The sequence below is a fragment of the Ptychodera flava genome (assembly GCF_041260155.1).
Source record: "Ptychodera flava strain L36383 chromosome 3 unlocalized genomic scaffold, AS_Pfla_20210202 Scaffold_26__1_contigs__length_13983176_pilon, whole genome shotgun sequence".
Taxonomy (NCBI): domain Eukaryota; kingdom Metazoa; phylum Hemichordata; class Enteropneusta; family Ptychoderidae; genus Ptychodera; species Ptychodera flava.
In genome coordinates this window covers 3636539-3874643 of record NW_027248280.1, presented here as the reverse complement: position 1 = coordinate 3874643, position 238105 = coordinate 3636539, and the positions used below count along the sequence as shown (strand labels likewise).

At 37.6% G+C, this 238105-nt stretch overlaps 4 protein-coding genes and 1 long non-coding RNA gene across 5 annotated transcripts; all 5 read left to right on the top strand.

The window, feature by feature from the left end:
- Nucleotides 1–12803: 12803 nt before the first annotated feature.
- LOC139126041 (dimethylaniline monooxygenase [N-oxide-forming] 2-like) lies at nt 12804–144387 on the top strand. Its single transcript, XM_070692105.1, has 8 exons — nt 12804–12934; nt 20747–21196; nt 114000–114055; nt 115163–115336; nt 140007–140226; nt 140677–140912; nt 142846–143167; nt 143263–144387. Exons 1-7 carry the CDS (start codon nt 12814–12816, stop codon nt 143086–143088), a joined length of 1500 nt encoding a protein of 499 aa, XP_070548206.1. The 5' UTR covers nt 12804–12813; the 3' UTR covers nt 143089–143167; nt 143263–144387.
- Nucleotides 55444–60203, top strand: LOC139126042 (dimethylaniline monooxygenase [N-oxide-forming] 2-like). Its single transcript, XM_070692106.1, has 4 exons — nt 55444–55775; nt 56416–56635; nt 57058–57293; nt 59787–60203. The coding sequence occupies exons 1-4, from the start codon at nt 55611–55613 to the stop codon at nt 60027–60029; spliced, it is 864 nt and encodes a 287-aa protein (XP_070548207.1). The 5' UTR covers nt 55444–55610; the 3' UTR covers nt 60030–60203.
- Nucleotides 115404–119488, top strand: LOC139125869 (uncharacterized). The gene is made up of 2 exons (XR_011550389.1): nt 115404–117318; nt 118818–119488. It is a non-coding gene; the product is annotated as an uncharacterized lncRNA (long non-coding RNA).
- A 2317-nt stretch (nt 144388–146704) lies between the features above and the next one.
- LOC139125693 (epithelial membrane protein 1-like) lies at nt 146705–156503 on the top strand. The gene is made up of 3 exons (XM_070691794.1): nt 146705–147028; nt 153031–153207; nt 153731–156503. The coding sequence occupies exons 1-3, from the start codon at nt 146830–146832 to the stop codon at nt 153919–153921; spliced, it is 567 nt and encodes a 188-aa protein (XP_070547895.1). The 5' UTR covers nt 146705–146829; the 3' UTR covers nt 153922–156503.
- Nucleotides 156504–198740: 42237 nt separating this feature from the next.
- LOC139126139 (lens fiber membrane intrinsic protein-like) lies at nt 198741–209063 on the top strand. The gene is made up of 3 exons (XM_070692192.1): nt 198741–198750; nt 206771–206947; nt 207455–209063. Exons 2-3 carry the CDS (start codon nt 206776–206778, stop codon nt 207634–207636), a joined length of 354 nt encoding a protein of 117 aa, XP_070548293.1. The 5' UTR covers nt 198741–198750; nt 206771–206775; the 3' UTR covers nt 207637–209063.
- The last annotated feature ends 29042 nt before the right edge of the window (nt 209064–238105 follow it).

Sequence of the window (238105 nt, the reverse complement as noted above, 5' to 3'; positions counted from 1 at the left end):
ACAGAGAATTGTTAGAAAAAAGGTCAATTACTTGTCTTGGAACCTTAGTGCATGGGCAAAGGTTTATTCACAGGTAAAATCAGTTTGAACGTACTTTTTAATCAGATCTGGTCAGCAAATTGTGAAAATTGCTCAAAATATGTTTCGCGGTTGGTCAAGTTGTAATTTATCAGAATGTATTACCTAAGCCAAGTCACATGACCAAAATCTGTCATTTTCCGCAAAAATTGTATATTGCAAATAACTTAAAATTCTAACCGCTTGCCATCAAAGTATTGAAAATATTACGACCAATTAATGTAAAAAAGGGATAGAAACTTGGGTTTAAACTACTTCCAGATGCAAAATTATTAAATTTCAATTAACATTTTTCACAGACAACAAAAAATACAATATTTTTGACTGTTTACATGAACGTTTTGAATGTCACAAAGAAAAATAGTGAGATTTTCCTCAGTGCAATGTGTGTTTGAAAGAATATATGTTTTTTTCCAAACGTGCTGAGAAAATCAAGAAAATTTTATGGGTATCGGTTAGAATATTAAAATTAAATAAAGACATGAATTTTGGCGGGAAAACATCAGATTTGGTCACCCGACACAACTCGTCAAGATTGAGGTAGCAATTTCAAGCTTTTAAATAAATTAATAATACCAATAATTAGGCCAAATATCAATCAAATCTGATGGTTTTTTAAGATAGTAGACCATTTCTTTACTTTTCTGTTTGTTGGGTACAAACACCCATACGTTAATTTACTCCAGCAAATGGGGCAGCAGATAAACGGGGTCACAGCAGGTAACAAGTATGGCGAGAAAAAAGCGTGGTGCAATTGTTCGGCCGGATTCTCTGGTCTAGTCTCAATAAAGAGTTGTCTTGAAGAGGGTTGACTTGAGCCAGTTTGTTTCGAGAGATATGGTAAACTTGGTAAGTCAAGTGTTAATAGATGTTGAGGTTAATTTAGAGAAGAACTGACAGAAAAAACGTTGTGAATGGCGAAGACAGATATTGGTGGTCGAAAAAGTAGCCTGGTTAAGGTTAGGCAAACTCCAAAACCACGGCGCCCAGTCGAGCCGAGCCTAGCCTAGCCAAGCCGAACCCTCCAGGTTAGCGATCCAAAACGTCCATACGAGATGCAGCTGTACGGCTGCAATTATTCGTTCGTACGTAAAAATCCACATTTTCTACCAGATGATGGGTCATAGGTCATCGTAAAGTTATACGTTGGGTAAAGAATATGGGTACATGTCTTAGATGGGAGATAGCCACAAATATGGGTACATGTCTTAGATGGCAGATAGCCAAAACATGGGCACCTGCCTTTAATACTCCCATTTCTATTGAGAGGATATATAGTTCCATCTGTTTACTTTTTAGGTCGCAATGTCTCTATCAGAAATTTGCCTGTTGGATTTTCTGCAAAACGGTTGTGTGAATTTCTAGAATGTGAGTATACAATACAAATGTACAATGATAAAGTCTTTAATGGGTTAAATGGGAGATTTCTTGTTCAGAGTCACTGTTTCACCACCCATAATGTGTAGTCTATGTAGGTATATGCTGATGAATGTGTGTTATTGAACTTACTTGTTTGTTTGACACAATATCTGGGTGTGCTTTATCTGATTTCTTTTTGTTTTGTTTATTTAATATGTACCTCTCATAATACCATGCTAGGGTGAAACTATTGCCGTAAGCGTGTACAAATAACCCTTATCTTCAGAAACTGAAGAGTATGGAAAGACAGATCATTAGTTTCAGTAATTTTAGGCACTGACAGATACCAGGTAGTGATCCTTATCAGTAACACTGCACGTGAACATCAACCTTTTGTAAGAAAGATTTAGGTCTTAATCGTGTCTAATTGAGTGAGATAAGCAAACTTGTTTGGTAGTGAATGCATGTCATTTAGTATTGTGCAACACGTTTCACTTCAAAAACGTTTATTTTAAATGTTTTTGCATTGATTTTATAGATGTGGTTTCGGATGGTGGCAGGATCAATGCAGAGCCCATTAGTAGTTGCTCCATTGTACAAAGTTCAATTTAAAACAAGGTATTTCCTTTCGTTTTTCATCGCCAAGAAAATACAAGGTCATTTTATGCACATCATATGGTGTAATTTAAACGACAGTGTATATGTCTGCCTAGCTTGTTGCCATTGTTTGTATTTTCATTGTTGTGAATATCATCTGCAGAAATAAACTGTAATTTCGCCAATTATGATTGTGTTTTTTTAACAATCTTGTAGGGCTACGCTGTTATTATTGTAAATGAATACACTGCAAAATCTCTCTCCAGCAAGGTAGGTTCAATTTTGTGTGTGAAATATCTCTATGGCACAATTTGAATGCCATCCTAGCATAATCTGTATATGTTTTTGTGCGTAGTAATAGGTCAGACCCATATGGTTTACATCATTATCCGTACTATAGTTTTGTTTTGTCAGTGTAATTTCATGTGCCAACAAGTTCTTGGAAGCAAGTGAGGCAGTACACAAATTAGGTGAAACTCAACTAGCAGTTGAACATTGTTACTTACCGCACTCATCTGGGTATAAGCCCGTGCTTGTTTATTTTCATTCACGACCACGGCAAATATGTTGGTTCTTAGTCTAAGCATACTGTTTTATTTGTTTGAAGCTATTGTCGTTTCATCTGTGAAGACCTTTTCTCGGCTCAATCGCTTTAATAATATGTGGATATGTTTACATGAAATTCCTCACACATCAGGCCTGCCACTTACGAAAAAATAGATAAACCAAATTTTTAAAATGGAAGTGTGTCCATAATTTGTGTGTCTCCAAGGCTTTCAGGAAATAAATTACCAAATTCTTCTTCAGAAAAATTGTAACAACCTAGCTCGGTTATTGAACCAATCTTTTTTGAGATTGGGGATTTGGCCCAGTGGTTTTGTCTGTGGCTTCTCCGCTAGGTGACTGGTTACCGTACGTTATGAGTTCGAACCCGATTGAAACCACCGTATAATCATATATGAGTGACACCCTGTTATTGATGATATTTTAATGCTTCGTAATGATGAAAGAACTGTTCTAAATTCTACACAAAGAGATACTACACTTCATAACAGACTCTACGTTTCTTTCAGATTGTAATTTTATGTTATAAAGGTGAAATTTTCCCATTGGAAATATACCAATCTTGTGTGAATACTTCACAAAGCAAAGAAAATAAGTAGGTGATCTTATGTATTATACCCTCTTTCAATGCGTCATTCAAAAGATGCAATTAATAAGTTCGGCTTTGTAACCTGGAAACTTGTCGCAGACATAAAAATTATCTAATTTTGTCAGAGTTCAAACAATTACAATAACAACTCTGTGTACCAAACAAATTTGCCCAGTATTTTCGGCGAAGATCCGGATTATTTTTAACCAACAAATGTAGAAAATAATGTGAATGTCAAAGCTGAAGATGTTCCGACTCAAACAGAAATTAATTCAACAAAAGAAATGCAATAGCTTAATATGAATCATAAGTACTTTGATCTCACATTTAACAAGAAAGCAGCCAAAATTCAAATTTATCATAAGTCTTACTGAGTGGTGCAACTCTACACAATGTGAAGTTTCAAAATGTGCACATTCATGATTCTATTTGTGGCTGGTAGTCACAACATAATATCAACATGTTTTCTCCTTTTAGGTACCGTATTGACTTAGCAAATTTGAAAAGTTGGATGTGTCAATACTACTTTGTTAATACCAGTGAACTCTTTTAAGGTTACAAGGAACACGCTAAGGACAACACCATACGAAAAGACGAATTTTTTAGTTACTGCATCGATATGTTTTCACAAAGGAAACAAAGTTTAGACAAGTTAAGAAAAGCAGCATAAAAGGGAGGTTACAATACATTAAACAAAATGTAACAACAGACCTCAACACACAACCAGAAGATTTGGAAGATATTACTGAAAGTAACAGCTCACTAAAGAGTGATGAAACAGGGGACATTGAACTTACTGATGCTGTGTGGATGACAGTGTAACAATCGAGATTGGAGACACATGTTGTGGGGAAGATTATAGCGATGATGAAGTTGTCATTAGAAGAAGATGGAAGAGTCCATCACAGCTGAAAATTTACGATGATGATAGTGATGATTGGGAAAGCTCTCAAGCAGAGAGTGACATGCAAAGTTCTCCCACAGAGAGTAACATGGAAACTTATTGAGCAGAGAGTTCTCAATCAGAGAGTGACATGGAAAGTTCTGAAGCAGAGAGTGACATGGAAAGTTCTCCAGCAGAGAGTAACATGGGAAATGAACAACAGATGCCAGACTACAGGAGACTGGATTAGAAAAAACCAAAGTGGTTCAGTGCCTTTGATTTCTTTTCAAAGAAATGCTTTCAGCATCCAGATAACTACAAGAGTACTCACCAGTTCAGTGACATTCTTGCAAATAAATTGCCACAACCTGGACCCAGTGCAATAGAGGACAGGAAAAAGGTATACAGACTGTCTACAGAAACAGAATCACTCAAACTGAACCGGGCAAAAGCGATCTCCTTTAACTGTTTCCCTCCTATTCGCTCATTCGTGTCGTTAATAATGCTGGCAGTGTTCACACATGTGTTGATGATGTGCTTCCTCAATTTATTGTTAACGTATATGATAGGACTCCAAGGTTCGACTATTCATGCATTCTTTGTAAATACAGTCCAGTTAACTCTGAAAAGAGCTATGTAGGTGCTAAAAACATCTACCAGCACTTTATATCTCAAAATCATCAAACATCATCGGAATTATTTACTGGTCAATCAAAATAGAGAATTGTTAAACAATCCAGTTTGGAAACACAGACTACACCAACCTTGTACAAGTACTTTGGCACACAGAAGCCTTTAAACTAAGCAAGACCCTTGGATGTGCAACACAGCGTTATCATACATATGATCCAAGGGTCGCAAATGAATTCAAAGATGACCTGACCATATGCAGAACTACACCTAAGCACTCTTTTCAACAAACTGAAAAAGTCATGCAAAGTTACCTGCCATAAGAACTCTCAGGTATATAAAGTTTGGAAGACAAATCACCCCCTGGAAAGTTCAAAGTTAACCGAAGAAGCGAAAAGAATTCGGACTTGTCAGTTTGTTCCATCTAAGGCAACCCTTCATTTTGCTGATAAAGAAGTTCAAATAGATGGAGCCATTAAAAGCCTATCCCCACCGTGCACTCGGATGTCAAATGCTTATGGCCCACATCCACTTACATGCAAAATTTGTCACTCACACCTTAGCAGACTTAAACATCTCATAGGCAATCGCACGAAGGCTGTGTACTCTGTTGGAAGCAGATTGGGATGTAATGAATTTAGAAGTGACTTTGCAAGGAAGGATGAAGTTACGGGCAGTCAGAATCACAGAAAAGGGAAATATCATCACTACAGAGGCAGATGAAAGGCCTGGAAGATGTGATAAGATCAAAGAATGCAGCAACTTTTAAATCAGCTTTGTCAGAAGCTTGTCAAAATGATGATCAGAAGAGGATCATATTGGTTTTGCTGAAACTTTTTAGAGAGGATATGCCAAACAACCAATCGGTCCAGTATGAAGTTCTCTGTAATTTTGTAACAAGTCTGAAGTCCAAGGACAATACGAAATACACTGATATGATAAAAGACATGTGGTATTTTCAGAAATCGTCTAGGCAAGAGGAACTACACGCTGATGAAGACTATATTCAGACTTCCTTGTAGCACAGCAGCTGACACCAATGCAAAAAAACCCTGCCGAATCATACCAGGTGAGTTATTTTCTGACCAGGGCCATGAAAGATAGTTGCAAAGAAGCATGTGAAGTTGTCATTGTCCATGCATGTAGAAAAGCACGTATGCATTATTCCTGCATTGGTTGCAGAGAGTGTCTTTCTGCTGAGCATGTAGTGTCTTTTTGATAGAAAAGAGTGTTGAAACAGCATACACACATGGACTGGTAATATTCGGGTAAAATATTTTTTTTTAAGTTTTTTATTAAAGCTTTTGCATTTTGCTGACACAAAACAAAGACACAAGAAAAGAGACAAAAACAAGAGCGACGCACAATAGTGGCATACAGAACAAATAAGCGCTTTGGAGGAAAAAACCCCAAATTACACGTCTTTCAGTAATGACCATTTTGTGTTATGGATTTCTATTTTGCCATTATGCTTTGCAATATATTCCTCAACATTCCGTGTTTGTTTAATCATTGCTCTAAATCCTGGAAATATCGGTAAACACTTTTGCATTTTGCACTTGTACAGACATTGTTTCCCAATAATCAAAAGATGGTTTAAGATGCTTGGAAATTCCACGGAACCTAGAATTATATGTTGTAGAGTTGGAATCGGGTAACATATTATGGCTGTGTACTAAAGGTAATGTGAGTCAATCAAAACAGTCTGTTTCCTGAAGCTTTGGAAAACAAACCATTATGGGGTGACTAACACACTGTAAAAATAGCGGACGCTAGACGCGTCTTTACGCGTTCAAAATGTAGGTGTCGGTGTTCAAATTTGAACGGCTAGTGTTCAAATTGTTAACACTAGTGTTCATATTATTAACAATGATGTTCTAAACCTGAACACTATGTGTTAATAACCATCTCCTTCAAGTTTTCAAACACTCAGCATTAGAGAAAGTTTACAATACTGTGAAACAGTTAACAATCTTAAGTGTTTTTTACTTTACTATGACTATATTGAATTTACTACTGCCTCGCTGTCCGGCAAACGTACACTGATTTTGATGTAATGAATTTCCCACTAAGTGTAACAAATTTCTGGACTATAATTGCTGAAAGCATGTTTTTTCGAGAATAGGAAGATTACAAAATAATGTTACACGTTTATTACGGGTTGAAATTTTGAAATTTTGAAAAGAAAATCATATAACCACCATGAACGTTTTAATTTTAATATCGGCGTGCAAGAGGTGTTCTACTCCTTAACACTTGGTGTTCAAGTTTGGTGCCTTTTCTTATCCCGTCATGCATCAAAACGGAAGTTGCGACATTTTTCTTGTAAACGCACGCTGAAGTCGTGATCGTGCGGAAGCAAGACCAGAAAGGGTAAGTTTTCTCTCCAAAATAGTAAAAGGTGTTAATTTTGAAGCATCTGTATTATTAGCCTTTGAAATTATTTGTATAGTACTTTGGAATAGCTAAAATACGTGAAGAATCCTTATTTCCTTTCAGTGGCTGGTAGACCATACACTAGCTGTGAATACGAGCGGTGTTTTGGGCCATGGCGTGTCGATCGCACTCGGGTCAAAGGTCATCACCGCAGAACTGTAGCGATGACCCTTGACCCAAGCGCGATTGATATGCCACATTACCGCTGCGTAATCGCATGTAAAACATTAGTTTAACATCGCAGAGTGTATACTCTATTGCTTCAGCATATGAGAGCTGGCTTTTTTACTTTTCATCAGTTGATGACAAGAAGAACCCAATATTTTGTAACAGTATCGAAAAGAGGCACTGTATACCAAAGTCAGCCCTTTTCCTTAAAGTTAAAGGCCACCTTGTCTTTCATTTAAAGTCTCATGTCGCCATATTACCTATTGTTGCATTATTTTCAGGGTGTAAAAAGTTGGATTTAACTAAAAATCGAAGAGTTGTTGTAGGCCTACAGATAATGAAGAGTTGTTGTACAGATAATGCTGGTGGTACAAATAATGAAGAAGATGAGTGTACAGGTAGCTGTCTGGAAACAAGCTTGAGAACCTGAGTTCATCTCTAATGTAGATTTAAATTTTCGAGGGTCAGTAACTGAATTTTGATAAGTTTCTGTATTTTTGTTCTGAATTTATCGAAGCTTTGGTAGAACGCTATGATCAGCTAAATGTTACTGGAGAATAAGCTTTCCAATACGTGTAGTATCCCTTATCAGACGCAAGGTTGGAATGAAGAATTAAAGCAGAAAGCGACGGAAAATTCAGAGTGAAAAATGTACACTCTGAATTTCTGAATTCTGTGAAATTTTCACTCTAAATTTTCTGTCGCTTTCTGCTTCAATTCTTCATTCCACCCTTGCATCTGATGAAGGAGACTTCACGTCTTTGAAGGCCTATGCTCGAGTAACATTTAGTTGATCATAGGCTAATACCAAATCTTAGATTATTTTGTATTGTAGATCAACACGTCTTTTGTTCTCGATTTGTTACTGTTTTTTAGCTTTGCTGTTAGCGACGCAGAGCTTACCTAATAGGTGAATGTGTGGCATCGTCCTCAAATTTTTACATCCCAAGCTTTTTCTTCAAGACGGCCAGTACTGTTCCTTTGTATTTGGAGTACAGTTTCCCAGGGATTACCCTAATCATGTATGTTCAAGTTATGATGAAATACGCAAATTTGTATTTTTGAGGCTAATTTTGCTATTTTCTGGCAAAAATCTTCTTCTCCTTTACTGGTGGTTCGACGTCTTCAATATGTGGTAAACATGTCCCTTAGAATGACCTTCGTCAAATTTGTACTAGTTGTGATGAAATATTCAAATGTTTATTTTTCTTGGCAATTTTTGTCGTTTTTGGTAAAAAAATCTTTAAAAATCTTCTTCAAAATTGCTAATTAAACAGCTTTGATATTTAGTCTCTGCGGATAGCTTTTTTCAGATTGTTCAAATTACGCAGAAATATGTAAATTTGTATTTTTGAGGCATAAAAGACATTTCAGACATTTTTAAGATAAAAAATAATCAGAATGTGATGAAATCTGCAATTTTTTTTTTGGGGGGGGAGCAATTTTTACCATTTTCGGTCAAAAAAGTTTGTATTTTAAAAATTACCAGTCTGATAGCTTTAATATTTGCTACACATGTTCTTTGGGATGATCTTAATTTGATATGTCGAATTCATGGTGAAATCTTCAATCGTGTATTTTTGCAGCTATTTCCCCACTTTTGGTGAGGCTATCCTTAGGTGAGCTCTCAGAGATCCTATACATAACACTGTGAGCTCTTTCGAGGTCTAAGTCGCTTGTTGTGTTGCTATATTGGTATTGAAATGGCTAGCATTTAGGTTGTTGCCATTGGTTTCAGACTGCAGTTTTCTTTTAAAAGTGAATTTTAGTATTGACTGAAATTTTCAGGCTCAACAGCAAATGCTTATTGACACACACAACAAACTTATGAAATGAAGTCAAAATTAGTTAATGTCTTTTTACTTTCTGAGAAGAAGAGTTTTGAAATGTCACCGATTTATTTCAGGGTTTATTTAAAGATACTACAAACAAACAAACCTTTTCGTTCATGAAGGACTTTGTTGGACAAGGAAATAGGTTTTACACTGCCAAGGACCCCTTTACTCACTTTCTGCATGTTGTGTCTTACTGTGACAACTTGACATGTTGTGTTTACTTTAGTGTGGACAACTATGTACCATATGCATCAGAGAAGCCTTGAATAACTTTTTTCCAAGTTCGATATGAAGGTGTTAACACCGTTGAAGTTTTCCTCTGACAAACTTTACAAAGTGGCCATGTTTATTTTCCCATTTTACACTAAAAAATTGTATTTTACTCATGGAATTTTTGTGTATTTAAAATAAAATAATTTTACTGAATATCAGTGATCCGTTTTGTTATTTCCAGGCTTGAACACCCCCTGAACGCCCAAAATTAAAGATGTTCAACAAGTGCGCATCATGTGTTCTGGCCTTTAACACCTGTATCGTTGAACGGCGTCCATGCGTTCAAAAAGTGTTACAGCCCTTTGAACGCGTAAATGCGTTCAATTTTTTGAACACATTTCATGTGCAACGCGTGTTCAGATTTGGAACACCAATGTGTTCAATATAATGTCTGATGAACACATAGTCTTCAAAATCTGCACACGTGTGTTCAAACATTGAACGTTGGTTGAACACGTAGTGTTAAATTTCTGAACGTCTGGACGCGTTCAAAAAGTGTTACAAAAAGGCGTTTAATTGGTGTTCTATCCTTGAACACTTCACTTTACAGTGCAGACTAGAGGGATGGCAGAAGTATGTTGTTACCCGAATATTGCCTGCCAATATGTATTTTTTATGCAACACACCTGATGGAATTGTATCCTTACTCCTATTATCTCTTCGTCCTCTTGCAGTCAGTAGTCTTTCACCCGACTTTAATACATTGAGTAAACAAATTACCCACCTGGTGCATTTCAAATTTTTGCTCCGCTGAAGCCGAAATCACGCGATTAGCAGTTTTAAAAAATCTGAAACTTTAATTGACAGATCTTTACAAGTTTCAATCGTATTTGTATTTACTACAGAAATCTTACTGGTTTGTACCCTTTCAATAAAATTGAAAGCCAACATTTTTATCAAACACGTATTCAGGCAAGACAGAAGCAAGTACAGTTATATTACAATTACAGTGAATTTCAAAATAGCTTGGAATAACAACGTGCTGGGGTGATTAGAAAAAACGTTTCTTGCGATAAAAAATATCGCCGACTGCGTCTATTGCAAAGGTTGTCTTTTGATAGATTTTGCAACAATGTAACCTAATACGACGTCCACTGTTCTCACTCACAGAACACATTGAGTGTAGGAAACACCAGTCGTTGTACCGACCCGTACACACTGTACCGAGAAAAAACCTATCGTTAGTGTTCTGGGCAGTTTCATCGCCGGAAAATGTGAAAAAGGTAATATTAGAATGTTCAAGCAGTCAGTGTACAGGTGAGTTTTTCAATGGGAGCGCGGCAACACAAACGATGTTGACTGTGACACAGTGAACGTCGTTTTGGGTTGAATTGTTGCAAACTTTATCGAAGTAGAACGTTTGTAATGAATGTAGGTGGCGTCGCTTTCTATCACCAGGAACGTTTTTTCTTATCATCCAAGCAAGTTGGAATTCCAAGCTATTTTGAAATTCACTGTATTTTGTTTGTAATGAAAGTAAAAAGATTCCAAAAAAATAATTCTGAAATTGTTTGAAAGCCACATCAGAAACAGCCCAGAGCAAATCTGTTTTGTATATGATGAGATTTATGACCTTGGACATTGCGATACTGACTATGTGCAGCTGATGCTTTCGAGAAAAAATTGCAAAAGTCAAATATAATATTAAAATTACCCGATTATCACATTTGTGTATCGAATGTGGTTGCCTATCCACAATCCATCCTCTTCCCTTGGAATACGCAAGCAGACATGTTTTTGACAAATCATGTCTGTTGCTGAATTCAAAGCTAAAGAGAGGTACGATGGCTTGTGTATTTTAACACTTCATCCACCATTTGTTATGAAACACTTTTATTGTTGTATATATTAAAATGATAATTATAATTTGCACTGAATGGTTTCCATATCTATGTAATCAATTAACCTGCCAGCCCGTTGTGTTACTTTGTTTATTTAAGGGACACAATAAAAGCTTCTTTTAACGAAATATCAATTTGACTGTTTGATATACAGCTGCTGTATCGGACTCAATGTATCTGAAGACATATATATATATATATATATATATATATATATATATATATATATATATATATATATATATATATATATATATATATATATATATATTTGTGTGTGTGTGTGTGTGTGTGTGTGTGTGTGCAGAAAATCTCTCTAGTTACCTCAAAACGTGCCCATTTCAGTTGTCATGTGATGACATGAGCAAATAGATAGGAAATCACTTTTTCATCAAACTCCGTATATTACAATGCCAATTTTCGTATATTGAAATCACCGCCTATCAAAATATCGTCACTAAAATCAATATCAAAACTCCTCGTGATAAAGTTTGCTACAATACAAATCTGGTGAATTCTTGTCGTTTAGAGCATAAATATTGAAAATGTAAAAGACTGACATGACGTCCTTTTGACCATTGTAAATGTGCCGTCGTGATGTTATAGTATTGGGTGAATTTCAAACGCGCAAGAGAGATCTTGTATTTAAAGTATTGAAAAGTATGTTTTTACTGGTTCTCTGTACGACAATATTTCATCAATTACTATGCCATTTTTGTTCAAAAGAGGAGGAAATACGAGCCTCCTGCATAAACACACTCAATTTGCTTGTTGTTTCGTGACCCATCGATAAAAGGATTGTCTCTGTTTCTAATCGTTTGAAACACGAGTATTTAGGACAGCGATAATCATTAAAGTGTTATTTATAAAAAAGTGATAACCTTAAAAGCAAATGCAAAAATCCCACGTTGGTACCCATACCTTGCCTTGAATAAGTATTCAACATCCATAGCAAACAGAGGGAAAGAGACGTAAAAAATCTCAAATGCACAGAAAAAACACAACAGCAAATAAAAGGAGACTAAGCTTTGATAATTAAGTTTCGTCCATTGTATACGAAAACGTTTTAGTGCTTCGTGTCACTTTTTTAGTCATCACCTTTTTTTTTCTTTTGTGAGAATTTTTGGCGTATGAAATTGCACATCATTTCCACAAGTGTCACATTTGGCCACAGTATCAAGAAAGGGCAAGGAACCACGTGATATTACGTTTCCAGTTTTTCAGCCCACTTTCTCCCTTTCTGTACGAACTTGGAAGATAACATTGACAAGAAATTCCTTTGACTTGTAAGCTACAAAGGGGCATACAGTGCACCTCAGTTAACCTCGATCAATTGTCTTTTGCGCACGGGATAAAGGTTTATCCTGTTAGCGTCTTTAATTCATTAAAAAGTGTCAAGCCCCGTTTTGCCGCTCATCAAATGCAATCTGAACCGAATCCCATGCATGTTAAACTGCTCTGTGCCTTATTTGCCTTTGGCCACGATGAATAAAATACCACAAGTTAGGGTGACTGATCCAAAGTTGCTGCATTCAAACCGGGTAACAGAAGTTATCAAGTATGGCGACGAAAAAGCGTGTTGCAATTGTCGGCGGTGGAGTCTCTGGTCTGGTGTCAATCAAAAGTTGTCTTGAAGAGGGGGGGCTTGAGCCAGTTTGTTTCGAGAGGCATGACAAACTTGGTAAGTCACATTTTAGAAGATGCTGAGGGTAATTTTGTGAAGAACTGACATAAAAGTTGTGAACGGCGAAGAAAGATTGGTAGTAGAAAAAGTAGCCTTGTTCAGGCTGTGCAGTTTAGGTGTATCTTGGCTGAGGTTTTCAAACGTGCACAAAAACAATCCATATACATTGGGCAAAATGCTTGATATGCAACAATATATACACATATACTGATTCTGTACATTTGTCAAATACATTTAGTTTACACGTACGTATAAATAAAATGCAAAATCACAGTGTACACTTGCTGTGCAAAGATCTGCATTACGTATACTCATGATCTGCATAGATATACGCTTCGCATATCAATGTATTGGAATGTTCCGTTTACGAAGATATACGTTGCAAATGCAATTAAGATTGTGTTCCGTATTACGTCAATATACGTAAATATGCTAAGCGCATATCACAGGCGACCCAATAGGTTCTGAGTTTTTCACACTGTTTTCTCTATCATTTCTCTTCTTTCTTCATGCTCTGAATGATCGGAATAAATAAAATAAATGGTTTATATAACCTAACCTAACCTAACCTAACCTAACCTAACCTGTGACTCTTTATTTATTTTACACTCCATTACAAGGACGTATATCTCTCATACACACATGCTGTAATTAATTAGTCAACACAACTAATTATGCTAATCCGTGGACTTATCAGGGATTTTACGGGTTGGTCAACATCGCGAAAGATAGGAATGGTTACATCACTATCTTTCCGATGTTGACCAACCTCTGATAAGTCCACGGATTAGCATAATTAGTTGTGTTGACTAATTAATTACAGCATGTGTGTATGAGAGATATACGTCCTTGTAATGGAGTGTAAAATAAATAAAGAGTCACAGAGGCTAGGTTAGGTTATATAAACCATTTATTTTATTTATTCCGATCATTCAGAGCATGAAGAAAGAAGAGAAAATGATAGAGAAAACAGTGTGAAAACTCAGAACCTATTGGGTCGCCTGTGCGCATATCAGGCATTTGTCCAGTGAAATAATAGACGCCATGAAAAACAAAAGCCATTCGGCTCTATAAGTTGCACACAAGTTCCTTCTTTAACAAAAACATGTGCGGACAGGACACGTCGACAAAGTGATAGTTATGCGTGCAGGTCAGTGTATTGTTTACGGCTCTGCCTCCAAGTACCGCTTATGTTTTTTATCAGCTACGTGCCGGAAGATTACGGGAGTTACAAAAATATGTCACAGGGGTGTTTGGCTTTTACCTAATCACTCGCAACGATGCTACACTCTAAAAACTGAGCAGAGAATAGAGGTAGGTCAACAAAACAGTTCGTGCAAAGAAGCGTTTCTAAAATGAATCTTAGCGGGCGGTTTGGCAATTCTTCTTCAATATCAGTCGTACAATTTCGTCATATCAGCACGAGGAGAAATTTCTATCTTTTGTCTACTGGGAACTTGAAATAGGTCAAATAACTGATGGGGTGTATAGTTCTGTCACTTCCGGGAAGCTAACTCTGAGAAAAACTGGAAGGAAGAAAGCGTGTGGCAAGAGGTGTTAGCTAGGACTCGTGTAGTGGGATTTTCAAGCGTAGTGAAAAAGGGGTTTTCTATTTGGGAGTAGAAGGGCAAATTAATCGGTAACATAGGATTTTTTTTGAATTTGGCGGGATGCTTGTAGAAAAGCTATTACATTTCCTTTAGAATTTCAAAAATTATGTGCTGTTGAAGAATAGCATTTTAATGCATTCCTGGTTAGAAGTTCTTAAAATGCAATTGTTGACCGTACCTATTAGACGTATACACTGCCATGCAGGTAGAGGTGGTGCTGTGGCCGAGGTAAACGACCTTTGTCGGTGTAAACTTAATACCTTACACGAATACGTTTCAGTTGAGGGTGCACATAAAGAAGGGTTCGAAACTCAACTGAAAAATTAATGGTGACAACATATTTGCAGTGTTTTAATGGCTCGGCTGCATTTTGTAAACTTCAAAAGAACTAGTTTCCAAACAAACTTTCGCAATAAATCCTTTTCAGTGAACTTATTGTTCGCTTATTTGCAAATTGATTAAATTTCTAAGATCAGGCCTTAACACTAAATACACTCCAATTAATTACTTGTAGAACAAATGAGAACAACAGAGAGCTTGGCAGTCTGAGGCGGAACACCTCATTTATTGTAGGTGACCCGCAAAATGGCCACAAAATCAACAAGATACATAACTCACAGAAATACAAAGTATATAAGGCTAACAAATCAACCCAATAAAAGGGTGGGTGGGTGTGGTTGCCAAAACTCAGACGAGCTGCAAACACAGGCTAACTCGACTGAAAGTTTGATGTCAAAGGTCACAACTCTGAAAAACTTAATTACTCCCTTTGAGGGCGCTCGACTCGCTCCCCCAAAGGGGCACAATTGATTACTTGTAGAACAAATGAGAACAACAGAGAGCTTGGCAGTCTGAGGCGGGAACACCTCATTTATTGTAGGTGACCCTTAAATGCCCAAGGATGAAAGACGGCCAAGCTCATAACACATCACTTTGTGAAGTAAACTGATGCATTTCAAAGTCATATCATGCATAAGGCAACTGCAAAATAGTAAAGTAAACAAACAGTAAACACTTGAAAGAGCGCAAATAACCATTTATGCGTTCTGAAACCTCAACTCTTTTGAAAATGGTATCTCAAGGTACAAAAGGTAGGCCCCAGATTTCCAGTCGCCATGGCTTTGAACTAGCTCCCCGGAAACATGGGCGGTAAAGGCAGTGGTGGCACCCCTCTGCGGAAACTGTGGCCAGAAAAAGACTGAGATGGGAAACCGGCTGAATCTAGCAGAGAACGGAGTTTGGCTGTGAAACTACGATGCGTAAACGTCGTCAACCCTGAGCTGCCCGGGTAAACAAAGGCTGGACTTGACGGGGAAGCTGGGATGGCGTGAAACATGTGGCGCAAAGCAGAAACTAAACACAGGGGTGAACCCGGTATTAGTAAAATTGGTACAGAATGAATTGTGGCCCTACACTGATTAGTTTTAGACCATGTAGTAGCAATAACAACTCCAACCGAAGTGAATTTAAAGTTGCGGCGGGCTAGGTGCTTAGATGGGTCGAATTTATGTGGGCTAGGGGGCACGAAGTTAGATTTGCGCAAAAATAAATGGAAGGCAGTGAGGAAGGCCGCCCAGAGTGTGATATCTGAAGGCTTTGAAAAATCCAAAAGCTTGTAAAGGATGAGCAAAATGGAAGGTGTAATGGCCAATTTGCGCTTGGGAACTTGAGGATAGCTGTGTGCTATTCCCTGAAGGGTTAAGCGTAAAAACAAATGGTGAATTACTTGCCCGTCAAAACCGCTCAACTCGTGTAAGAGGCGAACTGCATTGAGGTAGTTTTTAAGGTACCAACATTTTTAATTGTTCTGATAAACACTGAACAAACAAAGCCAAACTTGTGGGGGAAGCGGGAACTGGCTTCAAACCATAGAAAATACAAAACAGGAAGTAAGTCTTCCATTGTGAGTTGAAATTGGAGATAGTCCCATGGGCATAGGCAGCAGAAATGGTGGAAGTCCACTTCTGGTGAAGAACTCTTAATCCTTGGTTGAAGGTTTCTGCTCCTGTGAAAAAGTGAGAAATTACCAATCGTGAGTGAAATTGAATAATGAACTGTCTGCATGCTTTTCTTTCATTGGTTATCCCTGTTAGTTCCATGAATTTGGCATGGCTAGAATTGTCACTGTCCCAACGACTTAGTATGTCTGCAATACGGTTAGAAGTGCCACTGACGTGTACAGCTTTGAGGTGAAACTGGTACTGTGCAGCAATGAACCATATTTCCCTTGCACATTTTAACATGATGGGATCTCTTGTGCGGCCACAATTAAGGACATGTACTGAGGCCTCATTATCACACTGTATGACAAATTGTCTGCCTACAAGTTGAGTGGCCCACAGTTTACATGCAACCATAACAGCCATAAATTCTAGGATGCTTATGTGGTAGTCTTTGTCACGAATAGTTTGGGGAAATTGACAATGGAAATACTCGTTTAAAAAGGTACCACCAGCCCCTAGCAAGCATGCATCTGTGGTGAGTGATTGGTCAGGGAAGCCCCAATCCTCTGTGGGTATCAGTGATGTGCCGTTGAATTGATCTAGGTAGGCCATCCACCACCGAATATCTTTTTTGAACTCCGTGTTGACATGGAAACGGTGGTGCTGACGTTGCAATGTGCGTAGCTTATCTAATAACCTTGAGATAAAGACCCTCCCTGGCCGAACACAACCTGCAAGAAATGCTAATTTACCTATAAGGGACTGTAATTCCCTTTTATTGGATCGTTTCCTGGTCAGCCATGTGGGAAGGTACTGTTTAGTTTCCTCAAGTTTTTGTGGGGGTACACTCATAGTCATGTCAATAGTATTAAATTGGCGACCAAGGAAAGTCATTACTGGCGATGGTGGACATGCTTTTCCAGGTGATTCCTCGAGACCGAGCTCAGTAAGCAAGTCCCCCAACTGTGTGAATGCAAAATCGGCTTTGTCAACTGATTCTGCACCTGCAAAATCATCTAAATAGTTCACGCAATCACTCCCCTCCTGTTGCAAAATATACCGGACAGCATTGGTAGTACGCTGACAAGCAATAGATGCCATCCTTAACCCAAAGGGCAATTTAGTGTCAAAGAAAATCATTTCTCTCCACTTGTACCCCAAAAGGAAGTAGTCATGAGGATCAACAGGAATTTGACGGTAAGCCCGTTTTAAGTCACGTTTATAAAGTAAACAATTGGGGCCCTTTATCCTGATAAGTTTTGTGAGATCATCCACACCCGGGTAGCTCAAGGAAAATGGCCCATCCAGATAGAAATCAGAGGGAATCCCATCATTGACAGAGTGGCCAATAGGAAAACTGAGATCAATAATCACCCGGCGATCAGGTGAGTCCTTCTTGTCAACTGTTTGAAGTGGGGAAAGCATGATAGGTTTGTCAAGGGGATTTGATTGAAAAGGCCCGACTGTACCTCCTAATGCTATTTCCTTGGAGATGTATCTGTCTACATGGTCTGGGTATAACACTGCGGATTTGTGATTACTGGAAACTGGGAGTGGGTGATGTGGTGATGTGTAATTTAAGGGCCATCCGAATTCTAAAAAATCGCAAACTGCGTAGTCATCATAACCTTGTAGTTTGGCTTGCCAAATCGGAATGCATAAATTGGACTGAACTGGAATCCGACAGCCCTTGTAATTTGGTAAATTGGAATTGTAAACTGTGATATGATCTTGGATAGTCACCCCGGATGTGGGGGACAATGGAGGGGGCCACTCGAGAATAGAGTTGAGGGCGCTCTGACTTGATTCAAAATCACAAACATCGGTATGCAAAGGTGAAAAGTTATCACTTTCCAAACTTTGGTGAATACAGCTAAAGTCAACATTATCTGTGTGAACAAAGTCACAGTTGCTATTGTAGGAGGACCCGAACTGTGGATGCTGGGGCACATCGAACAAATTACTAACAGGCTGATCACAACATAACAGTGGCTGTGGAGACTCTTGATGGGTAAGAAATTGCCCCGGACCAATGGTGTCGGTTGCTAAAGGTAAAGCTTGGTTGTCTGAAATGTGTGCGCCAACATCACAATTCGGATCCTCGGAATTATGTTCTGCGACCGTCGTCCTGGAAACATTACTGTCGTGGGAGCATCCAGGTTGTAATAGCACATTAAATTCATTTTCGTTGACCTGATTGTCACTTGCAAAGGGGGTATTGTGATGAAGGCACAGAGCATCCTGACTAATAGTATTTGCGGCTATTTGTACAATTGGAATGTTTGAACAGTATGTGCCAGTATCGCAAGCTGGATCCTCTGAGACATACCCAGCATCATCCCCCAGGACAGGACTATGGCTAGGGTTGCACTGCTGAGAATCGAACTGATTTTGTTGTACATAGTTACAAGGAAAAATCTGTTGGTTAATATTGTCATAAAGAGGAAAATCTGTTTGGACACTGCGATCCAAAAAACGACCTGTTGAGTTAACTTGTGACAAGCTGTCGTGTCTCTGGCTAAAAATACTTCTGTTTCTAACCTGGTTTTTCTTTTCGGGCTGCTGCTTTGACCGCTCTTCTCTGAACTTAGGGTCATTGTACGGGCATTTTAGCTTAGGGTGAGTCTCCTGCGACTTTCTGAACTTGTGGCAAGCACTGCAGATATGTTTATACTTGCATGAATTACCATCGTTGCATCGCCCTTCCTGATTGAATGCCCAACAAAACTGGATTAGGTCGCCTGATTTCGTTAATGTGTGGGACTTATGTTTGACCTCAGATGCCCTGGGGTACAGGTACAGTTCTTTTAGGTCGTGGCCATCGCTATCCCAACTCCGATGGCCACACTCGATATCTTGTAAAAAGGCGCCGTGGAACTTCAAGACTGCGTCCCATGGATAGACTGATGCAAACCGCATGAGCATGTTCAAATGTCGTAAGCGTACCCGCTTCTCGGTGTCTGAGATCGTGTCCGAAAGCAAAATCGATGTATAGCCCTCAACGAATTCGTTCATAGTCATAGAATCGTAACTAATTTCCTTGCCAGCCCCGAATGGTCGTGGTTGTGCCGTCATATGGGGCCATGAAACCGACACAGTAGCCTTGTCTTTTCTCGTGAGAAAACGTTGAGACTTACCCAACTTAAAATTAGAACAATCATTGAATGTCCTGCGTTGTGTTGAGAAAATCGGGAACATAGCTGTGCTGTGCCTCTCGCAATTCACGCTGAAGTTGGGTGTCTGCTGCCATCATGCTTCTCAGCTGATCGATGTTTGGCGCGGCCTGTTCATTGGCGTGGTAGTTTGAGTTTCAGTCCCAGCGTCTATGGATAAATTCCGACTTGAATGAATGTCGGTCTTGATGCTATTCACTTCTTCTCTTAATGCTCGGAACTCTGACAAAAATTCGGAAGCAATGTCCGATGAAACAAGCTGATCCAGCCCGTCAGGAGGTGGATTCGAAGCTTTTCTACCTCTCGGCCTGCCACGTGATGTTGGCTTCTTGGCTGCGGCTACGCGACTCATCATGTCGAGGAAAATGTCGATGTTGTGGTTGTAAGAACTAAGATGAGTATTGATCTTGATCGGTAGCTAGAGGAATGGCCACCAAACTGTGTCTCGGTGGTAATGTCCGAAAAAAGACAAAACGGGTAGGTTCAAAGATTGCCAAAACTCAGACGAGCTGCAAACACAGGCTAACTCGACTGAAAGTTTGATGTCAAAGGTCACAACTCTGAAAAACTTATTTACTCCCTTTGAGGGCGCTCGACTCGCTCCCCCAAAGGGGCACCAATTTATCTCAATATTGAGTTACATAAACAGTAGGATATTTATGCATATGAACATAACAATGCTTGTTTTTGGACAATTTGATGAATTCCTCTAAATATCCCGTCTATAAAAGCTGAATGCACTGAATGTGACCGATCGTTTAGTGCACACCATTGGTTGTACCTACATTATGGACTTATTTGCATATTTGATAATTAATAGTGAATCCACATAATCATTCCTGATTTTTGTGGCAAATCAATCATATCTATGCTCGAAGTGCAATACGCAGGAACAGTAACTGATTATTAGGCCATTTGTGTATTAAAAGAAGATTTTGAAATTAAGGTAAAATAGAACATATTCAAACAGAGACGGCAATGTTATTTTTGTTATTATAAAACTGTAAATTTCTTACATGGACCATTGGAGTCTTGCATTGATTATCCACCTATCGCGCTTTAAATTTTTGCCCTTTCTTCAAGGTGGTGTCTGGTATTACACAAAGGATCTACGTCCTGGACAGGGAGGCGCCATCTATGACTCTGTTGTGAGTAACAACAGCAAAGAGTATTTGGCATTTTCAGATTTTCCCTTTCCGAAAGAATATCCACAATTTGTTGGCCGCCGACTTCTTTTCAAGTATCTGCAGGACTACGCGGCACACTTCGATCTGGAGAAATACATCAGATTCAACACAGATGTTATCTCAGTGAAACCGTCAGGCAGAGACAAGTATTGGACTGTACAACTACAACATGGCAATGATAGTGTCACCACCGAAGAGTTTGATTATGTTATGGTGTGCACTAGTATCTTCAACAAAGCCCATACTCCTTCCTACCCTGGTATAGACAACTTCGCCGGCATGAAAATCCACACGAACGAGTATCGAGAACCAGATCGCTTTAGAGGAAAGACGGTGTTAGTTATTGGTAAGACGATATATATATATATATATATATATATATATATACAATATTTAGCAAGATGCATAAAACTTAAGTGACACATTGCATTACTTAGTACGTATAGTAAATTGTGATATATATATACATATAGTTGTTTGAATAATTTATTATTTTCCATATGTAATCTTTGTCACGTGATTTGGTCAAAATCTCAACATTTCCTTAAATTTCGTTTCTATATATGAAGAATTGTAAAGTTGCTTATTTTCATGGTCATTTTGATTCAAACTTCATAAAACTTGACCTTTTACTACTCTGAAATAATATGTCTTAAACCCATGTCTTAACATACGTGTATTTCAAAGCTCACATTTTTAGATAGCAATGATTCGATACCGAAATGTTTGGAAAATAGTTCATGTATATTTGTTCAAATTCGTTCTCACGCAAAATGTGAGATTTTCTTAACCGGAAAGGATGTGCGTTAGATATTCTCCACAATAATACAACTGCACTTTTGTCACGAGTACTCGATATTTCAAAAGATATATAGCGTTCAATAAAAGTTACAGATGTAGTAGCTTTGGGTAATTTTTATTGATGTCACGTAGTACGTGCATCAACGTTGAAAGACTAAAGCTTTTCTTCAATTTCATCAAGAACAACAATTACCGCTCATCGTGCAAGTTTGGTGGAATGGAAAAATCCGTTCGAAATGTAACCATAAACATCAATGTATTAATTTAAAATCGATGTGAAAATTCGAATTTTCAAGCCCCGGATACCCAAACGTATGGTAATCGTTCGAGAGTCCATGGGCGAATATATGTCCCCGAGGTGCAACCAAACAAAACGGGGACAACGAGATGAGCTTCAAACGATCACCGTACTTGCAAAGGATTTAAATAGACCAGAGCAAAAATACATTTCTCCTCTCGATACATTTTACCATAAAAGAATGATTTATCGAATTCAATTGGTATATACTCCACACATGACGTAAATTAATCGTTTACTTGTATTGCTGTTGTTTAACAGGCGGATCATTGTCTGGTGGTGAAATATCTTGTGAAGTTGCAAGAAATGCTGAAAAGGTAATTGAAACTGCATATAGTAAAAGTGCATTGGAAATACGTTATTGTTTTTCAAGTTCCAAAAACCAAGATATCTTACAGAGGTCCGTGATAGCAATTATCAAGTAACCTTCCATCTCCACATAGAAATATCAAGAAACGTCTTTCCTTCGCGAAACATTACCTGCCTTTGTATCTTGCAATGACGCAATCTGGAAATCTACAAACCGGAATTCATTTAAAGATAAAAAGTTTAAATTTTGAATGCTCATGCCAGGTCATAATTAACTCCCACCCTCTGAATTGATATCCGGTCTAATAACGTGCGGTTATCGTCGATAAATCTATCTCTATCTATCTATCTAGAAAATTTGTATAGCGCTTAATATCCAAAGTTAAACAATGCTCAGTGGCGCTTAGAGTTACAATGAAAATGCTCTCTGGAAGATGTAAGTTTTAAGCGTCTTTTGAAAATGTTGACATTAGGAGAGGTTTTTATGTCCCGGGGCAAAGAGTTCCAAAGGACAGGAGCTGCTACAGAGAAGGAGCGGCGACCATAGGTAGTCAGATTCCATCTAGGTGTGTGGAGAAGGCATTTATCAGATGAACGAAGTACACGTGATGAGGCACAAGGTGTTATTAAATTCCTGAGATATTGTTGAGCTTGTCCATAAATGTGCGATGAGTGTCATTATCAAACAAAGGTGAAAGTCTTACAATGATCTGACTTTCCGTACAAGATGCAGCCCAGGCTGCAATGCAATTGTAGTAAACTTTTCTTCCTTACCATTCACTAACTAACATATTCGACATCATAATAATAATCATATTGATTATCATGATCATGATCATCATCATCTTCATCATCGCGCTGGTTAGTAAACACAAATACATCGTGCTTGACTTTGTAGAATGAAGGCTATTTTCTCAGAAATTGTTGCATAAATTCTTGATGCACTTTAAGAAATATTCTTCTCGTTTTGAACAAGAGTATCTTGATAAAATTAGCGATAATAAGAAATCGGGTGAGATACTTCCATAAGAGCAAATACGTATCATATCGTAATGATATTCATTATTGTAAACAATACCTTCCAAAATATAACCAGGAAATTGAAGCTAAAATTAAAGTTTTGAATTTACTCGTCTCACGAAGAGACGTATGCAGATGATATGCGTTGGCATGCATAAAGCACATTAAAGGCTGGCCTTATAGTAAGACATCCTCTACACGGGGAACAAACGCACTTGGACACCGGAAAAGCTTATTGTATCTCATTAGGTGTATCTGAGCATGCGCCATGGTACTTGGTTTTACCCTCGTATTGGTCAGAACGGATTGTCCTTTGAGTTTGCCATGAAGACTCGGTCCGTAATGAAGTCACCATCAAAGATGATAAAGACTTTAGAGAAAATCAGCAAAACTCGAGTCGTCGATCATCAATTATTTGGTTTACAGGTAAATTACAATGCTCGATGCTAAAGCAGAGCGTTATAAACAATAGCACAAAATTACTTCAAGTACAAAGTAATTATATCTGCTACTTAAGTTACACGCATCCCGCAATCGTCAGACAGAAGAAGTGAAAGGTTTCTTAGCTCGACTGTCTTATATATGTATGATCGGGACATAAGTTTACTTGTAGGTGGTGTTTAAATTTGGTAAATTATATTAGTTTTGGTGGCGACATTTTAAAACCAACTTCGAGCGTTTGTTTAACAGCGTAGATTTGTGAGCATTGACAATGTGTAGTTTTTCTGATGTACAAAGATTACATATATATCATATAAGAACTTTATAACATTGCAATATTTGATAATCATATATATATAGTAATATATGTTACCTTTACACATACAAAACACTATCAGGGTGAAGATTTATATTCGCCGTTGAAGAGTATTATGGTTTGTGACGACATGCAAGATAGGCTTACACAAGGTCAGATCAAACCAGTGGTGGACATTAAAGAATTTCTGAAAAATGACGTTATTCTTGTGGACGGCACAACCCTGAAAAATATCGATGCTGTAATCTTTGCGACCGGATACAAGTTCTCCGTACCAACCATTGATGATTCGATTTTGTACGGTAATTTGTATTTGTTATCCACTGTTCATATCATGGGAAAATTTGCAGTTAAAATTTTACAAAAGTTGTAACACCAACTACCTTACAATCTCAAACGTATAATGTCCGATAATCACCTCCAAAAATCAGTGACCGTTGTCATGTCAACCAACACCATCATGATCATCCACATCATTATTTCTCTCATTCTTCACCGATACAATTAGCTTCATTTTAGATTGCCGTCTTAGCACATGTTCAACAAGCCTACTTTTTGTCGGGCGGATAGGTTCGTGGTTTTCATCTTTATTTAGGGGCATATGACAGGGAAGCATGATGAAGTAGTAAGATTATCTCATCAATATCGATATTACACGTCTGAGGAAAACATAGATTCATGAGAAACAGTTTCAGTACAACAATCTCTTTGTTCTATTGATGTTGATGCTTGGGATTTTTTGACACTGTTCTGTTATTAATTCCACAGACGAATCAGACAACGCTCAGCTGTACAAGTACATATTCCCAATTCGTCTTGAACATCCAGAAAAACTTGCCCTGATCAACATAGTGAATACGTTTGGGGCACACTTCCCAGTAGCAGAGCTGCACGCCAGACTAGCAAGCAGAGTATTTGCAGGCAAAATGTCGCTTCCTGAAAAGACTATCATGCAACGGGATGTCGTGAAAAACAAGTATTTTCCATTAAGCCTTTTTCTTTCTACAGCCCTTTCCCCTGAAATCCGTGCACAGTAACGGCGTTGAGAAATTAAATCTCATTTGTAGCGATCATTGCCAATAAAAGTGCATTAAGGACTGAACAAGATTACAGGGGATAGAGCGGGTGCTTTTTCTGATGCGTCGCTATTTTTTGCGCAAGCATTTATGAAGGGTCATGAAATTTCATGCATGCTTTTTGAGTGAGAGTAATTATTTTTGAGCAAGTATAAGAAGTCAAGACCTGGCTGTCACAGTGTTTCTCCTTAAATATCAAATCATAATACGATGGAATCTATTTGACAAATTATTAAAAAATTTCACCTTGAAAACAAGCTAGATCTGTAGATTTATTTATGATTTATTGTTTTTGTAAATGTAAATCGCTTTGAGTGGAAGGTAAAATGTGTATACACAAATGCGATTTTTGGATTCCATCAAATATGTTGATCAACAAAACATAGAATATGAGAAAATATCGTGACATACTTTTTTTTTTTTTATCTTTTATTGTAAATCATCATGAGCTTATAAGAAATATATACAATGCGAGGTAAAGTGTAATGATGAAATACGATACAGTCTATATCTTGAAGAGGAGAATTCACATTAAATTAATAATTTTCTCAAAGGTTTGTAATACATACTCTTTTGTACCAATCTGCTTTCTATTTTATATCTCAAGATGAATTCGTTTTTAAGTATCACTTCAACTGGTGTATTTGTGTTAGTTATCCAATATTTATGGATGCTCCATTTACCCAGTAAGATAAGAAGATTAACAATACAATCCTGTTTCTTTAAGTTTATGTCACCACAGACCTCTGTAAAAATAATATTGGCTGGTGTTATATCTACCTGTATCTCAAAATACCTTGAAATAATGAGTCTTACTCTATTCCAACACTTGGCAGCAATTTGACAATGTATAAATCTATGTTCTAAAGAGTCTATCTGTTGGCATATTGGACAATACATAGAATCCTTTAACTTCCAAAAATACAGATACTTATTACATGGTATTAAACGATGTAACAATTTCCATTGGAACTCTCTAAGTTTTGTTTCTTTTGTTAAATTGTAAACATTAGTCCAGATTTTGCTGCAATCACTCAGTGATTCAAGAGGCGTCACATTAAGATTGTTGAACCATTTCAAGAGCTTATTACCAGCATGCGCTGAATACATTTGTATGAGATGTGAATACATGCTTTACAGGTTAATTTATGAAGTGGAGAAATAGAATTACAGAGACGTACATTAAAATCATCCCCTGCGGTGCGAATTGCGTAAAAACAACGGAATTTGGAGGACCAACCTAACAGAACCTGATTACCAGTCTGACTAGCATTGCGGTTCACTACAAACCATGCATTTAACACATTTACATAGAAATCTGGAAGAATACGTAATATGTTTTCTGGAATCGTCTTCCAAATTGTAAACTGGTGTAGAAGGTTACTAGTAGCATCTAAATGAAAAATACGACCATGGTAAAACAGACCAAGTCACATCTTTACAATTTATCAATCTTTTCACCCACAAAGCCAACATGGCATCGACTTGACACTTTACATTTGCGTGTCTAACACCACCAAGCTTGTAATCACTTTGAATAAGTTTGTTAGAATTCTTCTTTTCCGTTTAACAAAACTATCAACAAGACTTTGTACTTTACAACATACATCGCTTGGAATGCCAATAACTGATGAAAGATACAAAATCTGTGAAATAGCAAGAGATTTAGTGACAAGAATACGGCCATAAATTGTGAGTTGTCGTCTTCTCCATGTATTTAAAATTGTTTCCAGAGAATTAAGTTTACTGTCCCAATTCAGTTTTCTACACAACAGATCGTCATAACCAAAATAGACCCCCAGGGTTTTTGATGGGTCATTTGTCCAACTAATATCGCCAACCGTGTCATTACAAAGTTGTAATGCGCCCAACTTAAAGGCCTTGGTTTTCTTCTTATTCAACTTCAGACCACTACAATCGTGAAATTCTTCCATTACAGTGAGAACAGATTTTACAGAGGTAATATCCTGAACAAAAACAGTTGTGTCGTCTGCAAGTAAAGAAATCTTTGCTTCTTTAACTTGGTCATTATGAGATGGTAAACGAAACCCTTTTATGTTCTTATCATGCCTGATTTTGCATGCCAACATTTCAATTGCAATAACAAATAATAAAGCTGAAGTGAGCACCCTTGACGGACCCCTCTTTCTAGCTTGAAGTAACTAGAGCACCAACCTTTATACAAGATACAACTTTGAATATCGGTATAGAACGTTTCACCCATTGACGAAAAGAACGCCCAAAATTCATGCGTTGTAGTGTTTCATCAACATAGTCCCAATTGACACTATCAAAAGCCTTTTCGTAGTCAATAAAAATGGCTACACCTCCAGTGTTGTGTTTCTTTGAATAATGAAAGATGTCAGCAATGAGTCTGACATTCTCACCAATAAAACGCCCCTTCATGTATCCTGTTTGATCACTGTGGATCAGCGATGGGAGGACAAGTTTCAGACGATTAGAGAGGGCTTTTGTAGCAATTTTGTAATCAATGTTTAAAAGAGAAATCGGCCTCAATTATTGAGATCATCTTCAGAACCCTTCTTAAATAGGAGTGTAAGAACACCACGTTTCTGAGATAACGAAAGTGCTCCACTCCGATAGCTCTCATTTAAGGATGACAAAACAAAATCACAAATATCATTCCAGAAAAAACGATAAAATTCCACAGTCAACCCATCAGAGCCTGGGGATTTGTTTGAGGCATACTGCATAATGCTTTAAAACATTCTCTAACAGATAACTCGCCTTCACAAATATTCATCTGATCATTTGACAGTTGTGGAACAGGTGTATCTCCAAGAAAATCATTTAAATTCGTATCCCTTTGTCTTGCTTTGTATAAATTATGATAAAATTTCTTCTGCCCATCAAGAATATCGTCAGTGTCTGTGACATAATTACCATCAGAAGTATGGAGGACATTCATTTCCTTTTTAGAGGCGTTTGACTTTTCTAGCCCCAAAAAGTACTTGGTGCTTTTTTCTCCCTTTTCTACCCATCGTGCCCTGGAGCGTATTTGCGCACCCTCAGCACGTAAAGTATACAAATCTTCTAAACGCTGTTTAATTGTTGCGTAAGTCTCAATGTTAACATCTGATGGCTCATAAATCATGTTTTTTTCTGCTATATGCAGTTGTTTCTCTAACTCTGGGATAAGGATGTTATTATTTTTTGTTGTATTTTGACAGTAAGTGATGGTACACTCTTTAACATCCTTCTTAATTAAATCCCATCTAACCTTGGCATCAACATTTTGATATTTAGTACCACAAGTTGTAAGGAGACGACGAATTCTATTGACATAGTCGTCCTTTGCAGTAAATACTTATTGAATTCCAAACACCAGGACCTCTGTCATTATTCTTCACATTCATTTCAAAATACACTGCCATGTGGTCAGTTTTCAAAGCAGGTCTGATGTCTACAGTCTTTGTGTCTCTTATAAGATTTTTAGAGATAAAAATATAATCAATTCTACTATAAGTTGGGCTGGGATGTAAACGCCGCCATGTAAATTGTTGTCGGGACGGATTGCGTTGTCTCCAAATATCAACCAAACTGAAGTGATATAACACTTTCAGTAGGGATGGGACGGAATTATCGACAACAGTTGAATGGGATTTTTTATCAAGGCACTTATTAAGCGTACAATTGAAATCCCCAGCTATAATAAGGGATTCATACACACAGTTTTCATCGACTACATTGACCAAATTTGTGAAAAAACGTTTTTTCTGAATACAATCATTGGGTGCATAAATACCACAAATTGAAAGACCAATATTTTTATGCATACCGTTAACGATCACAATCCTACCATAATCATCTTTGTACACGCTGTCGATCTGAAAGTTGGAATTCTTTGAAATAAGAATAGCAACCCCTCTACTGTTGTTGGTACCGTTTGACAGAATAATCTGTCCACCCCATTCCTTTCCCATTGAGTAACATTCACATTATCCCCATACACTTCTTGTAAAATTGCAAACTTTACTTTTTGATGTTTCAACCATTGAAATATATCTCTACGTTTTGTGTTATTACCTAAACCTCTTACATTTAAAGTTATAATGTTTATTTTGTCACTCATCGTTTTCTTTGTTTCCTCTTCCTTTTGCGTTTCTTCCTTCCACTTGATTCCGTATTCGAGCTACTTCGGAGTATCGGTGGCGATTCTGGCGATAGATCGGACATTTCTTCTTTTGTAGTGTCGCAATCGACGAAATGTTCGTTGCCGCTCTCACTGATGTTCGTAGACTCATCTTCATGTGAATCGCTGTCTCGTATGCAGTCGTCACGAAGCGAAGCGCTCGAAACAGTCCGATTTTCAGTGAAGAATGAAGTTATCGACCGTTGTGTAATATGGTGTTCCGATGATGTAGGTTCGCGTCCGGTTTTTCTTCTGCGACAGTCTCTTGACCGAGGTACTTCTTGGCGCGAATCTCTTTGTTCGTTGTCTGTTGGAGTCGATGACTGTGACGGTTGTACCAGCACCGGTTCTGCAGGAATAGATGAAGGCCGGGATGTCAAAGTTCCCTCATCGCTGGAAAGTCCTGTGATTGGCTGTTGAGGCGCATCGGTATTTAAGCCATTCGTCACTGCCATTGATAACGTAGTTTCAACACTTTTCACAATCGGTTCGGTTTGCTTGTCATGTTTTTGTGCAACACATTCTTTAGCAAGATGTCCGCAACCTAAACAAATTCTGCATTTCGTGGGATTTGTACAACGGGAGCGATAATGACCCGGTTGTAAGCAATTGTTGCAGACAGCTTCTGATTGATTTTGCGCATTGATGAAAAGTCTTGCTGTAAATAAGCCAACTTTAGTAAACTTTGGTAGTTCTTTGCTTGGTTTTTCAGCAAATACAGTTCGATCCCCATTGCATATATTTGTAAGCTTGCCATTGATTCTCCATCTTTGTCTGTTGACCCGAGATTTAATTTTCAGGCCCAAAGCAGTCAAAGCTCCCTCAATGACACGATCATCCAAAGACAACGGCAAATCTTTCACGGTGATCTTGATGCCATCTTCGTGTAATTCACGTCGAAATGGATTTTTGTCCCACAATTCTACTGCTTTACCACGTAGGGACAAACCGTGTTGTAGTAATATCAACTTATCTGCATTGTCTTTGGGGTATATTCTCCAAAGTCCTCGAATTCGCTGCAAGCCGTCAATATTGTCAATTGGCACGACCTCTGCAATACCAGCAAGGATTTCCTCACCTTTTAACCATTGCTTGGTTTCTGCCTTGACAACATCTGACTGTTTCAGGAACAGGACAGACTTTCTTTCTTCACCATACTCAGCGTCTACATTCGTATGAGCCACTTGTGCGTAACTTCGTGCAGTGGTAACACTGGCAGCCATGCTGGGTGTGGTTCCTTTGTTGCGACCAAAACTGAGTTGAGATGAAACCTTCTCTGAAAGCACCCAAAAGCGTAGAAAGTAGCACAAAATTGGTTTCCTTCAACGTATAAGCAAGTAAACTCGTGCTTCCACGACTTAGAAGTCGAAGAAAATTTTGGTGGGATGACAATTTTGTCAAAAAGTAGCGCAGCGTTCTGACACTGTTTCCGTAGATGACAGATGCAGAGCGCCCTCTCTATCGTGAACATACTTATCGATATGAAACTTGCGATATCTGTGCATTTATGATATATATATATATATATATAATATATATATATATATATATATAATATATATATACATACATACAAACATATATATATATATATATATATATATATATATATATATATATATATATATATATATATATATATAATACATTTATAATATATAATATATCGATATGTATATCGATATGCCCGAGTACGAGGGCTCTTCTGGTATATAAAGTCTAACCCAACGATAAAATGTCGAGGCTGCAGGCCGAGACATTTTATCGTAGGGTTGGACTTTATATACCAGAAGAGCCCGAGTACGAGGATTTTATCCGACTTAAAAACTATCGCCCCTAACTGATATATTTTCGTTTTCAATGTGTTTACATCAACCGTCCCCTTTGTCAATGTAACATGTTTAGGATATGAATGAAAACTTTTATTTGTGAAATAGCCTTCCAATGTGATGGAACATCTATAAATGCCCTAGGGCACATAATATAAATGCCCTAGGGCACAGCAGATTTTGTGTTGCAGCTGGTTTCCGCTGTGTTACCAAATTTGAATATTAAAACGTACCAGATGTCTACAGAATATGACATGTTCACTTTTAATTGGACAGTACTTTACTACGGCGCTGTCATTCGTTTCTGGAATTAGGTGACTAAGGCTTTACGAGTAAATAAAACACCCTGAATTGAGCACTCTGATTGGTCAATCAACAGTAGATAGTTTTTAAATATATATATATATATATATATATATATATATATATATATATATATATATATATATATATATATATATATATATATATATATATCAAAACAGGTCGCCCTACTTTCTACAGAGTGGTCGAAGTGCGTCCATTCATTTACGAATTTTACAATAAAACGTACAATTGACAGCTAGCTATATATGGCAGGAGGAGGGTCACTCTTTTTCTTGCAAGACCTTTCTGAAGAGTTACTTACGCGCAGCGTCATTTAAAAAAACCGGCCTTTCCCTCTGTTAGTTCTGTCTATTCCCTTGGTTTAAAAGGCCGTTTTTGTATGAAGCGCTGGATTACTTCGCATCATTGTGTCCAAGCGTTTTGTTTTTCAGTTTGGAGTAGTTTGCTTAATGTTATAATAAACCGCCCAATCGTTTTTCTTTCAGGGGTTGAATCGTTGTTTAGAAGGAGAGGGGTTTATTTTCTTTTATTTGTATACTAAGCATCATTGAGCCTTTTCGTTTTCATGTTAAGAAATAAGTATACGCAAGCTTATGTATCAAGACCATCATTCCTATCTCTTTAAGCTTGTATCGAATTAAATGAGCTTTATTTAAGCGTGTATCACCCCCACCGGCCACCTGAGTTATACTTTGTACTTTACAGGAAAATACTTTCTGAATGTAGTAGCATTTAACGCTACAGGTAACTTAACTTTTTTTCTTTCCGTTGTTTGTAAACATAAAAAATAATGTTATGAGTTGTGGATGTAACGCGATAATGGGTATTCTTTTTTACACTAAAAGAAAGACCCTAAGTAGTGGTGTTTGTCATGTCATGTTTTATCAAATTCTGCCTTTCAGTACCACAAAATGCAAAATGTTTGATTGACAATTAAGGTTCGGCTTTGCTGTTCATTGGTACGGAAAGATTTTCCTGGTCTCCTGAAGCAGACTGTCAAATCAAATACCTGGATTAATTCCTGCAAACTATAAAGTCATTTTGAAGTGACAAAAATGACCTACGTTGTTATAGTGTGCCATATTTCTCTTGTTTCTGACAGGTTCCAGGCCAACGTCACATGGACGAAATAGCCGAGATACTTGGTGTCAATCCTTCATTTTGGCGTCTGCTCGTGTCTGACCCAAAACTGGCAGTTGCCTACGAGTATGGACCGTTAGTACCTTACTGGTATCGTCTACAGGGTCCAGGCGCATGGCCTGGTGCTAGGGACAGAATTATAAATGCGGTGGAAAACTCAATATTTTGCCTTAAGGGCTACTCATCATTCAAACCTGAAAATTGAATGACGCGTTCGATTTTCAATTCTAAAGTGTTGTAATTGAGCAAATGATCCGTCGGTTTGTAATATGGATAACGAATGTGTCAGTATACACAAGTTTAATGTATAATAATTAGAAATGGAAAGACGGATGACGGTTGAAAATCTGTTTTTAAGAGATAGTGAATTCAACATTCTACAGTTAAGGGCACTGTATGACAGAACCCCATGACCTGTTAGTGCAAGAGCGCTTCGCTCATGAAAGGACTGCCGCCGAATACACCGCAGCACTCGTGCAAATACCGCTAGTACGGCTCGCTTGCACTCACAGGCCATGGGGTTCTGTTATTGTTACATATGTTCTATCTTTCACTTGCATGATTCATTGAGCGAATCGACGATAGTCGTGCGTACTACTTGTCTGTCAAAGCTTCAACTCGACCCTGCGGAGTTATATAACATTGATATCACTGTAATGACGCATCAGCTTTCACTTTTCATTGGTCGACGCCGCCACACCCGAGCCGCGGTTCTCGCCTTCGGCTCGAAGTTGTAGGGCTTCGTGAAAAACACTCGTATAATAGGACGTCAAAAAGAGAAAAATACAATGGAATTATATATTTATCACATGAACAGTCTTCTTATTTTTCTTTTGACGGAGACGGATCAAAATTATTGTAACACATTTCATGAATTTCGTCGCGATTTGTGTTTTACTTAAGCGGATAAAGCGGCTCGTCACCCAGGAGATACTTTCATTCATAAATCCCATCAAGTTGAAATTTTGATATATCGAATGGTATCTCCACTAATCAGACATGCGGATTCTATCACGAGAACGAGTCAATCATTGTCTTGCGCTGTACTTATGCCAAAGGATGTTGGCCATCGGCGGACATACTTTTCTCCGCGCTAGCGACGGATAGCCATAGTGTTCAGAGTTATTTAGAATATTTACAAATATATTTTATGCAACGACACGATTGAAACAGTAATTCTCATTCTTAGATATCCAGAAGCTTTTGAAAATATCACACATGATTACGACCTTGGCAAGCGCAAAAGATTCCGTTCGATGACAGACATAATACCTCGTTGCATGTTTGTGGCCACAACGCTGAAATTAACTGTCTCCGCTTGTGTCAAATCGTCAATCCCTATCTCGGTCGTCAATGTTTTCGTCTTATGGACTTTGATATTTGCTGATAGATACATAAACACATCCTAATTTTGTTATTTGACGGAAACTCTGTACTGTTGTGAGTGTTGTCTATGTCTGAGTCAACTTTTGAATATATCGGATTCAAGAGCTGCACTGGAGAGTTAAGACTACAGATCGACATGTCTTCGCTACAGCCTTTACGCTCCAGGTTTGATTCCGAGCGAGAATTTACGGAACTTTTAGTGTAATGAAGGGAATTTATCGTTGTATTCGAATGACTTTATGCTTGTTCCTCGTATGTAGCTTTCCCGGAGATTATACGGTACTCAATTATTCAACTCACGTTGAGGTTTAGATTTCGGGTTTATCGCCAAACGGGATCGCCAGGTACGACGTCGACATTGAGCCTTACGACTCGACTGGAGCCGCGACGTTACTGAGCCTTTAAAATAAAACGATCGACGGTGGCCCTTTCCGTTTTGGCACACACTCCTTTATATCAATTTCAGACCATTCGAACAATTGATCCCTTTCTTATAGACATTCTCTGCACAAGATTTCTACACTTAAATATTTAAGAACCCGAAGGGCTCTCAGTGAGTACGATATATTGGTATAGATGCTAGCGTGAAAATGCTAGTTACTTTGTCATTGCTGGATTATATTGTACATTTTTTTCTGTCGTTGAGTGCCGTAAATATTTGACCTTGGAGTTCTCTTATACGACATACTGTTCATTCAGCTGTTAATTCAGATCACTTCGCATACGCGTTCGAAGGGATATTGCCGATATGTTGGGGAGACTCTCGTCTTCGCTGACGTCACACTCGATCTGAATACAGGGAAATATAAATATATTGAAAACAAGGCAGGTTACAATTATCAAAGCAGCAATATTGTTGGTTGATATTATGTTTATTGATATCATGTTCACAAGTGTCAGGTGAATTTCATCGCAACTTTAATACATCTGCAGATTTCAAATCCGCCTTTGTTTTGTAAATTGGAAGAGCTCATCGCCGTATTGTACCCCTGTCATTAGCACCATTAAAATAACATTATTTGCAGAAGTGTTTTGGAATATAATATTTTTAATATCTTAAATTTCCATTTCTGATCAGAATAATACAAACGTTGACAATACTTTATTAATACAATACATAGCAAGGTAAAACGAAAGGAATTTCTTCAGTGCAAGGGAGGTTTCGTATAAATTGTTAGCTGTTGTTGCGATACCGAGAGGGTTTTACATGATTCCTTCAGGGTCACTACAATATTCTAGACACTCGGACGTGACCGGCTTTGAATTCACGTCGCGATAAGTTTTTGCCCTGCAAGAGGAAATTCAGCGGACTGACTCCCTGCTGTGTCAGGAAAACTGATCGTGAGATGTTCCAATTCGCTAATGGCTATACAGGCCTAGTTCACTAGCTTGTATATGGCGCAGTGTTGCTGCACCATGAAGCAAATCATACAATTACGGACTGGACGTAAATTACCACCGTGGGATTTTAAAAGATGCTGGCCCGAAATAAATGACCGTCTGCCCATCAACTACTGATGAAATATATTTCCCAACGCTTAAGCTAAACAATGTATGACTCCCCTAACAATAAAAAATATATTAGTCCTCTGTTCATTTAGAAAAAAATCATATTAGCAATGTTGTAAAGAGATTCATACAGTGTACTGTATATAATGTCATGCTAACACAATTTAATGTTGGTGGATGTAAAATGCTAGTTCACCATTCAAATTCAGATTATTGGATTATATAACTTTGAAATGAAACATCAAGTAGCTGTCAGTCCGGTTTCATTGTTTGCTGCAACTGTTCAGAAAGGTGCTGTTATCCATCAATTAAGGAGGAATTTAAAGAGGGTCGCGTTTTACAAACTTGCCCTAGCGGAGGGTCACATTTTTAGCTCACGTGTTCACACACGTGAGCTAATGTCATAGCGATGTCTGTCTGTCTGTCTGTCAGTATGTGTGTGTGTCTGTCCGTCTGTCTGTTTACACGATAACTCAAAAACGCCTGAACAGATTCGAGTCAGATTTGAAAGACAGGTACGATATGCTACTTGCAAGAACTGTTTAGATTTTGGTTAGTGTGGCTTGCATGTAAATGAAGTTATGCAATATCACTTTTTTAATATAATGGTTTCCCTATGGAGACAGTAAAGACAGTGTCAACATTTGGTTTGGTTATTACCATGAAAAGTAGTAGTACACTTCACAAGTCATAACAAGCAAATACAAAATTTACATTTCAGTGGTAATGTGGAGCCAGAAAATATAGCTGTTCGCTAGTCGAGCCTGGCCCATTTACAAAATTTAAATTAGTTGGGTTAACACGTACGCTGTTATACAAAGAGTTCTACAAACATTATTTTATATTTATATGATACAAGTTCGATATCAGAGCGAGGTATTCCTGAAAATCTTACACAATGATGTGACGACTATTATGATTTAACTAGTTCACTGTAGGTATTCCTGTAACAGATACTCTCTCAGTGCTTTTGTAAAGCTATGCCTGGAAGTATGAACTTTAATTACATTAGGTAACGAGTTCCATAATTGAGCACCCGTATACGAAATTGCCGATTGACCTTTACATGTGTACATTTTCGGCAATGTTAAATTCATCCCTACTTTTTGACGGGTGTCATAACAATGATCCACAACTTGGAAATAGTCTATCATGGGATGTGGTACATTTTGCTGATATAAATCAAATACAAAATTACCAACAAGCAGCTTGTAAAGCTTATAAACATCTAAGATGCGTAATTTAAAAAATAAAGGTAATGACGGCGTTCTTAATCCGGAAAAAGTTATTGTTGTTCGCATACACATTTTCTGCGTGATAAGAATGGAATTTAAATAGGATGAATACGTATTTCCCCATACTTCTAAACCATATGTAATGTATGGTTGTATAAATGATTTATAAAGTAATACTAATACATTTTGTGGTACAAAATTTCTTATTCTAAAAAGAATTCCTGCCTTCATTCTAATTAGTGCGTTGACTCTAGTAATATGTTGTTTCCAAGCTAGGTTCTCATCTATATTTACACCAACAATGACGCTTGATCAGACTGAATTAAAGGCACACTTTTAACACAAATATTACCATGTAAATACATAGATTTACGTTTTGGTGAAAAAATACATAGGTGGTTTTCTTAATATTTATAGTGAGCTTGTTTGCATCACACCAATAGGTTACATCTCTCAACTGGTTTTCTACTAGTGAAAGGTCTATACATTTCGTATCACTCGAGTATGTGTGGAAAAGATTCGAATCATCTGCAAACAATCGGAAATCAAAGTAGTCAGATGAATTAGGTAGGTCATTTATGTAAATCAAAACAGGGTCGGTCCAAGTATTGATCCCTGAGGCACTCCACACGTAACTGGCAATTTCATAGAACTAATACCATCTGCTGAAACATATTGGAATCGCTGATTTAAATAATCAGTAAACCAACGAATGGGGTTTCCTCTGACACCATAATTATGGAGCTTTGATAAAAGAATAGAGTGGTCAATGGTGTCAAACGCTTTGGCGAAGTCTAGAAAAATTCCTATTGTAGTATTTCCCTTGTCAATTTGTTGCGTCAAATTGTTCACTAAATTAATTAATGACAGTTTTGCACTGTGTTTCTCTCGAAATCCATACTGATGTTTGTAGAGGAGGTTATACTTATTAAAAACGTAACTAATCGATTATTTACAATCCTCTCCAAGATTTGCTAAGAAGTGGTAGCACAGAGATAGGTCGATAATTTCCAGGAATGTCTCTTGACCCTTTCTTAAAAATTGGAACTACTCGGGCTACTTTTAGGGCATTTGGGAATCGACAACTTGTAAAAGATAGATTGAAAATATAACAAAGAGGTCCAGAAATGTGTTCTGCAGCATTGACTAACAGTTTTGCAGACACATTGTCATAACCAACAGCTTTTTTCATGTCAAGCCTGTTCAGTTGACTAACAATTTCAGCTTCACATGTAGGAAATAGAAAAAAAGACTGATTTAAGGGTGTGACAGAAACTCCTCATATGAAGAACTAGAGCTACAAATTTTACTTGCCAAGCTTGGACCAATACCCGTAAAAACTTGTTAAAACCATCTACAATATCTTGAGGGTTATTGTAAGTTAACGGAGTACCCTCATCTGCATTTACAATGAGCTGGTCAGGCAAACAAGTACATGGCTTTCTGTTACGAGAGCCAAGCACTTCATTGATGGTATTCCAAGTTGCTTTTGAATTTCCATGATTTTCCCTGAAAAGAGTAGCGTAGTAATCTCTTTTGCAAACCTTAAAACTGTTGTCAGTGCATTTCTATAACGTTTATACTTTGAGACTTTGCTCATTTCATGACCTGATTTAATAACCTCAGCATATAAAGAGTGTTTTTTGTTAATCGACTTTCTTTATGCACTAGTTCTTTATCAAGAACTAGTGCACAAAATTTCATGAAACTTTTCACAGATGACAGTCTCAAAACAATAGGATGATACTGTGAGTGTCATGTCAAATATTTGCGCATTGGCATATTTAATGAACTTTTGTAATTAGTGACATAACTCTGAAATTCCTGCACGAAATGTGATGATACATACAACAAATATTGATCTGATATATATATATATATATATATATATATATATATATATATATATATATATATATATATATATATATATATAGACACTTAGAATTGATAAGTAGCTCATTTGCATATTTTATGAAGATTTGTAATTAGCAATATAACTCCGAAATAAATGCACTAAATTTGATGAATTCTGCTGCAGATACTGATCAAGCAGAAATCTGACTGTGGTGTTAAGCATTCAGTTGTGATAAGTTAATTAATGGTACATTTACATATTTATAATGAACTTTGCAATTAGGTATATTACTCTGAAATTACATCAAAAATTTTTTTTGAAACCTGCTACAGTTATTAATCTGATAAATATCTAATTGTAATATGGAACAGTGAGCATTTTCAAGCTAATTGAGGGTTCATTCGCAAATTTAATGAATTTTGTAATTAGTAAATTACTCCAAAATTACAGTATTACATTTGATGAAGCGTGCTACATACGTTGAGCTGATAGATATCTAATTGTCCAATGAAGCACTGAGCAATGTTAAGTTAATAAACAGCTCATTTGCATATTAAATAAAGTTTTGTAATCAGTGATTTTACACTTAGAGTACTGTGCGAAAGTTGATGAAACCTGCTACATATAATGACATCACAGATATCTGAATGTTCTGTGAAGCGCTCCACTATTAATGGACCTGTCAGACATGTTGTAAAACACGTGAGGACATTCAGTTCACATCTGTTACATTGTTTAGTTTATGTAGAATGAAAAGTCCAAATGAGTTGTGCAAGGGACTGGACAGAATGGAACTGGGACTGGACAGAATGCCTATAAAGCGAAGGCCGGTTTTTTGGCCGTGGATCGCAATTTTTCACTGCCTACTAAAACACCAGATTGCTTTAAAAACGTTACCATAGACTGCCATGCCAGAGACTGTTATCAGACTTTCCCCTTATTGTTTATTTTTAGTGTGCAAGCTTGTACGGAGCACGGAACGCTCGTAGGCTAGATATGAAACCAATACAACGCCTGAGAAAATTTTCTCCTTAAAGTCAATATTAGCTCACGTGTGTAAACACGTGGGCTATTGTCATAGCGATGTCTGTCTGTCTGTCCGTGTGTGTGTGTGTGTGTGTGTGTGTGTGTCTGTCTGTCTGTTTACACGATAACTCAAAAACGCCTGAACGGATTCAAGTCAGATGTGGTACACAGGTACCATATGCTACTTGCAAGAACTGATTAGATTTTGGTTAGTGTGGCTTGCATATTAATGAAGTTATGCAATATCGTTTTTTTCCGTACAATGGTTTCCCTATGGAGACGGTAATGACAGAGTAGACATATATCAAGAAATACTGCACAAAATTTCATGAAACTTTTCACAGATGACAATCTCAGAACATTATGATGGTACTGTGAGTGTCATGTCAATTACCTTCTCATTTGCATATTTAATGAACTTTTGTTATTAGTGAGATAACTCTGAAATTACTGCACCAAACTTTATTATACTTGCAACAAATATTGATCGGATATATATCTAATTATACTTAGCAGTGTCAAGTTAACAAATAGGTCATTTGCATATCTTATGAAGTTTTGTAATTAGTCATATAACTCCAATATAACTTGACCAAATGTGATGAAATCTGCTGCAGATACTGGTCCGACTGATATCTAACCGTAGTGTAAAGCATTAAGATGTGTGAAATTAATTAGGGGTTCATTTGCATATTAATGAAATTTGTAATTAGGTATATAACTCTGAAATTACGGCACTTAAGTCTTTGAAATTGGGTACAGATATTGTTTTGATAAATATCTAATTGTACTGAGAAACATTTGGCAGTGTCAAGTTAACAAATAGGTCATTTGCATATTTTATGAAGTTTTGTAATTAGTGATATAACTCCAAAATAACTGCACCAAATGTAATGAAATCTGCTGCAGATACTGATCCGACAGATATCTAATTGTGGTGTAGAGCATTTACTTGTGTGAAGTTAATTAAGGGTTTATTTGCATATTTAATGAACTTTGTAATTAGTGATATTACTCCAAAATTACAGCGTTAATTTTGATGAAACTTGCTACAGATGTTGATCTGATAAATATCCAATTGTACTGAGAAGCATTGAACAGTGTCAAGGTAATAATTAGCTCATTTGCATATTTCATGAAGTTTTATAATTAGTCATATAACTCCGAAATAACTGCATCAAATGTAATGAAAACTGCTGCATATACTGATTTGACAGATATCTAACTGTGTTGTAAAGCATTTAATAGTGTAAAGTTAATTAAGGATTCATTTGCATATTTAATAAACTTTGTAATTAGGTATGTAACTCTGAAATTACGGCACCAAATTTTGTGAAACGTGCTACAGATATTGATTTGATAAATATTCAATTGTGCTATGAATCATTGAATAGTGTCAAGTTAATTTAGGGATTATTTGCATATTTAATGAACTTTGTAATTAGTGACATTACTCTAAAATTACAGCATTAAATTAAATGAAACATGCTACAAATGTTGATCTGATGGATATCTAATTGTCCCATGAAGCATTGAGCAGTGTCAAGTTAATTAACAGCTCATTTGCATATTAAATAAAGTTTTGTAATTAGTGATTAAAATCTGAGAGTACTGTGCAATGTTGAAAAAACCTGCTTCTTACAGTGATAACATATATCTTATTGTTCTGTGAAGCGCACTACTATTAATGAACCTGTTGTAAAACACGTGAGCATGTTCAGTTCTTATCTGGTTTTCATTTTATCTTACTTTCGAAGCTCGCAGTATGTGTATTTCAACGATAGGCTTCCATCACAGAGCTGATAAGTTCAAATCATCCGCTGCTGTTGCTAGAAAGTGGTTATTCAATGTTGAAAGGCGGGTTTGAACGTGCTGGTCCCGTTGCAAATCGCAACTGAATATGCAGAGCAGGTTGTTTTTGACGCAAATGCAATAGCAGGTTTGATTTCGGAGATGTATTGTTAGCTATGCATTGTTGCTGGTTTATTGTAAGTTGTGACTTTTTGTTAGATAAATCCGTCTCCGAACTTAAGTGCTTGGAGCGGCCATTGTGCCCCAGCTTCGTATATTTCTGATGAATATATCACAGCAGCCGTCGCCTTAGAACCACAGTGACCGTGATCGAACCATAAACGAAAGTGGTTTGAATTTCAGTAAATATTAAGTGACCAATAAATGACTGACAGCTTGACTTATTTTTAAGTGAAATATTTTTTCCTGACATTGTCAGAATATAAGACACTGTTTGTTTGAATCACTTTACGTGTCTCTATTATATCAATGTACTTGACAAATTAAAATATATTCTTGGGAATCCTTGTGGCCGCATGCCTTCACATCTATAGTTTCTCAATTCCAGCTTCATGTATCGATAAATCGTACCTTAGTTTGATGTGATTTGCTTTTGTATATTTATTAGGCAAATTATCAAGTGCAAAGAAAATAGGAAGACCCCGCTGCAAACAACACTTAAAATCACCGAAAAACACTTGCCGAGAATTCCACAAAAATATTAAAAACTTATTTCCATCGGTGTTATCAATCCCTTCCCTTGGAATACTAAAGCAGATATGTTTTTGACAAATTATGTCTGTTACTAAATTCAAAGTTGAAGAGGAGTACTATGTACTTGTACATTTTAACAATCCACCATTTTTTATGTAATGTTACAGTATTTTTCTTATCTTGTTTCATATAACAATTTTTATTGTTGTATTTATTGTTGTATATATTAAAATGATAATTATAATTTGCATTGATTAGTTTCCATATCTATGTGATCAATTAACGGCGAAGCCTGTTGTGTTACTTTGTTTCTTTAAAAAAATATCGGTTTCTTTTAAAAAATATCAATTTGCTGCACACAGCAGCTTTATCAGACTCAATGTATCTGAAGACGTATCTGTGTGTATGTGTGTGTGTGTGCAGAAAATCTGTCCAGTTACCTCAAAACGTGTTCATTTCAGTTTGTCATGTGATGCCATGAGCATATAGATAGGATCCCTCTTGGATAGATTCTGAACCGAGACAAGGCATGTTTCACATGATCCGAAGTTAACGAGAAAGAGTGCAGTGCCTGGCTTGGCAATTTCGACAATGATTCAATGCATGAATAAGGCTTGGAAACGATAAAGTTACTGTTGACATTTATACACCCAGTAAAAACCAGAATGCATGCTCCAATGAACTCAATGGGGTCAAGGCGTAAACCAAGAGTGAGCCCGAACCAGTATATATATATATATATATATTATATATATATATATATATATATATATATATATATATATATATATATATATATATATATATACGTATACTTGAGATGTACAGATAGCTCCCAGTGTTGTTCGTAGCGTGGTTTGGTAATAGTAGATGAATAAAATTGCACACGTCTACTGATCTGCTTGTATATTTTCTGTTTATTCTGTTGGTAATTTTGATACAACGTTTCGTCCTAAAAGTAGGACTTCATCAGGTTGAAGATGTCGTTTATGTGTGGCGCAGATGGAAAGTGGCCACTTTCCATCAACCTGATGAAGTTCTTCTTTTGCGGACGAAACGTTGTATCAAAATTACCAACAGAATAAACAGAAAATATACAAGCAGATCAGTATATATACAACCTAATCATTTTTCATTCTTTAGCCTGTCAAAAAGTGGTTTTAAAGGACGTTTTTTTCCCTGTAATGTGTGGCCTGCTCATAATTTTGATAATCGTTCAATCACAGAGTATTTCGATACAGCTGTGGATAGGACAAGACTCAATGCCAGTGAGCTTGTTCTGGAATCTTAACGCCAGATATTTCGAGACTGTTAGAAAGTTATGCCAAATTTATGCCAAAATAAAATTACGAAAAGAACAACAGCTCTCCTGAAAAAAATCATGGATAGCTACCACAGCAAAGTTTTATGGCGGCCTTCATGATTTACACCAACACATTGGCAGAAAAAGTAAAAAGAGCTTGATTCACTTTTGAATAGACTGATGATTGTCTTATACGTCATAAGATGTACTATTGCCATAAAACACTTCAATTTGGTACCTTTTTATTGAGAAAGCGCGGGGGAAATTACCTCATTTATGTTGAGAAATCTCTGGAAACACACTGCAGGCTCATTACAAGCAAATAAGCTTATAGAGGTTTCAAAAGTTTTAGTATGGTTCCTGATGCCGTCTCAAAATGCTCTGCATGCAACCAATAATTTGATAAGCCCATCATTTTGAAAAGAAAAGACATCAAAATGATATCCGCCCTGCATTGCGCCACCGCCTAGGCTTGACTCTTATAATGACAGTAACGATATAATGAGGTCAAGGTCAAATCTCCTCATGATAACATCTTAAGTTTATTCCATATCACTCGCAAGTGGTTTGCCTGTTGCCACTCCTGTCATTTTTTCGAGAAATACTTTGGATTCGCCTTTTTATTGTCCTTGGTTGGCATATGCCGTTCGTTCTAAAAAGTAATTCTCAAAGCCGAGAGTTCTTATTTATTAAACAGGTCGAATTTCACGACGACATTAATATCCCACTTGATAATTTTTGTTTGCTTTTTATAAAACAAGTCGTTGCCATTATATTGTTGTTACGATAACATCTACATAACTGAAATGGACCGTAAGGGTATTTTCTCTTCATCATTTGCATTGCTTGCATGCGATTATCACGGAAAGAATTTCGTGGTTGAACTGAAGGACTTAATAGCCACGACTCGCTAAGTAAAAATGCATATTGAATTTCTCACTAGGCGCTCAAGTGAACGCCCTCAAGCGATCGTCCCCTCAGCACTAGACTAGTCACATACTAGTACAGCTTAGAATAACCGGGTCATGATAGCAATAGGTGTTTGCTTAGGTTGCCTGTGGGAAAATGATTTATTGTACTAGAGCTATGTCTATGCCCGTATTGCTGTCTTAGCCAGATTGGACAAAGACGAAATTGTGGCGCACGAAATTAATCAAGCAGTGGTCTTCAGTAACGAGGGTATGAATGACGAGGCTGTATTTAATATAATGTAATGTTTCATTAAGGCCTCTACCCTATGCAATAACGAAACGCACATATGAAACAATCTGATTAATGTTTAAATTCAATCTATATCACCTGGTTCAAAATGAATAAGCGCATATAAGGAGGTCATTCATGGGACAGCAGATCATTGTGCGCCTGAGTGGGACTATGCCGACACAGCTGAAATTTGAATTAGTCTGAATGTTGATGAAATATCTTTTCTCTTTTTTTGTCACATTTGAACTGCGATATGCACACTTAAAAACTATCTACTGTTGATTGACCAATCAGAGTGCTCAATTCAGGGTGTTTTATATACTCGTAAAGCCTTGGTCACCAAATTCCAGAAACGAATGACAGCGCCGTAGTAAAGTACTGTCCAATCAAAAGTAAACATGTCATATTATGTAGACATCCGGTACGTTTTGATATTCAAATTTGATAACACAGCGGAAACCAGCTGCAACACAAAATCTGCTGTGCCCTAGGGCATTTATATAATGTGCCCCAGGGCATTTATGGGATGTTCCATTACATTGGAAGGCTATTTCACAAATAAAAGTTTTCATTCATATCCTAAACATGTTACATCGACAAAGGGGACGGTTTACGTAAACACATTGAAAACGAAAATATATCAGTTAGGGCGATAGTTTTTAAGTCGGATAAAACCTTCGTACTCGGGCTCTTCTGGTATATAAAGTCCAACCCTACGAGAAAATGTCTCGGCCTGCGGCCTCGACATTTTATCGTTGGGTTGGACTTTATATACCAGAAGAGCCCTCGTACTCGGGCTTTATCCTATACTTAAGAAACACTTATTCAGTTTTTTTTTGAGATTCGTACAAAACAGCGAAATTTTCATTCCCTGTTTTTTCTGCTCTACTGTGCGTACATGATACAATATACTCAAGAAATTAAAGTGTACCGGAAACTGAGACATTGAGCAACAGACATTTTACCCTTTTAAGGGACAAAACCTTTTTTTTTGAGAAAGCTTGGAATCACAGCCTAATTTTTTCTTAACATTGTAGATACATTGTAGATACAGATCCAATCAGGCTGTGTCACACACGCTTGTAAAACAATATCTCACTTAAAATTTACATGAACGATGTGCCTTATGCGAAAAACACCTTTCTGAGTCACTCTTTCATCAAACTCCGTTCGTTACCATGTCAATTTTGTTTATTGAAATTACTGCCTATCAAAACATCGTCTTTAAAATCAATATTAAAACTCTTCGTGATAAAGTTTGCCACAATACAAAGCTGGTTTATTCTTGTCGTTTGCAGCATAAATATTCAAAATGTAAAAGACTCAGTGACTTGACGTCCTTTTGATATAAAAGTAAATGTGTCGTTGTGTTGTTACAGTTTGGGTGAATTTCAAAAGCGCAATATAGATCTTTTTTGAAGCATTGAAACACCTCGGCTTTTACTGGTTTCAGTACGACAAACACGATTAGAACTAATTTGGGATAATTGGATATTTATATTTTTCAAATTTCTCAAAAGTGTTAGGTGCCCTTTAGCGGAACGTTGCAATAATACAAATTACTCATCAAAGCAAGTGTGTAATGTAAAAAAGAAAAACAGATGAGATTACATTCGTTGATTGAATCGGCATTCTTCACCATCCAATTATCACAAATTAGTTCCAATCCTGTTGACATGACTGAACTTATTCACCTTCTCATTTTGCCATTTTTGTTCGAAAGCGGAGAAAATAAGAGCTTCCTGCAAACACACACCATTTGCTGGCTGGTTCCTGAGCCATCGAAATGAGGAGTGTCTACCATGAGCATTTAGGAAAACGAAAGTAGTTAAAATTATCAGTGTAATTTATAAAGAAAAGGGATAAAAATAAAGCAAATGCAATAATCCGACCTTAATACGCATACCGTAATTTGAATAAGTATTCACTATCCCAAGCAAAGAGAGGAAAAGATACGTAAAAATCACAAATGTACCGTCGTCATCTTTGTTTTCTTTTGTGAGAATTTTTGGTGTATGAAATTTTAAATGCTACTGCACATCATCACCAAAAGTGTCACATTTGGCCACAGCATTCAGAATTTACTAAAAAGAGAATTTTTACTGAAAGGGGAGGAATGATATCACGTTTCCTGTTTTTCAACCCACTTTCTCCCGTTCTTTACAAACTTGGAAGCTAACATCAGCAAGAAATTCCTTTGTCTGTTGAGCTTCAAAGGGGCATAAACTACACCTTAGTTAATCCCGATCTATGGTCTTTTGGGCACGGGATTAAGGATCACCCTTATTGCGTCTTTAATGTTTTGAACAGGCCACGTTTTGCCGCGCATCAAATGCAATCTGAACCAACCCCTGAATCCCATGGAGGTGAAACTGACTTGTCCTTTATTTTCCTATGGCCACGATGAATAAAATATCACAAGTTAGGGTGACCGGTCCACAATTGCAGCATTACAAAAGGGATCACATAAGTTAACAAGCATGGCGACGAAGAGGCGTGTTGCAATTGTCGGCGCTGGAGCCGCTGGTCTCGTCTCAATCAAAAGCTGTCTTGAAGAGGGAGGGCTTGAGCCAGTTTGTTTCGAGAGGCATGAAAAACTTGGTAAGTCACATTTTAGCAGATTCTTGGGATAATTTAGTAAAGAACTAACAGAAACAAAGTTGTGAATGGCGTAGAAAGATTGGTAGTCGAAAAAATTGCCTAGTTCAGGTTTATGAGGTTTCGGAGTCCCTTGGCTTTGGTTTTAAGTGCGCCTAACAACATATAATATTGTAGACGAAATCAAAAACAAAAGTCACGTAGCTCTATTAGATGTACACAAGTCCCTACTTTAAGATAAACATGTGAGGACAGAACACGTCGATCTAGTGATAGTTATGCATGCAGGTCGGTGTATTGCTCACGTCTTTGCACTGTGCCGAATGTATCTATCAAAATCCACTAGAATATAGTTCGGTGGATTCTACCAGTATACAGCGGAATCCATAAGGGAATCCATTGCTATCCAGTTTAGAGAATAAAGTGGTTGAGTACACTTTGGATTCTATTAGTATCTATTTAATCATTCTTAGAAGTTGATTATGGGAATACATCTCGTAATCCTCTATGGATATTGCTGGATTCCCTAACCATAATGCATTGCAGATCCGCTGGGGTGTAAGAAGTGCAGGTATAGAAAATACACCTTTATATCCATTATGGATACTGTTGCATTCTATTACAATGATTAATGCACCGCATATAAACATATGTTAGCGGGTCCCCGAACTCGATAAAATGACATACGATATTGTCAAAGCATGGAACTGCGACAATCAGAGCTTGAAAACAAGCATACTGTTGTTATATTATAACTACGAGCGTGCACTCCGATAACAATACAACAAACGCTACTGACTAGGTAACTCCTCATGACATCGGTACCATTTAATACTCCCTGTACATACCCGGGGACTACGGGGGCCGCCCGGTACAGAAGTTGGCCCAACTGAAACTATTTCAGCCTAAATCTACTCGATCCAACTGAAGTGAAGCACCACTGGAAAAAAATCGTTACATGTCTCATAAGGTAAAACAAATAGCTGTTTGTTATCAATACATGGGAGAAAGTACCAGAGCAAGACAAAACGGAGTTGTCAAAGTTTAGGTCAGGCCCAGATCATGGCTGTGGCGTAATGGGCCTAATGGCTTCCTCGAATGTCCGGAAAAAAATTTTGAAAATCACCGTTTTTGAAACTTTCCTTTGACATCAAAAGAGAGCGATTGGAATTCGTCCAACCATGGCGACGTCAGAACTTCAAGTGAAAAATATGATCGAAAGATAACTTTCTTCCAAAATGCAGAAAAGCCAGCGAATGAAAAATGATGCAACAAATGTAAATCGTGTGAAACGGGTACGCTTTTCCTTTAGATGAAGTCTTTAAGATGTTTCAAATCTAGCGAGTAGATGGTTAATACATGAGATGAGCCAAACGGTAGTTTTTTCGTATGAAACGTGTCAATCAAAGGCTATCAGTCGAATCTGTTATCAGAAATCGCCGTCTAGCTGACCATTGCGTCGGGAAACTCTCGAAACAATCATGAAAAAAATATATTTTAGCTGACAAACATTGATGCGAAGTCAGTTCATTTCAGTACAAAAATGAAATAATAGGTCACAGGTCCGCATTTCGAAATAACCCATTTGAGAGGTTGTCGGACAAGTGTGTCGAGGTATCGAGAGAAAGGACAAGCTTGTCGAAGAGAACGTCGGACATCAGAGGTATCGAAGAAAACATTGGACAAGTGTGTCACGGGTGTCGATCGACGAGATGGCTTTCGATTCTACTGGTCGACTCAGAAGGAAAAAAAATCACAGAAAAATTAGTCAGAGGAAAGCATGAACGAAATTAAGAAAATCAGTGTATGTTTCATTGTACTTGTCCGCGTGAGCTTATTTTTAACCACAGGCTTTGTTTCTGTATACGGTTTTACTGTCGGACAAAAACTCTGTAATGCTTTCGCCTTACAGAAGTTGAGCTATGTTTTGTTGACCCTTTTCAGACAACAAGGCCTTAAAATATGCTACTGGCGCTTGGCATGGGACCGCAAATTCATGCAAATATATTTATCACATGAACTGGCCCGAATTCCCACCTGTGTGACGTAGAACAGGACGGATAAGAAATCCGAATTACCCCTGTTGTACGTCATCAACCGGAACTTTTTTCTTGCATGGTACCGTTCTTACATGCGGGTCGCGACGTGAACATAGACCGATTTGTCGTGATCAATGCCATGCTCTCATGACACTTTTTCAAAAAAGGTGACCCGATAAATCCACACATGGAAACATAGAAGGCATGTCCAGCGAAATTTCGAGTCGCTAAAACTATAGCTGTTCCCGAGAATCGAATGGGGATGTACCGCCAATCCAGTCGAGTCGCCTCGTAAGGCTCAATGTGGACGTCGTACCTGGGGCGATCCCGGTTGGCGATAAACCTGAAATCTTCACCTCAACGGAAGTTCAACTGAATAAATGAGTACAGTATAATCTTCGGGAAAGCGACATACAGGCACAAGCATAAAGTCATTCGACTAACAACGATAAATTTCCTTCATCATACAAACAATTCCGTAAATTCTTGCTCGGAATCAAACCTGTAGCGCGGCGTAAGGCTGTAGCGCTAGCGAAGACATCAACTGTTGAGCTGTATATGCATTGCAGCGCTGTGGAATCCGATGTACTTCGAAAGTTGACTCAGACAACACTCAAAACAGAGTTTCCGTCAAGTAAAATTAGGATGTATCTACGGGTGAGATATATGTCACTGCAAACATCAAAGTCCTTAAGACGAAAACATTGACGACCGTGATCGGGATTAACGAGTTGACACCGGCATGGCAGAGACCGGTGACGGCAGCGTTGTGGGCATAAACATGCAATGAGGTACACTCTGTGTGTCATCGAACGGAATCTTTCGCGCTCGCCACGGTCGTAAACTTGTGTGATATTTTGAAAAGCCACGGAATCTCTAAGAATGAGAATTACTGTTTCGATCGTGTCGTTGCATTTACTTCATAAATATATTTGTAAATATTCTGAATAACTCTGAATACTATGGCTATCCGTCGCTAGCACGATGAAAGTTATGTCCACCGTACCGATGGCCGACTTGCCTTGGTATCGGTACAGCGCGAGACAATGATTGACAGGTTCACGTGACCGAATCCGTATGTCTGGTTGGTGGAGATACCATTTCATGTAGCAAATTTCAGCTTGATGGGATTTATGAATGAAAGTATCTCCTGGGTGACGGGCCGCTTTACTCTTTTAATGAAAGTAATCCGCGTAAGTAAAACACAAATCGCGACGAAATTCATGCAATTTGTTACGTTAATTTTGATCCATCTACGTCAAAAGAAAAATAAGAAGACTGTTCATGTGATAAATATATAATCCCATGGTATTTTTCTCTGTTTGACGTCATCGTATACTCGTGTTTTTCGCGGAGCCGCACAACTTCTCGCCTTCGGCTCGAAGTTGTACGGCTCCGCGAAAAACACTCGTATACGATGACGTCAAACAGAGAAAAATACCATGGGATTATATATAATTATCACATGAACTGGCCCGAATTCCCACCTGTGTGACGTAGAACAGGACGGATAAGAAATCCGAATTACCCCTGTTGTACGTCATCAACCGGAACTTTTTTCTTGCATGGTACCCTTCATGCGGGTCGCGACGTGAACATAGACCGATTTGTCGTGATCGATGCCATGTGCCATGCTCTCAAGACACTTTTTCAAAAAAGGTGACGCGATAAATTCACACATGGAAACATAGAAGGCATGTCCAGCGAAATTTCGAGTCGCTAAAACTATAGCTGTTCCCGAGAATCGAATGGGGATACCGCCGATCCAGTCGAGTCGCCTCGTAAGGCTCAATGTGGACGTCGTACCTGGCGATCCCGGTTGGCGATAAACCTAAAATCTTCACTTCAACGGAAGTTCAACTGAATAAAGGAGTACAGTATAATCTTCGGGAAAGCGACATACAGGCACAAGCATAAAGTCATTCGACTAACAACGATAAATTTCCTTCATCATACAAAAATTTCCGTAAACATCAAAATCCTTAAGACGAAAACATTGACGACCGAGATCGGGATTAACGAGTTGACACCGGCATGGCAGAGACCGGTGACGGCAGCGTTGTGGGCGTAAACATGCAATGAGGTACACTCTGTGTGTCATCGAACGGAATCTTTCGCGCTCGCCAAGATAGTAAACTTGTGTGATATTTTGAAAAGCCACGGCATCTCTGAGAATGAGAATTACTGTTTCGATCGTGTCGTTGCATTTACTTCATAAATCTATTTGCAAATATTCTGAATAACTCTGAATACTATGGCTATCCGTCGCTAGCACGATGAAAGTTATGTCGACCGTACCGATGGCCGACTTGCCTTGGCATCGGTACAGCGCGAGACAATGATTGACAGGTTCACGTGACCGAATCCGTATGTCTGGTTGGTGGAGATACCATTTGATGTATCAAATTTCAGCTTGATGGGATTTATGAATGAAAGTATCTCCTGGGTGACGGGCCGCTTTACTCTTTAAATGAAAGTAATCCGCGTAAGTAAAACACAAATCGCGACGAAATTAATGCAATTTGTTACAATAATTTTGATCCATCTTCGTCAAAAGAAAAATAAGAAAACTGTTCATGTGATAAATATATAATCCCATGGCATTTTTCTCTGTTTGACGTCATCGTATACGAGTGTTTTTCGCGGAGCCGTACAACTTCGAGCCGAAGGCGAGAAGTTGTGCGGCTCCGCGAAAAACACTCGTATACGATGACGTCAAACAGAGAAAAATTCCATGGGATTATATATTTATCACATGAACAGTCTTCTTATTTTTCTTTGATGTGGATGGATCAAAATTATTGTAACAAATTGCATGATTTTTATCGCGATTTTGTGTTTTATTTACGCGGATTACTTACATTTAATGAGTAAAGCGGTCCGTCACCCAGGAGATGTGCAAATGTTTACAGGTATACTTTCATTCATAAATCCGATTAAGCTAAAATTTGATACATGGAATGGTATCTCCACCAATCAGACATACGGATTCTGTCACGTGCGCGTGTCAATCATTGTCTCGCGCTGGAGCGATGCCAAGGCAAGTCTGCCATCGGCGGACATAGCTTTCACCGCGCTGGCGCGGCGACGGATAACGATTATATTTTGAGTTATTTAGAATATTTAGAATTATATTTATAAAGCGAATGCAACGGCACGATCGAAACAGTAGTTATCATTCTTAGAGATGATGTGGCTTTTAAAATATCACAAGTTTACGACCTTGGCGAGCCCAAAAAGTTTCAGATCGATGACACACACAGTGTACGCTTGTAGTGGGCACTGCCGTCACCGGTCTCAGCCGGTGGCCATCTCAGTCGTCAATGTTTTCGTCATCATACGGACTTTGATATTTGCTGTAACACATATATCGCCCGTAGGTACTTCCCAATTTTGTTACTTGACGGGAACTCTGTTCTGTTGTGAGTGTTGTCCGAGTCAACTTTCGAAATGCATCGGATTCTACAGCGCTGCACTGCAGAGTTTACGCTACAATTCGACAGCTTAGGCTTGATTCCGATCGAGAAACTACGGGGTCGGTATTTGTGTGATGAAGGAAATTTATCGTTGTTCGTCGATATTTGTGCCTTCTATGTCGCTTTCCCGAAGTTTATACAGTATTCATTGATTAAGTTGAACTTTCGTTGAGGTCTATCTTTCGGGTTTATCGCCAACCGGGCCGGGATTGCCAGGTACGACGATATCCACATTGAGCCTTGCGACTGGAGCCGTGACATTACTGAGCCAAACGATCGACGGTATCCTCATTCGATTCTTGGGAATAGTAAAGCTTTAGCGACTCGAAATTTCGTTGGGCATGCCTTCTATGTTTCCGTATCTGGATTTATCGGGTCATCTTTTTGTCAAAATGCCATGAGAGCACGGCATCGATCACGACAAATCGGTCTGTGTCGCGACGTGCACGTACGAACGGTACCATTGCAGGAAAAAAGTTCCGGTTGATGACGTACAACAGCGGTAATATGGATTTCTTATCTGTGCTGGTGTACGTCACACAGGTGGAGATACGGGCCAGTTCATGTGATAATATATATATATATATATATATATATATATATATATATATATATATATATATTATATATATATATATATATATATATATATATATATATATATATATCGTTACGTGATAGAAAACGAACAAAAGATGAACTCAGCAGTTTCCGTATAAAACGAAATTTATTATTAAAAACAATAAAACTAATCGCTAGTACAAGGGATAGAATTCAAACTGTAAAAGTGCTCAGGCTACTTATCTCAGCTGGGATGGCAAAGCTCCAGTCTCGGAGTTGTAACAGTCAGTGGGATGATGAACAGCCCTTTGGCTCAAATTTTAGATACCAAAGCTTCGAAAAAGATGTAGAATCTTCTTAACTAGACAGGATGTGAGTTAGATATTCTCCACATCAATACAACCGCACTTTTGCCACGAGTGCTCGAAGTTTCAAAAGATATATGGCGTCCAATTAAAAGCTACAGATGTAGTGGCGTTTGGTAGTTTTTATTGATGTAGTACGTGCCTCAACGTTGAAAGACTAAAGCCTTTCTTCAAATTCATCAAGAAAAACAATCAGGGATCATATTGCAAATTTTGATGGAGCGGAAAAGTAAATTCGAAATTTAAGATAACCGCCATCACTGTATTGATTTAAAATCGATGTAAAATTTTGAATTGTAAATTTTCACAAAAATAAGTCAGTGAAATCGTAATTCACTTCAAGTCCCGGATACTCCGATGTATGGTAATCATTCGAGAGTCCGAATATCTGTCCCCGAGGTGAAACTGAATAAAACGGGACAACAAGTTGAATTTTAAAGACACAATCACCGTACTAGCAAAGGATTGAATAAGACCACAGTCAGACTGCCTTTCTCATCTTGACAAATTTTACCATAAAAGAATGATTTACCAAAATCGATTGACGTATATTCCACACAAGACATAAATTAATCTTTTACTGGTATTGCTGTTGTTTAAAAGGTGGATCAATGTCCGGTGGTGAAATATCTTGTGAAGTTGCAAGAAATGCTGCAAAGGTAATTCAAACCATATATAATGTAAAAGTGCATTGGAAATACATTTATTGTTTTTCAAGTCCAAAAGACTGAGATATCTCAAAGAGGTCTGTGTTAGCAGATTTTTAGTAACCTTGTTTCTCCAAAATTAAAGCATTATTTGGAATCTTAAGTAATGTCTGTCCTTCGCGAATGATTGCCTGGCTTTGTATTTTGCATGGACGTAATCTGAAAATCAGGTAGACCAAACTCCTCGAAATTTTAAGATAAAAAGTTTAAATTTTGAACGTCAAAGGCCAGGTCATATTTGATTTCCATCTTATGAATTCTTGTGATATCCGTTCTAACTGCGTGCGGTAAGTATAGGATAAAGCCCGAGTACGAGGGCTCTTCTGGTATATTTGTATACCAGAAGAGCCCTCGTACTCGGGCTTTATCCGACTTAAAAACTATCGCCCCTAACTGATATATTTTCGTTTTCAACGTGTTTACGTAACCGTCCCCTTTGTCAATGTAACATGTTTAGGATATGAATTAAAACTTTTATTTGTGAAATAGCCTTCCAATGTAATGGAACATCCTATAAATGCCCTAGGGCACATTATATAAATGCCCTAGGGCACAGCAGATTTTGTGTTGCAGCTGGTTTCCGCTGTGTTACCAATTTGAATATTAAAGCATACCAGATGTCTACAGAATATGACATGTTCACTTTGATTGGACAGTACTTTACTACGGCTCTGTCATTCGTTTCTGGAATTTGGTGACCAAGGCTTTATGAGTAATAAAACACCCTGAATTGAGCACTCTGATTGGTCAATCAACAGTAGATAGTTTTTAATCGTAGATAAAGGTGCGATGAGTATCAGTATCAAACCAAGGTGGAAGTCTCACAATGATCTGCTTTTCCGTACGATATGGGGCCAAGGCTACTATGCAATTGTAGTAAACTATTTCCCATTATTTGCTAACTAATATATTCAAAATAACCATCATGATGATCATCATTGTGCTGGTTAGTGAACACAAATAATGCGTGCTTGACTTTGTAGAACGAAGGCTATTTTCTCAGTAATTGTTACATAAATTCTTCATGCACTTTATGAAATATTCTTCTCATTCGAAGCATATTATGGCAAACATTGTTATGATATTATTTATTATAAACAATACAGTACAAAATACAACCAGGAAATTGAATCTATATTGACGTTTTGACGTAACTGGAAGATAAGCGTTGGCGTGTATGAAAGCACACCGAAAGGTTGGCCACTTATAATAAGACATTCTCTACAAACACACCAGAAAAATAGGAAAGCTCATTGACTTTCATTAGGTGTATCTGAGCATGCGCCATGGTACTTGGTTTGTCCCTCGTATTGGTAAGGACGGATTGTCCTTTGAGTTCAACTTGATGACTCGGGCCGTTATGAAGTCACCATCAAAATTGACAAAGAAGGTAGAGAACATCAGCAAAACTAGAGTTGTCGATCATCAAATATTCGGTTTACAGGTAAGTTCTGCGATTCCAATCGCAAAAGAAGCGTTGCTGTATCGGTAACATAAACGTGAATTGATATGGTAGATCCATGACAGTAAATTCTAGAGACACAAAGTACCATTAAGAGATCCATCAAGTTCTCATTCCCCGGTTTATAAAATGAAAAAGTAATAGTGGCCGAAATTTAAAATCCGGGCATGTATGAAATTTGAAGCTAAATTACCACAAAAAGTGGTTAAGTTAAATAGATGACGAGCTCGCATAAACATATCCAATGTACCTTGACGAGAACACGAACATTTACTACTTTCCTGGCGTTGTCACACGTTTAATTCCAAACTCGTTACTTGGTCATTTTGAAGCTACATGCTCAGATTCACCGCAATTACTTTTGCATACTGTATCTTCCTGCTTGATTTTTCTTTGTTGTCAAAGCTGTACTATTTCTCTGCTACTGTGCGCTTTTGCTGCAGTCTCCTCGCCTGCAAATTAAATCTTCTTTTGTGTGAGTACGCGGAACCCACATCTACGTATGCATTGCAAGCCCTGAATTGTACTAAGAGTATATATATATATATATATATATATATATATATATATATATATATATATATATATATATATATATATATATATATATATATATTGTCAGGGTACAGATTTATATTCACCGTTGAAGAGTTTCATGATTTGTGACGACATGCAAGATAGGCTTACACAAGGCCAGATCAAACCAGTGGTGGACATTAAAGAATTTCTGAAAAGTGATGTCATTCTTGTGGACGGCTCAACACTGAAGAGCATCGATGCTGTCATCTTTGCGACCGGATACAAGTTCTCCGTACCAATCATTGATGATTCGATATTGTATGGTAATTCGTATTTGTTATTCACAAAAGTTGTGATACCAACCACCTTACAATCTCCATCGTATAATGACTGATAATCACCAAAAAAGTCAGTGACATTCATTACAATCAACACCATCATGACCATCGACATTATTACCTCCCTCATTCTCTCCGATACAATTAGCTTCATTAATTTATAGATTGCCGTCTCAGCATATGTACACCAAGAGCACATTTTGTCGGGCCAATAGGTTCGTGGTTTTCATCGTTAATTAAGAATGTATAACTAGGAAGTATGACGAAGTAGTAAGATGATTTCGTCAAAATCATACTTCTTAGGTAAACATAGATTCATAAGACCCCTTTTCAGTACAACAATCTGATTGTTCTATTGATGTTGATGCTTGGGATGTTTTAACACTTTTCTGTTATTAATTCCAAAGACGAGTCAGACAACGCTGAACTGTACAAGTACATATTTCCAATTCGTCTTGAACATCCAGAAAGACTTGCCCTGATCAACCTAGTGTATACGATGGGGCCACAATTGCCGGTAGCAGAGCTGCATGCCAGACTAGCAAGCAGAATATTTGCAGGCAAAATGGCGCTTCCTGAAAAGACTGTCATGCAACGAGATGTCGACCAGAACAACAAAAATGTGAAAATGAAGTATTGTCAAGTAAGCTTTCTATTTCAAGACCCTTTTTCGCCTTGTACAGTATAATCTAGTCCCTTTGCATAAAATGATTCAAAATGATGTTTTTGTATGAAACGTTGGATTACTTCACATAATTGTGTCGAACATAGTTTCTTACCGTCTGGAGAAGATAACCTGTTAATACAGTTGCTTAATTTGATCGTAAGGAAACCCAAACGTTTTTCTGTCACAGGGTGAATCAATTTTAGAAGGAGGCGGTTTATTTTCTTTATTTGTACAAGCAACATCATTGAGCTTTTTCATTTTTAGCTCACATGTTCACACACGTGAGCTCATGTCATATCGATGTCTGTCTGTCTGTCCATGAGAGTGAGAGTGAGTGTGTCTGCATTTCTTTTTATATGATAACTCAAAAACACCGAAACAAATTCAAGTCAGATTTGGTAGACAGGTACCATATGCTACTTGGGAGAACTGATTAGATTTTGTTTTGTGTGGCTTGCATATTAATGAAGTTACGCAGTATCATTTTTTTTCGTACAATGGTTTCCCCAAGGAGACGGTAATGACAATGTAGACATATATCATGAAATACTAGACAAACATTCATGAAACTTTTCTCAGATGACAATCTCAGATGATGATACTGTGAGTGTCATGTCAATTATCTGCTCATTTGCATATTTAATGAACTTTTTTTATTAGTGTCATAACTCTAAGAATTCCTGCACAAAACTTGATGAAAGGTGCAACAAATGTTGATCTTATGTATATCTAATGACACTTAGCAGCATTGGGCAGTGTCAAGTTAATAAATAGCTCATTTGCATATTTTATGAGGTTATGTAATTAGACATATACCTCCAATATAACTGCACCAAATGTGAAGAAATCTGCTGCAGATACTGATCCGACAGATTGCTAACTGTGGTGTAAAGCATTTAGTAGTGTGAAGTTAATTAAGGGTTCATTTGCATATTTAATGAACTTTGTAATTAGGTTTATAACTCTAAAATTACGGTATCAGTGAAATCTGTACAGATATTGATCTGATATATATTTAAGTGTACTGAGAATCATTGGGCAGTGTCAATTAATAAATAGCTCATATGCATATTTTATGGAGTTTTGTAGTTAGTCATGTTTCTCCGAAATAACTGAAGCAAATTTAATGAAATCCACTGCAGATACTGATCCGACAGATTGCTAACTGAGGTGTAAAGCACTTAGTAGTGTGAAGTTAATTAAGGGTTCATTTGCATATTTCATGAACTTTGTAATTAGTGATATTACTCCAAAATTACAGCATTAAATTGGATGAAACTTGCTACAGATGTTGATCTGATATCTAATTGTACTGAGAAGCATTGGGCAGTGTCAAGTTAATAAATATCTCATTTGCATATTTTATGAAGTTTTATAACTAGTCATATAGCTCCCAAATAACTGCATCAAGTGTGATGAAAACTGCTGCATAAACTGATCCGACATATACCTGACCATGTTGTAAACCATTAAGTAGTGTGAAGTTAATTAAGGGTTCATTTGCATAATTAATAAACTTTATAGTTATATAACTCTGAAATGACGGCACCAAATTTGGTGAAACATGCTACAGATATTGATCTGATATAAATATTTAATTGTGCTATGGAACATTAAACTGTGTCAAGTAAATTAAGGGCTTATTTGCATATTAATGAACCTTGTAATTTGTGATATTACTCTAAAATTACAACATCAAATTTAATGAAACGTGCTACATATGTTGAACTGGTGTATATCTAATTGTCATATGAAGCATTGAGGAGTGCCAAGTTAATTAACAGTCCATTTACATATTAAATAACATTTTTTAATTAGTGATTAAACTCTGAGAGTACTGTACAAAGTTCATGAAACCTTCTACATATAGTGATATAACAGATATCTTATTATTTTCTGAAGCGTACTACTATTAATGAACCTGTTGTAAAACACGTGAGCACATTCAGTTCATATCTGGTTCAAAAATAAATTTAAACAAGGTAATGTACGAAGACCACAAGTCCTATTTCTTTAAGCTTATATCAAACCACCCCCACCTCATCGGTCACCTACAATATACCCTGCAGTTTAGAGGGAAAACTTTCTGAAAGTGGTTGCATTTAACTCTGAATGTAACTTACTTTTCCTTGGCGCTGTTTGTAAACATAGAGAACAATGTTATGAGTGTTGAATGTTTGGGGATAATGTTTATTATGATTTTCATTACCCCGAAAGGGCCTTAGTAGTGGTGTTCATGGCATGTTTTATTAAATTCTGCGTTTTAGTACCACAAAATGCACAATATTGGCTTGACGACTAAGTTTCGGGACTGCTGTTAATTGGTTCACAATGAGTTTCCTGGTCTTCTGAAGCAGACTGTCAAATCGAATGCCTGGGGATTAATTCCCGCGAAATGCAAAGTCATTTTGAAGTGACATAAATGGCTTATGTTTTTGTTGTGTGTCTTAATTCTCTTGTTTATGACAGGTTCTAGGCCCACCACATATGGAGGAAATAGCCGAGATACTAGGTGTGAAACCTTCATTCTGGCGTCTGCTCGTGTCTGACCCAAAACTGGCGATTGCCTACGAGTATGGTCCTATGGTACCTTACTGGTACCGTCTGCAGGGTCCAGGTGCATGGCCTGGTGCTAGGGACAGAATTTTAAACGCAATGGAAAACTCAATATTTTGCCTCAAGGGCTACTCATCATTCGAAGCTGAAAATTGAATGAAGCGCTCGATTTTCAATTCCTAAGTGTTGTAATTGAGCAAATGTTTTGCAGGTTTTTCATATGGACAACGAATGTGTCAGTATACACAATTTTAATGTGAAATCATTAAAAATGGAAAGACGGATGACGGTTGAAAATTTATTTTAAGAGAATATAAAGTGAACATTCTACAGTGGAAGGCACTGTTACATTGTATATATATATATATATATATATATATATATATATATATATATATATATATATATATATATATATATATATATATATATATATATATATATATATATATATATATATTCTCTCTGTGCCCAAGTTCAGAGGTTGCCATAAAGCCATTATGGCGATAACCGGGAGGGCACATTGTATACATTTTGTGTATATATATATATATATATATATATATATATATATATATATATATATATATATATATATATATATATATATTATATATATATATATATATATATATATATATATATATATATATATATATATATATATATATATATATATATATATATATATATCATATATATATATTATATATAATATATATATATATATATATATATATATATATATATATATATGTGTATGTAGTTCGCATTAAATATGTTGCATACACCTTCGCCCTGTCACTTTGTAATTTAGCAATTAGCTACCTTACAGGAACAAAATTTCTTTTACAGCTACGAATGTGACAACGCATAGTATGATAGTGTAAACTGATATGAGCTTAAATATCCGCAGTTTTCGCAACCTTCACTTCACCTGAATAGTACTCCTAGCTAACGTTTGACATCTGGTCTGTCGCATACTCTTCCTGCATCAATTTGAGACCAGCCAAGCAATTGATCCCTTTCTTATAGACATTCTTAGCACAAGATTTTGCTACATTTTAATATTTACAGACCCCAGGGGCTCTCATTGAGTATGATATATTGGTATAGATGCCAGCGTAAAAATGCTAGTCACTTTTTCATTGCTGGATTATATTGTAATTTTTTTCTGTCGTTGAATTATAATTTAGTGACATTAAATTCTGCATTCACATATATCAATGATTGTTTATTTCTTCTTATGTTAAAGGTCATTTTCCCTTTTCCTGTGGCTGATATCAAATGTTGAATTACACCAACAAAATAAGGCTGCCTATTGTTCACTACGACTTTTAAGTGTTGTAAATATTGGACCTTGAAATATTTTCCTGTACGATATACTGTTTCTTTAGCTGTTAATTCAGATCACCCCGCATACCCGTTCGGAGGGATACTGCCGATATGCTGCGAAACCATCTTCTTCGCTGATGTCACACTCAACCTATATACAGGGAAATATAAATATATTGAAAACAAGGCAGGTTATGATTATCGAAGAAGCCATATTGGTTATTGATATAATGTTTACAAGTAAAATGTCACCAAAACTTCACTACATCTGCAGATTTCAAATCCGTCTATTATACTTATCAATGATGTTCGTAGAACAATTCTTAATGAATTTACCAAATGTTCAAGGGCTTTACGTTATGGCCTTTGTTTTGTTAATTAGGATAGCTCATCGCCATCTTTTACCTTTGTGTCATTAGGACCACTTAGACGAAATACTAAAATTATTTGCAGAAATGCTTTGGAATATAATATTTTCAATATTTTACATTTCCAGTTTTGTATCAGAATCGACAATACTTTTTCATTCAATACATAGCGAGGTGAAATGAAAGGAATTTCTACAGTACAGGAGAGGCTTCACATAAATTGTTAGTTGTTATTTCACAGCGGAGAGGCCTTTACATGGTCCTTCCAGGGTCACTTTAATCTTCTAGACGCTCGGACGCACCTGGCTTCGACACTGGCGTCACGCGAAGGGTCTACAAATTTTTGCCCTGCACATGAGAATTAAGCAGACTGACTCCCTTCTGTGTTAGGAAAAGTGATCATGAGATGTTCCGATTTGCCAGTGGCTATACAGGCCTAGTTTACTAGCTTACATACGGCGTAGTGTTGCTGCACCATTTAGCAAATCATACAAAAACGGACATGACGAACATTACCATGGGGAATGGCCGGAGGAGAGGGGAAGATGCTGACCGGAAATAAGTAACCCAACGCCCATCAACTGCTGAAAAAATATGACCCTCCGCGACGATTAAGCTCAAAAATTGAACACATCCAATTTGTTTCGAGAGCCATGATAAATTCGTTATTAAGTTATGTGTCAATGGATGCCATTGAAAATTTAGTTAACAAAAGGCTGTCAACAGCGAAGAAAAATTTAGAGGAGTTGAAGAATTTGCCTTGTCCTCCACTGCAGCTTACTGTCGTCGGTGCCATTTTCTATTGGCGCGACAAAAAAAATACAGAATATAATCAGAATTATCTTGACTTTTGCTAGACATTTATGCAAATAGCGGTATACCACAATGGTGAAATAACAGAAATAACGACGTTCACTGATGTAACCCTTTGATCATTAGTAAATGCAGCACAGTATTTTTCATGACCAGTGGACGTCATCTGACATAATATATTATTTGCAAACGAGTGCTTATCTATTAATTTATATCACTTATGTGCAAACGTGCTTGAAATTTTAACATATAATACTTGGTATGGATTTGAAATAAATCGTATGCATTTTGTTTTTGTATATATTTAAACTATATATCGGTTTTATACGAAGACATTTTTGAATATGAATTATTTGTTAAAAGGATTGACATAGCTTAAAACTGACTAAATAACACATTTTAACTTAAAACGTACTTAAGACGGAGCTGCATGCTGCCACTACAGTTTTTTTTTCCCGAAGCAATATTTCTCATCAAACGACAAGGAAACCCCTCATATCATATATGTACAAAAAGCAGAGTCTCTAAAGTTTAGTATGGTAGCAGTAGTTTACTCGAAGAATGAAGTAAGTGACTCGGGTAAAAAATCTCAATGATAAAAAATTAATTTAAGTCATAAACTCGATTATTCGAGTACATGTGGAAAAAAATAACTATTTTATTTTGTATTATTTATCCTCACTCTTAAATGGCATAGGTTGAAAGACTGACACTTAAAGAGTGATTAAAATCATGGTGAGCCAAGTTTAAATGCCTCTCATTCGAAATGTACGAAATTTATTGCCAAACAAAATAGCGGTTTTGTTATATAGCATTTAAGTACATAGTGTGAACATTTCATATAATTTGACCATGCCCGAGTGGAGTTAAATGCTTTGGAAATCTTGAAATTTGGAGGAAAAAGAAGCAAGGAAATCGAAGATTTCAAAACATTTAAATAAATTAACACTTCTTTATCACGCAATTTACAACTGCTTGAAAAGCTAAGAGGTGAAACCAACCAATATTTTAACTTTGGTCAAGATATATGGTTTCTTTAAAATTTTTAACCACAACATTCAACGTTCTTTTAATAAATATAATTAATCAATTATCTTGAGACTTCAGATTGTTGCTTTCATGCAGAACTGAAAAAAATATTAGAAAACTAACGTCGTTGGTACAAATCAAACAGGATTGTGGATTGTACTGTGCCCCTTGAAATTCCTCTATCCCTAAGTGTTATATTATTTTTATTTCAATTACATTACTTACATTACTGAATGTGTTATTTACATTAGGGTAAGGGTATTATGCATTATGTTCGAATTACTAAACGAATTATCAAACGACTACCCTTCTCTTGTTATTTGCTCGGTGGGTAAATGTTCTGTCCATTACACAGAGAATTTTTTATTTCCAGGGAGTGTTGAAATTTAAGTGTATTAAGTGTATTAAGTGTACTAGAAATGCTCCCAATATTATACAGTTGAAAGTGACGCTAAACAAATTCTAAAACTTAATTTTCCATTGTGAGCAACTTCGTTTTACATGTACTTTCTCTAAAAATTAACATTATTGTACGTAGTGAGTCCGATATGAAAATTACTCACAGAGTAACTCGGCAGCTAATTCACAGTGTAAATAATAAATAAATAAATAAATAAATTCACAGTGTAAATAATAAATAAATAAATAAATAAATAAATAAACAAATTAATTAATTAATAAATAAATAAATACATTTAATAAATAAATACTAACAATGACCTGCTGGGCATGTATGGACGATGACGTCATGTCATTATGGAACCTTCCTGGGTCACACTGGCTGAGAGTACTATTCACGTGACCCCCCATGAAACAAGCAAAAACAAATAACATCACAAAATGTTGGCTTTAAACGATTTCCCGCTCATCCTCCGTATAGTGAGGTGCAATAATTTATCGAAAGAGATCAAGCATGTACGAACAGTTGGATGAAGACACAAAATTGTTATACAGAAAAAAAAGGGAGCAGTACCGTTTCGAAAACTTGTACCACTGTTAAAAAATAATTAACAACGTTATGAATCTAACGTGTAATTATAGCCATGCATCCTACAGGTCTACGTTTTGAATATATGCTCTCTCAATTTAGAGGGGCTCATGCAGCGACCTAAAACGTCAGTATTATACGCGAATACAAATGACAACCTCAGAAGATATTACAGTTTAGCGTTGCCCAATGTGTATTTAACGGGTTATGCCATTGTTCTATCAAACTAACCAACGAGTGAAATATTCATTGAATAGACCATATTAAGTTTGTTTACATTGCAGAGATCTGACAACTAATGCTTTGTAACGTTTAGCGAAAGCGATAGTGTTTGATGTAAGCCTTAGCTTAAATTAATCTCGACTTTGTAACAGTTCAAGTCGAGTAACTTTAAAAATGATCAATACTAAAAATGACAACCGAATAGACAGACTGGCTAGTGCCGTGTGCACTATTATCAGGAGCATGCTGACGCCATATTTAGAAATAAATGTTATCCTACACTTAGACAAAAAGGAACAAAGAGACAGGAGTTGGCCACTTGTGGCACTCTCAGGGATTATGGGTATGTATGCTTGTTTCTAAACTCACAAAATAGGAGTTATTATTCGTTTTTCGTCCTCCTCTGCGTTAACCTTCATAGTTAGGATCATAAACTTAGCCTCTTGATTCTGCCAGCAGTCGAGCTCAACCATGTGATTAGATTAGATTAGTAGCTTGGCGTTTTCTCTGTATTTTTAGCTCAGTGTTCACACACTTGAGCTAATGTCATAGCGATGACTGTCTTTCTGTCCGTGTGTGTGTGTTTGTGTGTGTGTGTGTGTGAGCTTGCAGAAAATCTGTCTAGTTCCCTGAAATGTGTTCATTTCAGTTTTTCGTGTGATGCCATGAGCAAATAAATCGGATTCGTTTCGGGTAGGCCATGAACAGAGACAAGGTTTGCTTCATGATCCAAAATTAACAAGAAAGATTGCAGTTCCTGACCTGGCAATGTCGACAGTGATTCAATACATGAATAAGGCTTGAAAACGATAAAGTCATTTTGACATTTGGAAACCCAGGAAAAACCAGAATGCGTGCTCAAATGAGCTCAATGGGGTCAAGGCGTATGCGAAGAGTAAACCCGATTCTGTACTGACTATTTGAAGAAAGTGTTGTAGGAATTAATGCAATGCATAAGCTGATAAGTAGAGTAAGGTTTACATATTGTATAGTCGGCCCGGTTGGATAATCTCGCAAGGAAATCAGGAAGGAGTATTTTGTGTCTCTTGGCCATATTGTTACCATTTAAGGTAATGACACATCATAGTGTACATTTTGAAACTTCCAACACACGTGCTGTAACTCCCTCTGTATATACAACTTAATCATTTGCCATTCATTTACTAACTTGTCAAAAAGTACATGATTTTTCCTGTAATATGTGGGCTGCTGATAATCATACAATCACAGGGTATTTCGATACAGTTGTTGATAGGACATGACTCGATGGCTGTGAGTTTTTCCTTGAAGTTTAGCGCAAGAAATTTCGATACTGTAAGAAAGGTATGCCAAACTTATGCCAAAATAAAATTACCACAAAGACAATGGTTTGTTTGTTTGATTGATAATGTTCTCATGAGAAAATTATCGAAAGCTTCAACAGCATAGTTTAATCGTGGACTTTGAAAAATACCCTAACCATTCAAATTTTACTGGAAGAAAATTTTGAAACATTTGAGCTCGATGCACTCTTGAATTGGTTGACGATTATCTAATGCATATTAGCCGAAACATTTCATATGGCCATAAACAACTTAAAGTATGTACCTTTTTATTTCGAAAGAGAGCGGGGAAAATTGAATTCATAATTATTGTTCAGAAATTTCTCAACAACGGGCTAATGCAAGCAAATAAGCTTATAGCGGTTCATAAGTTTAGGTATTGGTTACAGATTCCAAGTCTCAATGCTCTGCTGACAACTAGAGACTAGATAAGCCCATTTCTCACCATTGACAGAAGGCTATTGAAAATTAGAATCTCATGTTGAAAAGAAAATGTGTCAAAATGATCTACACTCTTTATTATTCCATCGTCTAGACTTGACTGTCATAATAACAGTAACAATATAAGCAGGTCAAGGTCAAATCTCCTCATGATAACATCTAAAGCTGATTTCATATCACTTAAAAGAAGTTTGCCTCTTGCCACTCCTGTCATGCTTTCGAGAAATACATTGAATTCGTCTTAATAGTGTCCTTGGTTGGCATATGCCGTTGGTTCTGAAAAGTAATTCTCAGGACGGAAAGATCTTATTAAGCAGTTCGACTATGATATCGCTGTTATGGTAACATGTACATAGCTGAGGTTCACTTTAAGGGTTTTCTCTTCACAATATATCCAATTGCATGCGATTTTAAAATTGAAAGCAACTTCCACGATGAAACTGGACGACATATTAGCCACGACTTGCCAAACAAACGTGCAAATTGAATTACGTACTGCTCCAGACCTGGGAGCGCCCACTCAGTACTAGACTGGACAGATACAGAGTACAGCTTAGATTAACTAGGTCACGACAACAAAAGGTGTTTGCTAACGTTGCCTTCAATAGTGACTAGATAATGATTAATTGCGCTAAAGCAGAGTTCGCGCCCTTATTGACGTCTTGACCAGTTTGGGCAAGGGCGAAGTTGAGGCGTAGGAAATAAATCTGGCTGTGGTTTTCAAAAACGAGGGTATGAATGACGAGGCTGTATTTAATAGTGTGTAACGTTTCAAGTAGGCCTCTATCTTACAGAATAATGAAAAGCACTCATGAAACAATCTGAGTGATGTTTGAATTCAAATTAACTCAGCGGGTTCAAAATGGATGATCGCACAGGATGAGGTCATTTATAGGACACGAGGTCATTGCGCCTGAGTGAAATCACCGTCTATCAAAATATCACCATGTTTGTGACTTTGATTCATTGAAAATGGTCAACCACATTTTGCCACATATCAAATGTAATCTGAACCAACCCAAGAATCCCATGCAGGTGAAAATGTCCTGTCTCTTATTTGTCTTTGGCCACGATAAATAAAATATCACTAGTTAGGGTGGCCAGTCCAAAATTGCTGCATTCAAACGTGGTCATAGAAGTTAACAAGCAAGGCGGTAAAAAAGCGTGCTGCAATTGTTGGCGCTGGATTCTCTGGTCTGGTCTCAATCAAAAGTTGTCTTGAAGAGGATGGGCTTGAGCCAGTTTGTTCCAAGAGGCATGACAAACTCGGTCAGTCACAACTTAGCAGATGCTGAGGGACATTTAGTGAAGAACGGAAAGAAAAAGTTGTGAATGGCGAAGAAAAAATGGTTGTTGAAAATGTAGCCTACTTCAGGCTGTGCAGTTTCGGAGTATCTTGGCCGAGGTTTTCAAACGCGCTCTTGCAACATTCCATAAAATTGACGCAATCAAAAACAAAAGTCACCCAGCTCTATTAGATGTAAACAAATTCCCTCTTTAGCAGAAACATCTGCAGACAGGTGACGTCGACACCGTAATAGTTATGCATGCAGGTCAGTGTATTGTTCACAGCTTTGCCTCCAGGTACCACTTACGTTTGTTATCAGCTACTTGCCTGACGAACCTTCGATGGGAAAAAATGTATGTCACAGGGCTGTTTGGCGTGTTGTTTCTCAGTCGCGACAATGCTACACTACAAAAAAAAAAACTTGCTCGGAAAAGGGTAGGTCACATACACTGACATGCAGGCAGAGCTTGTACTGTGGCCTGGGTAAACGACCTTCGTCGGTATAATCGTTATACTATACCTTATACGAAATAACTTCAGTTGAGGTTACACATACAGAAGGGTTCAAAACTTAACTGAAGGGTTAAAGGTGAATAAAATAAAGGTCGACATATTAACAGTGTTTATTGGCTTGGCTGCATTTTACGAACATAAATAGAACCCTTTTCGAATAGACTGGTACTTGTTTGTTTTTTTTTGTGCCCAGCAAGTCATGCGCTCAGTGTCTTTGGCAGGAGGCACGTAGGTAACCCATTTAATGCCACAGGTATAACATATACCAGTTTAGCGCAGAACAATATCTAAATCAACTTGAAAGAGGTTGCACTGTACCTGATTGTATACATACATGCAATTCAATGTCAAACGTCGCAATAGGGCGTGAAAATATGCAAAGGGCAAAATGTCAAAGGTGAATGTAATACTTGTAACGAATTAAAGGTGCATACATACATACATACATACATACATACATACATACATACATACATACATACATACATACATACATACATACATACATACATACATACATACATACATACAGACATACAGACATACAGACATACATAAGTAGTAAAGAAAGGTGGACAACTGGGATGAAGTAAGAATTTTACACCCCATTTTATTCATTTATCTACATGAAGCGAAGGAAAATTTAACCATCCATGTAACTAAAGTGTGACCCTGACCTATATACGAACTCACGCACGCGCAGCAGTGCATTGTCCTGAACTAAGCGGGGAAATTCCCTGCTGAGCATGTTTATACACGTTCCGAAGGTGTACGGGAAATTCCGTGTGAGTCATCACCATCAAACTAGCCTATATAAAGGGACTTTTACACCCGTTGTCAGTCCGGCCGGTCGCGGAGTCTAGCTGATGTTGAACACGAAGTTCCTATCGGTGCGAACTTGTTCACCTGATAGATAAAATTTTAGTAATTTCCTCTGAACTTAAAATGTGACGGAAGACCATTACTTCAAATAATATGAGACGTTTCAGATGAATGGTACTGATATCTAAAGTGTTCACTCTTTTATCTTTACGTACAAATGTAGTTCCTAAGTCGTTCTCTATTCTATTCCCACCAACAAAACATTCAATACTCATTTCCCCTCCCCGATCTTTATCAATACTTATGATAATATCACAAGTTGTTCTGTTATCTGTTTTCATAGCATAATATCCAACCAAATCGTCAAATCATCTCCAGTAGCTAACTTTACACATCTAATGAGAACTGTACCATGTTGAAGTATTTTCATATTATCAGTCATCTGTTGATTTACAGTCTGTAAAGTTAATTCAGCTGCCTCATCACCGACACTTTTAAGACCCAGTTTCTTTAAAGTTGTGTCCCAAAATAATCTAACTGGAACTCCGCTAGCTGTATACGAGCAATAATTCCCCCCTCGTTTATCCACCTTCTTAGTGTATTATCTGCCTTCATTATTGTATTAAGAGGGACTAATTTTAAGGTGAATCGGTATACCAAGAAGTGCAATGTATGGATTCGTAGGAGTAAGCCAACTACGAAAATCTAACAATTTATATTTGTTTACATTGCTATCAAAATAAATCACATTCGGAGTTCCTGGTGGTTCAGCAACACCTCCTGCAATTTCACTATCCAATATATCTAAGATGTTACGCGGCACATTATAAGGCATGAATTTCTGACTAGCCGAATCCATGTCAGAGCAAAAGGAGTAGAATCATTCGAAGCCTTTGTGGCGTCAATTACAGTTTCATCAATGTCTTTAAGTTCGGAAAATTCTACAGCATGTTCGTGGGGTGGCGCCGCGGCATTGGCTAAAACGAAATATTTTTCGCGGTCTTTATAACGAAGGACGTAATCCTTATTATGATTAGCAGCCATCTTAGTATTATTGTTAACTTTAACATCACTCAGATCTTCAAGCTCAAGATTTTGCATACGAATTGTACCTAGACCGAAGCCACTTGGATCAGACATACTCCGTAGGGACCTATATACAGTGAAAATTAAAATAATACCTTGTAATATACACAACCATGGCTTCAGCTATAGGAATGACAGTTCTCGGTGCTGTATTAAATGCAACGGCATTTACAGGAGGAAATATTATCGGACAAAAGCTTTCTGGGAATGGTGACGCTCTTATTGAAGAGAAAGTCCGACATGATAAAGCATTAGAAAAATTTGAACATGATCGCAACGTCTGGTCAGAAAAAAGATTACTACAGGCTGACTGGGAAAGAGAAAATCAGGCAAAGGATGCACATGCTGCGGCAGAATTAAGAGATACAGATGCAGAAATCCTGGAAGAAGCAGAAGCGGTGCAAAGCAACTCTACGTCAGGCAAAGAAGTTCAATTCTCAGATTATTATCACCCAGTCCTGAGCAAAAGAAATATGAAATGATATATATTGCTGGAGGATTGGTCGTGGGATGGTTTATCTTCCGATAGGGTTACACCGGCCCCGCTTCAGGACTACAATAATTCAATACAAAGCTAATTGGCCAGTTATTGAAATCGATCATGTTCCCATCCTGATCTGTTATCCAGATACGCATTGAATTCATGTAATCTCCCCCTTTTCTCAATGGCATAGAAATTGCTCCGTTTTTAAAATCGTAAGTAACCTTTTCACTTATTTCTCTCGTATCCCGGATGGGAAGTATTTGTAAACAGTTCGATACTTTCCCCTGTATGTACCTCCGGAGGCACCCGAACCAAATGAAACATAATTTCCAGTAACATCGACTACATCTGAATGAACTATATATTTAGTGACTGTTAAGAAATCCACTTTCTTCGGACTCATAGTACTTTTTATAACTGGGTTGTCCTCTGGCTTATCTGAAAGCCAACGACGTTGGCGAAGCTACCTGTAGCATTGAAATAAACTTTAACATCTTTAGCCAAAGTTAGATAAACATGGTTTGTCGGCAGATGTTTTTCAAATTAATTTTTTGCTTCAACCCGATTGCTTTGTTTAACGTATCGATATTGTAGTTACCTGGACGTATTGATTTAGTCTTCTTCGGTTGGTCACCTTCTTGATATTTATTACATTATTCGTCGATGTTATGTTATGCCATGAATTATATAGTCCGCACTCTAGCAGTCTTATCTTCGTAAACTGTGTCGTGTCAATGCAAGGGTAAAAATTAACAGTGACTGGTTCACCTGTTTGGCTTTCAATCCAAATGATCATTGTTGTGCGTTGTATATATTACTAAGTATAAATGTTCGATGAATATTATTATTATTCCGAAGGTGCCCATTACGAAGTATAAGGTTCTGCAGGAATAATATTTTTCTGTTCAAGGAGATCTTTGGTTGCTACCGCGGCAGCAGTCGCACCGCCTAATTTTGCCAATCGAGTCAAATTTGGACGACTTGGATCGCCAACCTCTATTTTCAGAAATTTGCTGGAGATCATAAGATATCCCATCGCAAGTCCTGCGATTACAATACCATCGTACATTGTGTTTACAACTGTTTTAATATCCATGATTGCTGACTAGTATATAAAATAAAAAATAAAAATAAAAATATGGGGAGTTAATCCATCTCATACAATGTAGAGGAGCTGGAAACCTCTCCCTCCCCCTCCCCCTCCCCTGTCGGAACTGTTCCGGATGGAGCTGCTACGTGCTCTGTTTTTTTTCGCTTTCTGTGGAGGATCTTTCCGGACGGAACGGGGTATGTCGAGCACGCCCCCAATATAGCCCTAATGCAGTCAATGAAACTCCCACAATTCCTAAAACAAGATAACATTTATTATACCAGCGTGAATTATTATCACACTGTTCTTTCATTGTAGCGGTAGGTCTGCTACCGCATCGCTCCCCCCTCTCCCCCCCTCCATTGCTTTTAGTTTCTTCTCCCTGTTTTGCCTGTTCCATTCCGCTAGTCGCTTCCCTGAAGCAACTCTCCCTGGATGCTTCGGCGGTAACGTCACTTTCTCTATGTTGCGCTGTGTCGGAGTCGGGAAGGTCGTCGTTTGCGGTGTGGGGGTCGTCGGCGGGGCTTCTGACGGAGTCGTTTGCTGAGTCGGCGAAGTTGAATCCATTTATTTCAGGTACTATATTAAACCCGATTTTTTAAAATTTAAATGTTTACCCGTAATTAAACCGGTGGAAATTAGAGCAATCAGGGGCCCCCACGTGTACGCTATCCGTCCTGATAATCGTTTTATTTCACTGTTTAGAATAAAATCCTTTTTAAGATCAGTGGCATAGTTATCTCGATCATCGATTGGAACTACCTGACTTATTGCACGGGCTCCTAGATCTATGAAACTTTGAGTGATGGTATCACTTATAAGAGAACTGTATTTCGCTTCGTACATTTTGAAGGCTCGTGTTATGAATTCATCTTTCCACGTTTCCACTTCTCTAACTGTAAACTCCTTACCAAAAAATAACTTACTTTGACCACTTGCGATGACACAGAGTATTTTTTCACGTTTTGTCTCTATTATGGATTGAGCGTCCGAAGGCACCGAAGGCGCCGAAGCCCCTTCGGAATGCGCTGCCATATTTGCCGCTGCTGATGACTTTATTAAATTCTCCATTGTTTGCAGTATGTTATCTATTCTTAGTAAAAAATAAAAAATTCGTTTAAACCTGAATCCGAAATATAATATTAACATGGTCTGGAATGTTAGTACCCCTAACGAAATCGTTCCGACAGGGTATCCGGGAAAATTCTCCTCCATTAAAATCTATCTGTATATAGAAACACGAATAATGAGTACAGACTTATTCCCAGTTGCTTTTCAATTAAATAAGACGAGCATACCAACAGTACAGCATTCTGATATTCCTTCCAAACCGGACGGGGGAATAAAACGTATTCTCATGGACTTAGAAATATATGTAACGCCGACAGATAAATTTACTTTTCATCCTCGGGATGTGTTCAAAGATAACGTAATCACTCATCGATCAGCGAAAGAAAGTAATGTCTGGCTGGGCGGCCCGCACATGAAATACTGGGACCAGCAATTAAATTTCGCCGTATGGTGCAGCACTACTGGTTGCGGTATATCATTCGCCCATCTCGTCGATAAGAAATTTCCGCCCCAAATACGATCATTCTGCCGTTTCCATGTATATTTTACAATACGTCGTATCCTTCACGAAATGCAGGTTGCACTTCCAGACGATACCCCCACCTTCAAAGCGGGCGACAATCCGTACAATCTCGTCCAATATGAACTTCTATGTACAGAATTTGGAAATATAAGTCCAACGAAGTCCGACTTTCGATATCGAAAAGGCCAAAATAAGGGTCTTGGTTATGGATATGAATATTACACTAATCGTGGGCCTGTTCGACAGCCAAAAGCGATATACAACGGTCATGACTTTTTCCTCTCCGCCGACGGAGGCGTTTATTACACACATACAATTTTTGGAAAGAAAAAACATGTACTGTCCGACAAAGACAGACCACACTACTATTTCTTTCGAAATGATGGATCGGAGGGACAATACAATAGTTTCATTCCTCTGACAGGAGACTCGGGACTAACAAAGGCCGGTCTCGCTCGCCTCAATGAAAGCCTTGAAGCCTACGTATATTGCATACTTGGCGCACAAGCAAATATTCGCAGTACCATAGTAGGCGATACTGGCAGTGCAGAGCAAGTCCGAAAAGAATTCGGTGTTCTCCTCGAAGATGAAATTCGTAATACCGACAAAGTAATCAGTTATAGGCGATATCAAGACACAATAATGAATACTGGTGTCAAACTTGATATGGCAGTCTCACCAAATTTACTTCTCTTACCGTCTAAGATGGTCATTCTTTCGGGCCCGGCAATCTCGGGTTATAATAATGAATTGCAATACGCTACAGAATCTATGTCCTTCGGGGTGAACGGTGATATAAACACGGAAGTTCGAGAAAGTGCTGTACACGAGATGGAAGGAGGAGGGGAGGAGGGGGGAGATCCTGTGAAGTGGCAAGACGAGCCCGGAGAGTCACCTCACAATGACACGACTCGGGGGCCTCCCCTCCCCTCCCCGGAACGGGCAGCATCTACGACCAGCGTAGACCCTATTCACGAATATGGTAAAATTGGTTTGTTATCTTTAGCAATATTCATTACTATTGTAGGTACTGGAATAAAGTCACTAACTATATAGTTCATTCAGATGCTGTCGATGTGACTGGGTTTCATCTAACTCGAACCAGTAACTTAAAAGAACTAGAAGAGATTCATTAATTTACAGTATATAGATCCAGAGGAAATGTCAATATACGTAACCCCACCATTCAACATGATTATAACTGGACCGACATATTCTGGCAAAACAGAATTTATGTTGGACCTCCTCACCGGTCCGTACTTAAGGAAATTCGAATATGTGATATTCATTTGCCCAACATTCATGAATAATAAAGCGTATAATAGAAGATTCATTTTCACCGATGATAATGTGTTTATATTTCCAGTCGGACTCGATGCAGTGGATGATACATTAACCTACGTGCATAAAGAATGGGCTGGAACGAACACTTTAATAATCCTCGATGACTGCGCCTCGTCCAAAGATATGAAGAAGCGCAGTAACGTTTTAGTCCAACTTGGTTTCAGCGCAAGGCACGACGGATTATCTGTCTGGGTTCTGACTCAACAATATACTAGTATTAGTAAACCATTCAGGGAAAACATACAGATGTTAGTACTATTTTACACACCGAACAAGATAGACAACAAAACTATTATAAAAGAATATGGAATGGAGGTGTCAGAACGGGAAGCCGTGGGCCTATAAAGCAATTGAAAAGTAGGCCATTCAGTAAACTAGTATTTCGTTTACGGAATCCGTACGACATAAATTTTTCGTATAATATAGCAATTATGGCTGCGCCCGAAGGTTCTACCGAAGGTACTCTTAGAGAATTATATTACAACCCGAAAACTGGTTTTGGAGGTGTACAAAAATTGTATGACGCAGCACGGGCCAGCGGACTGAAAGTGACCAAGAAAGAGGTGCAGGAGTGGTTAAAAACTCAGCTAACTTATAATCTACATAAACCGGTACCTCGTACTCGTGGGGGTGGTTCGGGCGGCCGGCGCGTTTTTGTAACATCGATAGACTCTCAATGGCAAGCGGATCTCGTGGAATTCCCTCCCCCGTTCGCAAAAGAGAATCGTAACATTCGATACATGCTAACAGTAATAGATGTGCTCAGTAAATATGCCTGGGCCAGGCCGATACAGTCAAAAACGGCTGATGATACGTTACAGGCGCTACAAGACGTGATTAAGAAATCCGGGAGAAGGCCCGACAAACTTCAAACAGATGAGGGGCGGGAATTTACTAACCGAAAAATGCAGGGGTGGTTGGAGGAGGCGGGAATTCACTGGTTCCACACCTACAGTGACAAAAAAGCTAGCGTTGTTGAACGTTTTAATCGAACTCTTAAGACGATGATGTGGAAATACTTTACATACAGACAGACACGTGAATGGCTTTCTATTTTACCAGAACTTCTCGAGAATTACAATAACACCGTTCACGGAAGTATCAAAATGAAACCCAGGGACGTAACAGAGGACAACGATTGGCAGGCATTTTATACACTATTCGGTCCTGAGTTAGCAGCCGGGGGAGTTGACCCTGAATTCAAGCCGGGAGAACGGGTCCGAATTACAAAATACAAGACCACTTTTAAGAAAGGATATTTACCAAATTGGACAGAGGAGATTTTCGTAGTTTCAAAAGTTGTGTACGCAGCTGGCTTGGGAACGCCACCAGTTTACAAAATAAAAGATCTGAATGGAGAGGAAATACTCGGCACTTTCTACTCCGATGAACTTCAGAGTGCCCGGGGAGCCGACGAGCTGTACAGAGTAGAACGAATTTTGAAGACGAAAAAAATTAGAGGAAAGAAATATTATCTGATAAAATGGAAAGGTTATCCAGAAAGTTTCAATAGTTGGGAGCCGGAGGAAAATGTTATTAGAACTTCGTAAGTTCCTGTCCATGGTACTTGTCAAGTACTACGTAAGTACTACGTAAGTACTAACGTAAGTATTTACGAAAGTTATTCAATAAGTACCATGGAAAAAGTCTTAATTTCTTGAAAGCCGAAAGTGTCAGTTTACCACCCCACTTCCACCCCCCACCTGGCCAAGTATTTATCATGTACTGTCGTAAGTAATGTTCACTTACTGCATCTTTTTCGGCCGTATGTGGATGAGGTGGTACCCCCTCAGTTCCTGAACATATTAAGTTTGCAAGATCTTCAAAACGACTTCTCATGTTACCACAGTCCGTTCTTTCGAGTCCCCCTTGTTCAGCTTTATCGATAAGTTCTGGTTGAAGTATAATGTACACAACTGACATAAGCCATAGACAAGTAACTTCAAAGTCCCCACTTTTCATAATGTCAAGTGCTCGTAGGTCAAACGAAGCATTATAAGCACACACAGATTCACAAGCGTTAAGAAGTTTGTGTAGGTTCTTTAGTGAGACTCGAGGTTGTTCTAGTTGTTCTTGACCAGGTGGGAAGTACGCTTTTTTCAAGTTCCTCCTCCTTGAAACCGTCTATTAAAAATCCCTGGCTGCCGCCGCTCCATGCAATTCCAAAGTCAAAAGCTCGTGGATATTCTACTGGTCCGACTGTCTCGGTATCAATTGTTGGATTAAGTATATTCTTGAGAACGAAGGGGGTAAGAGCGTTCCGAATTACCAACATGGAAGTCTGTAGTCGTGGCAAATTTCTAAGAAAGTCTGTTTGAACTTATTGTGAATCTCTTCTAGTTCTTCTAAGGCGGCTATTTCGTACGACCTGGCTCGAGTCAACACATTCCGCCTGCAATAATCCCAAGGCATATCTTTGAATATGATAATGAAACTGGGTAAATGGTCAAATGCTCTAGAAACAATCTTTTTTTCTTCCGTTGCCACGGAAACGCCCCGGATTCGAGAAAAAGTCAGATGTTGAATTATGGAAGAGTCACAAATAATGTATTGTTCTGAAGGGAGGGGGGTTTCCTCCCTCCTCCTCCCAGCCTGACATTGTAAACTAAGCGTATGTTCTATAAACTGGTTCTGAAAATCGGCAATCGAAACGTGGGTGACACGCCCATTATAAAAGTCGGCAATGTTGCTGGAAAAACTAGTGTCAAATTCTGGTACGTGATACGGATCCAAATTTACTGCATCGTAACTCTTACACTTCCAGTTGGTCCATTTATGAATATGTATGACATTTTAGGATACTATATCATAGAAAAAAATTTTTTAAATTATTTTTTATTAAGATATATACGATAAGACAATGACAATCCTTTCTATTTCAACTGCAATAAAAATACTTGAAACCGGAGAAGAGAATATTCAAATCAGTGACGGCAAACTCATATTTGGTGAATATGTAGATCCTTTCATATACGTAGACAGTGAGCTAGAAGTAGTTTTCAACATCGGACCTAAATACGGTTCTAAAGATCCTGCTACATGTGATGGGGTGTGTGTCCGTTGGCAACCGAGTCTTCAAAAGTTTACTGATTTAATAATATTCCGTACCCTAGGTGAAAGTTTCGATGCATCTACTGCTAAAAGTTATGCTCTAAGCCTGGCCGCTCACTCCAAGAATACTACTGGATTTTACAATCCATCTAAAGTGTATCAGAAGCGAGGGAGCGGGGCGCAGCCAGTTGCGTATTTTAAATTTCGGTTTAAAAGAGGGGACGATTTCGCTACATGTATTGATATGGTTCAAGAATTGACTGCGGTTTTAAACAGTGAGCCCATTGCCAGTCCGAGAAAATCCTGCTATTGTACCTCGTAATATCAGGAAAGGTAGTAAGATAGAATTCTTAGCATTTAAACCGCGCTTAAGTAAGAGTGCTCTTTCTTTCACTGTTGAGAGATTAATATTTTGTGCTGCGCCTAATAAACCAGAAATTCAAGATGCGGAAGAAATAGTCGACTTAGAAAGATTAGGTGAGATATATAAACAAATAAATGCTGACAAAAATATTATAGTGGATTTTGATGACCTATCATAGAATAATTATTTTTTCATTTTAAAAATTTTTAGGATAGTATATATCATAAAGATTATTATGGCCCGTCGATTACATACAGCATTCAAGGGAGCAGTTTACGAAAAGAATTTCCTGAAGTCAAGCGAGTCAAGGATATCGGGGAGCTGGTGGATATTGAAGGTATGGTCAAAGGGGGAAAGATGTACTCTGTTTATACCGAAATGGAAGTCAAATTATCGGATCCGAAAACTGGTAATACACAAATTCGTATATTGCCTGTTAAATTAAAAGATACATACACAAAAGATGTAAGAGGATCGGGATGGATGTGGGGCAACAATTAATAGATCGCTACGATCGTATGCTTGATACAATTGAAAATGTTGAGGGTTCTGGTCTCGTTCTCGAGGAGATACTTAATTTTGAAGTAATTCTAGTAGAAGTTTTACTCGGGGCTGGCCGGGGGCTGGGATTCAACTTCCCGGATGGTTAAAAAATAAGCATTGTGTTAGCGATCTTTTCTACCGGTGGGGGCTGAGAACTGTTTTCAATACGCCATCGTAGCAAGTTTAAAGTTGGCCGACCCCGAGTTTCGTGAAAAGAAATGTGGTCAGGTAAGGAGAAAATGGAATACGTACGCCCCATTTATGGCTGACTACTGTTGGGAAGGTATTCCCACCCCACGCCCGCCGATCTGACTGTATTCAGGCGCTTCGAGCAGCAAAATCCAGGGGTCAAACTTCAAGTATTTCAGATCTACGAAAATGATCCCGCTCCCCCGTCCGACATAACTGTGTTATATAGTAGCGGAGCCGAAGGTGAAGCCGATAGGAATCAAATAGCAAATATCTTACTGATAGTTGGCGAAGACGGCGGCCGTTCTCACTTCGTACCAATTACTGCGGAAAATCGCCTTCGTAATTCTCGTACTAATCGAAAGAATGAGCGCAGACGGAAGTGTATTTGTATGGTTTGTAAAAGAGGTTTTAAGTCAACAGAAGAATTAGAAAAACATCAGGTATACTGTGGAACAGACACTGCCCAGCCAGATTTTCCTAAGGAAGTGTGTCAATTTGAAGGACATCGGAAGAAGGTTCCTTCTCCCTACGTCGTCTATGCAGATACTGAGGCAATTATTGAGAAGGGGACCGGCCGGCACATTCCAATTTGTCTTTCGTATGTTATGGTGGAACGGGGGTGGGGACCTTCGGAACGAGGCCCGGGCCGACCCACTGTTTATGGTAAAGAACATTCACAGGTCTCTCCTGTGTTACAGACTTTCTAAAGGATATGAAAGAACGGGCCGAGTATTATTCTAAATCGTATTATTGGAAAATAATACCGATGAGGGATCCTTCTAATTACCGGCGCGACGGATGTGATCCAGTCTGTATTGCATGTGGAGAGCCGGCAGGATACCGAGTAGTGAAGGAGGAGGCGACCTTCTATTGCGAAGGATGCCGGCCGTCGAGAACCATTCCTATCTACTTTCACAACCTCAAGGGATACGATGGTTCTTTTATTTTGAAAGAATTACATGAAATCGTTACCGAAGGAGATGATGGGGGTTCCGACCAGAGCCTAAAATCATAGCTAAGACGAGCAATGGAGGAATTATGGGTCTCTCGAAAACATTTATTTTTCACGCCTCAATTGTTGTTGCCGGAGGGAAGGGAGATAAAGAGACGTTTCTTTTCTATAAAGTTTATGGACAGTGCTCAGTTGATGATGGGGTCATTGGCGAAGTTGGCAAAAACTGTGTCGGAGACCCACGGGTGGACGGCGGCGCCACTTTCGTACCCGGACATTCAAAGGGCGAAAGGTTTCTTCCCCTACGAATATTTAGACTCGGTTGACAGACTGGGAAGAACCAGCTCCCTGAGAGGGGGGAATTTTATAGCGAATTGACGGAAGAGGGGATTTCTGAGTCTGATTACGAACATGCATTAAGAGTATGGGACGAAGTTGAGTGTAAGACGATTCGTGATTATATGGAATTCTATTGTGAGACGGATGTTCTCCTTCTTGCTAATATATCGAAAATTTTCGCGACACATGTTTAGAAGCATATAAGTTAGATCCGGCCCATTACATGTCAGCGCCTGGCTTGACATGGGATGCTATGTTACTTTACACGGGTAATAAGTTTAAACTCATTCAAGATGCTGAGCAGATGACTTTCGTACAACGGGGAATACGAGGAGGTATCAGCCAGTGTAATATTCATTATTTACAGACAAATCATCCGGCTTACGCTGGCCCCGCCGGCGGGAATTACGATCCAGAGAAACCGGTGACCGAAATAAAATATCTCGATGCAAACAATCTCTACGGCTGGGCAATGAGTCAGGCAATGCCTACGGGCGGACTTCATTGGATGACGATGGAAGAGTGGGAGGAATGGGAAGGCGGAGCCGGCGGAGCGGGGGGCGGAGCCGGAGCGTGGGGACCTGGTTCCACCTTTCCACCAAGTTTTCTAGAAGTAGACTTAGAATACCCAGCCGAATTACATGAAGAACACAGCGATTTGCCATTAGCACCGCATCACTATGAATTTCCGAGGCAGGGCGGTCGACTGATTACAAGTGTGATGGATAGAGAGTCCTATGTCTTACACTACAAGTTGCTGGAATTCTATCTTCGGATGGGAATGAGATTGAAAAGATTTATCGGGTGCTTGCTTTCGATGAAGCTCCATGTCTCGCGAAATATATTGACTTTAACACTAAAATGAGGACAAAGGGGAGGACAGATTTCGAAAAGAATTTCTATAAGCTGATGAATAATGCAATGTTCGGCAAGACAATAGAAGATGTTCGAAAGTACAGAGACTTTAAATTTGTTTCGGACTGGAACGGCACGGATAGTGGACGTAAAAAGATTCAGAAGTATAATCCAAAGATGAAACATATAACTTTCATAACTTCCGAAGAGGATGGCGATTCCTGCGACAGTGCCCTACTGGAACTGAAAACGGATGAGCATAGATATGTAAAACCAGTTTTCATCGGCGCCGCAGTACTGGAACTTTCTAAGCTGCTTATGTATGAGACGCATTACAATTACTTTCGGGCCCAGTTCCCTGGAATACGATTAGCCTACATGGATACTGACAGTTTTGTTTACAGTGTGCCGATCCCGGACCCGGACGTAACTTTCAATGATATAGTCCGAGAAGATGTGGAAAAGAATGGTGAGAAGTCTATATATGATACTAGTGGGATGAGTTCCGCCCCCAACTTTCCGAAGATTAATAAAAAAGTGATAGGTAAATTTAAAGATGAGTTGAATGGTGAACCTATTCTTGATTTTGTCGGCATACGCTCGAAAGTGTATGCTTTTCGAACTCCAACTTCGGAGACGAAAAAAAATAAAGGGGTGAAAGATGTTTGCGTTAGAAAACATTTGAACTTTGAAGATTATAAAGATCTATTTGAAACTGGGAAGAAGCCGGAGCCGGCACAGTTTGTACAGTTTGTACGGAAAAAGGCTGGAGAAATCCGTAGTGAAAAGCGTAGTAAAATCATGATGGCGCCAAATGATATCAAACGTGTGCAGTTATATAATCCAGACACGGGCGAATGGCTGGCAGAAACATGGCCGATAGGACGGACGACGGGTTTAAAATTGTAAAGACTTTAATCTACTATTTTCAATAGAGACCAGGGCATCACTGATAACATAAATGTGGGCAAATATATTATCATTGTGAGCGTCATCGCCACCCACGAGGTCATCTTTCTTCAGGATCTCAAGTTGAATTCCGTCCTTTGTGTTCATTACTTTTAAACCATTTCCATGAAACTCAATATCTTTAAAGCTACGCAGATCGATAAACAGACAGAATTTATTCTTCAAATAATCGGCCTCATCTATATCAATTTCACACCAATCTTTATCTTCAGCAAAATACCGTCGCACCTCTCGCCAAAATTGTCTTGGTATCATCTTCTGAGCGTACACTTTATTTGCAATGCCTTCAATCATTACAGACACAGATTCAATGGATGGGTTAAAGAAAAGTTCACTGTTCAGTTCTGACTGATTCTGATTTTTAGTGAAGAGTATAGCGATACCTCTAATGCTACGTCGTGGTACATTTATATTTTCATTGATAACCGTGTCCGATTCTTTGAATGGGATTGTTCTAAAATAATGTATATGCTCGTAAAGGTAACTTTTTCCACCGTTGTAATAACCAGCAGTTGACCTCGCGAGATTGAGGTCAGAAATTGTCTCGTATTCCATTTGAATGTTTTTTAATTTATAATTGGTTGTAATCAGTTTATTACTGACAAGTAATTGGGGGGCGGGTGCCAACGTAATTTCCCATTCAATATGACTCCCTAACGCTTTTGGATATGCAACTCCATGCCTGTTATGAGGGGATGAGTGAGACGAATAGCATATTTTGTTTTATATGTGTCAAAAGTAAATTATCGCCCACGACGGCGGCATCTGCATCGGCCGCGCCACTTCTCAATTTTCTTAGATTTTCGTTCTGAATTCCGTACAGTGTCATGTTCGATCTCTCCTTTTTATGTTTGAAGAGATCACAATAGCATTCAATGAGGTTATATTTACTCAAATCGGAAAGTGCCTGGCCCTCAAATGTGAGTTTCATACTCTCCACCAAATTTTTTGCAACATTTTGTACTACACGGGTAGTTCCACCTCCCATTACTTCGAGATCAAAAACCAGGTCGAAAGTATCTGGAACTAAGAGTACTCCGCTTTCTAACTTCGGACATCGTATGATAAGTGTCTGGCCTGGATCTGCCTCACTTGGATTATGAGCAATCACGTGATGAGTTCTTTCTGACTTCGTTCCATTCGGTATTCGGTTGGTGAAAGTCGGTGATAATGTTCTATCGTACCCCATTTTTCGTGTAATGTATATAGTAGAAGAAAAAAGAATAAAATCACATCTTTACGTAAATATTTCCGTCTGCCTGAAAGATAAATCGATTGCCTGTGTCGCGAATCAATCGAAGGACCCAATATTCTTGGAGATGATGAGCCTCTTGGTCATCCTCAGTATCCTGGAATACAGCTATGAATTCTAGTCGCTTAAAGAAGTTAGTCTTTTGACATTCCTTCACGAAAGCTAATATGTTATGATATAGATTATCATCTTTGAGTCGGACACCTGGATTTGCTCGAAGGATATGTCGATTTACCCGCCGAAGTTTGCACCATTCCAATTCGACAGAGAAACCAAACAGGTCTTTATTTTTAGAAAGAAACTTTGCAATATTCTTTTCACCAAACATGTTGATGCCGTAGGGAGTGTCATATATTAATACATAATTTTATTTATAATGACTAATGTTAAACCAGTTAAAATATCCATAGCTGTTCTCCCACAAATCCAACAACCGATCCTGCTGTTTTTAATAGAAAACTGACGAGGGAGCCGATTAAACCTGGTATTGCAGCAGCACTTTTTGCGGCCAAGGTTTTTAACCATTCGCCAAATTGCTTTACAATTTCTTTCGCTTTTGTATATACTTTGGGCGGACCTGAACCAGACCCGCCAGTTCCTGCTCCCCCTCCTCCTCCTCCTCCTCTAGTTACAGCCAGGGCAATTGTTGATATTGTCATTCCAAGGGCAGTCAGTATTGCAGCGATTGTTATACCATTTCGTTTAAATAACTCAGTCAGCTTCAGTCTCAGTGATAATTCTGGATCAGAAATTACATCACGAAGAGACCTAGTCGTAGCCAGACTTTCACGTGCCTCACTGATCTTACCATGTTCGTATTCAATTCGATTGTCAACTTTAGCTTCTCTTGTTATGAGTTCAGCTAGTAGTTTCTTGGCTTTTTCTTTCCTTGGGTGCTCGTTTCAGGATTCCTCTAACTGTTTTTCAGCTTCTCTTTTCTCTAGCCTTATTTTAACTTTTTCGTTGTTAAGCTCGCCAAGACGCATATTCGCAATCCTTAATTCATCATTAATAGCTATATATTCTGGGTTTAGATTGTTCCATTGTTCGATTTTATTTTCAAAAGCTTGTATTTTATCTGCATTACCAGAAGCATCTTGCCGTAACTCTGTCAGTTTATCTTTGTATATACCCATGTCTTCTGGCGTCATCTTCTCAGCCGGTATTTTATCAGCTATCACATCTTTAGAATGCGATGTATGACTCACATTTTCGGGCTCTGCGCTAGAGTGATATTCGACTCCGCTCCATGTGTATACTTTATTTATAAATTCAGGTCCTCCTGCCCTCTTTTTTAACGTAGATTTCTCTAAAAATCTACTTCTTTTATCTGTTGTAACTCTGATTTCTTTATAATACAGTTCACCACCTTCAATATTAGTATTTAAAATAAATTCGTTTCGTGCATCCGGATTAGTAATCTATATTTGTTTAAGAGTCGTTCAGCCTCTTGCTTTGTAAGTTCTACTCAATGTCTAGTCGAAGGATCCACCTGCGGGCTATCGCGTGAGCCAGCCTGGGAAGGACCGGCTTCTGCAAGGTATCATCATCATAGGAAAAAGTTGTTTCAGCAGTAGCATCATCATCGTCATTTACATTTGCATCATCGAAATCCTGGAGTGGTATATTTTCTGCTCCTCCTTCTGCCATATTGTCTTTCTATATTACTACAATTATTTTTTATCCCCCTTACATATACAGTAAAAAATGCACATCTCAGTTGTTGAAAGCGTTGAACAATTGGCTGATTACATAGAAAGAACAAGTGCTGCATATCGACGAAGTTATAAATTAATGGGTCGAATTGATATGGCTCTTAATATTACTAAGGGAATTCTTGTAAGCTCTGCTGTAATAGCAGCAATTCCAACAGTTCCGGTACTGTTAGCCTTAACTCCTATACCAGGTGTTGTTATTGATGTAATACAAGGGAAAACGGGTGTAGCAAAGAGACGAGAGAAATATAACATTATTATGTTCAATATAAACAGCTGCTTACACAAATACAAGAAAAAGGCGCAACCCTTCGGAACGAGGAGGCTCCGGGGTCAGAACTTATTCAGGACATATTTCATCAGGCGCTAGAAATTCAAAAACAAGAAGGATTTAGTCCGCCGCTGGAGCGATATCTACGATATTATGGATTGAATGGATATGAAAGTTAGTTCGCATCGATAGGAACTTCGTGTTCAACATCAGCTAGACTCCGCGACCGGCCGGACTGACAACGGGTGTAAAAGTCCCTTTATATAGGCTAGTTTGATGGTGATGACTCACACGGAATTTCCCGTACACCTTCGGAACGTGTATAAACATGCTCAGCAGGGAATTTCCCCGCTTAGTTCAGGACAATGCACTGCTGCGCGTGCGTGAGTTCGTATATAGGTCAGGGTCACACTTTAGTTACATGGATGGTTAATTTTTCCTTCGCTTCATGTAGATAAATGAATAAAATGGGGTGTAAAATTCTTACTTCATCCCAGTTGTCCACCCTTTCTTTACTACTTACATACATACATACATACATACATACATACATACATACATACATACATACATACATACATACATACATACATACATACATACAGACAGACAGACAGACATAGACAGACAGACAGACAGCAAGTGTCATTACTCTTGCCCGAAATTAAGTAAGACAGGTTATCAGCCGAGTATCATATCGACAGCGGAGTAGATCATTACCAAACCTGTTATTGGGTAGAAATAATGTATTTTTAGTGATACATTTCAACATTTATGCATTGTTAAGGCACTTACAGTGCCTGAGCGTACGTGTCGAGAGTTCGCCATATTGACTGTCTATGGCAAACTATCATGGGAGAAGGATCATGCAAAATACACAAAGGTTTCAGGCAATGGTTATTTCTGTTTTGGTGTCACAGATGGATGTAGAGGACCCTTTATAGTGCCAAAAGCAGTGAAGATTCATGAAAAAACATACAGGACAAACGTCTTGACACAGAGGTCAAACCCCGACGACGCACTGGTGTCCTGTTTGTGTAGACCTCAAAGGTGTCTCTGACTCCAAACGAGCTCCAATGTTTTCAGTTGAACTTGATTTCCTCGTAGTCTTATTGAATTTTCATTTATATCTTGGTATGAAGTTGTAGAACTTTGTAACGTCCTCAGTACTGATATGTTGTTCGCATTTATGACAAATACATTTACTTTTATCATGTTTTTATTCCCGTGCATTTTTAACTCACTTGTTCACACACGTGGCCTCATTTCGCAGCGATGTCTGTCTGTCTGTTGGCCGGATATCTCCAAAAATGGCTGAGCAGATCTAAATCAAATCTAGTACATAGATTTACATTGCAAAGGGTAAGAACTGATGAGGTTTTGGTGGATGTGGCTTTACTCTTTGCTCATTTGAATAATAAAGGATTTTAGAAAAAATAGATATACATTGAGAATACACACAATTTGATGAGATTTGTAATAAATGTTGATCACACCAAGATATATCAGTCGTAAAAGGTATTGAGCGGTGACATAAAAAACAATTGCTAATTTCTATATTTAATGAACTTTCCTAATAAGGGATACATACCTGTATTGACTGGATCAAAATTGAGGAAACTTGGTGTGTATATTGAAGATAATATATTTTAACATTGTTGAAAGTCATGAGGCTTTTTTACTTCAGCCAATTCATAATTTTGCATATTAATGAACTTTCCTAAGTAGGGATGTATACCTAAATTGACCGGACCAAACTTGACGAAACTTGCTATTTATATTAAAAATACCAAAACATTTTTCAATGTCATTATAAGCTTTTGTATTTCAGCCAATTCCTAATTTGCATATTCAATGAACTTTCCTAATTAGGGACATATACGGGGATTTACTTTATCAAAGTTGGCGAAACATGCAATGTACATTGATGATACGAAGTTAAAACAATATTACAAGTGATTTCGCATTTTCCTGTCAGCTAATTTTAATTTGCATATCTAGTGAGATTCCTAGATTGGCATATATAGCTTGAAGGACATGACCAAAGGTAATTAAACTTGCGATATAAAGTGGTTATACAATGAGAGCAGTCAAAGAAAATTAGTATTTTTATTTCAGCTAATTAAATATTTGTATACTTAGTGACCTTTAGAATTAATCTATGGTGAATATTGTTCATGATGTTGATCAAAACACCTTCAATGAAGTTGCAAACACATGGCAAAAATTTAAATTTACAGACAACTGCAATATATACTGAAACATGTGAGCATTTTTAGTTCATATCAGGTATCTTGAGAAACCAGGCCGAACCGCGCGTCACTGGCTTAGACGGTTTAATGAAAGCATCATGGGATTATACGCACGCGCAATACAAGATCTGGCGTTGATAGAATGGGCACCAATACAACATTGAACCATGACAAAATCGTGAACGCTGTGTATGCTGCACGGCAGAGGATTAAAGAGTGTCTCTGTACTTTATGATCATCATCCGGACCCATCAAGCTGCAGGGGTGTACGTACGGAAGCTACAGCGTAGCAAGGGAGCTGTCATTATTTACGGCCTGGGGTCGGTAGAATGACCTGAAAATCAGAAATCGTTGTGTAGGCTCTTATTTTTGGATAACTTAGGCTGGAGATCTACAAAATATCCAATATCGCTAAAATATCTGTCCGTGTGTGTTTGTCCGTCAGTCTGTCCATAGAAAGGTTTTCTTCATTTTACTGCCAAAAAAGAGTTAATGCAATTCGGTACATAGTATCATCATTGTAAGACCAATGACAATTTTTCCCAGACAGATTTAGACGTGGTGGGGATGGCCTATTTGGGGCAAGTCGGCCATACCACGTCTATGACAATTCATGAGTTTACTTTCCTTGTTTACGCACACACTCATATCGATTGGAAATCTGGGGAATGGCTATTAAATCAGGTTGACACCCCAGATGTGTGGACATTTGTAATATTATAATCGCAATCATACCAATCCATAATCCAATGACAGTAGGTCGGAATTCGGAAGACAATAGTTGTAAACATAGACACAAAACAGCACAGAACAGACAGTAAATAGACGGTACACAAACAAAGTCATAATATTAATATTACTAATATTAATATTACTCTTTGTAAGACAGTTATGATTCCGAATAGAGCAAGATAAATTTGTTGCTTTCAAAAAATTACCTTTAAATACAACACCGATGTTCACCAAACAAGGAAACCTATGCAGACTAGCATAGCCGTTTGTAACGACATTCGAAACACAATGAGCTTGTAATTACCATGATATTCCACAATGCTTGCCGTATAGCATAGAGGTACTAGCTTCACTCCTGCCTCCATGACTGTATCGTATCGAGCTACTAAGCATGGATGTAGAAGAGAACTCTTTTATCTCCATGGACTAACGTACGCTCTGCCGTAAAATAAAACCACGGAGATTACTACTAGTATTTACTTCAAGCAATTTTCTGTCACGGTATCAACCGAAACACGATGTAGCTTGGGTTTTTTTATGTATTTTTAGCTCAGTGTTCACACACTTGAGCTAATGTCATAGCGAAGACTGTCTTTCTCTCCGATTGTGTGTGTTTGTGTGTTTGCGTGTGTGAGGTTGCAGAAAATCTGTCTAGTTACCTCCAACCGTGTTCATTTCAGTTTTTATGTGATGCCTTGGGCAAATAGATCGGATTCCTCTCGGGTAGGCCATGAACAGAGACAAGGTTTGCTTCATGATCCAAAATTAAGGAGAAAGAGTGCAGTCCCTGACCTGGCAATGTCGACGGTGATTCAATACATGAATAAGGCTTAAGCTAAAGTTACTGTTGACATTTGGACACCGAGGAAAACCCAGAATATGTGCTCCAATGAGCTAAATGAGGTCAAAGCGTATCCCAAGAGTGAACCCGATCCTGTACATTTATATCAGGTGTGTTACTGAGTATTTGGAGAGAGTATTGCAAAATTTCATGCAATGCATGAGCTGATAAGTAGAGTAAGGTTTACATGTTGTAAAGTCGGCCCGGTTAGAGAATCTCGCAAGGAAATCAGTAAGGACCATCTTGTGTCTGTTGGCCATATTGTTACCATTTAAGGTTATGACACATCATAGTGTACATTTTGAAACTTCCAACACACATGTTGTAACGCCCTTTGTATATACAACTTAATCATTTGCCATTCATTTAGTAGCTTGTCAAAAAGTACATGATTTTGCCTGTAATATTTGGGCTGCTGATAATTATACAATCACAGGGTATTTCGATACAGTTGTTGATAGGACAAGACTCGATGGCTGTGAGCTTTTCCTTGAAGCTTGGCGCAAGAAATTTCGATACTGTTAGAAAGTTATGCCAAACTTATGCCAAAATTAAATTACCACAAGGACAACTGTTTGTTTGTTCTATTGATAATGTTCTCCTTAGAAAATCATCGAAAGCTTCAACAGCATAATCGTGGACTTTGAAAAATACCCTAACCATTCAAATTTTACTGGAAGAAAATTTGAAACATTAGAGCTCGATGCACTCTTGAATTGGTTGACGATTATCTAATGCATATTAGCCACAACATTTCATATGGCCATAAACAACTTAAAGTATGTACCTTTTTATTTTATTGTTCAGAAATGTCTCAGCAACGGGCTAATGCAAAAAATAAGCTTATAACAGTTCATAAGTTTTGGCATTGGTTACAGATTCCAAGTCTCAATGCTCTGCTGACAACTAGAGACTAGATAAGCCCATTTCTCACCATTGACAGAAGGCTATTGAAAATTAGAATCTCATGTTGAAAAGAAAATGTGTCAAAATGATCTATACTCTTTATTATTCCATCGTCTAGACTTGACTCTTATAATAGCAGTAACAATATAATCAGGTCAAGGTCAAATCTCCTCATAATAAAATCTTAAGCTGATTTCATATCACTTAAAAGTAGTTTGCCTCTTGCCACTCCTGTCATGCTTTCGAGAAATACATTGAATTTGTCTGAATAGTGTCCTTGGATGGCATATGCCGTTGGTTCTGAAAAGTATGTTTGAATTAAAATTAACTCAGAGGGATCATAATGGATGAACGCACAGTATGATGTCATTCATGGGACACGAGGTCATTGTGCGCCTGAGTGTCACTATGCCGACACATCAGAAGCTTGAATTTGTCTGAATGTTGGAATTTACGGTTGTTCGATGGTATATAGTTTTTCTCTTTTCGTCACGTTTTGAACTGTAATATGCAAACTCAAGAATCATTTATCCAATGTCATTTTAGAAATTTGCAAAAATCAGCGAAGTTTTCGTTCTCTGTAATTTACTGCTCTACTATGTGGAAATGATACGATGCACTCAAGAAATTGAATGTTAGTGAACCTGAACCAGAGATCTTGAACAGAGCTTTTACATTTTGAAGGAATGTAACGAATTTGTTTTTGAGAAAGCTTGGATCGGATCACTCCACTAGTAACGGACTGATTTTCTTAGCATGGTAGATTTAGATCAAACTGAAGACGATGTTTACGAATTCCTCAGTTTTCAGTATATCAGGCACTGTCAAACAGGCTTGAAAACCAATATTCACTTAAAATTAACATTCAAGATGCACTTTCAAACGAATACCTTTTTCAGTCACTCTTTCATCAAATTCAGTTTGTTACCATGCCAACGTTTGTATATGAAATCACCGTCTATCAAAATATCACCCTGTTTGTGACTTTGATTCATTGAAAATGGTCAACCACATTTTCCAGCATATCAAATGCAATCTGAACCAACCCCCGAATCCCATGCAGGTGAAAATGTCCTGTCTCTTATTTGTCTTTGGCCACGATAAATAAAATATCACTAGTTAGGGTGGCCAGTCCAAAATTGCTGCATTCAAACGTGGTCATAGAAGTTAACAAGCAAGGCGGTAAAAAGCGTGCTTCAATTGTTGGCGCTCTTTCAAACGCGCTCTTGCAACATTCCATAAAATTGACGCAATCAAAAACAAAAGTCACCCAGCTCTATTAGATGTAAACAAATTCCCTCTTTAGCAGAAACATCTGCAGACAGGTGACGTCGACACCGTAATAGTTATGCATGCAGGTCAGTGTATTGTTCACAGCTTTGCCTCCAGGTACCACTTACGTTTGTTATCAGCTACTTGCCTGACGAACCTTCGATATACAATATATGTAACAATATATGTCACAGGAGCTATTTGGCGTGTAGTTTCTCACTCGCGACGATGCTACACTACAAAAAACTTGGCATGGAAAAGGGGTAGGTCAGCATACACTGACATGCAGGCAGAGCTTGTACTGTGGCCTGGGTAAACGACCTTCGTCGGTATAATCTTTATACCTTATACGAAATAGCTTCAGTTGAGGTTGCACATAAAGAAGGGTTCAAAACTTAACTGAAGGATTAAAGGTGAATAAAATAAAGGTCGACATATTAACAGTGTTTATTGGCTTGGCTGCATTTTACGAACATAAATAGAACCCTTTTCGAATAGACTGGTACTTGTTTGTTTTTTTTGTGCCCAGCAAGTCACGCGCTCAGTGACTTGGGCAGGAGGCACGTAGGTAACCCATTTAATGCCACAGGTATAACATATACCAGTCTAGCGTACAACAGTATCTAAATCAACTTGAAAGAAGTTGTGCTGTACTTGGTTGTATATATACACCCCATTCAATGCCAAACGTCGCAAAAAGGGCGTGAAAATATGCAAAGTGCAAAATGTCAAAGGTTAATGTAATCCTTGTAACGAATGAAAGGTCAAAGATGCATTTATCACAATTGCGCGGTACTGGTTAAGAGTTAAATAAATGGTAAGTAGCACTAATGAAAGTTACTGAGTATTTAGCATTTCGACATCAACTTAATGGTAATTTGCATATCTAACCAGTTTTCACAATAAATCCCTCTCACTGCGCTTATTATTCGCTAATATGAAAATTGATTAATTTCTTTGATTAGACCCCACCACTAAATACTCTCCACTGTATCTTACTATTATATTACGTTTGCTGTAGAGAAGTTATGGCTATGAACATAGGTATAACTTGGTTTGCCCATTTGATGAACTCCTCTAAATAGGCCATCTATTATAATAGATGAATGTACTGAATATGACCTGTCTTCTGATGCACATCATTAGTCGTACCTGCATTGTCTACTTATTTTCACATTTGATACATGTTTATAATTACAATATGTACACAAACTGAATCCGCGAAATCTTACCTGACTTTTATGGCAAATCATATCAATGCTCGAAGTGTAATGGGCGTGAACATTAACTGAGTATTAAGCCATTTTGGTATTTAAAAAACGTCTTGAAATTAGGGTAAAATTAGAATAAATATGAAAAGAGGCTGCACAGGTCACACACGTGAGCTCATGTTGCAGTGATGTATGTCTGTCTGTCTGTCTGTCTTTTGGCCGGATGTCTCAAAATGGCTGATCAGATCTAAATCAAATCTAATACGTAGATTCACTTTGCAAAGGGTAAGAACTGATGACTTTTTGGTGGATGTAGCTTGCTTACTTTTTGCTCATTTAAATAATAAATGATTTTAGAAAAATAGATATACATTGAGAATGCATACAATTTGATGAGATTCAGAAAATTCAGAAATTCAGAGTGCCCACTTTTTACTCTGAATTTACTGTCGCTATCTGCTTTAATTCTTCATTCCACCCTTGCATCTGATAAGGGAGACTACACGTATTTAAAAGCTTATTCTCCAGTAATATTTAGTTGATCATAGCGTTCTACCAAAGCTTAGATAAATTCAGAACAAAAATACAGAAACTTATCAAAATTCAGTTACTGACCCTCGAAAGTTTAAATCTACATTAGAGATGAACTGAGGTTCTCAAGCTTGTTTCCAAACAGCTACCTGTACACTCATCTTCTTCATTTCATCTTCTGTACCATCAGCTTCTGTAATAACGCTTCGATTACCAGGTAAATCCAACTTTTCGCATCCTAAAAATAATGCAGCAATAGGTAATATGGCGACATGAGACTTTAAGTGAAAGACAATGTTATTAAGTTAAGTAAAAGGGGTGACTTTGGTATACAGTGCCTCTTTTCTATGCTGTTACAAAATATTGGCTTCTTCTTGTCATCAACTGATGAAAAGTAAAAAAGCCAACTCTCATATATATGCTAAAACAATAGAGTGTACACTCTGCGATGTTTAACTAATGTTTTACATGCGACTGTGATTACTAAAATACAATAGTTAGCTGTGATAACGAAGCGGTAATGTGGCATATCGATTGCGCTCGGGTCAAGGCTCATCGCCACAGTTCTGTGGTGATGACCCTTGACCCGAGTGCGATCGATACGCCATGGTCCAAAACACCGCTGCGTATTCACAGCTTGTGTATGGTATACCAGCCACTGAAAGAAAAAAAGCTTTCTTCATGTATTTTAGCTATTCCAAAGTAATATACAAATAATTCCAAAGGATAATAATACAGATGCTTCAAAATTTAACACCTTTTACTATTTTGGAGAGAAAACATACCCTTTCTGGTCTTGCTTCCGCATGATCACGACTTCAGCGTGCGTTTATAAGAAAATGTCGCAACTTCCGTTTTCATGCATGACGGGATAAGAAAAGGCACCAAACTTGAACACCAAGTGCTTGGGAGTAGAACGCCTCTTGCACGCCGATGTTAAAATTAAAACGTTTATGGTGGTTATCTGATTTTCTTTACAAAATTTCAAAATTTCAACCCGTAATAAACGTGTAGAATTATTTTGTATACTTCCTTTAAAAAAACGCTTTCAGCAATTTTAGACCGGAGATATTTTCACTTAGTGTGAAATTCGTTACATCAATATCCGTGTACGTTTGCCGGACAGCGAGACAGTAGTAAATTTAATATAGCCTTAGTAAAGTAAAAATCACCCAAGATTGTTGTTTTACAGTATTGTTAAATTTCTGTAATGCTGAGTTTTTGAACACTTGAAGGAGATGGTTGTTAACACTACACTGTAAAGTTAAGTGTTCAAGGATAGAACACCAATTAAACGCCTTTTTGTAACACTTTTTGAACGCGTCTAGACGTTCAGAATTTAACACTATGGGTTCAACCAATGTTCATTTTTGAACACCTTGTGCAGATTTTGAACACTCCGTGTTCATCAGACATTATATTGAACACCATGGTGTTCCATATCTGAACACACGTTGCACATGAAATGTGTTCAAAAAATTGAACGCATTTACGCGTTCAAAGGGCTGTAACACTTTTTGAACGCATGGACGCCGTTCAACGATAAGTGTGTTAAAGGTTAGAACACATGATATGCACTTGTTGAACACCTTTAATTTTGGGCGTTCAGGGGGTGTTCAAGCCTGAAAATAACAAAACAGACCACTGATATTCAGTTAAATTATTTTATTTAAAATACACAAACATTCCTTGCGTAAAATGCATTTAGTGTAAATAGGGCAAATGAACATGGCCACGTTGTAAAGTTTGTCAGAGGGAAACACCAAAGGTGTTAACACCTTCCTATCAAAATATTAATAAAAGAAAAACCCACATAAACACTGTAGATCGTTTTCAAACAATATGAACAAAGTAATGACAAAACAGGTTTTACTTAAATATTTTGGATTACGTCATATGTCCACACTTGTAAAAACGTACAAAACCATCTGTTCTGAAAAGCTCAAAGATTGGCTTACTTGAATATATCACATTCTGATAATTCCTCAAAATGTCTAAAATGTCTTTTATGTCTCAAAAATACAAATTTGCGTATTTCATCATAACTTGTACATATATGATTAGGATAAGCCCTGGAAACCTGTACTCCAGATATTAAAGGAATCGTACTGGCCGTTTTGAAGAAAAAGCTTGGGATGTAAAAATTTGAGGACGATGCCACACATTCACCTATGATATAAGCTCTGCGTCCTTAACAGCAAAGCTAAAAGCAGTAACAAATTGAGAACAAAAGACGTGTTGATCTACAATACAAAATAATCTAAGATTTGGTAGCAGGCTATGATCAACTAACTGTTACTGGAGCATGTTTACAAAGACGTGAAGTCTCCTTCATCAGATGCGGTGGAATGAAAATTTGAAGCCGAAAACGACAGAAAATTCAGAGTGAAAATTTCAGAAAGAAATCAGAAATTCAGAGTGTACATTTTTCACTGTGAATTTTCTGTCGCTTTCTGCTTTAATTGTTCATTCCACCCCTGCATCTGATAAGGGAGACTTCACGTATTTGAAAGCTCATTCTCCAGTTACATTTAGTTGATCATAGCGTTCTACCAAACCTCAGCTAAATCCAGAACAAAAATACAGAAACTTATCAAAATTCAGTTACTGACCTTCGAAAGTTTAAATCAACATTAGAGATGATCAGAGGTTCTCAAGCTTGTTTTGAGACAGCTACCTGTACAATTTTTTTCACTCCCATGACAGTGGCTTTCTTAAATACCCCACAACTTTCCCATCCTCATCAATGTCACTATGTTCAGAAGAGATGTTGTCAGGTTTTAAAACAGATTCAATCTTCGCCATATCATCTTCAGGCCAATCTGCTGCCTTCAAAGCACTCTGCAGATGCTTGAGTTTCTGAAAGATAATAACATAGTAATTGTCATTATGTGAGCACAAAAAAAAATCCAAAATCTATTACAAAAAGAAAAGATTGTTTAAAATTATCAATCCTTACTTCATCACATTTTAAAGCTCCATGTTAGGCAAGTCACAGGTTTTCAGTTGGTTTCACCAGTTATAAACACAAAATATTTTCTAACAACTTAAACTGAAGTTCTAAATTGTTTTTCAGCTAATATTTTTCTACCTTAATCATGGTGAACTGTTAGAATTGCTGAAATACAGAAGTAATTGCTTTTTCAAACTTATCACAACAATATCCTTGCTATCTTGATGCTGGCAGGAGTATGCATATCATAAAACAACAAATGGCAAGGCTTATTAATTAGAATTTGTATGACGGACAATCACTTTTAAAGGGCCATTAATGTTAACTTTTGAAACCAACTATATCAACTATAATCCCTTGTTCTACTCCCTAGTGCATGTTAATATATACAGTCTCTAGCTTGTCAACTTAGCCTGTACATATGTAAACTGCATTGTTATTGTTTACAATTGAATGATGGTATGGACTATGATGGTATGGAAAGTAGAGCTGTTCATAACTGTAATAAAATTTGATTTGGAATTTTTACTGAAAATGTTCATTCACAGTATATGGGAGTCTATGATAAAAGTGTAAATAATTTTTTTCCAAAGAAAAACTTGCTATACTTTTGCATATACTGGTACAAACGTTGAATAATAAACATAATTGGACTTCATTAGAATATGATGGTTACAGGTCTATAGTAATGTGTACAAGAAACATGATTTTGGATCTCCACTGAAAATGTTCGTCCACTGTACATGGAAATCTCTGAGGAAACTATGAATAATGTTTTCCAATACAAACCTTGCCAAAGCTGTGTATTTATAGACTGATAATTCATTAACAAATACTTGATTAGACTAAGATGGTTAAAAGTTTTTATGTATGCAATAAATTGCATTTTTGAATTTCACCAAAATATTGATTCACTATGAGTCCATGAGAAAACTCTGAATAATTTCTAACTGCTTTCAAAACTAACATAATCTGTGCTCTCTGAGGTGTTTGACAATCAATACAACTGTGCTTGATTTAAATAGGGTGTTTGAAGGTTCAGATGTGGACAACAATTATGATATTGGAAATTCAACTGAACATATCATTTCACTTTTCATGGTACTAGTGGTCAACAGGTAACTGTTAAATAATTTCCATGACAAAACTTGCCGTATCTCTAATGTGTAAGTAATAGGCATTGTTCATTTCCCTCAGTGAGCTAAATTTACATTAAATTTTACATTATCAGTATGCTTGATTTCCTAATTGACAACATATTTGTTGAATTTGGAGGACACATTTTCCAACACTGTATAGGAATTCCCATGGGCACTAACTGTGCTCCCTTACTTGCCGACTTATTTCTGTTCTCATACGAGGCAGAATTTATCCAAAACCTTATCAAGCAGAAAAAGGTCTCTGTAGCTCGTACTTTCAACCTTACATTTAGATACATGGACGATGTTATTTCATTGAATAACTCGGAATTCAGTAAATATCTCGCTATGATTTATCCTCCAGAATTGGAGATTAAAGAAACTACAGAAACAGCCTCTTCTGCTTCATATCTGGACATTTTACTTGAATTTGACTCTAATGGTCACCTTTCTACTAGGCTATATGACAAGAGAGATGATTTCAACTTTAGTATTATCAATTTTCCACACCTCATCAGTAATATTCCACTCTCACCTGCTTATAGGGTATACATTTCCCAGCTTATTCGATATGCAAGAGCATGCAGTTCATATGGTGATTATGTAGAGAGACATGGCCATCTCTCTTACAAACTGTTAAATCAAGGTTACACCAGAGCAAGACTTGTCTCTACATTCAAACGCTTTTTTGGTAGGTATCGCAAGCTGGTAGATAAATACGATATCTCTCTTCGACAAATGATCACTGATGGCATAGGTGACATGGGGCCTTAGTTAATGACCACTACCTATCTGACTTACAGGTTGATATATGGCGGGTGCCACATGTGGGGCAGGATGCGCTTACTATTTTCGAAACACCTGACATCACTTCTTGGTCTTTTGGCCAGAGGTCCATATATCTTTCTTTCATGAATTTGACTTTGTTTATGTACCGTCTATTTACTGTCTGTTCTGTGCTGTTTTGTGTCTATGTTTACAACTATTGTCTTACAAATTTTGACCTAGTGTTATTGGATAATGGATTGGTATGATTGCGATTATTTTACAATAAAATAAGCCTCAGAGAGCCAAGATAAGATGTTCACGTGACAGATTGTTATCTTTTTGTTCATATTTATAGTTAAATGACTTTCCAGAATGAAATCATGCAGGGAATCATTTTTATCTCTCAAGAATATTTTTGAACACTGAAACTGCTTTTTGACAGGACGGATACTTATGAATGTTGAGTGACACCCCCTACCCCCCATGCTGTTTGAAAAATACATGACCCTCTCTCCCACCTTTGCAGTTTTCAAATTTAAAGTTGCAATATGGATCAGAATTTACCTTCATATTTTGAAGATTTACATGTAACTTGCAACAGGAGAACAACTTTATGCAAAATTATGCAGTTGCATAAAAGGGTTTAAATCTGTCTTTTGATCCTGTGATGCAGAAAGTGGGTAAAGGGGTCCTTGGAGCTGTAAAACCCATTTCCTTGTCCAACAAAGTCCTTCATGGACGAAAAGATTTGTTTGTTTGTAATACCTTTAAATAAACTCTGAAATAAATTAGTGACATTTCAAAACTCTACTTCTCAGAAATTAATAACACATTAACTAATTTTGACTTCGTTTCAGAAGTTTTGTTCTGTATGTTAAGGAGCATTTGCTGTTGAACCTGGAAATTTCAGTCCTTACTAAAATTCACTTGTAAAAGGAAACTGCAGTCTAAAACCAATGGCAACAACCTAAATGTTAGCCATTTCAACACCAATATAGCAATACAACAATCGACTTAGACGTCCAAAGAGCTCGCAGTGTTATGTAAAAGATCTCTGACAGCTCAATTCGAGATGGCCTCACCAAAAATGGGAAAATAGCTGCAAAAAATACACAATTGAAGATATCACCATGATTTGGACATATCAAATTGAGATCATCCAAAAAAAACATGTGTAGCAAATATCAAAGCTATCAGACGGGTAATTTTTAAGTGACAAATTTTTTGACCAAATATGGTAAAAATTGACCCCAAAATAAAAACTTGCAGATTTCATCATTACTTGAATATATCACAATCTGATTATTCCCTTATGTCTTAAAAATGTCTGAAATATCTTATATGTCTCAAAAATACAAATTTGCATATTTCTGCATCATTTGAACAATCTGAAAAAGCTATCCGCAGAGACTTATGTCAAAATATCAAAGCTGTTCATTAAGTAGTTTTGAAGAATATTTTTAAAGATTTTTTGACCAAAAGCGAAAAAAATTACCATGAAAAATAAAATTTTTTTTGAATATTTCATCACAACTAGCACAAATTTTACGAAGGTAATTCTTAGGGACATGTTTAACAAGACGTTGAACCACCAGTAAAAGAGAAGAAGATTTTAGCCAAAAAATAGCAAAATTCGCTTCAAAAATACAAATTTGCGTATTACACCATAACTTGAACATATATGATTAGGGTAATCTCTGGGAACCTGTACTCCAAATATTAAATGAATCGCACTGGCCGTTTTGAAGAAAAAGCTTGGGATGTAAAAATTTGAGGAAGATGCCTCACATTCACCTATTAGATAAGCTCTGCGTCGCTAAAAGCAAGGCTAAAAAACAGTAACAAATCGAGAACAAAAGACGTGTTGATCTACAATACAAAATAATCTAAGATTTGGTAGCAGGCTATGATCAACTAAATGTTATTGGAGCATAAGCCTTCAAAGACGTGACGTCTCCTTCATTAGATGCAAGGGTGCAATGAAAAATTGAAGCAGAAAGCGACAGAAAATTCAGAATGAAAATTTCAGAAAATTCAGATATTCAGAGTGTACATTTTTCACTCTGAATTTTCTGTCGCTTTCAGCTTTAATTCTTCATTCCACCGTTGCAACTGATAAGGGAGACTACACGTATTTGAAAACTTATTCTCCAGTAATATTTAGTTGATCATAGCGTTCTACCAAAGCTTAGATAAATTCAGAACAAAAATACAGAAACTTATCAAAACTCAGTTACTGACCCTCTGAAGTTTAAATCTACATCAGAATGAACTGAGGTTTTCAAGCTTGTTTCCAGACAGCTACCTCTACACTCATCTTCTTCAATTCTGCACCATCAGTTTCTGAAATAACTCTTCGATTACCAGGTAAATCCAACTTTTCACATCCTGAAAATAATGCAACAATAGGTAATATGGCAACATGAGACTTTAAATGAAAGAAAAGGTGGCCTTATTAGGTTAAGGAAAAGGGGTGACTTTGGTATACAGTGCCTCTTTTCGATACTGTTACAAAATATTGGCTACTTCAGTTCTTGTCATCAACTGATGAAAAGTAAAAGAAAGGCCAACTCTCATATGCTGAAACAATAGAGTGTACACTCTGCGATGTTTAACTGATGTTTTATATGCGATTGTGATTACTAAAAGACATGTATTAGCTTTGATTACGAAGCGATGTGTGGCTTATCGATCGCGCTCGGGTCAAGGGTCATCGCCACAGTTTTGCAGTGATGACCCTTGACCCGAGTGCGATCGATACGCCATTGCCCAAAACACCGCTGCGTATTGACATCTAGTGTATGGTATACAAGTCACTGAAAGAAAAAAAGGTTTCTTCACGTATTTTAGCTGTTCCAAAGTACTACACAAATAATTTCAAAGGATAATAATACAGATGCTTCAAAATTCAACACCTTTAACTATCTTGGAGAGAAAACTTACCCTTTCTGGTCTTGCTTCCGCACGATCACGTCTTCAGCGTGCGTTTACAAGAAAAATGTCGCAAGTTCCGTTTTGATGCATGACGGGATAAGAAGAGGTACCAAACTTGAACACCAAGTGTTAAGGAGTGGAACGCCTCTTGCACGCCGATGTTAAAATTAAAACGTTCATGGTGGTTATCTGATTTTCTTTTCCAAATTTCCAAATTTCAACCCGTAATAAACGTGTAAAATTATTTTGTATACTTTCGTTTTTAGAAAAAAACATGCTTTCAGTAATATTAGAGCAGGAATATTTATCACTTAGTGGGAAATTCGTTATATCAAAATCCGTGTACGTTTGCCTAACAGCGATGCAGTAGTAAATTTAATATAGCCATAGTAAAGTAAACAACACTTAAGATTGTTAATTATTTTACAGTATTGCAAAATTTCTGTAATACTGAGTTTTGAACACTTGAAGGAGATGGTTGTTAACACTACGTGTTCAGGTTTAGAACATCATTGTTAATAATATGAACGCTAGTGTTAACAATATGAACACTAGCCGTTCAAATTTGAACACCAACATGTACATTTTGAACGCGTAAAGACGCGTCTGGCGTCCGCTATATTTACAGTGTACACCTTAGTTCATTCCGATCTCTGGCCTTTTGGACACGGGATTCAGAATCACCCTGTTTGTGTCTTAAACTCATTAAAAAAAGTCAGCCACATTTTGCCGCGCATCAAATGCAATCTGAACCAACCCCCGAATCCCATACAGGTGAAACTCTCCTGTCACTTATTTGTCTTCGGTCACGATGAATAAAATGTCACAAGTTAGGGTGACAGATCCAAAATTGCTGTATTCAAACGGGGCCACAGAAGTTAATAAGCATGGCGACGAAAAAGCGTGTTGCAATTGTCGGCGCTGGAGTCTCTGGTCTGGTCTCAATCAAAAGTTGTCTTGAAGAGGGTGGGCTTGAGCCTGTTTGTTTCGAGAGGCATGAAAATCTTGGTATGTCATATTTTACTCGATGCTGAGGGTAATTTAGTGAAGAACTAACAGAAAAGCTGTGAATGGCGAAGAAAGATTGGTAGTCGGAAAAGTAGCCTAGTTCAGGCTGTGCATTTTTGGAGTACCTTGGCCCAGAATTTCAAACGCGCGCCTTCTACATTCTATAGAATAGACGCAATCAAAAACAAAAGTCACCCAGCTCTATTAGATATACACAATTCCCTTTTTAGCAGAAACATCTGCATAAAGGTCACGTCGACCGTGATAGTTATGCATGCAGGTCAGTGTATTGTCCACCGCTTTGCCTCCAGGTACCACTTACGTTTGTTATCACCTACTTGCTGGACGACCCTGGGACTTGAAAAAAATGTCACACATATTATGTGTCAAACATATTATATTTCGTTCCTAATTTTAAAAATGATATGATGATGAAGGTACGTTACAATAGCATGTCGGTATTTTAATGTACTCTGGTCAAAAACTCTTAAAATGCAATGGTTGACTGTCCCGTGAGAAGCATACACTGACATGCAGACAAAGCTTGTACTATGGCCGAGGTAAACCACCTTCGTCTGTGTAAACTTTCTACCTTATAGGAAATAGATTGAGTTGATGGTTCACATAAAGAGGGGTTCGGAACTTAACTGAAGGATTAATGGTGAATAAAATGAAGGTCAACATATTGACAATATTTTAATGGCTTTGCTGCATTTTACGAACATAAATAGAACCCTTTTCGAATATACCGGTACTTGTTTCTTTTTGTGCCCAGCAAGTCACGCGCTCAGTGATTTGGGCAGGAGGCACGTAGGTAACTTATTAAATGCCACAGCTATAACGTATACCAGTCTAGCGCAGAACAATATCTAAATCAACTTGGCAGAAGTTGCACTCTACTTTGTTGGTTGTATATAAACAGCCCATATTAAGCCAAAGTAGCAATAGGTCGTGAAAATATGCAAAGGGCAAAATGTCAAAGGTCAATGAAATACTTGTAACGAATTAAAGGTCAAAGATGCATTTATCAAAATTTCGCGGTACTGGATAAGAGTTGCATAAATGGTAAGTAACAGTAATTAAAGTTACTGCGTATATATCATTTTGACATCCACTTAATTTTAATTTGCATATCTAACCATTTTTCGCAATCAATCCCTCTCACTGCGCTTATTTTTTGCTAATTTTAAAATTGATTAAATTTCTATGATCAGACCCCACCACTAAATACACTCCACTGTATCTTACCATTGAGTTACATTTGCTGTAGAGAAGTTAGGGAACTTTCAGTAATTACAGGAGGGCTGGGCCGGGGGAATTGGGGGAGGGTCACTTTTTAAAAAACAGTTCAAAGGGGAGGGTCACTTTTTACAAACCTATCTTGGGGGAGGGTCACTTTTGACAGAAGCTGAATTTATGGCCAAAACTTTGATTGTCCATGTGATATTTCCTGTTTAGGAAATTACCAACAAATTACGTACACATTATAGACCACAATGCATAGTAAGTTGACATTTCAGTGAAATTCCAAAATCAAATTTCTTACACAACCATAGACTTGTAACCACTCTAGTCTAATCAAGAACAATAATCTAAATAATCAATCATACATAAATGCACAGATTTATCTAATTTTGTACTGAAAAAAAATTATACTGAAAAAAAATTATTCATAGTTTCATCATAGACCGCAATGCATAGTCAATCGACATTTCAGTGAAATTCCAAAATCAAATTTCTTGCACAACCATAAACTTGTAACCACTCTAGTCTAATCAAGAACAATAATCTAAATAATCAAGCATATATAAATGCACAGATTTATCTAATTTTGTACTGAAAACAAATTATTTATAGCTTCATCATAGACACCAAGTGTTATTTTAGATATTTGCAAAAATCAACGAAGTTTTCGTTCGCTGTATTTTACTGCTCGACTGTATGTAAATGATACAACGCACTCAAAAAATTAAATTTTAGTGTACTTGAACCAGAGACCTTGAGCGACAGAACTTTTACATTTTGAAGGGATGTAACATGTTTGTTTTATGAGAAAGCTTGGATCGAATCACTCCACCAGTAATGCACGAATTTTCTTCGCATTGTAGATTTTGATCCAACCGAAGGGGAAGTTCCCAAATCCTTCAGTATTCAGTATATCAAGTCGTGTCAAACACGCCTGAAAACCAATATTGACTTAAAATTAACATAAAACAAACACCTTTCTCAGTCACTCTTTCATTAAACTCCGTTTGTTACCATGCCAATTTTTGTATATGAAATCACCGCCTATCAAAATATCGTCACTAAAATCAATATCAAAACTCCTCGTGGTAAAGTTTGCTGCAAACATTAAAAGCTTATGAATTCTTGTGGTTTAGAGTATAAATATGGAAATGTAAATGACTGACTCACTTGACGTCATTTTGACCACAGGAAATGGACTGTCTTGTTCTTACAATATTGGTTGAATTTTAAACGCGCAAAAGAGATTATGTTTTTTAAGTTTTGAAACACCCCGGCTTTTAATGGTTCCCAGTACGACAATACTTTATTTATTCGCCTTCATTTTGCCGTTTTTGTTCAAAAGAGGAAGAAAGAAGAGCTTCCTGCAATTACACACCATTTGCTGGTTGTTTCCTCACCCACCGAAAATAGACTGTTTCCGTTTCTGTTCGTTTGAACTACGAACATTTACTAAAACGATAATAGTTAAAATTCTCAGTGTTATTTATAAAAAAGAGATGAACTTAAAAGCAAATGCAATAATCCAACGTTGGTACGCATACCTTGATTTGAATAAGTATTCACTATCCCAAGCAAAGAGAGGCAAAGAGACGTAAAAAAATCACAAATGTACAGAAAAAACATAATAGCAAAATTATAAAAGGTTACTGAGCTTTGATAGAACAAGTTTTGTCTATTTTATATAAAAACGTTTTTGTGCTTCGAGTCACTTTTTACGTCGCCATCTTTGTTTTGTTTTGTGATAACTTTTGGTGTACGAAATTGTAAATGATATTGCACATCATTACCAGAAGTGTCACATTTGGCCACAGCATTCAGAATTTACCACATACAGAACTTTTAACTGAAAGGGGGGCGAACTGTTTTCCAGCCCACTTTCTCCCTTTCTGTACAAACTTGGAATCTAACACCGTCAAGAAATATTTTTCACTTGTTGAGCTACATGGGCCATAAACTACACCTTAGTTAATTCCGATCTCCGGCCTTTTGGACACGGGATTCAGAATCACCCTGTTTGTGTCTTAAATTCATTAAAAAGTCAGCCACATTTTGCCGCGCATCAAATGCAATCTGAACCAACCCCCGAATCCCATGCAGGTGAAACTCTCCTGTCACTTATTTGTCTTCGGTCACGATGAATAAAATGTCACAAGTTAGGGTGACCGATCCAAAATTGCTGTATTCAAACGGGGCCGCAGAAGTTAACAAGCATGGCGACGAAAAAGCGTGTTGCAATTGTCGGCGCTGGAGTCTCTGGTCTGGTCTCAATCAAAAGTTGTCTTGAAGAGGGTGGGCTTGAGCCTGTTTGTTTCGAGAGGCATGAAAATCTTGGTATGTCACATTTTACTCGATGCTGAGGGTAATTTAGTGAAGAACTAACAAGAAAGCTGTGAATGGCGAAGAAAGATTGGTAGTCGGAAAAGTAGCCTAGTTCAGGCTGTGCATTTTTGGAGTACCTTGGCCCAGAATTTCAAACGCGCGCCTTCTACATTTTATAGAATAGACGCAATCAAAAACAAAAGTCACCCAGCTCTATTAGCTCTATTAGATGTACACAATTCCCCTCTTTAGCAGAAACGTCGACCGTAATAGTTATGCATGTAGGTCAGTGTATTGTTCACCGCTTTGCCTCCAGGTACCACTTACGTTTGTTATCATCTACTTGCTGGACGACCCTGGGACTTGAAAAATATGTCACACATATTATGTGTCAAACATTACGATTATTATCTTTATTAATCCTCGTTGGGAAATTGGATTGCTCGCCACAAAAATAAAACAGAAGTAAGTCACCACAAATGAAAACTACTTAAAAACATAACATTAAAAATACATACAGTACGAAAGACAGGTAGACATAAAAGCATGCACATATATACATCTCTTCATGTTAAGAAGATGTGCGAATGGTCATGTGCGCGGTCCTTAGTTTCTATGAAAAAATTCTGAATTATAGACCGAAATTGCTCTCTGAACAAAAGACATTTTGTAACGCTTTGTATTTGTTCGTGGTATTCTCAGTCGTCCACTCCTGTCGATACGTTCATTGTCAAAGTCATTGTACAAGGGATGAGTCGTGTCAGATAATATATGTCTCACTTTATCAGTAAGTCGTCTGCTTTACAGGTCTTGAATGGATGCCTGCCTATAATTCTACTGGCTTTCTTAACGATTTTCTCCAACCTGCCCTTGTCATGAACAGAAATCACATCACCCCAACAGACAATGCCAAAGGAGAGAATACCCAAAACTGAAGCATTGTAAAACATGGAAAGGAGTTTTCGATTAACATCAAATGATCATAATTTACGAAGGCAGTACATGCGACTATTAGTTTTCTTTATGATAAAATCAACGTTATCACAAAACTTCAGTTTGTCATCTAGTCTTGTACCAAGATATGTATATGTATTAGTTCTCTCAACCTCGGCCCGTCTATTAAAATGGGGTAAGGTTTTTTCGCATTTCTCCTAAAGTCAATGTGCATTTACTTGGTCTTCTTTACATTAAGATGCAGGTAATTTTCTTTACAATACTGTACAAAACGATCAATTTCATCAATATACCGAGAATGATTGTCCTTGCTAATTTTGCCTACCAAACTTGTGTCATCTGCAAACTTGACAAGTGGACAGGTCTCAGTGCAACTACGACAGTCTGCCGTGTATAAAGTAAAAAGAAATGGGGCTAGGACAGTACCTTGGGGTGCACCTGTGTTAGAACTAATGATGTTTGATTTGATGTCTCCTAATCGAACATATTGTGACCTGTTTGTTAGATAATTAAAGATCCAGGCGATCATGTTTGTGGGGACCTTCATTCTCAGTAATTTTTGAACTAACAGATGTGGCTGAATGGTATTAAATGCACTTGAGAAATCAAAGAACATAACACGAACAGATTTACCGGCATGATCAAGGTGTGAAAAAATATTGTGAAGAACCAATAAAATTGCATCATCAGTACTTTTTTTCTGCCTGTACGCAAATTGATATGGATCAATAAAATATTTAACAAAAGTATTAAGTTGGGTAAGTACAATGCGCTCGCAAACTTTCATAAGCGCTGACGTCAGAGCAACAGAACGAAGGTCATTCATAGTTGACCAAACAACCGATTTCTTAGGCACTGGAATTATACATGACCGTTTCCATATTTCAGGAAGAGAATTACTTTTGAAACAAATATTGAAAATGATGGAAAATATGTTGGCAAGTTGATTTGCACATATTTTAAGTAGTCGTGGAGATATTCTATCGGGACCGGATGCTTTTGTGGGGTTTACATTATTGAATAATTTGTTCACCTCCTCCTCATTCGTCGAGAAGAACTGACCATCATCATTGCACCCAAGGTGGTTTCGTATTTGTATGTGTTCACTGGAAAAATCATGACAGTCGAACCTATTGAGTTTGCTTGCATAAGTATTGTTATTCTGTGGACATAGATTGGTACTGTTGTTCGCTTTGTTATTTCCACTCATAAGTTTAAGACCATGCCAAGTACGTTTCATATTATAGCCAATAAAGTTCTCTTCAATTATATTTCCTTGTACGCTCGTTTTTTCCTTTCGGATGGCATTTTTCAGTTCCTTTTGAACTACTTTGAGTTCATCTTTATTTTTCCTGGCATGGAGTAGTCGCTTTCTGTTGACCAAAGACTTTACGTTTTTCGAGATCTACGGTTTATTGTTTGGAAATATCTTTACTGTTTTGTTAGGTACGACAGAGTCTACGCAGAAATTAATGTAATCGCCGACTGTCTCTACTAAATTGTCAATGGATGTTGAAGAATCTAAAAATACGTTCCAGTTTGTACATTCCAGAGAGGCCTTCAATGAATCAATAGATTCTGGAGACCAACGCTTCACTGTGATAGTTTTCGGCGGTTCTCTTTGAACTACAGGACGGTATTTAGGCAAGAGATGAACAAGATTGTGGTCAGATTTACCTAGCGGGGTAGCTGTACAGACGAATAGGCATCGTGCACCTTTGAGTAGCAAAGGTCAATTATTCTGTCATTCCGGGTAAAGACACCACACATGTTGTTCGTAGCTGGTACTAGTTTTCTTCAACGAGCAATGGTTGAAATCACCGTTGACAATATGAAGTGCGTCTGGAGCTGCGGTGTCAATGGTGTGTATTGTGCTACACAGTTCATCAGCAGCTGCCTTAGCATTAGCACTTGGTGGAATGTAATTATCACATGCGAAAATTCGCGTGGTAGATAGTAAGGTCTGAGATTGAAAACTAAAGTTTCTAAGGTTGGAGTACACGACCGCGATTTGACTGTTACATTGTTCGGGTGACACCATCTTTCATTCACATAAACACAAACTCCACCTCCTCTCTTTTTCCCCGAATCCCGTGTCCGGTCACTTCTAGCCAGCTTAAATCCATCAATCTGGACGTGATCATCAGATATTTCGTCATCCAGCCATGTTTCTGTGAAACACAGTGCACTACAGGTGCGATAGACATTTTGGTATTTCACGCATGCTGAGAGTTCGTCCATCTGGTTGTTTAGAGATTGAACATTTCCAATGATGAGAAAAGGGAATAAACGGTTTATACTGGCTCTTTTTGTATCTAAATTTAATACCTCCCCTTTCACCTCTTTTCCGTCGTTTCATTTCTTTTGGTACATCATTCACAAATTCCAACCTTGATAAATCGGTACATCTGGTCAGTCCTGCACGAATAGCAAGTAGTTCAGTCATGCTGTATTGAATACGTACGCTGAGTGAACTTGAAAAATCTTCAAAAACAATGACTAGTTGAGATGAAAGTAGTGATGCGACGAGCAGAACACTAACCAGTAACTTGACGAAAGTCATGATGTACATATCTGCGTTACAACTCACTCACAAACACGAAATTTTAGTAAAACTTACGGAGCACAAGGCGAGCTGTGTCGCCACATTGAGCAGCGCCACCTAACCCATATTATATTATATTTCGTTCCTAATTTTAAAAATGATATGATGATGATGAAGGTACGTTACAATAGCATGTCGGTATTTTAATGTACTCTGGTCAAAAACTCTTAAAATGCAATGGTTGACTGTCCCGTGAGAAGCATACACTGACATGCAGACAAAGCTTGTACTATGGCCGAGGTAAACCACCTTCGTCTGTGTAAACTTTCTACCTTATAGGAAATAGATTGAGTTGATGGTTCACATAAAGAGGGGTTCGGAACTTAACTGAAGGATTAATGGTGAATAAAATGAAGGTCAACATATTGACAATATTTTAATGGCTTCGCTGCATTTTACGAACATAAATAGAACCCTTTTCGAATATACCGGTACTTGTTTCTTTTTGTGCCCAGCAAGTCACGCGCTCAGTGATTTGGGCAGGAGGCAGTAGGTAACTTATTAAATGCCACAGCTATAACGTATACCAGTCTAGCGCAGAACAATATCTGACTTGTAGCATTGGAAGAGAAAGGGAGGACTAATTTTTCCGGACGGGTGTAAATCTAGCCGTTGCTTGTACTTTGTGAACACACTCGAAGCGATCAACACCAGAAATTATCCCTTACTATCATCATTTAAAATGGTAGAAGGATCATGCAAAATACACACCGGTTTCAGGCTATGGTTGTTTCTGTCTTGGTGTCAAAGGTAAATGCAGAGAACACTTTATCGTGCCAAAAAACAGTTACGATACGAGAAAAGCGTACAGGACAAACGTCTGGACACAGAGGTCAAACCCCAACGAAGCAACGGTATTGTGTTTGTGTAGACCTCAAAGGTGTCCCAGACTCCAAAGGTGTCCCCATGTTTTCACTTGAACTTGATTTCCTTGCAGTCTCATTGAATTTTTATTCATATCCTGGTATGAAGTTGTAGAACTTTGTATCGTCCTCAGTACTGATATGTTGTTTACGTCGTTTTTGACAAGTACATTCACTTTTATCATGTTTTTAATTACCGATGCATTTTTAGCTTACGTGTTCACACACGTGGGATCATGTCGCAGCGATGTCTGTCTGTCGATTTGTCTGTCTGTCTGTCTGTATGCTGGCCGGTTATCTAAAAATGGCTTATCAGAGCTAAATCAAATCTAGTACATAGATTCACATTGCAAATGGTAAGAACTGATGACTTTTTGGTGGATGTGGCTTGCTTACGTTTTGTTCATTTGAATAAATAATGATTTTAGAAAAAATGAATATACATTGAGATTTTCACACAATTTGATGAGATTTGCAACAAATGTTATTTTATTTTATTTTATTTTATTTCAACAGCGCCATCAGGCAGCCGCTTACAGACAAGAAAATAAATAAAAAGAGGATAAAATACACTAAAATTTTAACAAACAAAAAAGCACTCTAAAAATCAAACACTGACAAAAACAAATTAACATGTCTTTTAAAAGTTGAATGAGATTCTTTAAAAACATCGACATCGCAAAACATATCAATCATATCATTGAAAAGTCGTGACGTACGTCCAATCAGGCCATTTTTGTAACATCAATTCTACAATAAGGGATGTGTGATAGAGGTCTATGTCTAGCAGAGTATCTAGGTACGCATAGACCATAAAAACCTGTACAATCTGTAGAGTCATAAGAAGATAAAAGGCATTTACGCACAAACATACAATCAAATAGTTTCCTACATAAGAACAAATGTTGATCACACCAAGGTATATCAGTCGTGAAAGGTATTAAGCGGTGACATGAAAAATAATCGCTAATTTCCATAGTTAATGAAATTTCCTAATTAGGGATATATACCTGAATTGAGTTGATCAAAATTGACGAAACTTGGCATGTATATTGAAGATAATATGTTTAAACATTGTTGAAACTCATGAGGCATTTTACTTCAGCCAATTCATAGTTTGAATATTAATGAACTTTCCTAATTAGGGATATATACCTGAATTGTCCGGACCAAAATTGACGAGACTTGCTCCATATATTGAAAATACTATGATAAAACATTATTCAAAGTCATTAAGCATTTGTATATCAGCCAATTCCTAATTATCATGTTTAATAAACTTTCATAATTAGGGACATATGCCGGGATTTACTTTATCAAAGTTGGCGAAACATGCTATGTACATTGATGATATCAAGTTAAAACAATATTACAATTGATTTCGCATTTTCCTGTCGGCTAATTTCTAATTTGCATATCTAATGAGCTTTCCAAGATTGGCATATATAGCTTGAGGGACATGACTGAAGGTAATTCACTTGCTATATAAAGTGGTTATACAATGGCAGGAGTCAAAAAAAATTTAGTATTTGTATTTCAGCTAATTAAAAATGTGTATACTTAATGACCTTTAGAATTAATGTATGGTTAATGTTGTTCATGATGTTGATCATAACACATTCAGTGAAGTTGCAGACATGTGGAAAAAGTTTTAATTTACAGACAACTGTAATATACACTGAAACATGTGAGCATTTTCAGTTCATATCTGGTATCTTGACAAACCAGGCCGAAGTGCGCGTATGCTGCAAGGCAGATGATTAAAGACAGCGTCTCGGTCCTTTATGATCATCATCAGGCCCCATCAAGCTGCAGGGATGTACGTACGTAGGCAACCGTGTAGCAAGGGAGCTGTCATTATTTACGGCCTTGGGTCGGAAGAATGACCCCGAAAATCGGAAATCATTGTGTAGGCCCTTATTTTTGGACAACTTAGGCTGGAAATCTAAAAATCATCCAATATCGCTATAATATCTGTCCGTGTACGTTTGCCCGTCAGTCTGTCCATAGAAAAATTTTGTTCATTTCACTGCCCAAAACTAAAGGTCGTGCAATTAAGTACATAGCATCATCATTGTAAGACAAATGAGAATTTTCCCCAGAGAGATTTAGACCTGGTGGGAATGGCCTATTTGGGGCGAATCGGCCATACCTACAACGTCTATGAAGATTCATGAGTTTACTTTCCTTGTTTACGCACACACTCATATCAATTGGAAATATGGGGAATGGCTATTGAATCAGGTTGACAACCCCATATGTGGCCATTGAATTAAGATTACTCTTTGTAAGACAGTTACGATTCCGAATAGAGCAAGGCAAATGTGTTGCTTTCACAAATTTACCTTCAAATACAACACTGAAGTTCACCAAACAAGGAAAACTATTCAGACTAGCATAGCCGTTTGTAACGACATTCGAAACTCAATAAGCTTGTAATGACCAAGATATCCCACAATGCTTGCCGTATAGCATAGAGGTACTAGTTCCGCTCCTAGCTCCATGATCGTATCGTATCCTCCATGGACTAACGTACGCTCGGCTGTAAAATAAAACCACGGAAATTACTACTAGCATTTAGTTTAAGCAATTCTGTCAATCAAATTAAAGTTAATTGTAGAATTATTGTACACTTCAACTGATTTGTCTAACATTTCGCATATTATTGAAGAAAATACATATGACTCTAAAAGATTCCTTTTGACCTCAAAGGTGTCCCTGGTTGAATATTGGTACGTCTACTATACTCGAGTTCTTTTATGTAATCGAAAGAATGTTGACAGACACATGTAACACGATACCTGTGAGGTATTTATTATTAATAGGACTATACTTCCTTGGTTTTGTCCAATATTTAGTTTTGAATTAAGAAAGTTAAGTTTACTTCAAAAGTATCCAACGACCTCAATGGTGTCCCCGGATTATACGGATGATTATACGCTACGTCTGATATATTAAACTTCTTTTAGGTAATTGAAAGAAAGTGTTGACTTGAATATTGTTGCAGATGGCCTGTCAAGTTTGAGTTACTTGTAGAAATATTGCACACTTCCACTGATTTGTGTAACATTTGGTATTGCATTGACACGATCCATATGACTTCAAACATGTCCTTTTGACCTCAAAGGTGTCGCAGAAAATTCTGACGGTTGCATACTGTCTCTGTCAATTTCTAAACTCAAGGTATTTATCTGACATTAAGAAAGTAATTATAACTCAATGTACGAGAAACCATACCCTTAATGATAATATTTGACATATTCATGTTCTAAAACATCAATGAAATGTGAAAATTGCCGGATTTTGTTAGGTGTTTAAGAAAATGTTTGTAATAATTGTATAAATTTAAATTAGTGTCTGTTTTAGAGCTATATTGCTATGTTTTTGCTAGTTACAAGTTAGTTTCAAAAATGGTTCGTCTTGTTTTTGAAATAGTTTATTATTTTCCAAATGTGATCTTTGTGAAAAAGTGTAGTCTGTTATTCACGTGATTTTGTTAAAATCTCAACATTTCATTAAATTTCGTTTTTATATATGAAGAACTGTATGGGTGCCAGCTTACATCGTCATATTGATCCAAACTTCTAAAAACTTGATCTTTTAGCTACTTTGAAATATTAAACTCCAAACCCATGCCTTGACACATATGCCTTAAGTATATTATTGCAAGGCTCACAATTTCAGATACAAGTGCTTCGATACCGAGATTTTAGGAAAACTATTTTATGTATCTTTGTTCGAATTCGTTCTCCTGCAAGATTTAGGATGTTCTCCACAACAATATACTACACTTTTGCATGAGTAAGCAAATTTTTCAAAATATATATTGCCTCCAATAAAAGCTAAAGATATAGTAGCTTTTGGTAGTTGTCATGGATGTAGTACGTGCCTCAATGTCAAAAGACTAAAGCCTTTCTTCAAATTCATAAAAAAACCAATCAGGGATCATCATGCAAATTGGTGAAATGGAAAATACATTGAAATGTAACCATAACCATTAGTGTATTAATTTAGAATCGATGTGAAAATTTGAAATTTGAATTTTCACAAATATAAGCAAGTGAAAGTTTTATTTACTTCAATGCCGGGATACCCAAATGTATGTTAATTGTTCGAGAGTGAGAATGAATGTCCACGAGGTGCAACTAAGCAAAACGGGGACAACAAGTTGAGCCTGAAGATATTATCACCGTACCAGCCAAGGATTGAATTAGACCACAGTCTAAGTGCTTTTCTTCTCTAGATACAGTTTATCCTAAAAGAATGATTTACGTACTACATAAAAATTAATTTATATATACACCACACAAGATTTACATTAATCGTTTATACTGCTGTTCTTTAACAGGTGGTTCCGTGTCTGGTGGTGAAATATCTTCTGAAGTTGCAAGAAATGCTTCAAAGGTAATTTAAACTATATATTGTAAAAGTGCCTTGGACTTTATTGTTTTTCAAGTTCCAAAGACCGAGATATCTTAAAGAGATCGTGTTTGCATTTTTCTAGTAACCTTCTGACTCCAAAATTAAAGCAGTATTTGAAATATTAAGTAATGTCATTCCTTCGCGAACATTTACCTTTGCATTTACATCGACGCAATCTGGAAATCTACTAAACGGAATTCCTCGAAATTGCAAGATAAAAAGTTTAAATTCTGAATATTCGCGGCCAGGTCATATTTGACTCCCATCCTTTGAATTCTTTGGATATCCGTTCTTTGCGTGCGGTTTTCGTAGTTTCGGGTGCGTCGAGTGTCAATATAAAAAAGGTGAAAGTCTTACGATGATCTGATTTTCCGTACGGTATTGGAGCCAGGCTGCTTTGCTTTTGTAGTAAAGTATTTCTCACTATTGACTAATTAACGCATTCAAAATTATCATGGTCATGATGATCATCATCAGCATCACCATGATCATCATCGTAAACACAAATACTGCGCGCGTGACGTAAATAACGAAGGCTATTTTTTCAGTAATCGTTGCATACATTCATACATTTTGTTCTAATTTTGAACAAGTGTATCTGGATATTATCACAGAAAATCAGAAATCGGGTGAGATATTTCCCAAAACGCAAATGCATATTCTGGCAAATATCGTAATATTGATTATTAACACGTTTGGAACTAATTTTGGATAATTGTATTTTCATATTTTTAAATTTCTCAAAAGAGTTAAGTGCCATATAGTTGAATGTTGCAATTATAAAAATTATTCATAAAAACAAGTGTGTGATGTAAAAAGAAAAGCAGATGCGATAACATTCGTAGCTTAGATCGACATTACTTTACCATCCAAATATCACAAATTAGTTCCATGTTTGTTATACCAATACCTTCCAAAATATAACCGGAAGATTGAAGCTAAATTGAAGCTTTGAAGTAAATTATTTTTAAAAAATATGCTTTGGCTTGTATGAAAGCACATTGAAAGGCTGACCACTTGTCGTAAGACATCCTCTGCACGCGGAAAAAAACACACCATACGCTAGGAAATGTCACTGTCTTCCATTAGGTGTATTTAAGCATGCGCCATGGTACTTGGTTTATCCCTCGTACTGGTAAGGACGGATTGTCCTATGAGTTCCACATGACTATGTCTGTGATGAAGTCACCGTTAAAAATGGCAAAGACGATGGAGAAAATCAGCAAAACGCGAGTCGTCGATCATCAAGTGTTTGGTTTACAGGTAAGTTGTGCGATTTCAACCACAAAAGAAGCGTTTCTGTATCGATAACAATCCGTGACAAATTGCGCCAGTCTAAGTGAGACAATTATACTCCATATATAAAGTACTTCAACATCCTTTATATCTTCTTGCTTTATAGTCTTTCCAATAATTCATATGCAAAACGGACCCATTCTCTAGAGTGTGATATGAAAAAGAAGGGAAATGACATGTAAAAGTCTTACTTTTTACATCTTCCATAAGTAAATTGTCCAATCTAACTATCATATGTCTATAGACCCTTTCAGAATGACGAAATGCGTCCAACCCTCTTAAAAACTAGCATACTCCATATTCCAAAAGCTACCAGAGACCTACCGAGTTTATGCCTTCTTCGAAGTTCATAATGCATAAGCAATAAGTTAGTCTGCCCTCTAGAGTCTGAAGGTGCAAACTGAAGGCGGTGCTCACTGTACGCGTTAAATTAACATTATTGGCGGGATATTAATTATAACTTGCGTCACCGTCCCATGATTTATGCAAAGATTCTATTTAGATCATTTTTGGAGGGATATTTTTTTTCTGGTGGGATCTCATAACGATCGCAAATAAATAAATTGCACGAATCTGCACGTTTTTCCGCCCATCAGTCTGATTCATTTGGTTTGCTGGACAGTTATATCAGAGCAACTGATGTCGTTTCTTTTGCAACACCAGATTTCATTGCAGACAACATCAAAGCTTGTCTAAAAAGTCTTCATTTTGCAACACTGTTCGAAATTCTGTATTTGCCGCGCCGTCGGGTAGCCTCAAAGCCTTACCGCTTTCAAATCCATTATGTGTCGGCATAACTTTGTGACTGTGTTTTAAATTTACGAATCTTTCCTTTGGTTCATCATTGGTCATGAGATAGGCGCTTACAAGAAGCATTGCCACGACAAATTTTAAAACTCTAATCTGATTGGACAAAAGTCATTTTTAAGGCGGGGCTAAGTACTGAACCAAGTCTGTTGATCGTCGACAGCACTATTTTCCACCAAGTTAAGCTTGTGGACGGTTCGGTGAGGCTACCCGACGGCGCGGAAACTAGTACTGCATAGTGAAGGTTCATAATCATGGAGATGGAAAAACTAATTTCAGTGGATGAGACCAGGTCTCTACTCAAGTCTGGAAAGAGTCACCGCGATATAAGTGTTTTATTACAATCAAGATATGGAAGCAATTATGGCGTTTCGGAAAGGAGTGTGCGACGATTTTGCGACAAGTACAACATACATCGTCGTACGCGCGACGAATTGGATGCGGAAGTTTCCAAGGCTGTATCTGAAGTTGGGCCATCGTATGGAAGGAAAACTATGTCCGGCCTCCTTCGTGCAAGAGGTATACGTGAAGGAAGATACAGAATTCAAGAGAGTCTGAAGCGTGTCAACCCAACCTACCACAACCGACGACGAAATGATACAGTGAGACAGTTAAACCCAGTACCCTATTTTTCCCCGTATCATGGACACAAACTTCATGTCGACCAAAACGAAAAGTTGGTGTATTTTGGAGTTACCCACGTTCTGTTTTCCGATGGTTATAGCCGGAAAATTGTCGCACATGTAACAATGCCAGTGAAAAACCCTATTATAATATACAACGCCTATAGAGATCTAATGTTAAAAGAAGGACTATGGGATATGGTTCGAGTGGATATGGGGCGAGAGTTTTGCTTAGTTTGTTCATCCAATCGTATTTAAAACAGTACAGGACGAACAAAATTTGCCCACCATATATACAAAGCCGATCAGCGAACAACCTACCCGCTGAAAGAAAGTGGCCTGAAGTAAATCAACGCTTCAACTACGTAATCAAAGGAGCTCTTATTGAGATGCAACGACGAATGCTGGTTAATATGATGGATGATACTCATAAATTCTGTGTGTCATTTATATCATGTGCTGTTGCTGACGTTGGAATGAAGCGCATGGTCGCTGCTTGGAACCATCACCCTCTTGAAGGTATGCACTTTTTTATTAATTAATTAATTAATTAATTAATTAATTAATTAATTAATTAATTAATTAATGTATATATGTATGTATGTATGTATGTATGTATGTGTGTATGTCTGTCTGTCTATGTATATGTATGTGTGTATATATATATGTATGTATGTATGCATGTATGTATGTGTATGTATGTATGTATGTATGTATGTATGTATGATAATGTATGTATGTATGTATGTGTGTGTATTTATGTATGTATATGTATGTACATTTTTTACATTTTAATAACTTTATTGTAGCCTTATTCGAAAGTAAGATCATCGGCTTGGAGTACAATAAAGTGTATGCCAAACAAAACAAAACTACATTAATACAGACATATACGATATGGAAAAATACATACACAGCATAAGACAAAATGAGGGTTCATATATAAACATTTATCACGAGGCAGCAGTAGTACAGCAGGACTAGTTATTTTGTGGTTACAATGTGTTCCCTTATTTTAAATGCATTATGAATTTGCTTGTTTCTATTACGGTTTCTTTATTTCTTGACCTGAGAATAGTAATCAATTTTTCTTTGTCATTAACTGCAACAGTATCTGGATTGATATTGAGTTTGTTGTATGTATGTATGTATGTATGTATGTATGTATGTATGTATGTATGTATGTATGTATGTATGTATGTATGTATGTATGTATGTATGTATGTATGTATGTGTGTATGTGTGTGTGTATGTGTGTGTGTGTATGTATGTATGTATGTATGTGTATGTATGTATGTATGTATGTATGTATGTATGTATGTATGTGTGTATGTATGTATGTGTGTGTATGTATGTATGCATACATGCATGTATGTATGTATGTGTGTGTATTAATGTATGTATGGATGTGTGTATATTAATGTATGTATGGATGTGTGTGTATTAATGAATGTATGTATGTGTGTGTGTATTTATGTATTCACGTATGTATGTATGTATGTGTGTGTGTATATATATGTATGTATGTCTGTCTGTATGTATGTATGTATGTATGTATGGGTATGTATGTATGGAAAAAAAACATGGTTGGACAATTGCTACTTTTGTGAGTGGATATGTTTGCCTATGTATACCCCTATGTATTACATTTTTATCAGTGTCAAGATGTGCTGGTTTAATTATGATCTCATTGTTCTGTTTCTCTATTAATAGGACTCAGAGTGACTATTATAAGAATATTGAAAATTTCATTTCATTCATTGCAAAATTCAATTCATACAAAAGTTCAAAAGTTCATTCATATTCAATTTCAAATATTACAAAATTATTTATAAATTTCAAAATATGTTAAATACAAAATTTATTACAAATTTCAAAGTTCAATTCATGCAAATATTCATTCATTCATTCATACAAAATTAAATTTCGTTTCATTCATTTATATTGAATTTCAAATATTACAAAATTATTTACATGTAATAGATATACTTACATTATTGTGTTTATTTTTATTTTAGGATGGCAGTCAAGAATTCCTGAAAATCTTGCAGGTACAGGTAATCGTGTATCAAACGTACCAGCCAATGTTGTTCCCACTGTTGATGAAGCCATTCAATTATATGAGCAATCAGGTGGGAATCTCACCCGTTACAGTTATTTTGGTGTCGATCCACTGTCTACAAGTGAAGATAAAGTGAAAGAACGAGAACAGCGATTTCGTCAAGTCAATATGACATTTGAAGACATATTTAGCAGACTGGCAAATGGAGATAATGCACCTTTTGAGCATGCAGTTTTAACATTTATAGATATTACCAGGGACTTAGCCTGAAAAAATGATGGATTATGGCTGTACACAAAATAATGAACGAGATGAACATTTGAGAAGGTTCTCCTTGCCTCATTATATTTCTAATCAGTATATATGTATATATATTCGACTATTGAACAAAGAAAGCATGAAATGAGCTCAAACCATTCATGACTGGTACAAGTTGGCAAAGTTGACATTTTACATGGACAAGAACAGTAATTTAATACACCAGAGCATGTCAAGAATATTAAGTTTTCCTGGTTACATTTGGGGTCATGAACTTTATATTCACTGTAGCTTTCATTTTTTCTCTTGTAAACTCTTCATTGAAATGATACTTACAATAAAGAGTATGGTTACTTAACATGTCAATAATGATCGCTTCATAATCGTGTCATAACTTTGAAATATCATTTTATAGAATAAAGTTGTGGTTGATAAACCATACATGTATTACAATTTAAGCTAAAAAAATGACAAAGAAAACCATTTCTTCTGTTGTGATTAAAACCTAGTGCAATAAGGTCTAATATCGGGTTGGTTTGTCACGTGGTGATTATGTTAATGGACCAAACATACATACATCACATCACATCACATCACATCACAATCACCAAGCTCATTAGTATGCACTGTACTAATGAGCTTGATGTGATTGTTTACGAAATGTATTACACATGTAACTTCTGTGTGTACTGTTAGCTGGACTAGTGGAAACAAAGCAGACCTGATTGGTAGTGGCAATAAGCTTGCTAGGGTCAAGCACTGATGGGGGTAAAACAACAGGTAGTATTTAAAGAAATAACACATAACATAGTACCCTTTTCCAAATTTACTTATTAGGATTGAAATTCATGACTCCTTCGGCCTATGCCAAAATGCTAGATTTGAGAGAATTTAACTAGATCATCCATTGCCAATATAAAAGATTTGTCTGGTGAGCCTAGCTATAACTCATGGCTGTGATATTTGGTTTATCAAAATGCATTAATTTTATCCAGTACTTTGCATGCTTTCTTTTAGGTTTGACATTGGATTTATGCAAATATTTTCAAAACATGGTGACATCTCTGCCTTGGTTTAATCAGCATTGATGTACGGAAAACTAGTTATTCCTTGTTGCTGTTTTAGCATCACAACGTCCTGTATATGATTTGTTTGCAGTATTTCTGGATGGCCTAGGGTCCTGGCCTTAGACTGCGCCCTCTAGGGGCGACTTCCACCTGATAAGATCAGAGTACATACACAAAAAAGGATAGTCCAAGTGACTAGTTTTACCATTGCGTAACAAATTTGTACAGACGGGGAGTTAGGTGCGGAATTGTGTCTTATTGAAAGGGCATTTCTAAAGTACATGTTTTGTCTATGGCAGCTAAATTAGCTAATAATGATAAACACGGCTGTATTCACGATAATTATCACTTTCTAAATATCGTTCTAAACTTTCTAAATTAGCCACAGTTTAGAAAGTCGCCCAAAATAAAATTTTCTGCCGACGATATATCGGATATTTACGATAATTATCACTTTCTAAATATCGTTCTAAACTTTCTAAATTACCCACAGTTTAGAAAGCCACCCCAAACTAAAATTTTCTACCGACGATATATCGGATATTTACGATAATTATCACTTTCTAAATATAGTTCTAAACTTTCTAAATTAGCCACAGTTTAGAAAGTCACCCCAAACTAAAATGTTCTGCCGACGATATATGGGATATTTACGATAATTATCACTTTCTAAATATCGTTCTAAACTTTCTAAATTAACCGAAGTTTAGAAAGTCAACCCCTAACTTAAATTTCTGCCGACGATATATCAGATATTTACGATAATTATCGTTTTCTAAATATCGTTGTAAACTTTCTAAATTAGCGCAGTTTAGAAAGTCGCTCCAGACTAAAGTTTTATGCCGACGATATATCGGATATTTACGATAATTATCGCTTTCTAAATATCGTTCTAAACTTTCTGAACTAGCCGCAGTTTAGAAAGTCGCTCCAGACTAAAGTTTTCTGCCGACGATATATAGGATATTCACGGTAATTATCGCTTTCTAAATATCGTTCTAAACTTTCTAAATTAGCGGGAGTTTAGAAAGTGTCCTAAGTACATTTTTCTACCAACGATATATCGGGTACTTTTGATAATTACCGCACTTTAAATGGTCGTAGGACTACTATGGTAAGACCAGGAAATTAATATCAATTTCAAAGAGAATGAAATTACAGCTGTACAAGATTTCGATCAGGGACCATCTTTTCTAAAGATCTTGAATCAGGATTTAGTCGGAATTTAGAATATCCGATATATGTCGGCAGAAAATTTTCGTCTGGGGTGGCTTTCTAAACTTCGGCTAATTTAGAAAGTTTAGAACGATAATTAGAAGACGATAATTATCGTAAATATCAGATACATTGTCGGCAGAAAATTTTAGTCGGAGGGGGGCGGCTTTCTAAACTTCGGCTAATTTATAAATTTAGAACGATATTTAGAAAGCGATAAATATTCGATATATCGTAGACAGGAAATTTCTAGTCGGGAGTAACTTTCTAAACTCCAGCTAATTTAGAAAGTTTAGAACGATATTTAGAAAGCGATAATTATCGTAGTGATAATTATCCTTAAAACTTAGATAGTTTAGAACTATTTAGCTACAGCTAATTTAGCTTTCTAAACTTGTAGCTAAACTTTCTAAAAACGATAAAACACAATTCCGCACCTTACTGCAGAAACTATGCACTAGTATTTTGTGATCATTAGATATTTTGTGGATTATGTTTGCATTTAAAGATAAAAATAGCGTTAGTTTAGTGTCATATTAAAGATAATTAAATTAATGTTGACACCAATATTAATTGACGGGTCTAAATATGACTTCACCATAATAACAATTATGAGTCAAAAATGTGTTGTTTGTTACATTTTTGCTGATTAATATGCTTACACCATTTATATATTTGTGCATATATCAAAATTCTTAGTCATAATTAGGTCTAGGAATTGCCCAGACCTAATATGCATTTTCCGCATAAATGCCAGGAGCATAGCATGTTTTTGGTAAAAAGTCACAGCGGATAAAAGTCATGGGTGTCTAGTCTACATAACAAAAAGTGTTGTTTTTACATTTCTGTATAAATGCAATCCTATAATAACGTTGTTGAAATGTTTATCTAATTAAAATAGTTGTAGAGATCTTGTAAGGCAAGATACACCAAAAATGGCTACCATTTTCTACTGTGAAACCACACTTTTAATACTTACCTTAATCTTGATTGCTACCCGGGATTGCTACCTCTAATCAACATATGTTTGATGTCATTAAGCACGTTAATTTTTTTTCCTGATGAACAAATTATACACCACAAAAAGGTAAAAAGTGGTTTTATGTACATTTTGGGGTCAGGAAGTGCATTATAATCAGTGACACATGGTGTATTTGGATACATAAGGCTATTCACAAATAATGGGCGGGGGTGGAGGAATTGCGATAAAAAACATAATTTCTTTGAAATCCCCCATCAGTACCCTCAAAATACTTTCAAATCCACCTTCTATACTAGAAGAAATTTTCAAATCCTACCCCCCCCCCCCCTTTCAGTCTCCCATGTTACTGCTCTCTAGCCTGATCTTGTGTATACCACTAGTATTATATTACATATTTTATTGTTGTTTTCTACAGAGTTTATTTATACAGTTTATGATTTATTGTTTGTTATATGACACTTCTAAATCAATCAGAGAGTTTTCTAGTTTTAACTTGTGAAAAAAACAACTGAAGTCCACGGTTACTAGAAAGTAACCGTGTGCAGTCCAAGACATCTGTCAGATTTTACATCTTTGCATGCTATAAGGCTTTACTCATTTTTAATGGAAATTTTCAAAAGTCCCTAACATGGTGCAATGTTTATCAGACACTTTTAAACGTATTTTCATTTTACAGTCCTCCATCGGTTTCTATATTGTTTATTAGACATCTTCATATTAGAAAGTACGACAGTCATTCCTCTTTTTAAAGATATTCAGTTTATATTGTCTCAGTCATGGTTTTGTTTTCTCTGCTATTTCTTGTAAGGGTGATTACATCATTTACAGCTGTTTTTAGTAACTTTTGCCTGTTCTTTAAAGATCAGTATAAAACCAGGGTGTTTACAATTTTTCAGCATAGGCGGCTGGGTTCAAGTAATTGCCGGCCAGGGTGTTATTGCGAAGGTAAGGGAGTGGGTCCCCTCCCTGGGGTGGGAAATTTTTTCAAAATTGACCTAATTTTTATGCCATTCTGTGCATTCTTTGACGCTATCACCTACCAAAACTATGTCATTCAGTCCAAATGTTTCTGTGCAGATGATGATCAACATTAGTTATACTTCCACTTGACTTAATAATGAACAAAATACTTTTAAAACCCACCACCTACCCAGTGCAATCCCTACAAATCCCCTCTCTACAACCCCATAAACTTTCAAATTCCCCCACCCCCATGATTCCCCCTCCCCTACCCGTAATTTGTGAATGCAGCCGAACATTTAATTTTAAAGTACTTGATACGATCGAGATACAGACTTAAGCAATACTTAGATGTAATGCGGCAGTCAATGTAAAGCCCCACCCCCCACCCCGATACGGGAAAAATGTGGGGGGTTAGACTGTCTTTGCCATGAAACTATGCCCGAAGGGGTGGGGCAATGGCTTCTTTTCGACCCAACTAGTCATTTTCACGGACGTGAAATGCCCCACACCTTGAGGTCGGGAAAATGTGGGGGATTTATTTGTTTTAGGTGGGGATTTTCCAGAATGTCTTGCCCCAGGGGGTGGAGCATTTGACAAATTTGACAAGACCAATTTCCAAAACCCCACTATGCCCCGGGGTGGGGTGGGGGTTTACATTGCCGCATAATCATTTGTGTTTGGGGTTGAATCTGAATCTTATTGAGCCTCTGAGTACTCAGCCTCATCCTCGGGAGGATATTCATCAACCCTGTGAGTGGAGGGGTAATTCGACTGGTATTCATACGGGGATACCCTTTCTCTTACCCTCCCGATGTAATTAGAAAATTAGAATTTTATACTTAGTCATGCATGTTATTTGTAATATAATTATGCATGGCGCACACTTCAGACGATTTGACCGATGGGCGCACATTTCAGGTGACTGTCGGCTAGTGTGCTACATGGTTTGAAAGTGATTTTTTGCCGGCGCACTCGACCGTCGGTCGAATCGCAGGGATGAAAACGTTTTGATATTTCTCGGGCGCACGTTTTCGATCGCCGGTCAATCACCTACAGTGCTACGCCTTGCGATTTTTACCACCGGTGACCTAACTTTGGACCAATCAAATCATCTCTTTTCTTCATGTGACACGCAAAGTTATCACCGGTGCCAATCTCTCCATGCATGCTTCTTAAATATTGCCATTCGCAGGAGCGTGTTGTTTTTGGCTATTAATGGGCCAATCGTAGTAAAATATCGTCAAAACTCTACTTGGGTGTCATGCAAAGACAATTTCTGTACGATTGAGGGTTCTGTTTTTCGAAACCCCTTTATAAAGTGTGTAATATGCAATTGGTCTTCTGTTTGATTCGTCCATTTCAATTCCCGACCCTTTATCAAACCAAGGTCTATACCCTTTCAGATACCAATCAGCATCATAACCGGACCCTCACCGTAAAGCCGTCTATGGGAGTTAACCCACCCCCACCGGTTACCAGAGTATGTTTGATAGGCCAACTGTACTCTTACATTTCTTTGGGCAAGTGGAAAGTCCTCTGCATTTTAGTTCATTTTCCTTTACCCACATTTGTTGGAAGTGCAATCGGTGCAGGCGATCCCAGAACAACAGATGGTAAACTTTACTTCATTTCAAAGTAAATAGTTGTTTATTTCTAGTATATTATTTCTACAAATTATAGAGAAAGTTTTCAACAAAATTCTCAATACCGAGTTGGTTAATAAAGAAACATCTCCACGATAGTATTAACTATAATATCAATGTCAAGATAGCTAGTCGGTCTAGTATATACTGTTCATACATTATATGTGAAAATGTATGCAAACAGGCATTGAGATGTATTTTTATGTAAAAAAATGCACCCCCTGCCATTTTTAAAATTCTTATGTAAATCATCTGAAAACAAATCAACTTTAGTATCGTGTAGATACTTTAATTGTCTTGAATATGAAACCAAACATATGCTATTCTAATCCGCATCTAATCCGTTATCTGCAAAATACCTAATGATAGTCGACTGAAATGGCGGCTCTTTTGGAAGCACTTTTTGTGATTACACATCGTTGACTTTTAAACGCTGTGTTTTATTTAAAATGCTATACACCTGACAATTATGAACAAAAAAATATTATATATGGCCAAAGTCCTAGAAAATTATAATGATTATCCACTAATGAGTATAAAATTTGATATATGTAGAAATATGTAGATGAAGTAATCTAATTTTTAGCAAAGAATGCCAAAAGTTTTGCTCAAAATTCTTATGTAAATCATCCTAAAATTAATTAACTTTGGTGTCTTCACGTAGATAATTTTATTGTTCTTAATATGACACCAATCAAGTCCTATTTGAAGATTTCATGGAAATGTTATATTTAAAAAAAAATTATTTTAGTCAAATTGGCGGCTATTTTGGACGCCATCTTGGATTTCGAGGTGTTCGCAAAAATTTTTTTGGTACACCTCTGAAATATTTGTTGTCATCATAAATACTAGCAAATGTGCATGATGTACTTAGTTTGTAAGAATGTGGCAAGTAAAGTGCTGTTTTTGGTTTGGCCTTTCGCTTATGGTGGTCGTCATGGCATGTGTGAATGTCTAGATTGAGATAACCATTTGGACCATTTCAGAACCACACGTGAGACTGGATCAAGACCACTTTGTACTCATCATTATATTCATTATAGATAGAGTAAGAAAATATACTGTGAATGATTTATTTGAACAAAAATAGACAATTTCAATTGCATGGAGCCCGGTCAAGTGAATGAATGTCAAATATTAGACTATCATAACAGATAATTGTCAATTAACACTACTTGGGGCCCACCTGCATAATTACCCCATATATACAAAGTTGAATAGTCGTGTGATTTCACAGCCAAGAATTAATTGAAAATATGGCTTCACATTCTGTAATAAGGACAATAGACTAGAGTCTTTTAAAAACTACTGAATCGAATGAATATTTTTTTTTGGAAGTCATAACCCATTCTCCAACATGACCATGCATTCCACTCTTTCAGCATGAGCTACACATTATCATAATAAAAATTACTCAATCTTTACCAAATTAAAGATTTTATTGAATTCTTAAAAGTGCTTGCACGTCCACACATCTACAATCAAATCTTAACATCACTTGATAATTATTTAGTCTCATGATCAAGTGTCTCATATCTCTGTATCTGTTTGGGTTTCGGAAAGCACTGTGAGCCGATTTTGCAAAAGACATGATATCCATCGTCGTACACATGAAGAATTGGACAATGAAGTTGCTAGGGCGGTAGGTGAAGTAGGTTCATCGTACTGAAGGAAAACCATGTCCGGCCTTCTTTCGTTCAAGAGGTATACGTCAAGGCTTATTTAGAATTCAAGTGTTTTGTCAATTACAAGGAAAATAAACATTGAATAACTTTATTAAACTTTGTACATTGTATCTTACTCAGTTACATCACAGGGTGCCCAGGCATGAATAAATGACACACAGAATTTATGAGTATCATCCATCATATTAACCAGCATTCGTCGTTGCATCTCAATAAGAGCTCCTTTGATTACGTAGTTGAAGCGTTGATTTACTTCAGGCCACTTTCTTTCAGCGGGTAGGTTGTTCGCTGATCGGCTTTGTATATATGGTGGGCAAATTTTGTTCGTCCTGTACTGTTTTAAATACGATTGGATGAACAAAACTAAGCAAAACTCTCGCCCCATATCCACTCGAACCATATCCCATAGTCCTCTTTTAAAGGGAACAAAGGGCCAGAAAATACGTATATTTTCTTAAACCTTACTCCTTGTAGTGCAGTGTCTTTTCTTAGTTTTGTATCACTTACATTGCATGCGATATGCGAGAAATTCAACATCAAAAGTTGAATAGATTCGTTTGTTTTAGCCGTGGGCCCCCACTGGCTCATGGGTAATAAGCCAGTGAATATGCAGAAGTGAACAGTAAACAAAGCCAGACTGATCACTTCTGCATATAGCTGACTCATTACCCATGAGCCAGTGAGGGCCCATGACTTATAAAACAAACAAATCTGTACAACTTTTGATGTTTGATTTCTTGCTTATCGCACACAATAGAACTGGTATAAAACAAAGAAAGGGTACTACAGAGACTCTGAGAGTGTACTTTAAGGGGGAGATGTAGGTTCACTGACAATTTGACAATTTTAGTGACCTAGATTCAAATTACTACTTCTCAAAAACTAATACAGATAGCTAGCCCAAACTACATATTTATGATTGCTCTTTATCTTAGCTTTATGTCTGTGCCGTGTATTTTACTGTATGACCAGAAATGGGTGTATGATTGGTGTGAAAGTGTATGTTATTTTATAATCCGTATTGTTCTTTCTAACAAAAATTACGTTTTCGGCAAATCAAGACAGAATAAAACTCTTGATGTCATATGAAAGTTCATGACCCTGTTCGTAATCCGACAAAGTTTAAAGCGCTTGGATCATTGGAATTTTTGTTACAAGAACTAGAAGTTATGAATCAATGTAACTTTTCGGAGTCATAATTTCCAAGTCTTGTAACAAAAATTCTAATGATCTAAACACTTTGAAACTTTGTTGGATTATGAACTGGGTCATGAACTTTCATATAACATCAAGAGAGTCATTCTGTCTTGATTTGCCGAAAACATAATTTTTCTAGAAAGAACAATACGGATTATAAAATAATTCACACTTTCACAAATATCATACGCACATTTCCAGTCATACAGTAAAATAAACACAACAGACATGAAGCTGTGATAAAGAGCAATCAGAAAATATATCATAGTAGTTTGGGCTAGCTATCTTTATTAGTTTTTGAGAAGTAGTGATTTGAATCTAGGTTACTAAAAATTGCCAGTGAACCTACATCTCCCCCTTAAGAAAATATATGTATTTTCTGGACCTGTGTTCCCCTTTAATATTAGGTCTCTATAGGCGTTGTATATTATGATAGGGTTTTTCACTGGCATAATTAAATGTGCAACAATTTTCCGGCTATAACCATCGGAAAACAGAACGTGGGTAACTCCAAAATACACCAACTTTTCATTTTGGTCGACGTGAAGTTTGTGTCCATGATACGGGGAAAATAGGGTACTGGGTTTAACTGTCTCACTGTATCATTTTGTCGTTGGTTGTGGTAGGTTGGGTTGACACGCTTCAGACTCTCTTGAATTGTATATCTTCCTTCTGTATACCTCTTGCATGACTGAGACAATTCATTGTGATGTGTTGTCAATTAAATGTTGAATAACTTCATGTATCTTACTCAGTTACATCATTTGTGGCAATTAACTTCAGTCTTTACAATCTTTTTTCATGGATCAACAAAAAACATTTTTAACTATACTAATAGAATACAAACATGAATCCAACACACTTCATCGAACAATGATGATACAGTGAGGCAATCAATTGCCAGGTGTTGTGTCAATTAAACATTGAATAACCTTATTAAACGTTGTATCTTACTCAGTTAGATCACAAGGTGCCAGGCTTTGTTAGTTGATGTCCATGTGTAAACAAAAATGTAAACAAATAAACAAGTGAACAAACAAACAAACACAAACACACAGACGTTCACAAGGAAGCAATATATGACAACATGTTTGACACTGAAAACAACCAAAATATTACTGAGAACCCACATACTCAGCTGGGAGTAGTCATGGTCCCCCTCAATTAATTGTAGGAGGGAGGGGGCATGACTATATACATGTATGTGGGTTCTCAGTAATATTTGTGTCAAAGTTTTCAGCGTCAAACATGTCATATATTGCTTCCTTGTTTACATGTGTTTGTTTGTTTACATATTTTTGTTTACATGTGGATATAAACAAACAAAGCCTCCTGTGGATACATGATGGCAATTGACTTCAGTCTTTACAATCATTTTTTCATGGATCAACAAAAAACATGTTTTCACTCTAGTAATAGAATACAAATATAAACCCAACGTGTTATGTCAATTAAACATTGATTAACTTCATGCATCTTACTCTGTTACATGATGGCAATTTCAGTCTTAAGAAAATTTTTTGATGGATCGACAAAAAATTTTTTTTAACTATACTAAATACAAATATAAATGCAACACACTTCATCGAACAATGATGATACAGTGAGGCAATCAATTGCCATGTGTTGTGTCAATTAAACATTGAATAACCTTATTAAATGTTGTATCTTATTCAGATCACAAGGTGCCCAGGCTTTGTTTGTTGATGTCCATGTGTAAACAAAAATGTAAACAAATAAACACGTGAATAAACAAACACACACACACGTAAACAAGGAAGCAATATATGACATGTTTGACACTGAAAACATCAACCAAAATATTACTGAGAACCCACATACTCAACTGGGAGTAGTCATTGTCCCCCTCCTTCGTGGGGGGGGGGAGGGGTGGGCATGACTTCTCCCAGTTGATATGTAAGTTCTCAGTAAAATTTGCGTTGATGTTTTCAGTGTCAAACATGTCATACATTGCTTCCTTGTTTACAGTTTTGTTTACACGTGGACATCAACAAAGAAAGCCTGAGCACCCTGTGGTTACATGATCAGGGTTTTCATTAGAAGCCGGTAGCCGGCTAAATTACCCGCCTACTCTTGTAATTTTTCCGGCTACTTTTACCAAAATATTATTGAATTTAAGGAGAAACGAAACGTAAATTGTACAGCTTAACTTGTGTTCCAGCTTTTGGAAGAGTTGCGTGCGATCTCGATCGTTATCTAACGAAAGCTTGTCCGCCTACTTCTCTTACTTTTCCTTCTACTTCAATTCTTTATGAAAACCCTGATGATGGCAATTACCTTCAGTCTTTACAATCTTTTTTCATGGATCAACAAAAAAACATCTTTAACTATACAAATAGAATATAATAATATAAATCCAACAGTCACTTCACTGAACAATGATGAAACAAAGATACACTGTAGTTCCAAGAGTCATTTTGAACCGAACTCTGAACTGAACTGAATTACAGGGCAGTCACCCATGCAAAAAAAATCAGTTCTGCTGGCTTCTTCTCGGTCCAGTATGATAAGTTACTTCTGGTAAGAAGTCATCATCATCGTCGTCGTCGGGGATCTCAGGTTGCTCATCACTGCTAAACTGATCCACACCAGCACTGGTTGGCCTTTGCTGAACAGCAACTGCAATCTCTCTGTCACTACTAGTGTTGTATTCACTTCCAAGCATTGCTTGCTCCAACCCTCTCAGATGTGGTGCGTTCTCAGGTATTGCACCACGGCAATTTGGACAAGCATGTAAGCGAATGCTACATACATAGCACCCTATTATTTTATTACACTTGAAACATGCATACAACGGAAATGAGGCTCTTTCAAGGCATACCATGCATGTTAATGGGTCTCGTGGTCTACTAAAGACTCCCTGGAGTCCTCTCTGCAAAAAAAAGTCAATGAAAATTAAGTTGACAATAATGCCTGTAAAATAACCATATCAATACCAACAAAACAGAATTAATACACACATTGACTGAGACAATAATTTAATACTCTGACCAATAAAATGACAGTATACTAGTAATGATGTAACCCAATATGAATGCAATTTCCCACCAGTATTTGAGGTGTTGTTTACACCAACCCACACATACATCAACACAGACTCTTAAGTCTACTTGTACTAAAATATAGCACTGTTATCACTGCTCATAAACTGTTATGTATGTATGAGGTATCAAACTAAAAAACAAGACATTCAAGGAAGTGATTCTATACATGTATTAGGAAAAGAGCAAAGTACAAAATAATATTTGTTTAAAAAGTAACCAAGTTTCAAGTATCCAAGGTACATGGATACACACACACACACAAATGAGAAATATATACTGGAATATGGCCATAAACAGTACAATATGACCTGAAGAAAGGAAGTGAATTTATTGTGATTTATTGAAAATACTCAGAAGTAAATCAAGATCAACAGACCAAAAGATGGTTATAAAATAGACGAAATAAAATGAAAATGAGACAAAACCTTAATTTTGACAAAATGTGAACATTAACCTTCAATCCGTTCTGATTCAACAGAATAAGCCCAGCACAGTGTGTGTTATGGACTTTTGACCAAAGGCCATATTTTTATTTTTGGACCCAAATTCTGTACCTCTCATTCAATCATTTTCACTTGAACAATCTACCAACTAGACACTATAAGCACAGGGTGTTCTGCAGGCTTTGTTTTTTGACGTCCATGTGTAAAGAAAAATATGTAAATAAACAAACGAACACATGTAAACAAGGAAGCAATATATGACAACATGTTTGACACTGAAAACATCAACCCACATATAAACTGGGAGCATACATTACTTCCGTGTTTACATGTGTGTGTTTTTTTTGTTTTGTTTGTTTGTTTACACATGGACATCAACAAATGAAGCCTGGGCACCATGTGCTATAAGCGCCTCTCTGAATATCAATGCATTTATCCGTCGAGCAGTTTCGGATTTTAAGTTGTTTACCCACACAAATCCACACACACACACAGACTCTTAGTGGTCCCATAACCACAGCTGTACTATATAGTATAGTACAATTGTGGTAAAAACATTAAATTTCTTAGATGTGAAATACAAGGGTCATGAAATTGACACTGTAGAATGTGATTTATATATCAATATATTTAATTTCTGCCTTTAATTTTCAAACCAATGATCCTGACATTAAAATGGTTTGCTCCAGATATAGTTACACGTAAATTGTCCTGGTGTGAATATTTACCTAACCATGATCATCCCCTGAAGTGCTATCTAAACTCTGACAAAAGCTCATTCAAACAGATGTGTCTGCCAGTCTGAGTGTTTACTGATGTAGACAACAAGAATACACTGGTGACACCTGTATAAATCTTGCAATAAATGTAAACACTGATCGGGGGGGGGCACTCACAAAGAAAAGGTATATGTGTACCACAGTTTTGCACCCCCCCCTTGAAGTGTGGCAACTTATTTAGTCATATGGTTATACATTTTCTGACTCCAAGACTTAACAAGCGACCTAGCGGCCGGAAGAGCTCTGCTGTAATCTGCTGCAGAAATGAACTGGCTAGCAGGAAATATATATGCAGGTTGAGTTGAAAATCTAAATTTTTGCCACCTGACTGATATGTATTTCAAGCAACTTTTAGAAGTCTAGAGATCTTGACATGTTTTATATTGGAACAATTTCATTACTTATTACTAATAAAATCTGTACAAACCTGCACACAGGATTTGAAAGAAATCTGACAAGCAGTTTTAGAAAAAATGATTTTTGACCAAAACAGGAAAAATTGCCCCCAAATACAAATAAGCAAATTTCACCACAATTGAACAAACTTGGCTAAGGTCATCTGTAGGATGACCAGTGTTCCAGAGAAGATGTTTTTTTAAAAAAATTGACCAAAATGGCAAAATTTTTCCCCAAAATATCCAATCGGTGAATCCTCCATATATCAGCACAGTTTGACTACATGTTACTTATATCATCCTTTAAGGAACCACACTAAATTTCAATGAAATCTGACAAGCAGTTCAGAAAAAGATTTTTGACCAAAAACTGGAAAAATTGCCCCAAAAATACAAATATGCAAATTTCACCAAAATTTGAACAAAACTTTGCTAAGGTCATCCCTAGGAACCTACACATAAAATTTCAAAGAAATTGGACCAGTGGTTTCAAAGAAGAAGATTTTTGGAAATAATTTTGACCCAAAATGGCAAAATTTGCCCCAAAAATCCAATCTTGCATATATAAGCACAATTTGACTATATGTTACTTATATCATCCCAAGGAACCTGCACAATAAATTTGAAAGAAATCTGACAAGTGGTTTCAGTGAAAATGATTTTTTACCAAAAAACGCGAAAAATTGCCCCAAAAATACAAATATGCAAATTTCACCACAATATGGACAAACTTGATAGAGGTCACCCCTAGGAACCTGCATACAAAATTTCAAAGCAATTGGACCAGTGGTTACAGAGAAGAAGATTTTTGAAATAATTTTGACCAAAAATGGCAAAATTTGCCTCAAAAATCCATTCCTGCATATATCAGCACAATTTGACTATATATTACTTATATCATCCCTAGGAACCTGCACACCAAATTTGAATAGAATCTGACAAGTGGTTTCAGTGAAAATGATTTTTGACCAAAAATGCGAAAAATTGCCCCAAAAATACAAATTTCATCACAAAATGGACAAAATTGGTAGAGGTCACCCAAAGGAACCTGCACACAAAATTTTAAAGCAAGTGGACCAGTGGTTTCAGAGAAGATGATTTTTGAAAAAAATGTTGACAGACGACGGACGGACAGACGCCGGACGCCGACGGACAGTCCACCTATCTGATAAGCTCTGCGTCGCTGACAGCGGAGCTAAAAAAGTTTAAAAAAAAAATTTCTCCCAAAATCAATATCAGCCATTTCTTACCCCACATTTTACCTAAAAATGTAATTTTTTGACCCCCCCAGTTTAGCTAAAAATGAAAACTTTTGACCCCCTAATTTTGACACTTTTGTACTTTGAACACTCCGATCGGAGTGCCTCCCCCCCCCCCCGACACATATAACCAAGAGTTGTTGTACCTCTCATTTATGTAACAGAATTGTTTACTTACCATCTCTCCAATATGCTGCTTGATTATCTTTAAATCACTTTCTACATTCTGCAGTTCTGATTTCCGTTTTGGAGCTTTCTCTTTATAGATTAATTTTTTATAGTCTTCATCTCTCACTGCAAAAAGCTTCCTTGGTGTTCTCAAAAAATCAGGTCCTATAAAGTACAATTTATTACAAAATCAATGATAATACAAATGGTAAATTGTGCTGGGAAAATGTGCTTTATCCTTTTCCCTGTACCTGTAATTAGCTCCGCTGTCTGTAGACATGCAGACATTGGAGATATAGGGATTATGGCTGACCAGTGGATGTCTGCCTGTCATCTGTCCGTCGATCGATCAACTTTGTGTACTTTCTCCAAAACTACATGGCTGAATTTTTTTAAGGACTAAGGAGGTGCCTGGAGATGCCCAGATCTTATTTTGTTCAAGACAATTTGACCTGGTTGTGAATATGCAAATTTGGTCTAAAAATAGAATTTGTGATAATTTTTTTAATCAAAAACTACATGGGCAATTGTGCTGAATTTTGTTTGGAGGATGTCCCAGACTAAGGGATGTTCATAAAATGTGCCCGGGTTATCAATATGCAAATTACGTCATCCTTACAACAGGTCATTACACAACCATTCATTCCGCGTGCCAGTCTATTTCGACGCCGTAAAAGGGCGCGTAGTTTTACGACGATGTACACAACGTGCATTCAGTCACGAGGTTGGCCAGTAGGTTTTGGTTCTAAATTGAAGTTGATATAAGTTCAAAAGTTATAAATGAACAAGAATTTTCTTACTAATTTACGCGGAAAAGTTTTTAATACTGAAGAGGTTGATATAATAATCGCCTGAGACACTCGTGAATTTCTGCCACAGTTCAATCTAAAAAGTGACATTTTAAATTGAAATTTTAGCTATTTTTAGACCCTAATGAAGAATTATTCTTACATTTTCAAAATGTAGATATAAACAGGATTTCAGTAGTTTGTATGTGACGTCAACATTTCTCATCATTTAGATTATGTTAAATTACTAAAACACCCCTGATCTTTAACGGCCTACAGGCAAACGATTGTTTTTTAAGCTTACCTGAAGTCGCCGGACTTTCGCTGATCGGGGTCTGTGAACGATCCAATATAAGGATCGTGTCTTCCTCCCAGTTGTTGATTGATTTAACTTTCATGCAGAAATTTTCCAAACTGCATTCATTTTCGTCTAGGGTTAAAATAACCATGTTTTCGTCTCGATATCCAGCGCTGGTGTACGATATAACTGTTACGGCTTTGTTGATTACTTTCCGTCTCTGTTCTGGCTGCTGCTGGCTAACTCCCGGTGGACGAACGCCAATTGGCCTTGGGACTTGGTAGCTCGTACCAAGTCCCAAATCGGCACGGTTGGTAGAGGAATTTGCGGTACTTTCGAACAATGCAGAACCGCCGGTGGAACTTCGACGTGGGCTGCTTGTGAGTGTAACTGGGGATCTCTCGACCCCACGAACTTCATAAGTAGAGGAGTCACGACCATCTACTGTAAAATTTCCCTCGTCGTCCTGCCAAACGACTCGTTGTATTGGGCGTCGAACGTTGCCATCACTTTCATTGTCAGAGCTCTCTGCTGTATCCAACGTGACGAGGTACATGGTACTCGTGTCAAACATATTATTAGTCAACGTATTTATGCGGTAGGCAGAGATCGTCCCTGCCACGGACAAAACTTCGCCGTTGATCAGGAGCCTCATAGTCAGAGTGTTCACAATTTCGATGAACCCTATACCCGAAGTCACTGTGCACTACAGTAATTTCTGCGCCGTCGGGTAGCCTCAACCGTCCATAAGCTTAACTCGTGGGAAAATAATGTTGTCCACGAACAACAGACTTGGTTCAGGTTCGACTACTTCTTAGCCCCGCCTTAAAAATGACTTTTGTCCAATCAGATTAGAGTTTTAAAATTTGTCGTGGCAATGCTTCTTGTAAGCGCCTATCTCATGACCAATGATGAACAAAGGAAAGATTCGTAAATTTAAAACACAGTCACAAAGTTATGCCGACACATAATGGATTTGAAAGCGGTAAGGCTTTGAGGCTACCCGACGGCGCGGCAAATACAGAATTTCGAACAGTGTTGCAAATGATGACTTTTTAGACAAGCTTTGATGTTGTCTGCAATGAAATCTGGTGTTGCAAAAGAAACGACATCAGTTGCTCTGATATAACTGTCCAGCAAACCAAATGAATCAGACTGATGGGCGGAAAAAAACGTGCAGATTCGTGCAATTTATTTATTTGCGATCGTTATGAGATCCCACCAGAAAAAAAATATCCCTCCAAAAATGATCTAAATAGAATCTTTGCATAAAATCATGGGACGGTGACGCAAGTTATAATTAATATCCCGCCAATAATGTTAATTTAACGCGTACAGTGAGCACCGCCTTCAGTTTGCACCTTCAGACTCTAGAGGGCAGACTAACTTATTGCTTATGCATTATGAACTTCGAAGAAGGCATAAACTCGGTAGGTCTCTGGTAGCTTTTGGAATATGGAGTATGCTAGTTTTTAAGAGGGTTGGACGCATTTCGTCATTCTGAAAGGGTCTATAGACATATGATAGTTAGATTGGACAATTTACTTATGGAAGATGTAAAAAGTAAGACATTTTACATGTCATTTCCCTTCTTTTTCATATCACACTCTAGAGAATGGGTCCGTTTTGCATATGAATTATTGGAAAGACTATAAAGCAAGAAGATATAAGGATGTTGAAGTACTTTATATATGGAGTATAATTGTCTCACTTAGACTGGCCGCAATTTGTCACGGATTGATAACATTATTGATATGGTATATGCATAGTAGTGAATTCAAGAGATACAAAGGGCCATTTAGAGATCCATCAAGTGCTCATTCCCAGGTTTATAAAATGATAAAGTGGTAATGGCCAAAATTTAAAATCTGGGCATGTGTGAAAGTTGAAGCGAAATTACCAAGAGGAGAGGCGGTTCCGTTATATAGATGACGAGTTCGTATAAACATATTCCATTTACCTTGATGAGAATACAAACTTTCACTACTTTCCTGCCGTTGTAATACATTTAATTCCGGACTCATTATATGACATTATGAAGCCACATGCTCAGATTCATCGCAATGACATTTGCATCCGGGGTCTTCCTGTTCGGGTATTTTTTGTATAAGCTATGCTGGTTTCCAGCTACAATGCCTTTCTACTACAGTCTCCTCTCCTTCAAATTAAATGTATTTCTTCGTGAGTACGCGGCATCGACATCAACGGTATGCTGCAACCTATTACTGCAAGCCCGAGTAAAATACGAACCCACGTCAAAAACTACTTGAAATCCAGATATCCTAAATTTTACACGAAGACTCTAAGGTATACATACATACACACATATACAGTGTTGTCCTTAGAAGCCGGGTGCCGGGTAAATAACCCGGCTGTTTTGCATTTTTCCCGGCTACTTTTAACGTCATTAGATTATTTTTATAGACCTGTAATTTCGGGATTGCACTGCCAGCTGTTAGACGGCACACGTACGATTATCAGGTTCGCGACCCCTTTCCCCGCATTGAACTGCACAAACATAAAACAGTTTCTAAATACCCGTTTGTGCCTTTTGCCCTGAGCCCGATCTTTTATTTGTTAAATAGTGTGATTGGCTGATGGACGCGCCTATGGTGTTGTCTTTGTTACGAGCAGTGTAATTGGTTTGATTAGTATGAAGGTCATCTTAGGTCATGATTTTTAACGATGGCATCAAAAAGAAATGTGGCGTCGGCCACTGGCACCTTGCCGATGGAATATTTTTTTCCCGAAGAAAGCCCGTTTGAAAGGTATACTTGATTCAAAAATATATTTAGTTTATGTATGAAAAACTTAAATTTCGCTGAATTTGTGAGAAAAAAACGCCGAAAAGATGTTATTTTGATCGACGATTCGAAGTTCATGCGCTGGCTGCCAACGTCACGGTCACTACAGTACGATCTTCTCAACAAGTCAAGTTAATCTCAGAGCAATACCAACGCATTTTCTAGATTTAAAAAAAAATGAGCTAGAACTGATTTTTTTAGAAGCAACTGTTTATTTGAATGGGTATTTTTTTCATTGATTATTTTTACGTACTATCCACGGTCACAGGCGTGTGTGTTGCCGACCGTTGCCGACCGGGCGCATCATCGTCACGGCTCACGGCTTCACCGTGGCGCTGATCCCCTGTTTTTAAGACAACAGGACAATACGTCGTGGATTCCGGCATGGGTTCAATTTCACTGCGCCTCTCCATGTTCTCCATGTTGGGTTGCCCGATAGTTTATTTCGATGGACCCAGGCATGTGTCTGAATCATTTTTTTCACGGACTCGTGGAGCAAATTTGAAAGAATATAGAGTTGTTTCCTTCCGACGCCATGCTGCATATCTGTTTTATCAAATTTTGGGACAGCGAGACGCGATGATCGTGCGCAGTTTGCATTTAATTTGTTGCAACATTTCTGTCAATCACTCACTTTGTGTCATAAGTTTCAGAAACTATCGCTAGCCTGAAATTAACAACGTAGTAAGTCATAGGCACAGCTGACATGGTAACGTACCTCTGACTCGACGATGCCGATTTTTCAGACTACACTCAGAGAATCCGAAACTTTCCACACAAATGAATGATTGACAGAAATGTTGTAACAAATTTAATGTGAAGCGGGCACTCATCTCGTCTGGTAGTCGCCTAAGCTCAGTCGTGGAGAGTGCTTTCGCAAACATTTTACTATTATCGTTTGCGTATAGAAACTCATAACAATGAAAAAATGCGTAGAGACTCGATCCAATTCGTACTATTATTACGCATTGCTCGACTCTCTACGCATTTTTTCATTGTTATGAGTTTTCTATATACGCATTTTTTTCGTAAAACGCGAACACTGTAACAGTGAATTATCTTACCGTGTTTTTCTTAACAAAAGCGAATGTGTTTTGATTAGAATAGAATGAGTTTGATGGTTTTGGGGAAACTACTATGTGGTAATGAAGAATGGGCAATGAGCAGAAAGCGGGTGATTTAAGATTAAATGTTACATCTTCACTGCAAATAAAATCATAAGTGTGTCATAAATAATACAAACAAAACAAAATCATGTTTGTTTGTTTTGTTGAATGTGAGCCACGTCTAAGACACACAACAAAAGTACTCCTTCAGTCTCAGCTAAATGTTACCTCAGATGCCACCAGAGAACACCATTTCCACTCCAAAATATCATTTTTCGCCTTGCGAGAGGGGGGGACACCCCCTCTCGCGCTCTCCCTCCTGGTTCGCAACGCATGGTCGCCGCTCGGTCGCTTCGCTCCCTCGCAGTCCACCCGTCTACTTTCTTAAATTACCCGGCTTCTTTTAAATATAAGGACGATACTGATATATATATATATATATATATATATATATATATATATATATATATATATATATATATATATATATATATATAATGTTTATGTGTGTGTGGGGGGGGGGTGTTGCCAAGAACGTTACTACATATAGAACATTGCAATATGCATATCAGATGCAATATTTTTATATGAGAAAAAGGAGCATACTATCAATGCTGACAAATGTATGCTGTTCAACAAACGCGTTGCATAGGTTTCCAAATATCGGCACTAAAACAAGTATTATTTATCAAGTTTCATCGCCACTTCCAACTACAATGATACGTACCAAACATATTAATGAGAGTTTACAGATAAAATCTTTCACTTCAGTCTGAAGATTGCAAGATTCATAAACGTTAGTGTCAGATAATATTACTTTGTACTTGAAGTAATTTTTGTTGTTATTTATAACAATCTGCTTTCCGCACTGAGCACGGTAATTTCCAACGAGGACGTACATATATATATATATATATATATATATATATATATATATATATATATATTATATATATATATATATATATATATATATATATATATATATATATATATATATTACACTTGTAAATATTCAAAATCTTAACAGGGTAAAGATTTATATTCACCGTTGAAGAGTATCATGGTCAATGACGACATGCAAGATAGGCTTACACAAGGGCAGATCAAACCAGTAGTGGATATTAAAGAATTCCTGAGAAATGACGTCATTCTTGTCGACGGCACAGCGCTGAAGAACATCGATGCAGTAATCTTCGCGACCGGATACAAGTTCTCCGTACCAATCCTTGATGATTCGATTTTGTATGGTAATTTTTGTTGTTACCTATCAATACTTTGGGAAACTGCGATTAATATTTTACAAGCGTTTTGACATCAAGCATCTGACAATCTTAATCGTATCATGACTGATAATCACCACTAAAATCAGTGATCATCATTTCAATCAACACCATTATTCCATGTATATCATTATCTATCTCATTCCTCACAATATAATTAACTTCATTGTTAAATTGCCGTATTTGCATATTTACAGCAAACGTACTTTTTGTCGGGCGAATAGGTTTGTGGTTTTCGTTGTTATTTAAGAGTGTGTGACGAAGAAGTATGACGAAGTAGTCAGATGACCTCATCAAAATCATACTTCTGAGGAAAACATGGATTCATAAGACCCCATTTCAGTACAACAACCTGATAGTGCTATTGATGTTGATGCTTGGGATGTTTTAACGTTTTTTCTATTCTCAATTCTTAAGACGAATCAGACAACGCTGAGCTGTACAAGTACATATTCCCAATTCGTCTTGAACATCCAGAAAGGCTTGCCCTTATCAACATAGTGTATACGTTTGAGGCAAACTGGCCGGTGGCTGAGCTGCACGCCAGATTAGCAAGCAGAGTATTTGCAGGCAAAATGTCGCTTCCTGAACAGACTATCATCCAACGAGATGTCGAGCACAATGTAAAAAATGTGAAAAACAAGTATTTTCATGTGAGGCTTTCTTTTTCTAGGGCCCTAGCCTCTTAAATATGTGTACAGTAATCGCACCGAGATTTTGAATATCATATGAAGCTATCAATGCCAATAAAAGTGAATTAAGGACTAGACAGAAACGACAGGGGGCAGGGCCTGTGTTTTTCGGGTTCGTCGCAATTTTCACGCTATAATTTTTGAAGTGTCATTAAATATCACGAATGCCTTTGGGGAGGATCATTATTTTTTGCACAACTATCGAAACTTAAAGAAGGCAGATCAGGCCTTTACAGTGCTCCTCCAAAAAGTATAAAATCATCATTGCTATTAACGTGTTTAGACTAGGGCGGTTACAAGTGCATGTGTGTGCAAGAAACTGATATCGTAATTTCACCCAAATGTTGATTGGTATAAATTGGAGTCTAAGAGGAAACTGTGAATAATTTTCTTCCGATACAAAACTAACTAAATTTGTGTATTTACAGACACTTGGTAAGTGATATCAATTTACTTGACAGACTAGGGTGGGTACAAGTGCACGTGTTGTGCAAGAAATTTGATTTTGAAATTTTGCCGAAATGTTTATTCATTATACGTTGTAGTCTATGAGGAAACTATGAGAATTTTTATCGATTAAAAAACTAACTAAATCTGTGCTTTTATAAATGTTTGACAATTGATATAGATGTACATGATGGGATTGGGGTGTTTGAAAGTGCTGGTGTGAACAATAGATATGATATTGGAATTTTACCAACGTAATTATTTGTAAAGGTTAAAAAGCATTCCTTGAAAGTTTATAGCTCAAATGAGAAATTATATGTCAATTAAGACATTATCGATACGGACTGTGACACGCAGAAGGAGGCTCATTTTTGCGGATGGAAAACGAGGAGGGCTTCTCCTCTTTTTGCAAACGCTTTTGAAGGGTTACGTACGTGCTGCGTTATTTTGAAACAAAACACCGCCCCCCCCCCTTTGTAATTTCTGCCCAGTCCCTTAGCATACAATGATTTGGAAGGTTTTTGTGTATGCGACACTGGATTAAACTAGTATCATTGTGTCGAGCATTATTTTTTCAGACTGGAGTAGATTACCTGTTGCGTTATTTGATCATAAAGAAGCCAAATCCTTTTCTGTCATATGATGAAACATTTCTTTAAAGGAGAGGGGTTTATTTTCTCTATTTCTATACTCAGCATCATTGACCCTTTCCATTTTCAGAAAAGAGTATACATGTACAAAAGCCAATGTATGAAGACCGCGATTCCGACAAATTAAATGAGAAAGCTTCATTTAGGCTAATATCACCCCTCGATCCCCCGTCACCTAAGTTATACTATAAAGTATGTATGTGCGATGTATGATAGTGAGCATGCGTGCGTGAGTGCTTCACGAACTCTACAACGTGTTGAGCGGTCTCAGTCAGAAAAATGTAACAACTTAGCCGGCTATTGAACCACTCTTTTTTGGGAGTGGAGATTTAGCCGAGTGGTTCTGTCTGTGGCCTCTCAGCTAGGCGACTGATGCCGTATGTTGTGGGTTCGAATCCGATTGAAAACTAGCCGTATTTAAAGGAAAATACTTTCTGAAAGTAATGGCATTATAACTCTAAATGTAACTTATTTTATCTTTGCGCTGTTTGTAAACTGAAAGAACAATGTTATGGGTTTGTAACAGGATAATGCATTCTTCATTTTATGATCCTAAAGACCCTAAGTAGTTGTGTTTGTCATGGCATATGTTTTATCAAATTTTGCGCAAAAATGTTTGCCTGACGACTACATTTCGGCACAGTTGTTCATTGGTAGGAAATGAAGTTTCCTGGTCGCCTGAAGCAGACTGTCAGATCAAATGCCTAGATTAATTTCCGCGAAATACGAAGCCATCTTGAGGTGACAAAAATGGCTCATGCTGTTATTGTGTGTTATATTTCTGTTGTTTCTGACAGGTTCCGGGCCAAACTCACATGGATGAAATAGCCGAGATACTTGGTGTGAAACCTTCATTCTGGCGTCTGCTCGTGTCTGACCCAAAACTGGCGATTGCCTACGAGTATGGTCCAATGGTACCTTACTGGTATCGTCTGCAGGGTCCAGGCGCATGGCCTGGTGCAAGAGACAGAATCTTAAATGCGGTGGAAAACTCAATATTCAGCCTTAAGGGCTACCCATCACTCGAAACTCAAAATTGAATGAATGCTAATTCAATGCTAAAGTGTTGTAATTCAGCAAATGTCTTCTCGGTTTTTAATATGGATAACGAACATTTGAGTATACACAGTGTTAATGTAAAATCATTAAAAATGGAAAGACGGATGACTGTTGAAAATCTGTTTCTGAGAGATTATGAATTGATAATTCTGCAGTATCGCCTGGTCATTTCCAGACAGCAAAATTAAATGACAGTTATAGCATTTTACTTGGAAGGTAGAAGGACCGTTTTATTGTTTTTGTTCACGTGGTTCTATATAGACATAAACACCCCTTTTCTGAATTTCAAGACTAAATGATTACTTGAAATAGGCTACGCCAGAGCTCAGTACTAAAACCTTATTAGATTTTATTTAAAATTATCTAAGTCTTTCATCCTATCGAAAGCATCAATTTAACCTGGGGACCAATGAATTGATTCCACGTGATAAAGAGAACAGAGAAACGACCTTAGCGGCCACCCAAGCACTCAACTTCTGCTACACTGTGGGAATATATAACCGTCTTTCGAATTATGTATGTTGCATATACCTTCGCCCTGTCACTTCGTAAGGCTATTGTTAGCTACCTTAAGGAAACAAAATTTCTTTCACAGCGATGAATGTTATTCAAATAGCATTTGACAACCTTAACTTGGAGAACAAAATGACATTGATAAAATAAATGGAATACCCATGCATGTTTGCGTAGTCCACGATATGGGCGTATTATAACACTACAATAACACAGTGTATATTAACTCAATAATGTGTGTTAATGCAGCTATACTTACCGGCATCGTTCAGGTTGGAGAGCCAACGAAAATCAAAATTCTTTAACGGAGATTGCATACAGTCATTTTTTGAAAAGTGGGTGAAAAGCAAGACGAATGATATTAACGATGAGGACTTCTTCCTATAAAGTGTGAGATATACATCGTATTCTTCACAAACATAAACTCATAGTATGATAGTATAAACTGATATGAACTTAAATATCGGCAGCTTTCACAACCTACACATGACCTGTATAATATTGCTAGCATGACTTTTGACATTTGGTCTGGCACACACTCCTTGTGTATCGATTTCAGACCATCCAATCCTTCTTATAAATATCCATTACACAGGATTTGCTGCATTTTAATATCAACAGACCATAGGGGCTCTTATTAAGCATGATATATTAATATAGATGCTGGCGTAAAAATGCTGGCTACTTAATCATTGGTGGATTACATTGTACATTGTTTTCTGTCGATGAATTATACTTCAGTGACATATTAAATTCTACATTCACATATATCAGTGGTTGTTTATTCCATCTTATGTGAGATGTCATTTTCACTTTGCCTGTGGCTGATATAAAATGTTAAAGTACGCCAACAAGAGAGGCTGCCTATTGTTCAATACGACTTTTAAGTGTTGTACATGTTTGACCTTGGAGTTCTCCTTTATGATATTCTGTTCCTTCAGCTATTAATTCAGATAACTTCGCAAACCGGTTCGGATGGACACTGCCGATATGTTTGGGAGACCCTCATCTTCGCTGACGTCACACTCACTCTGTATACAGGGAAATATAAATATATTGAAAATAAGGCATGTTACAATTATCGAAGCAGCCATATTGGTTATTGATATCATACTTATTGATATCATGTTTACAAGTGCCACGTAAATTTCATCGCCACTTTGCTACATCTGCAGAATTCCAATCCGCCTTTGTTTTGTAAAGTAGGAGAGCTCATCGCAATATTGTATCTCCCCGTCAAACCACGTTGACGAAATTCTAAAATTATTTGCAGAAGAGTTTTGGAATATAATATTTTTAATGATACTGTGTGTGAACATCATTGACAAGTTCTCTTCTTCCACTGTGAATTAGCAAAAACAGAGACATGTTTCGAACAAATCGCTTGTCCTTCATCGGTGTCCATATATACCTGATCTGACAGAATGATCCAAATGCAGGTATTTAAACAGCTGAAGGTGTGAAAAACTCTAGGTGTGAAAACGTTTTATTGTCACAGATAATGTGTTAAGTGTTGACATTGAACTGTCCACTGACTTTCAGGATGTCACCATAGACGGGTGCATTGTTTACATTAATGTACACGGCCTCTTATAATCGTCTTTTATGTTCAAATTCCTTCTTTCTGTCTTCTTGATTTGTGCATACGTTTTCTGCCCTGTTAAAAACACTGAACTCGGTACTTTGCATCTGGTACATGATTACTTTTCCATTGTAGATATAGATCGGTATGCAGTCGAGCTCAACAATGCGATTGGACCTGTAGCTTCGCGTTTTTAATGTATTTTATGTAGTAACTAAATTCTCTTGTCCATTTTTATCTTTCGCTACGTTTCGAATGGTTGTCGTGGCTTGAGTTAGTAATTACACAGTCTCTGCGATCAAACCGATCTGAACACATTTACTCCATGAATGCTACATGAACTCAGGACATATTTTGCCAAAATCTATTTGCTTCATTATGACTAGACTTAGGCCTGGTGTACCATGTGATATGCAAATCATGGCTCTTATCCTTGCAGCCAGAATGCAGCAAACATTACATTAATTACGCATAACAATATAAACGTATTTACTTTTTGTGGTGGTTAACTCGCTGTTATAGCGCACTTCCGGTCGTTTAACGGGAACTTCCCCTATAAAAGCCGGATTATTGTAAATCATGGCAAATTAATGTAAAAAAGCCACGGTACAGATAGGACGTGCCGTGTTTGGTCCAAGAATCTCATAATTCTGCCATGTTTCAGGCGTTCATTGTCATTTAATCTTTCATACGATGTCTGTGAATATAAAGCGACAAGCTTGAGTCAAAAAATAAACAGAAAAATTGTTCCTTTTTGTCGGAGAATGCATGTGTTTCAAAAAGTGTTTCCTGTACGACCATTTGACCCCTCTTTGCATATGTCACTACAGTGCCCATCCTGATTATTCAAATCTATCATACAGTCAAAGCGACGCTATGAGAAGAAGGCGCCGTGGGACAGTGGTTAGGGTACCGGACCCACTATCGGAGGATGGCGGAGCTGTGCCCCTGAGCAAGGCACTTTTCTCATCAGTCCTCCATTGGGTACTGAGTTATGCGTACCTCATCCTGTAATTGGGTTTGCCTGTTTGATGATAAATAAAAATAAAACAAAAAATTCAAAAACTTCCGCCAAGTGTATGCAAATGGCTGCGTCATCGCCAATGACCCAATTGTGCGCCCACGGTCCTGTAACTTCCCGTTGAACCCTTCCCCCGACCCCCTGGTACTCTACGACGTCATCGGACATGTATGTCCGAGCCGGGTTCAAAGGTTAAGGCATCACACAGGGGGCTGTATACAGATACTCGTCGCACATATTCGATGAGACACAAAGAAATATCAAAATCTAAATATGAATTTTACCTCATCGTTCTTGTCGCAATGTCAATGATTATCGATTGGAATAACTTCTCAAACACCAATGTTACTAAACCGTAACTTCTTGTCATACTCTATCCTAACACGATGTTTATATATACCCTTTTTCAATAATGGTACATGCTTGGACCCGCCTAAATACATCCCGTGACTATTACGTGTCAAAGTTAAGCGTCTTCGTCAAACCAACTGACATCTCACGTAAATTTGGCCTACTCTTCGTACGATTAACATTTTGTTAGCTTGCAGCATCGCGTATGTGTTTTTCAGAGATACAGAAAGCTACAAGAAAATAATATTACCAACGATGTCTCTCGTCGGACCCATCTCTAGCGTTGTGGTGGCAGGTATAGCAGTCCTATTTTACATCGTTAGCACGGCGACCAACTACTGGGTGGTGATTTCGGCTAGAGGCGCGAAAACGTACTACGGACTGTGGGAGTCATGCTGTGAAAACGTTTATGGAGTAAGCGTCTGCGCAACCCTGCCTGATTCCATACTCAAAGGTTAGGTTACTGCTTTCGTACAAGTTTAATGTTCGACACGGAAAGTTTGCACCTACAAGTATACTGAGCATATGCCACTATGGTTTGCACTAGTGGAAAAACCTACCCAAATGGTTATAAATGCTCAATTATAGTGATATTAACCGTCAACTTGTTTTCAGTAAACATGTTTAGCGCGACACAGCACAATTGATGGCAAAATTGCGCAACGTTCATATTTACCAGGAAATTGTCAGGGAAGTCAACTTTCGTTTTGTTACATTGACACGCTTCTTAAACAGAGACGAAACCCGAGCACGTTGCATTAAATTACCCGCATCAATTGTGTTTTCTTTGATTACATAAATTGACTACTATCAGATTAATTTTCATTTTTCCAAAAGCAGTGATTCAACGTCAAAGTCCGCAGACTGTACATTTGGTCCAACAAAAAATTAGACAAATGTATTTCAAAAGTGCCAGATTGTTTAGGATTGTAAAGTGCTGAAAGCGAAGAAGACTGTTGCAATTGATAAGAATTTTAGCAGCATTAAAACTGCGCAAACATTGTGCGACAAAATACTCTGCATATGTTGTCCTAACTTACGAAATTTGTCGACAAATTTAATTTTGACACTTAAATTCGTACAAAGACAAAGGAAAGGACGAACACGAAAATTACTTTCAATTTGCTTAAATTCGTAGAAACGATATAGGTAAATGATACACTGCTCACGTGAAGTGAGATAAGACCGAATTGAAAAATTCTTGCAGCTATTTGAAACAATGTAGCGGTGAGTGTTAGTCCCCCGGACGAAGTCCAGAGGACTTATGGTTTTGGCTCCGTCGTCCGTCTGTCCGTTCGTCCGACAACGCAGATATCTCAGACATGCCTTAGCCAATTCCTTGTGTCTTCATCGCATTTGCAATTTTTAAAAGTCTTTTCGCTATTATCCACAACTGAAGCGAATATATTTTCGGTTTCACATCTTCGTAGCATAAGCAACACGCACGCAACAATGATATGACAACGCATGCACACCTAAAAGAAACTGCATGAGTTATTTGTGCGATTGGAAAAACTTTGATGGCGTTGCTTTACATTATGTTGGACCACTCGCTTGTGATAAGCGAAGGGCAACAGCTGGTTTTCTTCTCCATCATCGCATTTGCTACATGAAATAGAGTTATGCATTATGGACATCGCAAGCCGCCATGTTGCTTGTTTGTAGCGTGTCACGATGAATGACGATTAGATATCACAGATGATCTCACAGATTTGTATCTATCACATGATTTTATTTACTCGTTTCACTTCCATGTTTGCCGATGGCTCTAAAGTAAAGTGGGAAATGCAGGTCGGGTAACCGGAACCATACGACTTATTATTCTTGGCTTTATGTAAACTGTTACTTTTTATACTCTTATTTTCTCTTCGTCCTCTTTCAGTTGGAAGTCTTTCATCGGACTTTAATACATTTGCGAAACAAATCACCTAACTTGTCCATTTCAAATTTCTGCTCCGCTGACGCAGAAATAATTCATGTAGCATTTTGATGAAATCTGAAACTTTCATTAACAGATCGTTTAAAATTTAACACTGTACTGACACGACTTGACAGCAGGCTAAACTTACACACAGCACATGATTAGACATGGATCACTGAACGATGACTCATTTTGAGTCAACTTGCGTTTTCAAAAATAACACATGCAAAACTTCGTATTCCTTTCTTTTCCTGGTATTCTATGAGGTCAAGGCAAGGTAATGAAGAAATAAGCCTGCTAAACTAGGTTACTGGAGAAGGAAGTGCTCGTCACGACTTCTAAGATTTCCATTTCGATTCACGGGATTAGCGTGTTGCTTCCAAAACTGTTTCTTGATACATGGCCCAGCTTACACGTGATATGCTCGCATGATTATTTACGCGACCAGTTACCAGCTGCGCCGAATGTGTAGCTCACGGTATCCAGTTTATTTCGTCGAAATGAATTAATTAGATAACTAAAAGCATATTTTACGTATTTAATCTTTCTATGCAAATATGTGACCGTGCTGGCTTGTTAACTTGGGTATCCGAATTTGACAAATTTTCTGACAAATCAAAAAAGTTAAGTGGAATATCCTGGTCTGCAGACGATGCGTAAACTACGTAGCCGTTTTTACATTTAAATTTTCATGAGAGTACATCTGAGTTGACTTGTATTCATTTGAGGTACTGATCGCTCTTAATTTATGATCAATACTATATTCAAAGCAATAATGCATCCCCTCCCGGCCCATAATGGACGAAAGCAAACTTTGCACGACATAATGTACGAGGCGAAGCCGAGTACATTATGGAGTGCAAAGTTTGCTTGAGTCCATTATGGGCCGGGAGGGGGTGCATTATTGCTATTATTTTATAGTTTTGGCAATGCCAGTGAATTTGTAGTTGTAGAAAACGAATAAAAAAGGAAATTTAAACCGAGTTTGAAGCCAGTGAGCGTCGTCCAGCATGATCGGCCCTGACTCCACACTGCACAGTGCACTGCACTGAACACGCACGTTCAGCACAAAAAATGACCAGCACTTTCACGGTTCATTTTGAATTGAAAAACGATGTATTTTCGAAGGAAATGAAAAGTAACTGCATCCCTACCGTCTATATCAAACTTGAAACATCACCTTTAAATATCATGCCATTCAAAAAGTCGACACGGTGAAATGCCAGAGATGGAGAAAACGGAATGTTCATGCATCGACATCAGTATGATCAGCGAGCTGCATGGTATCAGCTGATCAATACGATCATTATTATGTCGCTAGTAGTACAGCATTCATTGCAAACGATATCAACAGAGTTCAACATTGTTATTCAAATGTTTATATTTCAATAATAATTGTGTCTATAAATTTAATTTTCGATGGCTTCTTGAGAAGAGCTATTTTATTTCGGCGAACGAGAAAACTTGACGTAAACGGGTGCTTGAAAGGTACAGTTGACAAACATACTGGAGGGTTTCCGTACCATCGCGATATCGAGAACAAGGCAAGGTAAAATCACAGACATGGGGAAAAAACAATGAATGAAAGTTGTCTCCGATTACAGTCAGTGCATCAGAATTAGGTGGCCGAGATGTTAGATCAACGGAGAGTCCACGGTCGTCATGATTGTTGGTAGTAGCTGACCTTGGACCGAGACTTTGAATGGCTCCCGAATGGCTCCGTAGTATGTCCGTAGACACTTTTATATCCATGATGACAGCAAGCTGCCGTTGTTGGCTCGTTTACGGCTGGTTCGAGTAGCCTTTCACGCTTGCATCGTTTACATGGCCACTGACATGCATAATATGCCACGTGTCAAACCCAGTATCGTCTAGGAGTTTGCAAACGTACTGAGTTCTGTTTCACCTTTACGGCAACGAAGCGAACCATGTTGTAAACAAACGTTCGTAATACAACCAGCGTATGCTGAGCGCCAGCCAGACAGACGACAAATGCGTGCGCGAGGACTCAAAAAATGTGATAAATCGTACAGTAAGACATTATTATCAATATTGTGCACGATTATCAAGATTTATAGTTTTGTGTATTACATGGTTTATCCGATATTTTCCCTCCTTTTAAATGCGCAGTCCTTTTTTCGTTTTCCAAAAAAAATTTGCTCGCTGTGGGGCCGCAATGCTGAATAATGGAATACATTATCAGTAATAATGTATGGATATGACGTCACAAAATTCACTGGTATTGACAAAGCTATAATATAATACTCAATAATACACTAATATATTAAGGTACACGTAGAATGCGCCAATTGGGACAGCTATTAGGACTGTCAAACATTACATTTTGTTACTTTATATCACAGGGACTCATTTTAAAGCTCTTCGATTAAGAAAAATATTCACCGACATAGTTTTTCCCCGTAGAGTAAACATATGGATGGCGATCAGTTTGAATTTCAAATATCGGTAAATGTTGGGTAATTTATTTCTCCTGTACTAAACTTTACACAACGATGCCTCGTTTTAATATTGATTTTGTAAGAGAATTGTTGAAAGTTTCACTTGAGCAAAAGCTTAAGTTTTTTCAATTTCGAGACGCGTACTGCCGTAATGACGGACTTTACACAGATCATCGAATATTTCCGTTAAACAAGACTGGGAGGCCCAGAGCGGAATCTTGTGTACAGTCATGAAAACATGCTTCGTCCATTAAAGTGTTGCAGCTTCACACCGCAATATATGGTATACCTCGTTATCTCTCAAAATACAGTTAAACGGAGATATGTTGAATATCCATGCGTTAATCGGGTCATATCAAAACAAAAGAGAAATGTACAATAGCTCAATGCAAGCCTCAACAAACCAAACGACAAAAACGTGAAAAGCTCGTTGTACTAAACGGAAACACCGATAAATCATGCACAATGCTTCATCGGACATTTAGATATCTATTAGGTCAGCATCTGTACCATGCTTCATCAAATTTAGGAGTAATATCACTAATTACAAAGTTCATTTAATATGCAAATGAACCCTTTATTAACTCTACACTGCTTAGTTCTTCACTCGACAACTATATATTTATGCGATGGATATCCGTAACAGGTTTCACGAAATGTGGTCCCGTAATATCAGAGTTATATCACTAATTACAAAGTTCATTCAATATGCAAATAAACCCACAATTTATTTAACACTACTAAATGCTTCACAACACAGTCAGATATCTGTCGGGTCAGTATCTGCAGCAGATTTAATCTAATTTGGTGCAGTTATTTCGGAGTTATATATCTGATTACACAACTTCATTCAATATGCAAATGAGCTGCATATTAATTTGACACTGCGCAATGCTTCTCAGTACAATTAGATACATCAGATAAATATTTGTTGTAGGTTTCCGAGTTATCGTGTAAACGGACAGACAGACACACACACACTAACACACTCACATGGACAGACAGACAGACATCGCTATGATATTTGCTCATCTGTGTGAATACGTTAGCTAAAAACACTGATACCTTACATGTTTTAAAGTTTCTAATCTTAATTGTGAATAGATTAAAATTGGGTATCAGCAGTGAAAGCAGATTTTAAAGGTTTCGATGAAACCCAAATTTTGAGAAAAATTGCTAAGGAACAAAATCGTCTCGATTTTGCAACTCAGATTTAACACTATGGTTAGACGTATGCCCTATTATCAATCTGATTTTGGGTAAATCGAAAAAGTGGTTCGTAGGAATTGTCTTATGGGACTCAGAACTACAGTTGACGTTATAGGAGTAAACCTTTACAGAGTTCAATTTATTGAGGATGGGGGTATCTCATTAGGATGGATATAACATGATATCAAATGATATCACATCATAGCTGAGTGTCATTTTAGTGGTGAGAACATAAAAGCATTGATACAAAAAAGACCAAACGTGGGAAAGGTGTAGGGTACATCAATCGATTAATCCTGTACCACATCATTTTTGCAAAATAACTTTTAACGCACCAAATTAATGTGACGTGCACAAAATCAAAGCGTCAGTCGTATCTTTAAAGAATACAGCGAAAGTATATGTGTTTCGGACATTGATTTTTTTATACTAAGAGATTCAGTCATATTAATTTGTGTATCTGTGACAAACTTTTGGAGTGTGCGAAGACCAATAGACGCAGTAGATCTCCCGGTCTATTATATTCTTGGAATTAGTCTTGTTTTGGCAATGCTCAATTTTGTCAACAATATGTCCAATTGTGATATGTTTCTCATTCAGTTGCTGTACTCTATGATTTAGTTTCATCAACTGGACAACTACAATTTTAGTGTATTTACAAGAATTGTCCCGCCTAAAGCTTATCTAACGTCGTGTATATTCTTTTGTTTACTTTGTCAATATGACCAGCACCTGTGCTGATCAGTAACATTTAGTTCTAACTGGGATTCATTTTACGTGATAACATAAGTGGTGTACAAATTTCTGCTATAGCTGCTCTCTCTGTCTCATGAAGTATTATTATAGTTCTTCTATCTCTTTATGCAGGATACATGGAGGCTGCACGTGGTCTTATGTTGACAGCGTTGATCGTCGCTGGGATAATATGGATCTTAGCTTTCGTAGCGCTAATCGGAAAAGGCACTGGACGGGCCCAGCACTCGATCTTTAAATATTTTACAAAACGCTTCTGGACAATCAACGGAATGATCTTCTGTGTAACAGGTGTGAATTATATACACTTTTCAAATTCACTAATCTCCTGATTTCGCTCACTTTGCCTGCCACTGCTTCTCTTCCTACTCTCCTCCTTCTCTTCTTCTTCATCTTCTTCTTCTTCTTCTTCCTCTTTATTTTTACATTACTTTATATTATTAAAGAAGTGTAGCTAAACGCTTTTATAGAGTCTTAGAGTAGATGTAAATCTCATCAATTCGCATCTCCTACTCGTTTTCTAGTTAATATGTTCGTATTCACATCGCGTGCAGTATGATGCAGTTGCAACGCATCCTTGGGTGCGTATAGGAGGATGTCGCTAGTGTCTGCCGTTATATCTATTGAAAAGAGGACTGTGCGATTAACCAATCAAGTCGAGGCGATGTGGAATATTTTATTTAATATCCGTTGAACTAGGGCTTCTAACAGAGAGAGAGAGAGAGAGAGAGAGAGAGAGAGAGAGAGAGAGAGAGAGAGAGAGAGAGAGAGAGTGTCCAATTCCGTTTACGATCTAAATATTTATACTTTTTAGGTTTGCTGGTATTGATTGGAACGAGTGTATATGCAGGTGAAACGAACAAGGACTTAAGCGGAGGTGTTGATTATTCGTTCGGTTATTCAATCATCCTTGGCTGGATCTCCATTCCTTTCGGTGTCGTTGCAGGAGCCATGCTGATCTATTTCTTTCCTGCCATGCGGGATGACGCCTATGATAATATGTAGCGGCCATCGTATAGCAGCTAAAATAGAATGATTTAGTCTTGAAGGAGAATGAGTTTATGTAGCTGTCATTTAAGCAAAAAAATAAGTAAAAGCATGTAATGGGCAAAAATGTCAAAGCAACATGCAATATGTACAGTAAATCTAAAATCATTTCTAGGATTTTTGTATGAGAAATTGAAGAAAGGATAGATAATAGTCTGCTCTTCCACTGAACTGTTTAAAAATGGAAAGTCAGAGACATTTTAGAAGCACAGTACACATGATTTTGAAAGAAAAAAATTGTCACAATTTCATCAGGCATCATGTCATTTCATCTGCATATTCAAGGTGTAAATACTATGTAAGGGGCACTGACAGTTCTATGTGAGAGTGTAGAAGGCTACAAGTTGTAAAGTTCACATGTGCAGCATGCAGTCTAGATATTTGAGTTTTTCTTCAGAGGCACTATAACACAAAGAATCTCTAAGCTATTTAGAAATAATTTGATTTCGTGTTGCGGTTGTTCGGAGCCAGATTCATGCTAGATTAATTCAAATACAAGAGAAATGAAAGTTTGCTCCTTTGGTTTCACCTTTGAGTAATATAAAATGATTCCAATGTTTCACCAATGCAAGTAAATTTTCTGAAATATTTGCTCATCATTCTTCCTCTGCGTGATTTATGTAAGAATAGAAAAATAACCTTTAATGAAAAATAATAGATCGGAAAATGTCTCATCGGTACATTCGTATAACAGACTCCATACTGCCAATATCAAAATATCGTCTAATACAAATCTTTACCAGCGAATACTTGCAATGACAAAGTAACCAACAACTGAACCAAAAAGATATCTTAATGAAAACTAAGAGAGGTACAAGATTGGCCATTAATACTTTTTTCACTTACCTGGGCTGCTTAGGTGTACCTCACATAACATATCAGAAGAAGTTTATGTAGACAAAGATATGTGTATCACAACTAAAACAAAACAGTATGTATTGTAATCTTGCAATGCCAATTGCGAAATCCTTTCGACAGATTTTCGAATCAGTTGTTTTCAACTGTGATATTGTATGATTTCCTTTTCAAATGTTTCAAAAATTAATGGTTTCCAAATGCATCAAGCCCATATCCCTTCAAAGGGTAGAATTCAGAGAAAAGAATAAGAAGATATTTTGAAGTCAACAAATTTCATGAGTTACAGCTGGTGGGGCTTTAATATCAATTTTGCATATTTAACGTCACAGTAATTACTACTCCTTAATTACAACAGCACATTTCAAATCCCCAAGTTGTATCTTCTCAGTGATGTTCCTTGAATAATCCTGAACGAATTGACACTACGTTAGAATTTTACCTTATGCTCGTTTTGTAATTTAGGAAAGCTCATAGCGATCCTGTACCTCCCTGTCAATTGGGCAACTTCAAAAAATGATATAATTATTTGCAGACGTGTTTCGGAATATTTGTGAATATCTAACATTTTCATTTTTCGTCAGAATAATAAAAACAAAGGCAATACTTCATTCGTACAATACAAACCAAAGTGAACTTATGCCAGGGATGTCTCGTGTTAATTGTTAGCTATGGATTCAAAAGCGTTTTGGAGAGGGTTTTGGTAATGGTCCTTTCAGGGTCACGATCGCCCGACAAATGGTGCTGGACGTCCCTGCGCACTTGGCCTGGAAACGGGCGTCACCAAGTTTCACTTTTGTTCAAGGATGGTTCTGTTTGTCCTTCTTCCATGAGGAGGGTCTAAGAGGTTTCGCTCTGCACCATGAAATTCAGCGAATCCCCGTGCTGTGTTAGGGAAACTGACGTGTCCCAATTCGCTTATGGCTGTATATGTCAGAGTCAGAAGCTTACACATAGCGTCGTGTTGATGCGCCATCAAGCAAATAATGTGAGTAAGGCGGCAACTAGGCGTGTTGCAATTATCGACGCTACTGATTTGAAGAAAATAGAAGAGAGCCATTTTCTCACGAGAAACATGATAAGGTAGGTATGTCACATGTCACTGGATGATATGGGTAATTAAGGAAAGTAAAGATTGTCAACAGTTAACAAAACATTTTCAGGAATAGAAGAATTTACTTGTTCTGAGACTGTGGGTTTCTGTGATAGAGGGCGATATTCTATCGACGCTACGAAAACACAAAACCTGGTCTTATCTACATATGTCCTCGATTTTTAATGATATTTATGCAAATAGCGGCAGACCACAATGGTGAAATAACGACGTCCGCCGATGTACCTCTTTGACCTTTAATAAATGCAGTGTTAAGTCCAAACAGACCAGATTCTTCGAATCTGGCCTCCCTTTTCTCGTCGTTTTGCCTTCCGATCCGATTTTGCACCTACCAGTTTAAGATGCACACTTGTTTCTTCAAATGACTGCCGTTTAACAAGTTTCTTTGTGCATGTGTGCATGCCGTTGTACGGTTTCCCCATTGTATGTATGAGATAAGCGGTGTGAAAAAATAATTCTGTGAAAACCAGATGATCACCTTTGATACTTCTTCTGTTTTTGTAGCATTTTGTCGTTTTGGCTTTGGGTAATAACACTCGCTCAGCTAAGGTTGTCCTTTATCTTTGAATGTAAATAAAGAAGAACAACAACAAAAAGCGATATTTTAACAAAATGTCATATTTGATCTACAATCAGCACCAGTGAACCATCTAAGAAAGACTTAACTGCTGTGTCCATGTGGTGTGAGATTTACGAAGAACTCAATATTCAGTACACTTCTATCATTTATTTCGTACTTTTTCAGTGTAAAGGTAAGTTATATTGTCGCTATGTTTAGGTAAAGAAGCCAATTTTCTTATAATGGGCGCCTAAATTACAATATCTGCTATATCATTTCGTTAAAATATTGTAAGGTTTTTCTAGCTGACGATTCCTTATGCAATATAGTTCTGGAAAAGTTCTAGTTAGACATTTTTGTGACTACTTGTTACGGCCGTTGTATTCCAGGGCGAAGATTGTTACTGGTATGTACCAAACGGGTCGTAGAGGGCGTGATCTCCAAGAATGTCAGGAATTGCGGTCGTAGTTTAATTAACAGACATATCGTGTTGTTTTGCTCATAGCTCGCTATTGGCTTGTTCTCTCTAATTCTAAAGTTCGTTATTGCTCATTACTGCTCGTTGCTAGTCGTTACTGCCAGTTACTTGACTTACAACCTCCCGATATTTATTTCTATTTATTTCAAATTGTGCCCTCTCTTTTGATACATTTACACCCGTGGCCACTTTAGTGTTGATCAAGCCTGTCTGGTACAAGCAGAAATTCTGTCTGCAGAAGGTGATAAAACGGTTACTTTACCCTGTATCAGTGGTGATAATGATCCTACTATCGGTACCCCGTGGACACGGCGATTAGCCTGAAATTACGGAGTGATTATAAAATACACTGTATACAAATGACGTTGACCACAGCATTTGCCCTATCAGTACTCAGTATCTGCTAAAATTCATGTTTCAAATGCAGTCAGTGTTAGAAAACATCACACATTTTGCGCCGATTTCAATATTACAGTGAATGAATACCAACGATACTACAGCGTGTATCGCAAGTGTCGTGTTCAGACTCTGTTCAGACGCGGGAATTGAGAAATGCCAATTTGAAAGTGTTAGCGATTAAATTACAGACATCGCCCGTCTTGACTGCAAAACTTTGGAAATAACATTCACTTGCACTAAGCCATGTTTCTTTCCTACAAACTGTGAATAAACGTACTCCAATTTCACTTGGTACGAGAGAAAAGGTAAGAGTAAAGTACAGTCGGGGTAGCATTTTACATGTACATGTATTCACATGTGTGTAACCATATGAACGACACTTTTCTCATCCCGGTTGAAGGGAACTTGTCCTGATACATGTGCATCTCTTCCAAACTTTTCTGGCTCCCTCCACGCTTATCTTAAAAACGCTTGGTGCCGGATTGCCACTACAATCTCTCATATTTTGAACAATCAAGCTTGCTACGTCCTCACTGAAGGATTTGCCCTTATGATATTCGCGACCGTTGTTATTTATGTTCATTGTCGGAGTGCAGACTTACAGCGTGTCTACAGTGCAGTGTTGTGATCGATTTGAATTGGGCAGGCGAGACATTTTAGTAGAACGTTATCTCAATCCTAACTGTGGGGTGCCAATAGTGAACCTTACATTTATTACACCGACCACCACTTTGTTTCGTTTATATAAACAGAATTTCTGCTTGCACCAGACAGGCTTAATCAACACTAAATGGCCACGGATGTACTGACCAGAGAGGCTGATGGTGATTTGGAGATGCTGAGATTGTCTAATCGAGACCAAACGTCGTTTAAGGGTGACCCTTTAAGGGTGACCCGGTTGTATGGTTGCCTTGGTAACGTCCTCAGGTGGTAGTAAAAACCATTGACCTGAATTTAAGGTAACACGATCGGTATGTGACGCATGACAGCTTCCATTCATGTGACCATGTACAGACAGAATACACTGTTTACGACGCTTTAAAGGGGTGTTAGAGAAAGAAACTATTATGACGGGTAATTGAACCTCCGCTCAAGAGAACTTACGAGGCCCGAATTGTCCCTGCATGTATCACACGCTCAGCTCCCGCTTTATTATAAAGCCGTCATCGTCTTTATCAAGCCCTACCAGTGCTGTGACTAGCCCGATTGGTCACAAACGCATCATAGTATACTTATGCACGTCGATTTATTTTGTGATTTGATCCGTTTGGCCGCTGGCGGCAATTTTGTGGGGTATTTTACACATGTCAGTCATAACTTGAAAAAATGTTGGTCAGAATGTCATGCAATGTAGTACATCGTCAGCATGGTAAGATTAAGCTCTAATTAAATTTGGATTTTCGTACCTTGCAAAATTAGTGCTCATTTGCATGATAAATTTGTGGAATTGGCTATATCTCTAGTATTACCTAACCAAATTTAATGTAGCTGTGCAGGCATTAAATTGCTCCATAATCAACCACTGAAACTGACTTCAAAGTTTTAGTAAATCAATCGTTATCGCGACGTTAATAGCGATATCAATGCGTTGTGTACCGTCGCGTGTGGCATCAACTCTGCACGCGCGCACGTTCTGACACGTTCTTTTCAGAGTTTGCGTTGAACCGAACCTAACTTCGCGTCCTAAATAAGGACATCAACTTTATCATATTATAATGAGGTTAGCATATTAGGGTGAAATAATCACCTCGCTTCGCTCTGTGCTTATTTCATGCCAAATATACCAATTTTTCACCCGAGAGGGTCTTATATCCGCAACCAAATACCCTCGCTTGCCGTTTATTTCCTCTAAATGTACAAGTCTTGGCTCTGATCACTGTAGCCGTATGCAGTAAACATCGAGTTGTTACCTGTAACAATATAAACGCACTGACGTTTATTATTGTGGTTAACTCACTGATATATCACATTACTGCTGCCTCGGGTTGTTTAGAGGCGTCGATTCGACGACAGGCTGTATATACGTACTCGTCGCATGCATTCGATGAGACTTAAAGAAATATCGTCACCACACTCTGCATTTTACCCATCATTCTTGTCGCAATGTCAGTAATCATCGACTGGAATAACTTCTCAAACACCAATGTAAACTAAACCGCAACTTACTTCTCATACTTTGCACCTCTATCTCAAAACGAAGTTTATGTCCTTCTTCAATAATGGTTCATGCTTGGACCCCCCAAATACTTCCCATAATTCCTTTTCTATCACAACCGAGCGTCTTCTGAGGAACCCACTGACATCTTACGTCAATTTTGGCCTACTCTTCATACGATTAACATTTCTCTAGCTTGCAGCGTTGCGTATCAGTTTTTCAGAGTCTAAGCTACAAGAAGTGGAATTACCAACGATGTCTCTCGTCGGACCCATCTCTAGCGTTGTGGTGGCAGGTATAGCAGTCCTATTTTACATCGTGAGCACGGCGACCAACTACTGGGTGGTGATTTCGGCTTCTGAAGGGAAAAGGTACTACGGACTGTGGGATTGGTGCTTTGAAAACGATCTTGAAATAAGCGTCTGCGTAACCCTGCCCGATTCCATACTCAAAGGTTAGGTTACTGCTTTACAACGAGTGAAATGTGAGACTCACGGAAAGTTTGCACCTACGGGTGAATTATACTGAGCGTATGCTACTATAGTGAAATATCGCACATCAAGAGTTCTAAACGTTCTACTCCGGTGATATTAACAATTAAGTTTTTTTTTCAGCAAACATCTTCGGCGTAACACAGCACAAATGGTAGCAAAAATTCTAAATTTTTGCAGGAAATTGAGAGAAAGTTCAACTTCCATTTTCCTGCAGTGACACTCTCTTATACGAATACTTAACCATGGAATGTTGCGACGAATTATTGGCATTATTTTGTTCTATTTGATTGATGAATTAACCACTATCAAATTAGTGCTCATTGTAAGCAGTGGTTCTACATACTTGTCGACAAATTTAATTTTGACACTTCGGTTCGCGTAAAGACTAAGAAAAAGATGAACAAGAAAATACTTTGCTTAAATTCGTAGAAATGGTAGGTAAACAAAACTTTGCACGTGAAGTGATGAGATAGGACTGCCTTAATTATTCGAAACAATGTAGGGGTGAATAGTTCTTTTGTAACACGTTTCTAGATTAGATGTGTTGTTATATGGTACAGACTAGAGTACCATGATTATATAACTTACCCGTCACAATTCTTCTACAGGTAACTGTACTGTTTACTATTGATCACACCCAATGACGTTGATGAAATAAGGACTCAATCATTTTAGTTTGATCTCGTGTAAATAGGGATAAACGTTTGTTCACATCGGTAACACCATTATATTCGTCCGATATTTTACCGTTGCTGCTCCTGTTTGAAGAGGAGTATGGATTTAAAGTTTCATCTGTGAATAGTCTCACCCCCAGTTTTTTGGGATTAAAGGTCGACGAGAGCATAGCTGGGTCTATCGGATATGTGAAAGATGCCCTCACTGGCCGTATTACAAGGCGATATTTTAATCACCAGATCGATACCCGATGGTAGAAATACTGCGTGTGAGAATATAAATAGTTATCAGGAAGAACTTGAGCATGTGTAAGAGTTAGGAAAGGCTTACGAATTATCACAGTTTCGCCGATTCAGAATTTGTGAAATTTTATGAGAATTCAAAAAAAAAAAAAAAATAAGCAGCTTAAAGCAATATTAACACACCGGCGGCAAATGAGCTTACGCGAAAAGCTCGCTCTATTTAACGTAAACACCGATTAATCATACAAGGGATTCATTGACAGAAGGTAACCATGCATGCTGCCCATTCGATCAGGTCACCGATCAAACAAAGTCGAAGAGAAAACATACATTCTATTTCATGAGACATATCGGAATCACAACATAATCAAATTTTAATTCTTTTGTTGTCAACCTACGGCAACAGAAAACATCCATACCTCACGTATTTTAAAGTTTTGAATCTGAAGTTTGAATAGACTAAAATTGGCTATAGGCTGTTAAAGCCGACTTTTAAAGATTACAATGAAACCTAAAATTTGAGAAAATGCTAATGAGCAAAATCGTTTCGATGTGGAAAGTCAGATTTAATACCGTTGTGAGATGTATGCCTTATTGTCGGTTTTTGATTTAAACTCTTGATCCATTTTCTGTGTGACTGCAGCAGGTATTTTTTGACAAGTACTGGTATTATAAATGTTCGTGTTGCATGCGAATAAAATGTAATGTCGATATCTGTACGTAATCCCAACTTTAAAAATGCTCGGTCTCGGGAGCAGAATTTCCGACGTTCGATCTATCGGACGTTCGTTTTCGGCATTTTGGGCTTAGAGTGATGAAAATAGTCCTCCCCCTCCCCTGTGCCCAAACTAAAGTTACTCAACTCTGGTCTAACACAGCTAGTCTGCATTGATTCTTTTGAGTCCTCCTACAACTAACTCAAGCCCTACAAGTAAGACAAGAAAGACACGCAAGTTGATATAATATAAGGCCAAAAAAAAAATGTGCTGTTCCCATTACCCGACCTACCCCAATTTTAACCCCCGACCCTAGACTTTTTAGAGCCTCGTAAACCCGGAAGTAAAAATAAAGATATGAAAAAAACGTGAAAACGCATGAAATCACGCGAGAACTATGATAAATCGCGCGAATCACGCGAGAACTAATACGTCATTCTTATAGAAGTGTTGCCAGACGCTCAGATAGAGGGAGTACGCGCGTTTGGGAGTCTGTCATCTGGTTGTAAATATGTCATGTGGTTGTTGGCTATGACACACCCATATTTGGTTATGTTTCGATGTCAAAGATCAGAGTTGAAAGTCCAAGCATGGGTAATTCCTTGCATTCTTGATACCTTGTGCTAGCTCTGGTTGTCAAAGCACGTTTTCATTTGTGCCATTTCGAAGCAAGTGAGTACAAGTATAGTAGTCTGTTCGATTCTTGATCGTAGGCTTGTACCACAAGGATACGATTTCTCATATATCTCTGGTGTTAGCATGCAGGCGGTTTAAAAATTCAAGGGTCTTTAAAATTCAGAGGTCAGACGAAACCAGGTCTACATGACAGTTCGCCTGTGACTGTGTCTACATACATCAGTCATCATGATCGACCTCGACAGATTCAGCACTTTAGTGTTTGATCGTTACGGTCCAAAGCCGTACAAAGCTACTGTGCTTGCTTTTGTATTCATGGCACTGCTTCAGTAACAACGGTCGAAAATGCTCAAAGCATTATAAACCTGGTTGCATGGACACTCCGGCGCATCTCTCTTAGTGTGCTAAGGTGTGACTTCTAAGTTTTCCAGTGGTTTATCATCTTTCTATGCTGTCGCCAACTAATTTAAGTTGTCTAATCAAATATTTTTGCAGAATCTGCATTTGGAGTATGCTAGTCACCATGTGTCACCTGGTTGCACGGACACTCTGGTGCATCTCTCTTACTCTGCTAAGGCTGTGACTTCTAAGTTTTCCCAGTGGTTTTCATCTTTCTATGCTATCGCCAACTGATTTAAGTTGTCTAATCTAAATATTTTGCAGGAACTGCATTTTTAGTATGCTGAGTCACATGTGTCACCTGGTTGCACGGACACTATGGTGCATCTCTCTTACTGTGCTAAGGCTGTGACTTCTAAGTTTACTCATTTGTTTTCATCTTTCTATGCTATCGCCAACTGATTTAAGTTGTCTAATCTAAATATTTTGCAGGAACTGCATTTTTAGTATGCTGAGTCACCATGTGTCACCTGGTTGCACGGACACTCTGGTGCATCTCTCTTACTGTGCTAAGGCTGTGACTTCTAAGTTTTCTCATTGCTTTTCATCTTTCTATGCTATCGCCAACTGATTTAAGTTGTCTAATCTAAATATTTTGCAGGAACTGCATTTTTAGTATGCTGAGTCACCATGTGTCACCTGGTTGCACGGACACTCTGGTGCATCTCTCTTACTGTGCTAAGGCTGTGAATGCTAATTTTTCTCATTGGTTTTGCTCTTTTTATACTATTACAAAGTGATTCAAAATCAAAATTTTATGCAGTCGTCTGCTTTAGGAGTATGCTGAGTCACAATGTGTCACCTGGTTGCATGGAGTCATGTGGTACATCTCTCTTTCCCTTATAAGGCTTTGTCATCTAAGTTTCTCCTATGTTTTGCTCTTTTCATGCTATTAAAAAGTGATTCAAGTTTTCAAATCAAAATTTTATGCAGGAATCTGCTGTTAGATCAACCTGAGTCAGAATGTGTCACCAGGTTGCACAGAGACTTTGCAGTGGTATAAAACTTGCTAATTAAGGGGCGCTGCACCCAACACAGGGTATTTTGCACCAAAATCACTTTTTTGTAGACATTCATTTAATTTAATGAAATTGTTAACCCAAGATTAAAATATTATTATTTGGGTTCATCTTCAAGGCTGTCAAGCAGTCGTAGGTTGCTTGATAAAGAAGTGTTAATTTTTGCAAATGTTTGCAAATCATCCAATTTCCTGGCTTCACTATTCTTCCAATTTCAAGATTTCCAAACAATTTAACTCCATACTGACTTGGTCAAACTTTCTTAAATTTTCACATTATTTTCTTTAAATGTTGTTAAAAAAACTTTTTTGATTGGCAATAAAGTTCTTACATTTTGAATAAGAGGCATTTTAATTTGTATGAGGATCATGTACTGTAAAATATGTTTAGATGTAACCTGCCAAAAGAAGGAAATGACGACCATGTTAAAAGTGATATTTTATTCAAATCATATGTGTCACTGCCCATTTGGGGCAACTGTTGTCAGCTCCACCTATACATAACCATTGCAAGACTAATATCATTTTATATGCAAAGTAAAACATAAACTGTGTCTTTTGAAGGTTTATGGCATGTCTGTTGAAAACAGAGAGTATTAAAAAAGAATACTTTTTAATATGAAACGTCTGTTAACAGTGTTTATTCATTCTGATGTAATAATGGATTTCTGTTTGTTTTGACAGTATCTTTGAATTATATGACACTGCCTTAACAACAGATGGAAGAGGAATGTGAAAGAAACGACAATGTAAGTAGGGTATTATGTTCATATGTTGCTACTCACATTGGTGTACCATTTTGTTGTTACAACTTGAGCTGTATCCTGTGAATGGTTTTGGGATAATTGTGTAAGTTATTATATTACAACTCTCAAAAATTTAGAGGGCCTGTAATGCTTACTTTTGATATTATTTTCATTATTTATATTTGTCTACTGTAAGTTGTTATTTTACTACAAAAAGATTGCTAAAAAATCAATATTTAGTTTGTCAGCATAGCATTTGAAATATACAAAAATGTATTAATAGTATATCTATATTTCTATTTTTCTCACTCAGGTTTGTTGTAGACTACATCACAATTGTGTTGTTGGAGGAGGCTGAAGTTTACCTTATGTCAAGGAAAAGAATGGTTATGCTTGAAGAAGCAAATAAACTCTAGTATTGCCACAGAAATCTAAAGATACTGATTTGCAGGGATAACCTTATTGACATTTGTTCATATTGTTATGAAATATTTTAAAACTTAATATTGATTATACATGTCCCTTAGGATGGCAGCAATAAGATTTTGTAAAATCGTGCCAAGATATGCAACTTTGTATTTTTGAGATTATTTTTGTCATTGTAGATCTATTTTTTTTTTCAAAACTCCTTGTCAGACTTTTTGATATTCAGTATACAGGTCCTTAGGATGACTTAAGTCAGATATTTTTATACAGTGAGAAAATGCAAAATTTTGTATTTTTGGAGCAATTTTTGTCAATATTTGTCAAAAAGTGCTTTTGTCTCATCGGTGTTTATCTGATAGCTTTGCATTTTCTTATAAAAATCCCTGGAGACTACCTAAGCCAAATCATTTTTCAAACTGGGGGAACCAATGATTTTTTGTTTTTGGAGCCAATATATTAGTCCGCAAGCTTGAATGACCTATTCCAACCCGGAATACCTTGTAAATCAATTTTGAAGACACTGAAAATAATGTAGTTTTATTTGATGCCAATTGTAGTGAAATATGATCTAGAAAAAGTTGTGAGCTTATGTTTATGTAGTGGATCAACTTTAGCAATATTTCATGGAGGAAACCCCATACACTGATGAGGGATTTCAATCCACAAGAAGGCATATGGCAAGATGCACCATACCAATAAAACAGACTCCAGTTTATTTGTATCAGTTCCAATCATTATGTTACATAAACAAAAAACCTGTCATGGTATCACTTAATTAAGTAAATCTTCACAAAGATGAAGGCAGCCGAGTGAAATCATGTGTAGATTGAATAAGATGAGTGATGAATGATAATATCAGGTAACTTCACCACACAAACTTACTTACACAAACAAACTTGTGTGTAACTTGACTCTGAGTAAATCTTAACATTTCAAGCAAGGACCATCAATTTTTTATTGTTGATCTACAAAATTGAAAAGTGGCTGTTAAAACGGAATTCTGCCCATGAAATTGAAAGTTCAAACTCTTTGCAAACACAATAGTATTTTGAGTGAATAAGTGGAATAGGAATACCTCTTTTTGTTTGTCAGATAGGAGCAATACTGTGCCCTTGGTGGTATATTTTTAAATGACTTGCAGAAATTGATATTTATTACTGTTGTTATTATTGCTAACTGTTGTTTTGCCTGATTGAGGCACACACCTAGCTATTCTATGGATTCTCTTGAACATTATCACAGTACAGCTACATGAGATACCAGGCCGCTGCTAGTTGAAACGCCTATTTGTAGGGGTTTTAATGACTGCTAAGCTAGTACGAATTAGTAATGTAGATATTGTGAGTTCAAGCCTCATAAAATGCATCAGCAAGACTGCATCAAAGTTGACCACTTTACTGTACATGTTGTTCACAAATTAAAGGCCATCAAGAATATTTTTATGGGTCTTTTAGAGTAATTTAACATAAGGGCTGGGAGGGGGTCAGAGGAATGTGAGGGTAGTCACTCAAAAAATTGAAAGCTACAAGGAGGTTGTTCAAAATTGGAAAGAAAGAAGGGGTTGCTCAATTTTTGGTACAAAATGAATTGAAATACCTCTCAGATTGCACCATTTCATCAATTTCTCAAAATTCTTAATGCGACCCCCTGTCACTTCCTCTCCCCCTGGGGTATTCTGACAGTTTTACTTAGTAAAACAAATAGAAAACACCTAATATTGCACCAGACTGCATCATTGAACTCATTAATTTCTCAAAATTTCCGACGTGGCAGAGGGGACACGCCTCTCACACTTTTCCCTGTTGGGTGTTCTAACAGTTTTACACAAATTGATAACATCTCTCATATTGCACCAGACTGCATTATTGCACACATCAATCTCTCAAATTTTCAACACGAGACGGTACAACTCCTCTGACACTGCCCCACCCCCAGCCTCCTGACTGTTCTCCTGTACTTTCAAATTCTGCCCTGTCAGATATCTTATTGGAAACCTTGTCATGATAACCATCCAAAATAAACAATACTGTATGGTAAACAATACTATATGGTTGCATAGTGGTTACAGCATGAGCTTTTGTATCTACATTTTATTGTGACTTTGAATTTTCTTTTGCCGGTCACATCTTTTTCAACTGTCATGAGGTAACCGATGATATTCCAGCAGGATATGAAAGGTCTGTACTATTGCTGTAGTTTTGTAAATGTTACAAATACATGTCTTGGTATTTAACTGGTCTAAGTGGGGGGGGGGGGGGGGGAGGGATCAGTCAAAATTTCTGTGTTAGAGACTGGGTTACTCAAATGCATTTGGGTTGGCATGGGGTTTACTCGAAATTTCAGAATACTATGAAATTCCCCAGACTTCCCCCCCCAAGGTCGTAAATAATTACAACTCCCTAAGTAAGATTTTTACCACAGGAAAACGTTAATTTTATTCACTCTTCATCCTTTGTTAACCTTAGAAAGTTTGATTATGTAAAATTGTGTTGTTACTTGTTGTAATCTTGAATTGTTGAAATGAATAAAATCTTGGAAAGTAAAACATGATCCTGTGTCACTGTTGTTCCTGTCTTGTTTCACCATCAGAGAAAAAAAAAGATTCTAATAAATTCACACCCAATTGCTCTACCAAAACAGAAAAATTATTGAAATTTTTCAGGCAAAACACACGCCGTCTCACCAGTAATACTTGTAAGTTCAATGCAACTCTGCATAACATGTTCGGACGAGAGAGGTGACCATAGAGGGCGAACGTCCTACTGGTACTCGTGTGACAGGCTTGCAACCACATGACATACTCCGAGTGCGCGCGTACTGGTCTACAGGACGCTCATGAAAACTTGCGACATGACACTGACAGTTGTTGCACACTGAACGGTTTCCGGTTTTCAAACTGCTGTATCTCAAAAAGTATTAGGTCTAATTCAATTCAACTGCTCGTTCTACCATGGGATTTTTTTTGAAAATAAAGAAAAAAATATCGTGTCATTTTAGCGCTCAAAATCAAGCATTATTTTTCGCCATACAGCGTGCCGTACTGCGGCACGCACATTTCTCAGGCCACTACTTCCTATGTTAGAATGGAATGGCTCGTTACAGTATGTTGTTCAGTGCCTAAACGGCGTTTTGTAGGTAGGTTTTCGCTAAAATGCAGGGACAATTTTCAGTGATCGGAGTTAGTATACCAAACAGCAACTGTTATATTAAATTTGTGGAAAGTTTGAAGCATTTTCATGGCCGTTTTTGATGTAATCTTTCATTTACATTCTTGTTGTCATTTCCGAACCGTGCCATGCACAGCGCGGCCATATTTATGCAGACCAAGTGAAAACCCGGAAGTGTTTTGTGATAGTGAATCGAGCAAAATTTTGGTCAATTTTACTTTTTATAGTCATTCTATCATTAAAATATAAACCCGTACACCAAAAACTGTGTGTTAAGGTCAGTTCTGAGTAGTTTCAAAATCTGTGCGTTCGGAATTTACCGTGAATTTTGCCGTACGTATACGTACTTCGTTGAACAGCCCTAACTGCCAACGCTACAATCAGCTGTTTTCAAACGTTAACCCTGGTAGTTTTGCGAACATTAAACTGTGTTCATTTTTCATTTGTGATGTTACACAAAATTTACAAAATGATATTTGACAACAGAAATGAATACTCGTTCAATGATGCATGGGAATAAAGTCAGCATGCCATGGTTATTATTATAATAAATGTATGTAAACAACCTTTATTTTTAAACAACTGGGGAAAAGGACAGACATGGGGTAGTGCAGGAATCGGGAATTGATAAACAAGACAAGTTGAAAGACAGGCAAATGAAGAGAGAATGAAAAATCTAAGGAAAGGAAAGGAAAAAATCATAACCCTGACTCTAGATTTCAATGCAAAAGGAAAATTGAGTACAACAAGATGACAGCTTTTTAGGGGGGAGTAATATTCTTGTGTAGAAAAGGACAGCTCCAGGGGGATTATTCTGTACTGTGAGTTGATCAGTTGAACAATGACTTATTTTATTCATATTCCTATGATTTTTGGTTTTTTGAATATCAGAATTTCTCAAATGTAACATTAAAAAATTTTACAGATCTAAAATATGTTTATTCTTTTTTGTTATTACTCAAGTTTAACTGTCCAAAATTTGACAGAGCTGGCTTAAAAACTCTGAAAATTACAGTAGTTTGAAAATGGCGAAAAAATAGCTTTTTGACTGGTAGTATACACGGTGCCGTCCATTTTCAACTCTGTCTCACAAAATTTTTGGCATTTTCAAGTCTCTGTGTAAAGAAAACAAAAGCTCCTTATACCGTACTCTTACAATATATTGCACAAAGAGTATTTAAAGCAGATTAGTTGGAGAATTAATGTTATTATACAACTATATTTTTTCATAGGGATACCCACAAAATGACTCTTAGCCATATCTTGAAATTTTTTGACCATTTGTCAAAAAATCGAGCATATTTTAAATCTAAAAAAATACCGCAATTATACGGTGTCGCTCAAATTTGATCAGAATTGGTACATACCATAATGGGTACCAAAGATCAACAATAAATGTTGTTTCTGTCTGTTCAGTGCAGGAAAATTCTACGTTGATGTTATGACAGTACAACCAGAAAAACAACAAGAAATATTTAAACCAGAAGAACAAGAATGACAAAAGTAATTAAGGTCTGAAACTTTAGGTACTGGAGGTCAACTTTAGCAACATGCATAGCAGAAAGGCAGCTGGCCCCCCTTAGTTTGACCATAGACGGTCTTCCTCCCCTCTACTGCATATGGTTTGAGCAGGTCTGTTAATATGTAACAGTTCAATGACAATGACAGGAAATGACTCAAGTCAGTGGAGTAAGCCTGTTTCAAGCCTGTTTCAGAATTTCGCTTTTTCTTACCTCATTTGCACATTTTTGACACTGATGTGTTCATTTGAACAAATTCACATCTCAACCCCTACATCTACCTGTACACCAAATACTGAGACGGTAGCTTTGGCGGTATGGGAGCCTTTGTGTGTGACGGACATACATCCGCACATACCCACAAATATACAGACACAGACGCCACTTAGACTCATCATATAAGCTCTTTTTGGTATTTATATATAAAACCAAATATGAGCTAAAAATCATAACCCTTGAAGTAGACCAGATAGAACCATCATTCAAACAGTTTTTTGAATCCTGAGACAAGATCTTCAAGAAAACATACAATTCAAGTTAGTTTAACCAAGAACAAAAAAGGGCCTGGTATCCCTACTTAAAGCAGGCCTCGTCTCAAACAAGATGGTGACTCGCGATGGACATAACGTGTACTCAATTTTGTTTCGCAAATGCGATCATGGCGAAGAAAGGTCGATTTTGTCCTCTGTTAAACAGAACCGAACATTCGAAGAAATTTTGGAGGAACACCATCCAGGTTTTTCTGAATGTGAAATGTACTCTATTCGAGTTGAATGTGCCAGTGATGTTGCTGGGCCGTGGTTGAAAGTACAGCAGACAAATATGCAGGTTGGCGAGGCTATAAACAACTTCAACGTAAGTATGTACGTTTTTCTTGCGAGTGACTGCAAAAAGCTGAGGATTTACCGTTGGATAAACAGTTCACTTTCCTGTCAAAGAATTGTTATTCAGCCATATCAATTTCCATGGCAGTCTAATAACCCACACACTTCAATTCTACTGATGAATATTTTATTTTAATATTTGAGTGCGTTTCATGAGGAAATTGTTCACTGATAGTTTGTTTGAACGCGTACAAAATGCACATTGAGAAATAAAAAAAATGAAAAAATTTCCCTACCTACCTACCCTATTTTTGAAAACCATGTAATCGGAACAGCACATTTTTTTTGGCCTAATAGCAATAACCCCCTTCGCCGGGTATACACTCGATTTTGGTACAATGCGCGACATATAGCACTCGCCTATCGGCTCGTGCTATATGTCGCGCATTGTACCAAAATTTCGTGTATACCTCCTGCGGTGGGGGTTATCGCTTAAATGAACATGTAATCTGATGTAATTCTTGGTGTGTCCATTGAAAAACAAAATATTGTTGACAAAAATATTGAATTAAATCAGCAAATGCTGACAATTACTTGCTTTTAACATTTAATCGCTTAGTTATAATAAAGTATGTATACCTTTGCACATGCACATCACTAACTTTATTTTAAAGTTACACAACCTTTAGTGATAAATCCAGAGATACATGAATGTCTGTGCTTGATGCACATGGCATGACGGGATTTTCCCTTACAATGTTGTCAGCTGACCACTGCCTTCTCCGGTATTTTCAATCTATAATCCATCATGGCATATACTATGGTATAGTAGAGCTTAATTTTTAAGTGACAGGACTGGTGTTCTGCAGCATGTGCGTAAATCGTGTCGGTCTTCCCAAAACAGATCCTAGCTGACACTTCAGATTATTTTAATATACGTAAATCATGGATAATGTTACCGCTTCCATTTTGTACTTTCCTATAACTTTTGGTCCTTATGGAACAGTTTATGTACATCTTTTAAAATCCGATTTACTGGTTCCAGCGTGCGAAATTCACGCTAACCCGATGGCCCGAGACCAGCTATTTTCATGCTGGACCAGTAACTCCTGAAAAATGTCCTGCAGTTCCTAAAGACGCGGGCCAGTAACTTTCACTATATGAAAAGTAAGTTTACACAAACGTTTTCCCAAGCTAAATACCAGACAAAATTATTCAGAGATACGAAATTTATTCTTTCAAGAGATTTGCAAAACGTGAAATTCGCAAATAAAAACCGAACAGACTGATCGGTACTGCATCCAGGCGAAAGACCTTACCTCACCTTTTCTCGCGAGAGTAGTGGCGCTATTTAATACGCTCCCCATTTGCTTTCGGTTCGTGATCTCCTTGTGGCCATAAAAGATTTATTGTTTAGCGTATGTCGAGGTAAAATGGATTTCCAGGACACCGCAACATTGCACTTTTATATGACATCGGACATTTAGCTACTAGACATCGAAATTAGAATTGTTTGGTCATATATTATATGTGAGTTGGTGAAATCGCCAATATAGGATATTTACCCACAGTTTTAGACAAGTCCAGGCTCGTATAATTTAAGTTAGAGTCGGACTACGGAAATCGGGCTTGGCAAGACAGCGGGGCCAGATCTGTAAGGTATAGTGAAATCCCAGATATACATCTAATATTTACCCGCAATCTGACAAGTATGGTATCGTCTAATATAGAAATAAGTGTCGGATATAAAGGAAAATGAGGGCAACTCCACACATCGGCTCTACCAAGTTTGTTTAATATTACGATATGGTGAATAAAATGATCATTTCATTTATTTTGTGTGGAATACATGGTGAGACACTGGTGAATCGACAGTGTTTAAACTGCTAAACTTCGAAACTAGAAAGTAAATATCCGATATTTAAACATTGTGCAAAATTGCACCTTCATTGTAATTTGAACTTGATGGCCATTTGCCTTGGTCGCCTGTAAAGATTAAATTTTTGTGATTCGTCTTTTAACGCGGGTTTCGACACTTCGGTATTTTTTCTCTTCATCACTTGCCCAAATGTTTTGTATTCCCTTTCTTAGATTTGATGATAGTCATCTTCCCTCAAAGAGGAGAGAAGCCAGAATCATTTTTGAAAGAGTCAACTATTGTAGTGACTGGATTTGCGTGTGATCCTGTGTTTAGTGCCAAACATTATCCATCCCTGATCGGAGTTTTAAGGAATACAAACGTTTATGTGTTTGTGTTTAACCTTTCACTGATTTCATATGTTTTTGGCACTGAGATCAGATGCCCAAACTTTTGGTTTGATAGTCATCATCATTTGCTTCCCTTTCAATAAATTAAAAGGCACAAAAAAGTTTGATGTTAGGATGTTGAAGTGGTGTGTTTTTATTTTTTTAATAAAATGTTCTTGGCCCCCTGAGAGCGGTTTAGGGCCAGTGGTTTTTTAAAGTTGCTGGCACGCTTGGCCAGTGGAGATTTTGCGTGCGTTTCACAAGTGAGATGTTCATGTGTAGATGCTTCAACATGCAGGTCAATGTCACACAGTGTGTTGATTTGAAAATAGCTCAGCCTTTGTTGAACAAATATGCAGAAAAATCATTTCGGATTGCTTGCTGTTAGCACTTTGGTTTCCAAGCATCCCAAGAAATTTGCTGTTTTATATGAACTTGTTAAAGGTGCAGGTTTTTTATCAACTTTATCTCTGAGCAAATTGAAGAATGCAAAGGAGAATGCACAACATTCACATAATTAGACAATGTCAACAACCACCAATGCAACAACCAGGGATTTAAGACTGCCCCTTTTAGTAGAAGTTTTTGAATGGAAAAAGTCCCTCCCCCTTTTTACCTCTTCCTGAAATACAAACAATACATATATTTATAGAGATTTTTCTAACACAGCGCAGCGATATTTACACAGCGCGGACATTTTTTAACACAGCGCGGCGATTTTAACACAGCACGGACATTTTTCTAACACAGCGCGGCGATTTTTACACAGCGCGGACATTTTTTTAACACAGCGCGGCGATTTTAGCAGAGCGCGGACATTTTTTTAACAGCGCGGCGCTTTTAGCAGAGCGCGGACATTTTTTAACACAGCGCGGCGCTTTTAACACAGCGCGGACATTTTTTAACACAGCGCGGCGCTTTTTTTAACACAGCGCGGACATTTTTTTAATACAGCGCGGCGCTTGTCGTTTTCGTCCACCGTAGTGTTAAGCCATTACATAATCTTAACTTCGACTGTCATCAATATTGACGCTGTATGTACAGGAAGTTGGACCAAATCTTTTCGGTGATTCGTCTGCCTGTCAGCTTTACCAAGTAATGCTTGTGAATGCACAAGCTGACGAGCGAAGGTCACATCAGGATAGTCCTTGAAAGGTTCAGGGTCTCATCTGGGTGGTCCCTGAAAGTTTCAAGGACTCATCCGGGTGGTCCCTGAAAGTTTCGAGGTCACACCAGGATAGTCCTTGAACGATTCAGGGTCACATCTGGGTGGTCCCTGAAAGTTTCAAGGACTCATCTGGGTGGTCCCTGAAAGTTTTAAGGACTCATCTGGGTGGTCCCTGAAAGTTTCAATGTCACATCAGGATAGTCCTTGAAAGATTCAGGGTCACATCTGGGTGGTCCCTAAAAGTTTCAAGGACTCATCTGGGTGGTCCCTGAAATTTTCCAGGTCATGTCAGTGTGGTCTCTAAAAGATTTAGGGTCTCCTCGGAGTGGTCCCTGAAAGCTGCAAAGACATCTCTGCACAGTCCCTAAAAATTCCAGACAAAAACTGTTGGTTTTTGCCGTTAATATTTTAAGGTTTCAACAGACAGATGATATTGATTACATTTCTTTGCATCTACCAAAAGAGTTTTAATAGAAGGGCTGAAATAGTTCAGTGATTTTTCAAAATTTTCCAGCATTAATTAGCACACGCACAAAAAAAGGGTAGTTTTATCAAATTTACCAGGTCTCATTTCTTTGTATATGAAATAAATAAAAACAAGTCATTTTCTTACCATCTACCAAATCATTTGAAAGAGAGATCACCAAAAAACATACACTACAGCAGAACTGATTTGGGTAGAGGTAGAAGGCCATTTTACCATCGAAAATTTAAAATTTTATCATGCATCGTTCGGTGAGAAAAGCAAATGCCTACAAATCAACCTTGGAAAGGGAATTTGTATTTTCACTTAAACCTAAACAAATTGACAAATCAGTTACATTTACTGGGGTCTCCTTTCCTGAGAGTGCGAAAAGCTAGACAAAAATGTATATTTGTTAGAGATGTATTTGATGATTGTGCAATTATCAACAATTTATAAAATTTGCCCTCGTCTTCACACAAAAACACTGTTAGATTGATGATTTTTAAATAGATTACAACAAAATGCTCAAGATCTTATAATCACAAAATAGTTCCAATTGTGTTTCTCACATACCAGTACGATTTGGTGTAACACAAATCGTACTGGTATGTGACTTTTATTAGAATCGAAAGCCTTCACTTTTATCAGCCAGCTGTTTATGCTAGAGAGCAAGGAGATCAGTTCCCACGTTTGACTTGGTAAAAACAAGTAAAAATATTCAGAAAAAATAATTCTGAAATTTTTAAAAGTCACCTAACTTGTTCAACGGTGAATGAGGTATTACTTTTGCAGATTACACTGCGATTAAACGTTTGCCCAAACAATGAATTGCAGCGCCATGTCGAAAAGGAAAAACCGTTCATACTGTGCATATCTGTACTTAAATCTTCACATAAACTGCACAGAGTAGTCAAAAGTATAGTGCATAGGGGTGAAAGTTTTAACTTTGACATTGTATATTCTGTTTCTTTTGTCATCCATTCATTCATTAATGTTTATCTCCATTGAAGCACAAAAACACATACGTAAATTACTTATAACTATCAAAAATACACAGCACAACACTGAAATGGCAATTTGGAGTCCAAAAATAGCTTTTCACTAGTCAAGTTTAGCTCAACCTAAAATATTATTTTGCATGTATACAATGCTCACGGCTAACAGTTTCTTTACATATTAAATTTGAAACATACACAAAGAAAAGATAGGATACATGAGTAGCATGATCAAGTCTTCAAGAAATTGCCAAGTTATTATGGTGAACAAATTACATTTCATCAACAAAGTATTGTCTCAGACTTTTCCTGAACCGAATCGATATTTCGATGTAAGAGTTTTCAAATATATAGGTAACTTATTCCATAGCTTGCACTTACATGAGTAATAGAAAATTGACCTGCAGCTGTGAGCATTTTCAGAATAAATACATTTCCATGTAGTTCGAATCTTGTATTTCTGCCATGTTCAATCAATTGTAAATATTCACCAGGGTGATGAGGAAGGTTCCCATTGTACAAATCAAAAAAAAACTTCCTATGCCAAGTTTATGAAGCTTATAGATATCAACAACACCAAGTTCCTTAAAGAATGGAGATGACGGATCTCTGAAGCCAGAATATGTCGTACCATGTACACCATTTTCTGAACATTTAAAATGGTCTGTAGATAGGAAGTTTAAGTACCGCCCAATACTTCTAAAATCAATACATAATATTTGGTTGAATAAAAGATTTATAAAGTAAAAAAAGAATATGTTAGGATACGACATTTCTCAAAAATTACCGATTTCTTACGAACACAATTCTCTACATATTCGATGTGGTCTTTCCATGATAAGTGTTTGTCCAATATTACACCAACAAGGAAGGCTTTTTCAGTCTCGTTTACAATTGATTTCGAATCATAAGAGCACCCGATGTGAATATAACTTTGCGTTTGCCATGAAATATTACTATTTTGAAAATGTTAAAGTTCAAATTTACTTGTCAAATGTTTCACACAGAAATGGTTTCCTAATGCAGTAAAAGTCCATATCCCTTCAAAGTGTAGAATTCAGAGAAAACTAGAAACAAAAGGTCAACAAATTTCCTGAGTTACAGCTAGTGGGGCTTTAATATCAATTTTACATATTTAATGTCACATTAATTACTACTCCTTAATTACAGCTGCAGAGATCCGATCCCCCAATTGTATATTCTCACTGATGTTCCTTGAATAATCCTGGACGAATTGACACTACGTTTGAATTTTACCTTATGCTCGTTTGTAATTTAGGAAAGCTTATAGCAATCCTGTACCTACCTGTCAATTGGGCAACTTCAAAAAATGATAAAATTATTTGCAGAAGTGTTTCGGAATATTTGTGAATATCTAACATTTTCATTTTCGTCAGAATAATAAAAACAATGGCAATACTTCATTCATACAATGCATAACAAGGTAAACTTATGCCAGGGATGTCTCGCATAAATTGTTAGCTATGGATTCCAAAGCATTTTCGAGAGGGTTTTGGTTATGGTCCTTTCAGGCTCACGATCGCCTGACTTATGCTGCTAGACGTCCCTGCGCACTTGGATCCCCCATGCTGTGTTAGGGAAACTGACGTGTCTCAATTCGCTTATGGCTGTACATGTAAGAGTCACAAGCTTACACATAGCGTAGTACAGTGTTGATGCGCCATCAAGCAAATAATACAATTATGTGAGTAAGGCGGCAACCAGGCATGTTGCAATTATCGACGCTACTGTTTTGAAGAAAATAGAAGAGAGCCATTTTCTCACGAGAAACATGATAAGGTAGGTAAGTCACATGTCAATGAATGATATTGGTAATTTAGGGAAGTAAAGGTTGTCAGCAGTGAACAAAACATTTTCAGGAATAGAAGAAGAATTTACTTGCTCTCGGACTGTGGGTTTCTGTGATAGAGGGCGATATTCTATTGACGCGATGAAAAATGCAAAACCTGGTCCAATCTACATTCTGTCCTCGATTTTTTAATGATATTTATGCAAATAGCGGCAGACCACAATGGTGAAATAACGACGTCTGCCGATGTACCTATTTGACCTTTAATAAATACAGTATTAAATCCAAACAGGCTAGATTCTACGAATCAGGCCTCCTTTTCTCGTCGGTTTGCCTTCCGATCCGATTTTGCACCTACCAGCTCAAAGATGCCACACTTATTTCTCCAAATGACTGCCGTTTAAACAAGTTTCTGTGTGCATGCCGTTTACGGTTTCCCCATTGTATGTATGAGATTAGCGGTGTGAAAAATAATTCTGTGACAACCAGTTGATCACCTTTGATACTTCTTCTGTTTTTGCAGCATTTCGTCTTTTTGGTGTTGGGAAATAACACTCGCTCAGTTAAGGTTGTCCTTTGTCTTTGAATGTAAATAAACAAGAACAACAACAACAAAAAAGCGATATTTTAACAATATGTCATTTTGATCTAAAATCAGCACCAGTGAACCATTTAAGGAAGACTGCTGTATCCATGTGGTTGAGATTTACGAAGTAGGGCCTACTCAATATTCAGTACACTTCTAGTATTTTTTGTACTTTTCAGTGTAACGGTAAGTTATATTGTCACAAGGTTTTAATTGGTAAAGAAGCCAATTTCGCTATAGAAGGCGCGGAAATTAAAACATCTGCTCTATCATTTCGTTGAAAATTGTAAGGTTTTTCTAGCTGACGATTCCTTATGCAATATAGTTCGGAAAGTTCTTGTTAGACATGTTTGTGACTAAGTAGTTACCGCCGTTGCAGGGCGCAGATTGTATTGGTAACACTGCAGGAAACCCAATAATTCAGATAAATTCACATTAATGAGTTGCCTGTATTATAGTGTAATATACGTGAATTCACATGAATCCACATGAATGCAGGCCTGCTGAATACAAAAAATGGATTCTTGACTGTATTCATCTGTATATGCACTCTTCAGCTAAAATACAGGCAATAATCCATGTTAATACAGTAAGTATTATAGGGTTTTTATGCAGTGTAATTACCAAATGGGTCGTAGAGGGCGTGATTTCCAGGAATGTCAGGAATTGCGGTCTTTGTTAAATTAACAGACATATCCTGTTGCTTTGCTCATAGCTTGCTATTGGCTCGTTCTGTCTAATTCTAAAGTTCGTTATTGCTCAATAGTCTTAAACCACGATCGTGACGTCACTCTATTGAAATCGAAGGTAATTATCCGGACGAATTCCCTTCTATTTGGAAAGATCCAGTTGAATGTGATACCGACAGGTGATTCTAGAATTACCTCCAGGTAATTCTAAAATCACCTTCCAGGAAATTCGCATTCAACAAGATTACCCTGGGAATTAAAGACGACAAAAACATTTTGCAGGTCAACGATATATTTTATTTTCATTATGTTACTTTTATTTTGAAAGATTTATTGTGATATTTATTGATGGCAATGACGCAGATGTGCTTGGCGGACTTTCGAATGCTTCGGCAGCCCGTCTGACCTCAACTTCTGATCGACGTTGCGAGTCGCTTGAAACTTGTGCGTCTTCGCGTTTGGCAATACTCTGACTCGTCGGTTGAATGCAGGCCAGCTTCTTTGGTGGTTCTCCTACATGTCCTGAAAATAAAATCAGAACATCAGAGCACACAACTTTTGTCATGTATTACATGTACATAGTATGCTCGCACTCACAATGAGTTTCGTGGATATAAAGTGAACTATTTATTTTAAGACACGGCTTTTTGTGCCTAACGCCCTTAAGGAACTACAAGCAACATTTGTCCACCAATACCAGATCAGATTCATTTGCACTATTTGCTCACGCGTTTTGTGAACCTAAAAATATGGATATTGCCACCAATAGTTACAATTGTTTCAAAGGCCAAGATAGTGAAAATATTGAAAGCCAAACTTTGTCAACTAATATGGTATTGGTTTTACCAAAGGTGCTTAACAAAGTGACAAAAATCTCACTAACCTTGTAGAATTCTACTGATGTTTTGCTGTTGTCGATCAGATGTTCTCTTATAGCTTCTTACAGCGTTGCTTCGATGACCCGTCTTTTCGCAAATCAGTTGCACGTCGACGTTTGCATCAAATAGTCTGGTTGCAGCAGTAGCTCTTGGGAATGGTTAGAGCGATACCCATCAATTCCCGCTTGTTTACACATCCGTGCAACTGTCCCATTCAAAGCATTATGGCCCAAAGGTCGGTTGGTATACCAGCAAATAGTGGTAGGTTTGGAGAGTGGATATAGGTAGTATGCACCGTCGGGTCGATCGGACGGACTGTAAATAAAATTTGATCATTGAGCAGATTAGCAAATAAAGAGCAAATAAAGAAGGAAACAAGGAAGTACGAGTTATTATTCAAATCTCGAAGAGCTAGAGATCTATTTCTGTGATTGACAATCTTCAAGATTGGCAGTACTTACCATAACTGGTTGTATCGTTCATAGAGACGAACAATGCACCTTTCTGGTATATCAGTGTTTTCATATGCTCTCGTTACTTTCGGCTGGAGTTTCCTGGATTTTAGACCTCCTTGATTGGATTTGCTTACATCCTCATGGTATTCAAGGAACTTTCTACCAGCACCATCGACTCTCAGTTGAATTTGTGAATTCTTATGTCGCAAGTTTCGATGCTCCTGACCTCCCCGTAGAGCAAAATTTAGACCAAACAGATACAGTTGGGTGTCCAACAACGACTGAGGGGTGTAATCTCCCAAGAGCATTTTGTCCCAAAGTATATTTTCCTCGGCGAAAGTTATAATTTGTGCTTGTTTTTTGTGTACACCAAGCCCACTTTTAGCTCGTGATTTCATCACGCAATCCAAACTTCTCTGTAGGTCCTTGAAAATTGGATCGTTCATGAACTTGACAATTCTAGCATATTCACTTACATATTTCTGAATGCCCATGATAATTTCATATAGGGTATTTCCTGGAAAATTAGATCCATCCCGTTTTTTTACTTCTTGAACAAAGCGAGCCAAAGAGAAATTTATTTCATCGTTTGTCATTTGAAGTAGAGAAGGTTCTATAACGCTTAAATTTTCAGTTTCAACTTCACCTTCCAAAATTCGTCTATTCCTTTCGTTTCTCCACCTCTCAAATAACTGCGCAGACCACTGCATTTTTTTCATAGTGTTTGCAGGTATGTTTTCATCATAAATTTTCAACAAATCCGAGTCCGAAACTACTGCACCAGCTCGTAAAGTCTCGTCGACCACTTTTGCCTTCACATTCAAGATTTCACTTTTTTGGCCATCAGCAATAAATTCGTCGCTATTAGCACACTGAAACGCATCGAATTCATTCAAAAATCTCGTGGGAGAAAACCCGCACATATCGTCATTAGAAGAACCATTATCTGATTCGACAGGCCTAAAAGAGCTCTGGGTTATGAAAAGATCGTGATCGGAGTCAGACATCTTACCTCTGCCACGTCGAGAGTACAACTGCCTCACTTGCACACATCGATGATGTGTGAAGACTGACCCTTACAGGTGGCAACATTCATGCATCTGCGTTGACAATGGAAATGGCCAATCAGAAACATCCTTGTGCAAGATAACGCACACTACCTGCCTTGATTGAAAGAAACCATCATGCATATTCATTTAAACGTCTTCACGATTGTATCTTCAAATAACTTAAAAGACAGAAATGTCAACACCTGCTCCGAGTTCGCACATGTTACACAAAGAGCGGTAGGTTCTAGAACCCCCGCTGTATGCTTCATTTTTCTGAAAGGGGTGGCTAATCAAATTTTGCTCTCATCAGTCAGGAATAAATCTCATTTTTATCAATATTTCTTGATCTATTCTTACAAGCTATCTTCAAATATTTTTGTGTTGATAGTAAACAAGGCCCGAGTGTGTCGTAGTTCATGGGGGATCGTGGTTTAAGTGAGAGAACCACCTCCCCCTCGGCGGTTCTTGGTTTCCAATCGCCTCGGGCCTGCGGCCCTCGGCGATTCGAAACCAAGAACCACCTCGGTGTCGGTGGTTCTCCTATTACTTACTGCTCGTTACTGGTCGTTATTGCCAGTTACTTGTCTTACAATCTCCCGATATTGAATTCAAATCGTGTCATCTTTTTTGATATATTTACCGACCAGTGAGGCTGATGATGATTTTGATCACAGACAAATAGAATAGACAGACTGGAAACGCTGCATACCTTTTGTTCCATGGTCGTCTCGGTAGACTATTGGCTTTTCATATTAAAATGAGCTTCAAAGGTGTTAAACTTTTTGGAGGCTTTGTTTGTGGTTGATAATTACACGAGATTATGCGAAAAATACGACGAGATGGCATCGTACTGCCAGTCGCGTAGCAACCATAGTTACTTTGTGAGCTCTCAGGCCAGAAACACTGCTTCATGCCAATCAAAACATAACACGCCAGCAGTTTCATAAACATGTCCTTCCTTGACGCACGTATAAAAGACGGTGTGATTGACCGTTAACCATTGACTAAAACCAGACAGTATCGATAAAAGACTTTCACATTTGGTTCAAACACACTCATTATATATTCATAAAAATATGAGAGGAATTTTTAAAACGGTAAAACTCACTTTCCTGAAGCTCAAAATACTCCCGTTTTCGCCAGCACGTCAATGCCGCTCAGCACCACACGGCAAAAACAACACAAACTTTGCCGAATATACTCTCGCTTAACAATTGGCGAAAGTCCGAAAATTACCAAAGGATGCATGGTCGGCACTCTTCGGAAAAGAGAGGCGAGAGCAACCTGAGGCGAGGTTAACACGGATGGGTTACGTAACCGCTTCACGCCCTAAACAATACCCATTGCGAATCTGTCAGTGAAGATAGTGAGATTGTCAAATCGAGATTAAACGTCGATCAAGGCTGACCCTTTAAGGGTGACCCTGTGTATGGTTGCCTTTGTAACGTCCTCAGGTGGTAGTAAAATGCAATCAGTGACCTGAATATAAGGATACACGATCGGTATGTGACGCATGACAGCTTTCATTCATGTGACCATATACATGTTTACGACGCTTTAAAGAGGTGTTAGAGAAAGAAACTATTATGACGGGTAATTGAAACTCTGTTAAAGAGAACTTACGAGGCCAGAATTGTCCCTGCATGTATCACACGCTCAGTTCCCGCTTTATTATAAAGCCTTCATCTTCAGTTTATACACACATGTTCGTCTTTTATCAAGCCCTACGAGATGAAGTCACGGGTTGGCTTCTCGTCAGTGCGTCCGTCAACCGTGCGTCCGTATTGAGCTGTTTTACGGACATGACTGGCCCGATTGGTCACAAACGCATCATAGCATACTTATACACGTCGATTTATTTTGTCATTTGATCCGGTTTGACCGTTGGGCGGCATTTTTTTTGGATATTGATCGATTTGTGGGATATTGATTGATTTTGATTGTTAAATTTAAGTCTGGGTGCAGTTTGATGAGCCAACAAATGACGACTTTTTACAAGCAGCGACGGTGATATAACAACAACATATTTAAAACGTTCTTTGTGAGCGTTTTTTTTTTCGAGTAAAATTCTTCAAGTTTGATGTGTAATTGCGATATCGATGCGTTGCGTCACCGTATTGTATAGAATCAACTGTGCACGTGCACGCATTCAGAAACGTTTGTGTTGAGGCAGGACTGCTGAGCCCGTGTCCCAACTTCGGTCCTAAAATAACCGCATTGTCCACTTGTATTTAACTGTACCATATTATAATGAGGTTAGAAACAGTGCGCTCCGGTATTTGGCTGCGGATATAAGACCTGTGGGGTGAAAATTTACATATTTGGGTGAAATAATCACCGAGCGATTTCCCGCCAACTATGCTTATTTTCACCCCAGACGTCTTACATCCGCAACCAAATACCCGAGCGTGACGTTTAAAACCTCTAATTGAATGAACTTCTTGCTCCTTCTCAGATTTATCGAAAAGGAAGGGGTGGGTGGGGTTAATCCAGTACAATGATTTGCTTGGTTTAAGGGTGGCCGAGTAACTATTGATTGGGTTAAGCCATGGTTCAATACAACCGAAAAAAGAGAGAAATATTTCCTCGATTACATTAGTTTACACCGCAGAGACATGGCGTTACTGCGAAAAATAATCCTTTGTAACTTCTAGGTAAAGCATCGGCAAAGGATGTGAGTCTGGGCTTCAGTGAATCTTGAATGTGTAACAAAGTCAAGTAATTTTAGAAAACATTTTAAGACCGAAATTAATATCCGAAAAGACATACTGAGTAGTACCGTATACGAGTACACTATCACCAACAGCACGCTGTCGCCATCTTTGAAGTAACCGTTCTCAAATGCCAAGCCCAAAGAAACAACAATGAGACATTGGTTAGCCGCATTGGCACTTTCAGGGATCATGGGTATCCATACCTGTATCGAAAATGACGAAAAGCGATTTAACACTAATTGTGGCAAGAAGCTATTATCATCCTATTTTGTACTTACTAAGTGTAATACACCAGTTTGGGATCTTATATTGAGCCTCTAGAATTAGTCCATAATCGAGCTCAACCATGTGATTACACTAGTAGCTGGCGTTTGTTCATGTATGTTATTCATTTGAAGTTTTATTATCCATTTGTATCTTTCGCTACGTTTGCCGCGGCTTGCTGTAGTTCATTACACAGCTTGTGCGATCATATGAATAATTTTACTACATTTACGCTGTATGCATTCGAGAGAACTTCTGCAATTTGTTTTAACTTTAATATGATATAAACTTAGGCCTGGTGTACCATGTAATACAGAAGTCATGGCTCTGATCACTTTAGCCGTAATGCGGTAAACAACGAGTAACTACGCATAACAATATGAATGCATTGACTTTTATTAGCGGTGGTTAACTCGCTGATATCGCATTTGCGCTGCCTTTGGTTGTTAAGAGGCGTCGATCCGGCAATAGGCTATATATAGATACTCCTCGCACATATTCGATGATTATGAAAGAAATGACGTCCGCAAACTCTTAATTTTACGTCATCGTTCCCATCGCAATGGCAATCATCATCGATTGTTAGAATAACTTCTCAAACACAAATGTCACATATCGTAACTTACTATTCTCATTCTTGGCACCTCTATCCGAACACGGTGTTTGTACCCTTTTTCAATAATGGTTCATGCTTGGACCCACCCACATACATCCCATAACTCCTTTTGTATCACATTAAAGCGTCTTCTACGAACCACCTGACATCTCACGTCAATTTTGGAGTACTCCTCGTACGATTAAGTTTTCTCTAGCTCGAAGCATTGCGTATCAGTTTTCAGAGATACAGAAAGCTACAGCAAATAGAATCACCAACAATGTCTCTCGTCGGACCAATCTCTAGTGTTGTGGTGGCAGGTGTAGCAGTCTATTTACATCGTGAGCACGGCGACCAACTACTGGGTGGTTATTTCGGCTTCAGGCGTAAAAACGTACTAGGGATTGTGGGAGTTATGCATCGGAAACGATCTTGGAGTGAGCGTCTGCGCAACTCTACCCGATTCTACACTCAAAGGTTAGGCGACTTCTTTTGTATGTAGAAATGTTAGACACGAAAGTTTTGAACTAACGGTAACCTATACTGAGCATGTGCCACTCTAGTTTACATTTCATCTTTTACTTTGTGGCATTGACACACTGTTTCAATGGAGACTGAACCTTGGAAAGTTGGCTCGAATTAGTTGCATTAATCTATTTTTCTATTTGATTACATAAATTGACTACTATCAAATTAGTGTTCACTTTTCCAGAAGCGGTGGTCCAACGTCAAATTTTGCGGATTTGACACCTGATGCAACAAAAAGTAGAAAACTGTAATTTAAAACTGCCAGGGTATGTGAGGGTATAACATGCTGAAAAACAAGACAGTTGCAATTGATAAACACTTTAACTGCATGACAACTACACAAACTTGACGCCACAAAATACCCTGTATATATTATCCTAATTTGCAATACTTGTCGACAAAATTATTTTGACACTTTGATTCGAAAGAGGCAAAGGAAAAGATGAACACGAAAAAACTTTCACTTTATTCAAATTCGTAGAAACAGTAGGTACTCGAAAGTGCGCACGCGAAGTGAAATCAGATCGGCTTAAAAAAGTCTTGCAGTTATTTCAAAAAAAATGTAGGGGTTCAGGTGAACAGATCTGTCACAACACGTTTTCAGATTGAAAAGTGCTGATATATGACAACACTGACTAGAGTGCCATGATTATAAATGCATTGACTTTTATTATCGTGTAATTTGAAATAATTTTTTCAAGTTGATTACATAAATTTACAACTATCAAGTTTGTGCTAACCTTTTCAAAAGTAGTGGCTCAACGTCAACTTTACAGACTTTACACCTGCGTTAACAAGAAGCAGGAAATTGTACTTTATAACTCCCAGACTATGTGAGGGTATAAAAGTGCTCAAACGAAACAAGACTTTTGCAATTGCCTGGCACTTTAAATGCAGAACAACTGCGCAAACTTGACGCCACAAAATACCCTGCATATGATTTGCGAGACTTGTTATTATTGACACTATGATTCGCATAAAGATAGAGAAAACGATGAACACGAAAAAACTTTCACTTTGTTCGAATTCGTAGAAACGGTAGGTAAACAAAGGTAGTACACGCAGGGAAGTAAGACCAAATCAAGTTGGGCGGGAACTTCCCCTATGAAGGCCGGATTATCGCAAATCTATGCTAATGTAAAAATACTTGCTACTGTTTGGACTTGTCATGTTTGATCCCATTGAGTCCCAGAACTTTGTCAAGCATCAGGCGTTCATTGTCATCAAATCTTGCATATGATGTCTGTAAATATACAGCGACTAAACTTGAGTCGAAATTAAACTGAAAATATGTTCCGTTTTTTTTTTTGTCGGAGAATACATATGTTTCAAAACGTGTTTCCTGTACGACCATTTGACCCCTATTTACATACGTCAAGAAAGTGCCCATCATAATTATTTATCATTGATAATTATCTTTTATCATACGGCTAGGCGAAGTTTACCCCTGCTTTTCGAAGCAAATTGTCGTGAATTACATTGATTTATATTTCACTGTTATTATTATTGTTTACATTGTTATTCAGTCATTTCCTGTTCAAACCAGTTGTGTTCTAGTATTACACGCGTTCCTGTGGGAAACTGATACAAACTTTATGGACCAGGCCATTCTAGCCAATCACAACGCAGCCCGCTAAAATTGTTTTGTCTACTGAGCCTATAGCATATAAGCACGCATGCCATGTATTTTTGGGCACGGCACTGTCAGCGTGAGCGTGAGTGGAGAGAGCACATGTAAGTCATGTTACAATACTGCAGTCAATAAACGTGCTTTCCAGTTACAGTTCAGCCAAGTGTCATTGTCTTGTATCGTCACCTACCATTGCTGTGAAACGAACCCCCTTCCATGTGGCTCACCCACACAAATGTACCAGGCAGAGGTATCAGCCTAAAAGGTTCAAACTAATATACCTAATTTTCTGTAGGCAAAGATTTTTTTCAGTCGTAACAAATGATGAAAATTCAGTACGCCATTTCAGCAGAAGAACGCGTACGCTATACCGACTTCGACGAATAAGAGTAACCCAGGCAGTGGTCGAGCCCTGCGTACAATGTTGATTGTTCCATGCGGTATACGGCCTCCCACGCCGTATACCGCCTTGAACACAAACATCATAGTATGCAGGGCTAGCATGCAGCGATCGTAGCATCGATTGAGTCTTCGGTACTGCCTGAGAAAATCCTCTAGGAACATATCTATTTCAGAGCCGTTTTACTAGAGGTGAACGGTATTGTTTATGTTCGCGTATACTTCAGAACATTTGAAATCGGTACATATTGAAATTCCTCCCATAACAGCCATTTTTTAGTTTGTTTGCGTCGATCACTTTTCTCAGCCAGTCGATTCGTGACAAATATTCAACGTGAAGCGACTGCCGATAAGTGGAGTGCAATACGCATCTGATTTTTACTTTATCACGTCGGCGAAAGGCCATCGTGTATCTATGATTTCTTGTAACCAGAAAAGCAAAGCAAAACAGCACAAAAGAAAAGAGTCTTTTGAAAGTATAGACTGTTCTTGACCTTGACGCCCGGATTACTTGCGACTTCTTGTGTCACATCGAGAAAAAAACCAATTATCGAAGTTCGATTTGCCATCCACTTCTCCACTGATCATAGTAACAGTATACATGAATGACACAACTTTTAGTTCTACTTTCTGTCTCATAATATCTGTACTCGCTACGTACGTGTCACCATGGATGTAAAATCCATGATGTCACCTCAATGACGTCACCCTGCGGCTAATACACTCGCAACTCACCGTCACTTCTGTGCCGTCGTCACCTTGGTGAAGTCTGCCAACTCGCGACAAGTTGTTGGACGCAGCCAGCACTTTCTATGTTGCCAAATAGAAGGCGAAAATGGTGTCTTTGATTCATTCATTCAATTTAGCAACTAATCCGGATATAAATATTATTGTCATCATTCTGTAGCAGGGTTCGAAATTTATTTTTTTGTTTGGTGGTCATGTTTGACCACCAGATTCAAATTTTGGTGGTCAATTGCAAAATTTGGTGGTCAAAAAAATTGATCATATCAGAATGTAAATCTTGTGGAGGTATGGGTCCATGGGGTGGAATAGTGGGCTGTACATGCTGTTTTGAAACCATTTCATCATGCTGCTACACATGTTAAGTTGGTTTACATGTATGTTGGATGCTCAGTAAATCCACTGGAAAATTTTCAGTCATTTACAGATCAACTTGACTGCTGCATGAGTGACTGACTGACTGGTTATATGCAAAGGACTTGAGTTACAGATTTTAAGTTTTGACAGAATTACTGTGTAATTTAGAATGACAATTACTGCTGATAACATGACAATTATTGCATTTTTTTGGATTATTATGAAGTTTTGTAAGAGTTTTGTACATTGATCTGTGTCACTTTAATGACTAGACGAAATTTGCTAGGAGATGTTATTCAACGTTTGCAGACTTTATCACAATAATCATAGCAGTAAACAGTAAAACAAAGAGAGACATTGTCTATCCAAAGGAACACCTCAGTTGAGTACTGGAGTGGGGTTGAAGGACTGACATTGAACACCACAGTGGAGGGACTGTGATTGAACAGACAAGACATGTACCAGTGTTTCATCTAGGATGCTACACCAGGGGGGGGGGGACTGGTCCCCCTCTGCAGGAATTTTTGAGGGGGATTTTAAAATTTTGGGGGGATTTAACTAAAACATATAATCACGGCTTTACATGTAAGTTTTAATGTTGCAATGATGTCACTTGTAATGCCCATACTACAAGCCATAAATCACTTGCTTACACAATCCAAGATGCTGGCTGCAAAACCCATCCTATAATAAGATGTTTTCAAAAGTCAACAAATTTGAGTATCTCTGTTGTGAATGTATGTAGAGCTTAGAAGAGTGGCGGTTGGCTCATTATATTAATAAGCATTAATATTGCTGGAAAAAATTGTAGCGTAATTTGTATGCTACATTTTTCTGCATGTTTGTTAGCAGCTGGCTATTTCCACTGTACATGAACCTTCAAGGGATTTTTTCATTTTTAAATGATTATGAACTGTGTGCACTTACACAAAGCAAGAAAAAATCTTTAGTAGTTATAAAGGAATATTTCCTATCTTTTGAAAAAATAACATATATTTGTTTGTCACGTTTTTACTGTGCTTATATCACCCTAACCACCGTAGAGTTTGGATCAAAATTGCCCTATACAAACCAGTTAGCTGTATTTTCTAGTGACCTAGCTGGTCTTGTAGTCTTATGCGCAGACTCAGTAGAGTTAAAACGAACAACTTAGGAGGTCTGTCTGCCGTGTTCTGAATGTGGAGTTTCTCGATGTCAGATTCGCGCCAATTGCTTTTTGTCAGTCGTTTTAAAGTACGAAAATAACAAACAGAAAGGTTGGTTAACACCAACAGTTAACTTTAGGGTTTATTTGCCCAAAAAGTAAGTCAATGTATATTCACTGAATTCAAAAACCGTCCCCATTGACACTACAGCTTGCTTGTGACTCTTATTGCATGCAATCCCATCACAGTGCCAATGCCATTCACTGAACTGAAAACGTTTCTGTAACAGTAAAGTCCAATTTTCGAGTCAATTTTTTGCTACCAGAATTATTTTCATAGTGTTACAGACATTCATACTATGCACAAAAACTTCAGTTTGTCTCCTGTTCTCTATCGTACTCCCGGTGGTGGCAGTCTCGGAGCAGCCGGGTACGCACGCTCGTTAGAAATTTCGCGGAAAAGGGGGTGATTTTAGTCGGACATCACGGAGACATCTAGGTCCGTGAAATCGAGAAAAAGGGGTACTTTTTCAGATCACCCTCCGAGAATAGGTCTGGTTCTTCTCCCAAGACGCTTTCTCACTCGAGAGAGTAAAACCCAGCAGCGGTCCCCCCAAGCCATGATCCAGAACCGTCCCGGGAGAACCGTACATCATATCGTGAAGGTGATTGTAACTACGTGCCCACCCCTCAAATCAGTTCGATGAAAATTTAGTATGTTCTGGCTGTTTAGAAATCCAGTGACCGTCCCTGTGATGGTTGACTTTGTTCTTGTGTTTTATGAATTGATACGCTGTAATTACCGGGGGGGGGGGGGAGATAGCTAATTCAACATCCAACAACAACTTCCTGTATGACTAGCAATATGGCGGTCGATGGTAGAGGTGTTCTTCGCGGGAGATGCAAAACCTGTGCAGAAAATTATTGCATGGAATTTGTCAGTGAAAATGACAGTTTGAGATACGGTTATTGTGGATGTGTACCTAGAGTACACACAGTGATTCCAGAAGTGATTCAAATGTTGGAAAGTGAGTTCTCCGAGTCAAGTAAGTCTTTTCAAAAACTTAGCGAAACGCATAAATTAATAAATGTACAGCTTGTTGCGGATCCGTAGCCCTACCACTCTCTTTGCTGGTTGTGTTGGGGGACTCCTGAACCGTCCCGGGAGAACCGTACATCACATCGTGAAGGTGATTGTAACTACTCTTTGCTGGTTGTAACTAACTCTTTGCTGGTTGTGTTGGGGGGACTCCCCCAACACAACCAGCAAAGGGAGTGGTAGGGCTACGGATCCGCAGCAAAAATGTAGCTAGCTGTGCTGTTTGGTCCATAGTGGCTGTGATATCGCAGCGGTGCTGTGGCGTCTATCGAATGCGCTCGGGCCAAGGTCTGTGGCGATGACCCTTGACCCGAGCGCGTTCGATAGACGCCACAACACCACTGCGATATCACAGCTTGGTCCATAGCTACTAGCTTACAAGTTGTAAGGCATCGCTGGTCAACTCAAGTCAGCGAATCAACATGAGAATGCCTACCGTTATTTCTAGTTGAATCAGTTTTCATTTTATAGATTGTACTAACACTTGCTTGAGGTGTTTTGTAGTTGTAGTATTTCTCTTTGGGTTGGTTGTCATTTATTTGGTAGATTATCTGTTCAGGTTAGATAAAAGTTGCATGTGGTGTTTTGTACTAAGAAGTATTTCTAGTTGAATTAACTGTTATTCAGTAGATTGTACCCGGTTTATTGTACTGACATTTACATGTAGTGTTTTGTAGTACATATAGTTGTATTAACAGTTGAGATTGTAGTATTAGATATATAGATACCTGAAAGCAGGAGAGTACTATTTATCCAATCTTTGCTGAAATTCAGTGAAAGAAATGGTTGTAGCTGGTGGCAAATTTCCCTTAGCTACAAGTGATTTTTCTACAAAAGGATTTTTTTTGGTTTTTGCAGCTACAGATGACGGATGATGTCTAATAACTCAAGAGCCATCAACTAATACAAGATCAAAATGGATCAGAAAAGTGATTGTATATGAGTGTGACTGATGAACATATATGGTGAAGACAAAACATTGAACGATCACTGTATTTCAAGTTTTCATTATGTTACTAAGCATACATTGAACAAGGCAGTCTGTTACTGTGCACATCAAACACAAAGTCAACCCATCCTAAGCTAGTGTATTAGGTGTTCCTTTTTCACCAAGAGTCAGCACACTTGCTTTGAAATTGGTAAATAATGGTATTCAAACGTCTTGGCAAACATTTAGGTAAAATCTCCCAGATATCGGAAAAAAGGGGGTGTTTTTCGCAGTGATTTTCTCCCAGATTTTCCCAAAAAAGGGGGTGTTTTTCAGAGAAAAATTCTTGGAAAAGGGGTACATTTCAAACTCTGCTAACGAGCGTGGGTACCCACCCGTCCAGAGACTGCCACCGCCGGGATCGTACTGAGGTAATGAGACAAGGGCAATGAACTTTTGTGAACGTAACTCTCAATGGGCTGACAGGCTTTCATATGCAAAATCAGTATACGGAAAGTACAAAAAGTATCAAAATCGAACTAAAATTAGTTCCTTTCATGTAAATGTTCTTGCTACACTATACAATGCCTGTTGCCAAAGTATTAACAGGTGCTGATAATGGGTCAAAAGTATCGAAGTGTGACACCCATGATATTTGATATGCCATTCCAGCCAGCTCAGTGCAGTGCGCGATGGGTCGCGCAGCACACGAAAGAGGGGCAATCGCGCAATCGCGCAGCCTAGATGAAACACGGATGTACTATTTAAACTGCTAAAATATCTATCTCTGGGGACAATATATTGTTTCTGGATACTCCTAGCAATAAACTGTGAGAGGCATGTAAGATTAACAGCTCTGCAGTGTACTATTGTGACCTCCAAAATTTGATGGTCAAGATTGACCACCCAAAATAGAATCTGGTGGTCCAAATGAGATAATTGGTGGTCATTTGACGCATGACCACCGGGTATTTCGAACCCTGACTGTAGTATTATAAAAAGCTGTATTTCCATTCTGTGTTCACACTGACTGTTACGCCACAGACGCCCTTGTGTCATAACCTTCCAAATTGGCGCACAGAATATTAATATTCCACGCTCACAATACATTAGCGTTCTTAAACGTCAGCTTGATCAATCGCGTCCAAGAACGCTAATGTATCGTGAGCGTGGAATATTAATATTCTGTGCGCCAATTTGGAAGATTATGACACTTGGGTTGAGTGGAGAATCGATCAACCTGGCAGACTTACAAATTACTACAGCTCCGATGAAGTAGAAACCGTTTAATTGGCAGTTTGAACATATCGGAAACTTTAATTGATAGATCTTTTCAATTTTAACACTGAGTTACACGTCTTGACATGAGCTTAAAGAATAGATATGATTAGACATGAATCACGGAACGACGACTCATTTCGAGTCAACTTTACGTTTGAAATTTTCAAAATAAGACATGCAAACTTCGTAGTCCTTCGTATTCCTGGTATTCCATGAGGTAACGGCAACGTAATGAAGTAATAAATCAGCTCAACTATAGTAGGGTTACTGGACAAGGAAGTACTCGTAACATAACAAATATTTTCATTTGGATTCGTGGAATCAGTGACTATGTTGCTTCCAAACCTGCTTCTCGGAACATGGTCCGCTAACACGTAAAATACTCGTACAGGGCTGTCATTTATAGCCGGTCACCGGCGGCAAATCGCCGTCTGACACAGGTCTTGCCGCCGCCTGTTTTCCCTATTCAAGGCCTGCAATAATGATCTTTACACACGTTATGAATTCTTTCCTGTCCCAATTCTACCGTTGGCTGCGCTGTGCTACAGAGGCGCAGCCCCTAAGGCTCGTTGGTAGCCGATTTCTGATTGGTTTCAATCGGTACTGTCAAAATGCTTCGCGTGTTGTGATTGGTTTTCGGACGTACACGATCGATATGGCTACGAAAAGAACGACAGCCACGTTGGATGTATGGGTCCAAAAAAGACCCCGAGAGGCTTACACTAGCTTTGGAGATAAAAGTAATGTTCATATTTGTAAATCATTTTATTTTCCTGAGGAATTTCAGTGATCGGGGGTTCAATCCATCAATGGTATAGCATGCAATGTAGATTTCACGCCGCGTCTGAGCAAAGTGCCATAGCATTACGTGTATTTAGCGACTGGAATTTTTGATTTGTTTTCCCGTTTGCAGATCGTGAACACTCTTTACAATTAGTAAGAATCGTTTACTCAGCGCAAAAAAACTTTGTGGGGATTGACTCAATTTTTAGTGAGTTTTGACTACCACTGAATTTGTTTGCACCAAGCCGCCGTTCTATAAAATGTATTCTTACGGTGGTACATGCTGTGTACTGTGGTTGTTTCGAAGGCCCGAGTATTGAAGTTTGATAAATATTTTCCGACATCCGAAATCTTTCCTCAAAAGCAAATATCGGTATTCCGATCCTTCAAAATCATTTACCAAGACCAACATTTTTTTAATGTTTAGGGCAATCAAAAAATTTAGCTAGGCTTGACTATATACTTTCGCGGTATCTTGCACGTACGCATACGGCGGTAAACCATGTTTTGAATACGGATATATCATGCATGTAGTGAGCCTACCCACTTGGCCGGCGTGGGTTTCGACAAAACTCTGACTACTGTGAGGGATATCAGAATAGATAGTCATCAGGAGAAAAGATTTGATCGTTAACTTTCACGCGCAAGGATTTACTACGTAAATAAATCAACATATTGTCAATCTTGTCGATTGAGAGGCCGACGGACAACGATGCCACGCAATTTCATTAGCGGATGTAAACTTTCGTATGTAATTGTTTGTATGACCATGGATGTCTATTTTTTACATCCTTGTATGACGTAGCGTCTACTCAAATTGTCTCTGGTACTGGTCTCGTATTTACCCCATTACATTTGTAAATTTTCACACTGGAATTCATAGCCGGTAACTCTGTGGAGAGGTCTTGAAACAGACAAAATAAAATTACAGCAGTATCAACCAGACGCAGATCGGAATTTTTTGTCGTGACGTTAATATGCACATCAGTTTTGCAGTGGGGACAAGATTTTTTTTAATTCTAATACGATTAGCTGTTATTGAATGGTAACGTATTACAATTATTGAATTAGTTTCTGCAGATGTTGTTTCTTAAGAAATAGTTTCTGCAGGTGTAGTTTCTAAAGCTACATCTGAAGGAATAGTTTTTGCAGATGTAGTTTCTGAAGCTACTGTTTCATCAGCCTGAGAATCACACAATATTGAGGTATTGTCAGCTGGTACTGCCATACAAGCCTTGGGCTTAGATGAGTACTCCGGTGATTCTGATTCAGATTATGATCTTTATTAAGCAGGTTGTAATTCAACAGAATTTGTATGCAAATAATAATAACCTGGTGTATCAATAAACATATAAACTCTGTAATACTTCTGTTGTCTTTCATAATTTATTTCACAAGATTCAATTTCATGTTACTTTTGATACTTCAGTTATAATAAACTTGACAGTAAATTGCCCTCAAAAATGCCACCACAGGCCACCAATTGAAGATGAATAATTAGAAAAGCTTCAGCTTCAGGAGGGGGGACACCCCCCTCCTGGCCTCCCCCCGCGTGCGCTTGCGCGGCACGCCTTGCTCCGCTTCGCTCCGCACAAGGCTGTACTCTCCTGTTCTTTCACGTGTACCCTTCTATTCTGAAAAACATTGACAGCCCTGCTCGTATGATTTTATAAGCGACCAGTGACCAGCTGCCCCAATCATGGTTGATCATGGTATCCAGGTCATTTCGTCGAAAAAAAGAATAATAGCGCTCACAGGAGCCGTAATTAGATGATTACGAGCACATTATGTGTAAAAATGTGTGACCGTGCTTGCAGGCTTGGTTTATCCGGAGTTTGAGATTTTCTTAGAATTCAAACAAAGTTGAGGTGTAGATCCTGAGCTGCAGATGATGTGTAGTACAATATATAACAGTTGTTACATTGGGTTTTATGGGTTTCAAATACATATCGGAGTTCACCTTGACTAATCTAGGTTTACCATCGTTCTTCATTTACGCTCAATACTATATAAGACACAGTGGATCACGTTGTGTAGAATACGCCATGGGGACAGATACTCAGACTCTCAAACTTTATAATTCGTAACTATCTATCAAGGGGGATGGGAGGTCATTTTGAAGCTTTTGAGCTCTTTGAGTGAGAAACAAATTCAATTCAGCAACTGTTTTTTTCGAAATTCGAAAATTTTATTTTTTCCCGCAGAGTAAACACAGGGACGGCAGCCGTTTTGATTTTCAAATATCGGTAAATGTAACGTAATGTGTTTCTCTTGTACCAACCTTTGCACAGTTATCACCTGGTTTTAATCTTGATTTAGGAAGAGAATGGCTGAAATTGAGAGATTGAAATTTGAGAAAAAGTTATTTTTTTTTTCAATTTTCTGCCTTAATCACGAACTTAACTCATACCACCGAATGCTGCTGCGAGGACTTAGAGCGCAATCTTGTGGTCATGAAAACACGCTTCGTCCATGAAAGTTTTGTAGCCTCATACCGTAGTATGCCTCTGTATATCTTCTTGTACGGTTAGAGAGACGAGACTGGCTATTTTATATGTACGTGCACGCGCGTTATTTGGGTCATATCAAAACGAAAGAGACATGCACAATTTAAATAATAACACATGAGAGCGAGGGCAAGATCACGATTTATTGCCTGCCCAAGGGATGGTGGTCATGATCGAAATATTGATGATGCCCGAGCCGTAGGCGAGGGCATCATCAGTATTTCGATCATGACCACCAGCCCGAGGGCAGGCAAAAAATCGTGATATTGCCCTAGCTCTCATGTGTTATTATTTTTATTACACCGAACAAGCAAACATGCAAAGAAACAAAAACATAAAGACTTCTTCGAGTACAGTTCGCCTTCCGAGTCCGGACCTCAGCGTAAAATGTTGTCAGTGCCGAGTCTAGGGTTGCCGCTAAAGTTTGCCGATCTCCTCGGTGGCGTATCCAAATTTGTTGCTTGCATAGTCGCTGAACAAAAAAATTGCATTCCTTGTTGCCATTTTCGTTCGTTTGCTGTTTACTTGCATCAAAATACCGTCTAACTGTGCCGGTGACAGCTCTGCATGACGTTTCGCAGCCATAAGTTGCCAACTGCAAAGTACAACAAGCGAACGACAATTTGTTTTGCGCAGAAAGGATGCGCAGTAAGTAAAATGACGTCATCCATGTAATATCAAATGCAGAGGGCATCATCACATTCGCAGAGGGCATCATCACGTTCTTTTACATGTCACGTGAGTCGTGTTTAACCAATGGCAGTGCACGCTGAATGAGTGAGGTGTAATAAAGTTCAATGCAGTCAGAAGCACACCGCGCAACAAATACGCGGAAAGCGCGCCCGATAAAACGAAAACGCCCATACATCATGCTAAGAGATTCATTGACAGAAGGTAACCACACATGCTGTCTTTTCGATCAGGTCACCAACCCGGTCATCTGTTGGCTCAACACAATATTAAATATACAACTTCAAAGTTTCTATGTAAAAGCATCTGGGATTCATAATGCTACATCATTTTGATTCTTCCATTGGCAACTCAAAGTAAAGTTAGTCGACAGAAAATACACTGATACCTTAAAAACACTAATACCTTACACAATTAAATTTTCGTATCTGAAGTTTGAATAGATTTTAAAAAGGCTATCATTTGTGAATGCAGGGTTTTTAAAGATTTCGTAGAAACCACGATTGGACAAAACGCTTATTTACAATTTTTTTCGATGTAGACGAGACGTGCACAGTAAACGTCTTCTACAAACCATCTGACACGTCATGTCAATTTTTGCCTACTCGTACAATTAAATTTTCTCTAGCTCTCATCATTGCTCATCAGTTTATAAGAGATACAGAAAGCTACAGCAAATAGAATTACAAACAATGTATCTCGTCGGACCCATCTCTAGTGTTGTGGTGGCAGGTGTAGCAGTCCTATTTTAATCGTGAGCACGGCGACCAACTACTGGGTGGTTATTTCGGGTTTCGGGGTGAAAACTTACTACGGACTGTGGGAGTTATGCATTGGAACGCGATCTTGGAGTGAGCGCCCGCGCAGCCCTACCCGATTCAACACTCAACGTTTAGGCAAAGTTAGACACGAAAAGTTTGAACTTACTGTAACCTATACTTAGCAAATGCCACTATTGTTCACGTTTATTTATGGGATATCCTATTCCGACAGTTCTACATATTTTATTATAGTGATAAGAACAGTCAAGTTGTTTCCAGTAAATATTTCCAGTTTGTCACAAAACAAACGCGCAACGTTTTGCAGGAAATTGAGAGACAGTTCAGCTTTCACTTTGTTGCATTGACACACTGCTTTTAATGAGACTGAACCTTGGAAAGTCGGGTCAAATTATTTGCTTAATTTTATTTTCCTAGTTGATTACATAAATTGACTACTATCAGGTTAGTGTTCACTTTTTCAAAAGCAGTGGTTCAACCTCAAATTTTGCGGACTTGACGCCTGATGCAACAAAAAGTAGAAAACTGTAATTAAAATTGCCAGACGATGTGAGGGTATAACAACCTGACAGGAAACAAGACAGTTGCAATTAATACGCACTTTAACTGCATAACAACCCCACAAACTTGACGCCACATAAATACTCCTCGACAAATTCATTTGACACTTTGATTCGAAAGACATGATGAAAAAGATGAACACGGAAAAAACTTTCACTATTCAAATTCGTAGAAAATGAAGGTACACGAAAGTTCTCATGTGAAGTGAAATCAGGTGAACTTAAAAAAAAAATCTTGCAGTTATTCCAAACAATGTGGTGGAATGTATCTTTCATAACACGTTTTCAGATTCAATAGTGCTGTTATATGACAACACTGACGAGAGGGCCATGATTATAGATGCATCGACTTTTATTAGCGGTGGCCTATTCGCTGATATCGCATTTGAGCTGCCCTGGATTGTTCAGATTGTTTTGATTGTTTATAGAATACTCGTCGCATATATTCGATGAGAATGAAAGAATCGTAATCGAACTATGCATTTTACCTCATTGTTCTCATCGCAATGGCAATGATGATCGATTGAAATAACTTCTCAAACACCGGTGTATCTAAACCGTAACCTACTTCTAATTCTTGGCACCTCTATCCTAAAACGCCGCTTACACCCCTTTTCAATAATGGTTCATGTTTGGACCCGCCCAAATACATACCATCACTCATTCTGTATCACACCCAATTGTCTTCTTAGGAGCCAACTGACATCTCACGTCAATTTTGCCCTACTCTTTGTACGATTAAGTTTTCTCTAGCCTGAAGAATAGCGTATCAGTTTGTAAGAGACAAAGAAAGCTATGAGAAATAGAATTATCAATAATGTATCTCGTCGGACCCATCTCTAGCGTTATGGTGGCAGGGGTGACAGTCCTGTTTTACATCGTGAGCACGGCGACCAACTACTAGGTGGTTATTTCGGTATCAGACGTGAAAACTTACTACTGACTGTGGGAGTTATGCCTTGAAAACGATCTTTGGGTGAGCGCCTGCGCAACCCTGCCTGATGATTCCACACTCAAAGGTTAGCTTACTGCTTTCGTACAAAAATTAAGTGAAATGTTAGACACGGAAAGTTTGCACTTACGAGTAGCCCATACTGAGCATATGCCTCTATAGTTTACATTAGTGGAATATCCCACTCCAACAGTTCTTAATGTTCTATACATAGTGATATTTACAGATTTTTAGGCGTGTCACAGAACAAACGGTAGCGACATTACGCAATGATTTCCAGAAATTTGAGAGAAAGTTCAGCTTTCGTTTTGTTGCGATGGCATACTGCTTCAACGGAGATTTAAACCTTGGAATGTTGGATCGAATAATTTGCACTCATTTTATTTTTCTAGTTGATTACATAAATGGACAACTATCAAGTTTGAGCTAACCTTTTCAAAAGTAGTGGCTCAACGTCAACTTTACAGACTTTACACCTGCGCCAACAAGAAGCAGAAAATTGTATTTATAACTGCCAGACTATGTGAGAGTATAAACATGCTCAAACGAAACAAGACTATTGCAATTGCTAAGCACTTAGCTGCAGAACAAGTCCGCAAACTTGACACCCAATAATACTCTGCACACGCTATCTTAATTTGCGAGACTTGTCGACAAAATTTATTATTGACACTTTGATTGGCATAAAGATAGAGAAAACGATGAATACGGAAAAACTCACTATGCGCGAATTTGTAGAAATGGTAGGTAAACAAACGTAGTACAGGCAGGGGAGGTAAGACCAAATCAAGTCGGATGGGAACTTCCCCTATACAAGCCGGATTATCGCAGATCTATAGATCTATATTTCTTTTTTGTCGGAGAATACATATGTTTCAAACGTATTTCCTGTACGACTATTTGACCCATAGTCACATATGTCAAGAAAAAGCCCATCATGAATATTTATCATTGATTATTATCATTTATCATATGGTCTAAGCGAAGTTTACCCCACCTGGTCGAAGCAAACATAGCAGGCAGAGGTATAAGCCTAAAAGGTTCCAACCTAGATACCTTCCTTTCTGTAGGCGAAGGATTTTTTCAGTCGTAACAAGTGATGAAAATTAAGTACGCCATTTCAGCAGAAGAACGCGTATAAGCTTACTGACTTCAACGGATCAAAGTAACCCAGGCACTGATCTAGCCATTCGTACAATGCTGTTTGTTCCCCGCGTTATACGGCCTCCCCAGGTCGTATAATTCCGGGAAACACACATCATAGTATGCAGGTCTAGAAGTGATCGTAGCATCGATAGAGTTTTCGGTACTGCCTGAGAAAATCCTCTAGGAACATATCTATTTCAAAGCCGTTTTACTAGAGGCGAACGGTATTGTATCTGTTCGCGTATTCTTCAGAACATTTGAAATCGGTACATATTGAAATTCCTCCCATAATAGCCATTTGTTTCTTTGTTATCGTCGATCACTTTTGTCAGCCAGTCGATTCGTGACAAATATTCAACTTGAAGCGACTGCCGATAAGTGGAGTGCAATACGCATCTGATTTTTACTTTATCACGGCGTCGAAAGGCCATCGTGCATCTATGATTTCTTGTGACCAGAAAAGCAAAGCAAAACAGCACAAAATATAGGGGTCTTTGAAAGTATAGACTGTTTTTGACCGCGAAGCCCGGATTACTTTGGCGTTTCTTTCGTCACACTGAAGTAAAATCTAATTATCTTAGCTCGATTTGTCATCCACTTTTCCAATTATAATAGTTACAGTATACATGAATGACACAACTTTTAGTTCTACTTTGTCTCATAATATCTGTACTCGCTATATACATGTCACTATGAATTAAAAATCCGTGATGTCACCTCAATGACGTCACCTGCGGCCGAAATACTAGAACTCACCGTCACTTCTGTACCGTCGGGTCACCTCTGCAAAGTCATGCTAACTTGCGACAGGTTGTTGGACGCAGCCAGCACTGTCTATGTTGCCAAATAGAAGGCGAAAACGACGTCTACGATTCATTCATTCAACTTAGCAACTAATCCGTATATAAATATTATTGTCATCATTCTGTAGAATTATAAAAGCTGTATTTCCATTCTGTGTTCACACTGACTGTTAGGCCACAGGCGGCCATGGGTGGGTAGTCCGTCAGATTGATCGACTCTCTGGTCGGTCTATCGATTGCGTAGTCGATCAGCTCTACCCAACCCACGGAAGCCTTTGTGTTAGGCAGACGCGACGATGGAGGGGGGGGGGGGGGGCTTTGTGGTTCTTCCGGACACGTAATGTGACCGCATTCAGCGGAGACCGCGATTTTGATATTCAGACCGATGATAATTACACGGCGGCTAACTGGAAATGCGTTAAAATCAAAAGTAGTTCATTTTAGAAAGAGAAATGTTGATCGTAGTCAATTTCAATTTCGAATTGGCAATAACAATATAGATTATGTGGCACAGTACAAGTATCTTGGTGTTTTGTTAGATGAACATCTTGATTTTTCTGTCACTGTCAAAGCTCTTGCCGAATCTGCAAGCAGGGCTCTAGGTGCTGTTGTGTCAAAATTTAAATTTTTAAGTAACATGGGATTTCATACGTTCATGAAAATATATAATGCCTCTGTTGTACCAATTTTAGATTACTGTTCTGGGGTATTGGGTCATGCACCATACAAAGAGTGTGAAGCAGTGCAGAATAGAGCACTTAGATTTTTTCTGGGAGTGCACAAGTTTGCACCAACATTAGCAATTAATGGAGATACTGGTTGGTATTCATGCATCACAAGGCACTAGGTTAACAAAGTTCGACTTTGGAATCGTCTGTGCAGTTTAAATGAAAATAGATTAACGAAGAAAATTTTTTTGTGGGATCACTCTTTAGCAGTGAATAATTGGTCGTCTGAAATGCATGCCATTTTTGATTCATTAGATATAGAGGATATTCATCCATGCAGTATTGAAAGTGTTTAAAGAAAAAAAGCAAGCGAATGTACTAGTCACTTGTATGATTTTGTAACAAACAAACCAAAATTACGCACATATGCAAAGTTGAAATCTAATTTTGGACAGGAAAAATATTTATCGTTAAACCTATCAAGGGCAGAAAGGTCCTTTCTTGTACAGTTACGTTTTAGTATTCTCCCACTACGCATTGAGACTGGGCGATATAGACATGAAAATATAGATAGGCGACTTTGTAGACTTTGTATGTTAAATGAAATAGAAGATGAGCTACATTTTATGTTTCATTGTAGCTTGTATAATGATTTTCGTGATCAACTATTTGATTTAGTAAATGAGTCAAACCGAGAGTTTATTATTATAACGACATAGAAAAATTAGTATACTTAAAGCGGCACTTTTCAATCCCTGGTTCTCGCATTAGTGGAGTTCTCCTCCCAGTCAAACACATGGCCAGTATGATGTTTGATTTCTATAACATTAATTACACAAACTCATCTCAACCTTTTGTCACATGTTGCTAATCCTGCAAACAGAGTTTATGCAAGCTTTTGATTGACGGTCAGTTCAAATAGTCAACGGTCATTGATTCCCCACCACAAACGCTCGAATTTCCTAAAACATTGTCTTCCAGTCGCGTTAGACTTTGAATATAACCACAGAGTTCGATCAGCAGCAACTTCACGCTGACCGCTTGGCAGTCTGTCTGGGTTTTTGCGGCCGGGGAAAACTAAAAAGTTGCATTTTCTGGAGCGAGTGCCCGCGTGTTGCCTGTTTGGTGTCCACTTACACAATGAACGCCGCCATACCTTGGCGTCCTTTTAAAGGGAGGCTCCGCCTTTAATGGAAACAAATAGTAGAGCAACAGCAAAGTATATATCAAAGTCATTTCAAAGAAGACGTAACAATTTATTTCATTAATAATGATTAGTATTTCTTTATTAGTATTACACTATCAGTCAAATTTTATTTCATCGAGCTACCCTTATTCTAAAGTTGCAATATTATAGTGACTTATAAGCCCATTGGGCTGGGTGACCACTCACCGTTGATGTTGTATCATATTGAAATGTAAATGTTGAGTCATGTCACATGTCACTCTAATAAATAAATCTACTACTACTACTACTACTACTAAACGCTCCAAACCCCCTAGTGTGTAACATTCCAAACCCCGTCGTTTACATGAGAATTCAAAAACTCCCGACGAGTATATGCAAATCTTAACTGTTTACTATTGATCACAATCAATGACCTTGATGAAATAAGGAATCAATTATTTTAGTTTGATCTCGTGTGAAATTTTTATAAACGAATGGCATTGTTATCATCTATTCGTCCAATTATTACCATCGCTGCTGCTGTTAGAACCCCTTCTCAACTTCCGCTGATGTGTAGCGTTGAATAAGCTCTTTTTCTGATTAGTCCATTGTCACTATTCACAGCGACGTAGGGTGTCTATTTGTATTGTTTTAATTACATTGGTGAGATTCAGCTACCCAATTGGATAAGAGCTTATTCAATGCTGCACATTGGCCCCTCAACTTTAACTGGGATTTTGGGACATCTGCGTATTGTCCCTTCCCTAGTTATGAAATTTTAAAAGTTGACGATAGGTCGACCGGAAATGTGAAGTTGCAGCCGACTGACATAATAGTGATTTGGAGGATGCCCTTACTGGCGGTATTTCACGGCCATATCACCGAATCGATGCAGCGACAGTAGTACTGCTGGGTGTAAAATGTATCTAGCTATCACGGGTGAATATTTTTCACGGGCGTGTGAAAGGGTTAGGAAAGGCTTACGAATTATTACAGTTCCGCCCAAGTAGAAACCCTTAAATTGACAGTTTAAACAAATAATGTTCTTGAGAGCATGAAGCAGAGGCAGTGTCAGTATTTGACATGGTGTTGAACTAATTAAGGGCAATCAGTCGGAAAATGTCTGGAGAAAAGTCTGAACAGTGAAAACTTTACAACGCCACCATAAAAGTGAAAACGTCCCACGTGATCTGCAGACGCGGGAAAGTCATTATTGGCCTAGAGGGGCCCCCAATTATACCCAAGTGATTGGGCGCAAATTGACAGACCTTTTCTATTTTAACACTGTCGTGACACGTGTTGGAATGAGCTTATATGATAGATTTTATTAGATATGAATCACGGAACGACGACTCCTTTCGAGTCAAATTTTCAAAAATTATACATGCAAAAACTTCGTATTCTTAGTATCCCGCAGGCGGGTATTCCTTGAGGTCACGGCAACGAAATAAGGAATAAGCCAGCTCCACCATAGTTGGGTTACTGGCGAAGGAAGTACTCGTCACGACTTTAAAGATTTTCATTTCGATTCGTGGAATCAGCATGGTGCTTGCAAAACTGCGTCTCGGAACATGGTCCCGTTAGCACGTGAAATACTTGCATGATCTTATTTTTTATATTCATTATTCTGAGAATTCAAAAAGTTGAGCAGTAGATCCTTGGCTACAGATCCTGTGTACACTATAGAACAGTTGTTACATGGGGTTTTATGAGTTGCACAATCATACATCTCGGACTAATCTAGGTTTACCATTTATAGCTTTTCATTTATGCTCAATACTATATAAGACACAATGGATCACGTCTAGAATACGCCATGGGGACAGATACTCAGACTATCAAACATTATATTTCGTTACTATCTATCAAGGGGGATGGGAGGTCATTTTGAAGCTTTTGAGCTCTTTGTGTGAGAAACAAATTCCATTCAGCAACAGTTACTGCTTTTCGAAAATAGAAAATTTAATTTTTTCCTGTAGAGTAAACATAAGGACGACAGCCATTTTGATTTTCAAATATCGGTAAATGTGAGGTAATTTGTTTCTCTTGCACCAAACTTTGCACAGTGATCACCTGGTTTTAATCTTGATTTTGGAAGAGAATGGCTGAAATTTTAACCCTGCAATTATGAACAAACATTTAACATTTCTTCCACTTTCGATGCTTACTGACTTAACATAGACCAACGAATGCTACTGCTGTACAAGAACTGGAGGCCCAGAGCGGAATTTTGTGTCATGAAAACACGCTTCGTCAATGAAAATGTTGTAGCCTCATATACCGCAATGTATGATATGTCTCTGTGTCTATCTTCACATACGGTTAAACCGACGAGACTGGCTTTGTTTATACACGTGCACGTGCGTTATTGGGGTCATATCAAAACGAAAGAGACATGAACAATAGCTCAATGCAATCACGACAAATACGCGGAAAGCGCGCTCTACAAAACGAAAACAACAATAAATCATGCCAAGTGACTCATTCAGAAAGGGTCGCTAAGCATGCTGTCCGCCTTTTGACCAGGTCAGCAACACGGTCCTTACGATTTAACACTTCATATTTTCTATTTCATGTGCATCTGAGAATCATAATGCGATCAACTTTTAATTCTTCTGTTGTCAACTCAAGGTAAAGTTAGTCAATACAAATACAACGATACCTCACGCGTTTTAATTTTTCAAATCGAGTTTGAATATATTAAAAAAGGCTTTCATCTGTGAAAGCAGACTTTGAAAGATTTTGATGAACTCTCGAGTTGCAAAAAGTGCTTATTTACAAAATAGTTTCAATGTAGACACCTAGACTTAACGTCTTTGTCATGTATATGCCTTTATGTCAGCATAATTATGTCAATCGAAAAAGCGGGTTGCAGGAATTGTCTTATAAGACTCACGGCAACAGTTGACGTAACACTGACATTTACAGAGTTCAATTTACTTGGGCGAACATCTCATTACGATGGATATCAAAAGTAAAATATTAATTCTGTCTTCAAATTCCAGTTGTACGTTCACTTTGTTTCATGTAACAATATAAAGAGTGATGACTGCAGCAATATTTCTCCTCACAGAGTTCGTTCAAATTATTTCTAGATGTATTCTCGTTATTACTTTGCCAGTCAAATATGCGATTCTTTTCTAAACGTCAAAGGTCATTTTCAGGAATGTTTGTTAAAAAACCGTCGATTCCATTGAAAGCACCACCTCATTTATAGTTGTTGTTTGAATATTGACATTCGTCTGGAAGAAGAAGACAGGAAGCATGTGCAAAATTAATTTGCTTGAAAAGTGGTTGTGTTTTTTAACAATTACATTGTATCGTTAAAGATATCATGCTCCTCGAAAGTGAGACACTTAAACTTTTGCTGAAACTTTCCTCATTGAAACTTTCAACTATCCTCTTATAATTACAAAATTAAGAGTGGAAATCATAGAACTAGAGAAATAAATCACCAAACATTTACCGATATTTGACAGCATCCGTGTGCTATCTCTATCGGAACAATTAAATGAAAACAATTAAGACCATCCAAAATCGTCAAAATAAGCAGTGAAAGAATTATAAAAATCAAAAGTCCGAATGTTTCTCCCCAAGGCGCAATATACCGCATTTATCTTTAAGTTATCACCTTTATCAAATTACAGTGTCAAAATATCAAACGTGGGGAATGTAGAGGAATGCATTTATTTTGTTTATCCTGCACCGCATGCAATTTGTAAAATAACTTTTCACGCACAAATATAATGTGACTTGCAGACAAACAAATGTTCAGTCTCATTTCAAATAATATAGCGTTAGTACACGTTTCTGGATTCTAAGAATTTCCTTAGACTGACTGATTCAGTCATATTTGTGTTTCTGGGAATCGCTGGGAGTGTACGAAGACCCAGAGATACAATAGCTAGATCTTTCAGTCTATTATTTTCTTGGAATTAGCCTTGTTTTACTCAATTTTGTCTACTGATGTCTAATTGTGATATGTTAATTTTATTCAGTTTGCTTTCCTCTATGATAAAGTTTCATCAACTGCGTAACTAATTTAAGTGTATTTACTAGAATTATCCCGTCAGAAGAGTACCGTCTCTAATCTAACGTCGAGTATATTCTTATGTTCAGTTTATCAATATGAGCTACACGGCGTGTGTAACTGTAATCATCTTTATGGGTGGCTGACCATTAACATTATGTCCTAACTTGGAGTCGTTTTTCAGTGAGTATATAACCTAATTAAGAAAATTCTGCTACTGCTGTTGTATCCCTGATGCAATTTCGTCATAGTTTTGCTCTCTCTTTATGCAGGATACATGAAGGCTGCCCGTGGTCTAATGTTGTTGGCGGTTATCGTCGCTGGGGTATCATGGATCCTTGCTCTGGTAGCACTGATAGGAAAAGTCACTGGACGGGCCCAGTATTCGCCCTTTACATATTTTTCAAAGCGCTTCTTGACAATCAACGGATTGATCTTCTGTGTAACAGGTGTGAAATATATATATATACTTTTGATTTTCAATTATCACCTGCTTTCACTAACTTTCCCTTTCCATATTTTCTTTCCTTCTTCTTCTTCTTCTATTTTCCTAAATGAACAATTGTAACTTAACACTGTTAGAGGAAATAGGTGACAATCTCATTGACTTGCATCTCCCTTTTGTTTTGTAATTAATGCGTAGTATTGTAAACATCCCTTGCCGTACGGTGCCGTTGCAAGGCACCTTAGGGTGAGCACAAGAGTATGTTGCTAGTGTCTCCCGTTATATCTAGCAAACTAGACCGCACAATCAACAATTAAAGTTCAAGCAATGTGGAATTCGAATATTTAATTCAATGGCCATTAAAAACCAGGTTTCTGAGAGAGAGAGAGAGAGAGAGAGAGAGAGAGAGAGAGACAGACAGACAGACAGACAGACAGACAGACAGACAGACAGACAGACAGAGAAGGGAGAGTCCAATTCCGTTGACGGTCTAAATATTTATACTTTTTAGGTTTGCTGGTGTTGATCGGAACGAGTGTGTATGCAGGTGAAACGAAGAAGGAGTACAGCGAAGTTGGTGTCGATTATTCGTTCGGTTATTCTATCATCCTTGGCTGGATCTCCATTCCTCTCGGTGTCGTTGCCGCGGCCATGCTGACCTACTTCTTTCGCGCCATGAGTGATGACGCCTAGAGCATATCTGTCGCAGTGATGATAATCTGTTGCGGCCATCCCTGTTGTAGCAGCTAAGATAGAATGGTTTAGTCTTGAAATGAAGCAGTCTGAGATTATATAAGTGTGATTACAGCAAAATGTCAGAGTCTCCATAACAACACACCGCTATCGATATCAGTCTTTTGCCAGCATCAGTTTTCCTTATGTCAATAGACAAGTGTGCATAACAACATTTTTTAAAATTCTGTCGTACATTTCCTCGTATAATCACAGTTACTAATAAATGACTAACAACTTTACTAATTCTTATTGCGATATTTGTCCAGACATTGTGAGATTATAAAGCACTTTAATTACAGTATATATCTTTTTTATTAGAGTCCATGTAGTTTACAGAATAGAAATATTCTTGCGAATCCCTGTGGCCGCATGCTTTCATTTCAGTAGTTTCTCAGTTTAGCTTTATATATAGATAAATCGTACCTTAGGTGAATGTTATTTGTTGTTTTTTTTATATATTTATATGGCAGAATATTCAGTAGTTAAGAAAAGAGAAAGACTCCTCTGAAAACAACAGTTAAAATATCCCTTAAATCAGTTGCCAAATTTTTTTAAAACGTATTTTCATTGTAGGCCTCAAATTGAAATACACAAAGAGACACGTCAAATGAAATAGACAAAAGACACGTTACCTAAATAACTTTTAACAAACTTTGCAGTGATACAAATTTTCAAAGACCAAACAAACCAGTGATGCAGGCAAAACACACATTATAATGTTAACAAATCAAAATGCTGATTAATGTTCGTGACATGAAACCTTTTTTTATTACACAAATCTTACTGGTATGCGACCTTATATTAGAATTGAAAGTCTACATTTTATCAGCCAGTATTTAGACGAGGGGGAAGGAGTATTGTTCTCACTTTTGTCTTGGTAAAAACAAGTAAAAATATTCAGAAACAATAATTCTGAAATTGTTTAAAAGCCACCTAACTTGTTCAACGGAGAATGTAAGTTATTACTTATGCAGAATTTATGTAATTCAATAAAAAACAAAGTAAATCAAATAGAGCCCGAGCATTTTTGTTTTGTATGTTATATCAGTCAGATTTAGTAGCCAGGGCATCGAGATGCTGGATGGGTTCAGCTGATGTTTTTGAGAAAATAAAAATATGTAAAAGTTAACGTCCATGTCAATTTATGCAATTATCACAATTGTTTATCAGATATGGTAGCCTATTCTAAAGTCATCGTACTTCCCTTGGAATACAGATTTGAAGCAGACATGTTTCCAAATTCAAAATAGAAGAACAATACGATGTATTTGCATATTTTAACACTTCATCCTTCGTTCGTAGTGTAATTTTACAGAATTTATCTTTTGTAGTTTCATTTCACATTTCTTTTTTTATATTAAAACAATAATTATGATTCGCATTGACCAGCTTCCATATCTATTCGATTAAGGTGTGTGTGTGTGTGTGTGTGTGTGTGTATGTGTGTATGTGTGTGTGTCCAGAAAAATCTGTCGAATTGCTTCACCACGTGTTTATATCAGTTTGTAATATGATGCCATGAACAGATAGATACGACTCCTCTCCGATAATTCCTAAAAATGAGATCACTCGAAGGTTTATTTTGTGATCCCAATTTAACAACAAAGAATGCAGTGTCTGATTGGGCGATTTCGACAGTGATGAAGTATATGAAAGGCATGGAAACAACAAGTCACTATTAACATTTGGACACCCACAAAACCAAAATGCGTCTTGGATGAACTCAATGGGGTCAATGTGTATGTCAAGAGTGAACCCTGTCCGGTAAAGTTTTACGTGTGTGAAGGCCTCAATAGTGTCCCCGACGTCAAAGTGGTCCCCGTGCTAAATGTCCGGTAAGATAGGGGGCTAAACTCAAGTCTGACAACACCTACCGCATCACGGACGCTTTTGTGGTAACAGGGACAGTTTTGATGACAACATGAGGACCACTTTGAAGTCAGCGACACCTTTGAGGTCTCTATAGACGTGATACTAAATATTTCGAGAGTGTTCAAGTAGCTAAATGCATAAACTGATAAGTAGTATCATGTTTATGTATTTAAAATTTTGAATTAAAGTACCGTCAACCCTTTTAGAGAATTTAGTAAAAAGGAGCTTAGAAAAGGAGTATTTTGTGTTTGTTGGCTATATTGTCATCTTTCCATGTAATGACACATAGTTTATCTTTGAAAGTTGCAACATAAGTGTTGTAACGCCCTGTGTCATTTGCAATGCTATATTAAAGGAAACCATTAGCCTATCTTTTCACTAACTTGCCACATGAGTGCTTTAATGCTCATTTTTCTGTAATGTGTCGTCTGCTGTCATTTCAATTTGCACTGTTCTTGAAAATCTTGATAATTTTGATCAATGTTTAATCACAGAGTATTTCGATATGGTGCTTGTAAACTTGTTCTGGGTGCTTACCACCAGAACTTCAGAAATTGTTGGAAACTTTTGCCAAACTTATGCCAAAATTACGAAAAGAACGATGGCTTGTCCGTAAGTTTGATTGGTAGCGTTCTTCTGAGAAAATCCCGGAAAGCTACAGCAGCGTATTTTTATCGTGAATTTAAAAATTGCCTTTATCCGTGGCACAAACACGTTTATTGTCAAGCAACTCCTCGTCATGATATCGGTCTTATCGTAACATGTGTATGTTGTACAAAGAAGAGATAGTTTCTCTTAAAAATATACCCACTTGCGATCAGAAGGGAAAGATAATCGGGTGAAGGCAATGCGCGACATAATAGCCACGACTCGTCAAAAAAATTACATATTCATAGTTGATGCTTCGGGGAGCTTTCACCTCAAACAGAATACAAATCTAGGTAAATACCCGTCGAGTACTGAAGGATCAATGGGTCATGATAAAAATCTATAAGGTATTTGCTGAGGTTGCTTTTATTAGGGAATAAACACACCATAACGCCCTGTCTATTGATAAATCGTACTATAACTTGGTTTGCGCCCGTATAGCCGTCTTGGCTATAGTAGGGAGTAGGGAATTAGTCAAGCTTACCGTTTTTCAGGGTATGCATGACGAGGCTACATTTAAAGTTTTTTGTAATGATTCAATAAGTTCATTATCTTATACTAAAACGAACATTTTGAGACAGGCTGTTTGATGTTTAAATTCCATCTATGTTTGGTGCTTGAAAAGGTATGAGCGCTCAGGAGGAGGTCATGCATGATACCACCCGGTCATTGCGCCGGGTCACTAGTGATGTGTGACTGTGGTGACAGATCAGAAATTTAAATTAGACTGAAAGGTGGCTGTTATTATACCTATCGTGATTAGATGAAATATCTTTTCTTCTCTTTTTGCCACATTTTGTACTTAAAAAGCAAAGATATTTGTTTGTTAAGTCAGCGAAATGTTCGTCCGCTTCTTCATTGCTCTACTTTCTACAAATTATGATACAACACAGTAAATATATTAAATTTAGTGAAACGTGTCTGAGACTCTTAAGAAGATATATTAGGCATCAGACCTTTTCCCTTTTTGAACAGATCTCACTTACTTTTGGTGAAAGCTTCGAAAGAACAGATTCATTACAAATCCACGGGTGACAAAATAATTTTGTCTGTACTAAGATCTAGGTCCGATCGAAAGTAAGTTCCTGATTCCTTAATATTCGGTTTATCAGTCGTGTCAAAACGTCTGAAAATCACTTGAGTATTCACTTGAACATTGCATGAAAGAATCATGACTTAACTGACCAACACCTTTCTCAGTCAGGTGTTTAATCTGGTTCAGTCGTTCATCAAACTCCATTTGTCAATTAAACCAAGTCTCAGACTGGAATTTTCATGTCTTGAAATCACCGTCATTATTGTCACTAAAATCTATATTAAAAATCTTCATGATATTAATAAAGATTGCTTTACTATAAAGCTCGTGTAAATTCTTGTGGTTGGGAGCATAAATATAGAAGATGTAACATACAAACTTGACGTCATTGTGACCACAGTATATCTGCCGTCATACTGTATTTGAGAATTTCAAACTAGTCATCAAAATGTGTTTTTTTTCCGTCATTGAAACAGCTCGGCTATCACCGGTTCCATGACAATATTTTTTTTACCACCCTACTCATTATGCCATTTTTTTTTCAAAAGAAGGGAAACAACGAGTTTCCTCCTAAAAGATACAATTTGCCTGTTGTTTCATGCGTCACCGAGTATAAGGAGCGCCTCTTTTTCTCTTCGTTTAAACAATGAGCATTAAAAATAACACAAAAGTTAAACTTCAATATTAATATTGTTTATGAACAAAAAGAGACACACTTAAAATCAAATAAAGTACTCACAGGTTAGTACGCATATTTTAATTTAAATAAGTATCAACTATCCAAAAGAGAGAGAGGGAACAAGACATGAAAATCACAAATGCACAGAAAACACACAAAAATACAAACAAAAGGTGTACCAAGCTTGATAGAAAAAGATTGAATTTTTTGTCCATTGACAACAACGTTTTGTGCTTCGTGTCTATGTTTGGTCGCCACCTTTGTTTTCTTTGTCCTTGCGATGCTGCTCAATACTTGACAGGTTGGCCTTTCTCGACGTTTGGCGTGTTGCAACATCTTGTTTTGACATGTCGCTATTCAACTGTCAATTTGCCACTCTGAGTGATAAAACTGACTTCTGGTTCCACCTGAGACGTAGATAAATTAGCGACCCAAATCGACGTCTTACATGAATCTGGCTCTTTCCAAGTTGGTTCGGACCATGTGTCAGTGTTTCTCTAATTTCGTCAATAATCTATTTTCAGTTGTCTAGTATTCAAGTGTAATTTTCTAAAATAATTGTTTCTAATTTACTCATTGTGATATTAGCATACAGCACCTTCGTTTTCATGGCTTTTCTGCAAACTCGACCATGACATTGACTATTGACATTCAAAACAGGATCTTGTGAGGATGAAAGTAACATCATTCTAATTAGTTCTTGATTAAGATCTTCATTCACGATGACATATTGTGCCATCATTACTGTAACTGCTTGAATTGCCTTGTTATAGGCTATGGGATGTTCGTATACAGTGTCACTGCGGCAACGGTGACTATGACGGCGCACTCTGTGATGCCTATTTCAGATCTTTCAGGCGATTGGTGATGTCTTCAATAAAAGGCGCAACGATTGAATTATGGGTGTAGATAGAAGTCAAATAAGTGGGCCATAGGATTTGTGGTCGCCTTTCATTATTGAACGATGAGGGCGGAGTCGAAGATATGTATTAGCTTCATGGATTTTGAAGAGCACTTCAAAATTGTCTTTTTATGGTACTTGTTTGAACTGCTTTTTAGTGTGAGCACAAGATCAACATTGGTTACAACATCAACACTATAAGTTAGAGTAAATCTACTGATAAACAAATCTATTAACCACTTCCTGTAAATCAACAAACCACACTTTCTGTGCTATCCTGTGGAGTCAGTCTCTCCGTCACCGATGCATCTGCTCAAATGATCACCTTTACCGGCAGAGACAGTCTAAATCCCGTAAAGGAATGAAAAGACCAAACCTTCCCAAATGCCACCGACAAACCTTTAAATATCAGCAGGAGCAATCTTTTTCAATCCGCCCATGCAATGAAGTCTGAAGGTAATATGGCAATACTCTGTCATTGAGTATAATGCCTCCCTACCAAACATACCGTCAATTCACAGTCAGCACGGAATATTCTTCAACCACTAAAGAGTTTTCACAGACACATCTGTTGTTGCCTGTTATCGGCATAAGGCGATATCAGGAAACTGCTTGTCAAGGCCAGAATTAAAGGCACCTGAAAGTCTCTCCAGAACACTGTGTATATTGAAGAACGTCAGCAAATGCATGCACCAAGCGTATGTTCAGGAGACTCCTCTCCACGAAATGGTCTAATCAAAAACAGACTCCTTTACAAAACCATCTCACGCACTCGCTTTACAACACGTTCCAAAAATAACCTAGTTTTGAAATTGTGATGTAGTCTAGACAACTTAATGTTTGGCAAACTGAATTTTGATTAGGTAAAAGTGTAATATCACTCTAGCTGGCATCAGAACGCACAAATTCTCAGTTGCCGAGAACATTTTGATAGCCTATACGTCATAATAGCATACTGAATCATTGTCATTTCGCTGCTCTGTGCAATGTATTCTCAAAGAATGATGTTATCAGAAAACAGCTTGATTTTGATACTCAACACTTTGCACCCTTATGACACAAATAAACAGGACTGGAAACTGGTACAGTCCACCCGCCCGACCTTCGCCATCACTCTCTTAGGCAGCCTCTACTTGTGTTAGTGAAGTAGCACATTTTGTACTCAGCGATTCGCAATAAAAGTGCAAAAGAACCGGAATTACGTCAATTAGCCCGTAATGGTCTTTTCACTGGAAAGTGGCAACAATTTGAAACAGCAAACACACTCAGAGGTAGAGAAAGTATATGTTTATAATTTTTATAGTAAAACAAAAAGCGATGCATTTACAGACGACTATTATCTTGTGACAAGTGCGTGGTGCATCACAGTATAGCAATTTTACAGAATATAACCTATTGCTGTCAGTTATAGTCGGATATCAGAATGCCAGCAAAGACCCACTAACAATAACAATAAAGATGGAAATCCGGGCTAAGATAGAGGTGTATATACTTTAACAAATCGCCATCGTGTTCGGCGTAGTTGTGTTGCCTACACTTGTTCTGTGAAATAATTTATCCGCATAAGAGTTCAACATAGTGGATGTACGATACAACATTTGTTATTTAACTGCGTTTTTCTTGTTTAAGGTAAAGTGCGACGAATTCGGACGCGCATGCGCTTTAGAATGTTTCTGCGAAGAATTAACTCCAGCCAACTCCAGCCTGCCGCAAATTGGTTATTTTGTAGCGCATGTATTTAACATCACCTGTCATTGTTTAAATTGCCCTTTTACCTAATTTTTGACCCAGTCTCTTAGAAATACATGTGACATATAACCTTGTCATATTTTGACCCCTAGGAAGCTAGTTTTTATTCAATATGAACGAAAAAGTAACATTTCTCTCTCATTTACATGGTGCATACTACCCATTCAACTTGATATATTGTAAAAAGTAGCGTGGTGACACCCTTTTTTTAAAAGTGTAAACTAAATGGTATTATGTCAGGATTTTATTCGCCAAGTTTGGTCAAAATAACCATTCAAAGCGACAAGAAGAAAGTTCGAAAATTATGTAGTGATATAATTTCGATATCGTCATTTTGTAATCGATACTTATGTTAAAATTTCTTTACAAACATCAAGAAAACTATACATTCGATAGATATGGATCTTAAGTCTTGGTATTTATTAAAATTAACTCATTTGCAAGCGTTTTATAATTGCTTTCTTTAGTTTAAGTGAATTATATCATTTTTATTTATTTCTAACGACGCCATTGTAACGTCCGTTACCATGGAACGAGCATGGTGACCCCCATTTTTTATTTCATTGTTTGCGCTTGCACAAGTTTCAAGAATATTTGCGCAAAGTTTCAAGAAAATGACACCACAACTTAATTTTGACATAATTCGTATGCACGCATTGAAGGATTTGTTTTCTTCCTTTTTAAAATAGAAACAAGAACTTTTTATCTCTCACGACAAGGAATTGCAGTGTTTATTTGTTTGTCAGCACATCATATATTTAGATAAACAATGCTATAGTTGTCTTTCAAACTGCCGATGTTATTGCTTTCACGTCAACATGCTGACTGATTACACATACATGTACAGACTGTGTTGACAAGGCAGACATTTAGCAAATTTACATTTCTAATAGGAATGTTGGAAGATTACCAGGCACCCTATTGACAGCAAAATATACTTGACACAGGGCGGGTTACTTAATTTTGAAGGACAAGGAAGATGATCCCTTACAGTTTTTTGCCGGTGAGGGTATGTGATACCACACCCCTACCAGATCCGGAAAGTAAAACAAAGTAAACCCGGTGACCTTTTAGATTCCAAAGAGTAACTTTGACACCAATCCATTATGCATGTAGCATTAGCTCGTAAAAGAGTGACCCTCTTTGGTTGCTACCAGCAACGTGTTCCTTTCTCATATCCCTTTCTTCTTATAAAATGATCGTCGCGGTGGTTATATTACACAAGTGGTAATTTTGCCATGAGAACGTCGACACGATGGCTAGGAGTCAACGCTGCAACGTAGCGCTGTGTGAAATAACGCTGAAGCCGCTGGTTGATAGCTAGTTGCAAACATTAACTTTTTTGCAAGAGTATGAGTATCAGTATTGTGACTGAGAAGTGGGTGTGAAGGGAATCTGCCTAACCAACATGACTACATGGTACTGTGACCGATAAAACACTACCCAACGGTGAAGCAACTTCTAAGAATTAATGAGCTATAGCTCGGGGTTTCTGCATCCTTGTTTCGGGGTCGCCCCAACCTGGTTTTTGGATCCAGGCAAAGCCATAATCATACAAATTGTACCGACAATGAACAATCCAGGCAATTTTAGACATAAAATTTAGCCTTTGGGACTTGTCAACAGACGAAGTCGGGATCAAGTGTATGATATAAAACCTGTGACACTTATCAGCATCAGGCTTCGAGAAAAGCATGAAGCCGTTACAAACAGCCAAATCTAAGCATGTGGTTCAAATGGAGAGGCGTGTGCGGTGGTTTGAAAGTCTGTATCTTATAGGGTGATTAAATACATGTCAGTGATATTCAGCCAATCAATTGGCTCCTGCTTCACAGGGATGCTGTACATTACTCATTTATAGGTGGGGGTGAAGGCATTGACAAGCCGTATTTTCTCTCCCGTGTATAGGTGTGATCGATTTGTCAGCAGATGCGTTGATCTGACCGTAGCCTATTCATATACTTTGTCTCGCGTGAGTAAGAATTTTTATATGGAAAATGACAAAATGATTCTCTTAATGTTCTCCTTGCCCAATCAATGATCATCTATTGAATTCACTTGTGCACCTACAACGATGGCGTAACTATTACGTGTTTGGCTCTCATATCCAGAAAACGACACTCCACAGACACCTGTACTTTATCATGGTTCCTTCTTTGACTCGCAATAATTTATCATATAAATCATTTCGTATTAAGTTTTTAGCCTTTTCATAGACATCCATCGGCCCTAACGTTAATTATTAACACATTATGTAGAAAAATTTGCAGCTTTCGTTTTATAATTGAACATGCGATGTCGACTCATGTGTAGAATCTTATTTGTTACTAGCTTAACTACACAAATCATTATGTTTCAAGTTGGATGTTTTATACATGCCTCAAAGGCAAAGGCTGTACGTCATTATTTAAGCTTTTACTAAATCCGTAGTTTGCTGCAATAATTGTAGCCTACGACCGTGCCCCGGCTTTTTCTGTCGTGTTGGCTGTGTAGCGCCGGCCCGTGTAGCTACAATGCCATCCCATAGAAAGCACTGGGCTACATAGTAAACACGACTGAAAATGCACCCGGCTCATTGGCTATAATTATTGCAGCTTTCTGTGATTCGCCAAAAATCCTTTCAGGGCTGCTAGACTCACACTGAGTGTGAAGGTGTTAAAACGAAAGAAGACGGGTTTGATGAACACATAGCTTTGGTTACCGCAGTAAAGCCACTCGTCAGAAATTCGGTAAAAATTCCTGCAAACATTTTCCTACCTTGCAACATTGAAATTTAGCATTTTGCTTCCCAAGCGATAAATAAAAAGCCCGACAATACCGCTATTTCGCTTAATTCCGTGGAGATATGTGATCGTTAAAAATGCGCGCACTTGGAGCTTAATTTTAAAGTCATGCGTGTTTTGTATTGCATCTTCATTTAATTTTCACCACTTCCAGTCTTTTAATCGTCTTTTAATATGCTCGAAAAATAAATTCCCCTATACGGAGATTTTTCACCTTCTTTCCTGCCAAAGTGGCGAGACACTTTAATACGAGTCCGAACAAATTTTTAATTTGAAAGAACATGTAACTTGTATTAATACCTTCAGTGACATGTTTTCCCGACACGGTGCTATGGACATAGATTCTTGATCTATGGCACCGATTTGTAATCGTTAGTCGACTTTCATTTTGATATTTTCAAAATATATAAAAAATTTGATTAACCAATATTTTTCGACGTAAACTCGACAATACGGAATGAACGACTGACTAAAATTGAACAGAATAAAAAAGGAAGTATTCATCACGCCCTCTGAGAATTTCTCTCTTTTCTTGGCATTAGCAAGTTGCTTTTGAAATTGCTTCTCGAGACAAGGTTGTATCGGAAAATACTCGCATGGTTTGTTCGACGATAATTCGCCAGACGTACACTCTCTCTTTGTCGCTGATTATTATAGTTTCCTTCAAGGTCCGATATGGAACTCATGACATTTAGTCTACAAATAATTTCACAACAGCGCTGCTTAGCATAATGGCATAATAAAAGCATCATATCCATTATATGTAGTTTAGTCAGTGGTTAACTGTCTGTCCTCATGTATCTGAATTAGCGTCTCGTACGTTTTTGTAAACGTCTTTGAGAAAGAAGTAATGGTGCGTTCAGTAAAGACATAGGTCTAAAGATTGTAAAGCATACTACGTGAGTTGCAATGGCGTCTGTGGCGACCTGGTTGAATGCACCTTGAAAACGTGAGAGTGACTCGAACTTTTGCTTAAATTGTTCTCCAACTCAATAAAACTTTTAACCATTCTCTTGCAAAATCAAGTCTATACAAAGCTCGTCGGTCACAATGCAAAGTTTGGTACCAGAGAAACATTTCACCCAACAATTTCTGGTGTTTCAAATTCAAAATGGCCACAAACACCGTGTTAACTCTATCGGGAAAAATAAAACTATGACAGCGAAAAATGTAGTTGTACCCTTTAGAATAATCTCGAATAAGTGGTAGATCAGAAAAGAATTATAAAAAGTGTGTGAGTCCGTACATCAGTCCCTTAGCCGCATTCAGTCCGAGCATGTGTCCCCGAGCTGCATTCTACAGTAGTGGTAATGTTGTGTATCGAAACGAAAGACAGAATTACAATATATCTATGTAAAGCTAGACAAAAATCATGACAAAAATATCTTATATACTCATAAATCTTTTGATCAATAACACCAATAAATCAAGCTTCTAGATATATACTGTTATCCATTCGACCGAGCCATTAATTGATTCTACACACTGAATAAGCAACAGTAACTTTACATTTTCAGCTCACGTGTTCACACGTGGGATAATGTCATAGCGATATCTGTCTGTCTGTCCGTGTGTGTGTGTGTGTGTGTGTGTGTGTGTGTGTGAGTGTGTGTTAGTGTGTGTCTTTCTGTCTGTCTGTTTACACGACAACTCAAAAACGCCTGAACAGATTCAAGTCAGATCACAGGCCGCCAAGACAGTATTAATGAGCTTATTATTGAGTTTTTCTCACTGTTTTCTCTATCAGTTCCTCTCCCTTTCTTCATCACAGTCTCTCTATGGATATAGGGACTGTGTCTTCATGCTCTGACTGATCGGAGTAAATAAATTAAATGGTTATATAATCTAACCTAGCCTCTTAACTAACCAATTACAAGGACATTATCTCTCATACACACATCTTGTAATTAATTAGTCAACACAACTAATTATGCTAATCCGTGGACTTATCAAGAGTTGGTCAACATTGCAAAGATAGAGATGTAATCCAATTTTAGTAACCTTTCCTGTCTTTCGCGATGTTGACCAACCGGTAAAATCCCTGATAAGTCCACGGATTAGCATAATTACTTGTGTTGTCTAATTAATTACAACATGTGTGTATGAGAGATATACGTCCTTGTAATGGAGTGTAAAATAAATAAAGAGTCACAGAGGCAAGGTTAGGTATATAAACCATTTATTTTTTTTATTCCGATCAGTCAGAGCATGAAGGAAGGAGAGAAAATGATAGAGAAAATCGTGAGAAAAACTCAGTAATAATTTTTGGGCTACACAGGTACCATATGCTACTAGCAAGAACTGATTAGATTTTGGTTAGTGTGTCTTGCATATTAATGAAGTTATGCATTTTTTCCGTACAATGGTTTCCCTATGGAAACGGCAATGATATCAAGAAATACTGCACAAAATTTCATGAAACTTTTACAGATGACGATCTCAGAACATTGTGATGGTACTATGAATGTTATGTCAATTATCTGCTCATTTGCAGATTGAATGAACTTTTGTTATTAGTGACATAACTCTGATATTGCTGCATCAAACCTGATGATACGCGCAACAATTATAGATCTGATATACATCTAATCATACTTTGAAGCATTGGGCAGTGTCAAATTTATAAAATAGCTCATTTGCATATTTTATGAAGTTTTATGATCAGTCATATAAGTCTGATATTTGTGCACCAAATTTGATGAATTATGCTGCAGATACTGATCTGACTGATATCTAACTGTGGTGTAAAGCACTTAGTAGTGTCAAGTTAATCAAGGGTTCGTTTGCATATTTAATGAACTTTGTAATTAGTGATATTACTCCAAAATTACAGCATTACATTTGATGAAACTTGATACAGATATTGATCTGATAAATATTTAATTGTACTGAGAAGCATTGGGCGTGTCAAGTTAATAATTAGCTCATTTACATATTAAATAAAGTTTTGTAATTAGTGATTTAACTCTGAGAGTACTGTGCGAAAGTTGATGAAACCTGCTACATATAATGATATAACAGATATCTGATTGTTCTTATTACACGCCTCACACGGGTGTCGATTATATTGGTATGGATTTGGTTTATTGACAGGAATATTGAAAAACATAATACAATAAATCCTCGTCAGAGATAGTTACTCTGGCAGTAGACCGTATACACGTCTAGTCTTATCAGAAGTCTGTCTTCCACTCCGCGTCGTGTGCTCAATTGAACTGCTGTCAGAATATACGATGTCTGTCTTTGTTCTTGTGTTTTGGTTAGTGATTATCCTGAGGTCTGCAAATGTTGCATAACATCTCCTTGCTCGTTGATTTGTCACTTTGATATAAGACAGGTCAAAGGTACAATTGTTTTACACAACTTCATAACAGTCAAAAAGTATGCAGTAATTCATGTCATACTGTATTATTTCATGCGTCCAGTAGTGTCTGATAAATGTCAATACATGTCGAGTCATCAGCAGTCAATTTCAATGCTTGATAACTAAGTTTGTAATTTTGTCAAACTCAAAGTCATTCCTTCCATTCAGGGGTCACATTAGTAGGTCAAGTTGTCTGTTGAGTAAATGCTAAAATGTTCTAGTCTGTTTACTGACTATTAATGAACCTGTTGTAAAACACGTGAGCATATTCAGTTCATATCTGGTCTCTTTTTGGGATTGTAAGACCACACATTATCAAGTTCAAATTCCTGCATTGTCAGCGATAGCTTTAGTAAAAACATAATTTCTATGTCATGTGTCGCATTTGCTTAGGTATATTACCTTGTGTATGTTTCCTTTTTTTACTCGCACTTGAATAAATATGTCATGTGACCCAGATAACCTCTGACGTCGATTTCACAAATATGCTTATAAATCAGTAACCGAAATTTGTACTGCCTCCATGCTTGATAGGACGATCTACCTGAAGGTACCACATCGTGTACTTCATTAACTGTCAGATGCACATATCTAAGTATGTGCCAGCCAATATCTGAATTTTGCTTACCTTCGATAAATGTGGGAATAAAACTTTTTGCGAAAATGTCAAGTGACCCAAATAACCTTTGACCTACATTTCACTAATATGGTTATACATCAGTAGCCGCAAGTGCTACACCCGTTATGTTTGATTTGGTGAAGCACCTAACGGCATTTGAGGGTTATGAATTATCACTCTGGTACCTTTAGCCAGTGTATGCAAGTGCTTCAGCCCCTTGAACGTGCCTGAAGCTTTAATGTATAAACGGGTTTTGAAAGCGCAAAATATGTTCCAGTGATGGTCTTTTTAGCAGTTTTTTTAGCCTGAACACAAGATCAGTATTGATTACAACATCAAAGATCCAATTTTGAGTAAATCTGCTGACAAACACACATATATGTGTACCATTCCTGTCATCCTATTATCCAAAAAGCCACACTTTTCATAATATCCTGTAGAGTCAGTCTCTCTGTTATCGACGCATTTGCTCAAAACGATCAGCTTTACCGGACAGAGACAGACTAAATCCCTTGGAGGAAATAAAAAGAACCGAACCTTCTCAAGTGCCATCAAGAAAGCTACAAATACCAGCTAGAGGAATATTATTGTATCCTCCCATGCAATATAGTCTTACGGTAATATGGCAAGACCATTTGTCATTTTATCTATGCCACCCTAACAAACATACTCTCGATTCACAGTAAGCACTAGAAAATACTTCACAAAAACAAGACCGCCAGGGAGCTTTATTATAGACATCTCTGTTGTAACAGGTCGGCAATTAGCAAATTTCTGACATTGACTTCAAAGCCAGAGTTAATTACACTTGAAAGTCTCTCCAGAACACTGTAGGACATAGAACAACCAGCAGCAAATACAAGAAGGTGTGAGTTCATGAGGCTCCCCTCAAAATGGTCTAATCCACTACAAACTCCGTTATAAATCGATCCCAATAACGAGGAGTATGTAATGTTTTACCAGAATAAGTAACCTAGCTTTTGAAATTTAATGTAGTATAGACAACTTACATCAATGTGGGCAAACATATTTCGGGTGACGTAAAAGGTATAAAAGAATTCTATACAACATCAGAACATACAAAAATGACTTGCAGAAGACTTAGATAGCCTACTATTTCATAACAGCAGACTGAATCATTTTCGTGTCAGTGCTCTATGCAAGGTGTTCTCAAAGAATGATGTTATCATAAAACAATTTGAATTTAAAATAGTTTTTCAACTCGACATTTTGCAGCCTTATGAAACCAATAAAAAGGATTGGTAACGTACAGTCTTTTCACCCGATCTTCGCCGTTACTCACCAAGAGAGCTTTTACTTCTATAAGTGAGATAGCACAGTTTGTAAATTCGCAATAATGTGCTTAAAAAGTGCGAAAGAATCGGAATTGCGTAAATTAGTAAATTAGCTCATGATCATCTTTTGACTGAAAAGTGTAAAAACTTTGAAAGTGCAAACACACATATAGGTAGAAAAAGTATGTTTCTAACTTTGTACAGTCAAACGTCAGTTTTTTTCCGGGAAGTTTATAAAAAGTGATGCATTTTAAGACGCTCACGACTGTCATCTTGCGGTAAGTGCATGCTGCATTGCAGTATAATTTTATGGATCGTAATCCATTGCTGTCAGTTATCATGGGATAGCAGAATGCCAGCAAAGACCTGACAATAATTACAATAAGGATTTAAATCCAGGCTAAGATATCGATGTATATACTTTTACATATCGCCATTGTGTTCAGTGTTGTTGCGTCGACTATACTTGTACTGTGCAATACATCATCCACATACCATTTCAAAATAGTGGATGTACGATACTACATTTGTTATTTAACTGCGTTTTCTTGTTTCAAGGAGAAAAAGCGCACATCGTGAAGGATTTGTTTTCCTCACCTTTATAATAGAATCAAAAACTTTCTGTCACGAAATGGCATTGCAGTGCCTATTTGTTTAACAGCACATCATATATTTAAATGAGACAATGTTATGTACAGAATGTGTTGACAAGGCAGACATTTAGCAAATTTACATTTCTAATAGGAATGTATAAAGCCTACCAGGCACTCTATGGACAGCAAAGTATTCTTGACACGGGGAGGGTTACTTAACGATAAGGAGAGGATCCCTTGTGTGTTTTTTTGCGCGGGGGAGGGGTATGCAATAACACATCCCTACCAGACCCGGAAAAGTAAACAAAGTAAACCCGGTGACCTTTTTGATTCCAAAGAGTGAACTTTGGCAGCAATTCATTATACCTGTAGCATTAACTCGTAAAAGAGTGGCCCTCTTTGGTTGCTACCAGCAACGTGTTCTTTTCTTATATCCCTTTCTCCTTAAAAACTGATCGTGGCAGTGGTTATATTACACAAGTGGTAATTTTGCCATGAGAACGTCGACACGATGGCCTGCAAAATAGCGTTGTCACAGTTGTGTGAGATAACGCTGAAGCCGCTGGTTGATAGCTAGATGCAATATTAACTTATTTACAAAGTATGCGCATCAGTAACACTCCAGAGTTATTGTGACTGAGAAGCAAGTATGAAGCGTTCGGCGTGATGACGTGACCAACATGTGTACATGGTACTGTGACCGATATAACCCTTCCTTACTGTGAAGTGCTTTCTAAGAATTAATAGGCTTGGTCGCGATCTCGGCACCCTTGCGTTGGGGCCACGTCAACCTGATTTGTGGATCCTGGCAAAGCCATAATCATCCAAAATACCTAATATGAACAATTCCGGCAATTTTTGACATAATTTAGCATTTGGGATTTGTCAACAGACTAAGTTGGGATCGTCTGTATGATATGTAAACTGTGACTTTATGTCTTATCAGCATCAGGCTTCTAGAAATATATGCAACCATGATGCACAGACACATCTAAGCATTAATTTCAAATGGAGAGGTGTGTGCGGCGACTTGAAAGTCTGTAGCTGATAGGCTGATTAAATACATGTCAGTGATATTCAGCCAACCAATGGGCTCCTGCTTCACAGGGATGCTGTGTTTTACCCGTTCATGGGCGGGGTTAAGGCACAAACCACATTTGCTCTCCCGTGTAGGTGTGATCGAATTGTCAGCAGATGCGTTGATCTGACCGTAGCCTATTCATATACTTTGACTCGCGAGATCAAGAACTTTTATATTTACAAAAACGACTTTCTCTTACTGTTCTTTCGCCCAATCGATGATTATCTATTGAATTCACTTCCATACCTACATCGATGACGTAACTATTACGTATTTGGCTCTCATAGGTAGAAAGCGACATTCCACACCTGAATTTTATAACGTTGCTTCCTCGACCCGCAATACCATATCCCATAAATCATTTCGTAATAGGTTTTAGCCTTTTCGTAGCCATCCATCGGCACCTAACGTTAATTTTATATCATTCTTCATACTGTGAACGTTGCCTACAAGAAATTACGTTGCCAAATATGTCTCTTGTCCGACCCCTCGCAAGCGTTGTTGTGGCAGCTGTAACCGTCATCTTTTACATTGTGAGCGTGGCTACCAATTACTGGGTGGTGATTTCGACTGTAAGCAGCAAATCGTACTATGGTTTGTGGCAATTTTGCCAAAGCGCCCTAGGATTAAGTGCCTGTACAGCTTTTCCAAGTGCTTCACTAACAGGTTAGTGGTTATGGCTTCGGCGAAAGTTGGAAGTAGGATATAGAAAATCAAGGCATTGACAAGAAGACTATGCGGACATGCTATCATGGGCAACGAATGTGTCGTTATCCTTAAAGTGTGCACATCCGTTACGATTGAAGTATTTTTTGTAATTAGGGATACTGAAAATTAGCAAACAACTTGTGTTAATGAAAGTTCTAAGATTATCAAAGTAAAGATGATAGAAACTTTGCGTAAGATTTGTGATAGTAAACACATTACGTAGGAAATTTTGCAGCTTTCGTTTTTGATAGACTGTTTAAATGGAGACGGAAATTGAACATGCGGTGTCGACTCACGTGTAGGCTCTTATTTTTGCTAGCTTGATGGGTTACGATTGAAGTATTTTTTGTAATTATGGATACTGAAAATTAGCAAACAACTTGTGTTAATGAAAGTTATAAGATTATCAAAGTAAAGATGGTAGCAACTTTGTGTAAATAAGATTTGTGATAGTAAACCCCATACGTAGGGAAATTTTGCAGCTTTCGTTTTTGATAGACTGCTTAAATGGAGACGGAAATTGAACATGCGGTGTCGACTCACGTGTAGGCTCTTATTTTTGCTAGCTTGACCACAAAAATCATTATGTTTCAAGTTGGCCGTTTTATACATGTCTAAAAGGCAATGGCTGTACGACAAAATTGAAGCCTATACACAATCTGTAAGTTTGCTTCGAAAATTGTAGCCTACGCCTTTTCGGTCGTGTTGACTGTGTAGCGCTGGCCCGTATAGTTACAATGCCATCCCAAAGAAAACACTCGGCGCTACAAAGCAAACACGACAGAAAAAAGCTGGCATCAGACTCATTGGCAATGATTTCTGTAATTCACCATAAAACATGTCACGGCAGCTCGACTCACACTGAATGTTAAGGTGTTGAAACGAAAGAGGAAGGGTGTTATTGACACATAACTTTGGCTGCCTCATTCGGTAAAAATATCCTGCATACATTTTGCTACTTGTAGCAATGAAATCTAGCATTTTGCTTCTCAAGCGATAAATAAAAAGCCCGAAAATACTGCCATTTCGCTTAATTCCATAGAGAGATATGATCGTTAAAAAGCGCGCGCACGTGGAACTTAATTTTAAAGTCATCTGTGCTTTGTATTGCATCCTCATTTGATTTTCACCACTTCCAGTCTTTTACTCGTCTTTAATATCCTCGAGAAATAAATTCCCTGTACGGAGATTTTTCAACTTCTTCCCTGCCAAAGTGGCCTCACAGTTTAAGTATACGAACAACTTTGAAACTTGAAAGGAAATGTAACTTGTATTAATACCTTCATTTACATGTTGTCCCAACACGGTGCTATAGACATTGATCATTGCTCGATGACACAATTTGTATTCGTATGTCGACTTTCATTTTGATATTTTTAAAATATACAAAAACTTTAATTAATCATATTGTTCAAAGTAAGTCGACATTACAGAATAAACGAACGACTAAAATTAAATAGAATCAATGAAAAAGGAAGTATTCGTCACGCCTATTGAGAATTTGCCCTCTTTTCTATGGCATTAGCATGTTTCTTTAAAATTGCTTCTCGAGACAAGGTTGTATCGGAAAATATTCGCATGGTTTGTTTGACGGTTATTCGCCAGATGTACTCACTCGTGTGTCGCTGATTATAGTTTCCTTCAAGGCTCGAAATGGAACTCATGACAAAGAATTTCACCACAGCGCTGCCCCGTTACAGAAAAGCATAATATCCAATATATTGGTTTAGTCATAGGTTAACTGTCTGTCCTTATATTTCCGTATTAGCACCCCGTTAGTTTTTGCAATCGTCTTTTTGGAAGAAGTACAGTGCGTTCAGTGAAGACATAGGTCTAAAGATTGCAAAGCGTACTACGTGATTTGCAATGGCGTCTCTGGCGACCCGGATGCGACTCGAAAATGAAAGAGTGACTTGAACTTTTGCTTAAATCCTTCTCGACCTCATTAAAACTTTCAACACCCTCCTGCCAAATCAAGTCTAAACATATCTTATTGGTCACCATGCGAAGTTTGGTACCAGAGAAACATTTCACCCGACATTTACTGGTGTTTCAAATTTAAAATTGCCACAGACGCTGTGTTAACTCTGTAGGGAAAAGAGCACCAAGAGCTTTAAAATGATCTTCAATAAGTTGTAGATCAATAAAGAATTATAGAAAATGCTTTAGCTGAAAAATACTGGTATGTCCCCAAGCCGCATTCCACCTTAGTGATAATGTTTTGTATCTTAAACGAAAGACAAAATATAAATTTGTGTATGCAAAGCTAGGCAGATATCACGACAGATATCTGATATGCTCATAAATCTATTCATATAAAACGTCAATAATCTGGCTAAGAGATGTATATCGACAATTGGCAGGTATGGTTGCCATCCATTCGACCTGACCTTTAACGGATTCTACCGGTTACTCTACTTCAAATTCCTCTATGTTTTTGGATCGTAAAACCATAAGACTACCCGGTTTAAATTTCTGCCTTGCCACCCCATAGCTATAGCAACAACATAGTTTTCATGTCATGCGTCGCGTTTGCACAGGTACATTACCTTGTGAATGTTTTCTTTCGTTTTGTTATCACTGTAATAAATAATCGATGCTCTAGTATATAATACTGCCATCATGATTTGCTTTAAGGCAGAATACGCGCCTGGCAATTTAAAGCGTTCAAATCTCGCACAAACTTTCCTTGCCAAATCTGTGCCCCATTTAAGTAATAAAGAATAAAATTTAGGCGTCACCGTTCACAATTCCATTCCAGAGAAACAAATTGTCCAATATTACCGATATTTGGAATTCAAAATGGCCGCCACCATGTGTTTACTCTATTGTGAAAATACAATTCCCGGTTTTGTCAAACTATGCCGTCAAAAGTTTTACTTCCCGATCTTAAATTAGCACCCACAACTCACAGATCGAAAATTATTATATCATTTTTAGAATCCATTATACCTGTCGGTGACGCGCATTACACCTTAATCCGATATCAACATGTACTTAAGCATAGTGAAGTAGAGGGTCGTAAAAGTTGGAAGTGTTTCACGACCCCATTTCTACACCGATTCGAAGCTTATAAAACGTGGCTTCTCTGGAACGAAAGAGTGCAAGATATCGTTCTAGACATCCTCAACTGCCTGTCACATATTTGCTTTTCGATTCTGCAGTTTTAAAATATGGATATTTGGTTGTCAATTCTGATAACGACTTTTCGGTACTTTACATTTGAAGTCATTTTGAGCAAGAATGTTCTCTGATGGAAGATTATCAGTGTGGTCTAAGTCAAATTTAAGAGTGTCGGAAGAAGGGTTGGAAGAACTTGTTTCAAAAAGACTCAGTAAACCTTGCAACAGGGCGTATAGTGGAATTATCAAATATTATTCATGTTATCTTAATTAGTGACACCAGACAAATCTATACAATTTGACTGTATAACACCATAGCTATGCTAACCTGATAGATATTGAATGTATTTGCCGAAAGAAAACTACTCTAGGATTATATATCAACTATACCACTGCTATCATATTGCTGCAATGCTGCCAACACTTGGCAACGCGTTATTTAAAGTGTGTTAAGAAAATTGAACCATTATGATGGCAAAGGTGTAAAACATGACCGACTTTGTATCATCATGCAAACACATAGGCAGTAAAATCTTTAATTCATTTATCTGAATCACAATGTAATTTTCGAAAAAAACTGTTTCTATAGTGTTAATGAGCGTGATATGCAATCTTAAAGCTCCCGGCTTATTTTCAAAACATTTAACATCAATGTATGGTCCAGACTTTAATTTTTTCCTCTTCAACGAAATTGTGCTTACATTATATCTAATTATGAAATGTACATTCTTTCGATTATTGACGATTCTCCGTGGTAACATTCCATCAACTGTAATCTTAATTTATTCACTAGTATTGTCAGTCACAGATATTTTCACGCTTTGTCGAAGAGGTCGGTGTTGGATTGCAATGCAGGCAAAACGTTCGTATCACCTACCAGTATGTAACATTTTTCTAACTAAAATTCAGTCCGACTAAAATTCACATAAAACAAACAATATTTTTGGGAGACGATCATTGTTATGCTATGATGCCGTATAGTCACATGTGTTCTGCTTTTCCTTTATGCTGCATACATGGAGGCTACCCGTGGTCTGATGTTGACAGCGGTAATAGTCGCCATGATATCATGGATACTTGCTTTAGCAGGATTGATTGGAAAGGCACTGGGCAATCCTTCTTCAAGAAATTCACGAAGATGTTTTGGACAATCAATGGGTTGATCTTCTGCGCAACAGGTGCGCAACATATAAGTTTAAATTCTATCGTTTTTGTTATGCTCCCTCGGCCTCACCCATTGCTTTTCGTTCGCCATTAGTCTACTTTTAAAATGAACAATTATAATCACTTTCAAAAAACATATGCAATAATATAAATAAATAAACGTTATTGAAATCTATTTCCCTTTCTTTTTTCTCATTAACACTTTCTTATGTCAAATTAATGTATGAATCATACCTATGGTATTTTTGCCGTTCATCATTCGTTTTTCACATGCGCCTGTACAAACAAAATCACGTAAACACGAACAAGTTTGAGATTCGAATATTTAATTTATGCATCACCGGTAAGCCATGATTGCCAGAGAGAGAGAGAGAGAGAGAGAGAGAGAGAGAGAGAGAGAGAGAGGAGAGAGAGAGAGAGAGAGAGAGAGAGAGAGCTATCTGTGCCCTACTCATTCAAGATCTAAATATTTATATTTTTGTAGGTTTACTGGTAATGATCGGCACAACTGTGTATGCGGTTGAAACAAACAAAGATTTTGATGGAAGTGGTATCGATTATTCGTTCGGTTATTCCATTATCCTTGGCTGGGTCTCAATTCCTTTCGGTGTCATTGCAGCAGTTCTGCTCACCTACTTCTTTCGCGCCATGTGTGACGACGAATAAATATTTTGATGTCACAGTAATAATGATATGCAGGACTGCAATATTAGCCAAAAAGGAATAGCTAAATCTTTATGTGTAGCATAGTAGTTTCTGATAATGTGTTGAATGCACAACGTTTGGGTCTAAACAAAAAAATAATCCGTTGGCGATATCAGTGTTTTGTCGAAGAAGTAAAAACTTTTAATTTGTTTCACATATGTCAGAATATCGATACCAATAAGGTGATATACATTACATCAATGATATTTTTTTCTCTTGCCAAATCAAAGCTTATGATTCTGATTTGAGACTACCGGAATAATAGCAGGTTCAAGTGTGATATATATTCAAGATATACTTTTCGTTTCATCTTCAATGCAATATGGAAACACCAGTTTTTTTAGAGGCAATGTACAAAACACAATGAGAAGTTATTTCCAGTCCATATCGATGAAAACTTTATTAAATTGTATAAGCAGAGTTGTCAGGATATTGACACTCATGCTGGCATAGTAATTTACATTTGTTTCCTAAATCGGATAGATATAAATCAGTTTATGGCAAGAGCATAATTGAATTATCAAAAAAGACCACTATAGGGAGGCCTTATTTCGATTCAGGATCTCAGCATACCTTTTGAGGAATGAATAGATCGGATGTTGAGCAACAAAGGTGACGAATGAATTTGTATACTTTGTGAGGACTATAACATTGAAGAAGAATTTCATTTCGGTATCATTCGGTCATTCTATCAGGAGCTACGATCGAAATGTATTTCTAGATACTTATACGCATCACTATCCTACGATAAATTCATTTCTCTTATGCAGTGACAGAATGCACTCATTGTGCGCAATCTTTTGTCTTCTTTGCCATTAAATGGCGTTCGGGAATACTATGACGTTGATACGTTATTGTTTTTCCCATTTAAGGTAGTATGCACCTCGAAAGTGAAAGACTTAAACTTTTGCTCAAACTTTCCTGAAGGAATCCTTCAACCATTCTCTTTCAAAATCAAATTAAAATAAAACTCGGGGGTCGCTAGAGAAAAAAGTACCCAAGATTTACCGATATTTTAATTTAAAATTGCGATCATACCTATGTTCACTCCATCGTAAATAATAAAATAATACAGCAAGAGCTTTAAATGAACCCCTATAAGTGGTAGATCAGATTAGGCTTTGTAAGCTGTCACTGAATACTTACTTGAAGGCCTGTGGCCTAAAGAAGCTGAATGAATTATTACTATTGTATACGGTTAGCATTTTTAGCTTATTATAACTCCATTCTTTACATGCAGTTTTGAGTAATGTTTCATTTTAATTAATCAGAGATCTCTTATTATCATACTCCGGCATTTTGGGCTAAATAGAAAATAGAAAGACACGACTAATGATTTACTTGGCGAAGGAAGTAAAATAATTAAGGAAAAATCTTTGTTTTGAAGCTACTGAATTTATGCAAATGCTTATTGGAAGTTAATGCCTATGCCGGATCACATGAAGAATAGACATGTCAAAAAAATTAGAGCTTGGAGCAAACGTGTTTTGTATGTTAAATCAACTATGTTTATTGCAATGTTACGTGGTGCAGCTGATGAGTATCGTTATGGAAAAACACAAAAACTGAGAGTTCAATCCACTGTGAACATTATGTAAATATCATATGCCTTTAAGGGGTTTTGTTCTGTAATGACTTCAAGACAGAAGCGGCAATTGTTCTGTTCACGTATCTGTCTCCAGTGGCTGTTTATCTTTTCTTGTTTATATCACGCTGCCTATATGATTGTGTCAAAACGTTACCATTAATTGGGGCCATTTAATGAAATGTGAAAAGGTCTCATGGATTTCACAAAACTGAAAGATTCGTCGCTTGAGGGCGCTCTATCCCCGACCCACTTGTTCGTTCTCGGTCTAGGATTTCACTTGGTCGATATTAATTCTATCGTACTGCATTTCGGATAACGCATCTACAAAATATACAGCAAAATTGATTTTTGTGTCATTTTATAGAAAATCTCTACACGGCAGAGGGTAAACTAACCTGTAAGCTTGTTTGTTTGTTTGTAACAACACTGATTAAAAGTATTCTTTCCATTTGCTGTTTGACATGAAGTCATCAGTCTCCATTTTTCTGCATGTCACATGATGTGTCCAAAACTGTTACTTCAAAATAGCGAATGTATACTTTCAGCAATAATAGCGAATGTATACAATACATGCAATTGGTCGATAAACAATTGCCATTTCGAAATTCGTTAACGAAAATGTCTTTGGTGTTCCGGTTTTTGTCCTTTTTGTTTCTGGGACAAAAATGTCAAAAAGAATATGACATACAAAGGCTGTTTATTATCACACCATCAGGGGTTTGCGGCGCTGATTATTCACTTGTGAAAAGTTAGCAGGACGACACTTTGCAAACCTTGGATTGTAAACGACTTGATGACAACGCGAAATCACTGTCTAGTTGTTCATAAATACGACTAGGCAGGATTTAATCGTAACACATAAACAGTGGTCATCGTTCATAGAAGGATACCTCGATATAAAGTTACCGATGCTTGGTTTTGCCAATTTAAGTGCGCGAAGAAACCATATGATAACACTTCACTTCTGACTGGTTCAAAGTACGTGCATACATGTTTACCCCGATGCCGCAGAACCCTGTCACTCAGGCTTGTTTTGCCCAGAAACCACTGCAGCTTTTTGGGGTACAGCGCCATCTAGTGGCACCATTATTCTAATTTTTTATATGTCATGTCAGGACTCTGCCTGCACTAAAATGGTCATTTACCCAGTATTTTGTCGGCCTATGGCGTTAAATGTTATTTTTCGATCAACGATTCGGTATCCGGAAACATTTCTATAAGTCTTTCATTAGTAGACACACGTTCAGATTTTTATTTATTTCTCAGTTATAGAAGTCCTAAACCCCAATAAAGTATACATTTTTTAAAAGCCATGATCTTGAAAAATCCGACCATGCACAGTACACAGTCATTATTTTCATAATAGTCACGTGATAAGTGTTTTGCTGAACCTTCCAAAAATAAGTTTTCCTCTCTTTAGCCAACACGCTGCAAGATTTCCGGTTGACATGTATACATTCACAAGCCTTAGCAATATCCAAAGTCGGTGTCTGCAGTTTTTTCTCCGAGACTCCATTAAAATTATATGGCGCGACAATTAAAATTCCTTGAAAAGCCCGTTTGTCAAACACCTTCAATAGTGCATAACAAAAAAACAAACACAAAATAAATCCCAGACACAGCTAACTTAAGTCCTCCTCGGAAGCGTCGAGGGAAGCGTCGCACACACGGTAAGCGTTCTCTGTGCTGAGCCAGGACAGCAATAAACCGACAGGAAAGCTTTCCCGCCAGGAGGCAATGTCACCAGCCAGAATTGTAGCTTGCTGTACTTGTAATGAACATAATGATTGGCTTGGATGCAACCGCTAAGCTATCCATGGTGAATTGAAGAGACACAGTGGATGGTACGAGTTTTTACCGTCTCTCAGTAGAAAACGAAAACATTACGACCGAAAGGTCATCGGCTGGACAATGAACGAGAAACGGTATCAGAAAACGAACAATTTTAACTAGTTTATTATTTCTACAAGCAGAAAATGCGAAGGCTGAGAGGTGTTTCTGGATTTTTAAGGCGTTAAGATTGACTCATTTTTGAAATAGGTATGACACGCTTTGTTTGTATATATGAGCAACGGTAATCACTGCATATTTTAAATTACATTGTTGTATTAATCTCGAGGCTTTGCAAGGTAGAATGTAAACGAAACACAACCGTTCGTCATAGCATTTGCATTTTCTAATCGTGAACCTCTTGTAACTAACATTGACTAGCATGGGTGAAATAAATTCATATTCTCATTATAATAATTCGCTGACCTTAAATCGATAGCATATACTTCTGCAATTAAGTAAAGCAACTTATTGTTGCGATTGAGTTCTGCAAATGCACGGTATGCTAAATTGTGATTGTGTCAGTGTTCTGTCCGTCTATTAAGGTAGAATGCGCCTAGGGGACAGAAATTGAAACTCAACTTTTACAATTCTTTTCTGGTCTACCTCTTTTGGGGCTTATTATACAGCCCTTGGTGTAAGAAAGATTTTGGCCGTCATAATGGAAATCGAAAATTGTGTTTCTCTTTGTAGATTTAACAAAGGCGGCCATCTTGAATTCTAGATATCGTTAATATCTTGGGTAATTTGTTTTTCTAGTACCAAACGTTGCATGGTGACCCCCATGTTAGTTCTTGATTTTGAAATAGTATGTTTGAAAGATTGCTTGAGGAAAGATTGAGCAAACGTTTAAGTATTTCACTATCGAGGCATATACTACCGTAAGGTCCAGAGTATTATATAAGCAGCCCCGCGTAACACATTTTGTTAGCCTATCCATACATGTGGTGCCCATTCACCTAATCAACGCAGCGTTAAACCATCTGGGAATGAACTTTATTTCTGCTGACATAGTTTACGCCAGGAGAGAGGGCATACATCTTGTCACACAAACAAATCAGATTGTGAATAATTGAAAGCTGAGATTCTGCCTTATATGGGGACCCGAAGAGACGACAGAAGACACTTCTTTCTGGTAATCAATTCATTATTCAAGAAATTTTTCAATTGATTGGAGCCCATTTCACAGAAACACATGAGCTATTGCGAAAATAGCAAAAGATTTTCGCCCAATGAAGCGGGTATTACCATAGCCTATGGTGTTTCATATTTTGTATCAAAGGAATTAATTCAAAAGTTAAAAAACACTGAAATTAGACGGATAAATTGCAGGAAAGTGGAATCGCTGCAGATGTAATAATGTGTCATACCGACGTATTTTCGTGCAATATCACTCTCCTTACGACGAGAAACTGCCAGTGCAAACTCAATAAACTTTTAATTCATAAGACGATACTGCTTGTAGTTTACTTCATGCATTTTAAAATTTAATGCAATTTACGCTTACCTAGAAAGCAGCATAAAACAGTAGCTTTTGAGTATGAATGGTTTCTGTGACAGTACAATTGTAAGAATTGAAATCAGTGTCGGATCTATGTAGAAAATACACGAAGATGTCTACGAAAATGATCATTGCCCACAAACTATTCAGCAAATTTTCTTGTAATATTTCGCCGATTGAATTTCCTGGCGTTTTTAAAAGGTAATAGAATACCAAGAACGTCAAATGCAGCCTGCATGTTTAGACTAAGCATACGCATCGTCGGATGTTGATTAATGTAGTTTGAATATGAATGAACAAAACAAACACCATACAAAGGCCAAAGTAACAGTTATTAGCCGCATCTATTAACGCTTTTTAGATGTCGTCGCTCATTCGTATCAAATATAAATTATCATAGTTGAATGATTTGATAAATGATCATAGTCAAATGGATAGGGTTCCATAAAGTTTGTACCACATCACGTGTACATCAGCCCATTGTTTTCATCAATACAAGCCAGCAGCCGGCGCATTTTGACAGCTGTGAAAACATTTTCGCCTGCTTAGATAGGAGGAGAAATATATAATTATTGGCCAACAATGCCTCGCAAATTATCACTAGACAGAGTAGTAAACTTACACTGTCTAGATGTCTTGGGCTAACAAACAGTATAACCTTTAGTCAGTTATCGAGAACGTCGCTTTAAATGAGGTCAGTGTACTTCTGCGGCTGTATCAGGAAGTATGTCCGGATTTTCAATACGACGATAGAAGAATGAAGTCGCATCGTGGAAGTAAATGCTTAATTTTAGAACGTTGATGAAAATCAAGGAAAGCATTAGGGATATATTCCATTTTGAGTGACTTAAATGTATTTTCAGCAGAATCGAAGCGATGTTTTCATCAAGACAGATTAAAGTCATTACAGTACACCGTATGTGGTTGATTCGAACAGATTCAGTTTTGTCAAAGACTTTCAGCCACGGCCAAATTTTTTTAATAGTACGAATAAACAAACTTTAAATCATTGGGTGCGACCAAAAGTTAAGATTACCGTACTTATGTGAATAGAGCAGTTGCTAGGTATGATTAAAAACTATCTACTGTTGATTGACCGATCAGAGTGCTTAATTCAGGGTGTTTTATTTACTCGTAAAGCCCTGGTCACCAAATTCCAGAAACGAATGACAGCGCCGTAGTAAAGTACTGTCCAATCAAAAGTGAACATGTCATATTCTGTGAACATCTGGTACATTTTAATATTCAAATTGGTAACTCAGCGGAAACCAGCTGCAACACAAAATCTGCTTTGCCCTAGGGCATTTATATAATAAGCCCTAGGGCATTTATAGGATGTTCCATTACATTGGAAAGCTATTTCACAAATAAAAGTTTTAATTCATATCCTAAACATGTTACATTGACAAATGGGATGGTTGACGTAAACACATTGAAAACGAAAATATATCAGTTAGGGGCGATAGTTTTTAAGTCGGATAAAAGCCCGAGTACGAGGGCTCTTCTGGTATATAAAGTCCAACTCTACGATAAAATGTCTCGGCCTGTGGCCTCGACATTTTACCAGAAGAGCCCCCCTACTCGGGCTTTATCCTATACATAAAAACAACAACTATGTGTGTGCGGTCTGACGAGTTATAAACGGATATATAACCAAGCGAAATGCTTCATACAGTAACATATTTTGTCCAACGAACGCTGATATCAAACAAAATTTTACTGAATAAATTTAGCACATGCGCAATGAAGAAATAGATGTCTCATTAATTTAGCAGCAATTATTGTGCTATACCACTGGATCTTGAAGGCAAAAATGGTCGGAGCAAGAGATGTGACAGGAGTATCATTGTTCATTTGTGTTTGTGTCATTCTTTCTATTAGTATGTCGACTCATTTTTGGGCTCTTAGACGGTCCTCGAAAGAGGGGTTAAAAGTATCGCTTGTAATTGGTTTGTGGCAGACGTGTTTCTACGACGCTTACGGAAAGAAGGATTGTACAAACTACAAGGGCGAACTTCATGGTAAGTGTAGCCCTTTCAAATATGATACTATCGAAAATATGAATAATATCGAAAATAGTACTCTTAAGAAAAAAAACATCGATGCAATGACAAGCGTCGAAGTATTCATCGTTAGGTCAATGTTTCACAAAAAGTGAATTGTATTTACACTCTCAACTCGCTAGGTTTTGTGAGGGGCATTATAACGTAACAACTGAATTAATTTTTCAGTATTTTCACAATGAGTGAGGGATCGTCCATTTCAAGCGAGAGAAGCGTTTTGTCATATCACCAAATTTTTACTTTTTCAGATGCAGTGTTTGGTACTTTGATATGCATGGTACCGGCCTGTTGCTTGGCTTTCATCGCCTTGCTCTGCACAGTGTCCATATTTACTGCAGAAAGAGCTAAAGTACGCTTGGTAGCCGTTGGCGTAATGTATGGTATTACAGGTGGGCTAGCAGCCAAGTTTCGTGTAAAATTTATTATGCTAAATAGAATCAACTATAAATATATTTTGCTCATCAAACCTTTCCTGCAAGGTCATTTATGGCAAGCGGTTGTTTGAATAATTTAGCGGGAATATCTTCAAATTCAGTGTCAATCTGAAGCATTTCGAATTCTGCCTTTGTATCAATAGTATTGGCCTAGCATCAACTTATCATTTCACAGAGCCCTGTTGTTTACAAAGATCAAAGTTTCACAAATTGTTTCAAGTCAGCGCGTTTTACTTGAAAACCCCTGCTTCAATATGTTTATGTGTGTGTGGTCGAGATTGTACTGTTAGTAGACATTGACCGCACAACGGTGCTTGAGCTCCCCTCCCCCAACCGGTATTCCACTAATTAGACTAACGCTACACATAATGGTGGGAACTCTGAATTCTATAAGGAATTATTGGACCCGTGTAGATTAAAAAGGAAATATAACATGCACTCCATTGCATACAGTATGTACATTATTTCGGTGATAAGAACATGTGTCATGTTAAGCCCCCACTCAATTATCAGATTTATCTAATATAAATATTATGTACTTGATAAATATTCAATGGAAAACAAAAGAATGGCAAACTGTTAATGGGCTATTGACACATTTGCTAATGCGAGAACCAGGGATTGAGAAGGGTGCCTTTAAGCTCCGTTTAAGGGGGAGACCCACATTCGCAGACACTTTTCTTTAACCTGAT

Excerpts from the sequence above, each read along its gene's own strand:
- LOC139126042 (XM_070692106.1), top strand. The coding sequence starts at position 55,611 with ATGCGCCATGGTACTTGGTTTGTCCCTCGTATTGGTAAGGACGGATTG. Across the intron at positions 55,776-56,415 it reads ATCAAATATTCGGTTTACAG|GGTACAGATTTATATTCACC; the intron begins GTAAGTTCTGCG and ends ATATATTGTCAG. Across the intron at positions 56,636-57,057 it reads TGATGATTCGATATTGTATG|ACGAGTCAGACAACGCTGAA; the intron begins GTAATTCGTATT and ends TTAATTCCAAAG.
- LOC139126139 (XM_070692192.1), top strand. The coding sequence starts at position 206,776 with ATGAAGGCTGCCCGTGGTCTAATGTTGTTGGCGGTTATCGTCGCTGGG. Across the intron at positions 206,948-207,454 it reads ATTGATCTTCTGTGTAACAG|GTTTGCTGGTGTTGATCGGA; the intron begins GTGTGAAATATA and ends TATACTTTTTAG.
- LOC139126041 (XM_070692105.1), top strand. The coding sequence starts at position 12,814 with ATGGCGACGAAAAAGCGTGTTGCAATTGTCGGCGGTGGAGTCTCTGGT. Across the intron at positions 115,337-140,006 it reads ATCAAGTGTTTGGTTTACAG|GGTAAAGATTTATATTCACC; the intron begins GTAAGTTGTGCG and ends AAATCTTAACAG. Across the intron at positions 140,913-142,845 it reads TGAAAAACAAGTATTTTCAT|GTTCCGGGCCAAACTCACAT; the intron begins GTGAGGCTTTCT and ends TGTTTCTGACAG.
- LOC139125693 (XM_070691794.1), top strand. The coding sequence starts at position 146,830 with ATGTCTCTCGTCGGACCCATCTCTAGCGTTGTGGTGGCAGGTATAGCA. Across the intron at positions 147,029-153,030 it reads GCCTGATTCCATACTCAAAG|GATACATGGAGGCTGCACGT; the intron begins GTTAGGTTACTG and ends CTCTTTATGCAG. Across the intron at positions 153,208-153,730 it reads AATGATCTTCTGTGTAACAG|GTTTGCTGGTATTGATTGGA; the intron begins GTGTGAATTATA and ends TATACTTTTTAG.